This window comes from Rousettus aegyptiacus, unplaced genomic scaffold, assembly GCF_014176215.1.
Source record: "Rousettus aegyptiacus isolate mRouAeg1 unplaced genomic scaffold, mRouAeg1.p scaffold_m13_p_3, whole genome shotgun sequence".
Lineage (NCBI taxonomy): Eukaryota > Metazoa > Chordata > Mammalia > Chiroptera > Pteropodidae > Rousettus > Rousettus aegyptiacus.
Window position 1 is genome coordinate 59014490 of NW_023416306.1, and position 288358 is coordinate 59302847.

At 38.0% G+C, this 288358-nt stretch overlaps 1 protein-coding gene and 1 pseudogene across 1 annotated transcript; both read left to right on the top strand.

The window, feature by feature from the left end:
• Window positions 1-39807: 39807 nt before the first annotated feature.
• Window positions 39808-214274, top strand: SH3GL2 (SH3 domain containing GRB2 like 2, endophilin A1). Its single transcript, XM_016136822.2, has 9 exons — window positions 39808-40027; window positions 170374-170442; window positions 180477-180549; window positions 200234-200377; window positions 201251-201384; window positions 203247-203405; window positions 204948-205051; window positions 210530-210660; window positions 212683-214274. The coding sequence occupies exons 1-9, from the start codon at window positions 39983-39985 to the stop codon at window positions 212880-212882; spliced, it is 1059 nt and encodes a 352-aa protein (XP_015992308.1). The 5' UTR covers window positions 39808-39982; the 3' UTR covers window positions 212883-214274.
• Window positions 214275-278845: 64571 nt separating this feature from the next.
• LOC118601327 lies at window positions 278846-278964 on the top strand (annotated as a pseudogene).
• The last annotated feature ends 9394 nt before the right edge of the window (window positions 278965-288358 follow it).

Genomic DNA, 288358 nt, shown 5'->3' on the forward strand with positions numbered 1-288358 from the left:
TCGTCTTCTATAACAATAGGACACAGTGAGATTGAAAATTAGATCTAGGAACTGTTTGTAATAATAGTGAATTTATTTTTAAAATTGAGAGTTTGTGTGTGTGTGTGTGTGTGTGTGAGAGAGAGAGAGAGAGAGAGAGAGAGAGAGAGAGAGAGAGAGAGAGAGAGAGAGACCGAGCGCGCGCGCGCATAGCCCTAGCAAGTCTGATTGCATTTAATCTGATATCTCCAGCAAGTCTCCTACATATAATCTTCTTCAAATACTGATAGAGGAGGGGTAGGATGCTGAGAATTAGGCTGGAGCTATCAGGGAAAATGCAACTGAGAGTTTTGACCCCTCAGATTTTTCGGAACTCTCTGACCTTGCAAAGAGACCCATTCATCCTGCTGGAGAATAGTAGTCTTCCTTTGCCAAGAGAGCAGGCAAAGACTTTACCTGAAACAAATGCCTGTCAAGCTATGCTTGTCTCCCTCAAGGTCTTTCCCCTTTCCCATTATTGCTTTTAGATCAATAATTATGGTCAAGTTGTAGCATGGCTCAGCAGTGGAAGTACTGCCCAAGCTTGAGAAGTAAAGAGGTATTTCACAGAGGAGCTACAGAATCTAGCTGGCAAGAACTGGGAGGATATACCTGGAAATGGATCTTGAGGGTACTGAACAGAAGAATATAAGTATAGATATAGAAGAGTTTGTTGCTATGGGACACTTTCCTGTTATTCAAAATTTAACATCTTGCCAAGGATGCCTAAGACTGGTCTCGATATACTGATGAAATTACTTCCTGAAACTTGGAAAAAAGTGATAGCCTATTGCAAAATGGGTAGAGATGCTATGATTACCTTGGCAAAGTGTTGAGGAAGAAGTCAAATGGTTCAGAGAGTGGGCACACTAGCCTAGATTCATTATAAAAGACTAGAACTCACCAGCTGAGTTTGTTGCCCAGGAGAGTCTAAAGGACACTCTCTTCACCAGAATAATAAGAATTCTCTAGTGAGTGGGGCACTAACAGCTTTAAGGAGCATAACGGTGAGTGTCTCTTGTAGGCTGGGGTTGCTGATATGAAAGTGAACTTCCTAGTGACAAGATGAAAGGTTCTGAAATATCAAAAACCAAGTGGCAGCATTTAAGACGAAGAGAGGAAAGATAAACATAATTGCTATACTATAAAGCCAGAATGGCCTTGGGGCTGGGGGGTGAAATACACATATACACCAGAGGATAGAAATCAATCCTACAAAGACTCAAAGGTTTGTCCCATCAATGAAAACTTTAGAAATCAAGTGGTTTGAAGCATTCCGGACCATCCCCTCAAAGATGGAAGACAAATCCTTGACCATGGGTATGAAAGCCCAGTGCTGGGTGGTAGGCTGATTCTCATTTTGGAAGCAGCATATGTTTCACTTGGGAATACTTTCTGACTCATTTGTTCGGTGACTCAGAAGGCCTGGAATGAGAGAGTCCTTTGCAACAAATGCACACTGGTATAAGCCACATTCTTTCTTAGACAAATGACTCAGCATATCCCACTGTGCTGGGGAATCTGCAGTAAGTAAAGATGTTGTGAAGATTTTCTGACAAGCCCCAACAGGAGAGTTACAGTACAGACCTCTAGGTTTCTGGAGAAAGAATATGGTATTGCAAAGAGCAGCTGCAAGCAGGCAATGAGTGCCGGATTACCAGAACACAGCCGTCCATCATGAGCTAGGTATCGTCAGACCCACCGTATCATATATTAGGGTAGTATCATGTTTTACAATAGAGTCACATGTCTGTGGAGGCAAATTCATTAGTTTTCCTGGGCACGACAATTGTTTTCTAGGTGACATAAAATAGCAAATTAACTGCCAATGGTGTTTTACAAACTGTGGTCCTATCACATTTAGTTTAATGAACAAAATTGTTTTGATATTTAAAAATAGTTTGACCTTAAAAATTCCTTAAAAATAGTTTGTCCATTTTCTGTTAATTGTTTTTGCTTCTCTCCACAACCACCTCCCGACCTTAAAATGATACATATTTTTCAAATCCTCCTGTGTTCCATCCAGTACCAGCTATGTAGCTTTGATCTTTGCACATTGATTTTAATCCATCTTGAATTTATTTTATGTGTAGTGTGATATAGGGATCTATTTTTTTCTCAGATGAATAGTAAATTTTTCTATCACTTAACCTTTCCTTTCCCCAATGGTATGCCTTGATAATATGCTCATTTCTCAAATATACATGGTTCTGTTTATGGATTCTCTATTATGTGTAATTGATCTCTTGTACTAATAGCAGACTGTTTAATTATTGTGGATTTATATTAATTCTTGATATTTAGTAAGAGATATCTCTTTTGGTGGTATGTGTGTATTTGTGTGTGTGTGTGTGTGTGTGTGTGTGTGTGTGTAATTTTTCAAAGCCTACTACTGTGCAATTTCTTTTTCAGACAAAATTTTAATAGAAAATTTTTTGAGATAATTGTAGATTCACATACAATTGTAAAAAACAACACAGAGAACTCATGTCTACTTTACCCAGTTTGTCCCAAATAATATTATAACAGTGCAATATGTATAATATCAACACCAGGATATTGTGATACAATCCACCAATCTTATTCAGATTCCTGAATTTTACTTGTATTCATTTGTGTGTGTGTATTTGTGTGTGTGTGTTTGTGTTTAGCTCTATATAGTTTTATCACATGCTTAGATTCCTTTATCCACAACCACATTCAAGATAGTGGATAGATCCTTCATGTTTTCCTTTTATAACCTCACTGATCCCTATACCTAACCCCTGGAAATTATGAACTGTTCTCTCTTCTAAAATTTTGTCATTTCAAAAGTGTTATATCAGTGGAATCATACAGTATGTAACCTTTGGGGTTGGAATTTGTAACTTTTTTTTAGTCAGCGTAATTCCCTATAAATGCATTCAACTTGTATGTATCAAAACTTTGTTGTTTTTTTAATTGCAAATTAGTATTTCATGGCATGAGTGTAGCATAGTTTGTTAAACTATCCATAAGTTTTTGTTTGTTTTATGTCGTGGCTGTAACACTAGTGCCTAAAATAGTGCCTAACATACAGTAGGGACTAAATAAATATGTGCTAAGTAAAGGAATCTTTCTATATCAATATAGTCATATAGAGAGAGTCAAAATGTGTCTCCCAAAAAGATATGTTGGTCTCCTGACCCCCAGTACCTGTGAATGTGTCTCCCAAAAAGATATGTTGGTCTCCTGACCCCCAGTACCTGTGAATGTGACCTTATTTGGAAATAGGGTCTTGCAGATATAACCAAGTTAAGATGAGATCACACTGGACTAGTGAATCATATTCTTATTAGGAAAAAGAGAGTTGGAGACACACAGGCACAAACCAAGAGAAGAAGACCACATGAAGACAGAGACAGAAATTATACTTATGCTGCCACAACCCAAAGAACGCCAAGGATTGCCAGCTACCACAAAAGCTAGGACAGACACATGGGACGTTTTCCCCTCAGGGACTTTGAAGGAAGCATGGCCCTGTTGACACTTTGATTATGGACCTCTAGCCCCTAGAGCTGTGAGAAAATAGGTTTCTGTTGTTTTAAGTTGCTCAGTTTGTGGTAGTTTGTTATGGCAGTCCTAGGAACCTAATATAAAGGATGCGAAGAAGTAAGCTTTTCAGGTTAACTGAGTGATCAATTAATTAGTCTTATTAAATGCCAGAATTAGGACTCATATTTCTTGAGTCTCCAATTCAGTACACTTTCTCCTAGACCAGTACTTCTCAACTTCCTTTTCATTATTAACCCCCTAAGGAGCGTTTTTAGTCTTTTTTTCCCAAATACTCCCCCCAGTAAAATTTTAATATCAGTATATCTGTCCATATAATGTGGCCATTTGGTGGACCACAGACCATTGTAATATCTAAGTTTTGTTGTTCATCCTATCAAAGAACCAGTTTTCATTCCCTAGGGAGGATGCCGCCCACATTGATACCACATGCACTCACTATATTGTATTATAATCTGCTAATGACAATAAAGGAAATACTTATGTTTCTGTAATCAGAAAAAGAACTTTAGTTATGACTCGTGAATATATATTCCAGCTTTCCCTCTAGCCTATGATAGGATTATAATTCTCTGCCCACTTTGAAGTTAAATGAGGCCACGTAACTTGCTTTAGATGCTGACCTGTGAATGCAAGTTTCATGCGCCACCTCCAAGTTGAAGCTTTAAGAGCAAGTACACAAGTCTCCACCTCCCCTCCTCCTTCCTCTTTAATTCTGGAAACACAGAGTGCAATGGAGTGTCCCATAACCAAGATGCCTGAGTGAGAGTGATGGGCAGAGCATCCCTGATGACTCATGGTGTAGCATGTGTGTGAGTGAGAAATAAACTGCAGTGAAAAGCCACTGAGATTTGGGGGTCGTTTCTTACTATGAAAAAACCTACTGCATCCTGATTAATACAGTATTGCATGGGGAAAAAAGTCAGATGCATAAAATTAACTCTTCTCATTTTAATTTAAATTTAACTTAGTCCTCACAAGGAAAAACTCAAGAAAATTTTAAAACATAATTATAAGTTTTCTGAGTTTGTTTAGTATTTTACTCCTTATTGGTGTTATTAGATATTAAAATTGAAAATGTATATAAAACCAAGATTCACTGCCCTAGAACTCTTAGTTAGAAATTTAATTCAAACATAGATCGACATGCGGGTAAATGTATGGGATGTAGGGAGACCTGCTAGCACTCTCTGAGGGCTAAGTGCTTTCTGCACTTTCTTTGCAAGGAGTATGGTACTGGATCATGGACTTCATCACCAGTGAAAAATAAAATTATGTGTTTATTGGATTTGTGTGACCTTTTCCTCCAACAATCTCAGGGCACCGAACTTTTAGCACATTTATTCCTGAAGTAATTTTAACATGCAGAGAGGATGAGAAGGTCAGACAATTACAAGTAGTCTGCTAGCCAATGTCAGTGGAATGCATTCGGTGTCAGTAGAGTTTCTATTTCAGATATTAATAAACAGGACATAAAGCTACAGTATAGCTGAGGTGAGGAAGAGGCATGCTGGAGAATATGCTAAATAACCCCTGGGAATTGTGCAGTGTAGCTGGCCTTCTAGAGAGGACAGGAGAGGAAGCAGTGAAAATCAATGTTTGCAAAGTAAAAATCTAAGATTTTTATCAGCAAAGATACCTAACGCAGGATCCTCACATGCATTCAAATGATTTCTTTTTCATGTGTGAATTCAGCCATTCGTAAAAACAGAAAACTTTGTTTATATTTGTTTCATTAATTACTATCATTTACCTTTCTTCACTAGAAAAAATGTTTGCAGGACTTTGTGAACCTTTTTATTCGACTTTAATAACCACTTGTACAATTTTAAATAATGGGAATAGTTTCAGTCTAAAAAACAACCACCATAAGTATTACAGGAGTAGAAGGATGTAATATAGGAATTATGGGTTATACATATGATAGGGAGCTGATGGAGAGAGGCTCTGGGAATAGGGAGAAGATCAGAGTGATACTCCACTGATGACTGCAGCCTGAAGGACTAGAGCCTGGAGGAAAGAAAGCTGGAGTTAGCAAAAAGGACAAGATGCCAGGACCTCTGGCCAGGCCACCATGACCTCCTGAAAAGGACGGCTTAGCTTTCTAAATCCCATGCCAGCTCCTTTTGGAGCTAAAACAAAACCATGAGCCACATAGAAAGGGCATTCTGGGAAACATGGTGCCCTACCTTGGAAGGGAGAGGTGGTCCTTTTGAGCTGACCAGAGAACCCTGGCACAGTCGATTGCTCAATGAAAAGAGAACTCTGTTTACTGACAACAGCGATTATTTATTTCAACTGATAATTGGGGTATAGGCTAGTGGTAGCATAAAATCAGGAACTGAATTTAGTACATTTTTTTTTTGTTAAGAACAAATCTCAGCAGGTGTATTTTTATTTTTTCCTATAATTATTTCCAATAGACTTTGGACGTGTGTTTGCAACAAAGAAAAGCCCTAATTTTAATGGTTAGGGCAGACCCCAGCCTTAATGCCTTGATGATCAAGATCAGCAATGGTGATTTTTAAAATGATCTATTGTGTAATAAAGACATTAATTAAGGCTGCCCTTTTCTTCTGGTTCTAAAACATAATTCAGGTCTGAAGCATGAAAAATTTTGTGGCCTGTTATTGGCACTAGAATTGAAAACTGGTTTGCAATACAAATTTATAAAATGAATACATGAGCTTTCAAACTGTTTATCTGCAAATAATCTAACTAGAGAAGACACAAGATAATTGTCAAAATAAAGTTAGAAAAAGAAGAAAGAAAAACCGCAAGGTTTGATTAAAGATTCTACAGTTATTTGGGATGTGTGGGTTCTGAGAAGACAAAAAAAAAAGGTCCCCGTAGTTTAGAAAAGCCTTAGAGAAAGGGGCGGGTGGGGAGAAAGGGAAGGAGGGAGGGAAATGGGGCCTGAAGAAGTAGGAAAAGCCGCAGTGTGGAGGGGGTGCAGCAAAGATGCCCCCAGAACAATCTAAACTGTAAGTGAGCCGCGGGAACAGCCCTGGGCCCAGGTTCAGTACCAGAGCAGAACAAAATTGTGATTTAGCTGGTTCTAGCGATGAGAACTGGTATGGGACTTACTCAATGACATAATTCTTTTTTTTTTTTTTTTTTCAGCTCACTCTTGCGTATATCTGGGTGGATACTACTTGTTTGATTAATAACCTAGCTCTTAGCCATTTTTAAAATAGAGAAACCTATTCCTTACCTAAAAACCAATCTGCATTGTGTTGCTATTTCATGTTTAGGAGCACCCTGTCCTCTTGAACAGCGTAGAACTCCACTATCACCAGGTGGCAGCTCACAGCTTTGCAGGTGAGAGAAAGAGTAGAGGAAACTCTGTTCCTTTCAAGCATCAAATAGCGCTGTGATTATGACCATCTTTTTAAAAAAAATAATAGTAATTTAAATTTTTTTCAATTACAGTTGGCATATAATACTATATTAGTTTCGGTGTACAACATAGTGATTAGACATTTGTATATCTCCTGAAGTGATTACCCCGATAAATCTAGTACCCACCTGATGACATACATGGTTTTTACAATGTTATTGACTATATCCCCTATGCTGTACTTTACATCTCCATGACTATTTTGACAATGTAAGCCATAACTTCCAGAACAAAATGTATTTCAGATTTTGGAATTCTCAGGCAAATTCTGAAAAGAGAATTACTGACAGTTTCTTCCATGTGTTGTTCTAAAATATTGCAAATGTCAATTCATGGTAACTGCAGCTTCTCAAAGGTTTCATTTTTCCTCTTGAAATTCCTGTCAACATTGAGAAACCTGACTATAACTCTATTCGTATTATCTTTATTATGTTGCCTCATAGAATCATGACCTGTTAGCCGAAAAAGAAATTAACAACCATCTGTTTATGATAAAATACCCTCCCCCACTTCAGTACATTTCTGGTAGACTTTGCTGTGACACAGCGTCAGTTCCAGTTTCCTATGACATAGAAGGATACGCATCTCCTGGGGACTTCGTAAGGACTAAAGGAGGTAATATGAAAAATGACTAGTACACCGCCTGCCAATTAGCAGATGCCATTTAAATGTTAGTTGGCTTCCCTGCATACATACAATTTATGTGTTAGTTAGAGAGGCGGGCTGGCTGTTTGTTGAGCTCTTCACTGGGCATTTTACTCCCTGGTTTCATCCTTAAAACAACCCTATAAGGAAAATTAGGCTCAGACACTAACTTGCCCAACCAACAACCAATATATGGGTGAGCTGGATATCCAACCTCTGGATTTTAAAACCTTTTACCAGTACACCATTCTGACTTGGATTCTTCATACCAAATACGAAATCCTGTCATACTTCCTGCAGCCTTTGAATCACCTGCGGGGGAGGTGGAGGGTAGGGGGTGGGGGGTTGACTGCTATGGAAGAAGAGAATTCTTGTGGTTTTACCACATTTAGTTTTTGAAACTACAATAAAATACTACACAGCTCTAGAGATTAAAAGTGACTCAGAAAGACAGGCTTGGCTGACACACAACTAAAAGGAAGCCTGCCTTTCTCTTATGGCACAAGGATATTGAGGCCACTTAGCCTTTAGTATGACACATGTGAGAATAAACAAAAAAATATATTTTTAATTACTCTTACTCTAAGACTTGTAAAAACTCCTATCTAACTTGCTATTGTTCACCTTTATTTTCCTTTCATCTCCATGGCACCTGCTGACAAAATCCTCTTGATTCCTGTCCATTTCTTTAAATTCCATTAAATTCTGGTCCCATCTTCTAAGGTCTTATTTCTTTCCAACAGGCACGCCCTTCTATATTTCTGCCCGTATTTTGGTAGCTCAGTTTGCAAAATCATTGAGTAAAAGGTACCAGTGCACCCCTAGATGTGTGGATGAGTTGTAAACCTTTAGATTGCAAGTACCTATAATCTCTTAAAGAGGCACCAACTTCATCGCCCCAAGTACACACTTATGACAAATCTAGAAACTCCAATATCTAAAGCTCATTTAAAATACTCTACAGCTATAAAATTGTCCCTAGAACTTGAAGAGGGGTTTTTAGGTGAATTTTCATGGGCTTATGCACATTTATTTTTTTAAAGAGCCTTATTACATGAAAATCAATTTGAATATAATTCTACCTTAATTTTTCATAATGAAAAAAATGAATTTGAAGATTATCTTATGAAGTGTTTGCTGTCTGAACAGTAGAGTATGCTGTCTGAATTTTTGGCCTTATACAATCTTTTTTTTTTTTTAATATCTCTGAGACTTTCAGACCTTTACACTTACAATGTAGGAACTGGATTACTTGTTGTCTTTTTTTTTTTAACCTCTACAGAAACTTGAACCTATGACAGTTAGAAGAAGCAATTAAATCTTGCATTAAGGAGCACTCATCAATTGAATATATTGCTCCATTACAGAGTTGACCCCTGTGGATCTGTAGAAACTTCTTTGGCCAAAGAACATTAAGAACAGTTTTCACTAACAAGTCCTTTGCTTTTCTTTTTAAAAAGATCCCTTTATTATATTGCCTTTATTTCAAGTATGTGAAACGTTTCCTAAAATGAGAAAGGTTCACGAAGTGGTTATTTGTAAATAGACTTCCTGTATGTGACTCATACCAGTTAATAGCTACTTTGTATTAGTCAGCATTCTTCAGAGAAACAGAGCAATAGGCTATATATATTCATACATCTATATGTAGATACACATGTATTATACACACATATATATGATTCTCATGTAATCATATATAAAGATTTATATGATTTATTATAACAGATAAAGAGTTATTATAAGTAACTAGTTCACAGGATTATGGAGGCTGAGAAGTCCCAAGGTCTGGAGTCAGCAAGCTGGTGACCCAGGACAGCCATTATGCTATTTCACTTTGAGTCTGAAGGCAGAAGACTAATGTTCCATCTGTGGTCAGTCAGGCAGGAGGAGTTTCCTCCAGCTTAGCCTTTTTGTCCTATGTAGGTCTTTCATTGACAGGATGAGGCCCACCCTCATTAGGGAGAGCAATCTGCTTTACTCAGTCTACTGATTCAATATTAATCTCACCCAGAAACGTCCTCATGGACATACCCAGAATAATGTTGGATGCAAGACTGGGCACACTATGGCTTAGTCAAGTTGACAAGTAAAATTAACTGTCACAATATTCCATTGCTGATAACATTTAATCAGATTAAACTTTCATCCTTAGCTTCTATCAAGGCTCTTAGGAACATAGCTATTTGTTACAAAATTTAAAACCCTGCTCTTTGTTGATTATGATTTGATAGCTCTATAAAATGCTCTTGGCTGTATGCTTTAGGAATGTTTTTCAGAATAAATCCTTGGTTGGTGTGTGTGTGTGTGTGTGTATGTGTGTGTGTGTGTGTGTGTGTTTTTTTCAAGGTTTGGGTCCTAGACATTTAAAAGAGAGAGAAAAGCAGCCCTTGGCCTCTAGGAGCTAGATTGACACTGTGCGCTAGGCCTTGTTGTTGCTAGGATCTGAGTTGGCCTTGGTCTTTTCCTATGGAACATAAACAATTTCACAGAATATCAAAATCAGACAAGACCACTCTATAACCATCTTTGATCAAGACAAAAACAAGACCACTCTCTAGTCATGTTTCAACACAGACAAAAACATGAATATAATCTAAACTATAAAAATGACCAAGATATACCCCGTCCTGGCTAATTTGAATGACTGCTGGTGTCTTTACCAATTATAGATTAAGCCTCATTCTAGTCTTCCTTCTTTCTGGGTAAGACTTATTAAGATACTCAGCCATAAAATTACTCCCATTTCCTGGCAGCATTCCATCCAGAATAAAGTCCCACTTCCTTAGACTTTCTTCAAACTCTGTAAGTTCTGACACTTCTTATTAAGTTGCCCCATAGTTCCCCACGTTGTGCATTCCTCCTCGCAGCAGTGAGTCATTATTCAACTACAGATATGCTCCTGCTTGTCCTTGTCTGAAGGGCGTTAACAAATAAGGAACTTTGCTGAGGTTCGGCTGATGCCCTCCCTGCCTTGTACTGGGACTCTCAAATCAGTAATAGTGTGCATATTTGAGACTCCTCTATCTGTTCTTTATCTGCCCTTGCCTGGGAGAGAAATCCACACTGAACTGAGCTCTGATATTGCATTAAAGCTTTCAGCGTTGGGCTTATTTTGGATTCTTAGGAATGGAGTTCCTTGGGATTATGTGCACATGCACACACACATGTAGTTGTCTGATTGGATTTTTATTGTTCCTTGATGCATTTATTTTCTAACTTTGTAATGTATTACCCTTTGACCTGTCCACTTGTCTTGAGTGTCTGTCTACTTGTCTTGGGTGACGTAAGTGCTGCTTATCTACAAACAGAAGTCTATAAGTATAGGATGGACTTAGGTCTGATAATTCTTCCCTTGAGAGAACCCCAGAGGCTAAGGATTCAGAAGGTCTCCTAGGACCAGTATTTTTAGACAAACTTTGCCTCTGGTCTATGAATCAAAACCTTATAAGGACTTCTTCTTTGGTCTTTGTGTTCTTGAGAAAGGCTTTGTTTCATTTCATCTGCCTGTTGCCAGGAGGCTTTGTTCAGTCCTGAGTAGTGACTATGGGCCTTTAGCCAGGTTCACAGTTACACAAGCATTATTGACCAGACCACTCAGTTTTCATGGAATCTTCTCAGTCTCAAAAGACAGTTCTTTCAGGCTAACATCTGCTTCCTTGATTGTGTTTCTTCACCATGACATTCGCTCAGATGCTGATCTCATCAATGGCAAAATTTCACCAGGGACAATTTGTAATTGAGTGGTCCTTTGGGGGATCTTTTGACATAAACAACATTGGTCATTTGAGAGGTACTTTTGAACAAAAAGCAAAAGAATTGTCAGGAGTGATCCCGTTCTTCCTTTCTGTACTTCAAGGACTAATCATTAATGTTTTTTTAATTGTATGACTTGATCAAATTGTCAAGGGCCCAAGTTTTGAAAAAAACAGCTGTATGTCATTTTCCTTTTGTTCTCTCTTTTTTCTTTTCTCCTTTCTTGTAAAGTTTAAAGATTAACTGATAAAAAAATATTTTAAATCAATTTTAAAAAACTGATCAAAAAGTAATTTTTCATGCACTGTGGGAATGTCTAATACAGATAAACAGTATACATTTTCTAAAAGAAAGAAGTTATTAAATTATATTTATTTTTATGGACAGTAGAAAGTATTTTTACATAATAGCCTTTGTTTTCATAGCATAAGATAGTAAGAAACAGTTTTCAATTAAAAATTAATTTTGGCACATGATCGGAGTCTTTAAAAATTAGTTTACCATATAGAAATAAATGTTAACAAAATGCTTTGTTCAAGATAAGGGTTAAATTTTTCATAATTCAAAATTTCCTACTTGGTTTTACGAGTTAAATAAACTACTAGTGTTTCCATAGCTTGTTTAAAATTAAAATTGCATATACATGTAATTATATTTGATTAAATATAATGATAATAATGAATATCTTTTTTAAAGTTTTAATTTTATGAGTTTACAATGTAGCAAATTAAAAACATAATATTAGCTAAATTACGGTTTACAGATTTTTCACTAATATTAAGATCACAGAGAAGTGATTAAGTTCATTGATTTTGAACAATTCCTAAATAAAATTTTTAAAAGATACAAAGCACTGATTACTAAACATAATTTAATCCATATTTCTTAAAATGGCAGAAGATTGATAAAGTATACAAATGTCTTTGAATAATTTTATACATCTATATTATATATGTGCATATATATATTGCCTCCTCAAAATAATCAAAATAATGTGAAATAAGTGTTCATAGATCAATAAGGGACAATAAGAATGATTAGGTTTATGTAAAATTCTCCAAATTTTAACTAATTATTAAGAGACACTTTGTCTACCAGATTTCATATTCAAAAACTGACAAATTATAAAGAAAGTTTATCTTCTTTGGAGAAATATACATAAATTTAATATCCTGATATAATATTTTTTTAATTATTGAATACTTTCAGGATAAAAGAAGCATCGCCATGCTTAAGCATAAAGACTGATACAATAATTGTGTACAAAACATACTGGACATACTCTAGGAATCCTGACTCATGGGAATCATTAGAGACCAGTTGCTTCTTTTAGACTTTCATTAATTCCAATAGTCAAGTCATATGTATCTTCTCGAAGAGTTGTAATAGTAATGGTAAAATAGGTAAAAACTTTATTTCTGGAGTCTCCACTAAACTTAATGAGTCTCATGCTTTACAAACTCTTCTGACAAAAATGCTTTCCACTTTGCAGCTAGTCACCTAACCACTCATGAAATGGTGTTGTTTCCCCCTCACGTGTCACTGTCCTTTGCTGTGACTCTCCAAATTCAGCCACCTTTCTTCAATTACCTGAAGAAGAAAAGCTTCCATGGTTGCTTACCTCTGTTAGCAAAATTTCCATACCCTACACAGCCTTGCCAGGGACTTCCCTTAGATAACCTGGATTTAATTATGTTTGTTAATGCTTCATACTTAGAAAGAGGAGCTAAAATTTTTCCAGCAGGCTATGCTAGCAAAGACTTTAGGTTTATCCTTAAAATATAAACTCGTATCGAACTCTAGTTGATAAAGTTATTTACTGTGGGGGTGCGCGTTAACAATTCTGATACTTCTATATATGTACTCTGGAACTGGAGAGTTAAGTAAATGGATTGCAGATGATGGGGGCCAGTTTTGTCCTGTTGGAGTGGGAATTTACAGGTAAACAAGGGGAGGATGTTAGAATGATCCATGCAGTAATGAATCAGAGTTTGAGACATCAGTATAAACTATCTTTCACTTAATATAGATACAGATGGTTACATAAAGAAATACCTATATGTAAGTGTATACATGTGGTTAATATACACACATAAATTTCCTTGCTCTGTTAGCTGAGAGAGCAGAAACAATGACATCTCAGTAGCAATGAGCACACTTAGCACCCAGATCCTGATTTCTAATGAGAAGAATCTGGGCTTCTTGGAGAAATGGTTGATTCTAGAAATGGGACAAGAAATACACAAAATGAGCCCGGAGCATCTTGTAGTGCCAGAAAGTAAAGAAGCACTCAAGGAAGACCAAAACAAAGGACCTAGATGGATGGGGTTTTTAAAGGGACTCAGGAGCCAACTGGAAGAGTTCCCAATGGCCAAGCTGGAACGATTTAATCAACAAAATAGAGTAGTGTTGGATTATAACCCAAAGTATAAACTGCATATCCATGAGTTTACACTGACACAAACAAGTAATAGATAAATGGGGAGAGACAGACAAATCTCCTGTGCAAAATAATTCCAAATACTCTATGTAGATACTCTGCTGTCAGAGAAGGGAAGGGTAAATCCCTGCCCTTATGTTTGGATTGTGCATAGTGTCTTCTTTCCAAAGAGGACAGTATGGAAGTGGGGGAAATTGTCACTTTACAGTGGAAGAGTCTGACAAATACTATGCAGGGACTAAGGTCAATATCAACAGTGATAAGTCATGCTGAATATATAGAACCGTGATGTGATGTGATGCTGTGATGACGATGGAACTTTAGCTCTGTGGCTTTCCTCCCTGAAGCTCATCCCATTTTAGTCATGAGTTAAACATTACACATATTTCATTGGTACCCTATAAAATATTAAACTAGTACTCCTCAAAACTGCCAAGCTCATCAAATACTAGGAAGGTCTGAGAAACTGTCACACTCAAAAGTAACCTGAGGAGACATGACAATTAAATTTAAAGGGATATCTGGATGGGATTCTGGAGGGGAGGAGGGGGGAAACAGGAAAAAATAAGGAAAGGTGAATAAACTATAAGTTAGTTAATAGCAATTCACCAATACTGGTTCATTTGCAGAGGTTCCATGCAAATGTAAGTCTCCAATCCAGAGCAAAGCCTGTTTCCTTAAACCTTAAATCCCATAAGTCTTTTCTGACACCCTGAACACTCTGCCCTGTGTACTCTCCTTCACTGCCGCATGTAGTAACACAACTCATTCAACTCCACATGTGTTTCTTCTGGTGGTCTTTGGCTGGAGTGCATTGGCAAAACCATAATTCAAATGAAGAATAATGACTGTTAACATGCTGATAGTGCCAAGCTTGGGATTCATGTTATCTGAGATTATTCATGCGTTTTATTTATTATTTTGGTTAAAAAAAAAAAATCTTATTCCAAACAACCATGCTCTTTTTATATGGTAAAAATTCCCCACCAAAGTGTTTCTCTTATTGACCTCAAGATGGCAGCCTTGAATAAAAGATATTTTCATTTTTACAAAATTCTGGGCTTCTCAAAAGTTCTCTTTGAAGACGAAATTACAAATGGTCTTTTTCTCACTCTGTATTGCTTTTAAAAAATTGTACCTATGTTTCTTCCATCTTCATTTCTTTATTGTTCCTTTAAGGGCCATGAGACTTATGCTTATTTTTTCTTAGACATTAAAGCCAGTCATGAGAATCTGGAAGCCTCTTAAAATGGAAATAAATGGAATACATGTAGACAATCACTGTACTAGGATGAGATCAGAAATGTGCATCCCCTCACTGCCCTATAAAAATGAATTTTATTAGTAATATTTTAGTTGTAAAGGTCTGAGAATATTAATTCTACCTTACTCTTATGCATCGACAGTAATATTACACTTGATTTGGGGGGATGAATTTACCATATCACTATGTCACTGAAAAAGTAAATACTAACATAGGAATTCCAACCAATGGTTTTATAACATCATAATGTCTGAAATTTCCCAAAAGAGATAAAACAATGTTCAATTCAATTTAGTCTTTAAAAACATATATGATTTTATCCCTTTTCCTAATTTTACTAGAAAAAAAGCAACATAGCATGGTAGTTAAGTAAATAGGTTTTAAATCCCGACAAATGCAATACCTATTTTATATTTAACCTAGTTTAGATTTAATTCTGCCTCTTACTGGTTATGTGACAATGGGCATGTTACTTAACCTCTCTGAATCTTATCTGTAAAATAGAGACAACATCACTTACCGGATTAATTCAGATCATGAATGAAAAGCGATCAGCACAACTCAGTAAATGACTAGCATAGTTATTATTATTTTGGGAGTAAGGAGAATAGGGCAAAGTGAGTAGTGTCACAAAACATAATCTGAATTATGAATTACAACTTCAAAAGATGAATAAAAATACACTGATTTTTTAAAAAAGTACATCAGCTTCCATGACTGGTCAGATGACCCAACTTCCTACAATAGTCCTCCTAAGGATTTTCTATGAAATTGGAAGCAAACTTGAATGACTTTATGTATCAGTTCCCTCAGCCATTCCCACAGCAGTCGTGTCACCACAAATATAGATCAAAGATCAGTAGTCATTTCCTGAGTGTTCTGTTCTGCTAAGACTCCTCAGGCCCTCAGACAGTTCTGGGGCTAGGATAGGGATGCGGTTATAGGATATCCCAGTAATAGATCTGATTAAGATCACCACCAGCCTAACGGAATAGGGGCTCAGAAAAGCTTAATTTAATTTAGAAGAAATATAATATCTATACACCTAATGATTACAAATTCCTACTCAGCCATACACACAGGTAGATTTATTTTATATTTATTCTACAGCCTTTTCAAGGAGTAAAGAAGGATGTTAACTTGTTCAGTATATTTGGTGAATTAACGTAGCTGATGGGACATGTACAGACAATTGAGGTCCTTCTAAACCTAACCTTGGCCTTTGGGCAGTAGCTAGTGATGAATGATTCACAGGAATCAAAGATAATACCAAGATCTCATTTAGATCCACCTGTTATTTTTATTTTAAGTAGGTGCTGGTGGTGAAGGCAACCTACCCTCTGCCCCTACCAGACCTCTTACCAGAGATACTAACTGGCGACCAACTGGTAGGCTGCTGATTACCTTTCTCAGGGAAGAGGATGCTAAGAAATAGCCAAGAGCCATGGCTTCGGGGAGGTAGACAGTAATCATTTGTTAGAGAAAGTTGCCTGAGTAGTTTTCACTGGGAATTAGGAGTACTTTCTCTTTTTTAAACATTACCAATTTTAGAATACTCTAATAAAGCTAAATATTCAAAGCAGTCCCTTGAATTACCTCACTACCAGACTTGTTTTGTTCTGTTTTTTGTTTGTTTGTTTTTGGTTCCCTGTATTTGTAGGTGCAATGTTCTGATTACTAAATTCAACCCAGGAAGGCAGTGAGAATTCACTGAACATGGAACAAACCAAACCATCGTCATCAAAATTAAAAAAACAGTCAGCAAGTCACCACCAGAGTGCTATTTTTTCCACATCAAATACATGTGTCAATAATGGCAGTGGACACTGGGAGGCAGTAAGTCACAGCAAATACAACTTTTTAGTTCAAGCTCTTATTAAATCAAATTAATTAAATGTTAGTTTTCTAAGTCTCCACTTTGAAAAGGAATTTTCCTAATAGTTTCTGTTCAAGAGATATTATTCAGAGATATGTGGTCCACAATGTTGTTCATTTGTACCTTAAGTCAATCAGAAGACGTGATTCCGTTTGTGAATTCAGTTATTATCTTGATGGGACTTTGCCAATGAAATTGTTTGCTTTTGACTTCTTAGGCTCAAAATTAGTACAAAATTAATTTTTTTTTTTTATCATTTTGTCCCATGTCATGGTAGAATCACCAAAAACTGTCTTTGATTGCTTATCTCTTTATTCGTAGGTAGGACTATTCTAGTGTGAAAGAAGAAGACAGACTGGGCCTGAGGGATGTGTTCAGCCTCTTCTCTGACTGTGGGGACAGGTGTGACTAAAGAGTGCTCAGAAAGACTGGAGTGCAGGGGTGAGGGGGTGGGGCTTCTGCTTGACCGTTTAGGGCTGTGGTCACCTTGAGACAGGTGCAGCAAGGCACCATGGGGAGAAGAGGTGAAGAGACCTGGAGCAACCTGTGTCTTGAGAACGAGGGGGAGAGCTGAGCAAGCCCAGAGCTCGTCTTCCTGCAGCCTTGGGCAGCTGGGGATCCTGCCTGAGGGCCTGTGCAGAGCTGGCTCTGGCAGGGACAGGCAGTGGCTTCCATTCTCTGGCTTTCATGTCAATGCGAAGCCTCGTTTTTTGTTGTTTTTGTTTCACAGGTTCTCTCAAGTGTCATGTCTATAGTCATTACTCACCCAACTGCTACTGGCTTAGTTCTTTTGATTTTAGGGACCTAGAGCAGGGAAGATCACTAAAAATCAACCAAAAATAAGGAAATACCAAGACCTCAAGTCCTTGGAAAACTGCTGGCTATACTTTAGCAGAACGTAGGAGAGAAAGAAATCTTCAAGCACCTAAAATACTGTTTGGAAATAAGTATAAACTACACTTTTATCCTGGAAATTAGCTATTGTTTAGTTGACTGTATCTGGTAATTACTGGGGGTCATATACTATTCAAAACTCATTTAATCTTTGTTTTTAGTGATGCTATGAGGTAAAGTTCTATAATTATCCCCACTTTATAGAGGGGAAGCTGTGGTACAAAATTGTTAAATGACTCAGTCAAGTACATATTACCAAGTAAGTATAAAAGCTGGAATTTGAACCCAGGTAGTCTGGTATCAGAGGCTGTACTCTTAACCATTACATTATAATACTCTTAAAATGAAAAATGCAATTTTCTTTGGTGAGTGAAAGAAAATTCTTACTTTCAATTTCAATAACAAATCATTCGCGTATACTGTAAACTATTGTTTTATAGTGAATTACTTATCTCTTATTTGAAATTCATAATGAGATTTTTGCTTTTAATTGTTTTAATTCCACTCTGTGATTACAGACTCTTTTTATAAAAACTTTTACTTATTTCTACTAGAATCAAACATCTCCAGAAAATAATCACATCTTTTTATTACATTTTTAGCATTCAAAATATTTAGCATGAGATCTAAAGCAAGAAAATATGTTCAAGAAATGTTTAGTAGCTGGTTTAATTTTATCTTCCTTTAGTAAATATTCATTATAGGTGAAAGGTACATCCATCAGAAATACTTGTAGTGTGTATCATAATAGGAAAATAAATTTTCTAAAATACAGAAGAATCTACAAGCTAAAATATATCTTTTAAATTAAATTTATTGGGGTGACATTAGTTAATAAAATTCTACAGGTTTCAAATGTACAATCCTATAATACATCATCTGTATATTGCATTGTGTGTTCACTACCAAAAGTCACATCTCCTTCTGTCACCACATATCTGGCCCCCTTTACCTTTATCTACCACCTACTCTCCCCCTTTTCTCTCTGGTAATCACTAACCTATTGTCTGCATCTATGAGTTTTTGTTCGTTTGCCTTATTCTTTTGTTGCTTTCAGTTTTATAGCCCATATAGACATGAAATAGTATTGTTCTTAACTTTTTTCTGACTTATTTCACTTAGCATGATAATCTCCGGATCCGTCCATATTGTTGCAAATGGCAGTATTTCATCTTTTCTTATGGCTGACTAGTATTCCATTGTATATATGTACCACAGCTTCTTTATCCAATCATCTGTTGAAGGACACCTCAGTTGTTTCCATATATTGCCCACCATGAATAATGTTGCAATAAACATAAGAGTGCATATATCTTTACTAAAATATATCTTCTGAATTATTCATTTATTTTTAAAAATCTTTGACAGTTTCTCGGTAGGTTAGTGTACCTAAGAGAAAAAGGAGTATGAATGTGATTATCAATATCACAAATTCAGGATTCTTAAGAGAAGGGCTAATACTATGGGCCAGACAATATGCTAGGCACCTCCATAAATACTTAAGTCTTCTGAAAACTCTAAGAGGCTATTCTATTATTCACATTTTACTAATGAGAAAACCAAGGGTTAGGGAAGTCAGGTAACTTACTTTCCAACTGGTCCGATTTGAGTATGTCTCATTGCAAATACCACACATCATGTTAATCAAGAATGCATTCTTACAATAACAGAATTTGTCTGCGGAGGTTTAAAACAGAAGAGATTTATTTTCTCACATAAAAGGCAGTGTGAAGGCATGTGGCTGCTGGCACTGGTCCAGCAGCTCGGTGATGTCAGGGACAGCAATGCTGTGATTGTCTGGGCCTTTTCCTCACGGTTGCAAGATTCATGGATGGAAAGTAGAAGAGGGAAGTAGGCAGCACTTGCACCTCAAGTCCAAAAGCTTTTCTGGAAACCCCCAGCCAACTTCTGTCTACATCCCATCAGCCAGAACAGGACAAAGGAAGAGGATGGTAAAGGGCTGGAAATGCCAGTGAATGGTCTGTACACAATCATGTTGGTAGATTCCTATCCAGCTATCTATGTAGAGTTGTGAAAGTTATAATGACCAAGTTGATGCTCCAAACTCATTTCTAGAAGTGTGCGCTGAGTCTGAACAACGAGGCTTTCAAATACCTCTGGGCTACCTGGTTGCCCTCGCTCCTGGCAACATATCTTGTTCAGGCGTCACAGAGAGGACATGCTTGCAAATGCTGCTGCCACCTTTCCTGTGCTTTCTAACAAGTTCCCTGTCTGTAGCACAATGCCGTATGGCTGGGGGCACTGGGTTTTTCCCTTTTCTCATTCTTAGTTTTCAAATGGCCTTTGAAAGAGTGTCAGTCAAGATGTCAGAAGACTTGCATTCTAGTCTAGCTTTGCCACCCACTGAGAGACCTGGCATAGGTCCCACGAGCTTTTATTTTTTCGTTTGTCCAGAGTGGTGATAATTTTCTTGCCTGTTTTTCAAGATGGCAGAATGTACCAGTAAGCAATACTGAAATCTCTCACGTCTTATATAAAATACAAAGTTATTAATATTGCTAGGTGCCAAGGTGCCCTCTGGATCCAAGGACTGGTTTGACTGTTTTTGGACCATGAGACTATAATATCCCAGAGGGCAGAGCTGTGTCGTCCTTGTTTCTGTCTCCTTAGAACTAGCACAATATTGTACTTAGTAGGGACTCAAAAGTGTTTATCCAATGAGTAGCTGAGTGGGTGAAAGACTGGATGAATAGAAAAGTGGATGGAGGATGATCCTACAACAGTCAAATTCTAGCCTTTAGATCTGACTTCACTGTTATGTGTCTGACTGGGGGAGGTCATTGCTTGGGTGTCCCAGAGCACCCCAAATCGATCTTATCCTGAGGTATAGTAGCTCTCCTCTTCACAGAATGTTGGACACTTCCTATTATGCTAACAACATCTCTCTTCCCCAGTCCTGGGTGTGCAACTTGAGATTTGTATTTTTCTGTTTATTTCTGCTAATTCTCAACATCCTATCATTTGAAAGTTTCATATTCTACTTCTGTGATACTCAGGCATGAGGTAAATTGCAGCCCCTACATGGTTTAGCAGAGAGTCGTTCATAAGACTTGATCTTCTTTCAGAAAATATTGAAGATGGAGATGGGGCCAGTATCCTTATTTCTATTCCAGGGAGGGGTTAGTTGGGATCACACTCTGAGACAGAAATTGAGCTGAATGTTCTCAGTTAGTTTCATCTTATTTCAGATGCTCCTGCTTGTGCGACTTTGATGTTTTACTTACAAACAGGCACTACTAGCAACAGATTTGAGAGTTTATATTTTCTGAACAAAAGAGCTAGTGGACATTGGACAATGATAGTGTGTATTCAAATAAAGTACCAAAAATATGCACTCAGGTTGGGTTGGAGATTCCTTTTCACTTCCACTATCAGTTTGATTCTCTCTCGTCACTTCTAAAATGATATTTTAAGATAAAATTCACATACCATTCAATTCATCTATTTAAAATGTACAATTCAGTGGCTGATAGTATATTCATGGAGTTATGTAATCATTAGCACAATCAATTTTAGAACACTGGAATTACCACCCCCCTCCCCCCTAAAAAAATCCTTACCCATTAACAGTCACTCCTCTCCCCTGTCTTGCTCCACCCTCAATCCTAGGAAACCACTAATCTACCTTCTATAGTTTTGTCTATATTAGACACTGACTAAAATGGAATCATATAACACCTGATCTTTTCGGACTGGCTTTATTCAACATAATGTTTTCAAGGTTCGTCCATGTTGTAGCATCTATTAGTAATTTATTCCTTTTTATCACTGAATGGATATATCATATTTTATTTATCCATTCATCAGTGGTAGATATTTGTGTTGTTTCTATTTCTTGGCCATTTTGTGAATAATGCTACTGTGAATGAACATTCATGTTCGAGTTTTATGCAGACATATGTTTAAATTTCTCTTGGGTAGATAACTAAGAATACAATTGCTGCATCATATGATAATTCTATGTTTAACCTTCTGATGAATTGCCAAACTGTTTTCCAAAACAGATGTGCTATTGTAGAGTCATTTTTAACTTGGTGGCATTATCAGGCTCATAGCAGAGAAGGACATTTAAAGTGAGAGTGCTAACAGGCTTAAGATTTAGACGCATTTAAAAGAAACAAGATTTTGTATTATTTTTAAGTACTGTGCTTCTGTATGTTTACAACTTGTGTCTTTGTTACCAGCAGAAAATCTTTCAGGAGACAGGATTGCATTATGCTATCTAGCTTGCCCATAGTGAGAGCTGAGGTACCCAGTTAAGTATCCTTGCATTTAAAGTCCCCTTCGCCAAAATATGGTCTTGGGCCAGCATCTTTCTTAGCACACCTTGGTCTTCCTTGTGGTCCTTCGGAGATCCAGGGATGGCCAGCTTCAGATCTTCCATATTATTCTGGCCCTGGAGCCAAAGCTCAGTTCGGTCTTGTGCTTGTGGGTTTTTTTTTTTTTTTCCATAATGGGTGGCTGTGGAAGAAAATTATGTCACAGAAACAACACTATAAAGTCACTACAGAATGAGAGAGACAGAGAAGGGGGAGGGAGGAAAGGCGGGTGAGTGAGCGCTGTGCTATGCTATAAACAGGACACTACCCCCAAAATGGTTAAGGCAGGAGGAGAAGAAAAATTCATTTTCATAACTTTAAGATGTTAATCGTATGTTCCGTAACTGACTTTGAATACATAAACTATAAATGCCATACTCTGGGTTTAACTATGTTGGCTTACTTTCATGATTTAAAAAAAAAAAAAAAAAGGAAAGAAAAAAAAAGATATCATTGTCACTGTGAGTTTGAGCTTAAATTTTATTTAGACTAAATATCTCACCTCTGGGGACACTTAAATTAGATGAATTTCTTATTTTAGCAAAGAGGAGATGAAGTGTTTCTGTACAAGATCTGACTGTCTCCTTAAAGTAGTCTTGGCAGTCACTGTCTGTTTCTTCCTATAAAGAGCTGGGATTCAATGGACACAGTTTTAGGAAGCCAATAAAAATAATAATATTTAAAACAAACAATGTTAGAAGTACAAGTGAGACAGCTAGGGAAATTGAAGCCCAGAGGGATTAAGCGTGGAACACAAAGTCTCCTGGACAGTGGCGGCCCTGGAAGCGTGCCCACGGCCCTTGACTCTTGGACCAGTGCTCCCCCCATGTGCCACACTGCCCTGGTCTGTTCTGCCCCCCTTGACCCTGACTGTGGATGGAGAGGGCTAGCAAGGAAGAGCCAGCTAGCCAGAGCATCCACAAATTCCTGTCCCCCAGTGCTGAGCGCCATACAGTGCAGGGTGGTGGGGAGGAATTTCAGACTCTCTTACCCAACCCTTCAACTTTGGGAGGCTGCTACAGGCACAGACAATGCCTTTGTGTGAATTAGAAAAGCTCAACATTCCTCGGGGTGGGAAAAACCCCATGCCAGGGCTTGAGAGCAGTGCAGGGGCTCTATCTCAGCCCTGCTGTGCCTTTGCCCGGAAGCCCTTGTGTAGTCCCCAACCCACGCAACCATACAGAATAATTCCATCAGTCTCTGAAGAAGCTTACTTTCCTCATCTGTAAAATGGGAACAACACCGATGATAAGATTTCTCTAGTAAGTATCCATGATGATTGGGTGAGACCTTTGTTGGTGAAAGTGCTTCATAAACCAGAAAGGATCATCACAGGATAATAATTATAAATACATGCATACCTCCTTTTTTTATTCTTCATTTAATTGAGTCTCACAGATGTTGCATTTTTTACAAATAGGACCTCAGCAAAAAAATTACAACCCACTCTATTGTGATACTCGTTGTATTGTGGTTGTCTGGAACCGAACCCGCAATATCTGTGAGGTACGCCTGTATTTGTGCATGTGTGTGTACATGTGGCCACACAGATAATTACATATATGCACACACACTTGGCTTTTACCATTTTTAAATGACTAGAATATATGTTCATCAAGTCTTATAGCCTAGTAATAGGCCTCTGTAACCAGTGAAACACCCCTCGTTCTCAGTATCAGAGAGATTTTGAATAGATATCTCAGCAAAAGATGAAATTTATCCCCTAACCTGATGCTTCTCCAACCTGGCCACATATAATAATCTAGAGAATTAAAAAAACACAGATACCCAGGCCTCACCTTCAGATATTCTGATTCAATTTATTTAGTAGGTTTGGGAGGTGAGTAGAGACATCATGGATAGTTTTTAAAGCTCTCCAGGTGATTCTAATGTGCAGCTGAGTTTGAGAAAAACTATATCAACTATACCAACTATTCACTAACCATCCCAGGCCAGAGAAGGCCAGGCAGTATTGCAATCAGCAGTCAATCTCAGGCTTCCTCCAATGCTGCTTGAAACCCAGCTGCCTACTCTGCTACCCTGTGATTCAAGCACTATTAAATCACAAACTTAGACCCACAGTTGAGTAAGGGGCCAGAAGCCATTTTGGACTGGAGCCTTCCGTATTTGAAGAGCTCATTAATGTGGCTGTATTAGTTTTCTTGTACTGCCATAACCAAATGCCACATATTGAAGGGCTTAAACAATAGAAACTTGATTTCTCACAGTTCTGGAGGCTGGAAGTCCAAGGTCAAGGTGTCAGCAGGGTTGATCTCCTCTGAGGCCTCTCTCCTAGGCCGGCAGATGGTCACCTCTAGCTGCCTCTTCATTTGGTTGTCCCTTGGTGCACCTGTGTTCCTAATGTCTCTTTCTATGTCTAAATTTCCTCTTCTTATAAGGACATCATTCACATTGAATTAGAGCCCCCCCTAATGGCCTAGTTTTAACTTTATTACCTCTTGAAAAGTTCTTTCTCCAAGTACAGTCACATTGGAAGGTACTGGGGATAGGGATTCGATATGTGAATTTGGGGGAGGGGGGCTGAGACACAATTCAGCCCTTAATAGTGAGCAACATAAAGAAACTAGGTGGTATCTCAGGGACAGGAGATTACCATGTTGGTCCCTTGCAGGATGACAACCTCTGATCGCACCTGAGACTGGGACCAAAAAGGTATGCCATGCAGATTATCTTTGTATGTGGGCTCTGTCTTGTCTCAGGCTCAGATTATGAGTCCTAGTGAGCCAGACAGTCCCTCCACTCCAAGTGTCTGCCTTTGTCAGGTTGTAACTTGGCTTTTAGCTGAAAAGTATCTCACATTCTCTTCTTTTTGTCCAAAGTATTAATCATAGTTTATCTTTTTTTGTTTCCCAGTTGGTTGATATTGACTTCTTATTAAATAACATGTAGTTTCCACTTTTAAGGAGTTAAGATTCTGATGGAGAAAGAAAGTATATACACAAATGATGGCAAACTATTCATGAAAATTAGGGAAGTAGGGACCAAAGAACTCTAAGTTCAGGCACACAGGCCACTGCAGTTGAAATCCTTTGGAGATGGGGATTTCCATGAGGTGTGTGCCACACAGACATACAGCACAGAAATGCTTGGCATTTTTCTTTTGCACAGACTTGAAAACAAAATAGGTCTAATCAAGTATATGTTAATAAGGTTCCATATTAACATTGTCCTTGGTAAGCATTTTCTAATTCACACAAAGCAGACTTTGAGTTTTCAGGATATTTCATCTGCTAAGTGTCAACAAAATACAGCTGAGGTTGCATTGTGTCAGCAAGGATGTAAGGGTCAAATCTTCAGGGACTTTGCTCGTTTCACTTACGTGGTATTCTTAAAGTATCAGTGGCTCATTCTGCTGGATAGCTTTGAGAAACCATTCAGGTTCAGAACTGAAAGTATGTGGGCCACGAAAAAGGCAGTAAATGGTTGGAGACCAACTGACTAATACCTTCCAGAAGTGCCAGTTCCGGTAACTGGAAGTCTGGAAGCTTCCATACACATCTGTTCCCATAGGTGGCTCTTGGGTAGATTAAAAGAAAAAGTAGATTCTCTCCAGTGTTTCTCAAATGCCATTTTATCTAAGAATCACCTGATGCTTGTTAAAGTGAACGTTCCTGGGCCCCACTCATGGACACTTACACAACCTTCTGGGCTTGAGCCCAGCAGCTATCTGCGTTCTTGTAGGCACACCAGGTATTCCAGAATCAGGTGGTCTGTGGATCACATTTTCAGAAATGCTGCTGTAAAGTCTTCTGTGAACCAAAGCTGTCAAATCACTGTGTGAGGGGCTATAATTCAGTCTATTTCTGGAGAAAGGGGTCTGGAAGTAATTTTTCTTTCTCCTCCCACATTCAGTCTGTTGTCTCCTTCTGCCACCCTGTTCTAACGTTTTCTTTATGTCTGTACCCTCTTCTCAAGCTCCTCACCCCCAATCATTATCTAAGCTCAAGGCATTTCACATGTGGACCGCTGATCCAGTTAAGTCAGCCTCTACCAGGGTGTATAGCTGAGAGGTACATTAAGTAATTTGGACAGCAATCTGCCTGTGACCTCAATTACTTCATAATTCTATTTGCCAGAGGTGCCGAAGTGATGACTGAAGATTGGTTCTTACAAAGTGTTTGTTTTTATTTTTTCAACTTGAATTTTCTGTCAATATTTAAAAATAGGGGAAATTTCCCATAGACATCCTGATTTCTGGCTATTCTTAAAATATCAGAAGATCTAGCCACTCTGGCCAGTTTCCCTAAGGTGAAACTGTCACCTGGAGTTGAGGAACAGCTGTCCTATTGAGACCCCAAGCAGAGGGGCACATATTGTAAAGATAAGGAGAAAAAATTTGGGCCCTGCTGCTCCAAGACCCTCAACCTAATATGGTATTTGTAATTTTGTATTTTTCTCATAAAGAGGCCTGCATAGTTGTATAAGTTTTAGACTCTATGAAACCTAGATGCTCCCCTGCCACTATGCTCTACATACTCCCTTCCCTTCACTGAGGACAAGGACTGGCTACCATTTATCCTCAGACTTACCAGTAGATTTTCTTAAAGTAGAAAAATGTTTCCCTGAAGTTCTAGGTCTGTAAAAACAAAAGACAAACTGAGAGGGTCTCGTTCTTCAGGCAGAAAGAGAGGAAGCCTAGTTTTTCATGGATATGATCTGGCCTGCAACTCTGGCGCTTGATTTCATGATCCCTGGCTGCATCTAGCGCTCCTTCCACAATTCATGATTCCTTAAATTCCCTATAATTGGAACAACATTCCTGTGCACGGTCCTCAAGCTTGCTTTATTCTCTATTTCTGCACAGGGACACTTAAATCCCATCAATTCAATCCTCATTTGGAGAATGGATGCTAAGAATCCCAAGACGGAGAAAGAAAAATAAAAGTGATACGTGCCCATGGAAAGCGAACGAGCTGTGTGTCTGCTCATTTTAAATGAAACGTCCTAGGGGAAAAAACTGGATCTTCCCTGTGTTTTTATTTATTGCAAATGTTTGCAGACATGGCTAAATGATCTCTGAGAACTCAATAAATATTCGCTGACACTGATGATAAGACATGTATAGAATAGGTTAAAGCATATGTTCTCCAGTTACCTTCTAAGACATGATTTTTCAATATTGGTCACTGCTTGGAACAGATTTTTTTATCCCACAGCATTCAAGCTCTGTGAAAATTAAAATATTTTCATTGTAACAACATGCTGCAATATTGGGAATTCAGTCATTGCATTTTCCCCTTCCAAGATACAATTTGCTTTACTTCAATATTTCTTGAGTTGTTCCTAATGTTGTTTTAAAGCCTCATTTTTCACTCTTGAGATTGTGAAGGATTTGGTGATGTTATCTGTGAATATATTTACTACTCAGCATGAGCCTGTCTGTGCTCCTCAGTGGGATGGAGAAGCGGCATGCATTATAGATCATGGGGCGGAAAGTCTATTTGAAGCTTATTTTAACACTCTCCATTTGCACGGATTCTCCATTAGGCTTTTATTCTTTTTAGATAACATCATATTAAAAGGAAACACCTGTCTGGAGATGTAAAAATAAGACTAAATATAAACAAAAGGGCGTTTTTTAAACATGATCATTTGACATATTGATTTTCTAGTTTTTCCTGGTTGGGGGTGAGGTGGAGGATGTGACTTATTACTCTGAGTCATTAAATGTTTTTTATTTACAAAATAATGTGGTGGGAGCCAGTGCCTACCAGTCCAATGTGGACATTTGTGGGTCATGACCGTGGAACTCGTTAAAGGGTTGATTATTTTAATGATTTTATTAAAGGTACTGGCATAATCTTGTTCAATATTTTCCCATTTTAATTATATTTTGTCTACATAAATGTCAACCTAACATTTTTTCTCTATTTAAAAAGATTCTAAATCTTCCATATTGTTGCTAGACATGACAAATATACTTACTGATTCCTCTTCAGTGATGAAGAAACTTATTTTTCTGTTAAGAGAACTGTTTCATCCTGAATAAAATTATTCAATAGCCAGCTTAAATTCTTATCACCAATGGTATATCATAATTTCTCAAACTTTGCTTTGAATCTGCTACCCTTTGCATCTCACTGGAGAGAGGCAGCTTTTTGTGACGTGAACATTTTGGTGACCACTAGTGAACCTCAGAAACTTATTTTTGCAACCAATGAATTACTTAAAAGCATTCTGGAACATCTGATTCCAGTGATGGTACAAAGAAATTGGGTCATTGTTTTGCTAAGGTCAACTAGCACTGCAGAATAAAATAATTTTTATAAATCTACTTCAAGGCATTGGAAATGTAAGGCAATGAAAAATTACCAGACCATAATCCTGGGAAAATTTGGAAATCTAGAGGTTTTGGAAGCTGCTTTTCCTTGGGGAGTTTTGGAAGTTGCTTTTCCTTGGGGAGTTTTGCAAATTCTAGGAAGTGCAGCCTACAGGCTGAGAACTAAGCAGCACTTGTTAGAGCTTCCAGAGTTGTGGAAGACAAAATTTGAAGTCTATGCTATGCCAGAGCAATGTTGGTGGGTCAATCCTTCTTTTGGGTTGACATCCAGAGGTCTCTATCTTTAAGAAGTGTCATCTAGTGAAAATCCCCCGAAGGACATTTGATCCTCCCCAACTTGACTTACTGCAGATCCTAATTATTGTTCGGGACCACCAGAATGCACATTCTTGTACTTCATCAGTTTTGCTCCTGAAAGAATTTACTTTTTCAAGTTGTATTTCATGTTCTTCTCTCTCCATAAAGACAAGCTTCTGTCCTGGCCCATTTTCAAGGGCAGGAGAAGTAGAGCTGGTGGGAGAAGAGGACTTAGGCTAGGGCTAGGGTTGAACTCCTGTCCCACTTCTTAGCAAATTGTAACCATGGGCAAAATTACTTGAATTATACAAATTGTAGTGTCTTCATCCACAAATGGGGGTAAAAATCCATATAATATACAAATATATGAAAATTAAGTGAGCTAATATTTCTAAAATGTCATGCACAGAAAGATGCTCAAATGGGAATTATTAGTATTTTATTTTGATTGATTCTTACCAGCTTCTATTTTAGAATGTATAATTTGACCTGGACTCAGACCTCTTCCTCCCTCCCAACCGACTACACTGAGAACCCCAAGAATGGTTCAGACCAAGCCTTGCTGGACCAGTGAAGCGGGCTCATCCCCAGCCAAACTGATCAGAGAAGGCATTTATGTATCCTCCGAATGTAGCCTGATTTCCATGGATGGCAGCTGGAGGTGGGAGGGAAGAAAAAGGCAGGGAAGATACCTAGGCAAAGAGGATGAGATGAGCCTCTGGACTATTTTTTGAAAACTGGATTGTGACTGCAGGGACAGAAGTTAAGTGTTCATAGCCATGTAAGTGTCCATAGCCTTTTTGTACCTGGTTACCCAGAGGAGATTTTCTTTGCTAGCTTTTTCCCCACCCCCTTTAAGGTGACTTCTTTTTGTGCTGGCTCAGGTCCTAGGTGTCTATGTGGTAGCATCCAGCAATGTACACAGAAACACGAACTGGATTCTGGGAGAGACAAAAGAATGGAGCAGAAGGAGGAGAACAGTGAAGGGAAACAGCAGGTTGGGTGTCCAGAAAAGTTTTATTCAGAGTCGAGAATGGGAGGAGAAAATGAGTTCGGGGAAGCAACTGATGACCATTTCAGAGAACATCGTAAGTGCAAGAGGTAATCACATAACCACAAAACAGCAAATCTAAGATTTAGAACCAGTTATGCATCTTTCACCACACTTCATTTAGAACTTTTTCTTTACCCCCAAATGAAACCCCAGTCTCTTTACTCAGCAGCCATAATACCTCTATCCCCACTCACAGCCCAAGGTAAACCACTGTTTTACTTTCTGTCTTTATAGATTTGCCTATTTTAGGCATTTTTTTTTTTTTATAAATGGAGCTCTAGCATATATATGGTCATTTGTGGCAGGTTTATTTCACTTAGCATAATATTTTCAAGATTCATCCATATTGTTGCATGTATCAGTGTATCATTTCTTATACTGCCAAATAATATTACACTGTATGGCTCTATACCACATTTTATTGATCCATTTATCCTTTGATAACATTTAGATTGTTTCCACTTTTGTCAGTTTTGAACAATACTGGTATGAACATTCATGGACAAGTTAATGTGGGCATATGTTTTTATTTTTCTTGGATATATAAGCAAGAGTGGGAATCCTGGGTCATATGGTAACTCTATGTTTAAACATTTTAGGAACTGTCAGACTGTTTTTCAAAGTGAATGTCCCATTTTATATTCCCACAGGCAATATTAGGGGGTTTCAATTTCTCTACATCTTCACCAATAGTAATTATCTATTTCTTTAATTATAGTCATATTATTGATCATAACCTAGTGGGTATGAAGTATTATCTTGTTATAACTTTGATTTGCATTTCTTTCATGGCTAACTGCCTTAATTTCTATTTGATTAAGGAACTTTTTAGATATAAAATTACTGAATTAAGGGTACATTTTAGAAGTTCATATGTAGTGCCAAACTGCTTTTCATTAACTATACCAATTTTACTCTGCCTAGAATTATGTAGGACATTTATTTCATAATGCCTTCATCAAAATAAATACTATATTTAAAATCTTTCCCAATTCAGTAAAATTGTAATTATTTATTTTAACCCAATTTCTAGTGGCACTGTTTTTTTTCATATATCGAATTATTTATATATAACTTCAGTGAAGTCATATTCTTTGTACATTTTCCTAATGAGTCTTAGTTTTTGCTTTGGAAATTGTTCTTAAAATAGGTAACATTATCTTGACTAGTTTATGATAGATAAGAAGTTTTTGAGTAAGTTAACACCATAAAATATTTTGAGAAAAATTATATTTCAGAGTCCTTGCAATAAGCAAACAGAATAACTATTTCCAAAATATTAAAAGAAATTTAGAAAAATTTACAAGTTTATATTTAATTGTTTACATAATGCAAAATATTAGACTAAATGGAAACTAAATGAGAGGGAACGCTTTGATTACATGAGACATATCAATGTGTCAATGAATCTAATTGAAAATTTGATGATTGGTTATGTTCAATGAAATGGAAGATATCAGAAGTGGTAATTATTTTGGGGTCAGTCCTTTCACTTCGCTTCTTAGGCACTTGAATTGCATTCATGGAAATAACTGGGGCTTATTTTTTATATTGCCCATGTAGGTCTCTCAGTGTTTACTTGTAGTTAAAAGAATTTCATGATAAAATCAAGGTTTGAGAGCTCTATCATTTTTTTGGCTAGCAAAATCCTTAAACAGAAATCGCTGAAGTGTAAGGTGCATTCTCAGGCTAACAGCGCTTCCTGAAGGTGGAGTGTGAGAGGTATGCTAGTGGATACTCAGTCACCAGCTCCAGGACTGATGCTTAACTGTCAGAATTGCTCATAAGTGGATTACAGACATCTGCAGTTTTTCTTTAGGAAGAAAGGCTTAGCTAAAACTGTAGAATGTATAGTCTTTTGAATTTAAGTTCTCTTTTTCCAGGCCTAGTGAGTTTCACCTACTGCCCAGAGCTGGTTGTTTATAAGGCCAAAGCCAAAGGGAGCACACAATAATGTGGGATGGATGATAGATTTTTCCTTTAAATTATGTCTTTAACTAGTATATTCTTTCCTTTAAACTATGTCTTTAAATAGCTAGCTATCAACTCAAGAAATAGGAGGAAACTATTATTTTTAAATATACTAGATATGGCATGGGGGAGAAGGGTCCCAGAAAAGAACCTAAGTTAATGTACATAAACATCATTGGTTTGTGAAGGTAGTACGTAATGTAGCTCTCTTTGTGACTTTTTCTTTTCCAGTAGCATTAAACAAGGACCTCTGTGCTCCTGGCATCAGGGAGATGTTTAAATGCTGAGGAATGAGAAATGTTCTCAATAGGTGTCCTGAGCCCTGTTAGGGGTTGAGCTGTTCCCCACAAATTATCTTTATTTGGAAATAGGTTCACTGCAAATATAATTAGCTAAATATAATTTAGATGAGGTCATACTGGAATAGAGTGGGCTCTTAATCTAATATAACTGGTGTCCTTATCAAAGCAAATTTTAGACATGATACATGCAAGACAGAGGCAGTAATTGGAGTACAGCATCTAGAAGCCAACTAATACCAAGTATTGCTGACCATCACCTGAAGCAAGGTGAAGGGCACAGAAGAGACTCTCCCTCACAACCCTCAGAAGGAATCAACTCTACTGACATCTTGAGTTAGCCTCCAAAACTGTAAGAGGTGAGTTTCTGTTGTTTCAAGCCACCTGGTTTGTGGCAATTTATTACAGCAGCCTTGGCAAACTGATACAGGCCCCAAATCTCCAGCCAAACTGCTTAATAATTTTGTCTCAACTTCTTTTCTTGTAGAATAAAATTAATAATAGCTTCCTATTGTGACCATCCAATGGGATTCTGCAAGAGAAAGGCTTTATGTTTGGCTATCTAAGACTTCTGGCCTTAGGGGTATTTCCAAGACTTTCACTCCCGCCACCCCCAGCATGACCACTACAGTTTGGAGACCAGTAGCTCCCAAACTTGAACATGCATCAGAATCACCTGGAAGACTTGTTAAATCACAGATAGCATGGCCTCACCCCAGAGCAGTTCGTCAAGTAGGTCTTGGGTGGGACCTTGATAGTTTGCTAATCTAACCAGTTTCCAGTGATGTTGATGCTGCTGGTCTGAGGACCACAGATTGAGCACCATAGGATTAGACATTTGAGGGAGATTTATGGGAAAGTGTAACTAAGTCAGCCTTAGAGGGGGTTCTGAAAGGGTATAGAACTTCCTACATGACAAACTTCCTGATTGGACCTTGAGAGAAAAATTGGTATTCTTTTATTTTTAATATATTTTTTATGGTGACATTGGTTAACTAAATCCAATAAGTTTCAGCTGTACACTTTAACAGTAAGATATATATATATATATATATATATATATATGCACACGCACACACATATATGTGTATATATATATTTATTTATACTGTGTGTTCACCTCTCATAGTTAGGTTTCTTTCTGTCACCACATATTTGACCCCCTTTACCCCATCTACCTCCCCACTTCTCCCCCACCCCCTCCTTACCTTTTAGTAACCACTAGTCTATAGCTCATGTCCATGAGTCTCTGTTTGTCCTGTTCATTTGTTGTTCTTAGGTTTATATCCCACATATAAGTGATATCATGTGATTTTCAACTTTTTCTGTCTGGCTTATTTCTCTTAGCATGATTATCTCAAGGTCCATCCATGTTGTCACAAATGACAGTATTTCGACTCTTCTCATGGCCGAGTAATATTCCATTGTACCACAGCTTCTTTAGCCAATCATCTATTGTAGGACACTCCGGTTGCTTCCATGTCCCAGCCACTGTGATAATGCTGCTATGAACATTGGTGTGCAAGTATCTTTTCAGATATGGGTTTTCAAGTCTTTGGGGTAAATACCCAGCAGAGGGATTGCTGGATCATATAGAAGATCAATTTTTATTTTTTGAAGAACCTCCATACTGTTTTCCATAGTGGTTGTACCAATTTGCAGTCCCACCAACAGTGTATGAGGGTTCATTTTTTTCCTCATCCATCTCCAACATTCGCTATTACTTGTCCTGTGATTGAAAATTGGTATTCTTGAGAGGGTGTTTTAATGTTAACTTAAATATTTGAAATGCCATTTGAAAATAGTTCTTTATATTTGACTTGTCATTGAAGTCAGCCTTATATATGTAGACCAGAGAAAATACAAGTTGTGCACATTTAATAAAACCACCAACAATTGCTTAAAATGAAAAAAAAAAACCACCCCGAAACAATAAACCCCATTTAAAGTGTATTTTTAATAAAAATATTAAAGTGGAATACATTTTTTTTCATATATAAAGCTGATGCTGACAGCATATTGGAAGATAGTACTCTGCGTTCTTAGTATTGTTGTCAGGTTTTTGCTGAGCTAAATTATCATCCCTTTCTTACCTGAACTTTTCTGTAATTAAGAGAATGCACCCTTGAGATGACAGAGTAGAAAGCATAATGTGAATAAGAATAGCTTTTCTCTGCATGGCTAACTAGCTACTAAAATAGATCTTGGCCTTTATAACACATGCTTTAACAGGCTGACTAGCCAAATTCTACATTCAGGGTTAACAACATGCCTTCGGAATCTCTAATGATAATATCTATCCAGGAATAGAATAAATAAGCCAATGGTAAGGATGCCCTAACAATTTACACTTAAATAAGTTTGTCCTCATTCCCGGAGTGGGCACTGCTATTTCAGAGTCCAGTTGCTTGGCATTTATTTATTTGTTCAGCTGCCAATTCCTAGGGGCTTGTGAAGTTCTGGCCCTTGTCAGCTTGACAGATACTAATCAAATAAACTAAAGGTTTGATTTGTAAATCAGAATGTCAATGTCTTACAGGGAGAATTGACACTTGCTAAAAGACTATATTCCTTGTCATTCAATCTGTCTATCCTTGTCTGAGAAGGAAGCCTAATGCAGTGCTTAGCAGGAACTATATTTGCCTAAATTGCTGTATTTGAGTGGCTAGATCTGAGCAAGAAATGGAACTGAGATTAGAAATTATTGCAGGGGTAGGGGCGGGTAGAGGGGATGTATCACTTAGAGTTTATTAATTACAAGTAACAGATTAATTGAAGGGATCACTTTGTAAATTGTATAAATGTCTAACCACTATCCCGTACACCTGAAACTAATATAAAATAAAATTAAATGTCAAATGTAATTGAAAGAAAATAGTAACAGAAAGCAATACTAGCTGAATGGGAGAATTTATGGGAAGGTCATCAGGGACTCTCAGAATTGACAGGAACCTGGAGCTCCAGGCATGGATATAGCTCCGGAGCAGCAACAATGACCATCAAAAAGTCTGCCCAGATGGAGAGAAGTTCAGTTAGTTCCAGGCTCGCCCTCTGCTGGATCTAGCTTTTAAAGTTTCAATTAGCCTATATCTAGTGGGTGTTTATATTATCTGCTAATAGTTGTAAAAGTAAAGATAAGACCCTCACTCAAAGGGTTAAGAATCTAATACTATATATCAATATCTACAATACATGTTACACCAAGTTCATGGTAGAGGTGCACAATCAGGGCTCCAGGATTCCACAAATGAAGAGAATTCATGGGGTTAGAAGCTTGGAGAAAGACTTCACAGGAAAAGCAGTGGAGATGGCAGGAGTTTGCATTTCAAACTGGGATGTAAATAATGAAATCAGGACCTAGATAGAAAAGTCTAATGTGAGTCATCAATTTGACTAAGCCCCTTCCGCCTCCTCTTCGTGTGATTGGATTAATAGAGTTTAGCTAAATGAAGTTTTTACAGAGGGGAGGCTCCTATTCTTCGGAGGGAGGAGGGCCTTGTGGGAGAGAAGGAAAGGTGGGGAGGACAGAGGGAAAGACCCACACATTCTACATCTAAAGAGAAAAAAAAGGTGTGCTTCTCTCTGTGTCTATTGTAGGATGGGTGGTAAGTGACAAACCCAAAGGAAAGGAAATGAAGATAGTCTTTCTCTTGATTTCCCATCTCTAGGAAAAAGCTTGTGGGCCCTGTCCATGCTGGATGGGGGCCCAAGGCTGCTGGCAGCATCCAAAGGCACAAAATCGTATGTTAAGTGCTAGTCACACCAAAACATCTGCCTGGGTCCTGCACAATCCATGCTTTAATACGGGGCTGGTGGGTGAGGGCTGTTGAACATCAGATCCAATGTGGCAAGAATATGGTATCAGTGACAGTGATAAATTGTTCAATCTTTTATTTATTCCTTCTCATCTATATTAATTAACACTGAATGGTGACTCTGCCCTGAATTGAGGCTAGAAGTGGTGACAGAAAAAGTAATAATCAGTAAGACACTTCCCTTCATTGCTTCTGTTTTCTCATCTGTAAAACAAGAAGTTGGGATTTAGTGCCTTTTCTTTACTGTGTTTCTTGCGCTTAATGAGCTCACACATAAAGTCAGGAGCAGTTTGTCCTTGTGTGGGCCAGAGGGAGGTGAGATGAGAGCTGCTGTTTGTCCTCTGCATCTTCCGCACAAGGGGCCCTCTGAAAGGTGCCAGGGATGCAGTGGCTCTGTGAAAACTAGAGGTCTGATATTTGCCAGAAGCTTTGTCATAATGCAAGGAGAAATAGTGCATGAATGACGTGATGGAATAATTGCTGACCATGAATTTCCTGCCCAATTAGTGAGGTGGTGCTGTGTGGGGGTTTCATTTAATTGGAACATTTTAAAGCAGATCTATGTTTATTTACCATTTTATATTGATTTGATCTCAGGAAAGGAGAGGGCAGCATGTTGAATTACAAACACCTCTTATTAAACAAAGTTTCCCCTCCTTGACCTTAGATTCTCCTTTTTCTGCATTGTGCTTCTGCATTTCTCCATAGAGCCTCTGTTGAAGCTTCTGTGCAGCCAAAGAGGGCACTCATGTGTGAAAATTTTTCAATGTCTAGTGCATTTATCCCTCTATATTCAAGTTACAGTAGTTGTCTGTAGGAAGTGTATTTTGCATCACTAGCCCAGAAACTCTTTGGGGTTCAAGGTCTAGCCCATAGTCATCTTGGCATCTCACCTTACCATCCTCCAAACCTCCTACCATGATGCCTGCTTAGTAAGAGGAGCTCAACGAATCTCTTTTAGAGGTAACATCTCAAGTAGCTATATAGGTATAAACTGGCTTCAGTAGAAATATTGGATTTACATGAGAGCCAGAGGATACCTGGGAGAATTAACCACAGTTTCAAAAGGATTTAAAATCTTTTAGTTCTTTCTCCCAAGGTAGTTCCTTTGATATATAGCAGGTTAAGCCTTTTAAGTTGGTGAATGAAAAGAGCCAGGGAAAGACAGAGACTTGTTTTTGTTTAATTTAGGGTTCAATGAAGTATTCAAAGTTCTTAGGCGATGCTTCAGGTCCCCATTTCACACATTTTACAGTTTGAGAAGATAGCTTGTGAATCTCAGGCCTTTCCACTTTGTAGATTAGTTGCTTTATCTCTTAGCAGTTTCAACTAAGACCCATCCCTCTATGAAAATGTTCCATTTTTCAGATCAGGGACAAGGTGAGAAAAATTGACTATAAAATACTTTTTCTATTATACAATAGGAAAGTATTTTAAAAATGGAGAGAACAGAGAAAAAATGTTCAATTGAAATAGCTCCACTAAAGCCCAGTGGTTTTCAAGCCCAGACCAGAGCATTAGTATCACCTGGGGACTTGTTAGAAATGCACATTCTTGGTCCCCACCTAGACCTAGTGAATCAGGGACTGGGGATGTGGCCCAGCAATTTGTGTTTTTACAAGTCCTCCAAGGGATTTTGATGCACACTGAGGTTTGAGGACTGCTCCAGGGGCATGACTACTATTAGCATTTTATGGTAGTCTTTTCTCAGGGTTTTCTAACATCAGCAATCTGGTAATTACCATGGTGGGCCTTATAGGTGTAAGTGTGCCTTGGAGGTGCCGCTTCATGGGGCTTCAATCAGGTCACTTTAATGGGTTGCCTTAGACTCCAGTAGATCAGTAGCCCCACCTATCTATTGGCAGGACTTTCATCCTTCCCTGTCTGATGTTTCACTGAGACACAGATTGCCCCTTGCCCTGACATTCTTTTAGAATGGATCACTAGAGCTTACTCTTCGCCCTCTCTAGCGCTCTAGCTGGGAAGGAAAATGAAGGGTAAAAGGTCAGAGAGTATGGTCAGTGCATGGTGCCACTATTTCCTCTGACCCTCAGGTCCAGGGTTAAATAAAGTCTGCCCACTACTTCAGTGAGGCTGCAAGAAAGAAAACAGCTCCCCCCAACTTCACTGACACTCTTTGTAAGAATAAAACAGGCAACTTACTTCATGGACATCTAATGACAAAAAATAAAATACACATGGGCCATGGCAAGAATGGGAAAATGTCCCCTTATTTTCTGGAAAATGGGAAAGCATGTTCCTTCTGTGCATCACTCAGGATGGACTAGTTTTGCCACAGCAATGACTCCAGACTCAGTGGATTAAAATTACTCAGGTTTATTTCTCATTGATGTTAAAGGTCTGTTGGCTATCAGCTGGGCACTTTTCCCTGCTTCCTTCTCACTCTAGATTCTGGCTGGCAGACCACAGCTATCTAGAATATAGTTGCAGCGGGAAAAGAGAGCTTGGTAGCACCTCATCCCAGCAGTTAAATTCTCTGCCAGGAAGTGACAATCCCCCTGTTTCCTAACCCACTAGTTAAAGCTTGTCACAGTGCCTCCACTTAAGCACAAGAAGTTTGGAAAGTGCGGTTCTTCCATCTGGAAGGTACATGGACACCAGTAATGACTACCACTTTGGATATTTGCTCCTCTTGTCTGATTTCTCTCTGTAGATTGGGTCACAAGTCCATCTGCTCTTATTGCTTCATTATCCACCACTATCTGCTTGACTCTTAGGCGTTTCAGTTCACATTATTAAGGATTATGATTGATAGCCTAGCTGATGGACAGGATCCCTTTGTATCAGTTGTTCATCCTGTGCCTAAGCAGCCTGGCTAGAAGGGTGGCTGTGGGATCTACAGTTCCTTCCAGGCAGCAGGGGTTGTGGATGTAATCAAAGGTATTCCTAGTACTCTCATTCTGTTATGTTCTTCCCTTATTCATTCTTGGCAATGTCTTTCATCTTGGCTTCTGTCACTCTGGCTTATCCTCCTTATAACGTTTGTCTCTACGTGGGGACAGAGTTCAAGTTCTTTCCTATGTGCTCCTCAGTCCCAGAAAGTGGCTAATCACAGAACATAGAAGACACGTAGTGCTGCTTTGCTACGAAATTCTACTAGAGTTCCACTTTAGCCCTGCCATATATACTTTGTTACATATGTTGTATTTGTACAACTTAGTATTAGCATGTTTTGCACATTATATAATGCTTATTTTAGATTGAAAAGTCAAAATCCACTATCATAAGTGAAAGCCCAGTTTATTTTTGAGCTTTTCCATATCTGTAAACAGGATTAAAAGTTATTACTGTAGTAATAGCCCACTTCAATTTTATTTACCTAATCAACTTTAGGGTTTTAAAAACATTTTGTTGTTTTTAAGTAGTTAAGTTGTATCAGACCAAAAAAATAAAATAAAAGGTTGGTGGTTTTTCCTAACGTTATGTTGGTTTATGGCTACTGAAACCAGGGCAGAGAAATCTCTTCTGTGACCAGCCAGCCAGTGGGGGCAAGGCAGAGACCGAGCAATGATTTATTCATTACCCCAGATAGAAAGCGACTCCTCCTTTCCAGGCTCCAGAGAGGCCAGGCTCAAAGGGCAGGCAGCGCCTTTGAGGCTACCTGGGAGTAAAGCAAGTCACCTGAGTCGTGTCCAGTACCTGGGTTACGAAGCTGCGGGGACCTGTCCGCAGTCCGCCGTGGTACGAACGACACTCCCGGGGTGAGAAAACGCCTTTGGCCCTCTAACCAGGCAGCAGACCTGCAAGCGCCACAGAGCCAGGTCGCCCGTCAGGCGCCCGCGCCCAGGTAGCGCGCGCCGCCGCACCTGCCCGCCGGCCCCACGCCCGGGGCGGGGCTTCCCGCGTCCCCTTTAAGAGGCCGCATCACCCGCCCCTGACGTCAGGGTGTCTCTCCGCACGAGCCCGCGTCCCGCGCGGCTCCGCGCCCCCGCGCCCACAGCCCCGGCGGCGGCACGACGAGCGGCGGCCCGGCGAGCGCGCCGCCCGGCTCGGCCCTCCTGCCCCGCTCTGCTGCCGCCTTCTTCCCGCAGCCGGCGCCGCCCGCGCGTCCTCCCGCACCATGTCGGTGGCCGGGCTCAAGAAGCAATTCCATAAAGCCACGCAGGTAAGGCGCGTGACAGGTGCTCCGCGGAGCGGTCCCGGGCGGAGCCGCGAGGGGCGCGCTGGAAGCTTGCAGCCGGCGGGCAGCGTGGGGACCCCGGCCCGCCCCGGGCCCGCCCCGGGCCCGCCCCGGCTGCGTCCTGCGTCGCCCGCCTCGCCCGCCGCGCATCCCAGGGCTGAGAGCCCGCGCTTCGGTCCCCACCCCCAGCTCCGTGCGGTGCGGCGGACGCCGGCGGGTCCCCAATGTCCCGCCTTGTCGCCCCGCGCGCCGCCTCCGCACCTCCCAGCGCGGGCGCGACAGTGGTGGGACCGCGGGGTGCAGGTGCCTGGGCGGCGCGAGATTATGTAAAGTCGCTCTTTCCCCCGTGACCTTGCGGTGTCGGTGCTCCCGGCTGTCCCGGGATGTGCTGGCACGAGCGGTGGCCCGCACTGGGGGAGGCTGCGGAGATGTCCGCGGGCTGCGCTCTGCCTCTGTGGTCTCTTGAATCCCTCCTTCCACGGTCGTCTGCAGGCTCAGAGGAATGGGAGGATGGGGCTTCCTTCTGGCAAGCTCATGCATTAACTTTTCCTTGGGGAACTCGGTCGTCAAACTCCATTGAGGCCAAGGCTTGACCAGAGCAGTCTGCATGTCTTTAAAAATTTCCCGAGGGGTTACTGCCTTAGCATAACCAAACCAGCAAATTTTAAAAATTTTATTTTTAGCCTTTTACATCCTGGATGTGGCTATCTTTCTCTATGCGGTTAATAAGCTGTGATTATAATAAAAGTTATTCAGATTCTAATTTAAATCTTATTGGGCTTGGTCGAAGAATTTTATATAGGGAGAAATAAGTGAATACCTATAATGTGACCTATTTCTTATATAATGAGTATGGTTACTATTTTTTTTTTTTTTAAATCCTGAAACAGTTGTAGTTTATGGGATCTTTAGTTAAGGGCTTTGTTGATGTCTTTAAATAGTTTTTATAATTTAGCCTTAAATATTTCTTTCATAGATTAGCCTTTAATTAATACTGATCTTTCTCATAATTCCTCAGAAGTAGTGAGGTTGTTCCCAGGCTACTACAGTAACTGTCTTGTTATAGACTACATCCAGAATAGGTGAGGATTGTGATAAGGTTGGGTGACAGATGCAGCATGAAATTCCTCTCGTGTCCACCCACGTGCCATCTTTGTCACTACTGACTTGCCTTTATAGAACCAGTTATTTCTGTCAATTTGGGAAATCAAAGAAACTAAGACAGTTTCAGTAAAAATGCCCATCAGTGCAATCATGTTTGCTTTTCAAATGTGCTCTTTTTGAAACCTCTCTGCCAGAATTGTTTGTAAATATAAGTGTATTGTTGGTGTAATTTGGAAGTCCTCTCATAACTTTGGGCTTTGAATTTTTTCAGTTTTACAGAATCAACAAATGTGCTGTCCCAAAGTTCTCAGGCAGGAGATTTTTTGGTGTCACTTCCTTTTTTTATTTCAGGTACCTGTCACTTCTCTAAAGCAGACGTCAACACTGAATTTCCCAACATCACAATCTTTTTTTACATTGATTCTGAGGACTTCTTTGCAAATTTTGGTTCCCTAAAAGGCATCTAGGAACCTTGGCTTTAGAGTGGGAAAAGCTAGGGCTTGATCCCTCCTCTACTGTCTGTGACCTTGAGCAAGTTATTTACCTTCTTAATCGGTCCTTGCTAAAAATGAGGATAATATCCATTTCTTAGAATTGATGTGAACATAAATGAGTTTGTAGAACACACACACAAAGTGTTCAATAAATGCTATTAACATTAACACAATTTTATTGGGATAAAATACTGTCCTTTACATTGATAATTATGAAACATAAGGAAATTACACAAGCTGGAATTTTTAGCTTTGCTACCTTAAAAGAATCAGAAGGTTCCATTTCAGCTAAATCCTGAAGTTATATGTAGCTCTGAGTGTTTAGAATACAAAATTGTGATGAGAAAATACTTATAGATCATTGGAGGAGGTCTACTTGTGATTAGTATTTATCAAACTGAATCCAGATGCAGAATCACTGCATCATTTTCTTTTATACTGAAAAGCCTTTTCAAGTGAAGTAACACACAATCTCTTATCCATTGCTTAATGTAACACAATTTTTGAAAGTCCAAGGTAAAGGCCATTCTGTGCATGCTTGTGTATTTTGAAGGGCGTATAAAGCCAGTACTAATGTTTGCACATGACAAAGATATTAGAGGAAATAGTCATGTTTCACTTTTAAAGCCATTTTCCCCATATAGCTCATGAACCTGATCTTATCTACAGAGAAAGCTTTATAGAACTATTAATAGAATTATTTTCATTTGAAAATAGATATGTTGGATTAGGTAACCTATGTTTCTACATGGAAGACCCCTCTTCAGGCAAACATTTCTCCTGTTTCTGTGAAATTTAGTTTTTGCTTATGTTAGTGAAGGATGATATTTGTATGAAAAAAGCCATATACCTTTAGTGTTTGCCCACTGATTTGAAATCTTTCATTAGGTATGTCACAGGTGTTCTCTTGGTTTAGAACTGATTATTTCTACCTTGTTGCCAACAGTTATTTTCAATATCTCAGCTACTTAAAGGTAAAAAAAATACTTTTGCCAAATAAAATTTACTACAGTGGAAAGCCTTTTAGCTTAGAATATATTAAATTAGCAAAAATTCATCATTTTATTTTAATAAACTAAATACTTTATTGCTTATAAAGATGTAATTTACCATGCAATTAGAATAAGATGCTCTTGCCCTCCCCGCCCCCTGTAAAATAGGGCAAATGAGCATGTATTCTACTTTTAATGAGTTTGAGATTTAATTTTAGCGAGAATAATGTCATTTTTTCCCCCACTGGCAACAGATTAGGTAAAAATAGCTGTCTGGTTCCAATTAACATGCTGTTTTAAAAAAAATATATATGTATATACATATGTGTATATATGTATATATAAAATTTTTATTTTACTTTATCGAGCATTTGATGTAGCTATAACTTGCTTTATAATAACATACGAAAGTCTGTTAAAAAGTAAAATTCATTAGGTCATTGTATTAGTTTGCTGGAGCTGCTATAATGAAATATCACAAGCTGAGCACCTTAAACAAGAGTCTCACACTTCTGGAGACTTGAAGTCTGAGGTCACGGTGTCAGTAGGGTCATGCTCCCTCTGAAGGCACTAGGCAAGAGTATGCTCCCCTCTCCTACATTCTAATGGTTTGTTGACAATCTTTGGCTTTTCTTGGCTTATACACCTAATACCTATTTTCATTGCACTTCATTTTATTGAGGTTCACCAATATTGCATTTTTTTTTTTTTTTTTTTTTTTAACGAATTGAAGGCAAGACTCTCCACAAGCAAGTATATTACTACTCGCTTTATTGTGTTACTTGCTTTATTATGGTCTGGAACCAAACCCAGGTATGCCTTTAGACACATCACCCAGATCTCCGTCTTCATGTTTACATAGTGTTCTTCCTCTCTGTTTGTATCAAAACTTCCCCTTTTTGTATGGACATCAGTCATATTGAATTGGGACTCTATTCCAGTATGCCCTCATCTTAAGTAATTAGATCTGCAATGACCCTAATTCTGAATAAGGTCACATTCTGAGGTGCTGGGGACAAGACTGCAACATATGAATGGGGGGGGCATAATTCAACTTATAATAGTCATTATTTGCATAAAAGGATTACCACAGTATTCTAAATATTGTATTTGAGGCAGCATTTAAAAGGACAGTTCAGTCTGGAAATAATAACTTTCTATTAAATGAAATGTGCATCTTTCAATGAGTTCGGTAGGGATAAATACCTATTACAGACTCTATCTACTAATTTATTTTAATGATGAAACTCATTTGGTTATGATATAGTCTGGTATTTGATTATTGTCACACTTAAATTCTTCAACTAGAAAAATTTAATTGCATTGGTATTCTGTGCCTTTCTGTTTTAACTAATTTCTTCATGCTTTCATCACATGTAAAATGCTATGTTTTATATAGGTGCTTTGCTCTGGAGAATTTTACATAAATCTCTTTATGCATTTGTTGATTTGGTGAGACTTAAAATATTAAGGTATTTAATTAAATAGTAAGTAATTTATCTGTGTGAGTTTCTCAATTCCTTAATTGCCTGCTCAAAGCTTTCTACTGCCTTCAAAATCTTGAGTAAGGTATATTGGTTGACACCAGGTTCCTATACCTGGACCCTTTGTCAGGTTCTTAGCTGGGGTCCAAATTTAAGCTGCAGAGAGCCTATGTATTTTCTAAGATTATGTTTTTCATTTTATATGTGCATTTTTCTGAGGGAAGGTGTCCCTAGCCTAACACCAGCTTCTTAAAGGAATTTCTAACCCTTACGTCTCCTCCCCCAAAGTAAAACTACATGGTAAAAAATTGATCATGTTATCAGGAGAGAATGGAGTGGTTCTTAAAATAATTATCAATCCATTCTATTACTGAGATTTAGAATGTCTGATCAGAATACAACCTCCTCTGAACTAATTTTAGGGGCAATCAGATATTTAAAAAACCTTTCCAGAGGTGTCAGGATTGAATGAGATAATGTTTGTGAGAGTGCCATGCTTGCATAATAAGGTTAGCTTGAACCATGTTAAAAAAAAAGTTGTTAATGAGCTCAAAATGACTGATACACTTGGCTAATGGACATGGAAGGTGTTTGAAATAAATGTAACAGCTGCAAATAATTTCCCTTGAGACTGAGATTCTTCTTGATCAAAGTTTTTGTTGACACAGTTATGTATTTGCAAGGTTTTTTCCCCACAGTGATTCTTTAATATTTTAAATTGAGTTTATATGAATTTTGATTTCAGTCTACTTGGAAAATTTTAAAGTATCTCCCAGAGTCATTGAAAATGGCAAGACTTGGTTGAGGAAAACGGTGACTATTTTGAGGAAAAATGTCACATTGGGGCATGCTCATGCTTGCAGAGCAGATTCCATTCTGCCAAGCCTCTTGTGCTGCACACAGATTCCCAGGGCATCAGGCAGCTCTAGGGCTTTCTTTAGAGTGGGTAGTTTGAGGAAGTGAGAGAGAAGGGCAAAATCTATTGATAGGTGAATATAGGTTTTTCTGGCTATTCAGAAGTAGAGCATTCCTATGGAACCTTTTACAAGCAGAAATGGTGTAAAGCAAAGTAGTAATCACCAGTAATTTATATGGAAAAAATACTTGAGAGTTCCCAAACCCAAAATTCAGTGCATGAACAACGTCTATCTCATTCACTGTGATCAAAATTCTTAATTATATCCAGTTTTATGCTAAGTGTAACACTCTTGCAAAGTTCTCTTAATCTTTTCTGATATCTTAGGACGCATCTTGCTAACAGAAGCACAAAAGAAGTCACGATAAAACACAGATGCTCAAAGAAACAGTTCAAAGCTCTGGTGGCTTGATGCTGAGATGCTGAATGTGGTTCCTGGGGAAGGAACTTGGTGGGGCCACTCCTAGCTGCTGGGGTGCACACTGCCTCAGTAACAGCTCAGTGCAAAACCAACTGAACCCTTTCACTTTTTGCCTTTTTTCGTAAAAGAAGAAATCCTCAGGTGCTAATGTAAGTCTTCCATAAAAGTGAGTGGCATAACATGAACTTTCCAAAAGCAGGGGAAACCTGTCATGAGAATTGGGCCATGTGGAATTCAAGAACAACTTCAGGGTCTAAGGTGGTGGGGCTTTCCTAGAGGTGAACATTCCTTCCTAAGTCAAGGCCAGATGGGCAAGACACTAGGGATAAGAAATCAAAGAATTTCCTTGACTTCCTTCCCCCCTCCTTTCTGTTTTTTTTTTAATCCTTTGTACCCTGTTCTACATTCTTTTATGTGATAATCAGTTAGGTGTGGCCACAAGGAGGTCACAGAGAGGAGCAGGAAAACACAGTTTATTATACTCACAGGTCCTAGAAAGACAGAGTCACTGCACACTGAGAGGGGGCCTCATGGGAGGAGGATCAAAGGAGTAGGCTCGACCAAGCATGTGGGGAGCCAAGAAAGAGCATGAGGACCCTGGGTTTGTGGCTTTATTGAAGATCAAGATGGGATGCACAAGAGAAGGCAAGGCATAAGGGGGATTTTCTTGGTGCATTTGAATGTTATTTGGTCATGGTCAGCGGTGGGGAGAGAAGGGAACTTGTGACAGGTCCACCTTTTCATACTTGGCGTACTTGTTCACCTGTGTGAGGTGCTCACAGCTTGGCTGTGGGAGAGATGTTGAGGCAGCAGGAGACAAAATATGAAGTTTTAAAATTTTACAGTAACTTTTCTCAGGATTTTTTTTTTTTTTTTTTTTTTTTTGGTTAGATGTCTATTTTCATAGTCACCTTGGAGCACAAATGTTTAAGAGTGATCTATATGGTCTATAATGGATACTAAAGACTAAGAACAACACCATTAGCTGTATCTATTAAAATGTCATGATTGTGAGACCCTGTCAAATGTTCTTTCAGACTATCAACAGAATATTTTCAAATGATACTAATATCAGCTGAGTCTGATGCTTCAGGAAGTAGTTTTACTACTTATGAGGATTTTACATTTAGTACAACTAAATTCAAAATATGATGTTCTAGTTGCTTTACTGCACCCACTGCAATCACATCATGTATGGTATGGCTAACTACAGAGAAGTTATCTGCATTTCTTGAGAAGAACCACCTAGTTCCCAGAAGATTTGCTTAGATGCTTAGGTCTCTGAACAACCACTCGACAGTATTCTCTGGCCTCTTCCAAGTTATGATATCTGAAAGGAATATAAATATTTCTCTTCTAATTCAAATTGAACTTTACCCCATAGATCTCAATTGAAACAGTTCTATAATGCTAAGAGCTATCTCAGTATCAAGGTGCATGCTTGTTATGCTCATTTGGATAGTCTGCCTGTGCCTTTTAATGTATACATTCCCATTTGGGAAAGGAAAGAATGGGAGTTATAATAGTTCTTGCACATAATAGTGATGCCACCTGTTGGATAAGCATTGTGAAGTTCCCAACCCCTGCAGTAGAGACAGTTCCTTGGTTTTAACCTGGTTCTGCAATCTAGGATGAACTCTAGTTCTTCTATTTGGTCAAACTTCAGGAGGGTGACGGGATTGTGGCCTTTTTGGGAGATGCACAGCTTTTTAAGTCAGCTTTCTGTTATTAAAATTTGGGGGTTATTTTATACTCACAGGCTTTTATCTGCTCATGGCTCCTGGATGATTAGGGCAATAAAATTCCTTCAAAAACTTAGAAGATCTCTATTTTCTTCTTGTCCGTTCCATTTGCCTATTACCACAATGGAAGTTCTTTTTTAAATTTAGTTTTCAACTGGTTGATTTGGTTTCGTTAATCGAAAATTTGCAAGAGGGCCTAATGCTTTAGTTTAACCAAGACGTCTTAATGGATCTTTGTTGCTCAAAGCTTGTTTCATTCTTATTTCCTATCTGCTTCAGAGATGACTGGAGTTGCGCCATCTTTAACACATGGTGTTTAAAGTTGCCAAAGGGAAAAAGTATATTGGAACTAGAACGGGAGATTTTCATGGGCCAGGCCTGGAAAAGAGTTGTGGTAGGCAGAATACTAAGACCCACAGTGACCCTCCCTCTTGGATAATCCCTTCCACTTTGAGCCTGAGTCAGCCTGTCACTATAAAAAGATGTGACTTCTGGGATTGTTACTTTTTATGGCAAAAGGGAGATTATATGATTGGGCTTACTGTAATCACATGAGCCCTTTAAAATCTGAGCATTTTCTCTGGCTGGTAGCAGAAGGAGAAGTCAGAGAGATTGGAAGTGTGAGGGCTGGACGTGGTATTGCTGTTTAAAGATGGAGTCATGTGGGAAGGAATGCAGTCAGTCTGTAGAGGTAGAAACTAGCTCTTATATGACAGCCAGCTAGGAAACAGAGACCCTAAACCCACAGCCTCAAGGAACTGGATTCTGCCAGCAACCAGAATGGAGAGGAATCCTTCCTCAGAGCCTGCAGACGGGAACCCAGTTTAGCTCACATCCTGGTTTTGGCCTTATGAGACCCTGAGCAGAGAACCTAGTCAAACTAGGCCAGACTTCTGGCCTGTAGAACTTTGAGCTAATAAAACAGAAAACTAATAGAAGGAACAGTCACTTCTGTTTGTATTCAGTTGGCTGTAACTTTTAACATGGCCAAACCATGGTACATCTAAGTACAATGGGAGAAGGAAAGAGGCTGGAAACTATAGTCTGGCAACGTAGAAATAGGTGTCAGTAAGAAGCTAGAAGTCTTTGCCATCCCTGTGTTTATAACATTAATTTATATGTATGCTTATGAGTATGTATATACACATACTCATATACACATACTCATAAACATACATATGTATACATATACCACATATAGACATAAATTTTGTCTGGCTGAATCAGTCTTATTACATAAGGTTCAGTGTTCCATATGCCTTTTAAAAAATATAATTTATATTTTTTAGGTTTTTTTCTTATAATGTTTAGACTTTTTGATATTTAGATATTTATCTCTGGTGAAACCCAAGGTCTTTTTTTTTTTTTCCCTCCCTCCTTCCCTCTCTCTCTCTCCCTCTCTTCCCGCCTCCTCTCTATTTCTTTCTTTCTTTTTTGTGGTCCCTGATTGGTTTTAAACAGTGAGGCTGTTAACTACTTTCTGAGCAGCCTCTTAGCTTGGCGGGCTGGTAATGCAGTGACAGTTTCATCAATCTTGGAATGGAGAGACTGTAGAACTGTGAAGAGGTTTTTGAATTATTAGTCTCCAACAAGACATCAGGGATTTTCACTGGTGAATAGTGCGTTTGACTCTTCTGTGCTTGGGGAAGGCCAAGGCTAGCATAGGCACAGTGACATGCTCTTACCTGGTGTGGACACATGAGACAGCTGCATGATGATTTGGAACTGTTCACTGAGTTGTTTATGAGGATCACAGATGCATGTAGCACACATTGTGGCGCTTGTCTGCGATCTGTTAGCTCCATGCTCTTTGACATGATTCCTGGATCCAAAGTCCTGAATGGTTTTCTAGGTGCAGCTGGTGGACAGAGTCAAACATATTTTGGAAACAATGAGTTCTGGCACCCTGAGGTACCCTGTAAGAACTTGGCGTCAACTGAACAACTTGGCTGAGGGAAGACACAGACATGGTTCTGTGTCTGAGTGATGAAATCACCTGAAGGGCAGGTGTCCTATACGAATGGAGTACAGGGTGGGTACAGCTTTCACCCTTGTCTTTCCCAGCATTTACTGCTCACCAGAATGAACCTGCTGTGCTTCTTTATGTTGGAGAAAGCTGTGTACAGTAGTTTGCTGGCCATTTTTATATTATTTGGCCATAAGTGACTACTGCTGGGCAAAAGGCACCTCCAAACCTAAGCCCATTGCTGTGGCTCATCTCCATCATACGTGTAGACTGACTGAAGGAAGTGCTTTCCAAGGATGTTCCTCATCAATGCCACCATCAAGATTTTACTCATGAAAGTTAATATCCTATTACAGAGATTCGGTTGTTTCTTATGCTTAACCTTGCACCTGAGTTCTGTCTCCTATTCCACTTTTTAATTATGTTTAACAAACATAAAATTGTTTTTCACTAAACTCTTTTGTGTTCACCTCATCCACTACTCTGTGTCTTTTATCCCTTTGAAGCTCACAAATCCAAAATTTTTAGATTTTTCCCTTTTTTTTTTTTTTTTGTCATTACCTTTGCCTTAAACCAAGTCCAGAATTTTTGGAGAGATACTTATAGTGTTCATCATTCATCTCATCTCTAAATGTCTTGATCTAGACATGGAGAACTCCTTTTTCCTAGCTACATTGGAAGATGAGAAAGCTTATTATTTTTTCAAAATTTAAATTTTTCAAGTATTTTGTGATCATTAAAATGAATTTAATTCATTGTTTATAAGCTCTTTCAGCTACTTTCTGTCTCAAGACATTTAAAGCATTTTGATCCATTTTCAACATAAACCATTTAATATGAAAGCATGTATCCTAACCATAAAGCTTATCATAAAGGTTTTTTTTTTATCAATGCATTTGTCTAAATTTGATGACTATTACTCTACTTTTATGAGGCAATGAATTATGCTGATATCATGTGATATGTATTGGCTTGTCTTTTATAAGATCTTATTTCTTGGTGTCTGATGTCACTGTGTCTGCTGGTTGCTGCCATGAATGATTCAAGTAAATTTAGGCAGTCACCTTCTATAGACTCTTCTCATATGGTTATCGTGGAGTAATTCGTCTGTTCTCCAAATTTGTCATTCAATTTTATCTTCATAAACTTTTGGCATCAGTATTTATCTTTAAACTACCAATTTGACTTTAATTGAAAAGTCAATCGTATCACTTTCTTTCGTAAATGGAAAAACCAGTTGTCACTTATCAGAGAGGTATAGGAAATTATCATACAAGAAAGATAAGACCTAGATACTCTTGTTTGAGTAAATCTGTGAGCTTGAGGTATATTCTGCTTTTGTTAAAAACAGATTAACAAATGTTAGACAGAGAGCTGATACCCTAACAATGCACTGAGACTTTTTCCTTCACTAAATCAGAACAACTGCAAGAAGAGTAGAGTGAATGTTATCCCCACTGAGGGAATTAGTGTTACTGAGGACACAGTTCTGCACCAACTATATCTCTCAAAACTTGCTCCCTCCCACAATTTGACTACATAAATTGTTGACCATTTTCCGACCATCAAGGAATTTTCTGCCCAGGATGGGGGATTTGATTATGTACCATCAAAGAAGTCATTTGTTTTAGAGCAGCGCTGAGTCATCTGTTCAGTTCCTGATGTTCCGAAGGGAGGCAGAGGTCTCCTTCAAGAGAAGCTCTTGAAATCATTTAGAAAATGGTGAGAGACTATCTCTCACCATCATCAGGCTATGTAGAACCTAAGCAATAGAAGCCCAAGAGTAGAAGCTCAGAGACTTCAGATGTCCTGTTAGTTTTCCCACTCTGAGGACCTGTGAGACCTCGGACAAGTCACCAGTCACTTGATGTCAACCTCACCCCTACCCTAATTCCTAAATTCCAAAACTGAGGTAATATAGTCTTGCGTATGAGTTTTAAGTTCTGACATTTTATGCTTCTGGTCTCATTTCCCTCTGATTCATATGTAACTGTAGCTATGGTCATCTTTCTAAAGAGCAAATGTAATGTTGCTCCTCTGCTTAAAACTCATCAGTGGCTCCTTATGGCTCCCAGCATAAAGCTCTTATTAATCCCATAAAGGACTGTGATCTGACCCCTGTTTACAGATCTAGTCTCACAGCTCTTTATCTGTGTGATTATATTTTCCATCCATACTGAGTATCTTTTTCAACTTTCCTTTGTAGCACACAAACTTACCTGTCTTTGAGCCTTTGCACTGTGCTGTCCTCTTTGTAGAAATTCCCCTTCCCTCTTTTCTACTTGGTTAATCACTACTTCTCCTTAAGGTCTCAGCTTGATAATTTCTTAGGGAGATTTACCCTTCTCTCATTTGGTGTGGGTCAAATGCCCTTCCATATGCAATGAAAACTGCCCTTAGTACTTTTTTTTAAATGTAGTGCTTGGCCGACTGTACTGCAAGCATCAGTTTCCTTACTGGTATCCCCTAGGTGGGTATAAAGAAAGGGATTCGGATTGTCCTTCATTGCATCCTCAATGCTTGTCTCATGATAGGCATCCAGTAGTTATTTGTTGAATGAATACTTTCTTCCTGTTTCTTTTCTACATATCTATATCTATATGTCTATATATATCTATATGGATTTATCCTGTGTATATATTTTTAATTAGTTTATTTTTGCTTAAAACTACATCACGCATTTTTAAGAGTTAATTTAGAAGTTAAATTAAAACATACCCTCATAAAATTGTGAACTTGTAAATTTAAGCTTCCTTAATTGTAAAAATGGCTAGTATGGCTAGGCACTATTATAACTCATTAACTACCCATAACAACCCTACAAAGGCATTCTTACTCTCATTTTATAGATGATGAAACTGAAGCACAGAAGGGTTAAGTTGCCAAGGTTACATGCCTTCAATGGCAGAACCAGGATTTTAATCCAGAACGGATAGTTATAGAGCTGGTAACTGTCAGCAATTTTCAACTGTGAGTTCTATTCCAGCCTTAAATGTCAAACCAAGAAATATCTAAAGTATTCGGTGATCAGTAAGATAAAGATGAACACTTTAATAGAAAAATTTGAGCAGAATGTGGAAAGGCAATAGGTGAAAGAATTGCAAGTGGCCAGGATACAAATATAAATCATGGACATCAAACAGCATTATATGATATTTTTTGTTCTTTAAATGGACACAGATTAAAAGGATGATAACATTCTGAGTTAGCAAGGGTATAGGAAAACGGGTTCTCGTTTGACGGTGGGAGTGGAAACTTTTAATACTTCTGGAGATCAGCAATTCTCTTCCTTGTAATTCTGTTTTTAGGAAATATCCGCACAAAATATATATAAGCATGAAAAACTTGTGCACACAGTTGTTCACTTTAGGATGTTTTGTAGTACAAAATCAGAAACCACCTAAATGTTAAAATGATAGGGAATAGGAAAGAAAATCACAGTATATATGTGCTATGGAGTATCTACAGCCATTTTGTCCATAGGGCAGTATTTAGTGGTGGAGGTAAATATTTATGATTATTGCTAAGTGAAAAAAGCAGGCCATAAAACAGATATGCAGTCATCCTAATATTGGAAAAAAAGAGCTATAATAGTAGCTAAAATATACTGAGAACTTATATGCCAGTCATTGTACTATATGCTATAAGATATTTTTTTTTTAAATTAACATTTAAATAATGTTTTTTCCTAGTTGGTAAGCTTATGGATGAGCAGTTTGTGTTTCTACATTTTCTTCCTTCTGTTTTGTAATTAGATATATCGCTATCACTAATTTTTTTCCCCTCTCCATCATCTTGATTTCTTATTCCTATCTCCACCTTCCTCAGTTTAAAGTGAAAACAAGGAATAGGAGAAACTTACAATCCATCACTGGGATTAGGAGCGAACCTAATTTCCTTCCAGTCAGTTTCTAGAACTATAAATCGATTCAGGTTTGCTCCATTAAGCATTTAGCTTTAGACTATTTAAAACACCTGCATTGTGCTCCGTAGAGCCCTGAATTAAACTGTTGCTTAGGTTTCTTCTGAATGCATTGATTCTTTTCCTATTCCTCTAAGAAGTTTACAAGCATCATAAATAAGAACACAGATAATGATTTTTGCTGATATTTCTTTTAAACGAAGTTCTTCCTCCAGATCCCTAGTCTTATCCATAGGAAAGTTAATGTCATGGCTTTGATTCTGTGTTTCACATAAAGGAACATAGTGCGACTAGGACGCAGGTAGTATAGGAGAGTGCTTCTGCAAGATGTTCTCGGTAATTTGGTACTAAGTGTTCAGCTTCATCTCCAGCCCTTAAACCACAAGTCTCCTACGTTCCTGTCATTTCTTAGCTCCTCGACCAAAAGTTTGGAGGCAATGCCATTCCAACAAAGAAGGATGAGTTAGATGGAGATACCCCAAGAAGATAGGAGACATTCCCAGTGATCCCCTTTGAACATGAATGCAGAATACTGTCAGTAGCTTCTGGTGGGCTTCTATTTGAGGACAGAAAATACAAAATTTAGGCAGCCATGGATGGAAAAATAATACTGCCTTCTCTCCACCCCAAACAAGATAGAGCAGAACAGAGGAACCACTGCCATCGAACATAGCCTCAGTACTGAGATGGCAGGCTGTTTTCAGCCCCCTCCCAGGGAGGATGTGTCTGGCAAGATCACCCAGTGCACAGAGGGTGGCTGCTGGTTGGGCACAAGTATGACTCCTTTATGGATGGTTTGGCTTTCTCTGAGGCCTGGCATTCTTTAATGGTTTGCATGAAAAGTGCTTAGAGCTCTGAGACAAATAGGCTGTGCGGTCATTTCTAGAGAAAAGCTTGTTTTTTTAGCCTCTGTAGAATCTCTTCAAATTTCTAGAGCCAATATTAACTTGTTCATTGAGAAGCAGAGTGGAAGACTCTGCCTCAAGATATAGAGTAAGAAACCGTGGTGCTCTTGAGTAACAAATATGGCAGTGCAAGGGCCTTTATAGTCTGTACTTTGTGGTCTTAATATAATATTGTTTGTACATTCAATACATTTAATACACAGGAGCTGTCTTTTCATGGCTGATAATTAATGGTCCTTGGATGAGTGAAATTGTTCAGAACTGAGACTTCTGTTTAGGGAATAGACTGTATTTCAGTTTACACACCCATTTTGACATTTAGGTTTTCCGATGACAATGGCTTTTTCTACATCGTACAGTCTCACATTTTGTATTGAGGTTACTAGTCATGTAGAATTTTTTTTTTTCTTGATGCCAAATCTACCCCTGTGAAATATTGGCACTTGTCACAATGTCAGATTTTGGAGTGCTGTGGAAGTTCCGGCGACAGTCCACCACGCAGCGCCCCTATCACCCAGTCTCGGCCAAGCCGTGACCAGCTCTCAGGTGCTCTACCTGCACAGCCTCCTGACTGGTCTCCCACCATTCCCTCCTGTCTCCAGTCAGGTCACACTTTGGTCAGAGTGGTCTTTTCAAAACCTGGATGTGTCCTTGCTACTTCTGTGCTAAAAACCTTTTAATGGCCTCTGGTTGCAAAGACCAGAATCCAAAATAGCGTAAGGGCCTGCATGATTTGAAACCTTGCCTCGCCACCTTGATTTAGTGCCAACTTCCCCTCACACTGTGCTCTGGTCATCCATCTGTCTTACAAACAGTAGGCATTAAATTGACTACCTGCCAGGCTCTGTGCTGAGTTTTGAGCATAGAGAGGTGAATAAAATACTATCCTCATGGAACTGGCAGTGTACTATAGAAGACAGACCAACAATCAAGCAAATATATAATTAGACATTGTCACAAGTACAACCAGACATTGTGTTGCGGAGAGAGACCGCGTTCTCTTTCGCACGTAGAAAGGTTGAGGGTTATTTATCAGGTATAGTTGAGGAAATTCCTACCAACAGAGATAATTTCAAATGTGAGAAATGTACTGTTATTTCCACATAAAAGAACAAATGATAGTTTCACAGACACTTGCATATATTAATTCAGAGAGGATAGCCTTGAGGATGTAGAACTACTTGTTGTATTTCACTAAAGCTGGGATCTTGGAATATCTCCAGCTAGAATAGTTTCTGTTGAGCGAATGGGATTGTATGACATGATTTACATCATTATCTTATCAAAGGCCATGGCTTTTCAGAAGTGGGTGGGCATGGAGTCTCTATCATTGATGATGTGGATTTAAACTGAGAAGCTGAGGGCTTCCAGTCAAGCTGGCACAGTGAAATATGTCAAATTGAAAAAAAAAAAAAAACGTTTAAAAACTGAGAAGTTGAAGGTGAGAAGAAACCATTTCTTTGCAAGGTTGCGAGGAGGGGGCAGCAAGCAGGAGTGTCTGCAGAACAGGCAGATGTGGGGCCTCTGCAGTCAGACCCCTGCAGGCTGGTTTGGCTACTCACCCTGCAGTTACCCTGGGGATACTCACCACGGCTCATCCATTAACCCTTAGTTCAGGTGTTACTTCTTGGAAGCACCTTCTCGGATCTGCTGGATTGGGTAATGTTCCATTTACTGTTGTTTGTCATTGTGTGTTAATTTTGTGGCCCTTTGATGAAATAACTGTCAGTTTCATTGGTCCCTAAATTCCTTAAGGCAGGGTTTATGTGTCTCTTCGTTTAATTTTAGAGATGGTGGTAAGGATAAGTAACATGTATACGCTGCTGACCATTTCATTTACCTAGCTCCATAAAATCCCTATGAGGTAGCTACTGCTACACCCATTTTACTGATGAGGAAAGAAAGGCACAGAGAGGTTCAGGGCCTTATCCAGAGTAACACAGCTGTTTGTTAAGGGTGGAAGCCGAATTTGATACTGGCAATTCATCTTTTGGGTGCTTGAGTAGACTTTAAGTCTTTAAGTAGACTATAAGTAGATCACGTGATAATTTATTCAGTCAATGAAACAGAATAGAAAGTCCAGAAACAAATAGTAAAACTATATTACAGTAATTTGGTATATGATAAATGTAGCATTTCAAACCAATGGAGAAAAGAATGGATTATTCAGGAAATTATGTTTGGATAGTTATCTATCCCTTTGGAAAACAAAATAAACCTGGATCCTTTTATCACACTTTATATTAAAATACATTTTATGTGGTCAGAAAATGTGAGGGTAAAAGAGTATAAAGTAGTAAAAGGAGAATATGGATTCTCTTGAGATGAAGAAATACTTCCTGAACATGATTGATAAGGTTTAGAGACTGCAGAATAAAGGTGGTTGATTTTTGCTACATAAAAATAAACTTGGAAGTAGCAAAAGCATTCTAAATATGATTGACATGGCAAATAGGATTCAGATATGCAGCATGCAACAAAAAAATGAAATGGATAAAACTCAGTTTTTGCAAGAGTGTGGAGCCAAGGGTTATTCTTCATCTTACTCTGCAGGTTTCTCCTTTTTGGGATCCAGTTAGGCTGTGTGTCAACACGTAGGATTCCTCTGATTAAGGCACTTCTTAAAATTTATCACAAGTAGGAAAATCGGAGACATGTGCAAAGACATATGTTCAAAATTTATCACTGTGTTAAAGGTTATGAAATACTGGTATAATCACACAATGGAGTTCTCTGCAGCCATCAAAAATGAGGTAATCATTTGCATCTATTTACATGACATCTTTCCTTGATATACTCAGGGCAGAGGGCAGATTTTACTGAGGCGATTGTAGCCTGAACCTGTATGTAAATTGTGGGCAGAGTCTGTGTCCAATCATGCAGCTGGATGGGGTGTTTAAAACAAGGTTCACATGGGCTTTTGTAAGTTTTTCATTCTTAAGGTATTTTGGATGCCATTTCTTTAACAAAATATACAAACAATGAACATATACTTTTTGATAATGAGAACTATCCAGGAAATGAAAATAATTAGCTAAGATTGTATATCTTCACTTGTTTCCTAATCTGAACTGTTTTCTAGCTTATGAAATAAAGAGAAGATATTTTCTTATCCTTTCGTAAGTACTGTTTAAATTCGTATAACATTTATTTTTGGCTCCTACAAATGCTACTCCCACTTTTGGCCTCCCTACCCACAGTATCAGGAACATTTGAAATATTCAGGGCACTGAACAGAAGGTCAAACACAAAGAAGGAAATGGGGTTTGAAGCATTTTCATTAAAACTGCATGAATCCTGGAGTTTATTCTACAGCACAAAGCCTTTCTACATAAACTCAATCAATGTTTAATAGAAACACAGCCTTTAAGCATCACTGTTCTTAAATTCTTCTGTTTTTAATTAAATGTCCTAGATTCTTTGCCTTAAAAGACAGAGTAAGACAAAGGAGAGAGAGAGAGAGAAAAAAACCCTCCATCGAAGTGTCAAAAGATTGGAGTATAATGTTGAAGGAGAATTTCAAATAAACCACCTACATACACACACCTCCCTCCGAGTGAATATTAAACAGCACAGCTGGTTCAGCTTCTGATTTTTTCTCAGCCTTTCAGAGAACAGTTTAATAAAGCATTAATTATAAAGCAGCCCCCCACACACTGTAAACAGGGATAATCTAGCTAAATAATTTTCGCATGATATATCCATAGGATGCTATTTCTGTCCTACTGTAAGGTATGTGTTTGTTCTTTAGTTACTAGAGGTATGCTGATTTCAGAACTATAAATAGCATTCGATATTCAATGCTCTATGCGGCTCAATGAGTATGTACCAATATTTTGGATTTTGTGGGAAATTGACTTGAAGGTTGATTTAATGATCATCCACAATAAGAGGTCATATTTGGGATTTAAGAAAAAAGCTCTACCTATTGTCCTAGGTAGGGATTATTAGAAGGCAAAGCAGAGGGAAGAAAAGAATAAGTTATCTATGTAGGTGAAAAATGCCATATGAATTTAGAATTTAGGTTTCAGAGTATGTAAATTGTAATATGTTGTTGGAGCTGCAATAAGTAATCAATTTCTGTAATTTTTTTTTCTGCAGATCTTTCATTTTCATTAGCTCTGTGATAACCACTGTGATTTTATTTTCTTAATCAGTGTGCCCCTCAGCATTTTCAATCATACATGCACCATCCGAGCTTTTCCTTGGATATCTCAGGCATGGTGTTGTTACTCCAGCTTTACTGCACCGTTTGGCCTCTTAGGCCCATAGCTCAGGTCCTGTTGGGGATGGATGTTCATGCACAGGGATGTTTTCTTTTGTTTGTTAAAGATTATGTTTTCTTAAGTGATTTTGTATTCTTTAATCTGAATGAATCTATTAACAAAGGACATTTAGCAAAATAGGTGAAAGTTGGAAAAAATTCACATGGCTTAGTATTCAGAGGATATTTTTAGACTTAAAAGCAGCTCACTACTTTCTGTGAAATAGTTGGGTATGATTATTGGCTCATGTTCCCCTTTTTGGTGGTTTTCCTTTAAAGGATGAAATTGGTTTTAACAAAGAGGGAGAGTGGAAGGGAGGAAAAGAAGGAGGGAGGGAGAATGTGTATGTGTATTTTGTTGCAGAATCAAATTTTCCCATATAAGCTTCAGAAAAAGTAAAGTCATATATTAAAATAAACCATGTCAGTGATTAAATTCAAAAGAGTCTTTAGAATTAGAACAGGAAGCCAATGAATGGTTAAATGACATTGTTATTTTTAGGTCCTTTAGAATGCTTAAGTAGAGCAAGAGGTAATTTTTTAGATCATTTTGAGTCGTACATTTTATTTGGTGACTTGACAAATCTCCCCACCACAGAACTTGGGATATGATCATTGAGGGGAAGAGTCTTATTGTGGGAAATCATCTGTCTGTCATGGATTTGAATCTGTCAAAGTTACAAGTAGTCCTAGTTTTAAAAGAGAAAGGGGCAAGCTTGGGGGTCATGAGTTGTATTTTTGGGCTGGGGATCTTGCAGATCATTTCACCTGAGGGAAGCTGAGACTTCACAATTTTAAGGGCATTGCAGATTTTTTTTGTTTAACTTGGCGAAACCTAACTCTTCCTTCTGTAACTGTCTCTTCCACCTTTTGAAAACCAAATTGTCATTCTTTCTATAAAGTACTTAAAAATGAAGAGCTCTGTTTATTGGTTGGTATGACTTAAAGGAGGAAAAGATTGAAGAATGACAAACATCTTGGACATTCTCCTCTGGAATCAAAGCAGGATGCTTTTGGCACTTCCACACCCTTCCACAGGATCAGCATAGCTAGACACAGAAATGATGATAATTCATGGGATTGTGACTTAATGTAGGGCTGTTGGGGTCCTTTTTCTTTTTAAGTTGCTTACAATAACATTTGAATTTGTTCTCAATGCACTATCTAAACAAGCTTGGTTTATCTTGTCTCTCTCCTTCCCTGAGGCTTCTGTCTGGTCCTGTCTCCCCCAAGGTGCTGTGTCACATGCAGAGACATTTCCTTTCTTTAGCTTACTTACCTCAAAAACCCAGTTAATGGAAACCCAGTTAGTGGAATGTCAGTTTGATAGCTGTTATCTGAAATCAGAGATAGGTCACAGTTAAAATCAATTTTATGGCTAGGTTGTGATGAAGCATACAAAACTATCTTTGATTTGGTAAGTTTTAGCCAAAACATTTTTGTGTGACTTTCATTTCTCTGTTTCCAAGTGTTTTATAGTATATTCTGCTACAGGGACCACCAGCCACCTTATCTCTTTCACCCTTGCCTCCAGGAGATAGGCAGGTATGATGACTATCAAAATGGTGGATCTTGCCTTCCAGGTGAGACTTGATAATAGAGAATTCCCTGGTCCCATAGAGGCCAAGCAGTGTAAGAATAAACATTATTGATTCACAAAAGAAGGGTTATAGCAATGGTAACAAGACAGTAGACTGTCATATTTTTATTTTTATTTTTTCCTTTTTTGGGGGGAAAATTGAGTAGGGACATGTAGGAAACCACCCGAATTAGGATTAAAAAAAAATTCTTGTAAGAATAACAAAGGACTGCATTTCTGGTTAAGATGGTGGAATAGGTAAATGCTGTGCTAGCCTACTCTCATGACCACATCAGAATTACAACTAAACTACAGAAGAATCATCATCGAGAATCACCTAAAGTCTAGCTGAACAGAAGTCCTATAGCTAAGGATATACAAAAGAAGCCACACAAAAACAGGTAGGAGGGGTGGAGATGCCAAAGGGGCTGGTCTCATACCCACATGTGGTGGTTAAAAATCGGAAAGGATATCTTGACTACAAATTTCCTCCCAGAAAAACAAGGAGGCCCAGCCCCACATCAGGCTCCTCAGCCCTCTACCAACACAGCTTGCACATGCAGGTGGGCACCATATCCGAGTCTCCATCTGCTTAGCTAACACAGTTCACCTTGCCCTAGCGATTCTCTGAGACTGCACCCCACCCAACTTACATTCCCACCAAAGCTCCTTCAGGTAGCTTTTTTATACAAATGGCCTGTTTTGGCTCATGCCACGGACTTTCCTAAAACCTCTCAAAAGTTCACAAGCCCAAGACAAGCATCATTTGACCTAAGCAGCCCCAAACCTGGCAAACTAATGTAAACTGGCCTCGGTTCATAGCTTAGCCTCTCTCAGGGAACTCCAAGCCCAGCGCAAGTGACAATCATCTGCAGATCACTTTGTCTCTCATACCAAGTGACCATTGGCAATGCATAGGCAGTGACTGACCTTGGCCTGCACCAGAGCCCTTCCCAGGAGGCCCTAGGACCAAGACAACCAGTAGCCAGCTTCAGACCACACCAGAGCAATACCGAACCACCTCCATAAACAACACACCCAAATGGCATACTTGGCAGGCACCAGGGCTCTGCTAAAGTGAATCCTGCTCCATAGGGTTAGCCCCTAAACAGTAGCAACTGCACTGTGGTCATGGCCAGTGCTAACAACTGATGAGCCTGAGGGTCAGTTTCTCCCATTGATGTGCTAACAGCATTCAAGTCTCAGCTACAACATGAGGGTACACACAGCCCACACAAGGGACACGACTGGAGCACTGGGCTCCGGTGACCAGGGAGACTGTGCCACTGTGCCCCATAGGGTACCTACTTCATAAGGCCACTCTGCCAAGACTGGGAGATAGCAGCTCTACTTAACACATAGAAGCAAACACAGGGAGGCAACCAAAATGAGGAGACAAAGAAACATGTCCCAAATGAAAGAACAGAACAAAGCTCCTGAAAAAAGAACTAAACAACATGGAAACAAGCAATCTATCAGGGGCAGAGTACAAAACACTGGGTTATAAGGATGCTAAATGATCTCAGCAAGAATTTCAACAAAGAGAAAGGAAACATAAAAATGGAGATAGAAAACATAAAGAACTGAAGTCAAATGAAGAATACAGTAACTGAAATGAAGAATATATTAGAGGGGATCAATAGTAGATTAGATAAAGCAGAGGATCAAATTAGTAATTTAGAAGAAAAGGTAGCAGAAAACACCCAATTGGAAAAGCAACAAGAAAAAAGAAACCCAAAAAAGTGAGAATAGTTAAGAAACCTCTGGACAACATCAAGATACCAACATTCACGTCATAGGGGTATCAGAAAGAAAAGAGAGGGGGCAAGGAATTGAAAACCTATTTGAAGAAGTAATGATGGAAAATTTCACTAACCTGGCTAAGGAAATAGACATACAAGCCCAGGAAGCTCAGAGAGTCCCAAACAAGATGAACCCAGAAAGACCCACACCAGGACACATCATGATTAAAATGCCAAAGGTTAAAAACAAAGAGAATCTTAAAAGCAGCAAGAGAAGAGGAGTTAGTTACCGACAAGGGAGCTCTGATAAGACCATCAGCTGATTTCTCAACAGAAACTCCAGACCAGATGGGATTAGCATGAAATCTTCAAAGTGATGAAAAGGAAAGACCTACCGTCAAAATTTCTCTACCCAGTAAAGCTATCAGAATCAAAGGACATATAAAGAGCTTCCCAGACATGAACAAATTAAAGGAGTTCCTCACCACCAAACCTATATTACAAGGAATGTAAAAGGAATTTCTGAAGAAGGAAAAAAAAAAAGGATAAAAACTATGAATAATGGCAACTTTACTTTAAATATAAATGGATTAAATGTTCCAATTAAAAGACGTAGGGTAGTTAAATGGATAAGAAAACAAGACCCTGCCTATGAGAGACTAACTTCAGATTGAAAACCACACAGAGACTAAAAGCAAAGGAATGAAAAACATATTTCATGAAAATGCAAATAAAAAGAAAAAAAAAGGCTGGGGTAGCAATACTTATACCAGAGCAAAATAGACTTTAAAACAAAAGCTATAACAAGAGACAAGGATCTAGTAATTCTGCTTCTGGGTATTTATCCAAAGAAACCCAAAATGCTAATTCAAAAAGACATGTGCATTCATATAGTCACTGCAGCATTATTTACAATAGCCAAGATATAGAAGCAACCTAAATGTCCATAAAGAGATGAATGAATAAAGAAGTGGTGTGCGTGTGTGTGCGCGCGCACACACACACGCGTGCACGCATAGTGGAATATTACTTAGCCATGAAGAAGAATGAAATCTTGCCACCTGCAATAACATGGATGGACCTAGAGGGTATCGTGCTGAGTGGTTTCACTTATATGTGGAATCTAAACAAAATAAATGAACAGACAAAAGAGAAAAAAACTTATAGGTGCAGAAAACACTTTGATGGTTGCCAGATGGGAGGGAAATTTGGAGAATGAGTAAAGGGGGGAAGGGATCAAGAAGTGCATCTATATTTCATATCACAGGATATGAAATATAGCATGAGGAATATAGTCAATAGTGTAATAACTATATGTGGTGTCAGATGGGTAATAGATTTATCAGGGTGCTCACTTTGTAAGTTATATAAATGTCTAATCACTATATTGTACACCTGAAACTAGTATTATATGTCAACTTTAATTGAAAAAAAAATTGTTTAAAAATAAATAGTAAAAAAGAATAATAAAGGACTTGTATTACCGAATCTTTAATGTTTGAACTAAGTGCTGGGTGGTTAAAAGAAATCTTATAGTTATTCTAGAAATTGGTGTGCTGTCAAGAAAACTCCACCTTAAATCCTCTGCAAAGTGCATTCAGTTCTGCATTAGGGTAATTTTTCAGGAGATTATTTTCCTTTGTATCATGTGTTTATTATTATTCAGTCATAGGCAAAGAACCACATTAGTAATAGGTGCCCAGACCCTGGGAGCGAGCAGCACTGTGTATAACTCTGATTCCCACGACATGCTTCAGAGTGTTTGGACCTGTGATTACAGCTTGGCTCAACTTAGGAAGGGTGAAAAGTTATGATTTGTTTATGATAAATCTCCTGACACATTACAGAAAATTTTTGAACATAAATTGAAGCCATTTTGCCTCTTTAAAAACCCAGAGTTACCTTTATACCCATGTTTATAGCAGCATTAGTCACAATAGCCAAAAAATGGAAGCAAACTAATGGATGAATGGATAAAGAAAAGGTGGTATATCTAGACAATAGAATATTATTCATCCTTATAAAGGAAGGAGTTCCTGTCACATACTACAGTGTTGAATTGTGAGGACATTGTGCTAAGTGAAATAAGCCAGTCACTTATGTGAGGTACTGGAGTAGTCAAAATCATTGAAACAAAATAGAATGGTGGTTGCTAGGGGTTGGGGAATGGAGTGTTAACTCTTTAATGGTAGAGTTTCATATGGAGAAGATGAAAAGAGCTCTGGAAAAGGGTGATGGTGATGCCTGTACAACAATGTGGATGTACTCAATGCCACTGAATTGTACACTTAGAAATGGTTAGGGTAAATTTTTATGCATATTTTATCACACACACACAGACACACACACACAACAGAGTTAATCACTCTGATGATTAGTGCTGGGGATGATACAGTGAGCAAAACTATTGGTTGGAAGGTGCCTTAGACCAGCAGTCCCCAACCTTTTTGGCACCAGTGACCAGTGTTCCCATGAGAATCTAATGCTCGATAATCTGAAGTGGAGCTGAGGCGGTGATGCTAGTGCTGGAGAGCCGCTGCAAATGCAGATGAAGCTTCAATTACTGGCCCGCTGCTCAGATTCTGCTGTGTGGCCCAGTTCCTAACAGGCCCCAGACCGGTATCAGTCCATGGCCCGGGGCTTGGGGACTCCTGCCTTAGACATTATCTGTTCATTTTACAGGTGAGAAAGCAGAATCTCAAGTGATATGATATACCAACTTTGTTGGTGGGTGTGGTCCTCCAAATTTCTGGTCACCCAGTTTTCTGTGGAGGTGGTACATGTGGGGAATACTAGATGGGGGCTGTGGAATAAGGGTGCCTGGGTTTCGCTCTAGCTTTGCTACTTACTCAAGTCCACAGAGATGGTTAAATTCTCTAAACCTGTTCACATCCTTAAAATGGGAATCAACTCAGTATCCCATTAGGTTGTTATAGGGATTAACTGAGCTGGTCCATGTTAGGCACTTAGCACGGTGTTTTTGCATACGCTAACAAATGAATGTTGGCTGCTTATTATCATTATTGTTTTTGTTTTTGTTGCAGGAGACCTCACATCTACAAAGTTCTGGTCTTTGTAGTGCTGAGAGCAGACATGCTAAACTCTGATTTTGAGCTAGGGTGGAGGTGTGTGCTGTTGAGCCAACAACCTCCTGGGGAAAGGGTCACTAACTCAGCTCCATCCCCAGAAGTTGGTCAGCCTGCAGGTAGAGCTTGGCTTAGTGCCAGGAAGGAAGAAAGGTGTTAATGTTATCTCACAAGTACTTTTGTTTCTGACTCCAGATGATAAACATCCTCCCACTACTGACTTAGTCACTGTCTGCTCTAAAATTTCTACACTTGACTGCTTTTTCAAGTAGTCTAATCCAGTAATTCTCAACCCTCACTGCTGGGTTAGCATCACTTGAGTGGCTTTTAAAAAAGTGCTTGGACCCCACTCATCCCCAGACCAATTAAACCAGAAGCTTCCCAGCTGACACTAATGTGCAGCCTGGATTGAAAATCATTAACCTCTCCTTTACTTGAATGCCATCTGGTTTTCCTTTTAATTTATTTGAACTGTGCTGGTCTGCTTGCTTTAATGGCCCATGGCTGTATCGGTTGGGTTTCTTCCTAAACCAACTTAAGAGGTTTGGTACAGGGGCTAAAAAAGCTACAATCAGTTTTAGAAGTTTATATCAGATTTAATAGATGTTTGCTGGTGAAGTGAATGCTTGATGTTCTCCCAAAGCCTGAGCTGCCTAATATTTTCTGTTTGACATTTTCCTTTTTCTCCATTAGGTGAGTGAAAGAGGAATTTAGTATTAGGAGTTCTCTGTCCCATGATGCTGAAAACTGCCACAACAAATACATAAGATTATGAAAATTCAAGCTGTATCTTGACAAACACCATTTCTTGTCTAAGCAGCTCTTTTCTGGCAGTGAAATGGTGATTTAGAAATAGAGCATAAGCAGTTGAAACAAGGCCTCCTGTGATTTCCCATGAATTTGTGTGAAAGATGGAAGCACCCCACAAACACAGTGCTTCAGAGGAGCATGCTTCCAGCCAGTGCCCTTTCTTTCTCACATTACGGGGCTGATATGAAGGAAGAGAGTTTGTGTGTTCAGGGAAAAGACTAATTAACTGTGGTTCTTTAAAACAGTGACACATTTAGCTCAACAATTAAGTTAAATAAATTATATTAAGGCCTTATCCACATTGTTTTTTTTTTTATAGGCTCACTGTTCATAGTCTGTACACATTTACATACTGTAGGATATGCAATTGTATTTTTGACTTGCTTCTCCAAAATTTGAATGGCTAAAACTTCCAGCAGGTTCCACAGCTTGTCCGTTGTGATTAAAGCCATAGCAGAATTGCCTCTGTTGAAATTACATGAGAATAATTGTGTGAAACTTGGTGCCATCACAAACTGATCAAACTCATGGATTAAGTACAATTCATTTCACGATTTACTGTACACTTTTGTGTCCCAAATACTTGTGTTCAGTGCTGGACATATGATGTTATGAAATATTTGTTACCCGGAAGAAATCCAAGATTTTTCTTTCTCTGTAGCTCATCTGTTGAAATTAAAATGGACTCCTTGTATTTGGTGTGGCTGACTTGCACTTTTATTGAAACAACTGAAGTTAGATATTTAGAAATAAATCTTGCTTGAACTTGGAATTTATAAGCAGCTTTCTTTATGGTCGAACTTTATTGTAGAAATCTGTAAAAGGAAGCTTTGATGAACAGGTTTGGTTCTCTCTCAAATTGGAGGCAACAAGTATTTTCATTTTGACTCATGCTTTCTCAAGTGAAGTGACAATTCATTGATGGATGAAGCAGAGTGATATTTTAAGCTGCTTTGACATTTCCTAGGCAGAGTATTGTTAGGAATAGAGCCCTGAAGTTTGAAAGAGTTGCACACGCTTTCATAATTCTTCACTGTCTCTCCTTAGACATTTCAAGAAAGCAAATAAAATTATTCAAGGCTCAAAGCAAAGGAGTTGTCAGCTGGATTTGAGGTTGTAATTAGATGGGGGAAAACATGAATTATTTTCAGTAACATACAAGTAGAAATATAATTTAACCAAACTTTTAGTTCCAGTGAATGTAAGACACTTAAAAATTCCATGGAGGTGGCTACATGGCTCTTAATGATAAGTTAAAAAATAACATTTTTAGAAAAGCAGCTCTGTTTCGGTGGATGGAGATATAAAAAGACTACCTGACACATAAAGGTGATCTCTTCTTTCAGTATCCTTACCTATAAGGGTAGACTGATCCCAGCATCTATTATTTGGGGGGCTTTGGGGCAGGGGGAGGGGGTGTGCAGGACTGAGGAAGGCATGGTCCTTCTCAGTCAGCTTTAGCCCAGCAGGTGCCAATATTAGTAACCAACATTGTTGAGCACTTAATGAACAATAATTCTCATAACCCAGTGAAGTATTTACTAATGGCATCCACATTTATGGATGTGGCAGTGGAAGTGCAGAAGTGTAACAGCTTGCTCAAGATCACTATTTATTAGAAGGATAATTAGAGTTGAACGCAGATAGGGTTATACAGCCCAAGCACCAAGTAAGTGGTTTAGGTGAAATTTTTCTGGGATTTTTTGAAGGAAGGGTAAGACCCAAAAGAAGGGGCAAAGATACTCAATCTTGTGTTTAAGCTGGTCCATTGAGCACTTTTTGGGTCACAGTCTGTACCTGTAAAACTGACAAGTATGGGTTTACAAATCAAATGTCTACATTAGTCTGCCAGGTTGGTCAGTGGTGGGCCAGAAAGCCTTTGTGCAGCTGTAGCCGTGGGAAGGGCAGTCCAGTATGGCTGATCTTTAGAAGGGCAACAATGAAAGGTTTGGTAAACATCTATGGATCACGAAATTAGATTTTTGGACCATATAAAGTTTGTGAGCCTCTCATGTGCAACCCTGGACATGTACTTGAAAGCAGTTTGGGGAGAATTATTGAGAATATGGGGAAAACACTTTGTTCTCTAAAAGAAAGTTACAGATCACATTACAGAGCTCCAGCTGAGCTCGGTAAGATCGCCCCTTGAGCAGGGCAGGGTTTTCCAGGTCGTCCCTGCCTGGGCCGTCATTGGTCCGTGGGAGACTCTTGGACGCCCCAGCAGGATGCACTGCACCTGTGCTTCTCACTGAGTCATTTTGCTGCCTGAGAGCCCCAGGCCACGAACAACAATACTTTCTGATGCTAGTGTACTGCTCAAGTATTTTTTGGCTAAGTGAGCCCTTGGTACTGCTAAATCAAATTTTCCCTCAGTTGGTCAGTGTGTTATATTATCACCTGTATGTAATTTTGACTCTGTGGGTCTGGATTTGGTTTGAGGCTCCTCCTATCATAGTTGTGCAACTGCGGGCAAGTTCCATCACCCAAAATTCAGCTTCCTCGGGGTACTGAAAAGATTAAATACCAAAGTGCGCACACGTAAGGGTCTGGATTACAGCAAATGATAGTATTCTTTCTTTTTGTGCTTTTACTTGATCACTTAAGGAAGTGATAACGAAGGAGCTTGCTGAAGATCAGTGCCGTCTGTGAGCACAGGGCTCTGATTCTATTTACATTATGTTTTGGCTGACAGGCTCCGGTGAGGGCATTAGGAAAATTAAAGATGGGAGTTAAAGGCCTGTTTCTGTTCTCAAGGAGTTTATAATTTGGGATCAGAGACGCATGAAAGTCGATGTTTGACTGTTAGATTAGTTTAAGTGGTTGCTACATTTGTAATGACTATGATGACTGTTTAATAGGGGTGAATGCACACAACAGTGAGAAATGAGAACTTTGGTGAAACCCTTGAACTAGGGAATGCAGTTAACATTAATGTAAAGGCTAGGCGGAGAGCCAGAGGACAGAAGGAACAATCAAAGGGATTGTTTCATAAACTACAGCAATGTCTAAGCAATGTACTGTATACTTGAAACTAATAATAAAGTAAAATTTTTAAAAAAAGTTCTAAAAAAACAGGATGTAAGCATTGTGGTGGTTGAATAAGGCCCCCCCCCCCACTTTTTTTGGAAGAGGGGGTTGGGGAATATGAGTACAAGTTTCACACAAGCTTTTTACACAAAGCCATTCTAAAATTTTCTGGTTTTAAAAAATTGTCTTCTGTAAACTAACTTGCTGATTAGATTAATTTGCTGATTCGCAGGTAGAATTGTAAAAAAAAATAGGACAGCACCTCTTCAAAATGAGGCCTCATATAGGAACATCTTTTTAAGTGAATACGTTATCATTAGTTATCTCTTTAGGTGGTAACTAAAGTCAACGCAGTTAACAAATTACTGTCTGAATAAAGAGAATAAAGATGTTAGTAATACCAGGGTATAAAATAAGGCTGTCATTTCTTTTTAGCAAAGGTTCTTTTAAAAAAATTTGGCAATTCACTGTTTTTTCCCTGTTTCTCTAAAACTGTACTTCATTAAATCATTAAGACAAATGATTTCATGAAATATATATATCACTTCTTAGTTTTCAGTGTTCATAGTGTAGACATTATGTAATAAATATAACCTTGTAAATAGGAAGATGTCCTTTATCGGTCTTTTATTAAGTTTAACAACTATTTTACTATAAGAGAATATACAGGTAATTACATCTGATTTTAAGACTGTCTTGTAATAAGTAAATGGATTAATAGCTTTTTACAAGTCTTTTAAACTTATTTTGAAGCTGCTTTTTAGGAAATGTGTAAGTTTCATATTACTCGAATACTTTCACAATTGTGAAAGTAACTTTTGATACTAACTTTTATGGGATAAATTTGAGTCCGTGATAGATAATATAGCACTTTTTTTCCCCCACTTTTGCTTTAGGTTGAAATTGTTCATGAAAAATAAAGTATATTCTACAGTGAAATAAGTTTTCTATTATCCTTGGGGCACCACAATTCAATAGAAAGGAAAGCTCATTTAGAACTTTATTGGTTTCAGTTCCTTCTGGCTACAGCATAATCAGAGGCCTTGAATTTTCATGTCATTGCAGTGGTGTGCTTGATGTGCGTGAGTTGAATGTGGGACATCATATCTGAGACTCCATGATGGATAACTTTGCTCCCCATTATTAAGTGCATGACCACCCACTGACATCCTCACAGGAAGCTGGTGTATCCCTAAGACATGGACTAAAGTGTTTGCCACCCCTCAGAACATATATAGTTAGCTTCGGCTGTTGAAGTTTTCCTTCTCTGGGAACTGGCCTGGCCTTCATAGCACCAGTTAGAAGGCATTCGGATGGCAGTGTTGCCTTGGCTGCAGTCTTCAGTGCCCACGGAAGGCAGCAGGAATTGCCGGCCCCCTGTTTACCCAATTTCTCTGTCTTTTGTATTCATCAGGGAAATCGGAATAACCACTTGTCTGACTCAGCGCTGGACACTATAAAGTACTTTAGGGTTTTTTAAACTCTTTTTACATGAATTTTCTTATTTCACCCTGGACACAACTCTATGAGGTTGGCAGCTAATAGTATTGGCTCCAGTTGTACATATGAGGAAATCGGCTCAGAGGAGGAGGTACCTGGTGGAAAGGCTCGCAGCAGCCGAGCTGGCATAGAAGGCAAGCCTTTGAGCCATCTGTGTATAGGGAAGTCCAAGTGTTCAGTGGTGGCATTGCCTCTCGTCCTCTCTCTGTAGTATATGCGTGGGACGCATACTACAGGAAGGAAAGGCCCTTCCTGTGATGTGCCTGGGAGCAACTTGTGGCCATAGCTCTTGTCAGTGCTTAGTGCTTTAGGATATGTCGTGAGTCTGTATATGTGGTTAAACATGTATAGTGTGGGAAGGACACAACCTTCCTGACCTTGCCATACCTGGGAGCTTGTTAGAAAATGCAGACTCTCAGGCTCCACCCCAAATCTAAGGAGTCAAAATCTGCTCCTTAACAAGATCTGCAGGTGATTCTTGTGTTGGTTAAGTTTTGAAGCACCAGCTCTAGAATTTAAAGAACAGGAGATTCTGCAGTTGAAAATAAGGCGAGGGATGTGTGTGAGAATCTGAGAGGATGCATTTTTGTTTGTGTATGTTTGTAAATGTGGAAGTGTATTTGTCTCATTTTACATTTTTTTATAAATAACATTTAATGAGATATAATTCACTCATTTAAATTGTACAATTAAATATTTTTTAGTACATTCACATGGTTATGCAACCCTCAGCACAATCAATTTGAAACATTTTCAAACTCCAGACCTGTTAGCATATACTGGTCATTTCCTTCACGTGCCCACCCTCTTCCTGGAAGCCTTTGGCAGTCACTAACATACATCTGTCTTTATGGATTAGATTTGCCTGTTCTGTACATTTCACATATGAAAGAATCACAGTATATGGCCTTTTGTGTATAAATTTTCTCACTTAATGTTTTCAGGCTGCATCCATATTGTAGCACGCATCAGTACTTCAGTCTTTTCTTTTGCTATCATTTTACTTAAGTTTATTTTGAGCAGGAGTAAGGTGATGCTGCCTTTTTTCTTAGCCTCTATGAAGTCGAGAGTCTTTTGCTTGTACATTAAGAGTGAACAAGAGTAATTTCTTAGTGTAACTGTTGCTTTCCTAATGCCTCAAGCTCTAGGATCTGAAAACTGAATGACAGTGAAATACTAGGAGCATTCGTTACAGGCTTTCAGTTGAAGAAATACCATATTAGTACTTTCCATTTTTTTTTTTAAATGAAGCTTTGGTTCCTTTTCAACCACTTTTTTCATAAAAGCGATGGTATGCCATCCATGATATGCTGAAAATTATTCCATGTCTTTACAAAATATCCAGCTGATGTTGGTGAAAATTAAAATGACAAAATATTGTGTTCAGATAAACAACAACAATGATTATATTTTTGGCAAGAAACCACATGATTATCTCTCCCCCAAGCAGTCTGTTCCCTGCAGTTCTGAAAGTTCGATAATTTAAAGCTCCACAGAGGAAGACAGCATTTTTTCCTATGTCATCTGTGCTAAGCTCTGAAATTTTTATCAAATAAAGGAATAACTTATTTTTCTCTAGATATTTAAAAACCTTTTAAGAAATTTGTCATGCAGAAATACATTACTGATTGGGGGAAATCTTTGCTTGGTTCTTGGGCTTTCCAGTGATCATTTCATAGTGCATGTGATGTGTAGTGACCAGGAAGAGAATGGCAGGAAGATATTTTTATACCTGGACAGAAGTCATTTTAGCATTTCATTGTTCTTAGGTTGTTACACAGTCATTCGGATAGTCTTATTTTGGTTTTAGCAATGTGGAAAGCTTTTCCTTTCTCTTCTCCATAAACTCATCTTAATTCCACTAAATTACCAGTGCCTTTCTTGGCTGGCTGCCTGGTAAGTCAAATGACTGAAGACAAGTCTGGAGATGTTGTGTGGTCACTTTCTAAAGGGTTTTGTACATCCTTTATTCTCTTGTCTCCTCCTTCTTTGATGGGTAGACTCAATTATTTAGCTCTGTTTAAGAAGACTCTGGGCAAAAAGCCATTTATCTTTTCAACTTTTGGGGACATGCTTTCTTAACAGATCTCTTTAGGATATAAGGTTCTTTCTTTAACCTAACTACTATTCTTCTAGGCGCTGATCATTTTCAGCAAATCATAAGCATTCTGTTCTTCCTCAATGTCTTGACAAAGTTGCTGATGTGTGTATGTGCATTTGTGTTTGTAATGATGAAAACGCATGGTTTCTGAGAAGATTAAAAAAAAGGTTAAAATCATTGTCTTTTATCATCTTGGAAGTTAGCATGACTGGGTTAGCTAGATCCCACTGTTGGAGGAAATAGAAAAGATAGGATTGAACCCTTATGTCAAGGAAATTGACTTGGCTGGATTTCAGGAAGCATGATGGGCTGGCCTATTAAAGATTTGTGTCAGTATCTTTGGTGGCCCTGGAATTGGGACAGGATAGCTATTTTTTGTAATAGGTCAAATGCTGGAAAAATAGCAGGCAATCAACATTCATCGAGAACCTTATATATCAGGGAGTGTTATATAAACACTACATGTAACAGTCTTGTGAGCTATGTATTAGTATTATTATCATTAATACCACTGCTATTCTATAAATGGAAAAACTGAGGCCCATAAAAATTAAGAATCAAATTTCCCCATATCCAGTTGGCTATACAGCACCATTTCCAGGTATACGGGCAAGCTTTCTGGCCGCCAGGGACTCACAGAGATACCCTGCTGCCATTAGTGTGTGTGCTCCATCTGGTCCATCTGAGAATGCCCTATCCTCCCTGCTCTGAGGGTCCTCTGCCCTTGCAGCCCCTCCTAACTACTCCAGACACTTTGGCTGTGTGCCGTCTGGTCATAGGTGCTAGTGGCTGGTAGCAACTCATTGCTGAGTGTTTCTTACACAATTTGGTGAATCAAAGGTTGACTTTCTGGTGCCCACCAACTAACTGGTTGAGGCTATGGACCTGCCCAAAGTCTGTTTTGCCAAAAGTGTTTTCTGGGATATTTTAGAAATTCTCAAATAAAACCATATGATTGACCATCCGTGTTTTCCGTGAATAAATTTGCTGTTTAAAAATGTATAATCTTTCCATATTTAAAATTTCCCCTTATGTCACTTTTTATTTTCTGTTAGTATGTGCTCATTGCAGAAAGCTTAGAAAATAATAATGTTTATTTTTGATAGAAAATTTTAACACTAACCTTGTAGAACTTAGTCTAATGTCAGTGTAATCATTTTTGTCAGTTGATTTGCTCTAGTAGTTCAAAAAATAGTTTCACACCATTTTGCTTTCTCTATTACATGACAGGTTTTAGCTCCGTGAGTGAGAAAGTTAAAATTGTGCTCAGTGGCAGGACCCAGAGAGGTATTTATGTGACTCGAAATTCTGAGGCAACGAGTAGTCTGCTTTATCCAGGTCTCCCTAATTAATGAGGTCTTTGTTCAGTAGTGGAGAGTTACCCATTTTTTATTTATCGTACATTAGCCTTGATGTTTTGAGCAAAGTTTATTTACTAAGCTATTTTGTATAAGTCCATATCTCACACTGAGTGATGTACTTAGGCTCCTAGGAAAAAGATAAATTAGGAAGGTTTGTGTTTTCTTTTTTAAGGAAATACAATGCTAGCAAAGAGGCATGATGACTCTCTCTGATACGCATGGTGAATCAGTGACCCATTTTTCAGGAAAGTGGCAGCTGCAGTTTGTTCCACTGGGGGAAAACCTAATATATGGATACAGCTTCAACTGTAGCTAATTGGTTGTGGTGATACTTTTTGAACATTGGAATCAACAAGGAGGAATCCACCAAAATAAAATCCATATGCACTAAACTAATAAAAGAAGCCTTTGTAATTTTTGTGGAGGTGGCATTTTTATTTTTAATTCTGTGGATTGGTGGAGGAAGAGGAGAGGAGGAAGAGGGTCTGGGAGTTGGAGGAGCTACGAATGAAAGAGCAAGGCGAATAGCCAGACGATGAATCTTTATGAAATCATGAAGGGAAATGGAATGTTGTTACTGCTTTGTCAAAATTTATTTTCACTTTTATTTATTATTCAAAAAGAATATGAAGGCATCAGTCTTCGGAATCATATCATTGATTAAGATCCTTGTTTTGCCTCTTTACTGATAAAGCCTACGGTTTTAGTAGATTATTGCATCTTAATTTTAATTTATATTCTAAAGAGACTGGTAAAATTGGTTTTTACACTTTTTTTTAACTTTAATTTTCTTTCTGAATAAAAATACAATGAGAATAGTACAAAAGCTTAGACATCGACATCTCTATTCTGTTCCTCCCCTGGCTAGTTCTCTTCCTCAGAGGCAGCCAGTGTTACTGTTAGCATGTGTTTCTCTGCAGAGATAGTCCATGCATATGTTGGAACCTTGTATGTGTTCTTTTAATTTCCTTCTCTTCCTTTCTTATGTAAGTAGTGGCATATGAAAACGTAATATTCTATCTCTATCTGATTGTTTTCATGTATTTTGTAGATTCTTCTATATCAGTACACTGAGTGTATTCCAATTGTTTCATGCTGGGTAGTATTCTGTTGTGTTAACCATTGTGCTATTTGTGTATATTTAAGATGTTTTCACTTTGCTCTTTTGAACAATGCTGTGATTTATAAAATTGTGCACATAGGTAGACTTGTTTAGAAAGATGTGGAAATCAATAGCTGAAAGGTTGTTTTAGGATTGTCTCTGGAGGTTAAGGCTCTGTCATTGTTTCCCAGATTGGTGCTCCTTGGAACCCTCACCAGGCAAGTCAACATTATTGGAGAAGGAGAACAGGATTTAACGGCCAAATAAGCTTGGGAAATGCAGTGTTCTCTACTTACTTTTGGAGCTTCAGAAAGAATTAGCATATTAAAGACAAAGTACTCACATGGTTTTAACAACAACAAACTGTTAAAGATAATTTTTTAGATTTACTTGAGCATCACATCTTTCAAGATGCCTGTTAACATCTGTCAGGACAGTTTCTAGAAGAAACCAGTTTGAGAAATGATGACCTGTGTGATTCCTCCCTGTCTTTCCCAGTTTCATAGATAATGAAAACTAGCCATACATTTGGTTTTTCATCTGACAGATTGCTTGCCTTTGGAGTCATGTTTCTGGACACCTGTAGCTTGCTCACCTCTCTGGTCTCAATACTTTAATGTGAGAAACGCCTTATTCAGAAAGCTGTATGTCAGGACCATCTTATGTTAGTAGTCATAAAGGCAGGTGGGATCAGGCATTTCAGTTGGATCCCAGTGTGAACTAAAGCCTGGAGTTGCAGACTCATATTGTACTTGGATACAAAAACAAGAAATTCATTCGACTGGAGTTTGGGATATGGTAGAGAGTGAAGAAGAATGGTGAGCCTCTATAAAATCATCATCATCCCAGGGGAAGTTGCAGTTTGGATTTTTGTTGTGGAATATAGAGAAGAAAGTGGTGGACTTTTTGTGTGTGTGTGTGCCTAGGATGATTTTGACTCCCTGCTACTTCTAATCCCAGGGATATTTGGCAATATCTGGAGAATTTTTGGTTTTCAGAACTGGGAAGGTGCTGTTGGTATTTGATGGAGACCAGGGTTGCTGCTAAACATTCTGCAGTGCACAGGACAAAACACCACAACAAAGAATTATCAAATCCAAAATATCAGTAGTACCCTGTTGATAAAGCTGCTCTAGTGGAACCCTGCCAAGGTTGGGGACTTAGTGAATTGTCATTATTCTTTGTTCAAGCATCTGAAGTGATTTATAAACCAGTCATGGGCCATTTGGGACTGCTGATGCTGCCATGATGCTAACATTTGATAATATAGATTCAGGGTCCCTTAATCACATTTCTCAACTTAAAAGCTCTGAAATTATAGTTTCTTCATAATTTATTTAGCAGTAAAACCTCACCTGCACTGAGTCATAGTCAATGTGTTTGATTGAAGACCTTTCTTATGATTTTATATAGAATGCTCAATGCACTGTATCATCTTTCTAAAAATTTAAAGTCATTTATTTGGAAATACTTTAAGCCCCAAAAGTTTTTGATAAGGGGTGGTGGATTTATATATTGGTCTAAATTTTTGCCAAATTTGGTTTCTTTTAAGAAATGAGGAAGCATTAGTAATGTTTATTGATTTTTTTAAATTCAAAAAATGACATAGGATCATTGAGAAGAATTTCATCTGTGCAGTGCTTACTGTGTGCCAGGGCTGTTCCCAACACATTACACGTATTAATTAATTTAATCTTCAGAATTCTGTTGTTGCTTACAAGTGAGGAAACTGGCAGAGTAACATACTCAAGATCTCATTCCTACTATAATGGCAGAAATGGGGTTTGAACTCTGGCAAAGAGAAGGCTGTCGTCCCTAATCTCAGTAGTTAGAAAAGGCCGCTGTTTGCATTTGGTCGTATTTCCTTACAGCGCCCTCGCCAGCCCCTTTGCCCCACTCTCTGTAGTGTCACATAAATATTTGTTAAGTGTTTTTCAAAAGTCTGATTGTTAAATGGCTGCTTCGACAATTAAAAGTAAGAGTCGAGTAAACCATATTTATTTAAAGAATCTTCTATGTTTGACATTTGAGCTGTTTTTTCAGTTTTTCACAATAGAACGTTGGCATGAAACGAACACGTTCATGTATAAATATTTGTTTACATCTCTGGTTATTTCTTTAGGGAATGTTTTTGAAAGGAATTTCTTAGCCAGTATGTGTAACTTTTTACAGACTTCATATATGCTGCGAAACATTACGTGTTATACTCCCACTAGTATTTCATCCTCATCGGCATTGAGTATTAAAATATTTTTTTCCCTGATTTCTGAGTCTGAGATATAAAAGCTTGGTGTTTTCTGAGAAGATGGACAGATGGCAACATTTAGTATGATTTTTTAATTTGTCAGGAAACTAGAGATAAAAATAAAAATGTCCCAGGAGAAAGCACCCCAATTAAGTAGTTGGAACAACTGTTTTTTGAAACTTTAAATTTCAAAAAAAAAATTAAATTTGATAAGCATTTCTTTTCAGGTTGATTCATCAAGTTAAATTGCATCTCCATTTCACATTATTATGAAGAGTTGGTAGAAATAAAGGCATCCGGCATTGGGGGATATGCGCCACACACTGCACTTTGTGTTGGGGGTGCAGTGAGGATCAAGTTTATAATAACAATTACAGCGGATGGTTGTAAGTGCTTCTTAGGTGTCAGGCACTGTTTTAATTGTTTACACACACATACACACACACACACACACTCATTTAACTCTCACAGCAGCCTCATGAGGTAGGTACTGTTATTATCGCAAGGAAACTGATGAGACTGAAGCACAGAGAAGGAAAGAAACATGATCACAAACAGCTACTAAGTGACAGAATCAGGATCTGAACCCAGGCAAAGCCCAACTCTGCTAGTTGGAGGGGCAGCCTTTAGTGGGTTGGTGCAGTACTTTAGGCATGAAGCAATGGCGACTTTAGCTGATGGTCCAGCAGTGAAGTGGATAGAAATAGAGAGATCAGAAAGGTTTTTAAAGAGGAAATTCATCAGATTTGGTGATTGGATGTGAATGAAGAGGGACAAGACTAGGTTTTCTGGTTTGAGTGACTTGCTAGACAGTGGTAACATTAGTTGGGGAAGACTAGGGAGGAGAGAGGAGCAAATTTGGGGAGAGGTGGAGATGACTGTAGTTTTGGATTGGTTAGATTGGAGGGATTTGAAAGAGAGAGATATTCAGAAGGTCATTATCTCCAAGCTATTGGGGACTTAGCTTTGAAGATCACCAAATTTGCCCTCGTAGTTATCAGAAAATGATTTTCTTTCAATATTTACAATGTGTAGTTTATGTGAAAGTTTTATAACTTTAAAAGATGTTGACAGAATTTTAATTGGTTGCCGTAGTTTTCATGCATCATACATAAAAAATTGAGTCATTTGGATGCCCTTTTAAAAACTCCCTTTAATATCTATAGACAACTTGGTAGTATGATTGTGCCATTATTTGCATAATCAATAATCTCTGAATAAATCGTTTGACTTTTTTATTTTCTTTATTCTGGATTATTTTACAGTGAATATCTTTGTGCATAAAATACTGTCAGCATTCAGGATTATTTCTTTGGAGGCAGATTAGAACTAAAATTACTGAATCTCAGTACATATTGCAAAATTACTTTCTAGTGCTAATTTATGTCCACCAAGTATGTGCCAATTTTACCTCTTAATCAGCCAGTTGGTTAAAAGTTGTTCTGATGATCACTGTGACACCATAATTCACTTCCTACTTTTTATAACATATTCTGTATTCACAATCATAAGATGACGTTGTATACTGTGTATTTTATTATGATCAATACCCGATTCACACAAACATTGGCAATAATTTTTATAAATCTAATCAGATAAGAAAGTGGAGATGATAATCATTGTTCTATAATTCTGAAAGAATTGATGCCAGGATGATATCTACAGTTATTTGAGATTAAGTTTGCCAAAGTCTGACTGATAGCAGCAGAGGCACCTGGAATTCACTGGAAGATACCCGTTTTTCATTGTGCATTTTGCCTGTCTCTATGTGATAAGTGATGGAGAATTAAAGCCATTATGTGGATAATTCAGGATGGAAACAAATTTTGCTTTAAATTATCTAGTTATTTCGGGCAAAATTAGGATGACTTTTTGACTGGAATTATGCCAGTAATTGTCTCAGTTTTCTACTTTGTTTTTCACTTAGCCCAGTAAAAATTTTACTTGCTAACCTTTAAGTTCTATATTTTTCCACCTCCATTTTCCCCTAACAATATCCCTATTTTGTGTAAGTTTTTTGAAGTAACCAAGTCCTGCCTTCAGAGCCATGGATTGGATTTTTTGGGATTATTCCCAAATGTAAATTTTGGGAAAAGTAGGATCAGGCTATTTCTTTTTTTTGTCATTTTGAAATTTTCTGTATTTATAAACTGATTTTTTTCTTGTGACTTTTTAATGAATTTTCATTACGAGATATTACGAAAGATTATTATTTAGTGATTGCTCATTAGCCTGGTCACTTGCCAGAGTGACACATAAAAAAAAAAAAAGTTCGCCACCCATCTGCTGCTTCCAATAGCCCCCAAACAGTCATCAACTAGAATGATAATATGCAAATAAGCCATCTGCGATGTCCAAATGGGAGGTCTGCCAGTAGCTGGGTAGTAATTTCAGTAGCTTTCTTAAGAAGGGGCATTTCTAAAGAAGTAGCTTGATTTAAAATGTTTCCATAGTGATAGGGGCATTTGGAATTGGGTACTCAGGCCGTTTGTGAGTGAAAAATCTTCTATTTCCAGATTCAGCCTCTGCCTGTGGGATGCCTGTGTTTCATCATAGATATCCTCAACTTATATTTTGTATCCCTCTACAAAGATTGAACAAAAGTGATACCAACTAAAAATGGACAAGAATATTGACTGGGATTGAATAATATCTGTGGTTTTCTGATGCGGCTCTAGGCCTATCTTCTTCCCTGAGAAAGTGGGTGCCCTAATTTTCAAAATGAGAAAGGTGAGAGGCAACCATAGTGGGTTAAGAATAATGGAGTTGAGCCTGGCCTGCTGGTCCTTTGTTTGAGGAGAGGATAGGTGCTTGGAACATCACTTGCTGTGGTTTCTGAGAGTGAGGACTATGCTGGCTGTTGTATTGCAGGGTGAAATTATACTTGCTCTTTCCCCAGTTCTTCCGTTTCTCTTGAGGTTTTTTGTTACTTATTCTCCTGTAGCGTGCTGCTGTTTGAAAGTGTGAAATAAAGCATTGGTTCTGTTCTTTCTCCTTTCCCTTCTATCAGAGGGGACTTCTAAGTGGTAAGTAAGAGTGAGGAATAAGAGGTTGGTGGCCTGTGGTGTTTTTATCAGGTCCCAATCTATATCTGAATGTCCCCCAGATCTAAAAACTATGTTTTGGCAGTGTTGAATTGTGTTTGAGGAGCTCATGAGAATTCAGGTGGAGAAGTCCAGTAAGTAAAGAAGTTGGAAATACAGACTTCTGTGGTGGTGTGTCTATGTGTAGTTCAAAACACAGATGTGAACGAGAAACTTTGTAGGCCAGTGTGTAAACTAAGAACAAGAGATCCATCAATGTCAGGGAATGAATTGAAGAAAAGTTACCTGTTAGGGAGAAGTCAAAGAAGTAGGAAATCCAGAAGAGAATGATGTGCTTGAAGCTAAGACTTGACAATGTTTGAAGGATGTAATTATGTGTTTTTTGTTTGTTTTTACTTTTTATTTGGAAATAATTTCAAACTTACATAAGAATACCTATGTACCTTTACCCAAATCAAATACTGTTCTCTGCTTTATTGTTTCTTACACACACACACACACACACACGCACACGCGCACACACACACATTTTTCTGAACCACTTTGAGGATATAATACGTACATCATGAACTTTTACCTCTAAATACCTAAATATTTCTTTCCTAAGAATTGGGATCATCTCTTATATAATCATAGTACAGTTACCAACTTTAGTAAATTTAACATTGGTAAATATTGTTTTTATAATGTCCTCTAATATAGGATCTAGTCTAGGGTCAGATAGTTCTTGTCATTTCATTCATTACCTTCCTTAAACTGAAACAGCTTTTAAGATCTACACCCCTTCCCTCTAAAAAGTATAGAATGGTCCTAAGTTTGGGGTTGTTTGCTGTTGAAAGTGTGAAATAAAGCATTGGTTCTGTTATTCCTCCTTCCCATCCATCTGAGGGGGGATGGATCAGATTCTGGCTATACAATCTCAGTTGGAATATTTCATAGGTGATGTTGTGTCCTTCTCAAGATGTCACATCTGGAGGCAAATGATGTCCATGGGTAGTGCTAACTGTCGTCACTCTGTCAAGATGTTGTTTAGTTTCTTGACTGTATAATTACTGTTTTTTTCCCCCTCCCGATCTATGAGGAGACACTTTAAGTTCATGCAAATATTCTGCTCCTCACCAAAATCAATGCACTATTTAGTGTCGATTGGCAAGTTTTACTGGAGTCCATCTTTATTGCGTTAGGTGCAAAATCAGTTATCTAACTTGGTGCCCCTTCCAAGTTTACCAGTTAGCTTTCAGCATGGTACTGTAAGCAAGAACCCTCCCTCATTTCTGTCTGTCTATTATTGTATGGACTCATGAATTTCTGATTTCCAGTAGTTTATAAGTCACTAGTAAACTCAATTATTTTGGTGCTCAAATTGTCCCAGGGTTGGCTAGTGGGAGCCCCTTCAGGCTGACTCTATGCCTATGTGATATTTTTCCTTTTTTTTTTTTTTTTTTTTTTTTTAGAACATTTTTTACTTTCTGGCATAATGAGCTGTTTCAGGGTCAACTTGTGTATACTGTGCCCCAGCCCTGAAATCAGCCATTTCTCTGGGCAGTCCAGGTTCCTGTTAGTGGAGAAAGGGTACAGCATTTCAAGGTGCATGTTTTCAGTGATCCTTTCAGTTGTATGAAGTGTGAGGCCAATGCTTTGGAAACTTCTACTTGCTTGGTTGATGTATTTTGAATTAAGATGAAATAGTGGGGTATAGAGGAAGGGCAATTTTGATTTGCAGTTGTTAAATTAATATGTATTCAGAGTACATCTAAGACGGAGATTGTTTTTGTATTTCATTTATTTGAAAGCCTTGGCTAGAGTTGGTTTAACAGGTGGTGTCCCTTTTCCTCTGGCCGTGCCTTTTTGGGAGGAGTCTGGCCTGCATTTTACTGGACATCCTTATCCTGCTCCTCTCCCATCCCTGCACTTTGAGTTGTCCTGCTGTCTCATTAAGCTCTGCAGGCTCTCCTTAAACACTGAATCATCATGAGTGAATAAGCAGGTGGAGGAGGTGAAGGGAGGATGTTCCAGCTCCTTCCATGGGAGCAGCCTATGGATGCCGTTGGCCCATGCCTGTTGTTGACTGGATCCTGATCTGGGAGCTTCACCTTGTTCTGTTGCATGGAATGAGCAGAATTATAATTGCAGGGCTGTGGGAACACATGGTTTATTTTGTACAATCCACTTCCCCTCGTTTCCCCCAATTTACCTGACGGTTTCTGACTTTTTCTTACTGTTTGGAGCAAATTAAAAAGTATTCCTACATGTCTCATCATGGGATGCTCTTCACAGGAGCATTGTGTGGTAATTGGGGAAAGATTAATCCCATTTTATAGGTGAGGAAATTAGGCAAAAAGTCACTTTTCAAAAGGAAACAGCTAATAAGTGGCAGAACAGGGACTTGACCAGCTTTTCTCTCTCTTGATTCCATACTCCTTCACCTTGGTCTTGGAAATTCAAAGACTGAACCCAGTAAATGATCCCCCTTGAAGTGGCCTAGGACTGGAAACTGCTGGGGGTAAGAGGTGGGGCAGAGTTCTTCCTTCTTAATCAGCTTTCTGTGAGAACTTCACATATTGAGGATATACTTTTTCAATGTGTAAGAGAACCTGAGGTCACTCTGTGTCCTCATGAAGAACCAGACCCAGGAAGTATGTCCTAAACCCCAGGGTTGCCCCAAGGCAGTTGGGGGAAACTGTACAATCAGTCTCCTGTTTGTAATTGATGAAGCAGAGCAGCAAAGCTGTTCTTTTCTCTTTGTTGTTATTTTGGACTTCTTCACCTGATCTCCCTTATCCGAGCTGATGGGCTCTCTTACGGAGGTTGGACAGTTATCCTTGTGTTTCTCTGGTTATGGTTCACAGGGGGAGGCTCTGGCCCTGGGGCAGGGCAGATGGAGCCTGTGGGAGCCCCTGTTCACATGCCTCAGCAGGCACAGGTCTGGGATGGGTTCTGACCTCTACCTGGCACCTGTGCCTTTTATTGCCTCCATATGTCAGGATATCACCCACTATGAGTATTTCCAGGTTTCTTCTGGCCTGAGGTCAGGTTTGGAAACACCAGAAGGTGTTGAGGAGGACCTTTGTGCGGGCAGCTGAGGAGGTGGCCTGACATTAGAGAACTACACAGATGCCACTTCCAGAGGCTTCATTGGACCTGAGGTGTGCCTTCAGAAAGGCCGTAGTTGGGCTGCTCTGGATTCATTTTTGTTATTTTGTTAAAGGCTTCGTGTGTTTGGATTTTCAGATGGAAGGCATTCTAGTGAAGTTACTTTCAGAGACATACCAGGTAACCTTCACCAGTAAATTGAAGGCCATTAAGTCAGGAGTTCTTAGGGAGATGGTGCACCCCCTAAAATGAAATGTAGGATGTTATTTGAGTGTATTAATGTGTTTTTTTTTTCCTGAGGAAATTCCATAGCTTTCTATGGGTTCTCATAGGTATTTGACAGCCCTGCTTTAAAGCACAGCCTCCAATATGCCTTTTCTGCCTTCCCTTGGAGGACTGGTTTTGCCCACTGTGTCCCTTACAGATTTCTGAGGCCTTTAATTTGTGGAAGAGTCCAGGGAGAGTGGGCCTTGAAAATGGCCTCTTCCTACTGCAACATTTTGTTTTTTTTCTTCCCTTCTTCCCTGCTCCCTTTCGGTTCCCTGAGCAGGGCTCTGAGCCAGGACAGCTTGCTTTCTTCTTGACTTTGTGTTAGGCCCTGAACTATGTGCATTTCCTCATTTAATTCTCATCATTACCCTGTAAGGTAGGTGGTAAACATTAAATAACATGTTCAAGCTATTAAATAGAGGAACTTGGACTACCAGGAAAATCTGCTGGATTCCAAATTTCAAAACCAGTGTTCTTTCAATACATTCAAAGACCAAAAACACCAGCTGTCATTTTCTTAGCATCCATCAACAAGACATCTTCTAGTTTTGCTCCCTCTTGTTCATCCTGCGGTGCCAGAAGTCACCCCAAAACATGGGTGCTGCTCACGGGACACCTTCAGCTCTTCTTCCTAGCTTGGTCTTTGGGTGGGGGAGTAATGGCAGAGCTTTCAGAACATGCTCAATCCCCAGCCACTTTGCTGGGTTCTTCATTCCTAGTGCAGCTGAGAGTTTCTGGCCTTCTTGCCTATAGTGACTCACTGGAGAAAGAAGAGTAGCAGAAGTGAAGTGTTTGCAAGAAGACCCCATTTGTTATCTGATTTTTTAAAATTAGAAATAATAATCATAATTACAAGGTGTTTTTAGTGTAGCCATATTAGCATGAAAAATATAAACCCTGAAGCTTATGGATTTTAATTCTAGGAGTGTAATTTGGATGTAATGCTATGAATATCATCAATTAAAAAATAAATTACCGATGGCTCTGATGGCATTCAGAGACGGTAAAGGTGTTCATTATCCTACCATGCCCTTTCATCCTTCTGTGATAACTGTGTAAACAAGAATAAAATCCAGATAAACTTCCGGAGATAGAGGTTCTAGATGGCCTTAGCTGAAAAGACACCTGCCATCCAGAGGGGCTGTGTGGGTCTCTGTGCAAGAACCATGGGGATTGTTTCCTTTTGCTGCTCTAGTGACTCAGTGATACCATGGTGGTCTGGGAAGGAAGGTGTGGCTTTAGCCTTCCGTCCACTGTATTTTAACCCTTTCCTACCTCACATTTCTTACTTTTTTCTCGCCATTTCACAGGCTGGTGTGAAGGCCAGTGCACAGGAGATGCAAGAGCTCTAAGGTGTCGTGGGTCAAAGGAGTGCTAGCCCTCTGAGGAAATGTTTTCGCAGCATGAAGCTCAAGTCATTGAATATCAGAGATGTGACATTGTGACCATGGCCAAATCACTTAAGCTCTCCTATGTCTCAGTTTCCTCTTTTGGACGTGGTTACATCACTCAGAGGAATGGGTTGTAGTTTAAGGGAGTCAAAATAGGTCAGGCAGTTAGCATTGTCACTGGCACAAGGGCGTTCAAGATGTGACTCTTCTCCCTGCTTCCTAAATGCCCCAACCCAGATAGAACCGTCTTACTGGCAGGAAATAGAGTAGGAGCATTAGTCTGTTTCTCAAACACAGTGCCACGCTTAAAAATGTGTCTCTAGTTCTGGAGATGGCCAGGTAACTTTATTTGGTTTGTGTGCTTATTTTGTGTGTTTTAATTAATTCCTAGAAAATTAAATTGCGTGTGTTAAGTATACATAAATGCTGGTGTCAACTAATGGGATATAACTTGGTGACTTCAGGCCCTTTGATTTGATGATCTTAAGGTGAGAGGAGATAAAGTAACAACATATATATGAAGCTAGAAGCCCAGCAGCCTATTTGGAGGAATTCTTTTTAAATGAGTAGCTTTAATTTCCAGCAAAAAGTTCTGAGTAGGTTTTGTCCAGCTAAAGGGAGGATTGTATATTGGGTACTAATTATTAATGGGTGAAATCTTGCCAACTACGCTTTTATAGATCTTCTATGTGAAACAAGGTTTCATATAGGTTGCCAGCTAAGAATTGATCTTGGATTCAATTCCGTCAGAGAAGCTTTAATATTTTTAGAAATAATGCTCACCCTAGCACAGCATATGGTGATGTGTAATGCCAGCTGTTTATACAAATCCATGTTTTAATTAATTTCTAGAAAATTAAATTGCCTTTTTTTCCCCTGATGCCTTTAGTCCTACCTATATGAAACTGCATCAGAGTTCATGATGTGGCCTTTGCAGAGGACTTCGAGATGAATTGGGATGCTGACCTTTAGGTATGAGTATCACATAGTATTGGAATGGCTGGAGCCAGGAGACCTAGGCTCTGGCCCCAGTTCTGCCTTTCCTGAAATGTGTAATCTGGGCCTAGTCACATGGCTGTCCTGGCCCTCAGAGTGTGCAGTTATTAAATAAGGATGTCGCATGATCTTTAAAATCCTATCATGTTTTAATTTCAATAAATTATTATTATAGCTTCATGATAGAAATGAAATACAGCATTTGTAAGTCTCTCTCCTAAAATTGTGATATTATCTCCTTTAGAACCTGCAGGTTGGGTGGTTCTGAAGAGTAGTTTGGTAAAAAATAAGGTTTAAAGAACCAAGATATTGATTTCTAGCCATCTGGCACAAGATTTTTGCCATGTTAAGTGGATTCCCTTGTTGTATATTTAAACAGCATTTGTACCTTGCCTTAAACCTATTGCTTTTCCATTTATTCAGCTTTCACTTTTTGAGGTCATCCAGTCTAAAACCTACCTAGTGCATACAGCTGTGACCAAGCTTTTCAGTTCCTAGAGACCTGTTCATTGACGCTAACTAGAACTTTCAGGTGCTTCCATGAGTATTTCTTTCTGTATATATTCTGACTTCTCTAGACCTCTGTTTAAAGGCAATCCACAATAGAATCACTTGTGGGGGATGTGGCCAATAACAAGTATGGATTCCTGGTTCACATCTCATTCCTACTGGAGCCAAGTCTCTTGGAGTCATGTACAAGAATCTTTACTTTTAGCAAGTTGCGCAAGTGACTCTCAAATTTTAATCAGCCTCAGAATGTCTGTTTTTGGAAATTGAGGCTATACCTTTGATCATGTTCTTAGGGTCTAAGATACAACTAGTGTTCAATGAATAAGCAAATAAATTGTACATGAATGAGTGGATATGGCAAGCTATAAAATACCTTTACCAGTCCATTTATAACTGAAGGCTCTGAAATATTTATTGAGTGAATGAATGGTGTTGATAACAAGGTGATGGGAGTAGTTTTTTCATTTATAAATTTCTAGCATACTACCTTGCATTTCTTAATAGTTTTCCAAAATCAATATACCTGTGTTAGAACTTTATTAAGTACATATTGAATATTGCTTGATGCTGCTGTAGTTGTATACAGAAGTCTTTAACCTTGTATTCAGAAACATGCCACTCTCTTGGTGAGAAGCTTGTAGGACAGCATATGCATAGGGTTTCAGTGTTAGGAAGGCCAGCACGTGGACTGACTGGGAAGCTCAGAATGTGGTGGGTAGCAAAAAGCACATGCCCTGGCTTCTTGTTTTTTTTCTTGTTTTAAGAAATTGGTGGTGCTTATATAACAACACTGAACCTAGCAACTAGGCAAGACCAAAGATGAACTGATTAAATAAATTACTGCTAATTAGCAGTTAATCTGGAAATCAAATATTTCCTTAGTTTATTGTACAATGATGATGTAACTTCAGGGGCTTTAAAATCCCTTTTGGAAGATAGGGGTATAGGAGGTGGAGGTTGGTTCTAAGGCCCGCTATTTGTGGTCCAGGCAGAACTGGCTGGTGATAATTTGTTCAGTCATGGCCCCTTTCTCCTATAAGGACTGTAGAGGATTCGGACCCTCTTAATTCAGCAGTCCCCAACCTTTTAGGCACCAGGGACCGGTTCACCTACAATAATCTAACACTTGATGATCTGAGGTGGAGTTGAGGCAGTGATGCTAGCACTGGGGAGCAGTTGCAAATACAGATGAAGCTTTGCTCACTCTCCTACTGTTTACCTCATCCTATGTGGCCCGGTCCTAACAGGCCACAGACAGGTACTGGTCTGCAGCCCGGGGTTAAGGACCCCTGCCCTAGTCTACTTATGCCTAGTACCGGACTGGGCTCATTGGCAATCAGTGAAGACTTAGCTTCAAGTCTTGATTCTGCTGTTAACGTCTGTGATTTGGGTAAATCATTTAAATGTTTCTAGGTGTTTTTCTAAAGGCTAAATATTAAGGTTAGGCTAGCTTTGTCATCCTCTCTTATGTCTTGTTGGTCTATGGTTTGTTCAGTGCCCTTTTATGTCTTCCATGAAAGGTACAGAGATGTCTTTGGACACCTGATTTGACAAACAAATTTTGAGTCCCAAGTAAATGCTAGGCACTCTTCTGGCACTGGAAATTACAGAACTAAAGAATACAGTCAGGCTTTCTGCCTTGTGGATCTTGCAGCAGAGTCCCAGATAGAGAAGGATAAGCATGCTCTTCCATTACGGTATGCTGAAAGCTTCCGTGGAGAAGCACAGGGTCTAGAGCTAGTACCTATTTGAATGTCTCTAACTGGGATGAAGTGGACAAAGAAAGGGGTGGTGAGATGAGCATCTGATTCTGGGTTAAACTGCTTCATCTTTAAGAGCTCAATTGAATTCAGTCATGTAGGCACCTAAAAGGGTGTCCAGCACCTGATTCTGGGGGCTGGAGATGCACAGTTCCTGCCCTCACCCAGCACTTAGTCAAGCTGAGAAGGCAGGTAGGTGCCAGCTGTGCAGGGTACAGTCTGGGGGGCTCTAAGTATATGGGACAAGGGAATTGCTGGTCTGCATTATCTCTTGGACTCAGCTGTGATGCCCATGAAGGTTCAGGAACAAGAGAGGAAAATGAGGCTTTGTAAGGATGTCTTGGTCAGTCTGGACTCCAGTGGAGGAGTATTACTGGAAGCTTTGGAGGATGAAAGTTGTTCTTTCTTTCCAGAGAGTAGTTGCCATTTAATAACCAGACAGTGGGTCACCAAGAGGTCCGGAATGTGGGCACACGACTGCCGAGACATTCAGGCTCAGTGACACTCCAGCTTTGCTTCCTCAGCACAAAGTGTGGTTGTCTTATCTCTTGTCTCCTTGCTTGCTTTTCATAGAATATTAATTGGGGTGAGTTGGTTCTTGGGGGTGGCGAGCATGCATGTGCATGCAGGTTGAGTGTGGAGTATTAATAATGAGGATTTTAAACAATATTAACTCTTTAAAAAGATATATGTAGCACAAAACAACCTTGGATTAGGAAGGCCGAGCTATATTTTATTACCTTTTTATCAGACTTTTAGATTCCAGCACAGAACTTGCCACTGTGGGCAGCACGGAAATATTTTTAAAAATGAATGGATGAACTATGTCATGGGCAACCTGCCTAACCTATCTGGAATTCCCAATGTTTTACCCCACACCAAAACTCCGTGTATGGAAACCTTGTGATCTATAGCCAAGTGGTATAGCCCTGATCCATGGTTCTGTTCTCCATGCTGATCATAAATCTGAAAGATGACCTTCTTCACGACTGGATTCATGCCACAGGACAACTTCCAGCCATTTAGCTGTTTTTAGATGTTAAAGGAAATTAGATATTTTCTTTTGGTCCAGGAAGATTAGTTATTCATTGTGCAAGTTTACTAGTCATAGAGTTAATAACCCTACATCAAGCCAGATGTTTAACCTGTGCTGGAAAATAATTTGAAGTGGACATTTAATTCAAACATTGTTTTTCTTGCGTCCACTGAACTGGCGCTAGTCACCTTGTCCTTGACATAGTATTGAAAGTGAAAGCCAAAATTAAGGCCAGCTGTCTCTATTTATTGTTGAAACAATTGCCTGCATTGTTTTTCCTGGGTGATTTTTTTGTTGATTTAAATTCTTAATAGCTACTCTGGTATGTTAGACACTAGAGCAAAAAGGAGGTCTTAAGTCACTTTATACATGTGAACGTGTTCTTACTAAATTTCTTCGTTTTGCTTAAAGTAGAATGGCTGCTCTAACTTTTTATTTCCTGGAAGAAAAAGAATTCAAAAGATGAACATAGTAAAAGTAGTATTTCTTGCTAAAATGGTCTCTTCCGTAGTAGGTGTGTCCTCTGAGAACTGAGGTTATCGGATGGAGCTTGCAGTAAATTGTGGCATTTGGGTTTGATACTTTTAAGACATAACAAACACTGGGTGGTTAATTCAGCTTATGTTATATTTTAGCCCAATAGTTAAGACTAGATCACAGCTTTAGCCACTTACTACTTGAGTAAGCATTGCTGGTAAGTGGAGAATGATTGAGGTACAGCCATCAGATTCGAGCCCAAATGGATCATTCTTACATTCCAAATCTTACGTAAGAGTTGTTTTGGAACCCTGGGAACTGCTTCTGAATCTCATAAACCTTTTCTCACAGCTTCTGTGTAGTACTCATTGCACTATTATTATCTGTTGATATGTCTGTGTTCCTCACTCAGTTGTGTGCTCCTAAAGCCAGGAACTGTGTTGTAACATCTCCGAAAGAATGGATTTATATGAAAGACAATTCCGCACTGGCCTGTATAAGGACACAGAAATAGTGGAAATAACAGGGTCTTTGGACACAAAAGTGTGGTGTGAATCCTGTCTCGTTCATTTACTCGTGATGAACCTTATGGCAAACGTCTTCTCCTTTCTGAGCCTCAGCTTCCTTATCAGTTAAGGTGGGATAATAACCTCAGAAGTTATTGTTCACGTGTTCAAAACAACCTCAGTGTTTTGGGGTAGTCTGAGAATGTAGGGAAGTGCCTAGTGTAGTGCCTGTGGTACCAGCAAGTGCCCAGATAAGAGATGCTACTCATGTCATTATTACCAGTAAATTAGATCAAATACTCAATTTCCATTCCTCTATGCAGTTTGCCTTTTGCTCTTAAACCGCTGATTTCATAGGACCAATGTTTTGCGAGGTAACCCTGAGAAGCGCTTATTGTTTTCTTATTTCCCGGCACAATTTTCAAGTCATTATCAAAGATGTCATAGTGCTATTGGACATTCATTTGTTTGTTCATCCAGTATACAGATATTTATTGATTACTTGCTGCATCTTATGCCTGAGGCAGAGAGCTAGAGATTTGAAAATAAAACAGGTTATTTCTCTGTCCTTATGGAGCCTCTTAGTATTAGTAGAGGCAGACAAAAAGTCAACATGTAAATGAAAGCATAGTCAGTTGTGAAAAATGCCATGCAGAAAACCAAATGATGAAGTGAAGAGTTAGGGGTGATGGAAAACTATTTTCGACAAGGTGGCCCTTTGGAAGGTCACATGTGCGCTGAGTCTTAGAATGAGACAGTGTCACCACAACCCTCTTCTCGTGGACCTGGAAGACCTTCAGAGCAAGTTTCTTTGCCTTGTGGGCTCAGCCCGAACCACCAATCTCCATTGTCGTCACCTCGGCCCTTTGAGCCAACCCCAACTGGCAGATGGGCCCCTCTTTAGCTAAGCTGCTACCCTCTCCCCACTAGAGTGGTCCCACCAGTCACCCCTCCCCATCACCCTGTAGGTTCATTGCTCTAGACTGTGGTTTCTGGCTTCTCTCATTTCCTGGTTCTCAAACTTTAATGGACATCAAAATCATGAGGCTTCGTCAGGACCACATAAATGGGCTCCACCTCTAGAGTTCAAGTTGGTCTGAGAATTTTCATTTCTAGAAAGTTTCATGGTGAGATTGGTGCTGCTGGTCTAAGGATCGATCACATTTTGAAAGCCCCTAGTGACTTTTTGTCCTCAGACAAATGTTTGTATCTTATCCATTTGATTTCTCTATGAAGTAAATACGGAGAGAACTTATATGTACATAGCATTTACTATATGATAGGCACTGTGCTTGTATGCTGTACACATTATGTCATTAATATTTATAATGACCTTTCGAGGTAGGTATCATTATTTTTCTCTACGCTGCAGATGAGGAAATAAAGACACGGGGAGTTTAAGTGGCATCAAGGTCGTTTAGCTAGGAAATGATGGGGCTGGGATTTGAACATGAGCAGCCTGGCTCCAGAGTTCGTGTTCTTAACCATGAGGTGAAAACGGTTATAACCTATGGGGGCTGACGTGTGTATTTTTATAGTCTTTTGCTCTTACCTTTATTCCATATGTAAAAACAAAGGCTAATTTCCCAGTTGTTAAGTCCTGCGGTATGTTAAAACTGACTAGAAAGTGACTTTGGCAGGGAGGCTACTAGCCAAGTGTATTCTGTCTAACAGTTGCTCTATACAGGTGTGTTGAATGAATGTGTGAATTCTGAGTTGTGGGAATTAAAGTGAAACCATTTACATTTCTCTCATGACTTTGGATTAGATTTCTAATATAAAATTTCCTAAGCAGGACACAAAAAGCATGAACTACAAAAGAAAAAAGTGGTAAAATGAATTTTAGCAAAGTTCAAAACCTTTTGTATCTTTTGAGGAACACCTAAGGAAAAAAAGGCAAGTTATAAACTGGGAGAAAATATTTGTAAACCACAAATACGACAAAGGGCTTGCATTTAGAACATATAAAGAACTCTTAAAACATAATAATATGACAGACAATCCAATGAAAATTTGGGCAAAAGATTTGAATAGGCATGTCCGAAAAGAAGATTCATAAATAACCAATAAATACATGAAAATATTCTCACCATCACTAGTTGTCAGGGAGATGCATGTTAAAGCCGCAGTGAGATACCACTACATACCCACTAGAATGGCAGAAGTTAAAAAGACTAACAAGACCAAATTTTGGTGAGGATGTAGAGCAACTGGAACACTTACACTTTGCTGGTGGGAATGTAAATTGTAAAACAGTATGGTAGTATCTTCTAAAGTTAAACATAAATTTGCCAAATAATTCGGCAATCCAACACCTTGGTATTTATCAAAGAGAAATGAAAACATATGCCCATATAGACTTTAATGTGAATGCGAATAGCAGGGCTATTCATAGTAGTCTCAAACTGAACACAACCTAAATATGGCATATCTGTACTATGGAATACTAAAATGTAAAAAGGAATTAAATATTAATATATGCAGATACACATTGAATTTTAATGAATCTTAAACAATTGTGCTAAGTGAAAGAGGTCAAAACTCAAAATAATAAATACTCTCTGATTTTATTTATATGAAAGTCTATAATTGCCAAAATTAGTGATAGAAAGCAAATCAGTGATTTCCTGTGCTGGAAACTTGGAGACCATATTGACTGCAGAAGAATGCCATGAAACATTTTGTGATGATGATATTGTTGTAATTTGAATGTAGTGGAGGTTATAAGGTTGTATACAATTACAAAATGTCACACACTGCACAGTTAAAATAAATGACTTTAATTGTAATTTATTATTTTAATTGTAATTAATGAAATTATAAAATGTACCTCAATAAAGCAAAAACATTAAAAAATATGTTGCCTCTACCAGTTCGTTTTATTCTACTAATGAAGCATTTCTCACTTAAATGTGATAATAAAGAATTATTCTTCTAAATATTTCGTACTCATTCTTTTACTTGTCATTATGTGACTAGAGAATTTGGAAAGAGACTACTTTTTTTCCTTTTGTTTCTTTCTTTTTTTTTAAACAAATTAATCCAATTTGCTGGCTCTTTATTATTTTTTTTCTAACAGCATTATTTCCACTTACTATTAAAAGAGTGGTCAGGTTTTTGGGACACATTTTCTATTTTGAGCTAGAGAGCTTGTACTTTATAATATTAAAACCAACAACATTAGCATTTCTTTAACAGGACCTCTTTCAGCAGGTTTCTCCTCTGTGAAACAGAGCCTAGTCTTGCCCCCCTTGCAGCCTGCTTTGAACTGTCTGTTAGATGTGGCAGTACCATGCCCAGGACATGGTCCTCAGCAGGGCTGGCAGCTTTACCGTTTCCCCATGACACTTCTTGCAGTTTTCTCAGCTCCAAAGCCTGGGAATGTTTTGAAAAGGTTTACTTGTAATGTTTATTTACTGTGACATTTATTTATTCCTTTACTTACTAGTACCATGTCCTTTAAATGAAGGCTATGTTATACAAATATTCAGATCAGTTTGAACATATCATTTAGGCCTAATAGAATATTTTTTTTCAACATGTCGCATAATGTAGCATAATAGTTAATAGGATAGAATTTTAACTTTTTTAATTAAGGGAAGAATGTAAATGTATAAAAGCTTGAGGAACCTCCATACTGTTTTCCGTAGTGGCTGCACCAATTTGCAGCCTCACCAACAGTGCACAAGGGTTCCCTTTCTCCACATCCTCACCAACACTTGTTATTTGTTGAATTTTTAATAACTGCCATTCTGACTGGTGTGAGGTGGCATTTTATTGTGGTTTTTATTTGCATTTCCCTGATGATTAGTGAGTGATGTTGAGCATCTTTTTATGTCTGTTGGCCATTTGTATGTCCTCTTTGGAGTTATGTCTCTTTATGTCTCCTGCAAATTTTGGTTTATTTTTTGTTATTGAGTTGTATGAGTTCCTTATGTATTTTGGATATCAGCCCTTTATTGGAAATATCATTTGCGGATATCTTCTCCCATGCAGTAGGTTGTCTTTTCATTTTGTTGATGGTTTCCTTTGCTATGCAGAAGCTTTTTAGTTTGATGAAATCCCATTCGTTTATTTTTGCTGCTGTTTCCCTTGCTCAGGGGGTCATATCCAAAAAGATATTACTAAGACTCCTGTCAGATAGTTTACTATCTACGTTTTCTTCTAGGAGTTTTATAGTTTCAGGTCATACATTTAAATCTTCAATTCATTTTGAGTTTATTTTTGTGTTTGGTGTAAGAGAGTGGTCCAGTTACGTTTTTCTGATTTCCCAACACCACTTGGGACTGTCATTTCTCAGTCATATATCCTTGCCACCATTGTCATAGATTAATTGGCCATATAAGTGGGGGTTTATTTCCGGGCTCTCTACAGATGAGAGGGGATTAAAGAGATGGGTGAAAAAGGTGAAGGGAAACATAGTCAATGATGATGTAATACCTTTGCATGGTAACGTGTCATTAGACTTGGTGCGGAGACCGTATCTTAAGGTACATAAATGTCCAAAAAGAAAAGCAAGTCTAAATGTATCAATATCAACAGTGTTCTTCAAATTTTTCTTATAGTTTTTGTAGTCAATTTACAATTAAAGTCCTTTGCATATTGATGTTAAAAAATATAGAAAAACTTGCCTTTAGAGGTTGCCTAAATTTATGCATAAATTCTAAGTAAAATACTGGAATTAATTTTAGATGTAGAATGATATGATTCCGTTGATTATAACAAAGTTGAAAATTTGTGTTTGGTTCTTTCCTACATGAGTTTATTTAAAAAAATTATTAAGCTTTTATAAAGGAGCCTTTTGGGGAGTAGATGCTGATTATTTTATCAATTTTCTAATATTATAGACTCTGTGCTTGTGTTGAATGTTACATTTTAGCCTTCTAACACCCAGTAGTGTTTCCAAGAAAGCAGCTTTTCAGGTCCCTCCAAAGTTAAACTCAGTCACCATCTCCCCACTGCTTGGAGTGTATGCTGCTTATGGTAACAGGTAAGAGGAAAGAGACGTCAATGAAATTAACCCATAAACATCTCGAATTCAGATTCTTGTTTTCTAATGATCTGAAATTAACAGGGCACAAACTTCATTTATAAATTAATTTGTAAAGGAATTTATTTTAAGAAAGGATGGAAGGTTCTCTAATCACCAATATAGTTTTTGTTTCTCCTGTGTGAAAAGCACTATGCTAGATATTGTGGGGAAGACTGAAATGAATAATAAATAGCTAACACCCCTCAAGTTTACATTGTATGCCAGATGCTGTGCTAAATGTTTTATGTGGGTGATTTTCATTTAGTGCTTACAACAGCTCTATGAAAGAGCTCTTGTTACACACACACACACACACACACACACACACACATTCTGTAATAGTTGAGGAAACTGTTGATTTAGGATGATGCAAGTGGTGGAGCTGGGATTTAGATTAAGACCACAGAGCTGATATTCCTATCTTCCACAGTTAACATCCAAAGTCTCATATTCCTCATCTGTAGAATGGGATTAACAAACTAGCTTGTTATGAGGGTTAAATACAATCATGCTAAAAAAAACCATTTGGTATCACATTTAAGTACTTAATGATAGTGGCTGTTATGGCTACCACTGGGGAGAGATTGTACAGAGTAAGATAAATAATGTATGTTAAGCATTTAGTACACGATGTGGCATGTAGGCACTTACAGATTCAGGAGCATCCTTTAAATTGGACCTTGAACATTGACAGGATTTTTTATATATGAAGGTCAGTGCTTAGGGGAAAGGACATGATCAAGATTAGGGGAATACTTGTATTACAATATTGAGATGACATCGAAGACTATTAAGTAGTTGGTTAAGGCACATTAAGGTACCCAAGAAGGGTAAGAAGCTGGATGGCAAAGGTAATTTGGGACCCAATCATGGAAGATGAATTTTAGGCAGAGAAATTTGGCTAGCATGCAAATTTAATTTACTAAAAAATATGCAATATTTATTTCTTATGTTGGTAAGTTATTAAGATACTTGAGAAAGAGAGTTCCCTTGGAATATTTTCTTGTTGCCATCATTATTTAATACATTTATTTTCCAAAATATACTGAGTTAATACCTTGATAGGATCAAAGCTGTTCAGGAAATAAGCCATTGGCTTTATTCAAGTAGCTACTTAAGGTTCTAAATCATGGTGTTGACTGATCTCAACTATTGTCTCACTTCTGTGTTTTGATGTATGTGAAGTGTTCAAGAGTTTCCTGTGATACTTTTGTTCATTCAGATTGAAATGATGAAAGCCACTCCTAAAAGGAGGTGATAACATCAGTTACAAAATAGAACCTCTTAGCAAAGTACTGTGGTCTGTGCGTCACATCATCAGCCAATTTTTTTTGAATTGTTACAATGAAATCTAGATAAAAGAAGCGCCACTTCATCAGGGATTTGATTTTATTCAGAGTCTAATTGTGTTTCCTGTGTGTCTGTGTAGACAAATAAATCTGTTTGTGTAGGTTTTTTGCCTTTTCCCTTAAATCAAGCATTTTTCATAAGGTTCTGTAGTATACACTTTCTAAGGCAGAATTATAACCATATTTTGATTTTCACAGCTCACTTTAAAATACAAATACTGCATTCTGATTTGGTCAGAATGTCTCTGTTTTCAGTATGATTTAAATGAAACCATAATAATGGTATGACAGATAAATCTGTAAGTTTCCAAATGTATGATATTTAAAAGGACAGTGGGCAATGCCATAAAGCTTACTTTTTCTACATCAAATGAAAAATAAATGAGTTTGCTATGTGCCTATTTTACTTATACAACTGAGTTTGCCTCATTAGACTTAGCTCAAATGAGGCAACACAGTTTTCTTTTAATAGGAACATATAAAGATCATTTCAGGCATAAGGAAAATAATGAATGTTTTCAGTTGTTTTTAATAAAAAATGTATGATACTCTTTTTCGTGAAGAAGTTTAGATACTTTTTCCACTAAGCCTAAATTTTGAACAGATAAACATTTCAGACCAATTCGTTTGTTATACGTCTGTCATAATGGAGAAATGAGGAGGAAAAATCACAGTTAACATTTTTGATAGGTTTGTACCAAAATGGTGTTTAATATATCCAGATGTTCTACTGGGCAAAAAATGTAGAATGACTCATACTTTAAGTTAATTTAAAAGAAAAGCCTTAGGGAGAGAGGGGTGGTAAAAGGGGTCAAATATATGGTGACAGAAAGAAATCTAACTATGAGAGGTGAACGCACAACGTAAATATATGTATGCCTTACTGTTAAAATGTACAGCTGAAACTTACTGGATTTCGTTAACCAAAAAAAAAAAAAAAATTAAATTAAATAAAAGAAAGGCCTTCCTACCCACTCATTTTTATTTAGTGTCCCACACATATCTAATATACTGACAATGATATCTTCCTGGAGAGAGTAAAGTTGATTTCATATGAGCTCTGATTAGAATTTAAACTCAAAACAATAGTTGAGATGATGTGATTTTCATTCAGATTCTCACTGCAGTTATGGAATAGAATATTTTGTGTATTGATATAAAGTAAAATGTGATTACTGCCAGGATTTTACTTAAACTATAAATAAATGACATCCTTATAACAATTTGAAGTATACAAAAGAATATGAAATCTGGTCTGTTCCTCAAATTTAATCCTCATGTTACTTTATAGATTGGTTGAAGGTATTTGAAGTGATGTCCACTTGATGTTTTCATGGTCAGTTAACAGAAGCATATTTTGTAAAGTCACAGGCAAATACTAATATAAAGAATAAAGCAGACCTTTGCATTATAGATTGTAGGCCTGTTTGGAATATAGCAGGTCCTTAAATAATGTTCTGTTGTAACATTGGTGAGAAAAAAAGGAATCCTGGCCTGGGCCACAGTCTTTGTGGAGTTTGCACGTTCTGTCTGTGTCTACCTGGGATTTCTCTGGGTGCTCTCTGGTTTCCTCCCACATCCCAAAATAATGCATGGGAGGTTCATCTGTGTATCTGACTGTCCCAGGCTGTGTGAGTGTGGATGTGATATGCCTTGCGATGGAAGAGTTTCCTGTCCAGAGTTGGTCCCTGCCTTACACTGTGAGCTACAGGGACAGACTCCAGCCATCAGCAACCCTGAACTGGAATAGCGAGCTGGAAAATAATTATCTTACTTGTTTTTATTCATTTTTCTTAAATAAATATATAGCTCACATTTATTTCAATGATTAGTATGAGAAGTCTTTTGGGTCTCTATTTAGAAGTTTGGTGATGTTTTTGTGACCAAAAATATGCCATAAAAACTTAACTCTTGTTTATCTCAATTAGCCTATGGTAAAATTGGTTTCACTGTTTTGCTGAAAGGTGCAGTTTCCAAGAACCTATTAATAACATTAATTGAGGACTTTGTGTATATAAATACATGAGATTGCTCTTGATAATTCTTTGTTTTAGAGCATTTTGAGTCTTTCCTCTACCACATAGGTGTATTTCTTGTTCTGTAGAATAAATAATTTCCTCTCCTTCACTGTTCACCCTGATGTCCTAATTATAGAACCATAAGAATTTCCCCCAACTGTGTGTGTGTGTGTCTGTGTGTGTGTCTGTGTGTCTGTGTGTGTGTATGTGTGTGTGTGTCTGTGTGTGTGTCTGTGTGTCTGTGTGTGGGGTGAGGAGGAGAGAGAGAGAGAGAGATGACGAAAGGAGATGATGAGGAGAGAGAGAGAGAAGAAGAAAAGAGAAAGAAGAAGCAAGAAGAAGGAGAAGTGGAGGAGAGGAGGAGGAGAGGAGGAGAGGAGGAGGAGGGGAGGCGGGTAGGGAGTCGGAGGAGGCGGCGGCTTCTTTCGGCGTTTCCGGCAGGAGCGGCCTTCCCTCCGAGGCTCCTTGGAGGCCCCTCGTCCTCCTCATCTTCTTCTTCTTCTTTCTATCTCTCTTTCTATTTTCTCTCTTTCCTCTTCCTTCCTTTCTTTCATGCCTTACCCAATCTATTCTTTTTCTTGGCTTTGCTTCTTGACTCTTTTTTTCATACATCATGTATATTGCAGTATGTATTCACCACCCAAAGTTAAGTTTCTTTCTGCCACTTATATTTGACCACCTTTATTCTTATCTACCTAAACTCCTTTCCCTCTGGTAACCACTAAACTGTCGTACAGCCTAACACCAAACAAACAAACAAACAAACAAACAAAATCAAACAATCCAATTAAAAAATGGGCAGAGAACCTGGAACCTGAACAGACACTTCTTCCAAGAAGACATACAAATGGCCAACCAACCTATAAAAAGAAGCTCAACTTCACTAGCCATTAGGGAAATGCAAATCAAAGCTACACTGAGATACCACCTCACACCTGTTAGAATGGCTCTCATCAACAGGACAAGTAATAACACGCATTGGAGAGGTTGTGGGGAGAAAGGAACCCTGTGAGTGTCTATGAGTTTTTGTTTATTTTGTTTGTTGCTCTCAGTTTTATATCTGACATATGAGTGTAATCTTGTGGTTCTCAACTTTTTATGACTTATTTCACTTAACATGGTAGTCTCAAGATCCATCCATGTTGTCACAAATGGCAGTATTTCATTTTTCTTATGGCTAAGTAATATTCTGTCATATATGTACCACATGTTCTTTATCTAGTCATCTATCAAAGGGAATTTTGGTGGTTTCCATATCTTGCCTGCCATGAGTAATGCTGCAGTTAACTTCATGGTGCACATATCTTTACAGATAAATGTTTTCAAATTTTTGGGTCAATACCCAGAAGAGGGATTGCTGAGTTGCATGGTAATTCTATTTTTAATTTTTTGAGGGACCTCCATACTGTTTTCTATAGTGGCTGTATCAGTTTACCTTCTCACCAGCAGTGTATGAGGGTTTCTTTTTCCTCACAACTCCTCCAACTCTTGTTATTACTTGTTCTGTTGATGACAGCCATTCTAATATGTGTGAGGTGGTATCTCATTGTAGTCTTGATTTCCATTTCCCTAATACATACCTAGTGAAGTTGAGCATCTTTTTATAGGTTGGTTGGCCATTCGTATGTCTTCTTGGAAGAAGTGTCTGTTCAAGTCCTCTGCCCATTTTTTAATTGGATTTTTTGTTGTTGTTGTTTTTGAGTTGTATGAGTTCTTTGTATATTTCGGATATTAGCCCCTTATCAAAAATGTTGTTTGCATATATCTTCTACTCAGTTGGTTGCCTCTTTGTGTTGTAGTTTTTTTTTTCTTTTTTTTTGCTGTGCAGAGCTTTTTAGTTTAATATACTCTCATTCATTCATTTTTGGTTTTACTTCCCTTGCCTTTGAAGTCTAAATCATAAAATCTGCTCCAAATCCAAGGTCCATGAGTTTAGTACCTGTGTTTTCTTCTGTGAAATTTATTGTTTCAGGTCTTATATTTACATCTTTGATACATTTTGAGTTAATTTTGGTGTGTGGTGACAGAAGTCAAGTTTCATTCTTTGGCGTGTGGCTTTCCAGTTTTCCCAGCACTACTTATTGAAAAGGCTTTCTTTTCTCTGTTGTATGTTTTCGGCACCTGTGTCAAAAACTATTTTCCCATATATATGTGGGTCCAAGGTCTCAATTCTGTTCTGTTGATCTGCTTGTCTGTTTTTCTGCCAATACCATGCTGTTTTGATTATTGTTGCTTTGTAGTATAATTTGAAGTCAGGCAGTGCAGTACCTTCAGCCTTGTTCTTTTTTCTCAGGTTGGCTTTGGCTATTTGGTGTCTTTTGTGATTCTTTACAAATCTGATAATTTTTTTGTTCTATTTAAAAAATGGCACTGACGTTTTGATGGAAATAGGTTAATCTTGTATATTGCTTCTCCCATCTGTTTACTGTATTCTTTTGAGATTCCTAATCCTTTTACTTTTAGCCTCCAAATCTCTTATTCTGGAGAGTTCCTTGACTTGGTTTTCTCAGGTATGATATAGATTTTTTGGGCTGTTGTCTTTCAGTCATAGTGCTTGTGTTCCTCAGCTGGCTTAAATTTTTCTCTGTACTCATTCTTAATTCTTCTGGAATTATCACCTGCCTTTATAATGATGTCTGCCTGAGACTAGAAAATTTTGTAGGGGAAAAGAAAGAGAGGGAAAAAAAAGGAAAGATAATTACAGTCGAATGAACAGAGATGTAGAAAATCTACACAAGATATTATCTAAAAGAATCCAATTGTGTTATAAATAGTAAAAATAAGACTGTATTCTGACCATATAGAATCTCAGGGTATGCTGCTACATAGTGTTTTCTTACTAAATTTTTTCACTGATTACTTGGATTGAGAACTGCTTATCTTTCTCTAACTGAGAAAGCAAGACCCTCTCTGAAACAACAGTGTGTGACTCTGTGGAGAACCTTGTCTGGAGTTAGGTTTGTCCAGGAGGAAATAAAAAGAATTCTCACTGATTGAATTCTTTCTGTGTATTAACCTCTATGCCAGGCACCATCCCATACCATAGTTGTCTCCTTTAGTTCCAAACAGAAATTCTCTAAGGAATAAGTAGTTACTACTCTCATTTTACAAGTAGGCCTAGGAAGAACTGACTGACAGTGGTAAACAGCAAAGGTGGGAGCAAGGTCTGAGGAGAGTCACTAGCATTACAATCATTGGGATGACACAGTCGTGCAAAGAAAGAGCACAAAAAAGTCATAGTGGTTGAGATTATGCATGTACTGTGTAGGGAGGAGGTAAGAAAAGACCAGTGTGTTGAAGCTGAGAGGGAGTTAACTTTTCCACGGGAGCCTGAAGGGTGAAAGCAGTAGAGTTTGAGAGCAGCTGGATTGTGCTGGTCCTATAAAAGAAGAGGACAGATATTCATTCCTTGGTGAACATTCATAGGGCCCTTCACAGGAGGCCGACATGGAGAGTACATGATAACCTAGCTGCAAGTAGATAGAAAACATCAAATTTATATCAAAAGAAATGAAAGATTTTTTAGATTCTGATAAAAGTCGTCGTATATTTACAAAGCCAGCCCTCTGTCATTTATTCTGCATTTTAAGCTTTGACTTTTTCTGGAGTCAGATTAGCAAGTAGCTGCTAGAAGAAGTCAAGCAAGGAAAGTGATGACCAGCTGTGGAAGGGTGAGAAAGAGAGTCAGATGAGAATCCACTTTCTAGTCAGAGGAGGAAAGCCAGGCTGGAAAATTGATTTTTCTCTGGCTGCTCCCTTCTGCTACCCTCTGACCCTCAATGCTGTGTTAAAGAATTAATCATCGTTTCTCTCTGTTTTTGTTCATATATGATTCATATTCTCTCTTTACTATGGTGATTATAATCTATTTCTCTTATGGGTTTCTGTGCCCTTTACCCTGAATAAGTGTACTGCAAGAGAGAAGGGTACGGTTGTATTTTTTTTCCTCTTTTTTTCAATGAGTTTTGTTATTCCAATGAATGAATAAGCAGTAATTGAATTTGTAGCAGAAGATTTGAATTTTGCCTTTTGACTAGGCAGCAAGGGTTTGGATTTACTTATAGGAGAGCTGTGTCTCTGAGCCAGCATTCCTGCCTGTGAGGCTAGTCTGTAAGTATAAATCAGAGCTCAGAGTGGATAGAATTTGTTGATAAATATTAGATATATCATATCCAGGAATCTCATAAGAGAAGATAAGGAAACATTTAGGAAGAAAAATTTATGAAAATAAATTTGTAGGTAAACATGAGTTTCATCATCACTAACCATATTAACCAGTAGACAATGTGAACAAAAAATAGTATGAGAACCCACTGTTTTGTGACAAAAGTATATTACCATATTGTAAGATACTTCAAGAGTATAATAAACAGAGAAAATAAGGTAATAGTAAAAAAAAAAAAAAATCCCGGCGTGCTAACATGCGGACACTTTCTATTTAAATCGTTACTTTTAATGACAAAGACATGCTGCTGTGGGAGGATGTGAAAGCAGCTCTACAGTGAGATTAAATAGGTCCCAGAAGAAACCATGGTTCAGTGTTCTGCAGATGTTCATAGATCAAACAGTTTTTTTTTGCCATTATGTGAAAAATCCCTCCGCAGAGATAGGTGACGAAGAGAGGAAGTGGATCTGCATGGATTTTTCTTTTTCTCTGCAAAGGGTTCAGACGCCTAAGAGGTTTAAACTGCAAAGGGAGAAAGAAAAATCGCAATCCCATAGGTCGGACGACTGTAGTAGCTAGGTGATGTTTCATTGTCTTGTCTTCCCGAATTTGCATAGGAATTCCTTTCTCAAATAGCTGTAGAAGGATAATGAGGAGTACACATGCAGACTTTTTTTTTTCCTTCTCCCTAAGTTCAATTCTGTAATATGGAAAATAGATGTTTTACTACATTTTCTGTCTCTGCCTCCCTGCTTATGCAGCTTGGGAAATGTTGGTAGGTACCGATGAGTCCATCTAATTAACCACACAACCGCAATACTTAATATTTCACAATATGTTTCATACACTAGATTGATTTATGTACCCTGAAGTTGAATCTGACTTGTCAGTTTTCAAAAGTGATTTAAGGAGAAAATTGTTTTATGTTACACCTTAAGTACCTAAAGCCATTTTAAAAAAGTGTTTATTTAAGCATATCACTTAAAAACTAAATGTTTTGAAATGGTTGAAGAACATTTTCTTCATTTTTCATATCAGCTGACTTAGTTGCTGTCTCTTTTCTGGATCAACCTTCTCTGGCCCTCTAGCCCCATGCACAGGTTTTGACCATATTAAACATCTCTGGTCTTTGTACGCAGAACCTGATGGTCTCTGAGGGCTACCACACTGCCCCCGAGCACTGCCTTCAGCCAGCACCTTCTCCCTAAGTCATCCTCAACCTGCTCTGTCCCAAAAAGAGGGTTGTGGGGGGTCCAGGTTGCCATTGCACAGAGATCGACTTTTCTCGGCTGTGATGAAACATACTATTAAAGCTAAATCTGGTACATGTTAAGTCAGGATTGATTTGAGGTTGGCTCATCAATTCCATTCTGTTTTAGTGCTCTGAAATCTTCTCTGGAATCAAGTGTGGGCGTGTATACATAATTTCTTTCTTTTACCATCTCTGAGTGCTTGGTTTCTAGTAATATGCTTTTATTCTGATACAGTTTTTGTTTAGAAACCACATAAAAATTATGTGTGCATTGACCAGGGCTAAAAGTGTATTCAACATATAAAACCTTTTATCAGTTTTGAGTATCTCCAGATATACTTACAAGGTAGTTATATAGCTTAATTTCAGAAGCAGTAAAGATATTATGGCTATGCTTTAAACTTCAGCAGTGGCTTTGAGGTAACATTAGTTTTACCTTCGTGGGCAAATGAACTGCTCCGTACAGAGGAAACTAATTCTAATGTTAATTTTATGGAGATTCGTTTCCTACTTGAAGTGTTGTATCATATCTTAATGGGAGAAAATGAATTAGAGAAAACTGTGACCAGATTCTAGTTTCAGGTTAAAAAAAAGTTGTCAGTATCTCAAAGATAAACTTAAAACTTCGTTCTTTGGATAAGCAGTGTTTGCGTTCTGCTCAGAAGCTTTAATTGGATGACTTTTACAGTCATTAACTTCCTTTGCTTTTAAGAAATGTTGGTACCTGCTGATAACAGGGCCAACTGATCCCAAAGATGCTGAGATTTTTCTTTGTTCAAAAAATAGAATGCATGATAAAAGTTCAACCTGTTGATATTTGAAAGAAAATTTGAGTTCAAATGAAAAATTGGGTGAGGATTTGGAGAAGGAATGTAAGGAAGAATGCAAAGCCATTCTCTCTTCCTCTCTCACAGCTCTTAAAGTGATTAGCTGATTGCTCTACATCTCTCTCTTTTTTTTTTTTTGAGTGAAAGAGATATAATAGTGTAGAATTCAGTCTTTAGATTGGTTTTCCTATAATTATTATCCATTCATTACTTAGAAAACACTAAACTTCTCTATTTTTTTACACAAATTATGTTGGTGTATCTGTACACAGTATTTTCTCATTAAGCATATCTATTGGAGTGTTTCAATTTCTATTATTTTTATGAATAGATTTGCACTCACAAAGTTACCCATGGATAGATATATTAGAGGAAATTTAAACATTTTTTAATATGTAATTTTCTTCAGAGAATTAACTAACTGATCAATATGTCATAAAATCAGAATGACTGGCCTCATGAAATAGACAATTTGTTGAAAGTTGAATTTTTTTGACTGAACACAGATACTAAGGATTTTATAATTTGGAAAAGTAAATTCCATGCCATTGCTTTGTAGATTGCAAGTTACATGGATAGCTTTGCCTGTAGTACTTTGTGGGAAATTATCTATCTGTTATATTTGTAATATCACAAGTACTTAATAATAAATAATAAATCATTAAAGTATATGCCTGTGATGTTTTTAAACTTAATTCTGTTCATACTCTTAGGTATGTAAAGAAGAATCAACTGCTAGTGGTAGCTGTTTAAATTACATTCACATCTCTTGAGGAACATGCTTGAACATCTTTTATGCTTTTCAATGGATATTCTGTTTATTTAAAATATATATGTGATTACTTGACAAGTTAAATAGTATACAGTTTAGGTCAGGGAAAATAGAATAAAAAACAAACAAACAAACAAACAAAAGAAATAGCTTTTTTTGATTTACTTTTGAAAAGGATTGAAAAGCAGATTTTAATGACTTTTAGAAAAAAAAGCTTAGGGGGTATATAATTGAAGCAGAGATTAACAAAAGTACTCTCTGGTACTATAGACTTATACAAATTTTTAACTTATAAATAAAATGTGACTTTTTCCAGGGAATGGTCATGAAATACTGTTTAGCTGTTCGCCTTAAAGAAGAATAAGACAGTAAACTTATGCACACTGAATTAGTATTTCAGTTCAACTTTTTTTTATTACCTACTAGTTGACAGGTACTTTATATTGAGAAGGTATAGTGAGTAATGAACAACACATAATCTTGCTATTCTGGGAAGAGGAAAAAAATGGACAAACAGGTCACTTTAATATACTATAGTAAACATTGTGATAAAGATGTGTACAACTGACCAGTTGTAAAATTTGGGGCAGAAGATTTGGGGGATGGATTGTCCTCTAGGTCCCCTTTATGTTACAGCATGTAGAGCTGAGATCACTGGTATTGGCAGTTGGTGGTTATACAACAAATGTGGGTAGACTGTTTTCATTGATTTAGATTTTGAAGTCAGCCCCTCTAATAACTTAGGCCTATAGGCAAGTTACTTACCTCTTTGTTTCTCCATCTGTGAATTAGGGACAGAATTAAAAATGCTTGCCTTACAAGGAAGTTATGAGGAGCAGAAGGGATAATGTGCATGAATAAGTTTGGTAAATGAGGAGAGAGTATGTACACAGTGATTGTTAACATTCTTGGCACTTACCTTGTGGCTTTGGGCTAGTTACTTAACCCCTCTATGTTCTGGATTTATCATGTGCAAAAAGGAGGGTAATAATAGTTGCTCTGACATAGGGTAATTTTCAGGATTAAAGAAGGTAATATGTATGAAGCCCTTAATACAGTGTATAGCACAGTCAGAACGGGCTGTTATTTTAATCATTCTTGTAGCAGAACAGGTTGACCCTACCTCACTGTGATTCTGGTGAAAGATTTCCAGCATAGTCTCTTTACTGTGTTCTCAATATTAAAATTCTATGTAACTTTAATGGCTTATTAAAAATTGCATGTTACTAGACAGCTGTTGTAGATAAGCATCCAGAATTGAATTAACTAACCACAGGTAGTGAGCATGGCTCTGTATAAGCTCATGGTTGAGGCTGAGTTGTTTGAAAATGCCACTTTCCTGGTATTCAGATCATGGACTCTTCTCTGCCAGCAGAAAGGTGGTTTAATGAACAGTGATTAAATACTGTCCTTTTGAGAGTCATTAATAAATTATTAATTAAAAGCCCCCATGTGAAGTGTCTGCTGCCACCCGTTTAGATGCGTGGCTGCTTATAAGAGAAAACACTTTTTCTTGTGAGGTCTTCGCAGTGTTGGGATCAGTTCCTTCCAGGAAGCTTTTTCCCAGGAATGAGGTAAAGTCCAGATATATTTGGGTTAGATGACTCTGGCCACCTGCATCGCCCTTTCTGATACCTCTATGTCTTTTAGTAGTGAATTATAATGTTTCCTTTTTGTTTCATTTCTTCTGGTGACATATTTTAAATTCTTTCCCCATTGAAATGCCTAACAAAAAGCTGTTTCATCTGAATTTCACTAGATCATCAAATAGGATATGTGAATGAAAATGGATTTATAATAACAATAAAAAGTAACAAATATTATTAAATGTTTATATACTAGCCATAGTGCTAGAAGTTTTAATACATATTCTCATTAAAGTCTTTCAAGAACATTGTGAGATACCTCCATAGCAATTTTACTTAAACTTTGTGTTTAATAAAGGTGGCTGCATTAGAGGATGCATTTGCTATAACGTAGTTATTGGGAAGGGGCCCTTCGAAATTATGGGGAAGAAGTGTGGCTGAAGTCTTCCAAGTACTCCCTCAAGATCAACACCTCTTACCTTTCCGAGGTACAGAAAATCTACCATATAAGTCTTTCCATTATTGGGAGTCCTGCTTAAAATACAATGTCCCTGGGGGAGGAACTAATTAAACAGGAACTCAGTTATGAAATTTTCCCCCTCTGAGCAAAAATGGAGCTGATCGAAGGCTCGAGTGACTTTTAATGGGAGAAAGAAAAATGTTAATGGAAGTTCTCTAGTGGTACTTCCTAGGGAATTAACTGGGGACCCAGAGAGAGAATATAGTGGGGACTAAGAATGGAAAAGAGAAGATCCTGGGGGTGAGCTAAATGACCACTAAGATCCCTCCTGATATTTGCATTGAGATCCCAAATTATGAAGAAAAGTCTTTGCCTCCGATCCCTCTGCCAGACAAGGCTTTGATTCCCTTTGTTCCTAAGTCATCCACAAGTTGCCTCTTATGTGTGGGAGACAGGAGCATAAAAGTTGTCCCTCGAATGTCAGCCCTTGAAGTACGTGGAGTTTTCACACCAATGTATTCCCTCATAACCCTGGACTGGAGAGATGAGTAGAGGTTATGAAAATATAATGGTTGGTCTCTGGGCTCTATCATTTAGATTCAGGGAGAAAACTCAGTCATTGTAACAGAGTGCTGTATTCACATTTCCTCTGGAATCAGTTAGAAATAGGTGGTAAAGCATAGAAATGCGTTCGTTCTCAGGGTTTACTGATTATTTCATCAGATATAGTTCAAAATTAGTGTTATTATTTATTCGATAAAAGTTGAAATTGGCTCACTTTAAAGGCACAAAAATCTTGGTGATCTCCAAGCTAAGCAAAAAGCAGTTGAGAAGTCAAGAAATGTTTTACTCTTAGTTTAGGAATCACACTGCTTTAGAGTGCTTCCTCCCCATTGAGACTGGAAGACAAAAGTATTCTGATTTTCATAAAACTGGTTCTTGATATTATTTCAGGCCAAAGACTACTAGACTCTGTGAGTTACTTCTCAATCAGTAAACATGGCAATGATAAGTGCCTTTACGGGTAGTTATAAAGATTAAATGAAGCAATAAAGTGGAGGTTTTAAGTAAATAGACTCGAATTATGACTTTACCACTTGTTAGCTATGTGGACAACTTTATATAATTTCTTTGAGGTATGGGTGCCTCATCTGTTAAAATCCTGGTTGTAGTAAGAACTTAATGAAAGGATGTATGCTAAATGCCTAGCATGCATTAAGTGGGCTTGCCATTCGGATGTAGTTTTTAGTGAGGACACTGTTAAATGGGACATAGCTGCTGACATTTAGGTGTCAGGAGAAACCTGGGTTTCAGAAATCAGGTGTGGCAGCCTTGCACCTGCACCTCTGGCTGGTTGCACTCCTCAGGCTATGTGCCCGTGGGCCTGTGTGTGTGGGACTGCCACTCCCTGCCGTCTTAGACCCTGCTCGTGCATTCACTTACGCCGTGTAGCTGATCCTGTGGGCATTTATTGTTTTGCCAATAAATGGAGGTTTTGGTTGGAAAGTGTGTACCACTGGATGTGATATTTGGCACATGACAGACAGGAAATGTTTCCTTTTTTTCTCTGTTAGGATACTAACAGTGAAGAGGACCCAGGTTTAATCCAGGTGATTTCAGCCATAAACTTGGTTCTGTCTCAGTTGACTGGGTGACTTGAGAGAACCACTTAACTTTTCTGAGTCTCAGTGTTTTCCCAGGAGAACTGGAAATTTTGGAATAGCTCATTCTCAGGATCTTTTTCAGTGATGAACTACTTGTCTAAAAAGTGTTATACATCACACTTAAACTTCCACAGGGTGCTTGAAAAAATTTTGTATGATATTCTACAAATAAAATGGTGAAGTATGGATTGTAAGAACAATTAGGTGAATTACAAAGTGGCTGAAAAATAATGTTCTAAGTTGTCGGTGATACCAATCTGATAAACTGAAGAATTAAGTATTTAAGTCCTGTGCTGTTGAAATTTTCATTATTTGAATAAAGCTATCACGGCAGGTGCATCAGTGTAACAGCTTATGTGAAGCGGTGAGTGACAACCGTATGATGGATGACAGGCTCGGCATGGAAAGATATCTTTCTATAAAGGAGCAGTAGCCCATAATTGAACAAGGATAAATGTGCAGTGCTGTAATTGGGGCTTGGAAAACAAACTTCACAAGCAAATATGGGGAAGGAAACACCTTAAGAGTAGATTGAAAAAGAGCTAGGGTTTCAGGTGGGATGCTCTACCTCAAAGAGAATCCATGGCCATCTCTGTGTTTATTAAAGAAGATGTTAGGACTTCTATTCATGTTTATTTAGTCAAACATCTTTTCAGGGCCTCTATTTTTTTGTATGTTGATTTACATACAATTATAACATGAATAAAATGAAGCATATGCCTTTAGAGTACAGTTAGTCCTAATTTAATGGCTTAACAGTGTCGATACGTTTGCAGCTTTAAATAAAAAGACCAATTTTAGCATTGGTTAATTGATTTAAACAAGAGTTAGGTTCCTGCGGCATCTTATCAACATTCTAACCAAATGACATTGAATGAATATTATTAAAGAAACTGCTGTACAGGTATTTTTTTTAAACAGTTAAGAGGTTAGAAATTACTGGATTGGAAGCTCTGTTGAGAGGCAGCACGGTATAGTGGAAACTATAGACTTTGGAATTAGTTATTCCTGAATAAAAATTTGTGCTTTAACACTTAATGCATATGACCTTGTTGCATAGGTAACAACATAATGTAAGTTAAGTGTAAAATGTGTGTTATAATACTTCTCTTAAAAGTATGTTGGGATGTTTGTCAGCAATTGATTTATAGTATACCTTTATGGTTGGAGAATATACTCTGTATAATTTCAGTTTTTTAAAATTTGTTGAGGTTTGTTTTATGCCATGTATTTTGGTGAATGAATATTACATGGCGCTTGGTAAGAATGTGTACTGTACTGTTGGTGGGTGGTATGTCCTATAAATGTCCAGCAGATTCTGTTACTTGATGCGTAATTCAGTTCTTATGTATTGCTACTAATTTTCTATCTAGTCATTCTGTCAAGTGCTGAGAAGGATATGTTATAGTTCCCATAATGAGATGATTTTTTTTATTATCTTCCTGGCCAGGTATGCTCAGAGTCTTGAGCATGGCATTGTAGCTTAGAGAAGAGAAGAGTTAATGAATGTCTATTTTTAGGTTTTCAGATATTTGGAGGACTTCTTAATGGAAGGCAGTTGATTGCCTCTCTTTATCATATCAGAAGATTGACCAGCAAGCAAATATGGGGAGAATATTTGGCTCCATACAAGGGAAGTGCTCTTACCCTATGGCTTCCCATGAATCCAGCATGAGTCTGTCATCATTACCTCTCTGTGGTTTATAGAAATACTATCATGCCTTTGTCTCCCTCGTGGTTATTGAACAAGCCTTAATACCAGAACCTCCAATTTCTTCTTTATAAAATCAGTTGGGGAGTTTAGGCCTATAATTTTCAGTGACTCTCGTTCAGATACAAACTCAAATATTTGGCCCTCTCTTTTGGCATGTTAGTACATGGAATTAACATGTTTTCATATTCCACAGTAGCACGTATAAAATGATATGATGTCTGTTCTTTGGCCATATCCTTTCTTAATAAACCTCTTGTGGAAGAGAGATTCTAATGCAAAGGAAAGAAGTTACATTTAAGTGACAAAAAATAGCCTCAGGCTCTGTGCTGTAACAAAGCAGTCATTCTTGAAAATTAACACTTTATTTCTGCCTCATTTTCTGGAGAAAATCGTCAACTTCTTTGAGCTCTGCTTTTTGGGAGGATTTAGAAGAAACTGAAACAGCTAGGCATCAATTGGTGTCACGAAAGATACATAAATATAATCATCTTTGAAACATCAGTATTTAGTAATAATAATAATAATAATAGGGCAGTGCCACTGTTCTTTAGACTTGCTTCTAAATAGCATATTGCTGGAATTCAAAAACCTGAGAATTGATCTCTTCCCTGGTGATTTTAGTATAGAACTGTGATGACTGTTAAATTGAGATGTTTATTCTATAATTCTTTTTTTCCATTTTCAATTTACTTTTGCTTTTTTATTTTTTTATTTTTACTATGTACTACTGCTATTTCCCCTCCTGTTTTCCCCTTATTTATTATATGGATTAAGTTTTCTTTTAATTATTTCCCCTCCACTGGTTTGGACCTTATACTTTCTATTTCTGTTAGACTTTAACATATATTGTCTGATTCATTTAATAAAAATTGAATCTGGTGTTGAGCAAAGTTTGTGAATCAGAGAAGTAGTAATTTATTCTGGTATCAAAATATATGACCAGTCAGGGTTCTGAAATAATGGATTTGTTGTTCTGTGACTGCAGTCTGACATTTCATAGTTACTTGTTAATTATATTCTTAATAATGGTTCTGGAGAATGATCCATCACAGAGATGTGAAGGCTGGTATAAATCTGCTGTGGGATGATTTAATCCATGCCTCACTACTGCGGACTAATTGTTAATGGATCTGTAATTAAAGTGAAGTTGCTGCCAGTAGTTGAGCTTTCATTAGAAAAGAAAATAACAGCAAAATAAAAAAAAAAAAATCCTAAAAAATATCTTGTTGGAATAACATGAATTAAACACTCATTAGTGAAATTAATTTTTTTTTTCAGATATGGGGGGTGGGGTAGAGAGAGAGAGAGAGAGAGAGACTCCTCCAATCATCATCTCTTGCTCATTGTCACCAGCAGTGGCAGTTTTAAATGAAAGAATGCGTAGAGAGAAAAATAATGAAAGAGAAATGTTGTCATTTAAAAAAAATAATGATTTGTCCTTTGGAAATGAATGGTCTTTAGCCTTACTGTATTCATACTCAAACGCTTTCATTGAGTATGACTAAATGAATTTGCTAGCAGGTAAAAGAACAACTGTTGTGGGTGCTATTTGGCTTAAATCTCTGATTAAAACTTTGAAATTGTTTTTCTAATCTCCTTTGGGCAAAAACGAATTCCCATGAATATGTTAGCAAAGTGAGCTTCCTATTACTATTTCTCTTACCACATGTAGTATCTAGAAATGCGTTAATGTAAAACAAAGTCAAATCAAGGCAATTGTGATGTGGAAATTCGGTCAGGCTTTTGGAATTTTCAGTTCTTGGCTTGTTTTGCATTATTCACCATGAGCTCATACACAACTGTCTTTGCTTTAGTTTGTTGTGCTATAAAAATAAAAATTATAATGAGCTTGAACTCACATGGTTGTGAAGCAGTCAAGAGCTTTTTGAAAAAGGCAAAGTTTTACATGTAAATACATTGTCTGAGATGATATCAAATTTATGAGAAATGAGCTTAATTGACGCAGAGAAAGTGACATTGACTCTAATTGCAGAGAAAATTCAGAAGCACTTTTTGGAAAGAGTCAGGAAATATTTTCCAACTACCTCCACTACCTCTCTTTCCTCGCCTGTCTTCTTTTCCCTTTAATTCCCTCAACTGTGCTACAGAATAGTGACATTTGGGGGAATAAGGGTAGGAGGTGGGGAGGTAGGAATTCATTCACAACACAGGGGAATACTTAAAATTTTCTTCGTTTATTATTATTATTTTTTTGCTTATATCTTAAAGAAACACACTTTTTTGAGTAACTTTTCATTTTGAAATGATGTCAAACTTAGAGAAAATTTCCATGGTTACTATGAAAACTTCCATACACTTGACCGAAATTCACCAGAGTTTAACTGTTTGCTCCATTAGCTTTATCATTAGCTCTTTCTTTCTTGTATACATCCAATTTTTTTCTAAACTGTTTGAGAGTTAGTTGTAGGTTAACCCTTAAATATTTCAATATGTATCTTCTAAGAACAAGGACATTTTCTTACATAACCTTGGTACAGTGATAAAAATCAACACGTTTTATATCTAATTTACAATCTGATTTTAATTTAACCAGTTGTCCCAGTAATGACAGTTACAGCATCTTTTCCTACACTGGGTCTGGGATTCGTTTCTATGGATTGTATTTGTTATGTCTCTTTAGTTTCTTTTCATTTGGAACCATTTCTCATCCTTACTTTTTCTTTCATGACCTTGATGATTTTGAAGAGTATAGGCAAATACTTTTGTAGAATGCACCTTAACTTAGATTTGTCTTTTGTTTCTTTATATTGTGTTTAGGTATTTGTTTGCTTGTTTATTTACTTATTCTTTATTTACATTTATTATGGACTCATGGATTATTCTTACTGAGTGGATTATAAGCTATTATTATTGATATATTTATTTCAATGTTCAAATTGTTCCAAATTTGGCCAGTGGGAGCTCCTCCAAGCTGGCACCTTAGCCTTTTGACATGTCCTCATTATAAAGTATTTCCTTAACTTCAGGTACAACATGATGTTCCAGACTCATTTTGTGCTTTCTCTGCTTCAGCCCTGGACTCATCCAGTTTCACCAAGGAGCCATAGTTTCTCTCAGTGAAGAATGTTATTTAGATCTTGGTGCTAGATGTGCTTATTGTTACTAGAATGTCATAACATTTAGGTCCTCTTGGAGTTAAAAGCTAGAAAAAATATATACATATAATATGTGTGTATTCATATTTATTTAATATATACATCTACCTATCCGTCGATCCATTAAAAACCGTGAATTCATATGAATACCTGAAATTTCAGTCTAGTACCACAGAGTTCATACTAGCATTCTTCCTTTTCATATTTGTAACTCACCTCACTGTCTGTGAAAAAGACTTGGCTTCCATTATTCTCAGTATACCTACTTATTTGGTAAATCAGAAAAAAAAAAGTATTTTTAAAATTTCTAGCCTGCACTACTGAGAAAAACAAACCTAATCACTAGACTTCAGTATTTGTTTATGGTTCTTTTTTGTCTTTAGACTGAGGGTATGTAGTCAAAGCACTGAATTCAAAAGTTACTTGGGTTAGTTCCTTTTCTCCTTTCTTCAATATGATCATGTTTTTTATTTGAAATACAGTTGGTTCATATTTGCATATATATTTTCATAATGTTGGAGGTGTATATTTAGGTTAGATTCCTAGAAGTAAGATTGTTGAGTGAAAAGTTAAACACTTCAGTAATTTTGTTAGGTATTGTCAAATTCTCCTTTCATAAGGGCTGTACTAGTTTTCATTCTTACCAGCAAGATATGAAAGAGGCTTTTTTCACAGCCTTGGCTAATACCTCTTGATAACTTATTTTTCAGTGTTTCTCTGGCTTGGATAAAAACAATTTTATTATGCCAATGAATGATTTTGTCTAATTTATCCTGCTTATTGAATTGTAAATGGGCCATCAAGTAACATTTTTTCTGTTTTCTCAACTTCAACTCTATCTTTGGTCCAGTTTTGCTTGGAAAATAAAATTTCAGAATCAGGTTTTATTTCTCTCTCATCTACTCAAAACAATGAGACTTCTACATACATCAGTGGTTCTCAAACTTTATTGGGCATCAGAATCACCCTGTAGAGTTTTAACAACCCTGTAGAGATTCTGATTCAGTAGATCTGGGAGGGGACAGGTTATTTGCATTTCTACAGTCCCTGGTGATGCTGATGCTGCTGGTTTGGGGACCATACTTTGAGAATCACTAGTCATATTAGTGGAATGGCTTATGGGGTATCTCAGGGAAGTCATTAGATCTTATGATCGATACTGTATTTGAGTGGTTATGTAGAACAGACATCATCATTTCTGTACTGAAGAACAACATATCTAACAGACCTGGAAATCTTAATACTGAAAGGAGGTAGACTAGCCCATCTCTAAGTTATCCATTTATTGAATCATTTATTCATCAGATTTCTTGACTTCCAACTGTGTGTTTAAGCAGTGCAAGGACTTTTATATACTGAGAAATTTTATTTAAGAAAAAAATGTATTTTCTAAGATCCAACATTTAAAAAACAAAAGCCCTTGACTTCAAGATCATTTGAATAACCTTGGCGGTTCTGAGACTCTTTTTGTACATAATTGACTTACTGTAGTGGAGCTGAGAGTTAAAACTGAAATTTAATTTCACAAACTTAATAATGGCTATTATAACCAATAATGACATCGTTATTGACTTGAGATAATAAGGCCTTTGTTTGAAACACCATTTCTTTAGGGATTTATTTTGCCTCGTAACAAGTATGTTATCTCATCAAAGATTATACTCATACCTTTACTGAAATGGACCTACACCAGTCAATTATTTCCATTTAAAACAATGTAGAATTGACCAGAGGTACCTACTAACTAATGTCAGAGCCTAGTATGTCACAAGAGACCAAACAGAAATCTGACCTCTGCAACTTGATGTTTCATTTAGACCTAAATCTACTCTGGCGTGAAATAGTTATTTAAAGATACTTAAAATATAGACATTGTATTTGTTTATGTAGTTATTAAGGTGATACACACAAATTTCTGGTTTGGTAATAGTTAAAATTGGTAACAGAGAAGAAAAATTTGAGAGATCTTGGTTTCCAAGCAACTGAATGCACGATATCAGATCTGTGTACCACTTGCTTAATGTTAAGACACCCCAATTGTAAATAATTGATTGAAAAGAAACTAAAACAGCCATTTAGTCAGCTGAATTCTAAGCAATTTGACCTGAGCTCATTATGGTCATGTTAGTGAATAGCATGGCTGATTCTCCAAGAAAAGAAGCCTAGATACAGTCCCTGGCATGTACATGGATCTTAAAAATCAGTTGGACTTAAATAAGCATATAGTTGTCGAATTTTGATTTAGTGATTGTGGGACTCCTGAGCTACAGACCATCAGGAAGTGCATGTGCTACAATAGCCATGGACTCTCTCCCTTCACCTCCTCCAAATACAGAGGACCTACAGAAGGATTGTTTTATGAAAGGTGCAGAGGAATTAGCCTTACATTCATCACACCCTATATTAACTTTCACTTCTAATTCTCCCGTCGATATCTCTTTTCATTATAGAAGTTTTCCCTCGTCGATTTCGTCTATGGTCATAGTTTCAATTCTTGTACTTACACAGAAGACTTCCAACTGTACACCTCCAGCGTGCTTCTCTTTTTTTGAGAATTCACACATGTATGTTCTATCTGATACATGCCAGGCATCTTTACTGTTCCATTCCTAAGTCAAACTCAAAATGTCCTACAAGGAATTTTTCTCGGACTTACCTTGCCCTCCAGAGAATACTCTGCTTGTTCTGCTCTGTCCTATCTGTGGATGATACTTGGGGATATTACTGGGCTCTCTGATTTCTCCCCTATTATTCATGTCCAGCCACTTGCCAAGGCCTTCCAGTTACGTCTTGATAGTCCTAAGTGATAAGCCTACCCTCTCTTCTCTCAGGGTCTCTCATTTTGATAATGACTGATTCACCTGCCCCCGGATGTGGCCATCTCAAGTCCATCTTCTATACTACAACCATAATCTTTTAGAAACACAGTTCTGACTACATCTCTCTCCCCTTTAAACACTTGAATGGTGCTTGGTCACCTATAGGGTAAAGTCCAAACTCCTTGATTTGACCTAATAATCCACCATGATCTCTTGTCTCCTTCTCCAGCTTGATGTCCTGCTGTTCTTCACACATAATTTAGAATGCAGCAATTCAGAACTTCTTTGAGCTCCCTGAAAACACTGTGATGTTTCACACATGACCGATGACTCCGCTATTCTTTCTTACAGAGCTTTGTGCCCCCTTTATTTCTTTTGCTTTCGAAACTTACCTTGGCCCTTCTAGGGTGCCTTCATTTTTCTTTATTCACCTACTACCATCCCAGGTAACGTCTGTTGACATTTCTCGAAAGTCTCCATAGGGCACTCTGTGGTGGAATCTTGTCCACTTTATTGAATTCATCTTTTAAGTTCCTGGAGTAGAGGGTATCTGTCTTATTTCTCTTTGTCTCTCTTTTGCATAGTATGGCTCCTGAAATCATAAATTGATCTATACATTTGCTTATGAAGATTCTCAGAATTAACTGCATAATGGTATCAAAGAGTGTCTTTGCCTTTTCTTTTTAGAGCCAATGAGAGTTAGTGACATAGTCTTTGTATTTATCTGAGGTATCTATTGTTGCATATCAAAACACCCTAAAACTTAGTGGCTTAAAATAACAAACATTTATTCATGATTTTATTAGAAAATCATGGAATCATAATTGGGCTGGACTCAGCTGAGTGTTTCTTCTTTTGGTCTTGTCTGGGGTCCATCATGTGTCTTCATTCATCTCTTGGTTTAACTGGGGCTGGATAGTATTGAATATCCTCACTCATATGTCTGACGGTTTGATGTTGGCTGATAGCTCTGCCTCTCTCTCATCCTCCAGGAAACTGGTCCAGGTAAATTCAGGGCTGCAAGAAAGTGAGGGCAGAAGATGCAAGCCCCGAAGTCACATGGTGGCAATATCATAACATTTTTAGGTCAAAACAAGTCAGCAGGCCAGCCTAGATTCAAGGCATGCGGAAATTGATTCTACTCATGATGGGAGGAGCACTCATGTCACATTGAAAGGAATGTGCATACAGAGATGGGAGAAATTTGTGACTTAACCATTAGCATAGTATTTCTTATTAGAACTGATTGACTTCCCTACTTTTGAGTTCTTTTTGCACATTGTTTGCATTACTTCTGTGGTAGTCATCTTAAATGCTTTAAATTTTGTATGTCTTACTTTCTCCTTTAGTGGGCCATAGCATCCCCCATAATGCATAACAGATTTTTTAATTTGGCACATTTTCAATAAATACCTATAGAATGAATTATCTTTTTATAATGAAAAAAAGTATACAGAAGTATACTTTAAGTATACAGAAAATAAGACAATAATATAATAAATAGCTAGACTCTACCTACCACTCTGAAGAACACCTTTTCTGAGATAGAAATAGTACTGTGAACTGATAGCTAAAATAGCATTTCCTGTTCAGTTACATTGTGAGTTATAATAAGTTGTTGTTGTCTGACCTGAGCTTTTAAGAACCATTTATGACCTTGTTTCAAAAGGAGAATAAATTCTAAACTTCAAGTCGAGTCATAATTTGAGGACTTCTTTTAAAGCCAAGGAAATAGCCTTGCATGAGAATATTACAAGCATCTGTGTAATGTCAGAATGTATCTGAAAAGAATGAGGTAACTACAGAGTTCTTTAAGTTGTATAGAGGTTATTTTTTTCCCTCTAGAACTTCAACATTCTTTGCTACAAGAGAGGAAAGAGTAGATAAAGGTGCTTTAAGGATGCAGACAAATGCTGTGTCTAGTACTGCTATTTGTTGTCAGTACTACCATGCTAAAAAAAAAAAAAAAAAAAAAAAGCTTTTACTTGCCTTTTGGATTTGCTTCACAGATGACTAGTAAAACCCAGTAAAAACCCTAAAGCTTTTACTTGAATATTGGATTTATGTCATGGATAGCTTTTTTCTGAAGTACGTGTATAACAAAGGCAGCTGGAGAGTGGGAAGGCAACAGGTCTGGTTAGAAGAGAGAGAAATTCATCCTACTTTAGGGGCCGTGCACACTGTTCAGTTCACTTTGCTCTGTGTTAGGTATGAAAAACATAAATCCCAGCTGTTAATCTTAATTCCCAATTTTAGCCTCTGATACATTCTCCTATTTTCTCTTTTCTTTTCCTCCCAGCTTTTCTGTAAAGATATTTAAGCATCTAGAATGAGGAGAATTGTTTTTGCCAAAAATTTAAAAAGTGTATCACAGACCCCACTACATTTTGTGCCTTAATACATGATTACGCATCTCTAAAAGTGGTATTTCCTTCAGTCTTAGTTTTGTCCTCTTAAAATGAGACTGACGGTATCCCCTTCATTTGAGTAAATGAGGTTGTGGCTACAAAGGTCTGCACATAACAGATGCTGCTCCATCTTGCTTTCCATCATTTTCTAGTTTCCTTTTTGTCTTTTTTTTCCTATTCTTTTTGTCTTTTCAATATTTCTGCCTTTCCCTCCCCCCCCCCCCGGGTTCTGTTATTGACATTTTTATACTGCATTTAAAATATCTTAACTCCTCTGTCTTGGTTCCTTCCCAAGAGACTAATGGAAGCCACAGCAGCACCAGGGCTTCTCAGAGCGGGCCAGTCATTCAGCGAAGTCCTCCTCCTTTCTTATTTGGTGCCTTTAGTCATTCCCGTGGACTTAGGGGTTTCTGCAAGTGTGAACATGACCAATCTTTTGTCCTTAAAGAACCCATGTTTAAATTCTGACTTGTTCTTGTAAAGATTTTAAAGGCAATTTATTTTTTTTCCTGAAAAGTTAATAGCTTTGCCCATTTGTGCAAACACTGGGATCTATTCATTGTTTTCTCCTGTTTGTCCATTCTCATTGGGATTATTCACTGAATAATCTTGTTTTTGGCTCATGTTTGACCTTTATCCATACTGCGTGGATTGGATAATTTTCTAGTATTGCAGAGTTCTGACATTGTGAAGGTGATATTTCAGTATTGATTTTTCTGGTGAATGCTTTGAGTTGTTATCAATTAGCAGCTTTTAGCAGTTTATAACCTTTCACCAAGCACTTATTTTGGAGTCTACCATGGTTTCCTTGATATGTTAAATGAGGAAGTTATTATTTCATACAACTCATACCAAATCTCGTAGCCAGACTTGGTTTCTATAAACTTTTGAGGAATCTAAAAGTGATTATATTAAAATGGGGGAAAACTAGAAAGAAGTTTATGATAGGAAGTACTTAAAATAATTTTAAGGAAATGTTGTGTTATTCTTAAGCAAATAGCTAGGGAGGAAGAGACTTAAAGTGGTAAAAGTTTTTTAGCATAATCAGTACAGGATTGGAAGCCTATGATATAACAGTCGTGAGTGACACCCTTGTAATATTACTGATTAATGCTTGTCTTTTTTTGGTTCTTTCTTTCTTTGTTCCCGTTGTGTTGTCCTCTCCTGACTTGCCTGAAAAAATACAAGCACATTTCTAAACCTGCTTATTAAGGCTTCCCTGTGACACATGCATGCTGACTCTAAATTAAGGAGATGTGGTGTCAAATGGGAAATAAGATAAGTTCCTCTTTTGCAAAACCCATTTGGTTTGAATAAATTCTAAGAGGTAGCACTTTAACTTGAGTCCCAAGCTTTTGCTGACATACTTCTGGTTAGCAAGTCGACATAATATATGTGCACTTGCGTATTTCAAGCTCAAGAAACTTTTATGGTAGTAAAAAGAAATGGAAACTCGTAAGAAGAGGCTTCTGCTAAGATATAAAAGTAAGAAAGAGTATTACCCCTGTGCTTACAACAGTAGAAAACAAAACAAAATAAAAATCAAATAAACAAAAAACAGTTAATCTGCAAAAGCACAACTTTCCTTGAATCCATTAGACAGTTTAAGTTGCAAAACAATTAACTAGCCTGAAATCTGAGGAAAGTCTTGCTTATCTGCGCTGCAGTCACAAATGGAAGAGAAAGCTGAAAGTGGAGCAGACTTTGAGACAAATTTTCACCTTAAGCACAAGGTCACAGTAAAGCCATGCGAAGCCTGTAATGTGCAGAGCATAACCACAGCAATGATAAAACTCAAACCCAGTCTAGACTCCTGACTATACTGAATCAACTCCCCACATGTAAGGAAAAAATATGTTCATTTTCGGGGTAAATTTACCTCATTCTCTACTGTTTTTCACAAGATGTCTGGCTGTTAGCCAGAAATTATTGAGATGTACAAAGAAGCCAGGAAAAACAACACAAACAAGAAAAAAAAAATCAGTCACTAGAACCAGAGTCAGATATTCAAACTATCAGACAAAAGATTTCAAATAACTATCATCAATATGTTAAAGGTGCTAATGGAAAAAACGAACAGTGTGCATGAATAGATGAAGAATTTCGGTAGCGAGGTGGAAATTATAAAAAAGAATCAAATGAAAATACTAAAAGTGAAAAACAGCAATAAAGGTAAAAAAAATGCCTTGGATGGCTCATTGGTAGAATTGATATAGCTGAAGATAATCAGTACACTTGAAGATAGATTGAAAGAAATTTCACAAATGAGAGCACAGAGAGAAAAAAAGAGTAAAGCAAAAACAAAAAACTTAGACTCCAAGAGCTTTGGAACAATATCAAAGCTTCCAACATATGTGTAATTAGAATATCAGAATGAGAAATGAGTGAACAGGACAGAAAAAGAAGGTATCTGAAAAGATAATAGCAAAGCGTTTTCTAATATCAATGGTAGATACCAAATAATAGATCTAGGAAGGTCAATAAATAGCAAGCAGGTTAAGTACAACACGCTCACATATCCCAGACACATCGTACTCAAACTGCCAAAAAACAAAGGGAAAACTTCAAAGGCATACAGGAAAAAAAAGGCCCATTATATATAGAAGAAAAAGATAAGAATCAAAGCACACTTCTGATCAAAATTAGGCAAGAAGTGCTAAAAGAATGAACTGTCAACCCACAATCTTACATTTAGCAAACATATCTTTTGAAATGAGGGAGAAGAAAGGAAATCTGTCTATGACTTTATTACTCCTCATTTCACTGCCAACATTTAAATACCTGTGTAGATGAAGATAAGGAGATGGTATCAGCCACACTGAAGTGAACTGACAACTGCGATAAATCAACAATGTCTCTCCAGTGCTGAGTTTGCTTATGACTTTTGAGTTTTGCTTTATCCCAGTACATAATTGAAGTTTCATTGGCTTATAAGGGTAATACGCTTGGTGTCTGTATTAGTTAAGGTTCTCTACAGAAAACCCACATACGTATATATGTGTGTGTATACATATAAACATACACACCCACACGTAGTGTATGCGTATATGTGTGTATGACCCAGAAACCATTATTATGCCAAATATTTCTTATAATTACATTTATTAAACTAGAAAGAAGTAATGATATGAATCTCTTAAGGATCTGTGAGGAAAGGGTCTTAAAATTTACTTGTTATTTGGGACCTGTAATTTAGAAAGTAGTTTTCATATTTGAGGCTATGACAATTAGAGTAAAGGAAGAGTCCTGCCTAAAGCCACTATTGTTTTGTAATAATTAATTTAAGAAGTGATGAATGTATGGCATTTAGAAGATCAGGACAGAGATTGCATTGTCTGGTTCTGTGTGGTAGAAGCAGCTTTTCTAGTGTATGAGAGTTAGGCTTCTGCTACCTACACTTACCTAAATTCATCTGTTCCCAATCTCAGTCTGCTGGGAAAATTCAAATACTTCTGAACTTGTTTTGAATTTATTATGTTAATGAAATGTCTATTCATCTAATGTGAAGTGGTACCAAGATTATCTAGTCCTATCCATTGAGCTCAGTTTTATGAGGAGACTCAGCAGTACAACATGACAGCATTTTTTGCCTAATTTTATAACAAGTAAAATTGTCTTTGGGAAGTGTTTTTCTGTTGTATGTAGTATTTGATATAGATTGTTTTTGTCAACAGTTGAAAGCTGCAGTTTTGTATGGAAATTGAGTGAAAGGAGAATGTTGGCTGTAAGTGGAGAAGCATCAAATTCCTCAACAGATGAAACAGATGAATTATGTATAAGCAGATGAAAATGGAAAATAAGATCCAGTGTTAAAATATAGCAGAGATCATCAGATACTTCTAGTGCCCAGATCTGATTTCTAATACCGTTTTCCAATAAGAGGAACCAAGACACCTTGGATACCTTGGAGAAGTGGCTGATTTGAGATTTGGGCCAGGAACTATATAATATGAGCCTAGAGAGTTTTGTAGTGCCAGAAAGTGAGGAGGTATTCCGACCTCCTTCCCAACAAACAGACACACATATTGATGGGAATATGTTATAGAGGCACAGGAGTCAAATCAAAGATGGAATAATTTAAGCAAAAGAAAAAATTGGTATTGGATCACAAACCAAATTACATAAATATTCATGAATCCATACTTATACAAATAAATTATTGAATAAATTGATAAATATGGAGAGGGACAAATATCCCATGCAGAAGAATTCTGAATAATTATGTACTCTGCCCTAAGGAGAGGGGATATAACTCCTTACTCCTCAAGTGTGGGCTATTCATAGAGACTTCCTACCAAACACTACAGTATGGAAGGGGATGTGGACAAAATGGAAACTTTACAGTGAAGAAACCTGGCAGGCACTACTTGAGCCAGGTGATCAAAGTTCACATCAGCAGCAATAAGTCATAATCATAGTATGTACCATTGATGTAATACAATGAAAATGGCACTTTACTTCCATGGTAAACCCAGATGCTCAGTCAAATTATCAGAAAAACATCAAATTTCAGTAGAAGAGCGTGCTAGTGTATCCCTGATCGGTAATCCTCAAAACTGTCAGGATTATCAAAACCAAAAAGTCTGAGAAAATGTCACAGCCCAGAGGAGCCTAAGGGGACATAAAAACTAAAGAGGTAATATGGTGTCCTAGATGGGACCATGGAAGAGTAAAAAGGCCACTAGGTTAAAAAGGAAGGAAATCTGAACAAACTGTATGTCAATAATGTATCAATATTGGTTCATTAATTAGAACAAATATACCACACTGGTGTGAGGTGTTAATAACAGGAGACACAAACATTTTAAGCCTAGTGCACAGGGCCGTCTTTTAGTCTACCCTCACCACTGTCTACAGGGCCCCACATGACCTGGCCCCTTCTCTCCAGTTCTGTGTTTTAGCATTTCCCTCCTTGAGCTGCTCCAGCTACAATGGCCTTGTTGCTTTTCCTTGAACCTATAGAGATTGTCTTGTAATAGATGCTTACACTGGCCATTTTCTCTGCTTAGATTTTTTTCCCCTTGGGTCTTCATATTTTATTTTGGTCTTTTGGTAAATATCCCATCATTAGAAAGGCCTTTCCTGACCATCCTACATAAAATTGTATCTCCTGCAGTCTACAACCACAAAACCTGCATTCTTTCCTTCATGGTACTCAGTCTTGCCTGAAATTATTCCTTTATTACTAAACTTTTTTATTCATGCCACTAGACATTAGGTCACATGACATTAGGGATACTGTTGGTCAGTTTACTCTCTATCGCCAGTCCTTGGTATGTAGTAGATAGGCCCTGAGTACATACTGGATAAATGAAAGAATTCTCACTTCCTGCCTCCTTCCTTTTCACTTAATACTTCCACCACATTCTCTCTGCCTCTCATAAAAATTATTCTCTGCTGTGCATTATTGTTTTGTTTCCCTTCTAGAAGGCTGCGTTGCAGCAGTGTGTATCTCTGATTTATCTCTGTACCCCCACAGTATCAAGCTCAGTGCCTGACAGGAAATTCCTGCTCGATATCCATTTATGGGATAAATATTTGTCTGTTTTACATCTGTTATGTAACTGCTTTCAACATAACCTAGTGGGAAGCCTCAGGCACTGCTTAAAAAGTTAGCTACATCTGCTTTGCTTAGGGACCGTTCCAGGCCTTACCTCCCTACCACCATTCTGAACTTTTCCATGCTTCTGCTGCCTTGCTTTTGACCTGTGTGACACTGGTCTTGGTTTCCCCTTGTATGTCCTTTTTCAAGTTGGAGACATTACTCTCAATTTTTTTACCGAGGCCCTAGCATAAAAATCCTGTAGGATGCTCTCTCATTTTGCCCAGTAACTGCAGTTACGAAGCACCTGTGGTTCTTGGGGCCTGCGGAAGCCCAAGGCAGGTGTTAGGGCACTCATCTGGGGAGGAAGTTCAGCCTTGTGAATGTCTACTGAGGTTTGTATGAGGCGACCTGCCTAATGGGAGATTGACCCCCTTCCCTCTCCTAACCTTTCACACTTAAAAATGACAGGTATAGTGCCAGGTATTAGGGACACCTAGATGAATAAAATACAAAGATTTTGGAGAACTCATCATGCAGATGGTTCCCACAGTATGTGAATCATTACGTCTATGGGAGGCCAGGGCATTTGTTCCTGAAGCTTAACTCAGGCTCTGGCATCCACCTGGTAGAGCTTTGCCTGAATGAATTGTAGGCATAGTGATTAGCTAGAAGTAAACAGACTTCTGCATCATGGCATCCCAAAACTTGCTCCAAAGTGGTGGCAAATATTATACTTTTAAATAAACTCCTTCTCTGACGGAAGCGTCATGTTTTGCTGAGCGGAGACTTTTGCAGTCATTCATAACCAGAGCCTTAGCATACAAGTTGCAGTTAATGATGCATCTGTCCCTTCAGGTGCCACATGCTGGATTTTTGGAATTTACATTTGGAGTGTTTGTATTTTTATTTTTCACTTTACTCTGCCAAGAAGTAACTAGTTCTTTTTTTATGTTTCTGAGGAAATGTGACCAAATGACTAAGATTTCTATTTGTTTCTATTTGGGAAGAATTTCCCTAAGGTACCTCATTCCAGTATATGTGAGATTTTTTTTTTTTTTTTTTAGTAATTTCTCATATACCTACTATTTCTCAAGATTTGCATTGGCAATGGGTCTTTTTGCTAGCTGGAAAGTTTCATATTATTCAGAAAGGAAAACTCCTGGTAAAGAAATTGGAGACAGAAGCAGATTTTGGAATGTACCAAGAGGCTGTTGTTGACTCCCTATTTTTAGTGCTAATGTGAAAACATTAGTTCTTTTTTTCTGAGGGATCTCTCTGTTTTATTCAAAAAGCAAGTATTGTTTCTTCTTTATGCCATAATCCTGTGTTTGCTATATACTAGGCATGATATAGCTCTACTAGTTTAACAGTATTGACTATCATTTAGCCTTCAGAATTCAATTTATAAATGTCACTTTTTTTTTCTTTCTTTCAGCTGAGATAGTAGAGCTGAAGCCAGGAGAGGGAAAAGCAAATATTTGAGGGTGTAAATATTATAAATGTGTGAAAGGTGGAAACGAAAATATCTACCTCTAGATAAAGTGAGAGTATTTTTTCTAGATTTCTGTATGCCAGTAAAATGGAAATGATGATTTCCCTCAGATGTTGTTCTGAAGTATTAAAGTAATTGAGTTAAATACCAAACTTCATAGAGCCTACTAAAATTTTTGCGACTGAGGGGTTGCAGGCTGGACTGTTTTTCTGTAGGTGATGGAATAGGGGAGACAGCACTTCAGGGCTCTCTCTCACAGCAATCACAATGTTGAATTTTAAGGAAATCTAATAAAAATTATAAAATGCTGTAGAATGAATAATTTGGGGGAAAAAAATAGAAAAAAATAGCCAGAGATCACTACAGAGGAAAGAGGCACTGCAAAGATTACTGGAGGGAATACAGAGGAAGAAAATAATCAGAAAACGGAGAGTTAAGAAGAAATGTCATCCTATTCTTGCTCCTGGCTGTATTTTGTGGCTTTGTTGAGTGGGTGAAATTTTTGGAATGTTCAATAGTATCTCTTAGCTTAACATCTTGCCAAGATCTTTTCACTTTCTCAAAACGAAATGCAATCCCTCTGCCGTTTTAGGATGACAGGCAGGTGATGAAGGCTGGGAGGAGAATTCAGGGACCCCATGAACTTGTTTCTGCATAGATCAGATGCCTGAGGTGTCAGCAAATATTGGAAATTCTTATTTCTAAAAGGTTAGAAACTTTACCTAGCTTTTCTCTTCTGCACACATAAGGAGAAATGGGATTATTTTCACTGAGTCAATAGGTTTTTGGTGTCACATAACGTCAGTGAAACAAATGCGATTACTTGGGTCTTAATATACTCCTGCAGATGGAAACTTTCTGTTACCAGGAGGTATCTGAACTCCCTGGGTGCTCGCCTGGAGCCCTCTGACCTTCTCTGTAAAAAGCCTTCTCTGTATTGATGCTCCAGTGGTGGTATTGGGTCGAATGGCAGTTACATAATCACAGTCTCTTTTTCAGTCTGGTTGGCCTTTATGCAATGACTTGGGAGTGGATTTCTTCTTGGCAGAAATAAGCAAAGAAAAAGCTCTTCAGTTTTTTTGTTTTTAATGGAAACATGAAAAATAAATCTCGATGGCTCTGAAATTGGAGAATGATATTTAATCTGAAAAAATTGGTAGAGAATATCAGTTCATTTCTTAGATCTGACTTTAGTAAGTAATAGAGGCCTTTTTGTGTTGATGTTGCATTTTTAAAAGACGTCTTGACATATTGCGGGGAAAACACTAGACCAAGAGTAGCAGGCCTGGTAGTTCCCAGCCTGGCTGTGTTGTCTCAGTTCAGCAGTCTGACATGAGTCATGTGACTTCTTCCTGCCTTTTCTTTCTAATCCCTTTGTAGTCCCAAGTCCCTTAAAGTTATGAAGCTCATTCTAATTAGGGGCAGCATGACGATTTGTGGAGGCCCACATTACCAAAATTAACAAGATACTTCAAAAAAAGACAACATAATTTAAGTTAGCTTTATAACTCAAAAAAAAAATTTTAACTACAAATTACTGTCACATTTATATTTTGTAGTGATGATGTCACATTTATGTTTGTGCCTTGAAGCTGGTCTTCCCCAGTTTTTGTTGGTTCTTATTCCCTGCCCCCACATCTTTTATGTAGATGCTACAACAAAATTGACTTCCACACATCTTTGCACAGTATCTCTGTGATCCTTCTACCTTCTTTAACTTTTTTAACTTAGACTAATCTTAGGGCACTTTTGAGAGACTAAATATACAGAAGCCTCAGTGTCTCATACAGATACAGCAGTTGATTAAATAAATAAATAAATAAATAAATAAATAGATAAATAAATAAAGTGTGTGTGTGAGTGTGTGTGTGTGTGTGTGTGTGTGTGTGTGTGTGTGTAAGTCACCGTAAGAGGGAAGTCCAGTGTTGGAACTTTGATGCCATCACAGCCTGACAGTTTCTCCTCCTGAGGGGTCAGCTACCCCACACCTATACTAGAGAGGCCACATAGTATGTGGAAGCTGGGACGTGGACCTCAAGGATGGGCAGATGTACTGCCAACAGCTATATAGACAATCTGCTCTCCTCCATCTTCGTAGCTGGCTTTATACTTCCAGCTTGGGATCATCCTCAAATAAATGTTTGTATATGCTGCATTCAGTGTAGTAGCCAGTTCCAGTTCTTGTGTTTATAATATTACAGGAGGAATTCAAAGTAATGTTTTTAGTCATCTGGCATGAACAGGTTCCCCTGTTAGCAACTTCACTAGAAACTCCTTACTACATAATTATCTTGGTGGCTTCATCAAAGAAACCCCATCACTGCCTCCCAAATAGCCTTTTAGGCTATTGAGTTTGGAACAGACCAAGGAGATTTAAAATATTTTACAATTTTGTAGGTATAGAAACTGCTAGGAATATAACCTGAGTCTCCTGAACACGTGGCCTGGAATGCTTCTCTTCTGTTCTTCTTGTCTTCTTGTTTGCTCTATTGCCGTGATGTTGCTTGAAATGAAGAAGTAATACCAGGTTGGCCTTGAATCTACAGGATTTGGAATTGGGCTATTAGGATTTGAAAGGTATACCCATTCTCTGTGTTCTGTCTGTGTGCTTATTGTCATTCACTCCTCTTGTCTGACAACTGGTCTTACAGGATTCTTTTGTTATCTTTAAATATAATTGACCAGGTACTCCCTAGAGGATTCTGAAAGAACTTAAAGATAAACATTGTGTACTTTAATAGACTCCTGGATAGGAAGACTAGGAGACCTGGACTCAATTTCAGATACAGCTACTCACTTAGGGCATCAATTAATACCTTAACCTCTTTGGGTTCCTTTTGTCTTGTCTAAAACATGCTGCCTTCTGACTCATGAAATGATATAAGCCATCATGTCAATAATGACTACTCTTAACATAAGCTTTGGAGATAGAGAGCTTTCTAGACCTGCTCTGAGTTTTGGAATATATAAGTACATGAACTTCTCTGTATCCATTGTCACCTGGACAGTAAAATGTAGCTGGTGGAATTTTTGAACTTTGTTTGAACTAGCCTCTGTGGTCCATACAAAAATAGAATTGGATGGAAAGGCGGACTCATCCCTGTGCTCTATTCCCCTTTACCTTTTATGCTAGACAGGGAAGCAAAGACCTTGTGGTCATTAATCCTTAAGTTATAGGAGTTGACAATATTTATAGTGCAACACAGGGAAATCTATGTGGAGAAAGTGTTGTTGTTGAAGAACCTTTATGTTTTATAGTTCTAGGAGAATAATAAAAGAAAAGTCTCTCATGCTCACAGTTGTGAGATGTATGAGAGAAAGGGAGAGGGAGAGAGAAGAGTAGAAAGGGAAAGGAGAGGAAAGGGGAAAGGAAAGGAAGAGAAGATGAATATCTGAAAAGACCTAGTAAATGGGGAAAAAACAGCAGAAAGTCTTTGAGAAGTTTCTGTTTCTGTTTTTTAATCTGTGCAAATATGTTTATATTGGAATGTTCTGAATCCCCGACCTTAGGTGAAGGATACAGGACATAGCATCAAGAGGTAAAATTTCATTTCAAAATCGATAAGTAACAAATAATAGAGAGAAGAAAAAAGATGTAAACTATTAAACAGATACAATGATGCTGGGCAGGCCATTTAGCAAACTCTCTCACTTTGTTTCTGTGTGTGTAGAGGAATTGGACTAAATTGCACTTTAAGTTCCTGTTCTGGGTAAGTCCCAAGTACAGTCAAAGATGATTTCAATCTTGAAGAGAAGTTAGGTGTTTAATCATTTTTTCTTTTCAGTTTTTATTATTTTCCTAAAGGTATAGCATATGTAAATTGTAAAAAAAAAATATGGGAAAAAGACAAAATTTCCTGAAATATTTGCATATATATATAACCATGATTGATTCACTGTCAGTCACTCAGTCACTTGGTGAAACTATTATTAACTTCTGTGCAACCAGCATAAACTGTTCCATAACATTCAAGGTGAAGGAAACAAGTGGTCACATCTTATATTTCTCCAAACTAAATTAAAACCAACTGAAACGCATACTTGTCAAATTGACAGGAATTTCAGTATCACTCTCAAGGGATATCCTCTTCTGTCTCCTCCACCCCAAGTTTACACAGTCCAAAGAAGAAATTCACTGAGGTCAGCTTTCAAGCAAGAAGAGCCTTGGCGTTTGTGTCCTGCTACTGTCCCCTGCCCCTGAGCCTGCCCGCCACACTGAACACTGGCCCCGTGTAGCTGTCTGTCTGTGCTTGCCTACGTCACTGTGTTGCCTCCTGAGCTTAAGCTTCCACCAAAGACCGTGCCTCTGTCTGAACAGGGTAGCTCTGCTGGTTCAGTGCCTCATCTGTTTTTTCTGGAACAGAATTTCACTGATGATATGTGCCATTGTCTATTTAATGGTGAATGTTTAGGTCATGTTCAGTATTTGTTATAATTATGTCATGATGGACACCCTATTCAACTGTTTCTTTAGACCTAACACCCAGGAGTCATGTTACTGGATCAAAAGATATATCTATTAAATTTGACCCACATATCAACTTTGCATTCCAGAATAGGTGCACCAGTTTACATTCCCAGCAAAAATGCACGAGAGTGCCCTGCATTATCACACTTGATGGTGATCTCTGTGAAAGAAGAAAATAGTTCTAGCTACCAAAATCTCTGAAGGGGAACATATGGCCACATACACAGGCATAATTATCTTTAGAGAATTCCAGTTCATCTGTGTGTTCAGGATCCATCTGCTAAGGATGTATTGTTTTTCTTGGTGTGTGTGTGTGTGTGTGTGTGTGTGTGTGTGTGTGTGTGTGTGTGTGTTTGGGTTTTTTAAGATAAATTTGCTTTGAAATGGTTGTGTCAAACTACTTAGATTCAGAGGATGGGCTGTTTGTCTCATGTTCTCTCACTATATTTGAAGAAGTGCCTGGATTTCTCTTAGCCTGCCCAGTATTTATGATTATATATATAGTAGAATCTACCCAGTAGAATAAATTTAAATTTAAGGAACTCTAAATTAAAATTTCTTAAAACAATATCCCAAAACCCAGTTGTGAATCAAAAACTCAACAGAACTCTAAAGTTTTGCAGCTGTCTCCCTTGGACCCCTTGGCCCCCTTTTCCGTGGTTTCCCATTGGTTAGGTTAGGTTAGGTTAGCCAGGACTAATTTCTGAGTCTCTCTTTGTTGTTTTTCTGAAAATAACCAATTATTGTCTACCTTCTGTTCTTTAGCCAGATTCACTTGTTGTTCCAAATTTTTCATGTTTTCCCTTTATTTTACTCTTCCTTTTTGGAAAATTCCCCATATTCTATGCTTTTGATTAATTTGAAGGGTCTCCTAAATATTACAAAGGCCTGTGTTAAAATCTTGTCAGCAATAGGCCATATGGTTTACTCTGTGTTCTTCAGACTAAAGAAAGCACTTATTCTGATATTTTGAATCAAACTCTGAGGACTTAAAACATATGGTATAAAGATGCTATGAAAATACTTTTTAATATTAGAACCGTATCAAGCAGAGTGGCAGATGAACTCCTCTCAAAGGGCTGCCTTAAGAGAAGGATGGAGCTGTCAGCTCTGTCTCATCATGCGCATATGGAGTGTGCCTGCCCCTTGGCAAGTCATTTCATATTGGGCCTTAGTCCCTCATCGATAATATTAGCTGAAACCTTCCATCATTCTATAACTGTTCCCCTTGAAGTGGGCCCACAGGGACAGAGAGGGAGGCAGTGAAAATGGAGTCAGCAAACCAGCAAGGAGTCCTTCTGGGGTCTGAATGAAAACCATCTATGCACAGGAGACTCTTACACAGGATCTTCCCAGAGGATTTAGACAGTCTGGAAAACTTGAAAAAATTCTTCCTATGGAACACCTAGAAATGCTGGATAAAATATAACAGTTACATGTTTTAATACATAGCAGAGCTAACTAGAAAGTAAAGTAAATATCAGGTGCCAAAAATGAAGAGGAAACTGAAGACCTTGTGCTATCCTGGGAGAAGTGGTGGGGAGTGAGGGGAGATGATAAGATGGAGGTAGTGAGAGTAGGACTTGAATTGTATCTCTTTGAAGAGAAAAGTTGAAAGTGAGTCACCTCATAAACTCAGCACACTCAAATAATAACTTTTTAAATCGCACAGGTGCATGTTTGGACAATGCAAAGTAAAGTAGCCAAATGGTGGGAAAAAAATTAAAAGCTTAAAGAGAAATTACTACCTACTACATTATAACAGAATTAAGAAACAATTCATGTGTGTCCTTGAAAATATGATTCTTTAACAAATAATCATGAACTAAGTAGCTTAAAAGAACACAACTTATTCTGTTACAGTTCTGGAGTCTAGAAGTTCAAAATCAAGGTGTCAGAAATAGCATGCTCTGTCTGAAAGGTCCTAGGGAAGAATCTGTGCCATGTCTCTCCTAGCTTCTGATGTTGCTGGAAATCCTTGGTGTTTCTTCTCCTGTAAACATATCACTGCAATCTGTACCTCTGTCATCATGTGATTTCCCCCATGTGTGTTTCCTTATCTCTTCTCTTCTTATAAGAGCACCAGTTATATTGAATTAAGGGTCACTGTAAAGCAGTATGACCTCATCCTAACTTGATTACATCTGCAGTGGTATACCAAGTAAAGGCAGACCAAAAAAGAAAAAAAAAGTAGGGTTTTGAACCTACTATCAGACTATATTAAATTGAGGATAGAAAGCATAAGGAATGGTAAAATTAGAAAATCACAGTTCTATAACCCCCAACGATTCTTTTAAGGGTCACTAAATAATCGTAGAGTCATTAATTTATTGGTGTGGTACTAGGTTGTCACCCCACAAAATTCTAATTGAAATTGTGGAAATTTATCTTTGTTGTGGAGAAATTTGGGGGTCACCACTATAACCAAGTGATAAAACTGATCATCCATAACAGTGGAACAGCCTGACACTGTACACCTCCTGATGTGATGTAATATGAAGCACATATCATCAATTAGGAAGTCTTCAGAAAAATAGTTTACTTGAATCTAATTAACCCTTTGCATCTAACTTTGAAATTTCAGGAAATACAGAGATAGAGGAACAAGTTAAATGACAAGTTAAATTAGAAAACAATTAGATGAATCCTTAGTGTGGAAAATTCTTCAAAACAATTGACCTGATATTGAAATAAAAAAAAAAAGTCAGTGTCATGGAGGAGAAATGAGAAGGAGCAGGGAAGCATTTTGGAACTAAAAAAGTTTAGAAAGATGTAACAACCAACTGTCATACCGCAACCATGATTGGATTCTGGAAAAATGAATTCACAAAACATTTTAAGGAAAATTAAGCAAATCACATATAGAAGAGATATTAGACGATATTAGGAAATAATTATTTTTTAAGTGTGGTATATTGATATGTGGAAATCTAGGGACACTGCTAATACATTTTACTGTATTAAGTCTAAGGAGATATATACAAATATTTTCAAAAGCGATAAAGGGATTCAACACAATTCAGTATTCGTTCAGTATAACAATTTTTAATAGGAATGGATTAATGCTTTCTTAATCGGCCTCAGTTCCACAAACCAGCATCATGCCAAAACATTAAAATATTCCCATTAGTCAGGAAAAAGGCTATAGCTTAACTCTGTTCTGGAGGTGCTTTGTCCCTGACACAGTTCAACAAGGGAAAAAGTAAGAGTACGGAAATTGGAAGAGATGACAAAATCATCACTATTATCAGATGATATAATTATACCTAGAAAGCTTTATGGGGTCAAATGAAAAAACATAACAATAACTTTCATTATTATACAGAAATATTAACATATAGAAATAGCTTGCATAAATACAAACAACCACGAGATAGAAGATGTAATGGAAGACCTCTTTTACAGTAGCATCAATAAAATATAAAATGACTAAGAATACAAGTATTTTAAAAATCAGAAAAACTAAGTAAAATTTTTCCTAGAAGAAGATATTAGAAAAGCCTACCATATTTGTTTGTTTGTTTATTTTTTGGATGAGAAGACAGCATCAATAAAGGGATTAGTTTTACCTAAATTAAACTATAAATTTAATGTGTACTTGTAAAAAATACTACTTTAAACAAAATAAGCTTATCATAAATTATATGTAGAAATAATAAAGTATAGCCTGGGAAAATATGAGAAGGATTATAACGAAGAACTAGCCCTGACAGATACTAAAACACATTTAAAAATCTTCAGTATTTAAAACAGCATGTTATTGGTTCCTGAAGAAACAGAGCAGTAGAGTAGACAATTGAGTCCATAGACCCAGTACATGTGGGAACTTAACATAAGATATAAGTGGCATTTTAAATCAGTGAGAACGGGCTAGATCATGCAGTAAATGTTAATGGGACAAATGGGTAATCCACTTGGAAAAAGGTCAGATTCATACCTCATATCGTATACTAGGATAGATTCTTGGAATAAAGATGTAAATGATTGTAAATGAAACCATAAAATACTAGAAGAAGCCGTGAAAGGAATTAGAAAAATAATTTTGGTTTGGTGAAAGCCTTTCTAATTCACTTTAACCCCAGAAGCTATAAAAGAAGGAACCAACTTATATATAGCTACGTAAAAAGAAATGATGGTGCATGGCAAAAACGCCATAAGCAAGGTCATGGAAAAATTTAAACAAATGAGAAAGTAAGGAAAAAACATAGTGAACCCTTATTTACACATTCCTAATTTCAGCCAACTCATGGCTAATCTTATTTTGAAGTTTAGTTTTGCTATCATAGCATCTCATCTAAAAAATATCTTTTTGTGTGTGTATAAAATGCCTTTCTCAAAACACATTAAAATACCATTATCATAACTATTAATGATTACGTTATATCCATGATCATTTTTAAGGCATAAGAAAATGAATCTTCTGATAAATAATCTCCATATAAATATTTAGCAAGCACATTATATAACTTTAGAAGTGTTAGAAAGAATAATTATAAGGAGAGGGAATATGCTGCAGAAATTCCTATTAAATTAAATTTAGATACTTCTCCCTTGCAGTGTTCCAAATGCTCTGAATCTGTTAATACCTTGCAGTCAGCTGGTTATGTCACTTGATTATCCTTCGTTAATCCTGGATCTTGCTCTGACCTGAATGAAGCCCATTGCTTTATCCTGCTCTTAGAAATCTCTTAGAACTGTGACAGATGACAACCCAGCAGTCTCTAATAAATCCTTCAAGGTGTGTGTATACATCAGACGTTGGCAGGAAACTTAAGCTCTTGAAGGAAGGCTCAACTCAGATAAATGTGGAGGTAGCCTGAGTGCCTCCAGAATTTCCAGCCTTCTTCCAAATGAAAATCAGCTACATCCTTTGGGTAGAGAAATATTTTAAAGATTTTGTGACTCAGGAAAAAAAAAACACACAAAAAATAGTATTTCTTTTAACAACTAGACTAAGTAAACATCTTTATTGAAGACATTTAAGATGCTTGTGAGACCAACTAATTGTGAGATTTTTCAAGGTCAAATTTTGATATCATACTCAGAAATTTGACTTTTAAAAATGGTCATGACTGCTTAGAATAAGATATGCCAGTTTCGTCCAGTTTTTTTTTTTATTAAGGCTAATTTAATATAAAAGTTTTTTTTGAGACCTAGAGCTAAAGACTGATCGAAGTAACAGATTTCAGATTTTAAGTAAAATTTAGAGTTTATCCTGGAGTAGCAAAGGCCACTACTCACTCAAGGCCTCTTAGTAGGTCCTGGATCCCGGGTCTCCTGGTCCCCAGTCCTGTGTCCTTTCCACAGGATCACACTTTTCATACCTCTAAATTAGTTGTCTTCATTCCCTTAGAATGGTGTGAGGTTTTCAGCGGGGCATGATAGACATGAATGTATTTTTATACTCCCCTAATTTAAACTTTTCCTCCACGTTGCCTGTGATTCTAGCACCTTTTCATGAACTTTCCTATCCAGCCTTTCGATTGTGCCAGATGCAACAGGAACAATTGCTATTCCTAAAGAAATCCATAGTTAACCTTATTGTCCTCTTATCTTTTCTTACCCTGGCCAAGTTTTATGGACATTTATCTCTGTCATAAAAATGAATGAGAGTGGTACATTTAATCGTTCCCGTGTTAAACATATGGCACATATTGTTTATATCTTCATTGCACTTTCTTCTGTGTGAATGGAAAGTTTTATGAAGAAAGATTTGCATCTATTTCCCCCACTCCCAGCTTAAGATGTCTCATAGGTGGGCAGCTCAGGTACCTTGGATCTTCCTCCTCTGTCTCCATCTTCCTGATGTCTAAGGCTAATCCTATACTATTAAAATGAATAAAGACAGAAATAGAATCCTGCTTTCCACTTAGGGGAGCCTTCATTAAGAGCCAGAGAAGTCTAGAGAAAGATGCTACAGGTTTGCTTCAACAAAATAGTGTTGAAAGGAAATTCAAGCAGTGTGCTTTGGTAAGAGAATTTTGGCATCTTAGGGTAAAAAAGAATCTTTAGGCAACATCCTTGTATAACCACTTGACATATGAAGCCCCTACACTGCTAACCAGTTGTCAACCCACCCCTACCTGACCAACTGTGAAGACCAGAAACTCATGGGAACAGCTAGAGTGACAGAAAGAACCTTGGCTTTTGAATCTGGTACGTCTTTCTCCTAACTGCAACACATATGCTCTGTTACCTTAACCAAGACCCTTAACTCTCCAATCCGTGATTTTCTTATTGTAATCTCATCAGCCAGTTCGTAACATTATTTAATACACTGAAGCTGAGGTGAATATATCTTCTAGTAATTATCTCTTGGTACTGAGTCTACCTCTTGGGGCTACACAGAATGTGTTCGTAACCTCAGTAGCTGTCCTCCAGGGGCATTTAACTGCAGGTCTCAGCTCATTCTCTGGGGCTATTTGTTGTCATTTGTGTATTTGAAAGCTGTGTAATTGAAGAACAAATGCAGACAAAACTGGTAAATGGGAGGCACTTTATGTCGTTCTCTGTGATCTACCTATATTTTACTGTGTCCTGCTGGGTTTATATTACATGGTCTCATTTGGGAATTTGATGTTTATGAGTAGAAGCTGAAATTAAATTCAAATATTTTATTTCAATCATTAACTGATATGGAAAATTCTTGACATTCTGAGTGAATATATACATATATTTGATAAGAGGAGAATGAAAGTTATCATGAGTATCAAACATTGGTTGTTAGAGCCTCCCTCTAAACCCTTACTCCTAAGATATAAAAAATGGCCTATGCATAAGTCTGTTCTACTTGGAACTGATAAACAAAATCCTTTCCCAACATAAACAAGCAATCAAATAAACCCAAAGGGGTATGGGTTTGAACTATGTGGTTCTACTTATACGTAGATTTTTTTTTTCCCCCCGAATAAATGCCTATACTGTTCTCAATCCTTGTTTGGAAGCCTATGGATATGGAAGGCTGACTATCTACACTATTTTATGTTGGGGACTTAAGTATCTGCCAACTGAATATGAAGGGGTCCTGGAACCAATCCCGTGTGGATACCAAGGGCCAACTTAAATTTTGGGGAGTCAAAAGTTATATACAGATTTTCGACCACGTGGGAGTTTGGTATCCCTAACCCTCATGCTGTTCAGGGGTCAACTATATATTGAATAGACTGTACCAAAGAGAACTCAGGAAATCTTTATCTCTGGGAATCTCCATATAAATGTTCTGTGATTTGGTGCTTCCATCAGCACCCTGGAGGTGGGAAGGTAATGGTCTGCACGGAGATTCTCACTGTTCTTGTGTCTTCTTCTCCTCATGGTCACCTCTCCTCTCCCAGTTGCTGTGCCTGCTTCTTCACATTCTTTTCACCGCCTCTACTTCTTTCTTCTTTTTTTCTCATTTTTCTAATATTTCACTTATACTTAGTTCTGGTTTTCATAGTCAGTGATGCTAAATTTTGTTTCAGTTTAATTGATTGTCGTGTTTCCTACATTTTGTTTTTTGAGTTTGACTCTTCTTGGCCCTGTTTCATGTCAGATGTTACCAGGGAAACTCTACCTCGAGTAATTTAGCACCTAGAGTAGAAGAGTTCTAGTTTGAAAATATTCTAACTTGGGCTTTATGTGTAAAATTTGAGGATGGAACGATTTAATCTTGACTTCATTAAAAATTTGTCAACAGGTATGTAGTTAGAAAATATACATACTCATTTGACTTTCTACTCGTAAATTAAATGTTCTTTGACCAAGAGTACATGGTCAGGTCTCTCCAGTGGCTTTAACAGACCACATTGCTTGCCTTTATGTAGCTCAGGTAATGAATGCCCTTTGTTGTGCTTCAAATGTGCTGTGTGGAGGAGGTCCACTTCGGAGATCAGTTTCAACAGTGCTATTTAAAGGCTGTCTGCATGGCCCCATTTAAGAAATTAGGCTATGCAAATCCAACCTGATTACAAGATTCAGGTTTAAGGAAATTGCGAGTGCATTTGAGGTTCTTGGTTATCATAGATCTTAGATTTTTCTGGAAGTAAAAAATTGAATTTTAGCCTTTTAAAATTCTATGTAAGAAGACTTCCAGTACCAGTGTATTTTCTTTAATTCTGAGTCCTAAGTTTTCTCCATGTTCAGAAATTGATTCTGTAGCCTTGATACACTTTTTTGTTTATCAGTTCATTTCCTGCTGTTGTGATTCTTACTCCTATCCAAACATTTTATTTGTTTCTAATGTAGGTAAAGTGGTTAGCCCAGAGGTTCTGCTGATCTATAAAGCTCCTGACTGTGCATGTTTAACTGTTTCTCAGGGCTTGCTCACTTAGGGCCTATGAAGAATGCATTTGGCCTGGATGAAGCCCGTTTTGTTTCATTTGCAGGACCAAGCTTGTTTTGTTTATTTACATCTTTCTTGTGAGACAGGTCACTACTTACAGTGACCTGGCATGGGCACCACCCCCTTTTATTGCCAGTTTAGGAATAGAAAGGCCAATAATGTGCTCTGTGACAATTTTTTTTTTTTTCCCTGCAGCAGTACAGCCTGGAAAGACAGAATCTTTTTGGAAACCTGACATTTTCCTTAACCTTGAAAGGTTGACAGGCTTTAAAAAAATCCAGCAGTCGTCTAGTGTGCAGTTAGAAACTGTCATTTATTTTAGTTTGAATTGTTGCTTTAGGAAAGCCATTATCCATAATCTTTTATGAGTTGAGCTACATGCTGAAGTACTCTTCTAATATATTATTATTAGACAGTATTGTTAATATTAAATTATTATTTTTGGTCTGCGTATGAGTGTAAAACAGATGCTTATTAAACCTTTCTTTAAAAAGTCATACCAGATTCCTAGACCTAGATACAAGAACACATTTGTTTTGTGGTGTGTTCGTAAAACCAAAGGCCCAGTCTATGCACAGTTATATGATACTCCTCAGCAGAGAAGGGCACCCAGGTATTAGCCTCTTTCAGGTATTGTGTCTGACATGCAAGTGAGCTGTGTACTGTTGGCCTCTTTTCCTCTGCTGTGCTTGCTTAGTGGGGCCTCCAAACCACATGATAAGAAATTCAAGACTAAAAATGGAAACTAGCATGTGAATGACTGACTACACATTACATGTAGAGAAAAGAGGTTTTATTATTACATAAATATGTAACCTGTATGTGCATTTTTATACATAAAAATATATATAAAATACATAAATATTATATATATACACATATACACATAGCATACATACATATGTCTTAATTTATATTCTGTCTCTGCTACTTTGCTTACTTCACAGTATGGCAAATATTTTATTCTTTGGACAACTGAATTGGCATTCATTCATTTAACAAGTATGTATCAAGTTTCTACTACGCCTGGGCACTGTGGAAGGGTATTGGAGATACAAAGAGGAATAAAAATATGAATCTTGTTATCAAGTAGATTACAGTCTCTTGAGGGAGATAGAAAAATAAACCATTAGTAATAGAGCGAGAGAAGTGCTAAGAGAGGTACTAAAGGTACAAGGTGCTTTGGAACCTTAGAGAAAAGAGTGAAGTCCTTGGCACAGGGAGACTTGGGGAGGACGGAGTTGTCTAGGAAGGACCTGCCATGTTGAGGAATCTGAATTTCACCCTGACGTCAATTAGGAAACCACTGAAGAATTTTAAGTCTCAAAGGGACATGGTCAGATTTGCCTTTTAGGAAGTTCACTCTGTGGACTACAATTTAGGTATGAAGGATAAGGTTTTTCCTGAAAAAAAAAATTAAAAATTAAATGTAGAATTACCATATGATTCAGCACATTCTCCTCTGAGTATATACTAAAAGAACTGAAGGTGGGATATACCAGTGTTCACAGCAGTATAATTATACACCATGTCCACAGCAGTATAATTCACAGTAGCTGAGAGGTGGAAACAACCCGAATGTCCAATGACAGATGAAAAGATAAACAAATTACGGTACATCAATACAATAGAATATTATTCAGCCTTGTAAAGGAAGGAAATTCTGACACAGGCTACGATGTGGATGAACCTCGAGGATGTTAGGTTGAATGAAATAGTACCTGCTTCATAAAATAACAGTGATTCTGAGTCCTAAATGAGTAAACTCATCTAAAGTTCTTCAAAGGTTGTCTGATACACAGTAATTCACTAAACATTAGCTGCTGCTGCTGCTTTTGCTACTATTTCTATTACATCTACCTTATTTGAAGCAATAACTTAAGGATATGGCATTTTAATTTTGCTTCTTTGATTTAAATGGGATTTCTTATTTTTAACAGCTTTATTGCGGTATAGATAATATGCAATAACTGTACCTATTTAAAGTGTAGTTTGCTAAGTTTATACATATGTATAATCCATGAAACCATCCATGAAATCCAGAAAGTAAATGTACCCATCACCCCTCAAATTTTTCTCAGACCCCTGAGTAGTCATTCCATCTTACCCCTGGCTTTATATCCCCAGACAACTACCAATATATTTTCTCTTGCTATAGATTAGTTTGCATTTTCTAGAGCTTTATAGAAATATACAGCATGTATTTTCTTTCAGTCAGTTTGATTATTTTGAGATTCATCTTTGTTTATGTATGGATAATTCATTCCTTTATATTGCTAAATGCTATTCTATTGTGTGGATATACCACATTTGTTTACCTATATGTCGATGTATATTGAGATTGATTTCAATTTGGGGGTATTACAAATAAAACTGCTATGAATATTTACAAGTTTTCCTATAGATAAATAGTTTCTTTTCTCTTGAGTAAATCAAGGAGTGGAATAACTAGGTCACATACTAGACCTATGCCTAACTTTTTAGGAAACTCCCAGTTTTACAAAGTGGTTGCTCCATTTTATATCCCAGCAGCAGTGTGTGGGAGATTCTCTTACTCCACATTCTCATCAACACTTGGTATGACAGGCTTTTTAATTTTAGCCACTCTTATAGGTATGCTGTGGTATTTAGTAGTAGTTTTAATTTGTATTTCCTTAATGGATAATGATACTGAGCATCTTTTTATGTGCATATTTGCCATTCCTGGACTTTCTTTGATGATGTGTATGCTCAAATCTCCTACGTATTTCTTTATTGAGTTAATTGTTTTCTTAGTGTTGATTTTTGGGATCAGTTTATATAATATAGATACAAGTCTTTTATCAGATACATGATTCATAAATATTTTCTTTCAGGCTATAGCTTGACTTTTAATTCTCCTTAACAGTGTCTTTGAAGTAGCAGCAAATTTTAATTTTGACAAAGATCTAATTTATCAATTTTTTCTTTTAAGATCTATGCTTTTGGTTTATTTCCTAAAAACTCTTTGCCTAATCCAACATTACAAAGATTTTGTCCTATTTTTTTAAATAAATTTTATAGTTGTGGGTATTAGAGTTAGATCTGTGATCAGAGTGCATTAATTTTTGTATATGGTAAAGGGAATAAATTGAAGCTTTTTGTTTTTGTATGTGGATATCCAATTGTTCAAGCATCATTGGTTGAAAACAGTTCTTTCCCTGATTTCTCTCTTCACCTCTGAAAAAAAAAATTGTATATCTAGATTAATATCTGGACTTTCTATTCTGTTACATTGATCTCATTATCTGGTTTGTTGCCAATGCCACTGTCTTGATTACTATAGCTTTATAATTAATTCTTGAAATCATTGTTAACTGTAAACTTTGTCCTTTTTCTAAGTTGTTTTGGCTATCTACGTCATTCATATTTTCATATGGATTTTAGAATCTACTTTTTAATTTCTACACATACACAAAAGTTTGATAGAATTTTGATTGGGATGACATTGCATCTATAGATCAATTTGAGTAGATAGAAATTTGAACAGTATTGAGTCCTTTGACCCATGAACAAGGTACATCTGTTTATTTAGATATTTTAAAATTTCTCTCAACAATGTTATAGTTTTCAGTGTTCAGATATTATATCTTTTGTCATATTTATCTGTAAATAGTTTATATTTTTGATGCTTACTCTAACAGAGTTTTTCAATTTCTGAAAGTTCGTTGTTAGTATATAGAAATACAATTGATTTTCGTATATTGTTTTTATATTCTACAACCTTGCTAAACTCACTTATTTGTTCTAGTAGCTTTTTTTGTAAAGTACATTTAATTTTCTACACAGACAATTATGTCATCTGTTTTCTTCCTTCTTAATTAGGATTCTTTTTATTCCTCTTTCTGGATTTGTTATATAATAATAAATACATCGCTGGCTAGAACCTCCATTACAGTGTTGAATATAAATGTGTTAACATGAACATCCTTGTGAATATTCTTACTTTGTTTCTGATCAAGAGTGGAAAACATTCAGTTTTTTACCATTAAGTATAATATTACCTTGCATGCCTTTTTAATATTAAGGACATTCATTTATATGCCTAGTTTGCTGAGAGTTTTTATCAGGAGTGGATGCTGGATTTTATCAAATGATTTTTTTCTGCATCTATTGAGATGATTGTATGACCTTCCCTTTTTGGTTTCTTAAAATGGTGATCTATTTTTTCAGTGTTAACCTAACCCTATGTTCCTGGGGTAAACGTCACTTATTACACCTTTAAACATTTGTCGAATCTATAGCAATGTCACCTTTTTTTATTTCTAATATTGGTATTGATATCATCTTTCTTTTTCTGATAAGCCTGCTTAGAGGTTTATCAATTTTATTCATCTTCTCCAAGAAACTGCTTTAGGTTTCATTGATATTTCTCTATTGTTTTTCTGATTTTTATTTCATTAATTTTTGCTTTGAATTTTATTGTTTTCTCTCTTCTGCTTATTTTGGGTTTAATTTGCTTTTCTAATTTCTTAGGGTGGAAGCCAGAGTGATTGATTTGAGACATATTTTTGTTTCTTAACAGAGCTGTTTGGTGCTATGACTTTCTCTGTAAATAGTCTTTAGTACCATCCTACAAATTTTAATAATGTATTTTCATTCAGTTCAAAACACTTTCTAATTTCCCTTGGATTTCTTCAATAACCAATGGTTATTTAGAAGTGAAATACTTACTTTGTAAGTATAAAGAGATTTTCCAGAGACTTTTTTGTTAGTGATTTCTAATTCCACTGTGGTCAGAGAATATACCTATTTGAGTTGACTCACTTTAAATGTACTGAGACTTGTTTAATGGACAACAGTATTGTCTGTCTTGATAAATCATTCATGTACACTTGAGAAGAGTATATATTTTTTTGTTAGGTGGAATATTCTATAAATGTAAATCAGACCAAGCAGGTTGATAGGTAGTTAGTCTACTCTATGCCTGGTGATGTTCTTCCCACTTGTTTCACTAATTATTGGGAAAGGGGTATTGAAATCTCTGTAATTTTGGATTTGTTTGTTTCTACTTGTTTTTCTCTTTTCCTTCATGCATCTGAAGCTCTATTATTGGGGCATAAATATGTAGGACTGATAAATCCTCTTGACTGATTAAACCTTTTATTATTGTTAAATAACCTTTATTCCTGGTAATATTTTATATAGCTCATTTAAAATTGTCACTCAGATCATTGATGCTTATTTTTCTTTTTTTAATTCATTTTTCTCTGTCTTTGATTTTTGGATAGTTTCTATTGGTATATTTTCAAATTTATTAATTTTTTCCTGTAATGTTTTGTGTTGTTAATGTCATCCAGTTACTTTTCATTTCAGACATTGTAGTTTTCGTCTCTAGGAATTTGATTTGCCTCTTTTGCATATATACTTGACCTGTGAACAGTGCAAAGATTTTCTGCACAGTTGAAAATCCATATATAACTTTTGACCTCCCAAAATCTTAACTACAGCCATCCCTTTGTATCTACAGGAGAGTCATTTCATGACCCCCTGAAGATACCAAGGTCCGTGGATGTTCAAGGTCCTTACATAAAATGGCATAGAACAATGTTTACAGGTAACTCTGCAAATCTGTGGTTGGTTGAATTGTGGATGTGAAACCTGGGATTTCTGTGTATTTCTTGAAAAAAAAAATACGTGTATAAGTGGACCCGCACAGTTCAAACCTGTGTTGTTCAGTGGTGAACTATATATATATATATATTGCATATCTCTAACTTCTTGAACACATGGAATAAAATTACAGATGGTCCTTGACTTACGATGGTTCCATTTAAGATTTTTCAATGATGCAAAAGTGGTAAGAATTCAGTAGAAACCATCCTTTGAATTTTGAATTTTGATTTTCTTGGACTAGTGATATGTGGTACAATATTATGATGCTGGGCAGTGGCAGTGAGCTGCAGACCCTGTCATGCAAGTGATCACAAGGGTCAACAACCCTGCAGTATATTGCATTGCCAGCGGTTTTTGGATGTTGTATTCTGAGCACATTGAAGGTAGGCTAGGCTAAGCTATGATGTTCAGTAGTTTTGGTGTATTAAATATATTTTTATTTATATTTTCAATTTCTTATGGGTTTATCTAGACATATTCCCATCGTATGTCAAGCATTCTGTGTAATCGTTTCAGCGTCCTTGTCAACCAGTTCTGTCATCTGTGTCAGTTCTGGGTTACATTTAATTGGTTGATTTTTCTCACAAATTTTTTTTTTTTTGCTTTACATGTTTGATAATCTTTGTGTGATAGTGTGAATTTTACCTTATTGGATACCTTTATAGTCCTATAAATTTTTTTTATTTATTTTTATTAATTATTAAACTTATTGGAGTCACATTGATTCTAAAATTATAAAGGTTTCAAATGTATAATTCAATAATACGTCAATGTATATTGCATTGCGTGTTCACCACCCAAAGTCAAATCCCGTTCTGTCACCATATATTTGATATATTTGATCTTTACCCTTATCTACTTCTTCCCCTCCCCTCTTTCCCTCTGGTAACCACTAAATTGTTGTCTGTGTCTGTGAGTTTCTTTTGTCTTGTTTGTTTCTTTCAGTTTTATATCCCACATATGAGTGGAATCATTTAGTTCTCCACTTTGTCTGACTCATTTTGCTTAGCGTGATTATCTCAGGGTCAATCCATGTTGTCCCACATGTCAGTTTCATCTTTTCCTATGGCTAAGTATTCCATTGTATATATGTACCACATCTTTTCCCAGTCACTTCAATTATTTCCGTGTCTTGGCCAACGTGAATAATACTGCAGTGAAGATTGGGGTGTACATATCTTTATGGATAAATGTTTTCAGATTTTGAGGGGTAGATACCCAGAAAAAGGATTGCTGAATCATATGATAATTCTGTTCTTAATGTTTTTTTGAGGAGTCTGCATACTGTTTTTCATAGTTTTCCTATCAGCAGCATATGAATTCTTGACCTTAATTCTGGGAACAGTTTGAAAATAGTTTTATCCTTTTGGGTCTTGCTTTTAAGATTTTCTAGGGAGGAAATGTTTATTTTCTAGCTAAAGCACCTGACTTTGCACTACTGAGGCATGACCTCTATGGGTTCTCTGCTCAATGCTGGGTCAGCTATGGTTTTCCAGTATGCCTGATGGTAATAGGCGCTATTCCTGGCTCCATGTGAGTGTTAGGGTGCTGTTCTGTCTAGTCTTCTTGGAAGGTTCTTTCTGCAGTCTCAGGTTCACCACATGCTTGTACCGATCAGTACGCCACTAAATGGTAAGGGACTCTCTACGGACCTCCGTGTTTCTCTCTCTCTCTGCATAGGTAGCTCTCTCCATTCTGGTATTCTGGCTTATGAGTTCTAGCTGTCTTGCTCTCAGAGACTTTGATCTCTGAGGCTTCACCTGTGTTTTCTCTTTTTGCCTTATGGCCTAGAGTATCTCTTAAAGCAGTAAGTTGGGCTCGTCTCATTTGTTTCTTGCCAGTTGGGGATCACTGGCTTGCATTTCCTAATGCTGAGTCTTGAAAACTGTTGTTTCTCACACACATGTACACACACATGCACTGCACAGATGTGTGTATGTACACACTTACATACATCATTTGGTTGGCTGGTTTCAGGCACGAGGATAAATCCTTTCTTATTCTATCTTGCCCTGGAACTGAAGTCTAAGGGGATGCCTTTTGAATTGTCAGGACATGTTAGCTAAATGTTTTCAAAGGTATCCATGGTGGTGCAATGGGAACAGTGATAGAAGGCTGAGAGTCTCACTCTTTTTATCAATTACCAGCTGTGTAAGTTGTTAAAAAGGACAGATTCATGGGGTCTTCTAGTTGGATGGAACATTATAGGTTATATGGTTGATTCCCAACTAGTGTATAAAATGCTTTCTGCACAGTCTCTCCTATACTTTCACATGTTGGGTGACTACCATTTTTAAAGAACAAATTTCCTATTTTAGATGTTTCTCATAGTTAGAAACTTCTTTCTCATATGATCTGAAATCTGTTTCCCACTAACTTTCATCTAAATTTGTCTGGTGAAGTCATGTGAAATTAATCTAATCCCTTTTCCACACAGTGGCCCCACTCATGTTTGAGGGCTGCTTGCCTGCTTCCTTCCCAAGTTATTTCTCCAGGATGAATATCTCCTGATATTTCTCTGAGCCTCAATTGTCTCATCTCTAGAATGTGGTATTTATTTTTTAAAAAGTCTCCTGTATCTGTGAGTGCCTTCTTTAATGAGTAAGTTGCCAGGTCGGATGCTAGGGATTCAGAAGAAAATATACTGTCTCTGTCTCCCAGAAACTTTTGGGGGAAGAGATGTCCAATGATTCAGCAGAAAGTCAAAAATGCCCGTTAATAGAGGTATGTGAAGTGTGCTGGGCCCTTTACAGGATCTTAAAGAAGAGCAAATTAGTTAAGGTATTTGAAATATAGTTTATACACTAAAAAGAACTATACTGTGTTTTGTATTATTATTATTAGCAGTACTCAAAAATGTCTCCACAGCTGACCTCTCCCCATTGTTTTTTCTGAAGCCTGTTATGCTGATGACCTTTTCAGTTTAAGGTTCTGTTTGAAACCTCTCCAGGTTCCACATAAATAATGAATTTGATATCTGATGGTACCCACAGAGGGGTAGGAATATGCTAATATGTTAATTTTGCCTGCTGCAGATTATTTGGGCTCAGTTCCTGTAAAGGACAATTTGTACTTGGTGAATTTTGATGTGAATTCAGATCTTATAATCTAGGGGCACTGTAAATCTCCACTGATTCCTTATTGTTTAATGCTTTAAAACTCCAGATGGCAATGATAATACTTCAGCATTTACCATATGGGGAAACGGAAAACAACTTTCAGAAGAAAGCAGTGGCAAAATTCAGATATTGTGACTTTGTATCGCTGGGTCAAGCTGTGCCTCCGTCACAGGTGTTAGTGCTTCTCATCCTGATTTTTCAAGTATCTCATTACATTGCCAACAATATAATAAATTAAATTAAGAAGAACTATATATAGACTTGGCACAATGCTGAGGTCAGGGTTTGGGAGGGCACACAATGTGGCAGCGTTTTTTACACTTGAGGAGTATGTTAAAAATGCAGATTTTTAGACCCCCACCTCCAAATATTTTGATATAGCCATTTGGTGAGCTTTTGGGCGGGGAGCTACAATGTCCTTGAAATTCATTTCTGGATAATTTAGCACAGGTATGTTCTGCTTTGAGAAACATTTGTTGGGGCGTGAGCCTGTGATGTGAAGGCAGGAAATCATGCCCTGCCTCTGACCCCGTGTGTGTTCTTGCCTCTACCAATTTCTGAAGATCTACTTTTTATCAGAAATTTTTATCGTGAGGAGTAAAAAAGATGAGTTAGACAGTGTTTGTTCTCAGAGAATCTTCATTCTAGCCTTACCGTGGTCAAGGTAGCTACATGACTTTGAGTGGGTTACTTTTAAGCATATTGAGTATAAACTGGATAATATAATCTACCTATTGAGTGTTGGGAAAACCAACTGAAAATCAAGTGCCTTCCCACTGTCATCGTGTTATTTCATCCTGTCTTAGCATTGAATGTATTGAATGTTATTTACCTTCCAAAGCTACTTCAATAAGATTCTAAACTCTAAAACTTAAAGCACTGTATGTGTGAGTTAACTATTCCTAAACTGTAGGAACTGCTCCAGGCTTATTTTCATGTTTTCATGATCTATCAAATTTAAGGCAACTTATAAACACAAAGAACAAGATCTTCCCTAGAATATAAACTTCAGCTTTTGAAGTAAAATACACGTGTTTCTGCATGCATATAACAGTTTTAGTACCTTGTGTATATGAATATTTAAATACAGTTCTATGCGAAGAGTCTTTACTACACTTCTTGTTTTACCTCCATATAAAAAGCTGTAAACCTTACATGTAAGTAGAATTTGATAGGTAGATTTTATTTTTATTTCTGTTACTTATTTGCAAAAACTTCCATATATTTTAAACATATTTTGAATATCCTATTTGTGAGGTGGTAGTTGTCCAAAACAAACCAAATCATCATTGACAAGTAGATAGGAATTTGGATTTTATCAATAGAAGGAAAGATTTTTTAATTTATTCTGCTTGGGTCTAAAGTGATAATTTTAGCATCTGTTTTTACCAAGAAATTAACCTGGTACCATCATATGATGCAGCAAAGAGGTTAGCCTGAAAATAAATTAGCTGCATGATCTTCTGCCTCTTTGTGGCAAGTAGAGGACAAAGGAAACAAACAAAATGACTTTCTAGGATTCTTTTAATACTTTAGGTGAAATAACATACAAGAAAATGTGAGAAATAAAACTAAGGAACTTAATTCTTCATTTTCTAAATTTAAATTTACAAAAGCTTGATAATCTTGGGGATTCAAGATATACAGCTATCTAAACTGGAAGTTCTTAATTTATGAACCATGGTGTCCATTTTTATCATGACCCCTTCATAGATGAGCCACCAAAATGTGATCAGCGTGTGTAATTAATGTTTTCTACAGTCATCGTACATTATCTTCCAGAAGAAATTCTGACGAGTTTTGGTGGAAGTGTGTTACTGAACAGGGTGCAGCTGTGGCAAATGAGGTGGGAACAAAATGAGGTCTGTACCTCATACCTTTTTGGCCACACCTTTCTGAATCCTCCACTCTTCTCTTTCTCATGAACTTGCTAGGGCTCTGCATCTGTCCTGTGGCCTAAGATTGGCAGTTTGGTTAGACTGACTGCATGGCTTTTGGCTTTAGCTTCAGCTCCTAGATGTAAAATCCACCCAGCCCTTCATCTGATTTAGGAAATCAACATTAAAATGGCCACGACCAATGGTTTCCATGGAACTTGACCATTTCAGGGTTTCTTTTGGAATTACAAAAGATATATATACATACATACATATATATATATATATATAAAATTCTATAATTCTATATATATATCTATAAGTCTATAATTCTCTCACCAGAGATACTTTTGATATTTTGAGGACGTAGCCTTCTCTTTTAGTCTTCTTCCATATGTATACTTCTAAGAGTTAGGATATGTTCCATTAAATAAAGATAACCAGTCTGTTGTTTGTTTCTTGTTTCTTAGAAAAATTTCTTTTAAATTTCTCAGTACTGCTCTAGCTGAAGTAAAGAAAAAAGTATATTTTCATGTGTGATCACACGTGTGCACTTATATACATGTTTCTCTATGTATTTGTGGCTTTGACTATTAATTGGAAAATTTGGATGGTGAAATAGGGGCCGCTCTATAAAGAACCCCATGGTAATAATGTCAGTAGTAATTCTCAGGCCTCTGCCTGTGTGATCCCAGATAATCTCTTACCAGGGAGATAATGAACTCTGTGGGCTGAATTAGAGCCAGAGACTCTTCATTCTATCTGTCTGCATTACAAATAAAATAATAATTATGATTACAATAATAGTATAACTATATAATAAATTATGTGAGTACAATTATAGCCAACACTTAAAATACTCACTGAGTCAGGTAATGTTCACAGCACCTTCACACATTAACATTTAATCTTTACAATCATCCTGTGGAGGACATGTACCCTCAATTACAACAATATAAAGGATATTTCAAGTTACTAAACCATATGTCAAACTTACCTGGGAAGAAGACAAAGCAAATTTCTATCTACTTTAAAAGTCTACAGTATGAAAATTTAGGGTCTCTTGAATAAGGATGGTGCAAAGCACTCTAAAGTTAGCAGACCTGTCTGTATTGATGCATCTTTGATTCTCTAATTGTCGCTGCAGTGAACCCATCAACGCGATAGAGGCAGCAGGCAAAAAAAAAAAAAAAAAAAAAGCACTGGAAAATATAAATACTTCATTAATGGTTGTTTTTAAATGTCCTGCTTAAGATGGACTAGATTTTCTGACCTTTCAAAAGGGAAAAAAGCAAAATTCTTAGTAAGTGGTAGTCTGCTTGGGGTTCTTAATCATTGACCCTCTTACTCCTGGTCAAATGAACTGTAGCCCAAGATGCATGTAGAATAGTCACAATAATAGCTAAGGACTCACTTGTCCCCAGTTTCCATATCTCTTTGTAGGTATAATCTGTAGACTCTTTAAGATGAGGAGTCTGAGGGTGCTAAGGAAGTAGAACATCTGCCTCAGATGACAGAACCAGGAAGTGGGAAGATTGGACTCCAAAAAGAGAGAACATTGGTACCTAGGAAATGTGGCTTTTTAAGGCTTCCTCTGTTTATTTAAGTTAACCTCACGCCTGATCTGTACTTGCCAAGAAGGCAGATTTGATTATGAAAATATTTAGTGAGCTTTCTTAAATGTCCACTTTTAAACAAATGACAATTTTCCCTATGTGCCAACTTAGATTCTCATAGGTATGGCTGTTATCTTCTCTGTGCTGGACAGGTGCTTACTGATATAATTAATATCCATTATTCAAGAGACAACAATTTATGCCATTATGAGCATTCCCTTCCTTTAGAAATACTTTTGTTTCTATGTGTAATTTAACTTTTTTTTGGTTTGTTTTTCAATATGTCGTAAAATGTTGGTTTACAAAAATTCCTTCTGTTACCAAATGGTTCATCAGGATTTACCTACCTCTGGGTCACTAGTCGCTACTTCCCTTCACTGTCTGATAGAGCCACTACCATCACTACTTATTTTCTTTGTAAATTAGCCATTTTCTTCTGTCAGTAATTTATGCCCATATCTGATTATAGGCTTCCAGTAGGAAGTAGTAGGTGTAGGTGAGAGGTACATATCCAGGGCACTTTAAACATAATCAGTGGGTTCCTTGTGTTAGCTCATTATCTCAGCTTCAGTGGTGCTGCATGCCCCTTTCTCCCACAGATGTCTTTCTTCTAAATCACCAGTGCCTGATTAGTAAATGTGATTAGATTGTCAAAGATAAACAACTCTGTACAGTAAAAGCACATTTAAATTATACAGAAAATAAAGCAAAACCCCAAACCTTTCTGAAAGCAAGCTTGTTGCTGTGGTATTAATAAATCGTCTTTGTGGATTTTATTTACATTATTTCTATACCAAAAATTTCATAATGTATCTCCAAATTCTCACCTTATGTGTTTCTTATCTTCTTTTGTAATACTAACATCGGTGTTTAGAGAGCCTTCAATAATTTCTCCTGCATGTGCCCCCTATTTTTACAAACTTTGAAATCTTATGTTTTCAGTAAAAAAAATATGAATAACCAAATTCTCTGGTTTTGTTATGTAATTAATTTCACATTATTTTTGCCTTCCATGTCACCCACATGGCACATGCTTATAAGCTGTTAATAATAATTTAGTCATGCCTTTCTGAAAACTAAAAACGATTCTGTATATCTTTCATACATCAACTTCTTAAATACAGAATGGCTCGCTGACAGGTCTCATAAACTTCCAAACCACGTACATGAGAGAGATTTTTCTGTTTAACTTTAATGAAAAGGTAGGCTTTAGGTGAAATTTTTAAACAACTGAAATATATGTTTTCCTTTACATTTTCTCAGCATTTCCTTGATGTGGTAATTCTTCTCTATTCTTCTTCTTTTGGCCCTAGGATGCTTGCTGCCTCTAAAAACCCTTCTCAAATATTTTTTCTGGGTTTTTTCTTTCCAACAATAAAAACTCCATGTCTTTTCCTGACTTTTCTTTCAATTCTCTGGCCTCCATTGTTTTTGATGAGAAGTCAGCTGTTAATTTTATTGTGGTTCTCTTGTACCACAGTGAAACAAGTTGTTTTTCTCTTACTGATTTTAACAAGTTTCTCTTTGTCTTTGGCTTTCAGCATTTTGATGCGTGGTGTATGAATTTATTCTACTTGGAATTCATAGATTAGGGTTCTTCATAAAATTTGAGAAGTTTTTAGCCATCCTTCTGGCACTTTCAGTATGCATATGTTGTATATTTAATGGTGTCCCACCTTTCTGAAGGTCTGTTATTTTTTTCTTCATTCTTTCTTTTTCTTTCTGTTCATTGGGTCACTTAGTCTCTATTCATCTGTTACCAAGGTTGCTTACACTTCCTTCTGCCTGTTCAAATCTACTGCTGAGCCACTCTAGTGAATTCTTCATTTCAGTTATTATACTTTCTAACTCCAGAATTTCCACGTGGTTCTTTTTTGCAATTTCTCTTTATTTACTGATATTCTCTATTTGATGAGACATGGTCATCATACCTTCCTTTACTTCTGTAAGCATTAGTTTCCTCTGGTCCTTTGAACATATTTATAAGGGCTGCTTTCAAGTCTTTGTCAAATCTAACTTCTGGCACCTGTAAGTTGGTATTGCCTGTTGTTTTTTTTTTTTTTTTCCTGTGCATGGGTCATACCCTTCTGGGTTTGGTTTGTCTTTTGCATAGCTAATAACTTTTTGTTGAAAACTACACATTTTAGGTAAAATATTGTAGTACTTCTGAATACGGACCACTCCTTTCCCCTTTTTGGAGGAAGTTTCTTGAAGTTGTTTGTTTGGTCAATTGTTTATCAGCTTAGTAACTTGGCTGAACTAATTCTGTGAAGTCTCTTTTACTCACACAAGGTGCTCTATGACTTCCTTGCTCAGATTTTTCTTTCTTCATTTTATGTTTTAGCCTGGCTTCCTAGGGGTTTTCCCTGGAACCATTTATTGTTCAAAGTGTGTGCTTAAGCCACCTTAGCTAGTTGGATTTGTGTATGGCTTGTAGATTGCTTTCACAGTTCAGGGGATTTATGATCCACCCCCTACCTCCACACACACTTTAAGCTGGGATCCAGGATTTCGGTGGCATTCCTCTCTCCATCTTCTCCTCAGAGGGCGCACCAGTAGCTATGCACACAGTCTTTCAGGCCACAAGGGATGGAGTGATTTCATTTTCCCTCCTGCCTGAGTTAGAGTGGCTTATTGCTTAGTCAGTGTTTGGTCACAGGTTATGTTTAAGCCCTTTGGGTCAAGTCTTCCTCATTTTGTTGATGGATCTGTGTATGACTAGAGGAGTTTTTCATGTCTGCCACATGTCCCACTCTGATTACTCCTGAGTGGGTGCTGCCTAAGGTGTGTTATCAACATTCTAGACCCTCAGGGGTGAATCTGATTCCAGAAGAACTCTTCTTGGATATCCTCTATGCTTGGGTGTCTCTCTGCTAAATTTTTGGCTCACCCATTTTTGCTACTAATATCATGAGTCTACGAGCCCCAATGTAAGTAATTGCTTGCCACCAAAATATCCATTGTTTTTGACAGTTTCCTTAGGTATGAACTTCTCTTTACTCTGTCTCAAATAAAGTCATTCTCTTCTGGCAGCGTGGTGGAGCTTTCCGTCATTAGGGCCTGCCTTTCCTCCTGGACAGAACTTCTGTGCCATTGCACCAAAGCTTTGAGTAGGCACAGGGGCCCGCCTCTCACAGAGTGACAACCCTTCTCTACAAGCTGGCACTGAGAGGCCCTGGACTTCTAAGCTGACTCCTCTCAGCGTGGAATCTTTGCCCTATGAGTGAGCTCAGATTGGGGCAGTTGGGGCCCTAGATTCTAAGTCTGGGGCAGAGCTCTACCCAGCAGATGGAAAATGAGTTGGGGAAGGGAGATATAGTCCTCTTAGCAGAACTTGCCCAGTTTAGTGCATCTGCAGTGCGGGGTCGGGGACAGAGGAATGAGGGGCTCTGGCAGCCTGCCCCTCTTAGGTGAAGCTGGAGCTGGGAAGAGAGGGAGCCTCCATATTCTTGTCTATATCCAACCAGAGTGGAGGTGCCATCACACTTTCTTTTCCTGGTTTTTTTTTTTTTTTTTTTTCAGGTTTGCTCCAGGCTAAGTGACATTTAACTCATCTGGTGACTAATCCTTTCTTGTAGTTGAATGTGCTAATTGGGTTGTGACTTCTCATAATCTTTACATTTCGTTGCTAGTACTATAAATCCCACATCATAATAAGTACTCAATCCCTGTCTGTGAATGACTGAGTGGATGAATGAATGGATAGATACCATATTTTTCAAGTGATGTGTTTATTTTTACCCAAAGGAGGTCATATACACAGTGGGGATTTGGGGTAATTGAGAGCTCTGCTGGGTGTGGAAGTAGGTGTAGACACTGCTGGCCCGGCCCATTCATAGCCAGCTGGAACTTCTAAAAATAAAAGAGGTATGAAGAACTACTACACAGCACATGAGTAAGAAAAGACAATCCAATAGCATAGTGAATATCACAGCCATGAAATTAAATAGGTGCGTGATATGCATAGGCAGCCTGTAGAATAAGAATCAGGGAAGATCAATTAGTGTGAAAGGATGTTCAACTTCTTTAGTAATCAGGGATATGGAAATACAGGAAACTATAAAATAATTCACCAAAGGTCATGTGGTGCCGCTTGTAGGGCAATGACCCTGTTTTGCATTAGTGAAGTACTTTATAGTTTAGGTTTCAGAAAATTAAGTCCCGCTGTGGGTTTTCATATGCTGTGTAGGGAAGGAAATCAAAACCTAAACAAAAGGACAACAGCAATAATAATAATAAAAAAAAATACTGTGTCCTCTCAGCCTACTTAGAGAGCAAGATATTTTTATTAGCAAGTTTGGTACTTGATGCATGCAGGACTTCTTCCAGAGAGAAGCCATATGTTCTCTTGTCCATGCCAAACTTGTGACAGTCACGATCCTCTGGTCCTGAAGATGAAAGCAAATGTTATGTAGCCCTTACGGCAAGAAGGAAACCTCTTCCTAAAGCAGCATCCTTTTGTGATATCAGTTTTTTGTTCGGCTCAGTGGCTTTGCGCTAAGTATGTCTAGCATGACATTTTAAAATCATAAATCCTCTCATGTTTCCCCTTCATTGCTCTTAATTTGAAGGCTTTCATGTAGTCCAAAGGGCCTGCACGGTCTGGCTCCTGCCGGTGCCTCCAGCTTCATGGTGGGTGCTTTCTCCTTCCTTCTCTAATCTTTATTCATACCTCTTGGGAAGCCATGCTTACCCCATATATACTAGGGCTTTTGCGTATCCTCCTCATGGTATCTTTAGTGCCTGACACATGAAAGAAATTCAATAAATATATTCCAAAGGAACGAATGACAGAGATTAGAAGGCGGCTAGGTTTTAACATGGCCATAGTGACGGAGATGTGGTGGTGGGAAACATGAATACAAAAAAATGTTAACGCCTCTGACTGCCTTGTCTGAGCGCTAGTGTTTTAAATAGGTGTTGATAAGCTAACTCTTACTTTCTCCCTCCTTTTTCTGACCTCTTTTCATCATATTCTTATCAATAGTAATGCCAGCATATTACCTTAAATAAAAGAGAAAAAATAATTTAAGAAAATACTGTTGTAGAAAGTGCCCAGAGCTGTTTTAACTTTCTGTTTTCTATATCCACCTTTTGTCTTCAAGCTTTGCCAAGCTTTGCCACTGGTAGAAGTATGATATTTTGTGGAAAAGAAGAAAAGGTAATTGCAGTGATGGTTCAGGGGAACAATAAATAGAATCAAATAGAAAAAGAGAAGTTAAAAGAATAAAATAAGCAGACAAAATTGCTGAAGAGGCTGGTGTACTGTTCTGCTGCCTTCTCATCTCTTCATACATTGAGCTAGGCCCTGGGAAATAGAGATGAACAAGATCAAAATCACTGCCTTCCAGGAACTTTAAAAAGTTGGAGAGGCATTCAAATGGCTGATGGTAACACAAAATACAATCTAACAAGCGCTAGGTAGAGTTAGGCCAAGAGCAGTGGACGAACAGAGGGGACTGGACAACTTCACAGAGGAAGGCGCAATTGACATAGAGACAGTCTGATTCAGTAGGCATGTAGGCAGGGGAAGGAAATAATGGATTTACTATCGAAGGACAGTAAAGCCTAATTAATTTTAATCAGTTCTTGTTACCAAGAAAATGTTTAGCCCCAGTTTTCAGCACTATAAACAGTTATGGAAAGCAAGTTAAAAATTTTAAGGAATCTTTAAAGTATCCTCCAATACTGCCGTTTGAGATCTATTGATTACAGCCAGCCCAGATCGAACCTTTCCTGGGAAACAGGAGTTTTATTGAGTTTGAGAATTAGGGGACTTGGGCATCAGTCTCGTCTCTCATACCACCTGGCTCTCTGACCATAGCACTTCTGTTCTTCTCACCCCCGCTTCCTCAGTGGCTGCCGTCACTGCTCCTCTGTCGACTCTCCAGCATGCACAGGTACTCCTGCAGCGATTCTCTTCTGGTGGGTGACCAGACTGCCCCTTTCTTACAACCCCCACCCAAAATCAGAATCGATTTTGAAAACCCCTTCTTTTGAGGGGCAGGGTGGGGGGGGGGAAACCCTATACTGCATAGGCTCATGAATGTATTCACTTTCCTCTCATATTCTCCAACTTAACCTCTACTTGCTAATTCGGTGAGCTAATATGCCATAAGACTCTGGTAACATGAGCGGATGGGCTAAGAAAATTTACGAGGTCACTTCTGAAAAATGCAGTCTCATTATAACATTGCTTTCTGCAGTGTAAATTTTGAATTCATCTTTAACTAGTAATGAGTGCCCTCAGGCACACCATTTTGCTCTTAAAGGTTCTCATCTTGAATGATGCCGTATATATTAATGCTCTCACCCCCTTAATCAGCCCGGATTTTGGGAAGTGTTAGTGTTTCTTCTTCCACAAATTTGTCCCAGGTAGAAGCATTTTAGAAGCCTCCACCTTGCATTTACCATGTCCATGAATTTCCATATGTCATATCACCTTGTCACTCTTAAGTAACAGAGTCCTGTGGTGCTACTTGTGGAGTAATGACCCTGTTTTGCATTACTGAAGTACTTTACAGTTGACAAAGCTTACTTAGTTATTTTATATAATCTTCATTACTGCCCTGTGAAATAGCGTTCAATTATCTACCTCTTAAGGTAGAAAACTTAAAATGATGTGCCCAAGGTTATCAACCTAGAAAAAAGCATGAAATGCCCATCAAAGTATAGGTATATAAATAAAATATGGTATATTCATACATTAAAATGCCATTCAACTGTATAAAGTAATGGAATACTGATACATGCTATAACATGGATGAAACTTGAAAATATTATGTTAAGTGAAAGAAGCCAGAAACAAAACATCTCATAACTAGAAAATTCCATTTATACGAAACATTCAAATAGATAAATCCATAGAGACAGAAAGGAGATTAGTGGTTCTCAGAAGGTGGGGGATTGAATGGAGTTGGAGAAATGACTGCTAATGGGTATAAGGTTTCTTTTTGATAGGATGAAAACTGTCTAAATATTGCATAATGGTGATGATCACACAACTCTATATTCAAAACAATTGAATTGTACACTTCGAATGAATGGACTTTGTGACATGTTAGTTTTAGCTCAGTAAAGTTGTTAAAGTTGTCAATTCATTTTTCCCTTCCCAACAGTCTTAGAGCTTAAGGACAAGTGACTTCAAAACCATTGTCAGTAGGCCATCATTTTGGTACATATTTGACTTCACTTTTTTCCACCATAAGAAGAAGTATCCAGCCTATTTCTTAAAAGTCTCTCCCCTCTAAATATTCCTCCATTCCTTCCTCTCGTGTCCATCTTGAACAAATAAGAGGACAGCCTCTCAGAGTTCTTGTATTCACCACCTACTGCTCGTGAGCAGGTGCTGACATTAGCACATTAGAAAGCCTGTACAGAATTAAAAAGAATGTACTTTCCTGTGTCCTTTCTATATTTTATTTTTTGTCATAGCTTTATTAGAGTTTTGCAAGCAGCCAGCTCATTCAGTAGCAAGACTTGGTTGAAAGCACTGGGCAGAAACTCTAAAGCAAAGGAAGCCATTAGTGCCAATTTGGCATGCTGGAATTGTATTTAATCCTGACCTCAACTTTGAACAACTTTAAGCCTGTAGAAAAGCCTAAACTGCCTCTCGTTTATCAAATACTATGTGTATTTGTATAAGAGTGGGAAGTATAAGTATTGTTACGTAGTTGATTGAGGCAGTAGCAAATGGGATGATAAAGGCAGTAGTTTCTTTCCACACCTTGAGAGCATATTGAGAAAGAAGGAATCACATTAGCTCTTAGATGGTGTGGGATGCAGTGACATTACTGGAATATGTGCTCCAGCTACTGCACCAGCCTTTCCTGTTACACATATCTTGCATGGGGCAGAGGACACCTAAAGTTCTAATACCAGAGATTGTGGGTAAAAAAGCAACCATGAGTTTGTATGATGGCCAGGGGAAAATGGGGGAAACCGCCAGCATTTCTTCTCTGATTTCAGCGTGAGCCTGCAAGGGATAAGTCTCCAGGGAGAGTTGGCCACAGCGCAGGCAGCAGATCTCGCAATTTAGGGTGGAAGCAGAGTAGTGTATCTCTCAATGCACAGAGTCTTCTCTGCAGTGATGGATTGCTTAGCATTTGGGAAAGTCTGCGCAGGATTATAAATGAGAGAGAGAGAGAGAGAGAGAAAGAGAGAGAGATGTTTTCTGTCACTAAGGCGCTTTTAACATTTTTGGTTCGGATGATGGAATTTCTGCAGTTATAAGTTATCAAACTTGATAATCTCTGACATGGATTCATCTTTCTGCATTTTTGCATGGTTATTCTTTGTGCCTAATTTTCTTTATCAGTGGGTCAGTGATTTTCTGTACAAGATAGTAGGTCTGGGATTTCTTCATTGAATGACACGTGATTGTTGATCTACTTTTACGACTATCTCTGGAGTCTCTTCATATCTTTTCCTGGTTGTTATTTAAGGTGAAGGTTATGATTTGTTGCAGCTGTGATCTTGGCAACCACATTTGGTGACATAAAATACTGTGTGGAGAGCTGAATCTCTTGATGTGTGAAATGCTTGTAGGAAATCTCTCAGAGGTCTTCAAATACCCATTGACTTGCAATTTGTCCCAGATGTTTGCTTTCTGTGGAACTGAAGTACTTACCTTGGATAGATGAAGGAAGGCTGTCCAAGCATTAGTGATGGAAATGAAGCTGCCTGCCCTGTACCCGAAACCCAAAAGCCATCAGTTACTCTAGTTGTTAAGTGTATTTCATACAATTCTGAATGATATTTTTATAGGAAGAAAATGAAATGAAAGAAATACTTTTTTTTTTCACAAAAAAATATGAGGATGTAGTTCCTAGTATCCTTTAGAACACATGTACTTTGTCTTTGAGCCCATCATACTGATCAGCATCAAATACATGGCAATGTGCATGGTCACAGAGCTGTCAGACTCTTGAAATGACTGTACTAATTAACGACCTACCACAACCTCCATGTTTCTCCTCTGGGCTTGCTTACACTCATTTGTGAAATGACTTCTCTGGTTTCTTTGATCCTTCTCGTTTCTGGTTTTCTTTCTACTCTCTGACTGTTTTTTTTCCTGGTCTTTTTTGTTGGTTTTCCCCACCTGCCTAGCTCTGTTTATTGGTGATGCTTAGGGTTCCCTCCTTGACTCATGATTGCTCTGTGGATAAATGTTCTCCCCGAGCACTCTCCTCTGCTTTCTTGGTTTTACAAATCAAATACATAATGCTGATTGCATGATCCATCTCTTGTTTTGACCTCTCCCTAGAGGCTTAAACTCATATATTCAATTCCCCTCTGGACGTATTTACTTGGACTTCAAACCCAGCGGCTCTATACCTGAGTTCTGTTCATTTGTATTCATCCGTCTACCAAAGCCTGATACCTAAGAGCCATCCTACAATTCTCTGCTTCACTCCAATATTAAATCAGTCACAAAGTTCTCGTTATTTATGCCCTAAATATTTACTGAGTCTGTCCTTCCTCCCGGAGTTCTTGGTTTAAGCTCTCATCTTCCTCTTGGATGATTGCAGTAGCATTCTAACTGGTTCGTTTGTCTCTAATCTTGTTTTTTGTTTTGGTTTTGTTTTGTTTTTCCTTTTTTAAGGTAGTCTTCACTCTGTAATCAGATGATTTAAAAATTAATTTAGCTATGTTATCCAGATTAAAACCCATTATAGGCTCCCTATTAATGCTAAGATAAAGTCTAAGGTTTTGTGGTAAGCCACTTTGGCATAGAAGGCTCACTCACCTCTCACTTGATCTCTCCTTTTTCCTGCAGTCTCAGTTCTTATCATTCCCTGCCTTATGTTCTGAGCTTGGTAGCACTGAAATGTATGTACTTCCTTGCATGTACTGTGTTTATTGCATTTGCTTTTTGTCATGTAATAGCTTCTTATAGCTCATATCTATCCTTCTGGCTTACGTATATACATTTGAGAATCACCCAGGCTACAAGAAGCGTTCCCAATTTTGTTTTCTTATCCAACTAAGGTAAAATTGTCCATTTCAGTCTCTAATGGTTTTCTACATTTTTTTTTTATGTACGCACCCCATTACCATAAGTCCTCACTTAACATGGTCACTAGGTTCTGCAACTTTAAGCATAATGTATAACAAAACCGGTTTTGCCATAGGCTGTTTGTTATAAACAAAAGTTAAGTTCCTGCAGTGAGCGTCTCATCAACACTATAACGAAATGACATTGAATGAAATGATGTTATTTGAGGACCTGCTGTATATTGAAGTATTTTGTTTTTTCCATATATCCCACCAAATTCCTATTCCCAAAGAGCATGTGCTATGTCTTTATTTGTGTATGAAACCACCAGTGCTAGCATAGTCCCTAGTCATAGTCGGCATTCAAGTTAAGTTCTGTCGTATTCATTCCACTTGATAAATTTAATCTAAAGATAATTCGTTGTCTTTTTTTTTTTTTTTTGAATGAGATTTCTATAAATATAACCCTAATCTTGGGCATGGGAGTACCAGAGCATTTTTTGTTCTAAATGCTTTGCATGGTATTATCTCTGTTTCTCCCTTTCCCAATTTATTATCTACCTTTGATGTACTATAAATAGCACTCTATCAGTAGAAGTTGTATCGGTTAGGGTTACCCAGGGAAATAGAACGAGAAGGATATGGAGGCAGAATTTCTTCCTCAAGGTAACCTCAGTTTTTTTGTTCCTAATAGAATTCTATTGATTGGATGAGGCCTACTCACAATAGCAAAGATAATCTCTTTTACTTAACAGTCAACCGATTATATAGGTCCTTAACATATTTCATTAGATTTATTCCCAGGTATTTTATTCTTTTTGTTGCAATTGTAAAAGGAATTATTTTTTCCACTTCTTTTTTTGACAGTTTATTATTAGAGTATAGGAATGCTATGGATTTTTGATTTTTAATTTTTGATTTTGTATCCAGAGACTTTATTGTATTTGCGTATTGTTTTTAGTAGTGTTCTTGTGGAGTCTTTATGGCTTTCTATATAGAAAATCATGTCAAATGGTGATAGTTTGACTCTTTCATTTCCTATTTGGATGCCTTTTATATCTTTCTCTTGCCTGAGTGCACTCGCTAGGACCTCCAATGTTATACTGAATAACAGCAGTAATAGTGGACAGCTTTGCCTTGTTCCTGATCTTAGAGGAAAGGTTTTTAGTTTTTCACTTTTAAGTATAATGTTGGCTGACGATTTGTCATGTATGGCCTTATTGTATTAAGGTACTTTCCTTCTATACCGATTTTGATCATAAATGGATGCTGTATCTCGAAGTGTCCTATAATAGATGATTGGGTAAAAAAATATGTGGTACATATATACAATGGAATATTACTCAGCCATAAGAAGAGAAGAAATACTGCCATTTGTGATAATGTAGATGGACCTTGAGATAATCATGCTAAGCAAAATAAGACTGACAGAAAAAGTTGAAAACTACATGGCATCACTTACATGTGGGGTATAAACCTAAAAGCAACACATGAACAGGACAAACAAACAGAGACTCATGGACATGGACAATAGACTAGTGGTTACCAAAGGGTAGGCAGGGAGAGAGGAGGTAGCTGGGGTAAAAGGGATCAAGTATTGAGTGGTAGAAATCTAACTATGGGCAGTGAACATACAAATGCAAAATATATGACTTACTATTGAATTATACACTTGAAACTTATTTGATTTCATTAACCAATGTCACCATAATATAAATAAATAAACAAACAAACAAATAAATAAAAATTGACTGTGGATATTAACCGCATTTACAGAATATCTCCACAGCACCACTTATATTAGTGTTTGATTGAATAACTGGGTACTTACTCTAGCCTATCCAAATTGATATATCAAATTAACCATCACTGAAATAGACATCAAATTTTTAATTATAAGGGATCTTAGAACTTTCCTGGTTTTCTAACCACACTCCACCCCTGCCCCATTTTGTAGATTAAGAAATGGAGGCCCAGGGAAGTTTGTAGTTTCAGCCCACAAAACAAATATGGGTGTCCCAGCAGTTTCTCTTAACAAATGAATACCTAGGGCAACTCCCTCTGCCTTATTAACTGAGTCATCAGGCATTAGGTTCTAGGTCATTCGTTAGCCAGGACTGAAATCTCAGATGAATTACTGGTACCATTTTTTCTCTTTGCAAGTTCGGTTTTTTTTTTCCCCCTAAGGGAATTTATGACTAAGCTTTATATAGAATTTAAAACATACTATATGACATAATTCTAGCCCTGAGTCTTAACTTCTATTTTTATCAGACACTGTCTTTTTATATTTTGTTCAATTTCAGTGGCTTACTGCAGTGGACTATGAAAATGTATAAAATTTTTCCTGTTGCCAGGGGTGGGAAACTTTATGGAACTATAGCCCCCCTCTATTAAACCTGCTCCTAAATTACCCCTTATATGATGAGGAATTGGATTATTTGGTGAGTTGAAAAATAGAGATATGCTGCTTCCTTTTTTTTTTATTCTGCACATTTTTCTACTTTTAAAAAATTTTTCTAGAAGACAAAAATAGCATCACTTGCAAATGAAAATATAGGTGATGGTATAAACTATATTTCTAGGCAAGGACTGAAACTCTGCATGATAGCTCTATAATAAATCCAGCTCCCTTAGAGGAGATATGTAATTAGCTACATAGTCTATGGGAAATTCCCACTTTGGGAAGATGGGGCTTGGAAAGGTTTTACCTTTAACCACCGTGAACCATACCAGAAACAATTAGAACATCATGTAAATTAGTTTCTGCATTTTTTATATAGTATTTGGCCAGAAGCAAGATAGGCTGGAAGCTGGGAAGAGGGCCAAGCGCTTAGCTCATCCAAACTCATTTTAATGTTTTTAGCTCCAGGTATTCAAAGAAAATCAGTCTTAATCCTATTGGATTTTTTTGTGCGGCAGAAATCACTAGTTTTTATGTTATATAAGAGGAACCTTTCCACTTTTCTTGAGTACACAAATTCTACTCGATAGTAACAAATGGTCAGAATTAGCTCAATTTAGACAGAAATGCCTTATTTTCTAAGGAAATCTGAAGTTTCTGGATGGGAAAAATAAATACATATATATTTTTTTGAAATTCAGTTTCAAAACATCATGGCATTTAAGCATTCCAATTTAATGACAGCTGAGAAAAACTAGTGTGAAACTTATATCCCACAGAGCGAATTCACCCTGCCTTTCATACATGAGAATACCACCATCTGGAAAAACAAGATATACTCGTACTTAGCCAAATACCAAGAAAGTACTGCTGTAATGTTGACTCTCCTGTTTCCTTCTGAATATTTGATAAGTCATCAAGTATTTACAAATTTTATTTTTCATTACCTTACTAATGAGTAATGATTAAAGAACCTTCGTGAAGAGCCCCAGTTGGGGTTCTTTTATGTATTATCATGGGTGATGCCTGTCTACAGAAACTGGGAAAACAGTACAGCGTCCCACAGGGATAGTTACTATAACTTCTTTCTAAAGTGCTTGTGCATTGAGTATTGTTGTTCTTTAATATATTTAAATTACACTTAGACTTTTTTTTGCTAAATATAAGAAACCAATTTAAAATTTTACCTTTCATGTAAGACCACTTAAGACATAAAAAAAACCCCTTATTTTAATAATGATTTTGATAGTTTACAAAGTCTTCTTACATGTATATTCTAATTTAGTTATCAAAAAATCTAGTGTTAGATGATATTGGCTTTCATTCTTGGGTGAAGAAATTAAGGCACTACCAGGTTATGCATTTTCTCTTTCATGCAACTATCTGGTGTCATCACTAGGACTAGAATTCAAGTCTCTTGGATCTAGATCCAATTTAAAAAAAAAATCAAGAAACCCTTAACTCAGGTGTCTTTCATGGACTTAATTAATTGTCAGTGAGGTTCCATCACACATGTGTATAACTTTGTGGGTTGTTCCATGGTACAAATAGGTAGAATAATGAATGAGTTCAACTTTCTGCTCTTAATAGACTAGCTATGCTTAACTTATGGAATGTTAAAGTAATTCTGTTTTAATACGAGTAAACAGTGTAGTACTTAATAAAATTATTGTCGACGATTTTTTGTAAAAGCACTTTGGAAAAATATTTACTTTCTATCACGTGTAGGTATACATACACGAACATACTTGCTCCTGTTTGTTTATATACACAAATGTTCATGTATATATAAACTAAAACAATTATGTATTTAGAACCACGATTAATGGGAGTCATGTATATCATTACTTCTAATTTTGATTGTATTAAAAGTAATTTGGTGAAAGAATATAGAATGGTTATAGTTAAGAGAGATTTTTCTTTAACTTTGGTTATAAATAAAATATCAGACATTATGGTTCATTGAATTTTCTAATTTTTTCCTTGTTGCTAATGGAGGAGAGAGTAAACTCTCAGAATGGATACACAGAACCAGTGCTAACTCAGTTAAAGGTCTTCCTTTAATTTATGTGCAATTTTTGGTCTTAGAAAAATTTATTGAGATATTTTTTAACTGATAATTAAGCGTCTGCTCTGCAAGCACTGTGCTCAATAATGCAGTCTCAGAAGTTTTTAAACAAAGAAGCATGTGATATGATTTCCTCCTTTAACATCTTACAATTCAGGTGAGCAAAAGCCCTCAGCAATTTTACTCAGGTGTTAAGTTCCCGGTAGTGCAGTAGAAGATGTGTTTCATTAAGAGTGCAAAGGATGTCTAATAACTTCCAACTAGTTGGGCGGTCCAGATGATGGAAGAAGGTGAAACCTGGGTGAGCATTATAGATAATTGGTAGGATTTGAAAAGTAGGAAAGGAAAGTAGCTCCAGGTTCAAGGCAGAGGGAATAAACACATTTGGTGGTTCGTAAGGAAACCTGGCTTTACATGATGAGTTATAGAGATGAAGCTGGAGAAAAACCAGAAAGCTAGGAAGTAAATAACTTTGCAGTTGTGTGAGGTATGAATAAATTTAGTCTTAAGTCTATTGAATTTCACTGATGATATAATTTTCAAGGAGACCTTTATAAAAGGTAGTAGAAGAAATAGTAGTTGGCTCTTCGGTGTTTAGTAAATGAAATGCATTGCTTCATTTGGGCTGAGAACAATGGTTACTTATTTAAGCTGTCTCTTGCTGCTGGTTCCCTTAGACATTTTTTTCATTTGGTGTATGGAGAAAAATAGTCACAATGAGACAACACTAGCATAAACTCAGAATTAAGACTTTCAATTTAAAACATGTTGATTGTATTTAAATTTTTTTTGAAAAGTTGTGCCTTTTTCATTAAATTTATTGGAGTGACATTGGTTAATAAAATTATATAGGTTTCAAGTGTACATTTCAATAATACGTCATACGTATAGTACATTGTGTATTCACCATCCAAAGTTAAATTTCCTTCTGTCACCATATATTTGATCCTCTTGAAAGACTATCCCAGAGTAAAGTCTTATTTGTCTCACTTTATGCATCCTCTCAGTCATCTTAACATTAACATTTACAAAAGTACATTGTGGTTCAGTTTTGCAAATCTTTTACTGAGTACCAGTTATAAAGACTACAATGAAGAATAAGATAGAGGAAGGTGAGATCTTTGGTTTGGTTGGAATTCAGAATATATGAAGCGTGTGAGAAAAGTTAAGATTAGGAGCATAAGCTCTCAATGCTGTGCTAAATGGGTATAATTAAGGAATTTGAATAGAGGAGTTTTTCTTTTTAGATTGTACAGAGAGCATATTGGTTCATTCGTACTGGTTCTTTTTTATTCAAATAACTTGCTGATTTTCATTTAATAGGAGATCAGTTTCTTAAACAGCAAGCATATTAGCATAAACAGCAGCAGAAAATATTTAATCCTGTGAAATCTTGGTTTCAGAAATCACCTCAATAAAAAATAGGGCAAAACTATTCTTAAATAAATGGCACTGGGTAAGGAAGAGAAAACTCATTGTTGGCCAGAGGGGCCCAGAGAGTCAGTATTCCTTACCTTGCCTGATACATAAAATGATAGAAGTTTCAGTAATGTAGTTTAAAGAACAGGAGGAGAATATATTTGGCATACTCCTGAGGAATGAGTCAGTTGTTATTTATCCCATTGTTTGAGTCAGTGCCTTGATAGATTTAGACCCTTTGTGGCTTGAGAAAAATAGCCCAGAGAGCAGTGTAGATGTCATTTTGAATACTCTCACTTTCTCAAGAATCTTATTAGATAAGAAATTTTTATATCAACCAACCAGTCAAGTTAATACCAGTATCTAACTGTTAAGTCTCATTCACTGTGTTCATTGAACTATTTCTCTCAGAGCAGCTCACATATCAGCTTTTGTTGAGAAGAGATTCATTTTCTCTCTCTTTCCCTCCCCCACCCCGCCACAGTATTTAAACCAAATATTTACAACCAATGGACTGATAAATTGACCTCAGTGCAAGTTACCAGGACTAGTTCAAAATTATTAATGGACATTGTGATCCCTGTTTGATACAGTGAGCCAAATATGGTTCTAACCTGTTGATGGATGCAAAAAGTAGGGAAATAAAAATCACTCTATATTGAGAAATATGGGACTGAAAATGTAACATAAGCCCTTGTGATTCTGATGAAGGCCATATTTTATTCCCTAGAGATGGTCAAATTGTGACTAATACAAGGTTAACATGATTCTCTAATGTTACTACAAGTAAAGACATTTCTTAGCTATTTGTTTTTTGTGACAGTTTTGGAGGTAAGAATTAAATATGTCATTCCTAAGTCTTGGAAAGGGTCTATCTATAATGATCATTTTGACCAAAAATGGGATCCTGGGATATAATGGGTCCTCTGACATTAAGGGACCGTTAATTTGGGGTTGTGTAGCATATATTTCTTTATTGTGTAGGAGTTCAACTAGATAGAGGTTTCCAGCCTAAATTTCACTAAAAATCACATATTTTAAGAATAAGACACAGGGGTGGACATATGGCTAAAACTGCTATCATGAGCAGAGTAAAAGGAAGAAAATCAATGTAAAAATCATAGTAAAGAGTTGCGTAATGATAGGGAAAATTCGATAACCTTTAAGTCCCCTTCAATTTGTGATTTCCTATAACTAAAACCTGAATATGCAGGTTAAGTCACTGGCATGTGGACTCCCACTGGGAGATTCTAAAATTGAATTTTAGGGCCTCCCCACCTCCAATTCTGGGTTGGTAAACATCGTTAAGGAAGCAGGTAAATAACCTTACTGCTGGGCCAGATCACATTTGCTGCAGGCTTTAGGTAGCCTAAATCTGTGCATACTGTTGAAATAGTTAATAGCCAGCATCACCTAGGACACAGGTTAAGTGGGAGAGCTGATGTCAAGGGCCAGAGGTAAGGCAGTGAATCTACCTCTGGACTTCTGAATCTAATGGAACTTTGGGTAGAGGAGGCCAGTACCATGGACAGCTCTTTAAAGCTGTGATGGGAATGTACCTAGAGTTTAGCTTAGGAAAATTATCTTCAAGTCCTGGTTCCACATCTTCCTAGCTAAAGGTCTCTATCATGGATAGACAGTGTAATTTATGCAACCCTCAGTGTTCTCATCTGCAACATAGGAATAATATCTCTTACATAGCTGTTGTGGTATACAGATGCTAAATTGCAAGTGAAAGTATGTGTCAGCTATACAAATTAAAGATGTTAATGTATTTTTATTACCTTTTCACTTTTAATTATTGACCTTTATCTACTTAACATTGTGTTATGTTCATGAACATTGTTAGATTTGTGTTAAGGTATGAAACAACAGTTAAACAGCTGAGAGAGACCAGGGTATAAGCAGATATACACTATATTGGTAAGAGGTAGGAATTAGGCAATTCTGCAAATCTTGTAGGTTCAGACACAGGCTCTTACATTTATTATGCCATTTAGTTTTTATAAGAACCCTGATTACCAAGCAAATACTAGAGGAGTCAGTCCATGCCATGCCCTCCCATCACAGCATATTCTTTCTTTTACTGCTACTGGAATGATATGAATGGTATCTGGTATACAGGGCCAGAGTGGTGATAGAACTCAGACTCTTGGTTTCTAGAAGAGGGATCGCCTCTAAAGGTTTTCCTGATTCCAGAAAGCAGGAGTTAAAGACAAAGAGAAAGATAAGATCAAGACTACACCTCAGCCCCTAACAAGGAGATTTCAGAGTTTCCATGGCCAGGAGACAGAGCCATGCATCCATGCATGGGAGCCATGCACCCTTTTAGAAGGAGGCAAACCAAGCTCCCTGGGATGACCCGAGATGTTATTGATATTGCTGCAGGTCTGGTCATGGTGAAAATCCTTGCAAAGACCCTCAACCCAGTAGCCATCCTAAAGGAAATAAAAAATCACACTTTAGTTATCTGTGTATGATAACACTGTAGTATAGTGATATATTACTGAAACGCATCTAACTACCTTTACAATTAGAATATTGTAAGAGGAATGAACTTCTTGTGTCATTAGCATTTAATATAACTTTCTTTGATGAAACCAAAGTATTTTTATTGTGATACCTTCATAAATTTTATTAGACAATTCAAATCTTTATTTGAGAACAGAATGTGATATCTAATTTTTATGAACATGGATTCTACATGTGAAAAATTACCATTTGCTTGTGTAAATTGATGAATATAAAATGCATGATAATGAGAATTTATTGAATAGTAAAGAAATACCCTCAACATCTTTGTATATAGTCTATCTTACAATATATAAGGATGTGACACCTATAGGGAGCTTGGTAAGATTACTATTCAAGTCCTTTAATCTGAAGATCAGCTGGGCTGATTTTTTCTTACTAGTTTGATAGATGTTTGTGATTATCTGTTCAATAGCCCATTGAGGAATAGGTTGAAGAAGTAGCAATTTTCTACCTAGGTAGCATTTTAGATCCATTATCAGACAGTGATGGTTATTGTATGATGCTGTTATCTCTCAGAACTTTCAAAAAGAAAATGTTAGTGAATAGATAGTTATACAGTGATTTATATAATAGAAATAGCACTGAAGTTGAAATTAGAAGATACAAGTTTGAATTCTTTCTTCAAAACCTACCAGGTGCATGATCTTCAGTAAATTGTTTAAACCCTCTAAGCCACAGTTTCCTGTTCTGCCCATCTATGTTAGAGAATGGTTATGAAATTATATTAAATGTTTGTGAAAGTGCTTAAAATTTGTAACACATTTTTAAAAGAAACTTTATAATAATCCTCCTCTTTGATTATTTCTACAGAAAGTGAGTGAGAAGGTTGGAGGAGCTGAAGGAACCAAGCTAGATGATGACTTCAAGGAGATGGAGAGGGTAAGTTATCACCACTTAGAGTTCCCTTGGATATAAAATTGCCCAATATATTAAGAGGAAGAGGGAGAAAGGAAAGGGGAAACTGTTCTCTACTGGTACCTGAGAATACATTTTGTTATTCTTAAAAATACTCTTTTCTAGTGTCTATTTTAAAACAGAAAATGTAAAGCATCCTAGCTTTCCTTTGTACTGTCCCAAGAACAAATCCTCAGCGAAAGTGAAATGCCATAATGTAATTTTCTTGGTGAATTTTGTCATTGCTTTTCCAAATAGGGACAACATGGGCCTTGTGTTCAATTCTGGTCAGATGGGAAGAAGAGAGACTGTGTAAAATGATGTCACAAACGTTTTGGGGAGAGTTTGAGTCACTTTATAGCTTTAGAAGACTTTCCTTACAGGACTGTGCCAGCCAGAGGTGGCTGGATATAGTGGAGAGAAGGCGGGTGTGGGACCCTTTCCAACCCTAGCTCAAATTCCACTTTCATCACTTGTCATGCAAGTCAATTTATTGCATGGAGCCTCTATTTTTTTATAAATATAAAATGAGGATACTAATCCCTTCTTGCAGGACTTTTATTAAGGATTAAAAATTAGTGTAAATATTTTAGGATTCTGCCTAAAAGTAGGTTCTCAATAAGTGAAGGTGGAGACGATGAACAAAATATCCCATCTTATTTTTCCTGAGATGTAAGCCATATTTTCTCTCTGTTAACTTTCAAACCGTTTATAGCAAGTGATACTTAGGTTTATGCTTATATCTGCAAAGAATTATTTTAGGTGTTAAATCATGGATGAATAAAGGATCTAGGAATATAAACCCTGTACTTGAACAGAGAGGATGTTAAAAGCTCACGATACTTAGAAACTATATTTTTACTTACTTTATTTCATTCCAGTGGGTTGCCTCAGTTTTGCTGTTTTTGCTGTTTACAGGAAGAGTCAAATAAAGGAAATTGCTATATACTTTGGCCTTGTCTTTTTCACTTTTTCTTATGATGAATTCATTGATGAATTCAACAAATTCTTGTTTTGTGCCTCTTATGAGCCAGGCATGTAGGGTGTGGCAGTGAATAGGACAGACAGGGTTCCTGACTGCATGAAGTTCTTAGTCTAGTAGGGAAGAAAGACTTTGGATAAACACTGACAAGTGTGGCAAGGGGAACAAAACGCCACTAGAAAAGCTTAGAAGGGAGGAAACTCACATACACAAAATAGTCAGGGAAGACTTTTCTAACATTTAAATGAGGATGTGGAGAATGAGTAAGAGTCTGTAGAGTCTGATGTGTTTCTAAGAAAGGAAATGGCAAACAGGAGAACAGGACACATTTGAATCCTGAAAAAAAACATGAGTTGCCAAGAGACGAGTCTCGTGAAATGAGTCTGTAGTGTTACATAGCTTGTCGTACTGACTAGTTCTTTAAATGGATAGCATTGATAGGATAGGTACCCACTGGATGAGGAGATTTAATGAGAGTCTTCAGTCCCAACCACAGAAGTCTGGGAAGCCAGCCTCTTATATCAAATGCCTGGCAACCACTTGTCCCACTCGACTGAAGACTGCGTTGGTCACCATTTCTCATCTCTGGACAGTTGTAAATACTCCCTGATCTTCAGGCAAAACGGGTAGCCATAACCATTCATAGTTCTGGAAGGTATTCAGAAAAAGGTATTCTATCCTTTTTTTATTTCAGCATCTGAATCTTCGGATACTGACACACCTGTTCAGAGTGACTTGACTTTGACTCCTTCACTCCCGTAATATTAGAGTCCTGTGCTCCTCATTGTGAGTGGCCCTGTAGATTTGTTAGTTTGCACCAACCTCTGTCTACTCCTGATCTTCCTTAGTGCCTCCTTATACTGTGATGTCTCCTCCAACCCCACCATGGAGGGAATTTATAGTATGTCACATGGCCAGTGCCCTATCATTAATGACAGATTAGGCAGGTATTTTGGAATTTAGAACTAAGGAGCCAGAATTTGAATTCTGCTTTCTTCATCTGCCAAGACTAAAGATAACAAGCTAGGTAGCTCACTGCCTAAGCTAAGACAAACTAACTTTCTGCTTAAATGAGACTGAAAAGAATAAGAAATTTGGAGAACAGAGTAGAGTTTATAATTGAACAACTAATTGAGGCTTTGAATCTATGCCAGCCTTGCAAACTAATGGAAATAAAAGAGGATCTTGCAAGTATTTTATTTCAGGCAAAGAAAGACCCATAGTCATCCCTCTGAGTCTGAAGGTAAGGTTTATTTCTCCTGTTTCCTAGAAAATAATGAGTTTCTGAAGCTTTTATTTCAAAATCTAGATTCTTTTTTTTTTTTTTTGCAATAAACTGTTGCCAGTTGTTTGAAGAATACACCTATGCATTTGTATTCACATTTTTACCTAGGAAAATTGAAAGATTTAGATTTCAGAGCAGTGTGAAAATTGTTTAATTTCATTGTATTTCACATATCTTTTGTCTTATCTGTGGATCCGTTGGAAATTTTGTACTCTACCCATGCTAAATTTGCAATAAAGGTAAAGATTTCTGTGGTAATTAGAAAGTACATGCTTTGCTTTTAGAATATCAAATATTTTCTATCCCTTGATATATTTGTTACTCACAAAAATAGTTTAGCTCAGTATTTCCAAGCCTACAGAAGAATCACCCTTCCACAATCAGTTTTCTGATCATCAAAGATTTGGAGTAGAGATACCTTTGTTCATCTGTATTCTCAGAGGTGCAATTAGACAACAAAATAAAATAAATTAGAGGTTTGCATCAAGCAGCACTACTGGAGAGAGAAATGGATATTCCTAGAGATCATTACTCTAATTAGCCACCCCAGCAACTCTCCTGCTGAGAGATGCAGTAAAATTTCTATATGTGTCTCTTTGTCCTTGCAGCCTTCCTTGCCCAGAGCTGATTGGGTGAGATTCCTGTTGCTGTGTTGTCTCTGCAGGAACTTTGCCCATAATCATTTCTCTCATCCTTTTAAGTGCCTTGTATAGAATTGTTTCTATGTTTATTTTAAATATGTGTTGCTTATAAGCTTCATTAAACACAAACTAAATTTCTTACCATGGTACAGACATTGTGTAGATTTGTTCTTTGAAAAGCTGAAGATGTTTTTTTTGTCCAGAGGAAGTTCTAGAATTTGAGGGGCCTCTGGTTGCTTCTTAAATTTCTATCAGTTTCTACAGTGATTCTGTATTTTTATGTGTATAGTTATGTTCATTAATTCATGTGGAATGTCTGTAAATGCCAGACATTTTGCTGAATACCAGGAATACAGACCTCGTTAAGGCACAACACAACTCTTACCTTCAAGCAGTTTTCAGTTTTGATGAAAGAAGTAGGCATATAAGTTCTCAGCTTACAGAACATGGTGTTTAGTGTCCTGGAGATGATTCCCATGGATGAACTAACTCAGGCTGGTAAGACCAATGGAACTAAATCCTGATATCTTCTTTTGGCCCTGCACATATGGGTAATGCAGAAGTCCAAGCCAAGGAGTGTACTGTTTCTTTTTGCAGCCTGTTGGTATCCTGGGAAGTCTCTTCTGTTGAAACCAGAGGGATTACAGGGTTAGAAATGTGATTATAGACCATTTTAATAAAACTGGAATTCTTATTAAGAGGCAGCCTCAATTTTTAAAAACAGGATGTTGCGAAAGAACACAAATAATGCCATTCCATATGAAAATGAGAAAGAGTGGATTGTCTGCTAATAGGAAAATGCCCATGGTCACTATTTTTATGTTCCAAATTCGTCTTTGGGTAGCAAGGGATTGGGTCCTTCTATCCAACCTCAAGTGATAGAACTAGAATTGATGGATTGGAACTGTGGGGTGATAGAGTCAGGGTCAATATAAGAAAGAACTTTTGTCTATAAGAACTGTTTAAAAAAAGAGAAAAAAATAAAAATAAAAAAAGGAGAGGATCCTAGAAATTATTGAATATCCCCTCACTGTCCGTGTTTAAACAGAGGCTAAACCCACAGTTCTCAATTGCAATGTGAAGCTAATCATCATCTCTTTTGAGTTTTTGGCAAATAATTTGTTACTACTAATGTCACTTTTTAATAATGTCTCTCTCACTTGAATTCTAGTGATTTAATCAAATGGAAGAGAAAGGAGTAGTCCCAACGAGCAAGCTCAGAGTAATACAAATCCCTGACTGTGCCCATGGGTGTCTGTCATCCCTATGAAGGTCTTCTTCATGGGCATGGTGGCAAAGGAGAAGGTGTGGATTTCTATACTCAGACACTCACTGGTATAGAATTATGAATGAGAGCCTCAAACAAGATGAGCTGTAAAGATAGCTCTCTGATTATCTTGAAATTCAAGGAAGACAAATTTCTTCTCACTTAGGTGTTTTCAATGTATTTCTAAGCTCACAGTCATTAAAGGTAATGCCCAAGAAGATTAGCAAAAAATGTATTGGGGTAATCTCAGCCTAATGCCTTGTTTACTTTTTGTTTTTCAACACCCTGTTTATTAATCAGGCTTTCTGAATAGATAAGTGCTATAAGGCAGAGCAGTTCAGGGGCAAGTGCGTGAACTCTTCTGCGTCAGTAAGGAACTGTTAAAAACGTCATATTGGACCAGCCTGTATCTGACTACTGGAGAGACTTTCCCAGGATGCTGTTTTCATCATGTCTCTGTGACTTGTTTAGTTGGAAGTCCTCGTTCACAGTTCTCATTGCTTTAACTGGGGGTGTGTGCATTCTTAATATGTACATTTTTTTTAACCTCAGTGATAGAAATTTAAGAATTTGAAAAGATTTTAATATTTAATTTGGCATTTTAACTTTTTATTTTTTTGCATAACCACTGTGAGTTACCCCATGCCCAAGGGGATGCTTGATTTATCTATTTATTATTGATCACTAAACCCACGTTAAGGTGAATATTTTTTCTTAAACTCTGTTACTGCATCCCTGTGATCGTATCTGGTGTAATGCATATCTGACAAAATGAAGTCATACCTTTTAGTCCCTTTGTTACTCCACAAAGAATACTTTGTTGTTCGTGTTTGCTGCCACCTAAGTTCAGGCAGCACTGACAGCTATTTTTTTCCAGTGGAAAAAGGTAATATTCAGATGCCTCCAAACAATAACCCCATTCTAGTCATTTGATGCCTTTCAGTTCTCTTCTATCTTGTCTTTAGAGACGGAGGCAGCTGGCAAATGGTCAGCATCATTCATAGATTCAGTGTAGCATGTCTCAGCAAAAATAGAACCTTAGCCCAGGGATCAGCACTTTTCGGAAGTATATTAGTCTTTGTAGGCCGGAGGGCCTCCATGGTCTCTGTTGCAGCTCCCTCCCCTTGCAGAAGGAACTGTCGACAGTGTCTAAACAAACAAATGTGTCTATGTTCCAATAAAATTTATTTAAGAACCGTGAAATTTGAATTTTATATAATTATTATGTGCAATGACATAATCAGTCTTCCTTTGAAATTTTCCAACCATTTTAAAAGGTAAAAACAGGTAGTGCCTGGATTTGGCCTGCTGGCCGTGGTTTGCCAACACCTGCCTTAGCCGAAGAAGAAAAATGCTATAGTGAGTAAAGAGATTTAGGGAGCTATTTTTCTCTCTACGCAACACTGTAAATTATAAGACTGGATAGTGGAGGAAGAACTTTCGAACTCTTAAGTGCAGTAGACCCTCCAACAACACAGGTTTGAACTGCAAGGATCCACTTATATGTGGATTTGTTTTCAATAAATACCTGTACCGATTTGATCTGTGTTTTGGAGTCTTCAGATGCTGAGGGTTGAATGTGTGTGTTCGTCTACACCATTTAATATAGGGGGCTTGAGCATCCACAGCTTTTGGTAAATGCAGGGAGACCTGGAAAACCAATCCCTCGTGGATATGGAGGGACAACTTATGTCTGGGAGAGTCAAAAGTTATACATGGATTTTTTACTGCATAGGGGTTTGGCATCTCTAACTCCCATGTTGTTCAGTGGTCAACTGTATTGCGAGTTGCTAAAATGTTGGGTGAGAAAATTGAAGGAAAAAAAACCAGAATATATACCTATGCTTTTACCTTCAGAAAAGAAAAGTATTTCATGTAGAGTTTTTATTTTCCGAAAACATGATCATATTTGTATATATTTACAGTTTTACCTCCCCTGAACAGCCTTTCCTGATGGTTTCCTACCCCCATACAGACAAGATTAGCTAAAGAAACAGAAGCTCAGACACTTATAAGAATGGAAGTTGTCATTTAGGACACATCAAAACTTATTTTCAAATAATAGGAAACTTTGGGCACTGAGGAAAATGTTAGCTAGTCATAAATTCAACTGTGCCGCCTTCAAATGGGAAAAGCTCTTGCTAGTTATAGTAAATGGTGTAAGAGGAACTCTTAATTCATGCGAGTGCACTAGGCCCATTAATGAGAGGATAGGGGCTGGACGTTGCCAATTTAGGTCTATAAACAGATTTCCCAGCAAGTGCCCAACAAGGCACACTCAAGGTTCTCACAGGATAATGGCCCTCAGCCTGTCCTTGGCTGACACAGGATAGTTGAGTGAGCAAAAAGAACCTTAGACACTATTAGTGAGGACAGAGATGGAGAAAAGTTGGAAATCAGTTCACCTCTTGCTTATTGATGGTCACTGGATAGGTCAGTTCCTCCAGTACTCCTTCTTGGAAACTTTCTGATCTGTGACTTTTAGGACTGCTTTTCTTCCTGTCATAGCCACACTAGTTGTGTGACCTCAGGGAGTTTATTTCCCTTCTCTAGGTTCAGACTTGTGTATTTAAAAAATTAAAGGCTTTGGACTAAATTCTCTACTGGTCTCTTTCTCCTTTGTTCATTAACTCTGTCAAGTGATTATCTGTCAGAGTAAAATCAAGAGCAAAACCCTAGTGAATAAATTTGCTAATAGCTGTTCCCTGTTTGGGGTATGTCCTGATAATGTTGTACACATTTCTAGGCCATACATTTTTATTTAATAATTATTATATTAGATAAAATTGTTTTCAGAGGTAGATTTCAAGTGAAGGTTATTTTACATTCCAGTGAAAAGGGTTCAGCTAGAGCTTGTTCTGTAGTGATGGTTAGGTAACTAGGAATGTGCCTCACTTGGGCACAAAGTATGTAAAGCTGGGCTGGTAAGGTCCCCAGTCCCTTCTAGAAGATAGTACAGGGAGCCTCCTAGCTCTGATGTGATCTCTCTCTTCAGATTGGGAGAAATCTCTATTGCTAGTATTTTTATGAGCTTATTCTTCCAAGAAGTAGTGGTTAAGAACCTGGACTCTAAAGTCAGAATGGGCAAGTTTCTTAACCTATTTCATAGGGTTTCTAAGGTTTAAATGTGTATAGATATTGAAAGTCTTTGAAACAATTTCTGACTAATAGAAAACATTTTATAATGATAGCGGTTCTTATTGAGTACAGTGATGAGGGAAAATTAGAAATTGGTTAGCCTCCTAATATTAGATAACTACAGAATATCAAAATGGTCATCGTACAGTTCTGGCACTCTCTCTAATAAGCCTTGACCTTTGAAATTACTTTTCTTCCCATTACAGCCACACAGGAGCTTTGGAGGCATTTGATGACATCGAGTTTCATAAATCCTGTCATTTGGTCAGTGGGGTATTTACATTTTCCTCTTTTCACATGTAACTGGGACTTCAGCATGTTTGTTCTGCATACAACCTTTGAATTCATTTCCATGACATTGAGTATATAGAGGTTGGTTTGCATTTTGCTAGTACTTCCAGGACCTCCATGTATGACCACCCAAGTCCTGCACTGACCAACTCCAGGGGACCACTATCCACTTCAGAACTAAATATTGTTTAGCACATATTCAGTTAAACCAAAGGACATTGTACATGGCTCATATGCAGACAGGCATCTTTTAAGTAAGAGTGCCTTTTGATGTAATTTTATGCCATTATGACCTCATAAAAGAAAGTGTTTTCCTCTATTAATGACAGTAACAGCCAGCTCCTTATACACACAGTAATATCACTACTATAGAATGGGAAATTATTAAATATTGAAAACCAAACCTTTTGAAAGATGAAGTTTTATGATGGATTACGGCTTGGTTTCTGATTATGAAAGTGAAGGAGGCTTACCCTGTCCGTCCATGAAAGGGTGATTTTATGTGTAAATGTGTAAGTTATTGAAAATTTTCCTGGAATTGAAGGAAGAGCTCTTGAACTCCAATTAAAACAACACAGAAATTTCTCATGAACTGAATTGATATCTGAAACGCTTCCATCAAAAATGAATTTCTTTCACTCAAACCTGTATCATACATTGTATGCGCATGTCTTGGAGAGGAAGATGCATTTATTTTCACTAGTTATTTACCCTCTAGAATGAATGAACGGACCAGACATGTTTGTAAAAAAAAGATTTCATGGGAGAGGACCTGAATTCATTGAACAGCTTACACAGCCTCTCCAACAAGAAGAATCATGGTGACCTGCTAAATGCAAATACTTACCATTCAGAATTATGCAAGGATAGACTCTAGCACTAAGATTTTTATTTAGAGTTAACTGACCTTGGACTCCAAGATGGCATCAGTTAATCCATTGAGGTAAAAGAAACTCATAGATATTAAATTCGGGTGGCTGCCAACCTGGATACTGATGAAGGCTTTCACCCCTAAAGGCATTGCTGGAGCATTTCAAACAAGTTATTACCAGTATTACAACAAGTAGGTCAGTGTGAAGAAAGAGAGCATCGCTGGGGTTTCTGAGGTGCTGGCAGCTTATGTGCTTTTCAACTGCCCTTCTTACAAGGGACTCAAACATGGAGGCAAGGCAAGTACCACTGAAGAGGACCCAGTGTGGAGGCCTCACTCTGCATTCCCGACTGTGACCTATGCCTGGCACCCCTGAATTCTTTCATATCCTAATTAACACCTAATAAAAGATACTGGTAAAAAAAGAAAAAAGAAAAAAAGAATTAACCAAAAGTTCACACTGATTAGATACTGAATATATTCTCAGAAGTTTAATAAACTTTCTGTCTCCTACTTGAATAAGCAAAGTTGATGCTGCATTTTACTTTCTTTAGGGTAGTGAAACCTGTCATGCCTGGGCCACTGTAGACATACAGTAAATGCCTCAGGGGCAAAATATAATTCATTACCTCCACTTTATTTTTTATTTTTTATTTACATTTATTTTATGCTGTATTTATTTCTAGGCCATACATTTTTATTTCTTCAGTTTCTTCTAGGATATCTTTTTCTTCTGTGCAACCTCCTCTTCTGGCTTAGGAACAATTTACTTTTTTTTTTAGTAAGAATCATCGCAGTGTGGCAGGGCGAGCTCATGTAGGGTTAATCCAACTGTGAGCTCTGTAAATTCAGGGCCCCTCTGGCGGTTTTGTTTACCCGATTTGCTCAATGATCAAAGATTCTACATCAAAACCTTTAAGTTCAGCATTACTGTGCATTTTTAGGTATGTATAGCAAAAATTCAGTACTCTTGGTGGTCATGGAGCCTTTGTCCAGCCCCACTGTTTGGTTTGGGCACACCTACCAACTCTAGCATTGTACCGATGGAACATTATAATGGCGCATGGCTTCCATAAAGTAGCACCTTTCGGATACTTGCTGGGTTTTTGGATATGCGTACCTTAGAAGACCTGGGCAGGTTCATTGATATTCTTAAAGAGAACATGGAGATTTGAAGTTTTTGATTTGCATGATTTTGTGGGGCTTTCTGGGCCAGTTGAATGTTGAATCATTTTCAGAGATCACTTCAAGCTTCTTATGAGAAGAGGAAGCTATCTTTACCTTATTTTGCCAGAAGACAATGAAGTATATTTTGAAACAAATTTTAGAAAATTACCAGGTACCTCTTTGAATAAGTAGGCTTTCCAGTCTTGTTGGAACACACTGGATGCAAAGCCATTATTACTCTTCACAGCTCCTCGGCTCCTCACCTTCCATCGGTTACTCAATTGCACTGCTGGTAATTGTATATCTGTTCAAGCAAAAACGAAGGTTCTAAAGCTAATAATTTTCTGTCACTTAGAATATTTATTTTCTCATTTCAGAAAGTAGATGTCACCAGCAGGGCTGTGATGGAAATAATGACTAAAACAATTGAATACCTTCAACCCAATCCAGGTAAGGGGTCCCTTCATATATTCAGGGTATCATTCCAGGTAACCTTTAATTTTCTTTGATAGATGTTTTCGGTTTGGTGCTACTGCTTCCACAGCCAACTTTTCTGGAGGTTCAGTGACTTCAGGTATAGCATTTTCACTTGGGATGGGAGCCCTTTTAAGACATACATTGATGTGACTTAAAGGATTGCTTCCGTGGCATTTTATCTGACTGTGATGTATTTGACAAACAAAATTATGTGGATGGCTTGAGTGGCATATAATGTCAGGATGGCTGCAAGCTATTATTAATGAAATTTAATTTTCAAGGGATGGTAGTAAAAAAATTAGAATAATATTAAGGTAAGATATAGTCATTCCTGGAAGATATGAAAAGGTGGGAGGTTGAATAGTTTCTGTGAAATACAGAAGGTTTCTGTTCACTGTTCATATAGCATCAATAAAGTCTTTGGAGGGTTGTTCTTAATTCTGATTCCTCGCACACATCAGCATTTGTTCATGCTAACCTATTATACTCTAAGGGAAGGAAATCATAGTAGAGATAATGGAGCTATACCTTGAAAAGAGAACCAGGCAGAACTGGGCAATCTCTATAAGTACAAGATGTAATAGAGCAAAGCAGCCGACATCATCAGCCTCCTTCCCACTCTTCCTCTATAGCAGTTTCTAACCCAGAGTATAGATACTTGAAACAAGACTGAATGTATTTAAGTGGAATGCATTCGTATTTGGAAAACTGCTTATTCTTGAGACTAGTTTCTTTGGGAGTTTCAGGCTGGGATTCCGGTATCTTTGACGGCACTAGAGGAGATAGCCCAGGCGCAGAGCCAGCCTCAGTGTGTTTGGATACTAAACATTACTAGACAAGAGATGAAAGGAAAGGTGGGGATAAGAGGAAGCAGGCAAGTGTGGCAGGCAGTGCTGACTAGCTCTTCACTGCTTCCTGCTGCCAGCTGCAGCCATCACACAACCTTTGTTTACAGCTGCTGCTTTAAAGATGAACAAACTAAGTGGGAATGATGTTTCTATTTTTGTTTTTCTTAAACTACATCAGAAATGGGATTATATGAAGAAGGAAAGTCTAGAAGTAAATATGTAAGCTATAGTAACCAGGCACTTAACTGACAGTGGACTAACTGGTTAAGAAATTAGGCAAAAAATAACAAAAATCAAGTTTCTGATCTTCACCCAGAGCCTTCTTCACGACCTTTATATTCTACAGAAGTGTAAGGATCACTTAAATATACCTGTATTCCTTAGTATTTAAGCAATGTAATAGGTGAAATTCTAAAAGGAGAAATGCTCACCATAACAAATCATTATATAGGGGAAAGAAATACATGTCTTTATCTCTGCATAGAACTTTGAAGTGCTCTCTGATTACCTAGGACTTACACATGAATTTTGCTAGTAACACGCTGTAGGACTAAGATAAATATAGGGAAGGGGAAGAAAAATATACTATTTATTGAGCACTAATGCATTTTCAGTACAGTGCTAGTTATATACATTCTGTCATCTCTAAGAGTAGCCTTTTTTTTCGGATTGCAAAAATAAAACAAGCTGAACAATTTAAAGTATAGAAAAGGGACTAAAAATTCATTGTAACACAAAATCTCATTGGGGACCCATTAGTGTTCGTGAGTAGAATGGAATGATTCTCTGTTGTAGGTACGTATAGTGCATACCTAATTTCCCCCCAAATTCAGGGCTACCCACAACCTCAGAATGTGACCTTTTTTGGAAATAGGATCTTTTCAGATACAATTCATTAATGATCTTGAGGTTAACTCATCCTGGAATTAGGGTAAGCCCTAACTAACTCCAAAGACTAGTGCCCTTATAAGAAGAGAAGAAAGAGACACAGGGAAGAAAGTCAAGTAAAAATGGAGGCAGAGGTCGGGGCTCTGTTTCCCCAAGGCAAGGAGAGCTGGGAGCCACCAGAACCTGGAAAAAGCAAGGAAGGATCCTCCCAGAGAGCCTCTGGGAAGAGCCGGCCCTGATGACACCTCGATTTCAGGGTTTTGGCCTCTTGGACTATGAGGGAGTAAATTTCTCTTGTTTAAGCCACCCAGTGGTAATTTGTTATGGCAGCTTTAGAAAACTAACGGGAGGCTAGCCTTGTTCTATGCAGGTAAAACAAACAAACAAACAAATGACAACGGCCAGAGATTTTTAGAAACTTTCTTAAAGTTACTTACCCAGGAGCAGATGAAGCCAATAGTGGAACCCAGGTAGGTGTGACGGCTTCCTAAGTCATTGCACTTTACATTGCATGATGCTGCCTCTGAGAAGGATGAGTTCAACTACAAAGGGTCCTTCGCCGTTAGAGGGCTATAACGGAAAGTCAGAGAGGAAACAAATTGTGGGGTTAAGACTTATTTTAATAAAGAGAAAGTAATTGAGGAAGATTTGAATTCTTAGAAATGGTACATTTTTAATAGAATGCTGAATGTGCTATGTAGCTGCCCACATATCATTAGTTTTATGGCTATTTAAAAATTGAATAGACATCTGCCATCAAGGAGAACAATAAAAGCCATCACCAGGAAATCCCAGGTTCATTTTAGAAAAGCAGTTATATATGGGCTGGCCACATATGTATACAAATAATTGTCACCAGAAGAGTCCAGAACAAAAATTTCATCATACACTCGTTCTACAGAATGTAGATGATCTGTGTTTAATTGGTTTACGATAGATGTGATTAGATTCCTTTGTGAAATTGTTTCCTTGAGAACAGACACTGACTCTACTTCTCTTGAAAGACACAGATTGGTCAAGTACACTTGTTTAGAACCCAGGCGTCCTTGAGAAGGGGACACAAGAATCCAGCAAATACCCAGAGACACCTTTGGGCACAGAGGAGCACAAAGAATATTTCCAGACTCATGCAGTTTGCTAAATACTTTGACCACTCAGCCTCTCTGTGACCCCATGAGCTGGTCAGCCAATATGGATTTTTACTGGGTACTGCTCCTGAATAAACAAGATCTAGCTTTGGTCAGGACAGAGGCTAATGCCAGGTAATAAATGTGCATGGCCAGGCCAGTAGAATCAGTGGAAAGTAAAGTTTTGAGGGTACTTTGAGAGTATCTTGCATTAGATTAATACTGTAGGATGCTTTCTGATCTTGTAGTTGTGGAACATACACATCTTTTATATTCTCGAAACTCAGTGTCTGTTGAAATGACCGAAGAGCATCTGGTTAATTCTTACCAATCTGTCAATATGCTCTGTGTAGGTCCTACATCTGCTTTTACCTACCTCCAGGGTGACATTTTTAAAAGGCACATTTGATCATATCATTATCTTGCATAAAATCCTTCAATGGCTTTTCATTGCTTTTAGGATTAAGTTTAAAAATTTTAACTGGCTTAAAAGGGCCTGCCTGTATGGTCAGCCTGCCTTTTCTCTACCACTTTGCCAGGGAGACGGTTCCCTCAGGTCCCGTGGAGTGGTTACTTAGAAGCCTTCCTTGACCCCCGACTAAGTTAGGTTCCCCTTTCAACACTCCTCCTACAGTGCTAGCTGCTTTTCCCTGGTGGTACATGTCAGTGATTCTAATTGTGTGGTGTATGTGCTTTTTTTTTTTGTTTGTCCTCCCCTGTAAGGACAGGACTGTGCCTTGCTTATTCACCACTGCATCCCCAGCCCCCAGCTCATGTCTGGCAGCCAGAGGCTCTTGGATATTTGAATAAACAGTTGGCAGTCAGTAGCTAATATGATAAAATTGCTCTAGTATAAAAAAGAGGAGTGAAAACTCTTTTCCCTAAACCATCAGCTCTTCCCATGTAACCAGTATTTATCAAATGCATTCATTTTTACGTGAAGACCAATTCTAGATGCCGTGTGGGTGGAAACAGGACCGAGGTTGGGTCCCCGCTTTCTGGGACCTCACTGTCTAACATGAGATATGTACACTCTGGGGAGAGTGGCTCAGAGGGCTTCACGGCCAATTCCTTCGGAAAGTCTAGCTTCCTTATGAGGTGAGGAGGGTGAATGAGTCACAGGTCTTCGAAGTAGGGCTTTTGAGAACATAGAAGAGAGCTGTGAAGTCTTTCAGTTTGGACTGTAAAATTATTCTAACAAGAACAGCATAAGCCAGTGCAAATTTCTAACCTGCTTAAATAAATAATTTGAACATGAAAAGTACCATGCACAAGTTCCATTCTACTGATCGTGAGCCCCAGTTCTCATAGTATCTGAGAGCAAAGATGATCAGAGAAAATATAAATCAATTTTTTTTATTTGAGTATTCTGATACGTTGTGGGGGAGATATGGCACATCTTGGTTTGGGCGAGCCACATTTAAAATGCTCAGTAGCCCCATATGGGCAGTGGTTTTCATAATGAACAGTGCAGGACTAGTTTGACATTCATCTTATTTTATTTTAGTATGTGTTTGATCTGTAGTTGCTTGGTTTTGTATGTTAGTGGTTGTTTTTTCAATAGAGAAATGGACTTGATTCAGGATGAGGATGTCTTTAAGTTTGTCTTTTTTACCCTTCGCAAATCTGTTTCATGGTACTGCATTGGAGATCTTCCCCTTAAATAGTATGAGATGTGGCCAGATTGGGTTGTGTTTTATTCCCAGCCATAGCATACAGGTTATGACAAAAATTTTATTCAGTTTGCACTTAAAGTTATTCTGACCCTGATGTCATAATGCAATACAGATTTCCAAGATGAGTAGATAAAAAGCAGTTTGAACATGAAAACACTGTGCACAGTCGGAGTTTGGTTCTTACAGAAATACTTTCCCCTTGAATGTCTACATGGTCTAGCTTTTTTCAGCATGCTTGAGATTGGAATAGTAAATTGGAATTATTAGAAATCTATTCAGAATTTTTCTATAATACATCCAAATCTTGTTTGTGGAATGTGGCCTATGGAAGTAAAAATTCCCAATAATCTTAAAATACCATATGAATCCCTGGAAAGATATTTTATCAAGATTATTATACTTCTTTCTCATGGGCTGCCCTCTTAGTCATCTTCCAAAGATGAATCAATATAGTGATTATAAGATGTTTGGTGGTGGTAGAATTGAAAATCAGTACATATATTACTTGGTATTCATGCTTCCAAATCCTTGGCTCCACAACACACCAAATGTGCTGTTTTTCCTGGAGGGCAGAACCTGAGTCATATCCATCTTCTTGTCTTTTGGGGCTCTGTGTCGTGATTGGTATATTTTTTCTCCTCAATATATCTACCAGATAGGTGTGCTAATGAATATGTCCATCTTCCCTTAAAGAGTAGGGGATGTGTACTGAATCTAGTAGCCAGAGCTTTCACTTTCCTAAATGCCGACACTGAAAAATAATCAAAATGCATAAAGGACAGGTTAACACAAGTAATTTTGAGGAAAATGTTGCTAAACTCAAAGGAATAGAGTTTCACGGATGAACATATTCAAGAAGAAAATATAATTCATATACTATATCGACTGAAAAGGGTGGAGTATTTTCCTAATTTTACTACATCTTTGGGAAAAATACTGAAAATTAATAGGTTCCTAATATATTTGAGACACCTTAAGTAATCCAGAGTTTTAAGTCGGCTGGACCTGGTTGTTTAATATTCAAATATTCACTGTGTCTATAAAGACTGCTAAGGCCAGACCTTACCTAAAATATAATTAATCCTGACCGAGATACTGTGCATTTAAAGATGTGCATATATATGGAAAATTAAACAAACGGAGTCTCACTCTCGTAACCTCAAGCTACTAACGCACTACCTGCATGTGGTGGTCCCTGCGCGCTCTGTCTCTCCACATTTGTTCTCCCTCTTCTTCATCCTACTGCAGCCTCACTCGCTTTTTAGTTTTTCCAGCGCTTCAAACTCTTTCCTGTATCAGGACTTTGCACTGGCTGTTCCCGCCTCCTCCGGAATGCCGCACTGGCCCCTGTGTGACACCTGTCTTCTTACTCATTCTTCCTGCCTCAGCTTACGTGTCATCTTCTCTGAGAGGCATTCCATCAGCCCCTCCATCGGGACCATTCCGATGTTGCATTCTCATGACACTTTCACATGAGTCCCCTGCACAAATGTCTCCCAGTCATTTTCTATTTAGAATAAAATTGAAATTCCTCATCATGGGTTACACGGTCCAGTGATCTGACTTCATTTTCTGCATTCCTACATACACACTCTTGTCCATCCAGACCATGCCGGTTCTTCTGCCTGAACCACTTCGTTTCCAGGGCTTCTCAAAGTCTTCACTCGGGTCTCTGCTCAGATGTATTTGTGCATCTTTCCCAACCATCTTATCTAAAATATTACCTCTCACCACTTTCTAAGCCCTTTCTCCATTTTTTTTTCTTCATGGCACTTACCGCTACTTAAATTTTTATTATACTTACATTTTATTTGTTATAGTCTGGTTTGTCTCTGCCACCAAAATGCAAATGGCCTGAGTGTAAGATCGTTGTTTGTACACTGCAGACCCATTCCTATCTTTTATTGTACTTATCACAATATTTACTTTTATATGTATTTTTTGTTCAGTATACTACCTTCTTCTATTCTTACTCCTCTATTTTACCTTCTCCACCTAGCAGCTACTTCATTTCATGAAAGATGTAAATCATATCACTCCTCTACTTATAACTCTCCTCAACTTCCAATTGAGTTCAGCATAGACATCCTGGCTACAAGACCCTGTGTGATTTGGCTCTTGCTCTCCACCTGAGCCCATGTTGACCTCTATCCATTCTCACTGGCTTCTTTCCGATCCTCAGCCATACTCAGCTTGTTTCTGCTTCAGAGTCTTTGCACAGGAAGTTACTCTGCCTAGAATGTTCTTCTCCTGGTTCTCACATGGCTGTTCCTTCTTGCCATCCACTCTACCTCCCTGTGTATTCATTCCCTGGCCACCCTACCTGAAATAGCCTCTCCCCACCCCTCTCATATCCCCTTTTCTTATTCTGTCATCATTTAAAATTATCCTCTGTTTATCATTTTTTTTCATCATTTACTCATCACCCTCATTTCCCATTTAGAATGTAATCTCCATAAGGGTAAGGGGCTTTGACCTGTTAATTATCCATATACAAATGACACCCTCAGTAAATATCTATTGAATGAATGCTGTTTGTCTCTCTCACTTATCATAAACACATCGGACAAAGGTCTATGTCTATTTTTCTCATTTACATGTTCTTAGTACCTAGCACAGTGTTTGGTGCTTAGTAGTTACCTAATTGCTGAGAGAATGAATCCAATCATATTGACCATATATACTCCATCTTATAGGAGTAACTAATTTTTCAGGTAGACTCATAGTCTGTAGACTTGGACAGGCCAGGATCAGAGCCATTACTCTGCCTGTATTATACCTACTTAGTGTCATGCACAATTAATACATCTCACAATTGCTTTTGAAAAATAGTGAAAGTGCATACTTTCATATTTAAGATCATTGGGCTGAGGTTCTTGACAGAATATTCATATTTACAGATGTAGATAATAGTTATACCCATTTTCAGATTAGAAAACTAAAGCTTCAAGAGAGATGAAATAATTTGCACAAAATCATGCAACAGAAGAACCAGAATTTATATTGAGATACGACTATCTCCAGGGTTCATTTTGTTTTCACTGTCTTATGCTGCAAAATAAGACGACAGCTTCAGTGTTGGTATATGTGGTGAATACACCGTAGAGTGACCCCTATTATTCACACCCTGATATAATCCCTTTCCTTCGTGTGTAGATGAGCTTTGTGACTTGCTTCTAACCAGTAGAATTGTAAAAGCTGATGGATTCAACCACTCACTACTTCCTTGATTAGGCTATGTTATATGGCCAAGTTGATGGGATGTCAGTCTGATGATCGTGTTATGTTATATAGAACCGCCTTAGGAGTAAGAGATATTCTCCTGCTGGCCTAGGAGAAGCAGACTGCATGTTATGACTGCCTAAGGAAAGGGCCAAGTGTCAGGTAGGTGGTGGCCTCAAGGACCGAAGGGTGGCAACTAGCCAACAGCTAGTAAGGGTCCTCAGGCATACCAACACAAGGAAGTAAAATTTTGTCAATAACTTGAGTAAGCTTAAAAGCAGGACCTTCTTTACTCATGCTTTCTGTAAACATGGAAGCTTGGCAAACACCCGATTATAGCCTTAAGAGACTCTGAATATAGGACTCTAAAGGATCGTGCCAGGGCTCCTAATTTATAGAAACTATGAAATAAATATGTGTTATTTGAAGCCACTAAGTCTGTGGAACTTTAAAATGCAGCATAGCAAACTAATACAGCATGGCTGTTTGTTCCCCAACCAGAGCTCCTATATCAAGCCTATCACTGTCTGCTGGGCCATCAGGCCATTGCCCTTATTAGTTTTGGCCCCTGGATACCTTCACTGAAGCAGGAGGTAGATTGAGAAAACTTGTCATATCTTTTCATATTAGGATAAAGTGTCCTGATCCCCTAGGGACTAATTGGACAGGTCAGGTCCACCCTATGTTAAGATTAAGTATATCATCAAAACATGAGACAATGAAAAGCTTTTGGCACAGTGCCTGACACTTAGTAAGGGCTCAAGAAATGCCACTCCCCTTCCCTTCCCAGTGGCTTGTAGCCCTATCTGAAGACTCAGATACTTACCCATCAATTCCTCCACATGTAAGGTCTCCAGGAAAGATCACTTCAGGACTTCCATATGATAGCTCCAAGCGCGTACCCTCCATTTTCTCTGAAAACCTGAAGAAGCAAAAGCTTGTGATGTTAGTACACAGAGGACTGTGTATTTTTCAAATTGCAGGAACCATTTAATGCTCTTGTGGTATAACTGCCTGCTTTCCCAGAGTGCACTATGAGACCTGTTTTGGTTGCTTGCAACACCCCATGTGGAAGGTGGGAGATGTTTGCTGTCCCAATGCATGGGATCTTAGGGCTGCTGACTGTACCATGCATGGCTCACTGTCTTAAAGTACTTCCCCGCTGCTTCCCATTCAGCAGGGGCATAAGAGAGCTCTGTCGCCTTGGAGAGAGGTGTTATATAAATACCATTATTTGAGTTGAGGGTAGTGTGATTCAGTACTAATATTACATATTTCTCTAATTTAGCAGACAAATCTTTCTCCTCCCTTTCCTCAGTCCATTCTAATATTTTTCAAGAGAAACTGCATAGGTTTCAGGAAATTTACCTAAGTCCTCATTATCTTATAAATCTTTTTCATCCTTTAGTGATCGTTCTTGTGCAAGGCCAGGAACACATTGCTCATAGTGAATGGAGCAGCAGGGGGTTTATTTCAGATTTTTGGATCTTCTGGGATTTCACTTGGGAAAATTAGGCTGTTATATGTAATCACCACAGGTTACCAATGTGAAATGTATGCTAAAATGCTAAAATGTTATTTTTTTTGCATTTTGTTACAATTATTAAGCCCCAAATTTAATTTAGTGTGATTTGGGGATTTATACTTATATTCTAATTATAATCTCTGTACTAAACTTTACAAATTTAGTTTAAATAATTTAGAATTAATTTTTGTCTCTTTAACTAAAGACATCATTGAACTTTGATAGATTGTAAATAGGTTAAGTAGAGTTTTAGCTGTTGGTGGCCATTTCAATGAAATGGCTATCAATAATAGTTTTCTCCAGCCAAAAGGGGAAATGAGAAAAGACATAACATTTGTTTAGTGCCTGCTTTGATTACATTCATCACCTCATTTTATTACAACAGTCCTGTTCCTAAGTACTATTATTTCTTACTTATAACCAGCCAGATACAGTGAGGCTGGGAGAGGGATGGTAAGCACCTTCTCTTCCCCGTAGACCTGGTAAGAGGCAGAGCAGGAATTTGAACCCTGTCCCATATCATTCTTTTGTTAGCACATACCCTTGCATTTATTAGTAGCAAATGATAGTAGAGTCTGTCACAGGAGAATGCAGTTCTAATTTTTTGTTTTCAAAAGGAAGCTGTATTTTCACATTTAAATACAGCTATGATTTCCTAAATTTTAATAATGTATGTTAACAATGTTTGTTGATTTAGTAATTAATTATGCCTAATGGATATGATAATTTTCCATAAGAAAGGAAAATAAATTACCTTGTTTTTCTTGAAATATCTATTTGATCTTTTTAAAAAATATTCTTGTAAAGAACCATAAACAGAAACTATATCATTAGGAATAGTCTGGCTATAGTACTCATTCTTGTATAGTCTGGCTATAGTACTCATTCTTGTAGAAATAAAAACAATAAAAAAGAGGATTTAAAAAAGAATAAAGTTAAAATATTTACATTAGAATTTTAAAGTAAAAATTACTGGGTTTGATCCAATGATGGTTTTATGAAGGGTAAGTTTCATTGGTTTTGAAAATTTACATTCACGTTCTTTGTATACTTCGATAGATACCATCCACTCATTTGCAAATGACCTAGTCCCCTTATCCTAGTGGATTCTAATGCATGTATGAGAGATTTTTAGATTTGAAAGGCATTGCAGAAATCAGAGAAGCAAGAATCAGATCCAGAGAGATTGGGCAGCTCGCCCAAGATCGCCCTGATGGAAAGACCTCCAGTCTTCTCACTCATGGTGCAGTGCTCATCCTGCTTCCTGAGTAACAGCATCTCTCATACTTTCTCCCCTCTGCCTCTTAAACACCTAACAAGTGTAAATGTAGCTAAAGCTCTACACTTTGCTGCTGACAATCCTAATTTGACCTCTTTTAATGAAGATGTAATAAAGCAGTGAGAACTAAAGTGGCATTTTGGGACAAGAACAGGCTTTTGAGACACAGGATTCACATTCTGCTCAGCTTCTTGTTACTATGTGTCCTTGGGCAAGTTACATAATTTTTCTGTGCTTCATTTTTCTTATCTGTAAAACTGAGAAAGCAGACCTGCCTCTTGTGTTATTGGGAGGATTAAAGAGATGATATATGTGAATTACACATAGTAGACACTTCTGAAATGATAGCTATGGGATGAAATGCAGTCCTGATCTTCAGTTTTTCAAAGATATTTCAAGGCTTTTTCTAAGTTTTCAGACCATGGTAGCATTTATGAATACTAGTGCAAATCATTAAGCATTTGTCTGCTAAAGACCTTTGCTCTTTGGGGCACTAGTTTTGGTTTTTGTAAGATAGATGGAGATGAAAAAGGAATTAAGTTGCTAAAAGCAGTGAAAGGCTTCTGGAAAATGCATTCCATGTCTTTGGTCTTCCCTGACGGACGTGAAGTTCGTTAGATTTCTCCTAACAGAACACAAAAATATGACTTGGAATGCTGCAGCCACCCCTTCTGCCTGGTTATGTCAACTATTCATCAACACAAGCCAAGGTCAGGGTCACCTTTTCTTCTTCCCTGTTGTGACAGACAGATGCCTTGCCAATATGTTCTTTAATTTGAAATTTCACAGATAATACAGCATTGTAAAGCAGGTTATAATTTTGTCTTATTTACAAAACATCTCTCCCCAAACACTCCTGTAGTGATCATTTAGGGTAGGGAGGAGGATGAGGTGCAGAAAGGAAGACTCATTGTTGATCTCTGCCCCGCTACAGCAGTGAACACCCATTTTTAACTCCTCTGTATACTCCTCCGCCACCCTGTGCTCAGATTTTGTGCCGAGCCTCTTTATTCCAACTTGTGTTCCACAAAGACTACTGGTTTCCAGAGCTCTAGGAATCCCATTTGCTGTAAACCTTAATTTTGAGTTATAATGCATGAAACTTTTTTTAAAAAAAATCACATTAGGACTCTTCCTCTTTATTTCCTCTTAGGAAAAGATGTACTCCGTCTTCTGCCGTCACTGTCTTTGGGACCACCGCCCCCTTAGAAAACACCACTTTTCCTTGTCTTCAGAGGCTTAAGATCCACATGTCCTGACCTTTCACAGTATCTTTCTACAAAATGGATCTCAAAGATTTTCCTACAAATGTCTGTAAAAACCTGAACACCCACTCCTGTGTGTGCTGCATTCTGTTTTAGAGATGTAAAGGGAAACTGTTTTTCTCTGCACTCTATCCACAGAAGACTTCTGATACCAGAATTGTGGGTCTTGTGCCCACACAGACCAATTGTCCGACTTCAGTTGTGTGTGCTGCCATTCCGCTCAGTTCTGACGCTATCTACCTGGAGATTGCATCAGATCCCACAGGTTGAGGGCTCAGGCCGTAAGACTGCCCCTGATTCAGATGTCAGTCTCAGTTCTGGACCTCACCAAGAATAGCCCACAGGACTCAGGGAAACACTTATTTAACATTTATTGGTTTATTATAAAAGATACTACTTAGGGATAGCAAAAGGGAAGAGATACTTAGCAGAAGGCATGGGGAAGGGGGAATAGAGCTTCCATGCCCTCTCCAGGCATCTCAATGTGTTCACCAACCTCGAATCTTTCTGAACCCCTTTGATAGAATTTTTATGGAGACTGAAAACTCCAACCATTTAATCACATGGTTTGGTGCGTTCTCTATCCTGAGGCTATCCAGGAGCCTTCAGCCACCAATCAACTTCTTAGCATATAGAAGACATATGACTTTCCAGGTTGGAAAGGTTTTAGGAGCTCTGCGCCAGGAAAGGAGAGAAGGCACAGAATTTGAAGGAGTGGGGAAAAAAAAAAAAAAAAAAAACAGACTTTGGACCTGAGTCTGAATCCTGTCTTTGCCTGAATTTATGAGAATTGAGATTTTCCAGCCTCCCTGAGCCTTCACACCCTCAATGTATGCATGAAGCCCTACAAATGGGAGTGATACAGTCAGATCCCCAGGGTGGCAGGTGTTGTGAAGATTAAGTTTAAATTGTTTATATAAAGCTCCTTTACTCATAGTCTTCAGATGCCTAGAATGTCCTTTCCCATTGCTCTGCCTTTGCATTTCACTCTTGACAGTGGCTCAAGTGTCACCTGTTTTATGAGCCTTCCCAGCCTTACTCTTCTAGGCAAAATGCATTGCTCTTTTCTGTGACATAGATGCATTAAACCTTGTCCAAGTATGGCCCACATCTGCCTGTGTCACCATGAGTGGAGTACTGACTCTCCAAGCAGACAGTAAGCTCATTAAGAGCAGAGGCTAGGTCTTCTCTCTCAATCTCCCTACCATAGTTTCTTTCACATAGTAGGTGTTTAATAAATACTTGTTTTGTTTATTTTATCACAGGAAAAAAAAACACTTTAAAAAGCAGATTTTTTAGTAAATACCAATTCAGTCAGGCAGTGCAAATTCAGAAATTTCTGTTGGGGGAGGATACCTAATTGTTTCCTTTATCACATTTATTGATTCTTATTATTTTGATCTTTTTTTTTTTTAATCCCTTTAGGTCTCATAGTTTAGCATCAGAACCCTCTTTTGTTGGGGGAATTGAGAGCCTATTTCCTGATTGTAGGAGTTTGTTTGACCAGTTTCTTATCATTTCCACATAAAGCAGTTTTTCATTTAGAGATAAATTACTTCCAAAGAATCAGTATTAATGAGTGAATGGGAAGTGGGATTCCACGCTTCTATACTTTTAAGAAACGGAGTCAGAGAGATGGAAAGGCTCAGCAGCCTCAGAATCCTTAAGATCGATTCTGTGTAAGGGAAACAACACAGGCCAGATTGCCATCAGCATGACCTGTTGTCCCAAATCATCCTGTCAGATCACAGAGTTAGTGTGTTATTAGATCTTATCGGCAGCCTCTAGCTCCATTTCAGAGCACAAAAGGAGGTCATTGCTCTTTTAAACGGGGATGTCTTTTTCCAGGGATTAGAAAAAATGATGTATGTAGAAGAATTTTATAAAAACTAAAGCTCGTACATGAAATCATTTAGCCCACAGTAAGTAAGCACCTGCTGTAGGCGTGGCAGTGCTGGAATTCAATAGGACATAGTTTCTCAACTTGTAGCAGGAAACAGACATGCAGAAAATAGAGGAATAAAATATGTGAGATATGATCAGTGTAGGTATGGCACAGTGGAGACGTAAAATGAGAGAAAGGGTCACTTATGCATGAAGGTAGTAGAGGTGAAGGGTGATTGGGAAATATTTTGTATCCCTGGTGTTGTGTTGGGCAGGTGGACAGAGAGGGGGAAGGCTGGTTCACGAAGAGGAAATTGCCAGAAGTTTCCTGTTTCTTAAGGTCAAAGTATGGGGGTTTTTTTTGTTTTTTTGTTTTGTTTTGTTTTGTTTGTTTGTTTGTTTTTGAGAAGTCTTATATCTAAAAGGAATCATAAAGGAACTTGGAAGAGTTTTAGAAAATATACTTTTTTTCCCTAAACTTTTTATGGATGAAGAACATGATACTAACAGAGGTTAAGTAACTTATGCAAAATCACACAGTGAACTTGCTGGCATGTCTGGCACTCATAGAAATAACCAAAATTTAATGAGTATTTTATCACATGCCAGCATTGTGACATACACTATATCATTTGATCCTTATATCAACCTAACCCAATTAGGGTGAGGTACCATTTTACAGATGAGGTAACTGAGGCTCTAAATCACCCAGTATGAAATGGAGTGAGGATTTGGACTCACAATCTGACTCCACAGTTTGTATTTATCCCTCTTTGTCAAATTGGTTCTCCTTTCTATTGTTCTTTCTACGATTAGCAGCTAACTTCTACCTATAGTTATTCTCTTTTATGTCTATGCTGGAAGTATAGATTTGTAGAATTGAAATATTTGCAGTCAGTTTTATTGACTTACTTTCAGTGTTCTATCAAGGATAGATCATAATTTTTTGTCAGTTGAGATATTAGACCATCAAACACTGTGTCAGGATTTAATCAGGACACGCAAAGCCATTGTGGATATTATGGAATAAGAAATTTATTATAGGAATTAGAGCTTTTATAGTTGTGAGAAGATCTGGATGAATGAAGGCCAAAAAGAGTGGCATGGAAAAATCAGAAAGGTCACTGCTCAGTCCCGGCCCAGGTGAATGAACTTAGGAAGGTAGGCAGGTCCCACTGCTGGAGCAGGACTGCAGAGGACACTGATAGGAAGGGTAGGGAAGGTCGTTGGCTCTTCAAGGTTACTACCTCAGAAGTTTGCAACCAAAGGTCTGTAGAGACTCTCGGATCATAGTCAGTACAATCAGCATTTGAGAAGGTGAGCTGGACACAGAGTAAGGAAAAGCTAAGAAAGCTGGAACCCATTTGTACCTCTGCATTTGTCTCTCACCTGTTCTAACCAGTGACAGCTTTTGGAGTGTTAAGGCTACTTACTGCTTCATCTTTGCCTCCTAAAGCTTGCACAACCTCACTTTGCACCAATTCTAACTGGGAAACATGGGGAAGGGATTCTGGGAAATGTAGTTCCCCATACAACTAAGTTGATAGAGCACTCCAGCACTGACACAGGAAAGAGAACGTGGAAAGGGAAGAAAGAAGTGTTTTCTCCTGTCTCTGCTGTCTGTCATCTGTCTTTTTGCTCTTTATGATTGGAAACTGATAACAACCTTATGGATGAGAAATTATTTAGGGATGTACAGCTAGCAAGAATTGGAGCCTGGATTTTTACCTATGTTTGCATTAGCCTAAAGCTAGCATTAGTTTTAACGCACTGTGCTGCTTTCCATGAAAGACAAGACCTGTTTCCTTGTTCGTTCATTTGGATTAAGGAGTAGAAAATTTAAAAACTATGATTTAGCATAAGTGCTGAGTTTTCAGCATTCCCAGCTGGTTACTACAGTAGATAAGCAGCCTTAGGAGAGACTGAGCCATGACTCACACAGACATCGTTTTTAGGTCCCAGGGAAATAACTCTGTGGGCAGAGTGAGCAGCTTCTGTTTCACTCTCAGCAGAGCTTAGACTTCCCCTGGGCTGTGCCCAGAATTAGGAAGTGCGTCAGGGAGTATGCTTCAGTGCTGGGAGGTGATTTTAGATTTAGCCTTGGCTGCCCCTGTTTGTCTTCCTTAAAAGACAGCATAGATTTGGGGGCAAAAAAAGAAACTGCTATTTTTAGTAGAGGACAAAACAATAGGAGTCATTTTTTTTTAAAAAAATAAATCAGCCTTTTATGGTCATCCTAATTTCACTTTCTTTTGTTTAAATTCACCTGATACATTTTCTAACAAAAATCACCTAGCTTGGACTCATTGAGCCCTTTCCTTTGGTGGCATTTTCTGATGGAATTTCACTTGTTAATGCTTATTAACTCTTCTCTTCCCAGCCATTTCTCTTTACATCAGTGGACATATTTTTTAGTAGAGCTTTTTGGTTGAAAGGCCCATGACATTAGAGCAGTGCCCAGAATGTCAAGATACTAAGGGAATTGTTTATCCAGGTCAGCCACTAAGTTTTTCTGAGGAAAAAAGAAATGAGAAATACTTTCAATTTAGTTTTGTATAATGGAAGTAATACATGCACATATTGTTTAAAAAATTAGGTAGTTTTACAAAGCTTTTTACAAAAAAACAGCAGTGCCCCTGGAATTGCCTTCCTTCTCCTATTTGCATGCCCCAGAAGCAACATTGTCTAAACACTTTGGGCCGTTTCTTTGGTTTTTACATCTAATCTTGCATCAACATGCTTGTGTTGCTCCTTGGTTTTCCAATTTTAGATGTTTTTTGCTTGATTCCTGTTTGGAAGATGAGAATTGTTTGCCCTTTTCCTCTCTTCCCATTATTCAACGTCCTTTTTCTCTCTCATTTCACTAGTATGTTTAAAAGTGAGTCTCTTCAGAAATTTAGTTTTTATGCCCTTGTAAACTTAGGAAGCTGAGACATAGATAATATCATTATATTTCCTTTCTTATATAACCTTTTTTTTTTCCTGGAATTAATCATTGCTTTATTTTTTATTTTTTAAAATTTTTTGTGCATGTTTTACCAGTTGTTTCCCAGACCCTATGCCACACATATAAATTTTCTCTCAATACATTGAAAATCATCAGGTGTTCATTATCTTTGAGATATCCGATGCTGCATTCAGGATTGGTTGCTGTCTTAGTTTGGGTTCCCCCAAGAGCAAACCATGAGACAAGGGTTAGAGCACATGTGGTCAATTTGGGAGGTGATTCCAGGAAACCCTGTTGAGGGAGTAGGGAAGAAGAGGAGGCCAGTGAAGGAGACATTATAAAGAGAGGTACAGTGGTGGATAACTATTACTTGATCCACTGGAGGACAAAGGGAGCCTGTAGCTCCTTTAGAGCTCATGGCTACCTGAGCTGCATATATCTGGTTGTGTGTTTTAGCTTCCATGCCTGATCCGTAATGACCATCATGAGGTCTCCCTTTGTTATTTTCACCTCTTTCCTTATACTGGATCCCCTTTTCTAGATTTCATACCTGTCCCCTTTCTTGATTTACACCTTCATTTTGGTAGAACGTCTCTTCCATTAACTTGGGAAAAAAATAAATTGAGACCTTCCCGTGTATTTCAAAATATCATTATTTTACTTTTATACTTCAATGGTAATTCGAATAAAGCATTGTAGATTATTTTCTGTAAGAAATTTGGAGTCATTGCTCCATTGTTTTCTGAGGCAATTTCTCATGTTTATGGCTTTCTACTATTCATTGACCTTCTCATTTTTCACATTTTCTGTGTAACCTATTTTTTTTCTCTCTGTAAGGCTTTAGGAACTTCTCTTTGTCCCCAGTTTTATGACATTTCATAGTCATAGTCCTTGGTATGGACCTGGTATGGACCTTTTTATCCATAGTGCTGGATGTACGGTGCATTCTTGCATCTGGAAACACATGTTCGTTAGTCCTGGGAAATTTTTTTGAACTTTTAAAAAGAACTTCTTCCCCTTCTATTTCTATGTTCTTCCTTTTTGGAATGTCCATTATTCAGCTGCTAAACCTGAAGCAATCCTGATCATACGTGTGCTTTCTGAATTTCTTTTTTCTTTTTTTTTCTTTCCTACTTTTGGGAGGATTTGCTGCAACTTTATCATCTATGCTTCTATTTATTTTTAAATTTTGTTTCATTTAAAATCTTTGATCTCCATTTATTTCCTTTTCTTATATTTATTTTATACTTTTTATTGTATAGTTTTTGCTTATTTCACTTTTATTTGTGCTGTGGTTATTTTTTCTCTGTGTCCCCCCAGTACCTTGTGCATATTAGCCATCATTGCATTTATCATGTTTGCTGCCACTGTCTGTTATTTATCTGATACTTCATTATACTGTGAGAACCTTGAGGGCAGGGACTGACTGGGTCTTTCCTGGATCTCAGATATGGCTTATTGTAGAAAACTCTTTGAAAATATACTCTAATGATATCATCCCCACAAAAAAAGTGTGATCATGTGGCATTTTCAGTTTTTGAAATTTAGCACATATGATTCCTTTTCTATAAAAAAAACAGAGTAAAGAAAATTGGATTTTGTTTATTCTGGTTACCACCAGGCTTGGCATATTGCTTTTCGCATGACTAACTACTCACTGCGTGATTCTAAGCTTAAAGGTAATTCTCTCTGGAATATTTCTTTGCAGTACCCCACCCCCATGGATGATGAACGATACTGTTCTGTGACTCACTGCAATGCCCTTGAATGACACATAGTACATACACTTCCTTCTAATGACTTTTAAAATAGACGCTACCCTCAGTTCACTATAAACTTTATAATAAAGGCAGAGCCATACTTTCTTGTTCATTGTGATATGCCTGGTACAGGGTTGAGAGGGGTCCTCTTGTGATAACTCTCCTCACCGCCTTTCTCGACCTTTGAAGTCCAAAGTTGAAATAAAAACCTATTTGAAACAAATATTCAAGATCAAATGTCAGCCACTGGATGCTGAACGTGCCTTTAGCTGTGATTCTCTCGGGTTTCCATACTGAAGGGATCCTGGGCACAGTCTTGGGTTAATGTACTGTCCCAGCTCTAATAATTAACCTGAGGAACCCAAGTATCCTAGCATCAAGTAAATAATTAGCTTTAACAGTGCATTAATAGAACAGTTTCTTCTTTGAAAACTGAAATTATTTTCTAGGCATCTTTTATAAAAATAAAAGCAAAAAAGAAATTGAAATGCCATCTTTGTGGCAAAGAACTAATTTTCAGATGCAGTATGTGCTAGAGAGGGGATTAAGTATTTTTAATGAACACAATATTTCTGTTCTTCATGGGTCAGTTTACTGTCAGAACTTTAGTTGAGAAACAATTTTTAAAATAGTTCTATTTTCATCTCTTCTTATGGTTGAAACAATAGACTAATGGTTACCAGAGGGGAGAGAGGAGGGGGAAGGTAGATGGGGTAAAAGGGGTCAAATATGTGGTGACATTAAAGAATTAAAAATAAATAAATTAATTTTAAAAATAGTTCTATTTTATATATGGTGTAAGCGAAACATGGCATTAGGCCCACACTGTAAAAATTAACAGTTTCCTGCTTTAGTCTACAGACTCCTAGAATTAAAATACAAAGCTAGAATCCTAAAACTTAGAGATCATATAATTAGATAGTTTTCAAAATGGTTTCCACCCTGCTCCACAAAGGCTTAGCCCAGGCCACCACAATGAAGAAAGGACCAGAAAGAACACAGGAAGGCATGGAGAGCATATGAGGATGGGATCTTCACCCCAAAGAGCTTCCCCCCCCCCCTTTTTGGTGCCTTTTCTGTTAAATTTCTCATAAAATTTTGAAGCGAGAAAGGTGAAGGTGTGGCTTCATTAGCTGAGATAATTTATAGACCAGTTAAGGCCTGATTCACCCTCCAGCCCTGTTTCTGCTTTAACACACTGCCTCCTTTGAGAGCCTGTTTTCCTTTTGCCTTCAGCTTCCAGAGCTAAACTCAGCATGATCAACACCATGTCAAAAATCCGTGGCCAGGAAAAAGGGCCAGGCTATCCTCAGGCAGAAGCGCTGCTCGCAGAGGCCATGCTCAAGTTTGGAAGAGAACTTGGAGACGATTGCAACTTTGGTGAAGAGTGCTTTCTCAGATCTTAATTCTTTCGTTTGTCCATGGGGATTTTAGTGCCAGAAAGAAACTCTAGAAAATTCCTTGAAACATTTTATATTTTGACTCCCAGTTTTAGGTCTTGTACAATTAATTGGACCAAAACTTTATTGTCAGAGTTGTGTCCTCATTTCTAGTGCATATGGTATGCTGTAGAGGTTTTATTTACTTTCTTTTTCCTTGATGAGATTCCAGTCTTTACAGTAGCTGGTTGACATATCCAGATGCCTGAACATTTACTATTGAGTGTGTCTGGCAATAACTTGATAATAGTCATAATGGGCATGATTCAACACCCTGCCCCACGAGCTTTCTCTTAGATCTCTGCTCTTTCGTGTGTGGTACCTAATTCTACCACTGCGGGTGAGACACAGTTTATTTCTTCACCTCTCTCTTCTGACCCTCAGCTACCATACTGAACACATTCTGTTCATCCCCTTGTGATGTGAGGTCTTAGCAAATGACCACCCTTCATGGTTGAGTCCTGCTCTCTGTCCCTAATATTTGCTTCTGCTACATGTATTGGCCTTAAGCAGGTCACCTATTAGAAGGTGGTGACAAGGGAGGGCAAGGAGCTTCCCAAATTGCATTTTAAGGGAAAAGCAAAGTTTTATAAGAGACATACCCCCTTAAGGGTCATGGAGTCTGTTGCTGGTATGAACTGTCTAAGGTAGAAAGTATACTGTTTGCTGGAGGACATTTAATACTGTCTCTCATCTTGGCTGTCTTCAGAAGAGAGGCAGTAATCCACAGGGTTTTTTCTGTGATGGGGCCTGTCATTGCGAACGTGTTTTACTGCTGTTCTTAACATACAAGGGCTTCATTCTCTCCTTCCAGGCCCAGCTCTTGGTGACGTGGGGGAGGCCATGCGAGAGCTCTCGGAGGTGAAAGACTCTTTGGATATGGAAGTGAAGCAGAACTTCATTGACCCCCTTCAGAATCTTCATGACAAAGATCTGAGGGAGATTCAGGTATCTGCATCTAGTCCTTTGGGAAGCAGACAGTTTAATTCCTACAGTTGATGCAGGTATCTTTTTCCTTTAGAAAATGTTTTTTAAGCTTACCGTGTATGTCGTCAGCACTGGGCATGTGAATTGCAAAAAAAAAATTTAACAAGATAAATTGAGAGAAGCCAGAAATGCAGTACTTTTGGCCTTACTGTTATGACTGTTCCACTCATGAAAATACATTTGACTTCTTCACTTTCAGTTTTCAACTTTTTCTTTCTAGAAGGATAATATTCTCTCTAGAAGGATAATATTCTTTTCATTACAATACAAAACTTTATTAATTCTATGGTTTTCTAGGCTGAGTTCACCCTCTAAAATGCTAGCTGTACCAGTTATTAGCATAAATACCCAGTTATTCCATCACTCTATAAATACATTTTTATATTTTCATAATAGTCGTTAAGATTGAGGGGAATACCCAGCTTTTCTCTTTTTAAAACACATAGAACAGTTGCACTCTTCCAAATAAAGTTCAACTGGTGTTAAGTCTATCTAGGTGTGTAATGTTTGTTTATTCATTCCTTCAACAAATATTTGTTGAACCTGTCTGAAATTTAGTTTTCTTTATTGTGGAATGGACTGTCATAACTTTAGATCTTCTAGATCTCCTAATTCTATCTTAAATCTCCTTCAGCCCTACCACTTGCTCAAGGTTGCACAGTTAGTAAGGGGCAGACTCACTCTAAACTTAAAATGTAACTCTTACTCTAGTGCTCTGCTCTACAGCTGACTGCAAGTTCAGATGTTTTACAAGAATATTCCTTCCAAGGGAACAAGCATTTAGCTTGGATCAGAGCACAGATTGGAGGCAGAGTGTGGAGTGGGAGGCAAGGTCTAGGATATTTTTCTTCTTCCTTTCCTTCTCGTTTCTTTACCACTCCCAACTCAATTTCATCACCTCTTTCTGTATACAGCCAGGATCAAGGGAAACCCAGCATTTTTTCTCTCCCGTTAGTAGTAGAATACTTCAGATCTTAGGATATAATATGTTAACTCCTTTAGGAAGCTACTGCTCCACTTGGTTATGAAAGGTTTAGGGCAGAGGCTGGATAGCCGTGTGGTGGGGATAATGCAAGGAGGGATTGAAGTGAAATGTGGGACATTAGGCCCCCTCTGAGGTCCCTTCCAAGTTAGGTTTTGTAACTGAGTGTCAAATGGGAGACTTAAACTAATCAATGTTCCCTGAAAGCGGCTTCAGTCAATCAGGATAAGTGTTAAGATATAGCTTCCTAGACCACGACCCTGAATATCCTAATTTAGGTGATCAGAAATCCGTATTTTAAATAAGCAATTAATAATTAATAAGGTGATTCTAACAGATTGGATTATCTTAAAGATAAGTCCTTTCTACCACTAATACTCTGTGATTTCAAAAAGTAAGAATGCCATTCTTTCTCACTTCGTTTCAAGGAAAGTGTTTTTTCCTGCCTTCTCATGAGATGCCATTTCTTCTGAAGATGGGGACTAGTGGCCCCGACATGCCTGTGTTTTCCACATGTGTGGAGTGTGTATACACATTCCCAGCTTCTGTGATGGAAGGAAAAGGCATACTCTAGCTTGGCTTTGTCTCAGCAAGGGCAGAAAATAAAGGGAACTTGTACTTCCCACAATTTATTTCTTGTTCTTAATTATTTTTAAAGATATTTCCCCACATTTGGCCTTTGGAAGCATTTGCCCCACTGGTGCATGTTCCTTTATTTTTCTGGCGATGCGACATTTTAGAACTTGTCTTATTTTGGAAGATAATAGGCACGATGTGAACGTGAGCTGCAAACAGGACTTTTCTGTGAGTCCTTTCAAAGCATATTTCTGCTCTTGTTTAGCATCATCTAAAGAAGTTGGAGGGTCGACGCCTGGACTTCGATTATAAGAAGAAACGACAAGGCAAGATTCCAGATGAAGAGCTTCGTCAAGCTCTGGAGAAATTTGATGAGTCTAAAGAAATTGCTGAGTCAAGCATGTTCAATCTCTTGGAGATGGATGTGAGTTACTCTTCTGTGGTTTTCAGTTTAATCTTGCCACTGAGGCACAAGACTAATGTGCTGAATGATTAGGTAGTCAAAAACGTTAATAAATGATTTCGCTATGTGGTAAGAACTTCAGTAGATGGTTATTTCTTTTAAAGAATTTGAAATTATAAAGTAGAATGAGAAATGGTAGAGGTTTTGTCCCTGTATTCCTATAACTTGATTTAAGTACATTTTTGTCTACTTATGATCTTAAAATATTACCAATAGTGGGGAGATAAAGAATGTTTCTGATCCATGTATCCTCAGTCCAATAGCTAAAAAAAATATATACTCTGTCGAAATGCAGGGCAGATTGACTTCAGATTGAATAACAAAATCAACTAGAATGCATTCAGAAGCGAGTTTCCAACATAGGTTAAGATGTTCTGTATTTTTGAAGTAAAGTTGACATTTTTTTAAAAAAGGTTATTTCAATTGAGATTGATGATTGTAGCAGATACTACATTTGGGGCACAGATGAGATAGTTTAAAAGCTGCTTTCACATTTCAAGAGTACTAAATTATTATCCATGGCTTTAGAAGTTACATTCCAACTACTCATGTCATAAAACCGGTTAACCAACTTTCCTGTCCTTCCTCAACCCCCGTCCAGTCCCATTAGTTACTGACCAACTTTTGCCAAGATGTTTGCAGAGCCTTTATGTACTTATCACTTAAGTGCTTTGCCCTGACTGGTGACAGGGAAGGCATGCTGTTCATATCCAGACTTTCTCACCACCCAGAGACAGTGTGGGTTTGTGTTTGTGTGTATGTAAAACAAACAACGTGTCCACCTATCTACTGAAGAGGAATGCGTTTGTAATGAGGGGTGACCTGAATTATAGTGTTCCTTTTCTGCACTCAGGGCTCCATCTTACCTCATAGCATTGCCTCTGTTGACTTGGAGGCCACTACTCAGCTAGATCACAACTCAAGATGCAAAATGAAGGGTAACAAGGATGCTTAGAATATTAGAGTTAGAATGACCCCAAACGTCACTTGACCCAACCCCTTTACATTACAGATGAGGCTCAGAGAGAACAAAAGATTTTTCCCTCATACCACACTGCCTCCTTGGTGTCTCATTTGAGAAATCAATATTCACATTTTTATTAATAACACTAATATTGAATTAGCATGAAAAATATAGGGCACAGTAAATCCTTTGGGCAATACATGTTTTTCCTATAGGAAATCAATAAATAAGCCAAATCCTAATTAGAATGTTCCAGCTAAGCACGAGATTGTTCAATGAGAGTTATGTAATCCTCAGGAGGATTATAATGTTGCTTCTCCTCATGGTACTGGAATTTCCAAGCATAAGGATGCTTTCTTATCCTTAATCGATTTGTCCTAAAACTGTGTGTCCTAGCCTGACTCACCACATGGCCATGGGCATCACCGAGCACTAGGCTGCATGTCAGGGGCTGCTGCGTCATATGTGCCAGACAGTAGTAGCTGCTTAAAGACAGTAATGTGGTAACTAAGGCATGATTTCCCTTCATCAATCTGCAGATCGAACAGGTGAGCCAGCTCTCTGCGCTCGTCCAGGCCCAGCTGGAGTACCATAAGCAGGCAGTCCAAATCTTGCAGCAAGTCACTGTCAGACTGGAAGAAAGGTATTTCACAGTTCCCTGCATTTTACATTTCCATTTTATTGCTATGGAATGATGTGTGAAAAAATGGAAATAATAGAGAAACTGCATTTGAAGAAAAACTTCTGCCAAAATTCCTGCTATTCCTACACAGGCACCTGTGGATCATTTGTTTTCATTTTATTTTGTCTTGTGCTTTGTTTTACTTTGTTCTGTTGAATCTAATCTCATGTTTATGAGTGGTTGATACTTGAATGATATTTCAGCTACCACAGATGGGATACCAGGATGCTCCAATGATAATGGATACCATTTACTGACCAGCTATTCTGTGTGGGTACTTAAGGCATAGAATCAATCATATAACAGTCCCGTAGACTAAGTATTGTTAGCCTCATCTAACAGATGAGCAAACTGAGGCTCAGGGAGATGAAGTAACTAGCCCCAGGTCATACAGTGGTCCAAATGGGGTTCATGATCAAGCATAACCTATTTGAGAGCTTGTATCTTTTTACACTTTGTGTTTTAATGAATGATGAGAGATCAAAGGGGGCTGCTTTCTTTTCCCTGTACCACCTCCTCATACATTCCCCACAGCGAGGCTGTGGCAGTTTTCTTTATGAATGGGCCTCCCTGGAATTCAGGGGCAGCCTGCACAGCTGTATGCAGTGCCCTTGCGTTGTAATATGCGTTAATTTAGCCAGATTAAACACGATTTTGCTAACGTATGTACCTCAAAGGGTCACCTCAACAGCCTTTATTCTCAGCTTGTGGCCAAATTAGATACTCATAGCTGATGAGACGGGCTGAATGCACAATGAAGCCTACAATCATTATGCTGCGCTATGGGAAACCTCCTCGCCTGTTCCTGTTGTTTCCACCTGGCCAGCCTCTTCCTTTCCTCAGCATTTTCCCTAACCAGTGCTTTGATTGTGTACCCTTGTGGAAATGTATGCAACACTCTGAAGCTTCGAGAAATATTTAAAACCTTTTTAAGTAAATATTATATATCTTCATGATATTCTGCTATTATTCTACCTTAAACTCTCCCCACCCTTGCAAACCCGTTGCACACTTTGGTTAGTGAACACCAGAAACTGTGAGAAATACTTAGGGGTGCGTGGAATATACCCATTGGCCATGTCTTTCCACCTTCTTCCTGTCTTTCTTCATTTTTCCTCCCCCCCTTCTTGTATCACAAAATGCTCACTGTTCTCAGAGCACACAATATTTCTTCCTTTCTTCCCTCCAAACCTCTCAAGCTCTATATGGAATAACTTTCTTCTGGAAACAACTGTTCATTTGGAAATGACTCTTACCTTTACCTCTTTCCTTAAACTTTTTCCAACTTCCTCATGGACAGGTAAACTCTCCTCACCCCCACTCTGTGTTCTTGTAGCATTTTGCACATATGTCTATAATAGGATTTACCACAATTTGTGGTAATCAGTTTATGTTCTATCTCCCCTACAGACCGCAGTCGCTAGGGGCAAGAACTGTGCTTGATTCATTTCTTTTCATTTAGTTAAGTTAGTTTCAAGTATACAGTACATTGGTTAGACATCTATATAGTTCATCAAACGATCCCCCCAATTGCTCCCTCCCTCCCCTAGCCCTCCACCTAGACATTATATTAATGCTAACTGCATTTCCTCTGCCGTGGTTCCCAACCCCGTGACCTGCTATCAACTACTAATTTGTGCTTATTTAACCCTTCACTCCATTCTCCCAGCTCCCCAAACCTCTGCCCACTGTTCGTCACCAAATTGTCCATTATATTTGTGAGTCTGTTTTTGATTAGTTATTTTTGTTCTTTAGATTCCGCATGTAAGTGAAACCATATGGTATTTATCTTTCTCTGACTTATTTCACTCAGCATAATAACCTCTAGGTCCATCTATGTCACTGAAAATGGTAGGATTTCATTTTTTTTAATGGCCGAGTAATATTCCATTGTATATGTGAACCATAATTTCATTATCTAGTCATCTGTTTATGGGCAATTAGGTTGCTTCCATATCTTGGCTTCCATATCTTGTCAGTTGTGCTGCCATGAATATTGAAGTGCATAGATCTTTAGGAATTATTGTTTTGGTTTTCTTTGGATAAATACCCAGAAGTGCAATTGCTGGGTCAAAAGATATATTCATTTTTAATTTTTTGAGAAACCGCCATACTGTTTTCCATAGCGGCTGTACCAATTTGCAATCCCACCAACAATGTATGAGAGTTCCCATTTCTCCACATCCCTGCCAACACTTGCTGTTTTTTGATTTATTGATGATAGGCATTCTGACAGGTATGAGGTGATATCTCATTGTGGTTTTAACTTGCATTTCTCTGATGGTTAGCGACCTTGAGCATCTTTTCATATATCTATTAGCCATTTGTATTTCCTCTTTAGGGAAGTATCTGTTCAGGCCTTCTGCCCATTTTTTACTTAGATTTTTTTGTTGTTGAGTTGTATAAGTTCTTTATATATTTTATATATTAACTTTTTAGTTTGATGTAGTCCCATTTGTTTTTTTCTTTTGTTTCCCTTGCCCCAGGAGATATATCTGAAAAGAAATTCCTGTTAGTAATATCAGAGAGTTTACTGCCTATGTTTTCTTCTAGAATTTTTATGGTTTTGGGTCTTACATTTAAGTCTGTTTTGAATCTATTCTTGTATATGGTGTAAGAAGGTGGTGCTGCTGCTGCTTCCTTCTTCCTTCTTCTTCTTTCTCCTTCTTCCTTCTTTTTTCTCTTCTTCCTCCTCCTTCTTCTTCTTCTTCCTTCTTCCTTCTTCTTCCTCCTCATCCTCCTCCTCCTTTCTTCTTTCTTCTTTCTTCTTTCTTTTTCTTTTCTTGTAGCTATCCAATTTTTCCAGCACCATTTATTGAAGAGACTGTCTTTATCCCATCGTATATTTTTACCTCCTCAGTTATATATTAAGTGAGTGTATTGGCGTGGATTTATTTCTGGGCTCTCTATTCTATTCCATTGATCAATGCATCTCTTTTTATGCCAGAACCATGCTGTTTTGATTATTGTGAACTTGATATCAGATAGTGTGGTACCTCCAATTTCGTTCTTCTTTCTCAAGATTGCCATGGCTATTCGGGAATTTTTATGGCTCTACATAAATTTTAGGATTATTTGTTCTAGCTCTCTGAAAAATGTCATTGGTGTTTTGATAGAGATTCCATTGAATCATAGGTCGCTTTGGGTAGTATGGCCATTTTAACGATGTTGAGATTCTTCCTACCCATGAACACGGTATATGCTTCCATTTATTTGTAGCTTCTTTAATTTCTTTTTTCAATGACTTATAATTTTCTGAAAACAGGTCTTTAACCTTCTTGGTTAATTTGATTCCCAGGTATTTTATAGTTTTTGCGGCAGTTGTAAATCGGATTGTTTTATTAATTTCTCTTTCTGAAAGTTAATCATTGGTGTATAAAAATGCAACTGACTTCTGAATATTTATTTTATAACCTACTTTACTGAATTCTTTGATAAGTTCTAATAGTTTTTTGGTGGAATCTTTAGGGTTTTCTATATAAAGTATCATGTTATCAGCAAATAACAAGTTTTACTTCTTCCATTTCAATTTGGACGCTTTTTATTTCTCTTTCTTGTCTTATTGCTGTGGCTAAAACTTCCAATTCAGTTTTGAAGAGGAGTGGTGAAAGTGGGCATCCTTGTCTTGATCCTGATCTTAAGGAAAATGCTTTTAGCCTTTCCCCATTGAGTATGATGTTAGCTGTAGGTTTGCCATACATGGCCTTTATTATGTTGAAGTATGTTTTCTCTATTCCCACTTTGCTGAGAGGTTTTATCATAAATGTATGCTGGATTTTGTCAAATGCTTTTTCCGCATCTATTGATATGATCATATGATTTTTATCGTTTGGTTTGTTAATGTGTATCACATTAATTAATTTGTGAATATTGTATTAATCGTGCATCTCAAGAGTAAGTCCAACTTTATCGTGGTGTATGATATTTTTAATATATTGCTGAGTTTTGCTAATATTTTATTGAGGAGTTTTGCATCAATGTTCATATGAGATATTGGCCTATAGTTTTCTTTTTTTTTTTTTTTTTTGTAATGTCTTTGTCTGGCTTTACAATCAAAGTAATGGTGGCCTCATAAAAGGAGTTAGGGAGCCTTCTCTCTTCAATTTTTTGGAATAGTTTAAGAAAAATAGGTGATAATTCTTTGAATGTTTGGTAAAATTCTCCTTTGAAACCATCTGGTCCAGGCCTTTTGTTTTTGGGGAGGTTTTTGATTATTGATTCTATTTCATTGGTAGTAATCAGTCAGTTCAGATTATCTGTTTCTTCTTGATTCAGTCTTGGGAGATTGTATGTTTCTAGGAATGTGTCTGTTTCTTCCAGATTGTACAATCTATTGGCATATAGTTGCTTATAGGATTTTCTTATGATCCATTATATTTCTGTGGAGTCCATGGTTATTTTTCTCTTTCATTTTGATTTTATTTATTTGAGTCCTCTCTCTTTTTTCCTTGATGAGTCTGGCTAAGGGTCTGTCAGTTTTCTTTATCCTTTCAAAGAACCAGGTCTTGGTTTCAGTAATCTTTTGTTTTGTTTTTCTAGACTCTATTTAATTTTTTTTCGCTCTCATCTTTATTATTTCTTTCCTACTCTTCACTTTGGGCGTTGTTTGCTGCTCATTTTCTAGTTCTTTTAATTGTAAGGTTAGATTGTTTATTTGAGCTTTTTATTGTTTTTTGAGGTAGGCCTGTGCTGCTATGAATTTCCCTCTTAGGACTGCTTTTTCTGTGTCCCATAGATTTTAAGTTGCTGTGTTTTTATTTTCATTTGTTTCTGAGTATCTTTTGATTTCTTCCTTGATCTCATTAATAACCCATTCATTGTTTATTAGCATGTTATTTACCCTTCATACGTTTGTGTATTTTCTAGTTTTTTTTCTTGTAGTTGATATCTAGTTTCATACCATTATGATCAGAGAAGACAGTTGATATGATTCAGTCTTCTTAAATTTATTGAGACTTGATTTGTATCCTAATATGTGGTCTGTCCTTGGAAATATTCCATATTCACTTGAGAAGAATGTATATTTTGCTACTTTGGGGTAAAATGCTCTGAAAATATTTATTAAATCCATCTGTTCTAGTGTATGTTAGGCCTGTTGTTTCCTTGTTGATTCTTTGCCTGGAAAATCTGTCCAGTGGTGTCAATGGGTGTACCTGATTCATTTTTATTTTCCTGACACCTAGCACAATGCAAAGTGCACTCGGAATGAGTGAGGAAGGGTGCAAGAGATGGAGAAAATTATGAAGATGGAGAGGGTATGACCATAGAGAGACATCAACAAAAGCAGAGGTATAAACACATAAGAAGGCTGAGCGTCCTTTTCAGATTTCCTCTGCTCCACAGTGGGTGACCTAAGCATCACCTGGATTTTATTGCTTTTCCTTTTACTTCTTAATCAACTACATACTCTCTTTTCTTCCCTTTTTCTTTTCAACACAGAATAAGACAAGCTTCATCTCAGCCTAGAAGGGAATATCAACCTAAACCAAGAATGAGCTTGGAGTTTCCAACTGCTGACAGCACTCAACCCAATGGGGGCCTCTCTCACACAGGCACTCCCAAACCTGCAGGTAAGGAGCTGAGACCTGCGGACCCCCTTCCATTGGCCTTGGCCACATCCCATTGACACTTTTCCAGAAATTCTAGGAGTAATCCAATCTGGCTGCACATCAGAAATATACAGTAATATATTTTTTACAGGTTTTGTCAGGTAGAAACTCTTTTAAAAGACTCTTCCTTCTTTTCTCATTGATCATTTCTTTCCCTCTTTTTCTCTCTTCTCTCCTCTATAAAACTTGTCCCTTGTCTCCTTTTCTCTTGCTTTCCATCATCAACACACTCTTTAACCTCCTAGCTTATATATTTGATTTTGGCCCTCCTTTGTGGTCATAAAATCACCTTAACTTGTCAGTTTGGTGCTGGAGTGGCATCTTTCTGTTTTTCCCCTTCCATGGGAGTGAGTGCCCTGGGCAGTGCATGCCCGCATACTTAACATGGAACCCACAGGCAGCAGCTCCAGGAATGAGTTGAGCTGGATTTTTTGAGTCACAAGAGCATATGGGTGAATATATTTGCAGATGAATATATTTTGAATCTCAACATCTGCTAGATTTTTCTACTCCCCCCACCCTCCCTCCACGTAATCATGTCATAGTTCCTGAGGTTGTTTCAATAAAAGCTGAAATTTACTTTCTGTCAGGAATATTGATATATACCCAATACGTATTCTTTTAGTTGGTACCACTGCTTCCTGCCCCATACACAAAATTTAGACAAAAGCTAGTGCTTGAGATATTTTCAGCCTTAACATTTGCGTGGTTGAAGAAGTGGAAACTATCTCATACTGGATATGCATTTTAAAGATACGCAGCTTTCTCCTATTTTCTCTGTATCTCCAGTGGTTGATGTTCATCTTCAGGATACTTTTTTATGAGATGTTTCAGGAGACTACACAGGAAAAAATGAGGTCTGTGATGACAGTTGGAGCTTTCTGCCTGCCTTTGTGTTCACCTCTACTGCCCACAGCCCAGTGTGGGGTATAGATAGCAGCAGCTCTTAGAAGTTAGCAGGCAATAAGGACTAGTCATTTGAGTTATGTGTAACTTTCTTCTTCCTGCTCATAAACGAACCCATATTTCATTCTTCTTTCTGCTTTAAGTAAGAAAATATATTATTACATTGTTTTCCTTCAAAGCCATGTTGATGGCATGGGAGCTGTATACACTTGTCTGAGTTTCTATGAGTAGGAGTATATATGCTATATTAATATATTTGGTCATTTTACATAGATCCCTTTTAAGATAGACTCCACCCTTCATTATTTTATTCAACACAGAATACATTTTTATATGCCATAGCTCTGATGCATTCCTCATATTTATATATGCAACAGTTTACAAAGTATAAACTATATGTATATATATATTTTTTTACATGATCTCGTTAAATGAATATAGTAGTACTGTGAAGTGAGTCGTTAGACAAAGAAACTGGGAGTGAAGTGCCTGTATCAGGTCACACAGAGTTAGAACATAAACCCAAGGTTTTATATTGTTGTGTTTGTACCACAGTATAGCAGTTTTCCAGAGGTTGGAGTATTTATTTTTAAAAAGTGAGAATTGCACAGTTATTCTCATTCTGAGGCTGCAAAGCATTTTCTATTTCACTAATGGTACTATTTCACATGTGTAGAGATTTTAAAGTGCTAACGTGGAAAGAATTCTGGCCATGCTGTATTATGAACCTAAATCTCATTAAAACTCCTTAAGTTGTCAGGTCTCCCATCACTGGGCACTGTTAGGAAGGCAAGCCTTGATAAGTTCTGTTGTACATATCACAGGAATAAATATGGCTATTTTTTATACTGGAAATGGAAATAGGAATCCAGCAACTTCCAGAAATCTGAGAAAGTTTCTGAAGGTCAATGAGGGGAAATGCCATGTAGTGGACACTGGGGACTCATGGCAAGAGAAAGCTTCAAGACGAGATGTGAGGCAGGAACCAGGGGACAGCAAGTGGGTACAGCAGGCAGTAGATACATGAGTTAAATTCTCTTGTCTGTCTTTATTCTTCTCTCCTGCTCTGACTCCCAGGTGCCCCTATGGATCAGCCCTGTTGCCGAGCTCTGTACGACTTTGAACCTGAAAATGAAGGGGAGTTGGGTTTTAAAGAGGGTGATGTCATCACACTCACTAACCAGATTGATGAGAACTGGTATGAGGGGATGCTTCATGGCCAGTCAGGTTTCTTCCCCATCAATTATGTGGAAATTCTGGTCGCCCTGCCCCATTAGTATGTTATGCTGGCTGGCTCACCTCCTCTTGGCCCAGATAGTTAAGTTTAACCACTGCTTTGGTAATGCTGCTTAAAATACATCCCAAGTGCAGGCCGCAGTGGTCCAAGTCATCAAGCTCCACTGAGTCTCTTTGATTGACTTGTGTGATCCCACAGGAGTCATGGTGATGGGTAGTATCTTCACAACCTGATGGGCATGGCATGTGCTTTTTAAATAACAATATGAGACCAGCCAGTAGTCAGAGAATTGCTGTTCGGACAGTTCTCAGGAGGCTGCGGCTTCTTAGAATAATGACCATGAGCCACATCACAGAAAAACCATCCTACTGAAGATGTTATCTATCACCCAGGGGCCATCTCCAGGTCTCAGGTTCTCCATTTAAATAGGAGAAAGTTTTTGCTTTCCCATTGTCCCCTCCCAAATATGTGAGTCACAGAAATGTGGAAGAAAGCCTCCCTCACCAGCAAATTGTCTTCTGGTCTGAACCAGTTAGTCCCTTGATGCTATCAATAGGAAAGTGTTGAGTATGGATTCAAAGCTTTCTCCTAAAACATTCCCCTTTGTTCCTCCCACTTATGCCTATTTCTGAGGTACAGCTAGTTTTCCTCCCTCCCTGCTATTAAAGCCAAAGGAGGACTCCCATTTTATTTCAAAATAAGGCAAGTAGCAATCAGCATATTATGGGAGGTGTTGAAAAGAGGAGATTCTCCATTATGCGGAATTGAAAAGAGATCCTGTTTCCAAGCTTAAATTTCTTGCTGTACAGAAACAATATATGTATTTAGGTCATTTCTGAAGGTACTGGGAAGGTGGAACAAATATCTTCACTTCAGTTTTATTTATAAATTACATTTTTCATGAATCCATTTGGCACAGAGACACAAGGAGAAAAACACTAAAAACCATCATTCCACTAGTTCATAGACCAAGAAACAGTAAATATATTTTTTCCACTTTCACCTTTTGTGTTCTTTGAACATCATTTGTGCATATTCTGCCCTCAATGAGGACCAAATAAAGATGATTTTTGTGCTTAGCAGTTGAAGGTGCGTGGCTGCATATGCAAAACTCTTTCCCTAATGAGTTGTTACTTTTATCTCTGATCCTTCTATCTCATCTTCATTTTGTGTGTACAGTGCTGTGCATAAATTTATGAGTGGTTTTATTTTATTTTATTTTTTTGGTATCAGTATTAAAGTCCTCTTAGGTTCTATCCAGAGTTCTATTTATCTAGCTGTACAGATTCTTTCAGAGGTTTAATGTGCTGCTTTGGACATGCCACCTGCGGTAGTGGATCATGTGGAGTGAAAGACAAATCTTACTGCTTCATGTATAAACTCTTACCATGGGAAGCGTTGCTGTTTCCAATAAATATTGCTGAAGACAGAACAAAGGCTCTGGCCCTTTATTTTGTGTCAGTTCTCTGAGTCCAACAGCAAGTGGACTAAGGCTCATTTCAGTCTCCATTGCTTTCAATACAACTAAACAAGACCTGGTTCCAACCTCAGATTTACTTCCCTGTAAGCAGGGAAAGTTCCATTATCAAGAGGCAAGCTAGCTTGGATGCTGGTACTTCTTGATAACCTCAAGAAGAAGGAGATTTTGAAGAGTATATGAAAATGGGAAGAGGAGGTCTTCTAGAAGTTAAATGAGTTATCAGTGGCAATATCAGAAGACTATAATGTTCTGAGGGGCAAATAAAATATTATCATTTCAGTCAGTCTTTTGTTTTCTTTCATGTTTAAAGAGGAAGAAATACACATGGAAACAGATTGGTCAAAAGTGAGCATTCTTTTCTCTTGATGGGTATATGGGGTCTGGGGGTTGGGGTGGGGAAAGGAAGTAGTACACACAGAATATGTATTTCCCAAGTTCCTGAGAAAATAAACATGTTTTTACATCTTGCTTGCCCTTTGTATTCTTTCATGCTGATGCCAATAGTCTAGATTCTACTTTTAATCTAATATATCAAGTTTTATATGTAAACCACTCTGACATGAAATTATTTTTGCTAGCTACGTGAGTTAGAGTATCGCAGGTCAATTTTTAAAACCAATTTTAAAAAGATATTACCAGTGACATTATTATGAATAGACAGAATCCAGAAGAATCACAGATAAATTATTAGAATCATTAAGTGAATTAAATAAGATTGTTGGATATCAGAGCAATATTTAAAAATATTTCTGTATGCCAGTAATAATCAATTAGATGAAAGGAATTTTAAAATTGTTATTTGCAAAGATATCAAAAAAATCAAACTCATAAGTATAAATCTAATAATTATATATATCTTTTACAAAGAAAATTATGAAAGATGAGAACAATGAAGAAGACTTTAATGAGGGAAGAGATATTCTTCATCGACGAACTGGAAAACAGCATTGTAAAGATGTTATTTTTCCCCAATTGACCCATAGATTTAATGCAGTTTCAACCAAAATCTTGGGTAGTTTTTCTATGCATGTGAAAATCGACAAGCATATTATAAAATGTATGTGGAAATGCAAAGGGATATTTCTTCTTGAAGAGCAATGAAGTTGGAGGAGTTAGTATTTCTATATATAAAACATAGAGTAACTATGACAGTGTGTTGATGCACTGAGTGGAAAAAAGATCTAGGAAGAGTAATATGTATTCAACCATATTTGAACTAATAAAGCATATTGTCTTTAATGTCACGCATTCAAATGTGAGTGTGCCTGTGTGATAATAGTTCTATAACTCCAAAGGGAAACTAGCAGCAAGAACCTACATCGAATAGAGTAATTGTATTATGCATCAGCTTCAAATGAAATAGAAGTTCCATAACCACAGCTTCCAGGAAGAATTTAATATTTAAATATTTATTTAAGGGAGTTTTGAAGACCATTTATAATATACTTACCAGATTCAGAACTGTCCGAATTCCTTATTTTTACCGAAGTATAATTCTTTTTTACAAAACTTTAAATATAGAAAAGAACAGGAAACAGTGGGCCATCACTGGAAAAGTTGAACCCACCCCAGAACACTTGTTCTTCTAAGAATGATCACAGAATGAACTGTGTGAAGTGAAAACAGAAATGGTACTAAAGTGAACCAACATGGAAAACAAGTTCAGTGAAGCCATTGTCTCATTTTATTTTTTAATAGGTCTAATAGATCTTAAAGGGAAAACTTTCTTGGAAAATAATTATTTTCCCTTAGTTTCTCTTTGCTGTAAATAAGTAGACAATAAGAATGCCGTGACCAAGCACTGAAATTTCCCTTAGATTCTATATAATATATAGCAAAAATCTTGGACTGTGCCAAGTCCTGTTCTGCATAGACTTGGCAAGGCTCAGGAAATCAGGATTATCCCAGAACTCTGTTTTCAAGACAGCTTCTAGTGTTCTGGATTGAACCATGTGGGCACTTTTAAAGCTCATATTTGAAGATCCTCTTATAACCAGAAAAAAGTGCCTTTCATCACCCTACGGGTGGAGATGGTGGCATAGGAAGGACTTAAGGCTGAAGAAAGAGGAAGCCAAAACGTCTCTTAGAAACTGGGTGATGGTTGGTGGAGAAGACTTTCTGGGCTACATGGAGGGGGGCCACACTAGCAGTACCTGGGCCTAGCTGTCAGGGATCTGTTTTGAGCCCCCATATTAAAGGGGCTGTCGAGGAAAAGAACAAAGCTACTCTTTAAAGAACCCAATGAATGCTAACCACTTAAAAGGCCACTGAATGTTAAACAGGTATCCCATGTCTAAGGGATGGCGGCCTTCACCTTGGGACAGGAAGAGCTGACTCTTGACAGGGGTGAAGCCGGTTGTCAACTTCAGAGGCAAAAGAATGGAGAGCAGCATATCAATACCATTTTCTTAAGAAGGAGCCCTGGATTTTTTGTTCCTCTCTATGTGATTAAGGTGCTGATATTCACTCACATGTACCAAGGCTAAGATTTTGGGAAGTCTCTTCCAACAAGAAATAACAAAGGTGTCCACAGTGGGGAGATAAAGACTAAAGTTTGAATATCAGTAAAATTTGAAGATATTGGACCCCTCTCTGTAATCAGTCGGTTCTTTATTTTTTACCCGTGGCAAATGTAGTCTCAGAAACAAAAGATTCATATATTCTTCTGTGTGTAATCTGAAAAAAATGTTTCCAGCATTCACTAAATCAAGAGTTTTCCTTTTTTTATATTCCAGACAAGCAAAACGTAGATTTCTTCATCTGGCAGAGTCTATCTTAATTATAGGCTCTTAGTGGACTTTAAGCAATAAAAATAGATGCGTATTACATCTGTATCTGAGTTTACTATATGATTTTTTTTCACACCTGGGAGTCGAGCACATTCAGCTGTTTTATAAGATGATGCAATTGAAGTGTGAAGAAATGGAAACCACCACTATGTATCACCCCGTATCAAACACTTTGTTAAGCTCGATGTATGTGAGTTTAATTGAAGATTAAGGTGTTAAATCTTAAACACTCAGCTCCTTGGGGCTGATATTCTGGAAGAAAGAGCTTTGTAAACGGGTTGATTACTCAGCATAGTATCTGATGTTGATTTAGAGTTTTTAAAAAAAAGGAAAAAGGGAATTTAGCACCATTACAAAATTTCTTAGTAGCAAGACAAAAAAACGGTGAGCTTCTTGATGGTGAAATAAACTATAAGGTCTTATAAAAAGCTGACTTTATGGAATTTCAGATGTAGAAGATGAAGCAGAAGGTTAAGTAAGAGATTTAAAAGCAACATTTTTCATGCTTTATTTTCTTGCTAGTGTGTTGGTTTCCTTAAAATCCTTCTGCGTGTGATCAGCAAAAGAAATATCACATTTCTTTATTTTTCTAAACCAAATTAAGTATGGCTGCTGTTCTTGCTCCCATCAGACTTGGCAGGTAGTACGCTCTTGGTTCGGTCTGTGGGAAAGACCTCTGGTTCTCCACCTGCTGCAGACAGGTTTTCTGCCTAAGTGCTTGTGTTCTAGAAAGTGCTCCAGCCCTCTGTACCGAAGCTTGGTGCTAGGTCTTTTCTGGGTACCTCAAGCCATAGCATCAGCGCCCGGCATCCCTAGGCACAGAGCCATTCCTACTGAAAAGTTATCCCTTCTTCATTTAAGTCATCACTTACTGCAGGAGAACAAGACACATTATTTGCTGCTCTACCACTGATTCTAGATACAGTGATTAACTAGAACTTGAGAAAAAGCCAGCAAATCTGTATTTTTAAGAAGATCTAACAGTGATTCTTACTTGCATCTCTTATAAAACACTGCCTCCACCAGGACTCATGAACTCAGAGGGCAGGGGAGCATATCTAGAGTCTCCTAAACCTACCTGATGTTAAGAGTCACCTGCAGGTGCTTATACAAATTGGATTTCCAGGTTCTCATTTCAGCTGCTCAGAATCAGAATTGCCTGTCAAAGGGCCTCGGAAGGTATATTTCCCATCAGAAAGATTTAGGAAACAATTTACTACAGTGCTTCTAAAACTCAACATGCATCAGAACCACTTGGAATTTGTTCAAACAGATGCCTGGGCCCCACTCCCAGAGATTCGGATTCAGTAGGTCTGGGGTGGGGGCCAAGAGTTCACATTTCTAATAAGCTCCACAGTGAAGTGTTTCCTGATCTCTGGACCACACGTGGAGTACTACAGCTTTATTAGAGAAACTTCTTAGGAAGAGCCAGCTGCGTCCTGATATTTGGGCCCTGCTTTGGGTGTTGAGAATGATGACAAAACATAGACTCATTAATCAGTTATTTTCCCCAACTAAATTATTCTTTGTGGTCACACACTGAATAGAACTTTCTGTGGAGAATAGTGGCTTGGGGAGATCCAGGCTGGCTTCCTTCCTCCCTTCCTTCCTTCCTTCCTTCCTTCCTTCCTCCCTCCCTCCCTCCCTCCCTCCCTCCCTCCCTCCCTCCTTCCTTCCTTCCTTCCTTCCTTCCTTCCTTCCTTCCTTCCTATTTCTTTCTTGGCAGACCCAAGAAGTCCCACTTCAGTTTTGTGACGGTGGCTGTTTAAACATGCCCTGGAGAGTCTGCGTCAGTATTCTTAGCAAGCTGCCCAGGCAAGTTTGGGAAGCACTAGTCTATATAAAAAGTTTTAGATAAGCAGCCAGCCATTTGCTGACTTTTTCTTATTTTCAATTTTTGCTTTGACTTTTTTAAAAGACACATTTATTAAGTAGTATATGACATACGTTTTCTACCCTCAGAGTTATCTTGCAAATTCACAGCATCCCAGTGCCTTCCTTGTATATGTTGATGATTAGGTCTGATATTCATGACACTAGGTCTGAGTCTGCTGACTTATAGTTCCTACTTTGTAGCCATCCCTTCATGCTTTGCTATCCACTTTACGTCTTGCGAAGGAATGAGAGAGAGAGTGCCTCAGATAAGGCTGGTATCAGGTCTCTTGTTTTTCTTATTTAGATCGGGAGATCACACACTCTCTTCCTATCAGAATCTCAGAATCACAAGGGGGTGCATGCTAAAATGCAGATTCCTGGGTCCTGACACCAGAGATTTTAATTCAGTTGTCTAGAGTGGGGCCCACTGTCCTTAGGGTTAACAGGAATCCTGCCCCACCCTGTAGTTCTGAGGCAGACCACACTCTGAGAAACTCTGGTTCAGACTTGGGAATTCTTAAGATTTGCGAGAACCATGGGAGATGATCAGTTAAAGACGTGGGTTGGCAATTCATAAGGGGAAAGGAGGAACCACCTTCTCACCTTGTAATGCCAGTGCTTCCCATGAAAAGAGACAGTTAAAATTATTGTAGCATGGTCAATTGCCCGTGTCAACCCTGGACATTAGCAGTAACACAGTCTTTTTCTCCTGCCTTGATTTTTCTTTTTAGAAATATCAAAATATAAGAATGTATTATGTAGAAAATAGAGACAGAAGTGTAGAGAATGGGAAGGGGGAAAGTGGTTCGTGAATATGAGAAAAACCCCGACGGAGTTTAATACCCAACCATCAAAATATTAGTGCTGTCTGGTTATTATTAGTTGTCTTTTATGTTCTTTTTCCCTTTTTGTCTTCCATTCTCCGCATAGTTTAGTAGTTTAATGGGACCTGCGTTGCCCTCTGCTGGCAAACAATAACAATGACAACAATACACAAAATCCCCATTTTAATCAGTTGAAAATCTGACAAATTCTCCTGGTGGTTTTGTTAGCATCATACGCTGTATACGCGGATCTTAAGTTTTCCCTCTTCCCATGGCATGATGCTTAAGCTCTTTTAATTAGTCATTATTAGCACATCTGGGAATCAAATGGATATCTAGGAAAATAATGTGTGATATTCAGGAAAAGAACTGAGTTCCTGCTCTTCCAAAAAAAAAAAAAAAAAATGCATGGTTGTGAATCACGACACAAAGTTCTCTAGTTAAGGCACACGTGGCCGGCAGTTCACAGTGGCTGCATGTTTGTAGTATAGGAATCGTACTGCCCCCTCACTCCAGCTTTCTGAAGCCAAGCTAAAAATATGTTGTAGGTCAGAGGATTTCACCTTGGACAGCAGCCCTATGAACCATGCCATCTCTAGAGACAATAATGAAAATTACAAAGTATATGAGTGATATTTGCAGAGTAATTGTTAAAGCAGCTTTACTGAGGTATAATTTACATACCATAACATTTATCCATTTGAGATGTACAAGTGATTTTTTTAATGACTGATTTTTAGTAAATTTGTGATCTTGTGCACCATCACCGAAATCCAGTTTTAAAACATTTCCATCACCCCCAAAAGATTGTGCCTGTTTACAGACAACCCCTACTTCTACCCTCACCTCTAGGCAACCCCCAATTTGTGAGCAGTGTTGTTTTAAAGTATAAAAATTGAGACATTTTAGTTAAGTGGAAAAGATAATGATTTAGGTAATAAATGGTAATGGCATAATAGGCTATCTGGAAAATTATTTCATCTAACATGCTCATTGCCATGAATCCGTTCAATTCTTTCTTAATATTAACACTATGCAAAGCAGCTCCAGCATCTCTACCTAGTTCTTTGTAGGCCAGTACCAAATCCAAGCTTCAGAAAGCTATCCTAGCGACATTGAAGGGAAGGGGGAGGGATGCTCTAGATGCTGAATGCTGAGTCACAAGACAGTCCTCTTATGCCAATAATTGCTCCCCCACTGGGCCTCCTGCACACCCATCCCAGTTGAGCACTCTTGAGATCCACTCCCACGCCTTCCCCTACTTCCTGCTGGTACATATTAGCTCCCTCTTCCTTCAATGTGTAGACCGTTTTTTTCCAGAGCAGGGACTGCATTTCTCTCCTCTGGGTGGACTGGGCTGTGGCACTTTATCAGCCAGAGGCAGCAGGGAAGAACTTGCAAAGCAGCAGCGTCAAGTGAAGTCTTTGCAGGGTCTCCAAGAAGGGGAGGCTGCTCTCCTCTGGCAAACTGGAGGAAGGGCAGGCCACTCTCAAATGGGCTGATTTAGGGGACCTGGGAATTCTGGATTCTGAGTCTTGTCCACCTAGACAGCTCCATCTCAGTCTTCTGGGTCCCACTCTTTCGGACGATGACATAAGGGAACTGTTGAGACTGCATTCAATTTACTTTGTAGCTTAACATCCGTGACAGGTTTTGAGCGTCATTTCCAGTACAATATGCTTTACAGCTGCAGGCGATAAAGGTCTTCTACGTGTTTCCCTAAAGAGCCTCTAGTTTTTACAGTTTATAGTCGGCTGACCTGTAGCTATCTTTTTTTTTTTTAAGATATTCAAAACAGTTATCAAAGCCAGTGAATGCCACAATCCTCATACTTACCGTTTTCCTGTACTGTTTAAGTGCCACTCGCACCTAGTCCCTCACAGGTAAGAGTTCACTGTGATGCTTTATCCCACAATGGCCACCATAAATGGAGTCCTTGCCACCTGACTGGTGGGCAGTCATGTCCAGAATCCCATCTGGGGAATTTGCTTTCTAAGGCCATCTGTGGCAGAGCCTGAGACAAAGAAAGGCTTACACGTCGGTAGATTGGGGAGTTGGTGGTGGTGTTGGGGGGGTGGGGGTGGGTATCAGGAAGTAGGAAGTAGGAAATTGAGACAGTGAAGCAGAAAATGCCGATATAAATGTGCATTATTGCGGTGTCGTGCTGTTGGCAATTAGTGCTTGATCCCTCTGGAATTTACAGATATTCACTTTGTAATATTTCCTCCTACGAATGTAAGAAATATTCTCTCAGGAAAGAAAATGGGGAAGCACTTATCTGTTGACTCCTATCTCCCATGTGTCTAGGTTTCCCATGGTCGAATACAAGTGTGGGTGCCCGGGTAATGAGAGGTGGGCAGCCTTAACCTAACTGCATCCTTGCTAAGCCAGTCAAAGCTTCTGTGGAGGCAGATGCTGCAGCTTCAGCTGGAGTAAGAAGTGGAGCCAAGAGAATTCTGAAGTGGTGCACAGTAGACCAACCCCTCTCCCATGGGGCTTCTGCTCAGTCCATATCTGACCTTCTCTCCCCAGATTTTACAACTCTTCCTGTGTTCAGGGGATATTTGTCACATCAGGATGAGCCCCATACCTAGAGGAAGTGGATTCTCGCTGGCATATTTTGAGCCCCTGGGCTAGCTCATTGAGCCTCTCCCCACCCTAGCTCCTTCCTAAGTAGCTTCTGCACCTGATTTGGCTACATTGGACAGCCCTTAGATGTTTTTTGAGGCTGAGGATTACACCTCTCTGCCAGCTTTGCTCAAAATGGCATTGGCCTAATCTTGCTTTGTATGACATCTTGGCAGAAAACTGGGAAATTTCTGTGCCACACTGTCATGTTTATACTGGAATCTACTCTGACTCTATCATGAGGCAATGGAAATGTTGGGTTCCCAAGTGAGAGACTAGTGAGAAGGATTCACCCTCTCCAGTGTTCCTGTCCACGCAATGCCAGACTCTATTCAGATGCTGTGTTGATTTCAGCTGCTGCTACAGGCAGGATGTTTCATCTTCATGGTCTTGAGTCCGAAGCCGCGTGGCTCACTGGTGATGACGGGATGTAGAGGGGCTTTGGCTACACACACAGCCGCTTTCTGTGTGGCTACCAGGTTACTTTCCCCTGGGGGAGGGAGTAACATGTTCTGACACATTTTATTATTTTTCCTCAGGGTAGAAATTATAGGCCCACTGCGATATCTAATTGTGATTCTTCTCTTACCTCATTTGCGACAGATAACTCCCTGTGCTTTTATAAAAACGTAAAAATAAAGCAATCATGATTTCTAACCGAGGAGGAGGGACTTATTAACATTTTTTTTCTCCCACTGCTGCACACGAGTGGCCTTTTTCTTAGGAAGGACTCAGATGTTTCAAGTATCTCTTAAAAATCTATTCAATAGTCCGTTGATGCTTCTCTGCTTCACAGAAGGAAAATTTCCCATAGCTGCTGACATGTATTTTCTCATTTAATCCACAAAGCAAACCCAAGAGAAAGGTGATGTTAGTCAGTTTTACATATGTGCTAACTGAGGCTCAGAATTCTAACTCACAATTTTCTGAGTCCAAAGCCCATTCTTTCCTTGCATCTTAGCACACAGCACATCACATAACTTTTATTATGTGGATGAGGAACACAAGTCTCCAAATTCAAAACATATGACATGCCCCACCCACATTTCACTAGCTTTATTATGTTGGGTAGATTGCTTAAACTCCGTATACCTCAGTTTCTTAGTAAAATAGGCATGTAATAATACCTACCTTATTTTTTATGGTAGGTTGTTGAGAATTAAGTGAGTTAACATATGTTAAGTATTTAAAATAGTGTTTGACAGAGTAGGCATGTCATAATCAAACCAAACCAAACCAAGGTTCACAGATTCTGGGACTAAAAACTTTTTTCTGACTTCTGTTCCCAAGCCTACCTCTATTAAACATATCTGAAATAGTAATTAAAATCATTGAGAAAATGAATATTTTCCAAATGCTTCATGCACCTCTTTTCAGCAAACTTTTATAACATTAAACAGTGACAGTTTATGGGTTTGGTTATTTGGAGACTGCATCCAGTGTAGAATGATTCAAATGCATTCACTAAGAGACCATTGTTTATGCCAGGGAATGAGCAGGAACTCGTAAGGTTGAAGCCGATGGGTTTCAAAAGGATGAAGGTGGCAATTTGAGGAGACCAGGTAAATGGAGGCTGAACAGACCTGTGAAGCTTTGGAATGGATATAACTCATACTTGTTCTACATTTTATAGTAGTGAAACGCTTGGCTGTAAGTGGCAATAACCTACTGTGTGCTAAAACAAAAGCAAACAATGGATTGATTGGTATATGCAATTAGTGATTTCCAGGGTGGTGCTCGCTTCAGGCAAGACTAGGTCTAGGAGCTCAAGCATTGTCATTGTGGTTTATAGCCCTCTTTTTTAAAAAATTAATTTCTCAGCTCTTCTTTTTTCTATTCCCATTAATATGTTGGCTGCACATCATGGGAATATGATTGCAGACAGATCCACATCTTCATCCTTTGCTGGACAAGCAACAATCATCCGATGTCCACCTCGCCCTTTATAAATCCCATCTCAGGCTCTCTCAGTTGTTCTCTTCCTCTTTCCCTTCCCATCTAGTTCCCAACTAGTTCCTGGCTCTTGGCTTTATCTTTTATAATCTCACCTCCCCTTCGATTTAATGTTTACATTTGATCCCCTTGACTCCTGACTCCTGTTTGCACCTCAGGGATTGTGGCTCCGGCATGCTCTCCCATGCTTTCTACTTTGGACAACTATCTGGTGAGATTTCCTTCTTTGGAAAGTCCTACAGAGCCCAGCTTCTAGCACCAGTTTTGTCTTTCCGATCCTGTTGAACTTCCCAGAGCCAGAGGTCTTGTGTAACATCAGAGTGTATTTAGGGTTTATGTGGCTGGTAGTATTAAGGTTTCAGTTTATAGAAATACACTGAAGAGGATAAGGGGTAGGGTCTCGAAAACATTGAGATAGGAGGGATCTAAGGATTAGCAGTGTTTCAAGAGCATTGCTATAGTTCAAGTCCTGGGAAAACTATGGAACTTTTGAAAGAGAACAAGATTATTCCAGGGTCAATAAGAAACCAGGAGTTCATCAGTATAGCTTCCTTTTATTTTTTTATTTTTTTATTTGGGGGAGGGGTTGATATGTCTCTTAAGGCTTTCTTAAACTGAAGATTCCCGCCCCCCTCTCGCTCTCGCTCGCACAGGCGCTCGCTCTCTCTCTCTCTCTCTCTCTCTCTCTCTCTCTCTCTCTCTCTCCATATATATATATATATATATATATAAAATTGCTATTTGCTGGAGACACAAGCTCATTCATTTTGTAGAGCATCCTGTTTCCGTAATTTGTTAGCTGGATCTGGAAAAGTTATTTGATTAAATTCAATCTTGAGCTTTTAGCAAGACTATCTCCTAGGTAGTGTGTTCTTTCATCAGGAGTCATTTAATCGTTTGGTAATTTTGACAGCCATTGGTGATCATTCCTTAGATACATTAATAAGAGTTGCAAAATAATGATATTCTAATTCTGTCATTTTTCATTTAATTTCTAGAATATGTCTATAAAGAGAAACTTCTTTTTATCTACTGTTTCCCAGTGGTATACTGTAATAGGAAAGGCAGGATAAATTCTTGACTTTTAAAAATGTCTTCCTGTTTCAAAATAGTGGGTTAATTCATTAGCATCTCCAATAGTGACCAATTTTTTTAGGTATAATTATGATCTAAAGATCTTCAATATGTTTCAATCTATTGACGTTATCCTTATTGATAATCAAATTGCCCCTATTTTGGCCAGTATGAATCCCTCCAAGTTGACTTCTGAGTCCTTTTAGGGAAACCCTAAAAGTCTCTTCTAGATTCCTTGCTTTCTGGTGAAGTGAGATATACAAGCTCACCTGGTAGGTAGGTTTCTTGTTCCAGTATAGAATTGGCCGTTTCTTCAAGGAACCCTGGTTCCTGAAGCAGGAGATGGAATCTCAAGACCATGTCACAGGTTCTAGAGAGTTATTTAATCTTCTGAACTAATAAGAATGATATTATTAAATTATAATCTGTACAGATATATAAAGTATATTTTTATGAGGAATTGCTCATGCAGTTATGGAGGCTGAGAAGTCATACAATTTGGAGTCCACATTCTGGAAACCCAGGAAAACCAGCGAGGTAATCCAGTCCCACTCCGAAGGCCTGAGAACCAGGGGAGCCGATGGTGCACATTTAAGTCTAAGGGCAGGGGATGAATGAAGTCCCAGTTTAAGCAGATGGACAGGAAGGAAACAAATCCTCCTTCTTTTGCTTTTTGTTCTATTTAGGCCCTCCATGCGTTGGATGTTGACCCCCCACCTTGGGGAGGGTTTTCTACTGTAATCCATAAATTCAAAATTCAAATGCCAATCTCATCCAGAAACACCTTCACAGACATACCCAGAAATAATGTCTTATCTGGCCCTGTGGCCCAGTCAAGTTGCATAAAATTGACATCACAGAGAGTATATTCTACACTGTTGGTTCGTTTGAATAGTTTTGTGGAATGCCCCCTAATTATCTCAGGAAGGTCCTCAGGGTCTTCTTAAAGAAACAGGCTGTTGTTATCCTCCAGAGGAGCTGAAGCTGAGGTGCGAAGGGACGTCATTGCTACTGCTGATCAGGTAAGAGGTGCTGTAGATGAACAGAAGAATCAAACTGTGGTTTCAAACATCAGCCTAAAAGTGAAGTCACTGGGCCAGATGCTTCAAATTTTAGGCATTGATTTGTTGATTTACATGGGTAGCCCTATGGTAATAGGTTTCAGGAGATTTGGCAGCTAGGATTTACTTAAAGATGGTCACACATTCCCCCAAGCAAAGTGGGATGCCAGGAAGTAAGAAAACTATAACATAGGCTGAAAAGGCCATAGCATTCAATCTACATGGTTTTTTTGGTTGGTTGTTTGTTTTTGTTTGTTTGTTCATTTGTTTTTACACATAGATGTAGTGTGCAGAAGGCTAAAGTTTAATCTCAGTTGTGCTTAATCTGACTTCTGTTAGTTCATTCTTGATCATACTGTTTGGCTTTACCGTTTGGCTCTGATAGCCCGATGCAATTATTTCCACCATTTCTACCAGGAAGTCTGGAACATACCTTCCTACCAATTAAGTTCCCCTTCTCTGGACATTGCTGGAGACCACATAAGTTCGTAAAGAGCGGGATTCCCTTTTATGAGTGAATTGACACCACCACCTCGCTTTTCTCTTAAAAAGGATAGAATTCAATGTGTTTTCCAATGCAGGTCAACTAGAGGGTTCTGGAATCTTCAGCTGGGGGAATTCTAGGCCTTGCACTCAGCATTTGTCTAAGTGCATGAAGACTTTGAGTGGCCTTTGTCCACACTTCTGAAGACTCTCCCTTCCAAACATGAGTCACTTCATTCCTCCGGCCTGAAGATGAGCAGTGGAATCTTCAGGAAGAACATCTGATGTGCGGAGCTGACTGTTCTGAGTGAGAAGCCAAATCACAAGTTGCATGTTTGATGCTACTACTAAGGTCAGACTAGGGGTATGGACTGACTATAATTGATGGTCAGACCCTGAAATGATATGACACCATATGTTCCAGCTAACAGTTACTCAGTGCCACTCTGAGGTGCTGCCTACGCCGTGTCTTAAAGTCTCTGTAGCTAGTACAACCATGAGAGAGAATAACCCGATGATATTTGTATTGAGGAGGTTGGCTACATGCTTTTACACAGAACCACATTGCTCAGAGATCTTGAACTGTAGTTGCCTACTCCCTGCCTACACAGTCCCCTTCTCTAACCAGTCTCTAGCCAGCACCCTGGTCTCCTTTGCCCCTTTGTCTTTCTGCCATGTCTCTGGCAATATCCTATCTCATCCCATGAGGCACCCAACTGTGTGCTTTCTTCTATCCTGCCCTAGGGCTGCCAAACATGCTGGAGAAAAATCACACAGTAATGCAGATGTATGCATAAAGATGTTTTCTAACTCCAGCCAAGGACTTAACATTGCCAACTTAGCAATCCAGTAGATTTTTGTCTTCTTGTGAAGGACTCGTTTTTCTACCTGAAATTTGGATTCTATCCTTGTGATAGAATAATTTGCTGTGATATTCATTTGTGCTTGCCCTATGTTCCTCAGACATCCTCACCCCCATGCCTCTTGCCACAGAGAAGATTTGTGGCCAGGTAAAAACCAAAATTGCTGGAAGTCCTGTTCTCTGTAAATACTCAAGCTTATTGAAGGGGGTTAAAGGGTGTAGAGAAAGGATGGCCTATAAAGGCAAGAAGATTGGAGAATGATTTCCCACATATCAGAAGGAGCCTGGCAGTGGAGAGAAGAGAGGAATTCCCACAAGTAATGGGGACTCGATGGCAGTCACCTGGGGACCCTGCAGACTTGAAGAGTGAGCATCTCTCTGCTAACCCCCTATGGTTAACAACCAGAGCCATTATTCAGATGTTTTGATGCTGTGCTGGGATTCTTCCATAATACCTAGCAGGTGGGAAAGCCCAAATATCGACTGGGGCTGAACTTTCCACTAAAGAGTTAATTTTCTTTAAAAGGAACTGTTATTTGAGTCTTGAAAGGTTCATACATCCAACTCCCCACCCCCTCTCAAACCTCAGGGACCTCGCTCCTTCAGTTATCACCTCTCTTTTCTCTCTCAACCTCTGCCCCACCTCCTCTGCTGGTTTCCCCCCTCAGTATGTAAATACATTCAAACCTCCACATCTTGAAAAGAGACTCTTCCCTGGGCCCCATGTCTTCCCTGACTATCTTTCTATCTCACCTTCTTTTGAAAGGCATCTTCTTGAAAGAAATTCTACTTGGTTCATATCCATTTTATCTCTTCAACTTCACCGACTCTGGCTTCTTCACTCAGCACTCCACAGATACACTCTTGTTAAGGTCACCAGGGCTGTCCTTTTCCGCCTCTATTGTACCTTATCTCTTCTGAAGCTGGACGTTTCCTTCTGGAGCCTTTCTGTTTCTTTGCCATTGAAGGCACTTCATTCTCTTTGCTCTTCCTCTTTGCTGTTTCTTAGAATCAATGTGGTTTTTCTTCCTGCCTCTCTCTCTGAATGTTGGTCATCATGAAGGCTTTCCTTGGCCCTCTTCTCTTGTTTCCCTTGCTCTATAGATGCTCCAAAAATGGTGAGAGAATCTACTTCCATGGCTTCAGTTACCATGTCCATGTGTCTGTGTCAAACATTTTTATTGTAACTCCAGATGTTCAGAGCTCCCAGTATAAAATTCAACTGCTCACTAGACTCCACTTGGCTCCTCGAACTCAGTGTGTCCCAAATAGAATTTATCATCACCATCCCGTCCTGACCTGCTCCTTCTCCTAAATTCTATATATCAAGGGGTGACCTATCCACCTACCTTACTATCCAAACCCCAAACTTAGGATCCACTCTTGACTCCTCCCTTCATCTCATCTTCTAGCTCTCCCCATGAATGACCAAACCCTGGCCATTTTACTTTCTAAATATATTTTTTTATTTCTTCCTTCTGTTCAGAAGTCAGGCCCTACTCTCCACCTACCTCCCCCTATCCACATTTAAACTTTGACAAGTATCATGATTGGTCTTCTGGCCTTCCTTCTAGCCCTCTTCCATCCCTTCTCTGCTTATTTTCAGCCTGATCTTTCTAATTTCATTGTGTTACATCCCTTCTTAAAACCTTCCACTATTTCTCATGTCATAGAATAAGAGTATCATCAATGAGCGTGGTTGGCTATAAATAAAAGAGTATTTCATCAAGAGTGACTTAAGCCATAAGGATTACTTTTTGTTTCCTAACAAGAACTTGCAGAACCGGGTAGTCCCAGGGAGTGTGGTTCAGCAGTTCTGTAATGTCATCAGACTACCATCCTCACTGTTGGTGGTGTCTCTCTTCACAGCCACCAGATGGCTGCAGTAGCTCCAAGGATCCCATTTTTACAACTTCAACAGGCAGATTGAGAATGCTGTGACCTCTTCACGGGTTTCTCCTCTTTAATCATGAAAGAAACAGTATCTCTGCCATCTCTCAGACACATGATCTCTTATATCTCATGGGCTAGGATGGGGTCACCTGGACATGTCTAGCCATAGGAGCAGCTAGGAAAATCAGTATCTGGTACTTTCTGCCACCAAGATGAAAACAGACTAGCAAGGAAAAACGAATCAGAGAATGGCTGGTGAGTAGGCGGTCATGAGTAATTGTCACAGCTTTCAATTCCTGTCTTCCTTAAACATGTTCTCTCTTACCTCTGTGCCTTTGCATCTGTAGATCCATCATCTGTGTTATAACTTCCCACGTACACACCATTCCCTTCACCTCTTCACAAACCTTAGCTCAAGCGTCACCGCTCACCCCTGCACAATGGATCATATGTCCACCTTGAGTTCTAGATTGTATCATTTATCCTACTCTGTTAAAATTCCAAATTTCTGTTCCTCATAGTAATCTTTGACCCCCTTAAAAACAGAAAATGAGTCTTTTATCCTATTTAGTCCATTTTCTTTGAAGGAACTGAAATGTTTTTTAATAATCCCATTTGTGGATTTGAATATAAGGTTGCTTCCTCTGTGACTTTTTACCCATGCTTTTGTTACCTGCCAATGGCCACTAGAGGGCACTCTGGTCTTTTGACTAGAATGTGCTTTTGATTCCTTTAGCATTAAACTTACTTTCGTTTTTATTTTCCCCAAAAGACGTACTGATTTTGTGTTTCTTAATCAAAAGACTGAAATCATGCATTAGTTATTTAAAGTTAGATTTTGTTTTATAATACATTCACGAAGCATACTGAGGTCATTCAAAGTTATGGCATACCTTCATTTCTGAAGTTTATTGTTAAAATGGTGCACACTTTAATCCCCCTCCTTAGGCAGAGTAGGGGCAGCTGTTGAGTTCTTGACAGTAGCTGAAACAGCCTGAAGAGCATAATCTGGTGTCTTGAAAATGTACTGAGCTTTCACAGCTCCAAGCCTGCTCCATCCCCTCACTTTGTGGGAAATCACTTGTGCCAGGTTGGTCTAGGGTGGCTTTGATAAGTTGTAAGAGTAAAGGTGAATGTTATGTCAGGACTGGAGGGAAAAGAGTCTGGATTAGGAAATGAAGATAGTGTATCATTCATTCGGTCAGTCAGCCTTTCTTGTGTTTAGTAAATATCTAAGAACCTACTCTGTGCCTGACATCGTAGTCACTGGAATATAGCAGTTAATGAAACCGATGAAATCCTTGATTTCATGGAGAGGGAGATAAACATATAATAAAATATCTGGAAAAATCTTATGGAAAAAATAAAAAAGCATAGTAAGGGATTACAGAGAAGGGAAAGTGCTATTTTGGATATATACCACAGAGGGAAGAGCATTCTAGACAGAGGGTTCAGGAAGTGCAGAGACCGAAAGCAGGAGAGTGTCTTGGGTGTGTTCATGGGATTTGAAAGAGGCCAAAGAAGCTGGAGTAGGGGTATAAGGGGAAGGTGGTGGGGAATGAGGTTGGAAAATTAGCAGGAGGGGGCAGGGAGGCTCTGAGTAAGCCTGGAAAGGAATGGGATTTTACTCTTAATGTGATGAGCAGGCAGGAGAGGTCTTGGAGTAGGGAAGTGACTTGTTCTGATTTACTATTTAAAAACCTAGCTGCATGTGAAAAGGGATGATCAATAGTGAAAGCAGAGAGACTAGCCAGGAGGTTAATGCGGAGTCCAGGCAAGGGGCGCTGGTGGCTGGACCACGGTGGCAGTAGCAGGGGTGGCATGTAATGGTCACATTAGGCTGTATTTTAAAAACTTTCAAGATAGAATTTTTGGGATTTGTGATGGGTTGATGATATGAAGGGTATATAAGGGAGAGAGTTGTCAAATCTAGGGTTTCCTTTTCTCTAAGAGTTCCTATAAGAATTCCAAAAAGACTAAAATGTGCCCCTTTTCACTGGGATGAGGTTTGGGGAATACCTCACTTTATAAACCCTGGCTCATGTGACAATTTGCCACAGAGGGAAAACTAGCCACTCCTCTCTCCAATTAAGAGAATATTTCCTACTTTCTGGCATTAATTATAGACTTAACATGTTTTAAATAATAAGGTGAAATATAATCGAGTTACCCAACATGTTGTGAGGTTCTATTCACCTGTCTGTTAAATAAGTAACTCAGTTATTGTCTTCTCTTCCCCTTCTCCAATATGCACTTTAAAATGCTTTGATAGTTCTAATATAAATATAGAGAGCAAGTGAAAATTGTTCCTTTCACTCTGGAAAGTTTCCAGGGTTACTAGGAGTTTCTATAGTTTGTTGGAATTAAGAATAGGGGATTATATGGATTCGGCATTCTCCTCATGCTGCTTTGGACCCAGAAGGATGGAGCATCTTTAGACAACTGCTTGTTCTGGTGTCTGCCAGGGAAGAGGCTAATCTAGCGCCTACCATGGGAACTCTGGGGTGTAAAGGAATATTCTTCCTTGAGAGAAAGTGAAGGTTAAAAAGTTTGGAGGTAGTTAGATGATAGACTGATTGGTAGTTGTGTAGTCAGGCCCTTCAGTACCTGGATTAAGACTCTTAAACAATGTAGGGAGACCAAAATTTATGCCTGCGTTTGGGCTTAGTGCTCTAAATACGCAAGTATCTTACCGAGAACCATCACGGTATGGTTTAGTTCAGGGTTAGAGGGGATAAGTAATTTTTAGTGTACAAGTACGTAGTCATCTAGCAAAGAGTGCCACCACGGGTGGGGGGAGACCCTCAATGGCCACTTTAGGGGAGTGAAGCATGTGCCTAATCTGGAATGAGAGAAACTTCAGGGGACTTGGATTTCCACAATTTTTACTGGGTGTCCAAGGGAAGCTGGAATTAGGTTTCTTATTTAAGGAATAAGGAGCCTAAGAAATACAGAGAAGCACAAAATACCGAAAACTTATTTGTTAGGTTTGCTGCCCAGCCATGTTGCCCAGACCTGGTTCATATTGACTAATGTGGTGTACGCATGCCTTGGGGGAAAGTGTAGTTTGGGAGACTTTCCTTATAGCTTTTGCTATGTTGTACAATGATTTATTGTTTGTATGTCTGTCTCTCTTGTCAGAATGTAAACTATTAGGGAGAAAGAAGCAAGCCTTATTCATTCTTGTGTATCTAGAACCTAACTCAGGACCTGGACTGCTGGTCGACCAACAAACTCTGGTGAATGAATGAATTTATGAATGAATGGATGGATGGATGGATGAGTGGATGAGGGCATGGGCTGGCCCTCTCTCTGTCCCTGAAGCCTAACTCCACATGATGCTTTCTAAAAAGTATTTCAGTGATTGCTGAGAAAGTTTACCAATAGCACAATCCTTTACTTTTTAAATCATTTACTGTGCACAGAATTGAGAACAATCGCTTATCTGTGCAGATGGCACTGGAAAGGACTGATTCATGGTTGGCAGGCCTTTTCAGTGGGCCCAAGGCAAAGACTGTTTTTTGACTTGTGCCTCTAGATGCTCTCTGCATACTCAGCCCAGCATCCCACAGCTCTGACATTGGACCTAAGCACCACCCACCTGTAGTTCAATTCTTTTATCCAGTAGTTCATGAGATTCTGAGCCTGCGGGACTAGGTGGGCCAGAGGGAGCTGTGAGGGAATGCATGAGCAGGGACATCCTGCTTTAAACCAGGGGCACATATGTGAAAGTCAGTACAAAGTAATTAAGCAAGTTGCCCGTGTATTTTTTGTGTGTTTGCTTTGCTTTATTATAAGCTTGTTGTCATTGTTGTCTTCGTCGTCATCGTCATCATCATCATCATCATCATTATCATCATATACCTGTGAGGGCAATTTAGGTTTCAAATAAGCAAACCACGAAATGCTGGCAAGCACATAAGAACAGAAATTTGATAGAGATAGTTTACACTCTCGGACCCAATCTTGTGTCAGTGGACAGTAAATGAGAGTTTATGAGATGCGTCGTTTCTTAATATACATGTTTGTATTTTGTGAGGGACTTGGAGATAACTTTCCACTATGAATGGGTGGTGGAGACTCTCTGCACGTGATTTTTGTTAGCGAAAAAACTCACTCTTGTTTCTAAGATAATTATGAGTTAGTTGACAAGTTTTGTAATTCCACAACAATGAGAACATTTTATCATTCTACAGTTATTTTAGCATGTGGTAGGGCGGAAATGTTTTGGTCCACAGCTGTTTTTTCAGCACTTTACAATTATCCCATTCTGCTAAATTACTTCAAAAATAACTAAATTTGAATGATTTAATTATGGTGATAGAGATTTCTATAAGGTTTGCAAGTCTCTAACATTTAAGTTTCTTCAAGATGTGGCACTTTTATCTTGTGGAAAGAGATTTATAGATGGTTAAACAACCCAGCAAGTTCAGAACCTACCTCACCCCAGTCTGCAGTACCCCCAGGAACCTGAGGGAAAAGAGGACAATGACAGACAAAGGCCTGCTGGGGCCTAACCTGGTGTCCTTGGCTGGTTTGAGGACTCAGAGGGTCTCTCTCACCTGGAGAATGCTGGCCTAAGTAAGGTTCAGCTTCACAGCAGAAAGGGAAGCTTCCTGGGCTCCCTTTTTCCAAGACCACACGGCAGCCTCAGTCAGATCTCTGTAGCTTATATCTATAAGGTAGAGGAAGGACAAGCCCTAGGAAAATTATCCCAAGAAAGAGAAGGGGTCGAAGGCTGTGGAATGCTTTCTAAGCAAGAGATCCTCTTTTACCTAAAGAAGCCTGCTGTCATTCTACAATCTAGAAAATCCACAGGGCTGCCAGGGTGCTGGAAGCTAATAGCGATAAAAAAGGAAGCAAAAGCTGCCACAAGAAAACAAACCAAAAAAGGTGTGCGTGCGTGTGTGTGTGTGTGTGTGTGTGTGTGTGTGTGTGTGTAGGACTTTTCATAAGCCTGATGTTGTCCTTGGGCTTGCTTTCCTATAAATGGAGAAATGATTCACATCATCTAAGCAATTCTATACAAAATTAACATGGTATTTATGATGGACTTCGTAGTTGTTGAACTAAATCTGCATTATAGGAATCAAATAATTATATATAGAGAGAGCCAAATGTTTCACAGTTATCACAGTGAGCAAAGGTTAAACATGTTTTATACTGTAGCTCCTCCAAACCTGGCTGATCACAGGAAACTCTGGGGAGCTTTCTGGTTGGCCCTTAGACATTTATAGTTACCAGGTCTTGTTCATGGTCAACTGTGTTTGAGAACTGCACTGTGCCATGACACGCTGCCTCCCCAAATAGGTATTTTGTTTATACTTATAATTTAAGTGTCTTTCTCTATATTTTTCTAAATCCCAACTATTTTTTGGGCCCAGTTCATATCTCTTATCTTTGAGGAGACCGTCTCTGAATCCCTGATTAAGCAAAGTACTCTCTATTGTCTGAATACTTACAAGAGACTATTTCTCACCTTATATACTTAGTTATCTCTTGACATTTATAAATTCTTCCAGACCTGGGGGCAATCAAATATATTACTCTTTAAGATCTCCAAAAGATTAATGGCCACACAAACCACATGCTCAATGTACACTTGCTAAGTTAAAAAAAATTCAAACCTAAATTGGCCAGTGTGAAATTCTTGAACTTTGAGTCTACTTAGAAATGTATATGTTGCTAAAGAGAAAATGAAACTGCAGTGAAATGGATGGTCCAAGTGGCAATGGTGGGGATTCAGACTTTTTATAGAAGAGACGTTCACAAACCCAGAACTTGATAACACCGAAAGGGATTACAGGCTCACTCTGTGCAGGGATCTGAAAGGTAAGCCAATCTCTAGGATAGCTAAGTGTATTAAGGGGCTGAATGAGAAGGTCTATATTAAGATTCTTACATCTTACATGAAGTAGTACAATACAGGCAGTTCTCCCGGTGCATGGCTCCAATATGCATGAGTTCCAGTTACTAAAATTTAGTTAAGTAATACCGGTCCCACAAAAATACAGTTCAGATTTTATTACCATAGTATACTAACTGTGAGTAAATGCATAAAATTTGTGTCTAGCTCTTTAGGCAACACGTCCCTATGTAAACAACATATGCACATCATGATCAATAATCAATCATGTCATTTATTTCAAAGGCTGCCAGCGATTGATCAGTGTGCATCTGTTTTCCAGTTCTCACTGTCAGCAAAGCATGTAGTTGTGTTGCCTCCTTGTCTCCCAGTGGTAAACTCACATGATATTTTACAAAAATAGACAATCAGGAGTGGGACTTGGCCAAAAAGATGAAAGTGCAACAAAGAAATGAAAAGTGATAAACCTAGATGTGAAATTTGAATGAAAAATAAATGGAGTTATAGAATTGTTGACCATGGGAATGTTGACGCCACTGCTATTTGAGAGAATCTAGGTATGCAGCCGGAAGTTGAAATTACGGATCTATATTAAGGAAGGTGGTTGTGACAAGGAGGATGAAGATACCCTAGAGTGCACTTATTAGGCAAAGAACTTCACATTATAGGAACTCTCCGTGATATTGCATGACATTGTGAGGGCAAAGGATAAAATGTTGGAAGTAGATCCTAACATAGAAGGGAGTGTGACAATTCATTAACACATAATGCTCACTCCATATCATAAACTATGTGATGAGAAGGCAAACACTTTTCAAACTACTCTTGACAGTTTATGAACAAATAAAACATTTTAATTTTCAATGTTCCTAATGCTTTAAGAAGTTACAATGTACTAAGTAAATATTAGTTTTACTATTTCTTTACATTTCCCTATTCATTTATAAACAAGAGTAAAAGAGTTTTTAATGTTTTGACAAAAATGTTTAAAGTTCACAGAACAATTATAATTTTTCCCAATGGTTATTAATATTGCTTTGCACAGTTTCAGCTTACATGGTCATTTTTACAGTCCTGTCTGCCATGCAAAGTAAGGACTGCCTGCATTACTTCAAAGGAGACTGTTATAAATTCAGAAAGTATATTGTAATGCCTTGAATAAACATTTATAAATAAATAAAAGGTACATAGATAGGTATATCTAAAAAAAGGAACTCAAAGAGATTATTTAAAATTATTTGATTAAAGAAGGTAAGAAATGGAAACTAGTGAAACAAAAACATCTTTTTAGATAGCAGCAAGGTAATCAATTTAAAGCCATCTATATTAATAGTCATACTAGGTGCACATGTACTAAACACTTTAATTAAAAGTCAGAGATTGTCAGAATGGGTAAGAAATCAAATCTCACCTATATATTGATTGCAAAAGACACAATTTAATGTAAAGATAAGCAAAAGTAGAAGATAAAAGTAGAAGCATCAGAAAAGATGTCCCATACAAACAGAAGTATAAGGAAAGTGGTATAGTTTTTTAGTATTAAATGAAGTGAGCATCAAACAAAGGTTATCAGGAATAATGAGGGGCACTACATAATGATAAAAAGCATTAATTCATCAGGAGACAAAACTTATAAATGTATATATATATATATTTAATAATTTCAAAATACATGAAATAAAAACTGATGGAGTAAAGGGAGAAATAGAAATACCAGCAATTGTCATTAGAAATCTTAACATCCCTTTCTCAGTAATTCATAGAATAATTAGTCAGGTTTAGAATGGGTAAAAGACTGAAACAACACCTTGACCTATCATTGCCAGAACACTACCCACAACATCTGTACAAGTTGATTTCCAGCACGTGTGGGACTTCCACCAAAATAGACAATATACTAAGATATTACATGTCCAAAGATTGAAATATTGCACAGTATCTTCTCTGACCGTAATTAGAGCTAAATAACAATAACATAACACATGATAATAATTGTATGATAACTAAAATTTTTGCATTTTATAAGCATATTTTGTGTTTGGGTTCGACCATTGATTTATATATTTGTATATATTCTTTAGAACTGTCAAAAATAGGCCCCGTCCCATTGGTTTATTTTGAACATTGTAAAATGACAGCATTAGACTTGTAGGAGCTATGATATTTGGATTAATTCAAAAAGAGCACCTGGCTGTGGTTTAGGTGACAAGTCATGAAAAGAGTTAGCTATTAGAGGAAGAATTAGGCCAAGTACTTTGGTTTTGTTTATCCAGATGGCATATAAAGAATCTTTAAAATTTTCCCAATATTTTTTTATCCACTCTGCTAATCTGTCTTTCCGAACCTGCCATCCCCCCCCCCCCCGCCCCCGCAACTCCTTTAATTCCACCCTGACTTCCACCCTTGACCTACACACAGGTTATGGTCCATGGCTCCACCTGGGGTGTAAACCCAGCACCTTCTGCATGTGAAACACGTGCTAACCACTACACGATGGAGCCAACCCTAATCGGCCTTTTAATTGATGTATTTAGATAATTGATTAGCTAATGTTATGCTTTAAATCTACCATTTATTTTTTCGTTTCTGTTCGTTCTTCTGATTTTAGTTTTTTATGCCTTTCTGTGGGTTACTTTAAAAGTTTTAGAACTCTTTTTATTTATAATTTTTAATTATGTCTATGGTGTTTTTGAGTACATCACTTTGTACAAGTTATCCTCACTATACAAAAGTAGAGCACATTCCTATGAAACTTTTTGTAAGCCAAAATGGTGTAAAGTGAAGAATATCTGCTTTCTGAAAGTTCTTATTAAGCTACTTTGATTTTATGAAAGACCTACATTAGTGTGCTTTTGATAACTGAAAGAAATTCAAAGAGGATTTTTGCTTTTACAAAAAAAGCCAATACTATATAATGTATTTATACATTCATGTATGTAAATATATATTCGTATATATTCATAGTTTTTTAATTGCTACTTCAAGTATTGTGTGTGTGTGTGTGTGTGTGTGTATTAGTCTGCTGGTGTCAACATTTTTCTAGTTAGAATGAAGTATAGAAACCTTATCTTTACATTCTTTTGCACTCTTCCATTTATAACTGTATTAAATAAATATTAAATTTAAAAAGTTCCTCTATGTATATTGAGAATCAAATTAGAGTATTATGAGTATTATAATTTTTACCTCAACTGTCAAACATAATTCAGAAAACTCATCTGTTTTCTCTTTCTCTTGTTCTTTCTTCTATCTTGATGTCTCAGATTCCTTTTAAAATAAGTTATTTCTGTTTAGAGAAGGGAGGCATGGCTTGTTGCCAATAGGTAGGAATGAAAATCTGGGGTCCACAGTTGGCCTCTAATAACATTCAGTGCGGGGCGACTTCTCATTACTGCTGGGTGGGGCTGGGAGTTCAGGATCCCCACAAGCTTTGGCAGATATCGCCCTAATGCCCTGTCATTACTCTAGTCTTGGGGTCCCTAGCCTATCTTCCAATTGCTCTCCATCCTTCAGAGTCTTCTTAGATTTCTTTAATGCAATGTCCAAGAGTTTTAGCTGTACTTAATAGAATGAATAGGAGAAAGTAAGTTTACTCCTTCTTTGCAGATGTGAAAATCTTAGCAAATATTTCTGCAATGATAATGAAAATGTAATGTATCAAAATTTGTGAGACACAGCTCAAGTAGTATTTATTGAGAAACATATAACCTTAAAAACAATATTAGCAAATAAAAATGATCTATAATTGGTGATTTAAACCTCTACCTTAGAAAACTAGAAAGAGAAGAGCAAATTAAACCCCAAGTAACTAGAAGGAAATAGTAAAGAGCACAATAAATAAAGGAGAGAGTAGAAGAGCAGGGAAATTCATCGAAACCAATAGCTGTTTCTTTGACAAGATCAACAAAATTGATAAATCTCTAGCTAGACCGATCAAGAAAAAGGGAGAAAAGTAAATTACCAATGCAGTCAGTTCTGACATAACACTTGTTTTGAAATGTGAATTCTTTTCAATGTGGTCGATATACTAAGAAACACTTTGAGCGCAATGCATTTTTATGTTTACTTGAGTGTGATCCTGTCAACAAGAAGCACTAAGTAAATGCAGAAAACTGCTCCCTGCTGAACTGAGTCACCTAGGAAGACACAAAATGCACACATGTGCACATTTCGAACATCTACCAGCTACCTCATTTTACCACAGGTGTAATGAGCCTATCTATCCACATCTGGTGTTTGAACTTTCTGTCCAATTTTAGTTGACTCTGTTTCCATTCCTTTATAATAAATAACTCACAGGCTGTAATCCTTCTGATGCCCACTTCCACAAGCATCTAGTGTTTTTCAAGGTAAAGTATCATATTTGTTATAGTATTTATGTATTTTTAACCATTTCACATGTGTAAAATTGCTGCTGTTTTTAACAGATTCCTCTTTTTTTTTTTATTATGTGTCACTGACAGAGTTTTTGAGTTTTAACCCTATTTTTCCCATAAGCCTTGCTGTTTTTACTATGTAATTTTGCATAGCCAGTGTTTTTTAAGTACATATGTGTAGCATTGTAGCAAAGTTGACTGTACTTACTGGATAAAGTAAATATAGTTTCTCTAATAGTACAACCAGATATTATGTGCCTCCTGATGTGTTGCAATATGAACTATACCTCATCACATATAAAGACTTTCTACCAAAACGTTTGAACCTGAAACTAATGAAGCCTTTTCAGCTAACTTCCAGTGTAAAGAAAAACACGGGAGAGAAATCATTTAAATGACACTGTGAGAAATCGATTAGATAAATGCAAAATATTACAGTCAACTAGATGAGTGGCTTGATTTGATTGAATTATATTTTGAAGAAAACAACTATAAAATACATTTTTGATACTACTGAGGCAATTTACTAGAGACAAGGTATTACATGATATTATAGAGTTATTGTTCATTTTAAGAGTAATAATGTTATTGCTATTAAATTGCAAATGTCCTTGTATTGGGGATTTAAAAGCTTAAATACTTAAAAGTGAAGTGATCTGAAATTTTACCAATTTAAAATGTTTTGCCTACATACATATATGGAAATACATATGAAAATATAAGAAAGCAAAGATGGCAAAACATTATGCATATTTTAGTTTTATAATTTTATAAAATTTATTTTTATAATTTTATAAAATTGACATGTAAGAGAAATTAAAATAGATTAAAATAATTTTCACCTGCTTTTTTTAAACAGAAAACTTATGACTTCGAGAGTCTCTTAGAATTTATCCTGCCTGCACCAAGTGGACGTAGTGCACTCTCTCACTGCTCTCGAGTCTTCTGTTGTAAAACACACTCAGCTCAGGCGGCCTGTGCCCATCTTCTGGGATTCCTTGCATTCCTCCAGGACATAAGACTCCCATTGTATTCTCTTGTCTGGACCCAAAGGGGAAATTTAGCATAACTTTTTCTCTCTTACTTGGGGTTTCCGCCCTCCCCCCCTTTGAGAAAAGGAACAATCAGATCAGAACAAAATCTGAAAAGGTCTGTGGAGTTGTGCTCAATAGCCACCAGGACAGAGACAGTGTCCTAGAAGTTTTGAAATTAGGAGGAAAGTCCTTTATGCTTTTAGCAAAGACTTTAGTACAGAGAAGCAGCTCAAGGGGGGGAAGGCAGAGCCTGCAGAGTGATTGTACAAGTGTATGCCTGAGTCCTGCTTTCGGGCAAAACTGGGCACAGTCAGTCTCTGTTTCCCAACTCCTTGTTGACTCACAGCTGCTGAATCTCAGCCAGGCCTGAAGGAAACAGATACCTGAACATAGCAGATGCAGGGGGCAGCTCATGTGCATGCTGCTGCAGCGAACACAGAAATCTCAGAGATAAAGGACATAGGGAAGGGATCCAAGAGAGAAGTTAGGTGTATTTAGGAGTGATTATAGGACTTCTTTGCCGTGCTGTTTTTCCTCCTCTAATTTTTCACTGGAAGAGGTGATTAACTGTTGCGCATCCAAAAATAGTTTAAGCTAAACATAGCGTTGCTGGCAGAGGTTGTTATAAAATAGAACTTGGGTGACTTGGGTGTGGGAATGCTGCCTCTTAGCTGTAATCCTTCCCCTGAGTAAAAAGATGTCAATGCTGTGAACTCAAACCAAGGTCAACCTTGAGAATTGAGTACGAGATTGCATCTCCTTAACTCAGGGGGTAAAGTTCACCCTCATGGGTATGCAAACTAGCTAAAGTTAGAGCAACTTTTCCTTAGTAACCATCATCTTTTTTAAGAGGGAAAGAGACCACTATTAAGAAGATTTAGTTCAGATCCTGGTTTTATGGATGAGGACTATAGAAGTAATTTACCCAAGCTCACATATGTCGTTGGTGGTAGAGGTTAAGACTCAAAGTTTAGTGCTTTTCCTATGATAGCATGTGATTTCTCTCAATTTAGGATTATTTCTCCACTGAATTTTGATTAAACACGAACACAAGTAAAATATTATTAAAACTCAGAAGATTGTGCATTGGCCTAATTGAAACCTTATAAAACTTTGATTAGGTTCTTGGAAATGGAGGGAAGACTGTAGTTGGCAGATTGTATGGACACAGTCAGCAAAATAATCAGAGCCTCTAGTTAGAGGCAGGTGTTGCTCTTTAGATGGCCTAATCTCAGGGGATGCTCAGGAATGATTCCAGGTATGTTGTCTGAAGAGCTACCTGGGTGCTGAACATTTGGGTGCCTGTGTGAGGGTGGAGAACTAGTATTTACTGGCTGTATCCATTACGAGATTAGACCAGGAGCCATTAGGAAATAGGAAATGTGGCTCTGGACACACTGGGTACAAGGAGAAGAAATCTACTGCTTCCAGCCTTACTCCAGTCCATCTTACACGGGATTCCACACGACATGTTCTCCACCAGAAGAAAGTCCTTAGAAAACTCTACTTATATGTTTTTTGTTTTTTAACCTTAATTTTTTTTATTTCGAAGTAATTCCAAAAATGCAAAAAGGTTACAAAAATATTGTAAAGAATTCCCATATATCTTTCACCCAGATTCCAACATGTTAACAGTTTACCAATTCGATTTATTATTCTCTCTTTTGGAATCATTTGAAAGTGCATTGACAATATAATGCCTCTTTATGCCTAAATTCTTTGAGGTGTATTTCATGAAACAAGGGCAGACATTTTTTAACATTAACTACAGTACAGTTATCAAAACCAGGAAATTAACATTCATTCAGCTATTATCTAATCACGTTTCATCAGCTCTCATGTGAATGTGCCTTATAGGAAAAGAAAACTCCGCTTCTCTGGTATGGGATTTGGTCTGGGCTCACATGATGCATTTGGTTGTCATGTCTCTATAGTTTCGTTTAAGTTCCTCCATCTGTTTCATGACTTGGACATTACTGGCCAGTTAATTTGTAGGATGTTTTCCAGTTTGGGTTTATCTGATGTTTCTCCACAATTAGATTCAGGTTATACCTTTTTGTAAGTAAAACCACAGAAATAATGATATGTCTTTCTCAGAAAATCTCAAAAGGCAAATGATATCTATTGCCCATTATAGGTAATATTAATTTCGAACACTTTGGTAAAGTGATTTCTATAAGGTTCCCATGATGTAAAGTAACTTGTTTTTTCCATTTGCAATTAATAAGAGTCTTGTGGGAGATACTTACCCATTAGTTTAAACATCACGGTGACTCTCACCTAACAATTATTACTATGATTGTTGCCAAATGGTAATTATTTTCTACATTCATCATTTTTTTATTTCCATTACTTCTTCTGTATCTTTAGTTACTGTTCTACCACAAAGAAGAGATTTACCCTTCTTTCTCATTCATTTATTTATGTATTTACTAAGTTTGGACTCATGGATTCTTAACTATATTCTGTGGGTTATAATCTGTACTGTCAGTGTTTATTTTGAGGATTAAATTGTCCCAGACCTAGTCCGTTCAAGCTGGCTCCTTATCCTTTTGACACTCCCCATGTTCTTTTAGTACATCTCTACTTTCTGAGCCAGCAAGATGTTCCAAGGTTATCTGTACTTACCCAGCTCTACCCCAGAAATCAGCCATTTCTTCAAAGAACGCTGATTCCTTTTGGTAGAGAATGGTATTTAGAACCCAAGACCTGGTTGCTAAGTTTGCTTATTTTTACTGGGATGTCACAAATGACAATTTTACAAGCACTGCTTTCATCATTTTTCTTCTGTGAAACTTCCTGGGCCTTTCTGCTAAATAAGACTGTGGACCACTTTTCCAGCCCAGTCCTGGTGCTGCCTCCTGCTTGTAAGAAGCTTCCACCTGCGTGTTCTCATTTTCATAGTAACGTCTTTTTTCCCTGAGTCTAGAGGTTTGGATGCAAGCTCGCCAGAGCCCTTCTGTCCAACCAGTTTCTATAGCAACCATGTACTCTGAATCAAAAACTAGGAAATTACAATACATGACTTCCCACGCTTAAGTATACTTGTGGGTTGAATGGACCAAGGTATTTGAAATCAGGGAGATCTGGGAATTTTATCCATTAAGTACAAAGACCTCACTCTTCTTCTTTAAATGGGGACATAGACATGAAAAAAACAAAATGATAAGTGTGGGTAGAACTCAACATTTCCAAACATTGCCCATGTACCTGTAGCCTATCCCTTGGCCGTTATTTCCTAAACATTTTTCTGGAAGATTCAGGGAAGGTCTTTGCTTAGTATGCCTCTTCAATTTCTGGGAGTAAAGTTTATAAATCCTTCTCTCTTGTTTATCCTGAGATACTCAAGACTAAATTAGGCCCTGTCAAAGCACTTGTTATCCATACAAATTTCCAAATACTCTAAAGAAAGAGTCTCCAAAAGACCAAATGCGGTGAGTGATGGCAGACAGGAAAAGTAACTCATATAACATATATGTTTCATTTTCCCAGTCCTGAAAGATTTCCCTGATCAAGTTTGGCATTTTTATCATGTCTTAAAGTTGTGCTTTGTTATTATTTCATCAGAAAACACGTCTTTGTTTAAAAATGTGTATTTCTTGTTGCCAGTTGTATATCTTAAATCGTCTTGCTAGAGTGATAGTAATTTTCATTAATCTCAGAAATCAAGGCTTTTCCTAATTCAGGGGAAGCAGAAGCACAAAGGAGGCTTGTCAGGGCCAAGTCCCAGCTCAGGGCTTGATTTCAGTGTAATCTTAGTAAGTCATGTGTCTTGTGTACGGTGTCGGCTGCTGTCTCTAGCCCATGTTGTAATTTTGGATGGATTAGAAATAATGACCAGAAGGTCTCAAACTCACAAGTCACTTCCAAGTACTATTCATTAGCCAGAATTAGTCATATGACCTTACCTACCACAAAGCAGTCAGGAACTATAGTCCCACCATGTACTCCACATGTGGGGAAAACAGGAAACGTGGCAATAAGACTATTGGTAACGAAATGACTCACAATTGGTTGTACTTTATAATTAATCGGCAGTATTTTACCTTATTAGTGGTAGATAAAATAGTTGTGTTTCTTATGATATGTGGCCTCTTAGATTTCATGAATAGTATGAGACTATTAACACAAAGGGTTTTAGTAAAAATCAAAGTCTATGGTCATAAAAACACTCATAGCCAATAAACTAATCCAGAAGTTCAGAGGATATCTCTGTGGGAGCTACTCTGTGCCAAAGTTGTGCTAGTTGCTTGTGTGTAGGAGGAGCTGTGTCTTTGGCCATCACTGTTGTTTCGCCCTCTCTCTTTGTGCTGTATTCTTCCCCCATCTTGTGCCATTTTAACTGCTGCTGCAATGCCTGGACTCAAAGTCTGTTTCTCTGAGTCCTGGTGGTCTTGTGGCTTGTGCCCCTGGTTGGGACCCTGGTTGCCTTGCCAGGTCCACTAGAGTTATTTAGCACTATTTCGGGTGGGAATTGCACTTGGACCAACGTTTGGGTCTGGATCCGATTGACTCTCGTCTTAGCCTGAGCCCTGGTACTGCTCTGAGGCAGATTCTCTGGCTGTCTGAAGCCCATGTTGGTGCTGGTGTTGGGGCTCAATTCTGATTGCACCTGGCTAGACTCTTCCATAAATGCAGAACCTTGACTGCACAACCTGTTCTGCTCTAGCAGCAAACACACTTGCTGGGCAGCCAAATGTCCTTTTCCAGCACTGTGTGATGATACTGAGGGGGCTGTGTTTCTCCCACTCCAGAGCTTAATGAGTATCTCCTAAGGGAGAGAGTCCAAATGAGAGAAATGCTGTCTCTATTGCCCTGTGAAGCTTTAAACACCATGCAAGGCTTTGCACTTGCTCTACAAACTATCCTTACAGACATACCACAAACATGCCTGTCCTTGCACATTACATTCCGGCCACACTAAGCTGTCTGCAACCACCTGTTCTTTGAGATACCAAGCTCTCTCATGCTTCAGGTCTTTACAGGGCTTTTGTGTGGAAGATCTGCTGCACCTTGCTCAGTCCAGCTGATTCTTCGATGTGAGGCCAAAGGCTACCATTTCTCTCACACATTCCCTGATTTATGCAGCCTTACCTACCCTCCCTTCCTCCAAAATCCCACTGAATTTCAGCCATGCCCACGACAATCTAATCATTTTATCAATTACAGTTGCATATATCTGCCTCTTCACAGTGAGCTTGAAGGCAGGAGCCATGCCCTTACATTTCTATATATCTTTTCTCTAGCACAAAGCCTGGCACATTATAAAGCTCAATAAATGTTAAGTGGATACAGATCTGTGCTCTTGGTGAAGTAAATGGTAAATCAGTGACCAGGCTGCAAACTTGAAGGGTCCAGTAGGGCCCTCTCATGGAAGTTGGGTGTGACACAAAATCTTGAGACAGAACAAATAAGGGGTGGGAGAGAAAGGTGGAATCCATTTCAGCTTTCCTCAAGTGTAGTGGGGAGTGGGAAAGTACCAGCAATGATATCAGGAAGAAAAGATGGGGCTTTTTTCAGGCCCCATGTATGCTAAAGAAGAGCTGCAGTATGAAGGCTGGTAAAACAAAGCTTTGGCTAAAACACCTGAGAGGCACCCTCTGCAGCCATGACTTCACTGTTGAGCATAAAAGCTGTATTCCCAGCTGCCCACTGGAAATCTCCTGGAAAATTCAGGTTTGGGTTGCCTAAAGCTAGATTCATCATCACCCTTTCTAACTCCTGGACTTCCTCCTCACTAAGGCTCCTACCACACACCCAGCTGCCTGAACCAGAAACCTGGGGTATCACTCATGATGCCTCTCATGTCCTAACTTCCCACAATGACCCCACCAAGACTGGCAGCATTTTTGCCTCAGCATTTTTGGATTCTGCTTACTAGATACCTCTTTTATAGCCACTCCATTGTCATTATCTTAATTCATGCCACCATACTCTTCCAGACCTCAAACTGACCTCTCAGCCTTTCGTCCTTGCACAATGCCGTTAGATATTTCCCTCTCATTTTTTAAATCCTTTGGAGACTATTCATTGTCAACAGGACTAAATCTTATTTCTTTCAGCATCAAGAGGCAAAAATCCTGATGCAAAGGAATAAACCAGTGATCTCCAAAGTGACAGACACATATATAATGTGCAAGATGACCAGTTGGATTACAAGATGAAAATAATGGAACTTCCTATTTTCTAAAAGTAAGAAATCAAAGTTTACTGACACTTAATATGAAAATTAACACTGATAGATTCACTCAGTCCTTATGCTACATAGTAACAAATCCCATTTCCTATAGATATAAGAGTGTAAAGAAAGAGATAGAATTCAAAATTGGAGAAGAGATGACCAATTATAGCTCATGTGTGCCTGGTTAAGTAAATTTAAAAATCAGACTTTTATTTTGTGGAGGGTTAAGGAGGATGGTGAAGATGAGATAATTTTTCTATAAATTTTTATTAAAGTATAATTTATAAAACTGAAATACACCACAGATTAATTTTGCCTTCTATAGAATTTCTATAACTAATGGGATCAAACAGAATATAATATTTTATTTGGCTTTTTTCTTTTTCTTTTTGCTTACCGTATATTTTGAAATTCATGTATAATGTTATGAATTGGTAAATGCTTGACTTACTAAGCTAACAATTTGTTTTCCAAAGTGTACTATTTTATACCCACCAGTGGTATATGAGAGTTCAGGTTGATCCATGTCCTTGTCAACTTTGATGTTATTAGACTTTTTTATTTTAGTCATTCTAGTGAAATGGTATTCCATTTCCTGATGACTAAGGATGTTAATTACCTTTTCATGTGTTTATTAGCCATTTGTATATCTGCTTTTGTAAAGTGTCTATTTAAGTCTTTTGTCTTTTTTAAAAAGATCGATTTGTGTTATGAATATGTAGGAGTTCTTTATATATTCTACATATGTATACTATATTAGATACATTTCTTCTAGTCTGTGATTTGCCTTTTCATTCTGTTAGTAGTGCCATTGGATTAGTAGAAGTTTTTTGTTTTTTTGTTTTTTGGTAAATTTATAGATTTTAGAATTTATATTTTTTTCTTGTGGGTTGGTACTTTCCATATTCCATCTAAGAAACTTTACCTCATTGTGAAGCTACCCTCTTAAGCATTATTTTAGTAGAGAATCAGAGTGAAAAGGGCACAAAATATCTTAGTATTATTATGAAACTCGCGTTTACAGACTCACTGAAAAGGTCTCAGGACCCCCAGTGGTAGCCAGACCACACTCTGAGAACCTAGACTCTATATTTTTACTGATTGTTTTTACCTACCTGTTTTATCAGTAGTATGAAAATCTCCAACTCTAATTCTGGTTATTTTCCCTTTAGATTTTTCTTCATGCATTTTAAAGCTCTATTTTTTGTTTATGCACATTTGGGGTTTTTAAGTTTTCCGATGAGACTGACCCTTTCATATGTTCTGCTTCATCTCTGGCAATGCACTTTGTCTCAAAGTCTAATTTGTCTTATACTCATATAGCCACTCTAGCTTTATAAAATGTATAAATAATGATCGAATAGTATGTTTTTTAATCTTTTTATTTTTGACCCATCTATGACTTTTTATTTAAAGTGCATTTCTTATAGACAACATATAATTGTTCCTGCTTTTCTTAAACGTCAATGAGACAATCATTTTTTAAAACTAGAGTATTTAGTCCATTTATATTTAATGTAATTATTGACATGGTTTGGTTGAAGTACAATGTCTTGCTATTTGTTTTATTTGTCCTATCTGTTTTTCATTCACTTTTTCTCCTTTCCTGATTTCTTTTTAATTAATTAAATATTTTTTTATGTTCCATTTTATTATATGCTCAGTTGGGTTTTAGTTATGCTTCTGTTTTATTTTTTTCATGATTGCTTTTGGGATTAAAATATCCCTAACTAATCACAGTCTACAATGACTTAATACATAAAGCACTTCATATACAACTAAAGGTCTTTAATAGCATAGTTTTATTTACCTTCCTCTTTCCTTTATGCTATTGTTATCTTTTATTTTTATGTATATTATAAATCACACACTGCATTGTCTTAATTTGTACTTTATACATATAATTATGTGAGGGGTTTTTTTGTGAGCCCTTTTACTATGCACACACAGATCCAGCTTTAGCTCAGGAATATTTTCTTCTATGACTTATTAAATTATGTTTAATGATGGCCTCACTTCTAGCTCCTCTTTTTTCTCCTTTTTGGGACTCATTTGTTTCTCAGGTTGCCTCAATATATATTCTATAAGATTTAATCTTTTATCTCATGGTTTTAATCTTTTTATATTGTTGCTCAGTTCTTTAAAATATTTCTTCCATTGGTCTGGTTCGTGACTTGACTCTCAGTGATGATTCTCTTGTCCATTCATTTACAGACTTTATTAGTTCTTAATCATGTTTTTCAGTACTGAGAGCTATCTTTGTGTTTTCTTTAAATATTTTTGATAATTATTTTTTTTCTGCATAATATGTTGTTAGTCTCTTCCAAGAGCTCTGTTTCACTAGGATCCTCTTCAGAATGTCCTGCTTGTTCTCTCCTCTCTGACAGATGGACATCCTCATGTATAATTGCTATATGATTTGATTGTCTGCTCATTTAGGCTCAGTTTCAGCTGTTGATGCACTTCAAGTAAGTCTATCCCATGAGCAATGGAAAACTTGGTGGTCTTTGCTCCTTTGAGCCAGCAATAGAACAATAGGCACTTTATCATCCTCTACTAAGGTATCAGCATCAGGAAGAAGCCTTTCTGTTTCTCAGCCAAACTTGGGGTCTCCTACCTTAGAAGTAGAGAGAAGAAAGTCTTCTGTTTCAGCTCCTCCTAAAGCTCTCAGGGGCAGGGAACCCAGACATACTAACACAAGCCTAGTTGCCCTTCTCTTGGAGGTAATATTGAGGCGAGAGGCGGGGCTCCATGGATCTCAATGGAGGAAATTCTCTTCCTGGATCCATATATTTTAATCCTTGACCTTAAGGTCTCCACACTGTTTCCAAGCTCTCACCTGGCTCAGATAGAGAAAAGTCTGCACACACAGTGATCTCCACTTTTACCATAGTCGACTACAGCCATTGTAGTGCTTGACTCAGGAAAAGTAGCTGGATTGGAATGAAGGGAGGCAGGACATATTCAAGCTGCCTTCCTTCCAGAATCTTCTACTCTAGGTAAAAGAAAACTGACCACAGAGATAACCAAGGAACTATCATGTTCTCTATTGACCAGTGTGTGATGGGGAGGCTTTGGGGTCATCCACACTGAGGTTGGAATCCCAGCTCTGCTGCATACTGACAGTGAACAAGTTATTTAGGGTCTGTGAGCCTCACTTTTCCCCTCTGTAAGATAAGTAATATGAGAGTTCTTTTGTAGAATTGCAAAATTTAAATCAAATATTTTAAAAGCTCCTTTCACATGTAGGTGATACCTTATGGGTTCCCTTTCCCCTTTTCTTTAAACCTGTTTATGTTAATGTATTATGTTCATGCCTCATTTGCCAGCTCACAGATATGTCTCATAACCCAGAACAAGGGTACCCACAGGATTTCAGCTCCAGCCAACAATATGGTCTTGTACTGTAAACAGTACCACGCCCAGGATGTCCTGAAACAGGAAGAATTGATATTTTATGCAAGAAGCAGGATTTAAGGTGGAGAAAGAATATTGCCAACAGCGTTGGACTTGGTTGTGGATGTAGCCCGAGTAATGTAATCTGTGAGAGAGAAGCTGGGTCTGGGCAGAGAAAGAGGGACTAAGAGTGAAGGCAAATGGAGACAAATTGGGACTGGTAAAAGGACAGGGAGAAGATTAGGGATTGAGGGAGGGAGAGGGACTGGAATCAGGAAAGGAAATGTGGCGCTGAGCTGCATTTCCCTTGACAGTTCCTTTAAAGATTGCACGTGCCTCACACAGAGACAGGGCACCGCACCTGCTCCCTGTGCATAGCAAACAGGCAGAGCAGACTCTGCCAGTTGATGGCAGCTTTTCTGTAACCTGTAGGCCCACTGGACCACTGAAGCACCCTAAATGCATAGAGAACTCAGAAGGACCACCTGCAAACTAATTAGAAGAATCCTTTTCCCAGGGTCCTTTTTACTTTATCCCAAATATTCATATTCTGCCCTGCTCCTAATTTTCATGTACTCTCTTGTTGTTAGCTCTACTCCTGACCCTGGAGTTCATTAACTGAATTTGGTTTCCATAGCTTGGTTCTAATACTTGCTAAGGAGGCTTAAAGTCATCTCTCCCGTTAGCTCCTGGCGGTAACCCCATCCCAGCTTAGCACTTGTTCTTCGAATGGAGTTTGGGCATCATTCTGGCCACTAAATTAAGCCTTTCTTTCTAGTCTGCCTGATTATATCTCCTCTGTCCTTCCATGCTTTGAAAATGTCCTTGTTTTAAAGTCTAATTTTTCCAAATGGCACTTCCTTCATTGTCTACATCACCAATATTATGATAGTGATTACATTAGCAGCTACTGTTTATTAATCACTAACATGTACCATCCATTATTTGCAGCACTTAGAAGGATAATATTATCTCATATAATCAGCAGCAATTGTTCAATCAGATTAGCTAATCTATCGGTGTGAGTGAATGAAAAGAGGTCAGAATGTAGATGGGAGGTAAAAAGAAGTTCCAAGAAAAGGATGACAATTCATGTCATTTGGGAAATCCAGAGATATTAACTAAGAGCTGGCTAGAAGTTAACCACAGTTAAGTTTCTTTTACAAAATATTTTGCTTAGAAAGGCAAGATTGAGGGCTGAAGAAAGGCTTTTCTTTTACTATTTTCTGTTTATTAATGATTATTAAACAGTACTTCTGGCTAAGAGGCTATGTTTACTAAAATTCAAGTTATCCAAAATACGATTTGTCTTAATAATTTTGTGTACCCCAAACTAATAACCTAAGCTTTCACCTTAAGAAACTAGAAAAAAATTAGTGAATTAAACCCAAAGAAAGTAGAAAGTAGGCAATTAAAGGTTAGAGCAGACATAAATGAAATAAAAACCAAAAAATACATAAAATCGATGAAAGCAAAGTTAATTCTTTGAAAAGATCAACAAAATTAAAACTTTACCTAGAGCAATGGTTCCCAACAAGGGATGATTTTGCCACTCCTCCCCACTCCCACCCCATCCCGCCTTTGGTATGCTTTTCAACGTCTGGAGAAATTTCTAATTGTCATACCTTGGTGTGTGTGTGTGTGTGTGTGTGTGTGCGCGCGCGCGCGTGCACGCGAATGTGTGCACATGTGGGTGCATGTGAGCGTGCTCACTACTGGCGTCCAGTGTATGGAGGCCAGAGGTACTGCTAAACATAATACAGTTTATGATAGCCCCCTCCATAATAAAAATTACTGGGCCCAAATATCAGTAGTGCCAAGATGCAAAATCTGATTTTGTCTGACTAACAAAAAAGAGCAAAGACACAAATTACCAAAATCAGAAATAAAAGAGGAGACATGACTTCCAAATTTATAGAAATTAAAAGGATAAGAGCATGCTATGAACAATTTTATGTTAACAAATTAGACAATTTAGATAGAATAGGAAGATTTATATATATATAAAGATACAAATTAATGGAACTGACTGAAAAAGAAATAGAAAATCTAAATAGACCCATAATAAATAAATAATTTGGTTAGTAATTGAAAATATTTCCTCAGAGAAAAAAAGCCTAGACCCAGATGTATTCACTGTTGAATTATAGGAAAAATAGTATCAATTCTTCAAAACCTCTTCCACAAATTATAAGAATACTTTCCAACTAATTCCATGAGGTTAATATTACCCTAACACCAAAATCAGACAAAGACATCACAAGACAACTGCAGAGCAATGTTCCTAATGAGTCTAGATATAAAAATCTTCAATAAAATATTAGAAAAATGAATTGATCTACATATAAAAAGGATTATACATCATGACCAAATAAGTTTTCTCCCAGGAATACAAATTTGGTTTAGTATCTCAAAATCAATGTAATATCATATTAATAGAATAATGCAAATAAAGAATAAAACCCACATAACCATCTTAATAGATGTATAAAAAGTATTTAATAAAATCTAACATCCATTCATGATAAAACTTCAATAAGCTAGAAATTTTCTCAACCTAATACAAGGATTCTATAAAAATTCTACAGCTAGTATCATACTTATTGATGAAAGGTAGACTGCTTTTACCTCTAAAATTGGGGGAAATACCACATATTGTATGATCCTATTTATATGAAATACCCAGAATAGTAAATCTATAGAGACACAAAGTGGATTAATATTTGCCTGTGGTGGGAATGAGGAATAACTGCAAATGGGGACAGGAATCTTCATGAGGTGATGAAAATGTTCCAGAATTGGATTGTGGTGACGATTTTACAACTCTGTAAATTTACCAAAAAATATTGAACTATACAATTAATATGGGTGGATTTTACAGTATCTAAGTTATATTAACAAAAGTCATATAGTATCACCATCTGGGGTGTGATGTACATGTATACATATATGTGGGAATGATCATTAAAATTTCTAAGTGCTTAAGCCCTAGTCCTGGACTGGTACCTAATTAGCTGTCTATCCTTGATAAAATTACTTTATCATTTCAAGTCTATTTCTTCATCTTTAAACTGAAGGGATAAGACTATTTAATTTCCAAAGTTTCCTCCAATTCTTCTAACTTCATATGTGCATTGATGGTTTTATGTGAATTGTAATTCGTGGACCAGATAACTAAGGTTTAGATACTGGGCTTCAGAGAATGGTATTACTTTCTGCTTTAGAGAGTAAGAGACTACTAGAATGGGACAACCCCTTGGAGATCAATTAGGGCTAGGTTACCCTCTTCACCATGTGAGTGAGAACACTGACAGATTGACTTCTCCAAACCAAACCAGCTACTCAAGTAGCCCAGCAGGACAAGGATCCACTTACCTGGCCCTCAAGTCAATGTCCTTACACAGGAGAAAGGCAATGTCTTCTCCCAGGGTAAATTTGTCCTTTTGTATATCTTTTACAAGGAGTGGGTGGAGGGTAAGCTTGGAGGAAAAGTAGACAAGAAAGAACTCGTCGGTGCCCGCATATGTGGGGTATATTTTTATGCAGGTAAGTGTGAGCCTGAGTTTGAGCCTAGGTATGAGGGTGGGTGGGAAGGGCATTACTGTATGTTCAGTATCTTCCTTATACAACTGTAAACACATACTTCCCTTTTCTAACCATCTTTTTCCACTCGTCTCTCTATCACTGAGTAAAATCACCATATGCATGAGCTTTTAGGAAAACCCCTGTTTATTATTCAATAGATATTTTATTTCTACAAATGCCAAAAAAAAAAAAAAAAAGTAATCATAAAAAGTCTAAGTATAGTAACTCCCTGTAATTCATGGTCTCATTTTGTGGGCCTACCCTGCTTTGTTTCTGGCTGTGAGTGTATGTAGGTTCAGGTTCATTCCTCTTTCCCCTTTCATCGTTTACTGTTTTCTTACTGCTTCTCACCCCATGGTAGATCCCACAGTGTGAAATAGGGTTCCAATCTGTCTTGTCTGTCACCTTGTGGTAGGAAACATAATTGTTGTAGGTTAAGTTTCTTTAATCTAGATAATTGGGAAAATTACATTTGACTATAAGGGTAATAAAAACCCTACTACTCATGACTAATGGTAAAAATAGCTGCTATTTATCAAGTATATTCAAGCAGAATGTGAAACTCTATATGCATTAATGAGTTTACTTCTTAAAACAACCTCATGGGGCAGGCACTGTTACCTGCATTTCCTGACAAAGCACCTGAAGCTTAGAGAAGTTAAGTAGAGTGTTCAGGGTCTTGTTAAATGAGTGAGGCCTCCAAATGTGTCTGTTTCCAAAGCTGAGCCCTTCATATAACCATGGCATCACTCTGCCTCTAAATTGATTTCATCCTAATCCATTGCTCAGATCCTTTTACCATACCACTGTTGAGGGACCATCCATCCTTACTATGATAGGGAATTCACTACCACCAGGGCACCCCATTCCATAATTGAGTGACTTTCTGCAGCTTATACTCAGCATTTGTCCTGGAACTTCTATACAAACAAAGTAAAACCACATGATTGCCTTTCACATGAAAAAAACAAACAGAAAACAAAATGCATCATGTCCCTTTGTCCCTTGAGACCCCCTTCTCTAGCCCCTCTTAAGAGGGAACTGTCTCAATGTAGCAGGGTTTTACATCTCCCTGCCACCCTGGTTTCTCTCCTTTGAACATGCTCTAGCTTATCACTAACTCTTAAAATGTGGTATTTGGAACCCATTGCACAGAACAAAACAAGGACATCGCCTTCCTCTTTCTATTTACTATATTTCTCTTAATGTTGCCTATGTCTTGCTTAGTTTTTGGTGGTCACATTATTGTGGTTAATTACCTTGAAAAATCCATTTTCTTCTCTATATGGTTCAAATAAAATACATTTAGAAATCACTGTTAACTACACAATTCCAGCTTCAAGAAATACTGGTTAAATGATCTGAAATATTCACCACATATAATTTTAGATTAAATGATTGCTTGTCTATTTCCACCTAAGCTTGCTGATGATTTTATTTCTTGATTTCATAATTCAAATTTGGCCAAGGATTTTTGCTGGTCTTTTTTTTTTAAATGCCCTTTCCCTAAGAGGAAGAAGAAGAACCAAACAAACCTTTCTTATTTTAAAGAGCTTGGCTGAGCCAAGTGCTGAGCTGAAGGGGAAACATCCTTTGTGCTCCTTCCTATCTCGAATGATACCGATGGCCAAGATGCATATTTGACCACAGAAGATGCTGAGGAACTCTGCCCATTCCAAGTTTAGGCTTGATCTTGTTAAGCAGCAAAAATGTCTCTGTGTCAATGGCTAAAATTACCTAGTCAGGCTCTCTCCACCCCTGGCCTACATTTTTTTTTTTTTAAATTTATTATCTGTTTATTTGTAGCAGGAAGAGATCATCTTCCAAAGTGGGCCAAAAGCAGATTCAACTCAACCCCCCTTTGAGGCATAATAATTTTCTAAATCTGCCTGGGGTCTCAAATTAGTTCTGGATGCTTTCCTGTCACTTGGGTAGAAGACTCATCCCAAGAATTAATACTGATGGAGATAAAAATTGTTGCTGCCTATCCAGTTTTAACCAGTGCTTAATGTTGAGTTTTAAAAGCCCATGAAGATTTTTTTTTTATTTAATGAAGCAAAATGCTTGCCAATTTCTCTAGTTCTTGAAGCACTCAAGCAGTAGGGTCCTCTCTGATGCCCTTAAATTGTAGGAACATTTCCCCAGCCCAGGCCCCTGTCCTGTAATTCTACCTGAAAGCAACTTAATCTGTGTTTGAGGTTGTTGCCTTCTTCCTTGAGGACCAATGCAGAAGGTGATTCAGTGAGGTGAAATTTGAGCTGAGCCTGGCGTGCCTGATTTTTAACACATGTCTAAAGCATGTATTTAGCTGTCACCGAGAAATCTGACAGTTTATGGGAGAGGTGCTGTGTACAAAGGACCAGCAGTGGGTATTCCCAGCACACACCCACATAGATCACTCTGTGATCTGAGCCTCCCCTCCTCCCCAGAGCCCAAAACAACTGCTGTAATGAAAAACAATCCTATTTACAAGGTACCAGAATAAGCCACGACCATGGTTTTCTTTTGGGAACACCTTACGAGGACAACGATGCAGGTAGAAACACGTATTCAGAAGCAAGTTTGCTCATCAAAAGTACATTTTTTCCTTCTTGGATTAAAATAGTACAGGGAATGTTTGATTTTAGACATTGTCAGAGATCTAGAACCAACTGAATTTCTTAGCACTGGGATTTCTCATCTGTTAGGCTGCATCTAGATTTGGCTCCCGAAATACTTCCCCCTGTGATCATTGAACACGTAACAAAAATTCTGTAAGCACAGAGCATTGCATTTTATTATTCTATTTATTCTTCACAAATACCCTGAAAGATAGACATTATTAGCCCCTTTTACAGATGAGATAAATGAAACTCAGAGAGGGTAAGATTCTGCTCCAAGGCCACACAGCTAGTGCATGGCAGAATCAACAAAGTGGCAAAGTAGCTTATGGTCTCCATCTCTAAGACTCGTGTCCTAAACTACTATGCTCTATGGCCCTGCTGAACCTTCTCAGGCCTCCGCCTTATCCCTGCTCTGCCCCTACTTCCATTCAAATTAAGTGTTATAGTTATCCCAAATCACCTAATGCTACCTTCAGGAAAATAAATTCTTGAGCTTTAAAAAAATCCTACCATATTCTTTAAGAAAGGAGAGGCCCAATCAGGGTAGGGATGCTCACCTAGTTACTAGCTGTACCTGCCCAGCTACCTGCCCAACCTTCAGATGACCCCGGCCCCCACCTGCCATCTGAATACAACTGCATGGAGAGACCCAAACTGAGAACTGCCCATCTGAGTCCATTATCTCTAGAACCATGAGACAACACTAAATTGTATTTTTAAGCCGCAAAGTGTTGGGAAGTTTGTTAGGAGTGAAAGACAACCAGAACACTACATTTAGTGAATTCTTATTCTCTTTAATTCAATTCACTCAATATCTCATGACCATTGCATAATTTGATTTTTGAAATGATTTACCAGGACTGTTAAAAAGTACTTCACCTCAGGAAGGAAGGCAAGGTGTAAAGTCTCTGAATGACCAGATGGGTCACCAGGGGACAACAACAGGAGTGGGAAATCATATTTCACAAATGCTTCATAGACAAAGTGGTAGGGGCTACCCATGAATTATCTTATTTGATCCCCATTCAAACAATCAAGGGAGTTTTCTCCCCATTTTATAGGTAGGAAAACTGACTCAGAGAGGTTGTAATTTTGGAATAGTTGGAAGAGCCAGAATTTGAACCTCAGTCTGATTCTCACATCTAATCTCCTTTCACTCATTAGTGCCAGATTTACAGATCTCTGCTGCCTCCTTCTGTCCCTCTCCGAGTTGGGGGCCATTCTTTGACTTCTCTCTAGGAGTGCATAGCCATCATTGGGCCAAATGGATAAGAGATTATGCTACACTCTGTTCTCCTGTGTATCCTGCCCTGGGTGGACATGGGCACTTGCTAGTGTTAGTGCTCCCTGGGGTGGACGTGACTCCAGGTTACTCGCTTTTGGGTATTTCCAGGGTTTTGGTTGTTTAGAGCAGAGTACTAGATGACCTTGTCTCTTCATTCACAGAGAAAACAGAGCCCTTTGTACATTATCATCCCGATCTTTATGGTGCTACTATTCTCGGTGTCCTGCCACCCCACCGCACTTACTCATCATAGAAGAAAAGTCCAGTCATAACTTAGAGGTACAGTCAGGTACCTCATTATTTATTACTCTCTCACTGGACTAGAATTTCTCACAACCCCACCCCCTCTACTTTTCCTCTGATGGTGGTATACCCTTTTTTTGCTACTTCAAGATAACTCAGTCACTTATAGTTTATAAGTAAATAGTTTGTAAGTTTATACATCCAATTCCGAATTTAATTATCAATCTAAATTCCCTGTAGCTTTTGTGGCCTAGGGCAGATGCTCCTGTCCATTTGAGGTCCTTTTCCTTTTACTGACTGTGGCTCTGCTGTCTCATGCCCCCAGGCTGTGGCCACAGCCTCTTTTGAAGCAATATCTGTAGCTGGTGTAGTATGCGGATCTATCTTCTCCTGGACCCCAACCCACCCCTGCAGACTAGTTCCACCTCAGCTCAATAACATTGAGTAACCCAGAGACTCAACTCTGTTCTCATCAGCTTCTTGTGATTGTCCAATCTCCCTGGGCTGTCCAGTGTTCCCTTTTATCAGGGGAAATTCGGTAATTATTAATTCTGCTCACCAGATATCTCTGAATTACACTTTCTGGGCCACCTATGGGTGGTTGAGGGTCATGTGATTCATTTGAATGATAAGCAAAATGTAGGTGAATCAAAGTAAATACATTTTAATTGCCTGGGCAGGATTCTCCCAAATCTTCTTTCCTCTGCCAAAGCAAGCCAGCTATGTCCAAGATTATTGTTCCACTCTTCTGGGTTCCCAAGTGTCAAAGATGACCTGAACTCCCCTGCCAACAAGTAATGGTCGTCTAGTCTATGCAAAAAAAAAAAAAAAAAAAAAAAAAAAAAAAAAATTAAGAGTTTGTTGAGTGTCTTAGTTTGCAGGGCATTTTGTTATAGGAATTTTCCCTCACATTTTTTCCCATGCCCCTTGGAAAACTTATGGAGTGGGTGACCAGAGCTATTTCAGGCTGTTCCTGATAATATACTGTTGTCTCCATATTTTTTCTACTCTGGCTGCCCCATGGGACTGAGGCACCCTGAGAGGCACTTCTGTTCCCTAAGCCTTTCTGGATATTTCCTTCCCGACTCCATTCCCCACTGATTCTGACCTTGAGGAGTAAAGTACAGAGCAGGCCCACCTTGGGGCTCTCCTCTCTTAATACTCTTTAGGATTTCCTCTCAGCCAAGTGTGGACAAAAATGGGGCCACATACCAAACCTGACAAGCTCAGGGGAGGCCAGCATGGCAGCCCTACAAACTTATACTGAAAGAAACCAGGATGGCCTGAACAGAAAGGTTCCTAACTAAAAGCGGGTCATGGCGGGTAGTTGCATCCTAGTCCTGTAGCTTCCTTGCCAAAGGTCGGTCTTTACCTTAAGCCTATCTGTCGTCCTTTTGCATCTAAGATAACATACCCCTGAAATGTCAGTCTTCTTTTCCAGATCCTAAGGGAACAACCACAGTAGAGCAGGAGACCAAAGAACCCTTCATTGTTATCTTGTCCCCCGCATGCCATCTCTGTGCCGTACATGTTAACTATCCTGTACCCACCAATGTAAAAGAAGTACAGATCTCTCTTCATGTTACTTTTTATCCAGTCCCAGAGATTTTCTCGCTTTGCTTTCTTCGGCTCCCTTAATCTACTCCCAATGGATTTCATGTAACCTTCCTTAAGTCTCCTCCTTTAATTCTAATGTTTAAAATAAACTACAACACTGTCATTCTTCAGAGCATTTTCTCAATCCATTGAGATTTTGTTTCCCAGAAATTATTGTCAGTTCGGCTGAAATAAACTCATAAAAATTCTCTACAAATTTAGACGTTTCTTATGTCAACACAAAGAATGATTTTCACCTCCTTCCTGTGTGCTGGAAAAAGTTACTTTGACATCATATCCTGCCTCTTTCCTATGGCTTCCTCCTGCCACCACCCTATGGCAAATTTTATAGGACCGTGCTCTCGTCTTCTAGACCTGCCTTACATCTTCCAGCCCAAGGTTATTCCTTCCAATAAGCCCTAACTTTTGCAAAACAAAGCACTCAACCTTCAGACATGTCTTAGCTAGAGACTTGAGGCACCCTATTTTGAAACTAAAAGCTGAGTTTTCCTCTGAGGACAGTGACTATAGATAGCTGTCTCTCCTGCCTGGCAGGTAAAGCAGAGAAATAAAAAGAAATTTAAAAATTAACCATCATTCAACATTGTAACCTTCTGCCCCTACATCTGCACACCCAGACCTGGCCCTGCTTCCTTTCCTGCTTTCAGAGTTATGGTCCAGACCTGGCTCTGCCTCTCATTCTCTTGCTATACCTGCAGTCTCTCCCTTTTTACTGGTTTTGTCCCCTCAACATTTGACCATCTTTGTCTTCCCTGTTAAATTCATTAAATCAGGAGACCATTAGCCTGAGGTGCTTCTAATACCTTAGGGCTTAGGCAGCCCATAAGCAAACCAAAATCTAAACTTGTAATGCCTCAGGGTTAAGAAATTGAAACCTAAAGATGACCAATCATAAACAGCCAACAAGGCTTTCCCAAATAAGGCATCTGCTTAAGCTATAGCCAATCAAATAAGCCTTGGCCCAGTTCTTATCAATGGAGTTCTCCTAACCACTTGCAGTTTGGTGCTGCCCAATTCAAACAGATTTTTGCTCAAATAAACTCTTAAAGTCTTTAATATGCCTCAGTTTATCTCTTAACATCCCCATCAAAACAAACTTACAAACAAAAACTCAACAAAAGTTCCTGCCTAATTGCATGTCCATTTCTCTCTCTCTTTCCTCTAAGAGTTTCTTGAAAGAAGAGCATCCTCACCATGCATTACTTACTCCCAACTCTTTCCAATTTGGCTTCCTAATTCTGTCAGCATGTGTCAACCTCGTCTCCCTTGACCTCTCTGTTGGTTTTGCTCTTAGTGACCACTCGCTTCTGCTTCTTAAAACTCTCCTCCCCTGGCCATTTTTTTGACCATTTCTGACCATTTCTCAACCTCCCTACTGAGCTCCTCCACCTCTGTACATGCCCTTGAGGTTCCTATTGCCTGAGTTCTGCCAGTGGCTCTCTTTTCTACTTAGACCCTTCCCCAAAGACTTCTAGATCACCAGATGTACTCTTTGTATCTGCCTGCTAACTCTTCAGAATTTCTTCTGTGCTCCTCTGGGAATTGGCCCCTTAGATACATACTTCCTTAGCCTTCCAATTGAAGGCGGGTTGTGGGGAGGGTGGTCACCCTTTGTGCAGTGCCATACCTTCTGTTTGCTCTTAAATGCTAGTAGAGTCTGCTGCATCAGTGTTCTCTGGGCTCTGGGAGGCCTCTCATCCTGAGCACGCTTTTGACCTTGGCTTTTCCACCCCACAGTTTCTTACTGGAATAGATATAGAGTCTCTTTCATTGCCCATTCCCTGATAGTAACAACATTGCTTTTTCCAACAACTTGAGAATTCTCCGGGCCAAAAAGCCAAAGATGTTTTGATCTCTGAGATCTCAGGCATTTCTTTTAGAGGGAATTGCAGTATTCACCTGGGGAGATAAGGGTGGGGTGGAATACTGCCTCAATTAGGCCCTGTCACTGGAACATAGCACTGCCTTCTGAGGGAGACTGGCTGCCTTTGGGTGATGACAGCCTCTGTGTGGGGTGAGGATTCTTTCCAACAACACCAGCTCTAGCTTCCAAAGTTTTGCACTAGCAGTTTCATCTGCTGGAAACACCCTTTCGTTCTCTCCCCGACTTTTGGTAGGCTTCTGTTCAAGGATTCACCTTCTCTGACCTCTCCATCCCCTTATCTGGCCACCTCTTCTTCTTCTTCTTCTTCTTTTTTTTTTGGAAGTTATCACCATCTGCCACATTTAATATATTTGTCTATCATCCTTCTCTCTCTACTAGAATGTAACCTCCACAAAGGCAGAAATTTTTACGGCTTCATTATGTGCTGTATCCCCAGTGTCTCAGACAGGGCCTGGCGTGCTCAATACCTGTTTGTTGAATAGATGAAGGAATAAACATATGAATGAATAAATGATGATGTCTCTTGCCATGAAAACAGGTAATTTGGGGCAGATTTTAAGCTGCCCTAGATAAGCCAAGCCAGAAACCTGGTATGAACCCTCTACTCTTTCCAACATCCAGGATCCCTCAGTGTGGCCTACCTATTGGAGGTCTCTAAACTCAGTCCCTGTCTCTCTGCCCTCATTCATCCCAGGGCCCAGCAACGTCACATTTCACCAAGTTACAGGCAGCCTCATGTCTGTTCCTCCACCCTGCTCTGACTTTAGTTTCTCACCTTCCAAATCATCCTTTTCACTATAGCCTGAGCCTGTTGCCAGCATACAAAGCTGCTAATGGCACTCCCCGGATTAAAACACTTCAAACAAAGTCTTCTCATTTCCTCCAGGGTAAACCCAACCTCTTTTGGCTATAGTTTCAGATCTGGCTTCCACTTAACTCTACAGCCTTATCTCTAATAGATTTCTCCCTGGACTCAGGGCTCCACCCACTCACTCCTCAGTTCTCCACACCCACCCAAGCCCCTTCACCTGGTTCCTTAACCAGAACATTCCAGACAGGGAGGGGACAATGGACTGGGTGGGGTCATTCTGACCTGAGTCCTCACAGACTCCAAAACAAGCATATAAACAAACAAAACATGCAACTTCTGCTTCTTCCTACCCCATCCCCCTTCCGAATTTAAAGAGGGCCCTGTGTTTCCCTTGGCCAATTATGTAATTATAACACTTCATTTTAAGTGCTTATTAATCTTTCTTACTCATCAGACCAAGTTCCCGAGGACAGAGTCTTTTTACATAATGTTTGTATGCTCAATCTCAAAGAGAGCCTAACTCATGGTGGGCACAGAGGGCATGTTGGTTGAAAAGATGATGAATGACTGTAATTTTAATAATCACATTCATTTCATTCATATAAATTGAAAGGAATATACAATAGTCTTTTAAAATATGGGGGAAAAAAACAAGTTATATAAAAATAACCTACCTTGCTAATTAAACAGTTTCACATTTTACATGCACTTTCTCTAGGGTGTGTGGTGTTATTGAAAGCATTGTTTTGCATTTGTATAACTACCTGTCCTTACAAGTGAATGTTTCTAGAGCAGAGTGCAGGAAAATAATAACTCTTCATGCTGAAAGAAATCATCAACATAATGAACAAGCATTTAATTTTCAAGCTTTGAAAACTGAAGTGTGTTCAGCATATTCCTGGTGCAGGTGTGGGGCCAGTGGGGCAGCCCCTTTTTTCTGGGCCACCTCCCCAGCATCCCTCCTTCCTGCCCTGGGGTTGACAGCACTTGGAAACGGAAGTGGTCATGCAGTCTCCAAGGTCTATTTAATCTTTGGCCTAGTTATTGAATTTGCCAAAAAGGAGGCCAATTAGTTCCAGGTGTGACGTTGGGGTCTCTGATGTGGAACTCCCCCATTGGGAAGTTGGCTCACACTTGCTTGCAAATGGCGCCAACACCGTTACCAAGCCTCTCTCTTACCTATGGACGGGGAGGTGAATTCTCTTCACTTGCTTTATTTTAAAGTCAGTGTCCCATATCTCCTTGAAAATAAGTATGCATTTGGGAATGTTCCTTTTGTAATGTGAGAATTCAGTGCTATTTAGGTCATACAACTTACAACCAAGATATGACCCTCTGAAAGATTAGATCTCAAAACACATTTTTTTTTTTTGAAAAAAAGTATTACCCTTTCACTAGTTAAAAACTAAAAAAAAAAAGACATCTGTGTTGATGAATCTACTCTTGCCCTTCATTCATGGTGTGGCTCTTTTTGCCCAAATGGGTGATTTGTGTCCGGGGAGATGATGTAAGGAGCTCTGTAAAGGAGCATAAAGTAAAAACTGTTCTGAATTTCACGTACTGTAAAACCCCTCACTTAATGCTTTTCAGTGTAGAATGCTTGTCTTATATACTCCTGCAGTGTTCCCAATTACAGTATTCCTTTTTCCAACCCTTGGGAAACCCAATTTTACTATTAGTTGTACATACTTATGGATCCATGTTTTCATTCTCAACTAAGAATCATGGCAAATCCTCAGCAGCTGAGGATATGTGGGAACTAACATTATTCATTCTTGAAAAAAAATGATAGTGTCAAACGTAACACAAAATTCATAGGGGCAAGAAGGTATCCCCAGCTCCCTAAATGCCTGTGGCTCACTCTGTTCAGTCTCTCAGCTCCTGCCAATCCTTCAGTCTCTATGGTTTAAATAGAGGCCTGTGACTTCAAACTTGAACTTTGAGGAAATTGTCCCTACCCAGATATAAAGGGCATCTATGAGAAGAACGTGAGGATTTGATTAAGAAATGTGTTCAGGAGATTGGACAGCTATGTACCAAGAAATATCCTCTCATTGTTATGTAGCATATAAAACCAGTGAACAACTTAGGGTTGATTAAGAAATACTCTATTCTATACCATAGTATATAAACTCTTCAAATGGAAAAAAAGAAAAAAGAAAAAAAAAAGAAGCACTTTATTTGTAGCACTAGAGTCTAACTTAAAACTCAGATATATTTAAGCGCACATATTTATGTGCTCCATAAAGATCACAATTATAAACCAGGTACCAATCTTTTGTAAATGTAGAGATGAATTTCAAAGACCATATCCTTATTGGAGCTCTAGTAAAAGTGGAATACTTCCATAGCACCAATAAGTAACAATGTAACTATTAAACCACATTCTTAAATTCTGTCCAGGGTATTTATTCTGGGCATCAAATTTTCTAAAATTCCCTATGATCATTGTATGAAGCATGCTTCTAATAAAGTAACTCCTAACTTTTTGAATAGAGGATAACATAATGCATAAAACAGTATGGCAATAATTATGAAAGAAAAGGGCCCCAGCAAATTAACAAACAAACAAACAAACAAACAAATAAACAAAACACACCAATACTTAAAGGTAGCCAGTAATGCTGGTAATAATCTGCTAAATAAAATATATGAGGTCCTGCTTCAAGACTAAATTTATTTGGGAAATTTAACATTTGGTTCTTTTCAAATTTTAGATGATAGTAGTTCTAAATGATCCAACAGAGTATCAATGTAGCTCTGAACTCATAAGAAATGATGGAAAGAAAAGAATCAGAAATAATGAGACAGTTGCCATGCTTTAGTTTTTTTCAAAGGCATTTGAAACTTTAACTACAATGTGTCACACTTTTTATACGTAATTTTCCACTAATCTTTTAATAATTGATGTTCAGAAAAGAACAAATCAATTTCAACAGTCTTCCCTATGACAACAACGGAAGTCCTTCATTTCAAATAACAGGAGTTAATGATTTGGTGAACCTGATCCCCTAGTTAGAAATATCAAGGAAGAGTGAGACCTATATTATGGGATGTCGCTAGTGTTATTGTCACAACTGCTGACACTGTGCATATCACATGTATCAGATTCTTTTGGAATGAGGTGGAACATAGACACAATTTAATAAAATACTCAAATATAATCGAGGAAAGATTTTTGTTTCAAACACATAAAATTGGTTTTCAGAAAACATTCGTATAATGTTTCTAGATTTCTACTTATTTGTAAGCTTGTTTGCTTATGAGATTTTTTTTTCTTACAACCATTCCTATTTTAGCTGAATTAAAAACAACAATATTACTTGTTTGGGAAATGTGATATGCTATAATGATTCCCGATAGGAATACAGAAAATGTCCCCAACAGTTAAGCTGAAAGATGCGTCATCTGGGGTATACAAGCTCTCCATGGGACAATTTTGGATACTCATGTATTTGAGCAGATGTTCTCTTCATTTTAAATGATCCTATGATTAATGCGCCATTAGAAAGCAAAGGTGTTTTCAAAATTTTATACATATCAGATGAATCATACTGCATGCACCATGCATTATATACTTTCAGTTTCAGGAAAGACCTAGAAATTATTTGATTTATCCTGCATTATATATACTTCTTAGTCCAGAAGGATTCCCTCAAGTTTGGATCTATAATTGCCTTTTTTTCCTTCTTTCTTCTTTATTAACATATTTTCGTTGTTGTTGTTCCTTTTGCTGTGTTGTTGCTTTTCATTTCATGCTTTTGCCTTCTCTCTAAATGAGCATCTGTCTGGCTGTTGTATCCTATTAGCCATAAATCCTCTTGTTGGCCTGCTCAAATATCCTGCTCACTCCTCTCTCCAATATTTCAGACCCTTTCCAAGCATTGTCTTGCTCTGCAGAGCACTAGGTTTGTTGGAGAGAAAGACACAGTGTGCTTCTCTTTGTTTTGGAGGTAAACTGAAAACAGTCTTCAAGCAAATCACTCTTACTCTCAACCTCTTTATCATCAACTACGAACATCTCCTTTCCGAAAACATAGTCTGCAACCTGGCAGGTACACTGCCTTCTAGGTTGAGATCACAGAGTTTTGAATCCATTGTTAATATGACCAAAGAATACTTTTGAGTTCTTAACCAACGTTTTCACCCTTACCTTCCTGTAGGTCCTCCCCACCCCTTCCCTCACTTCCATTCAACAAGCAGATAGCCTCAGATATACTAAACTGAAAACTTTCCTGGCTATGTATTCCAAACATCCAAGCACATTAACAAGACTAAGTATGGTAAGAACCTCCAAGACAGAGAAGGGGCATCATGCAGGAGTCCCAAATGATAACTACTTTAAGAAAAAAAGTGGCTTCTTTTTCCATGGGTCCCTAGATTTGAAAGTATTCCCAAGAATTAGAATGTGGCTGGAGACAAAGGGATGCTATTTTCAGAGCTCTGGAGTTACCTAATCTGTGGTCAGGGGTGAGAACAAGAGGGGATTCTGGCCTCACACTATCGTTTGGCTACATGTCTCTATCAGAGCTTGCTGGGGTTTTCTATAGGCTGACTTCACCTGATTCCCTATGTCTGGAGTAGAGTATCAGGGAGCTGTCAGGACACCAGAGAGAGAACTGTTCCTTGCTGCATTTAGGCAGATGATGCCATGGTCAACTTCACTGAGCTCTCTGTTGCCTCAGAATGTGTAGTGGACAAAGGGGAGAAAGTCACCGGACTACAGAGGCCATGTGGCCATGAACTGGCTGCGGAAGGACAACCAGCATAGAGAGATGAGTTGGGGTCAAATGTTCCCCTTTCCCCCTAATACAAAGACTTTGCCTATTATGTTGGTACATGGTCTTAAAATTATGGGAGAGGAAAATTAAATTTGTTATAAAAAAAGTTTAAAAAAAATTTCAGAATTTCTGAGTAGTAGACAAGGTATATATTTATTACATTGAAATGTCTGGCATTTTGTTGTAATTTTACAACAGTGACTTTTTAAAATAAAAGTGATAAATTAATATTATAGAAATTATAATAAACAAAAAAGAAAGCAATAAACCATACCAAACACCATTCCTTAGAGATCGCCTATATTAACAGTTGGTGAACATCGTTCTAGATATATCTCTATGGGTATTTACAGATAAAAGGATGAATAGATAGGTAAGTAGATAGATGATAAATAGATAGATATCATTTTATTAAAATGGGATCATACTATGTATACTATATTTAAAAGAAGGATTATATTTAATTTTATTTGAATTTAATACAGGAAAACAATACAGATACAAAACTCAAGGAATTACTATACTTCACATAATTTTTCTTTTTTTTACAGTTAGAGATACTAGTTCATATAAGATTCCCTGAAAGTCAATGGGGAGAAAATAAGGAAGCTAAAATCATTGTTTTATTTATAACAACACCTTTGATTGTATAGAGTGTCAATGATTCACTGATACAAAAGATGAGGTTAGTAATTTTGCACCTCTTCCCACTCCACCTCCCCCAAGTCCCAAATTTAATTAAAGTCCCTCTTCAGTGACTTTGGGTTTGGCCATGTGACATACTTCAGCCAATGGATTGTGATTGGAAATGACATTTGCTTATTCTAAGAAAAGGTTTTAATGCTAGCGCGTGCTTTTGCTTAAGCTATCTTGCTTTCGTCTCCAGTGAAAACAGCATGTTCTAAAGAGGGGCGACACTTTCAGTCTGGTTTCAGCAAGGAGAAAACAGGTGCAGATGAACAGAGCCCCAGCTGATTCACAGCCCTTATCTAATGTGAGCAAGATATGAAAGTTTGTTACTGTAAGCAAGTAGGATATTGAGTTTGTTTGCTATGGTATCAAAAGTAGTAACTAATTTTTAAACACTTTATATACTTATATTCTGTCTTCTAAATACAGTTTCTCCAGTAGTTTAGTCTGAGTTTTATATTTAAATGTTTTAAAGTTTAGCACCAATTCTTTTACTAAGACGTGTTCATCTCTCAGTGATTTATTTTGATTCATCTTTTGATTAGCTAAATTTCATCATCAAGTAGGTTTTTCTAGAAGAGCTTAGGGTTGCTGTATTTTGTAAATTTTTTTCAAGTTTATGACTAATACCTTGTAGTGGTCCTTCTATCTTTGAATACCAACTTAGTTGGGTATAATATTCTTGTATTATAATTTCTTTACCTTCAAGTTTTGGCAATGATGTCAAAAGAATTAGAACAGTACATTAAAAATGTTATAGAAAAATTCAGAATCAAGACAGATATTTGTTCCTTATAAGTAACTTTCCCTTTTGCCTGAATACTCGTTGCATTCTTTGTTTGAAGTTCAATAAAGAAACCTCTATGTGAATTATTATATAACAAACTTTTTCATATTTTTTTCCTATCTCTAGGTTTTTCATTTTATGGAAACTTTCCTTTATTATAACTTTAATATTTTTTTTTCTATTTCATTTGTTGAATTCTCTAAGGACACCACGTTATTTATGTGGACTTTTTCTTTTTTAAAAAATTTATTTTTAAAATTGTGGTAAACTATATACATAATGAAATTTGCTATTTTATTAATTTTCAAGTATAAAGTTCAGTGGCATTAAGTACATTTACATTGTTGTACAACCATCACCACTATCCATCTCCAAAACATTTTTCATCTTTCAAAACTGAAACTCTGTACCCATTAAACTGTAATTCCTCATTCCCTGCTCCGCCAACCACTAGCCACTACCATGCTACTTTGTTTCTATAAATTTGACTACCTTAGGTACCTCATGTAAGTGGAATCATGAAATATTTGTTCTTTTGTGTTTGGTTTATTTCATTAGCATAATGTTTTCAAGGTTAATCCATGCTGTAGCATGTGTCAGACTTTCCTTCCTGTATAAGGCTAAATAATATTCCATTTTATGTATAAACCATATTTTGTTCATCCATCTGTTGATGAACATTTTGTTTGCTTCCACCTTTTAGTTATTGTGAATAATACTGCTATGACCATAGGTATACAGATATCTGTTCAAGTCTCTGCTTTCAATTCTTTTGGGATACACACAGAAGTGGAATTGCTGAATCATATGGTAATTTTTATTCTACTTATTAAATATGTTATGCTCTTGTTTTGGTAATCCATTAGTTTTGTTCGTTAGCTTTGCAACTTGGATTTTCAAATCATTCTGTAGTTTTATGATCTTCCTTTATTGAATTCTGACATTTTAAAAATGTATCTCAAAGCTGTCTTGAGACAGATTGCCTTTCAGACTGGGCTTATCATCTGTCTTTTGCCTGTTTCTTTTTTCTTTTTTCCTTCTGGTACGTAGTAGCCATGTCACTTCTGCTCTTGTTTATGTTTGATGTATAATGTAGGTATCTCTAACTAAACTTCTCTTTGCTCTGAGGGATTGAGTACATACTCCTTGCCACCCTTTCTTCTTTTCCTAAACCTAAATTTCTTTTTCAGCTTTAGTTTGAGAGATAAATGTAGATTTCTGTCCATTTTTCTGTAGCCTGAAGGCATTGTGGTGGGGAGGGAGGGAGAAAATACCTGGATGCTGGTTGCATTCTTTGTCAAAGGACCTGAATTCTGATTTAAGAGCCCATTAAATGCCATGTTATAGGGCTTATTTCTGTAGGAATGAGCCCCACTCCCATTGCTTTGGGTTTTGTTCCGCTAATCAGCTGAGATCCCAAGTAGCACCCTTGGCCTGAGATCTAGATCTTTCAGGCATGTAGGAGCTTCTACCCTTTGCGACTTTTCCTTGACTTTTCCCTGAGCTTCCTACCCTCCCCTACATTCTGCCTCTATTCAAATTAGGAAGTATTTCTACAAAGTACAGAATTTTGTCAATTCCTCTTTCTGTAGTATAATTTCTGGAAGACTGGGTTAGAAAGCAAGCCCAGAGGAATCTTTCATTGTCTTTCTTTGACTGACGTTCATGTTATGTAGCTTCTTCTTTTTTTCTTTCTTGGTTGTGTTTTATTTGCTTACTTATTTTTAATGCATTTTGTTAGATAACAAAAGAAGAACATTTTCTAATAAAGATTTTCTCTGCTGTCTTTTCTTGAAATCCAATATATCTTTTGAATTTTTGTTCTGTGGCTATGAAGATCCTCACATGCCTTCTAAAGAGAAAGAAGCAAATTTGTGGTTCTTTACCATTGAAGGGATGTTTGTTAGAATTTGTGTTAGCTATGCCTACACAAATTTTAACAAATTTTTGACTTAGTGTGAATTTCAAAGAACCTTCCATCCTCTCCATCGGTGGATCGTTAGGTGGGCCTGTCTTTTTTATTTCAAATGCTGACCTCTCAAACTTGGTATGGATTTTGAGAGGGCTTTTTTCTCTCGCCGTTAACTGAAACCCAAATTTTCTCTTGACCTCTACTGAGGGGAAGAGTTGAACTGAAGGTGAGGACAGGAAGAAATTTAGCCTAAGGAGCTGAAATAGTTGCAGTTATTTCCCTTGCTGAAGAGTGGGGTTGCTATGGCCCCGGAGGCTGGTCAGTAGGAAAGGAGCTGTGGGGTGGAATGCATTGGGTGCCAGTGGGTGAGGGAATGGGGAAAAGCTAGAGTCTCTACTGGCCTGTGTTCTGTTTTACTCACTCACCTGCCTTCTCTTCCTCTCACTTCCAGCTCTGCTGCTTTTGTCCCCGTTCCTGTACTCCAGTTCTGCCTCAGTCTGGGTCCAATTCCACAAGAAGTTTTAACATAGTGGTATACACTGCAGAAATAGAATAGATCTCTTTTGAACATCATTACATCGTTTTGTTTGTATGTGAACATATACCCATTTGTATCAGTTAGTTTAACTAGTTGATAGGTCCTGTCTTAGTCTCCTAAATGATTCACGCTGTTTGGATATGCATGTCTTATAAACAAGAAAATAAGGTAGTGCTTTTGAATCACAGAAGAGTTCATTTACTTACAACTAAAATATCACAAATGCCAAATAGCACCAAAATTTTCACATTGTTCCAGAAAGAAGTATAAAAAAAAAAACAAATCTGATATGTGAGAAAAATCATACTGTTCCTGGGTGACCTACCCTGTTAGAATTATCTACACTTTTGTGTGTCATAAATAAATTCTGAACATGCTAGAAGAAATTCAAAGTTCTTAAAATTCACAGAGACCCTGGGAAAGAGAACAGTCCGAGATCCCATATGGCTTGCTCTGCTGGTGCTGGCTGGGGCTTGCCGAATTTGTGCCCATCAGATCTGGCCTTCTGGGATTGCCTTTCAGAGTTCCCTTCATCACTTTAGTCACTTGACTGCAGTTAGAAACTTCCCCCTGGATGACCTGGGTGACTGCACAGGCAACATTGTATTAGTTTTTCCCCCTGAAGGTTGATTCTGCCAAGAACTTGAATTTCAATGGCATTCTTACCCCTCTGTGATAGGGGCCTAGAGGGCCTGGATTGGTCCTCAGGGCCAATAAGGAGAAGGGCCTTGGGCATTTAGCCACTCACCTGTCCTCTGTGCTTTCTGAGAATTCTCCCAGGCGGATCTGGTGGCTCGGTCACATTTTAATGGATTACCCAGTCATACAACATTCTTTTGTATCTGAGGCTTCTTTCTCTTAAAAGACAGATTTATGTCCTGCCAGGTACCATGCTGATTCTGCGTTAGTGGTTCCTGAAAAAATTTTCATACCCTCCCGTGTCATCAGCAAGTAAGTAACTTATCAGCCCATGAGTAATATTTCCAAGCAAATGTATTACATCTGAGAAGGATGGAAGTGGGATAAGGTCAGGGCCTAAAATCTGGACCTATTTTCCCTATGATTCTAATAATAATTATTTTCGTAATAAAATAACCCAACGAGTAGGGTCACGTGGGGATTAATTTAAAATAACGTATGCAAAGCACATACCATAGCTTCTGACATATGGTAAGTGTTCAATAATAAAAATAAACAGGGAATCTTGGAAAGTTGCTGTAATAAATGCATGTGTTCTGTATACCCACATATATTTATTAGTTATTTTAACCACTTGAACAAGTTAACCAACATCAAACATGTGTGGAAATTTTCCTAAACCAACAATTTTCTTTCATCAATTCACAGGATATAAATATAATAATATGAATTAAAATATATATTATTATATTACATATTATAACATGCATTAGAATTATACATCATGTGTTGAATAAAATATATATTAGCATATAGAAATCAAAATGGGCTGCATTTACTAATCATTTTAAATATTACAGTTGATTTATGGAGCTTTGTCTATATGCCAGGTTGTTACACAAAACACTTCGTAGATGTGATTTCATCTAATCCTATATCAACAGGAGGTGCTACTATTATTCCTGCTTTATAAGTGAGGCAATAGACTCTGTATGTGTGTGTGTGTGTGTGTGTGTGTGTGTGTGTGTGTGTGTGGTGCCTTAAGCATTTTCTCTGTGCTCACAGAGCTACTAATTAGACAAGCCAGAATTTGAACCCAAGCATGTCCAAAACCAGTATTCTAATTCTCTAGGCACCACTGTTTCTCTCATTAGCTATTTGTTTGTTGGTGGGCTACTCCCCAGGCTACCATTCACAAGCTCTCCATCCCTCCAAGGGGCTTTGATGTTGACTATAACCTTAAGTGTTTGTTTTTCTTTGTTTTATTTATTCCTCTTAACAACTCTGCAAGGTAAGTACTCATATCTGCATTTTACAGTTGAGAAATCAGAGTTTCTGGGAGACGAAGTCACGCAACCCTTAAGTGGCAGACCAAAGTTGAACATGAGTCTCACTCCCAAGTCCTTCAGCTTCTTTCCACTTCATCACACCCAGGTCCACACAACAATCACTCACCCACCAACTTAGAAAACTCTCTCCTGTGCAGGCAGCAGGGCAGCTACCAGGGTGAGGCCACTCTACCCGCCCGGCCTCCTGGTCTGCGCGTGCCGAAGTCTAAGTGAAGGAGAAGAGGACCAACCAGTGAGTCGGTGGCTTGGCTCTCTTGGGAAGCCTGCCTTTGGCCCTTTGCTCCAGCCCAGCCCTTCTGAAATTATGAGGCCTGATGGACTCACAGCTGGAGGTGTGGCTGGCCTACAGTGCTCTGACTGATGATATTTACTATGGTTCTAACACTAGATGTTATTATTTTAGCACTTCATCTATTTTTATTTAGATGGCTGGTGGTAAAGATTTTCATCATTGTCTTTGGTTAACCTCAAATAAGGAGGAAGTTAACTAACACCAAACATGTTTGGAATGATTTCAATCCCAATTAAGTGTGTACTGTAGCATGATTTGATTTGTTGGAGAGGCATAATAAGGAGCTCAGAATAAATCATGTATATAACGTGAAACCAGGGACTTCACATAGATGGAATGCGTACTTGCCCACCCAGGAACACAGCTATCTCTGCAAATTCTTACAGGTTGCTTGTACTGGCTGACTCTGCAGATGTTCATTGATATTCTGAAAGTTTTTGTCCTGCTGAAGTGGGAATCACCATTTGGGTTCCCACCACTCTCACCCCCTTCCCACCACTCCCATTTACTAAGAGATTTGGTGTAAGGTGCTGCTGGCTATTCCTTGATAAAAATGTGCTGCCTCAATGCAGAATAAGTCCTCTATTTGAGCATACCCTTATTTCCATAAACACACACACCCGAGACCCACTAGTTAGGTGTGTGTCTATTCTAGTCATTCTGTTTAGACACCAAATTGTTTCTTTACATTCTCCCTCTACTACCATGAGATTTTTTACAACATTCACCAAAGGGAAATGGTAAACTCAGCAGCTATTGAAGATTTCATTTTTTTCCTCCAGTCAGTTTCACGGAATGACCTAGCATTTTTGGAGACACCATAGCTATGTCAACAATCCTTTAGACCTTTCTATTGTGTATTCAACAGATATCTATTGAAAACTTATTTCATGATACTGCCTTAAACTGTTTTAGTTTTTGGTTATTGTTATTTTTTCTTTATTTCTAATATAGATTGAAGATTCGGTGTTCACTTTCTTGACAGTCTCCGTCTTACCTATTCACTGTTCATTTCCTCCCATTTATTGGCTTATCACTTTTGCCAATTTTCGGTGAGTGTTTTGTCCCTTCGTATATTCTTACTGAGGATGAGAGATGGTTTTCCTTCTGGTTATTATATTAAATCATTTTCAAACTTTGGTTCCTTCTGTATATCTTTAGAGTTAGGGTCCCTTTTCTTTCTCTGGCATTTTTATAGGCCTGATGTTAGTAATTTCTCCCTCTCTTTTCTTTATTTTTAAAGGACAGATGACATTTTCTCAGGACAGAGTTTGTGGTTTGTCTTGGATCTCGTTCTTCAAATGGGCAACTGAACAGCATATTAGCATGCATTGCTTCTAGACCCACTCTCAGACTCTAGCTGAGAAATCTTATATGCTTCCGTTAGGTTGACATTTCATCATACCTCACTCCTGCCTCCTGGCCCTGACCCTGATGGAAATCCTAAAATGCTATAATCCCTGATATGTGTTGTTCCTGGGACTGCTTCTGGGAAGTGTGCTAATTTACTTTGGAGGCTTGCACCTCCCATGCCTTTTCTGGGAGTTTCCATCTATAACTGGGTATAAAACAGAGTTTTGGGCTGGGATTAAAAAGAAGCTAGAGGATGGCACCAAGCCTTGCCTACATAGAGCATTGCCTACATAGGGAGATGGGCTGGGTTATCTAGTCAGTAAATATCTTGCATTTCTGAGCCAGGAATCCGATCCTGAGAAGGGACAGGGATGTCTTACCTATCTCCATCTACCTTCAGGGTCACAGGAGGGGGAGCCAGCTCTATTTCCAGTGGAAACAGGGACTGTGTTTTTAATACCATTTTGCCAGTCCTGCAGTTAATGGAAATTGATCCTAGATTCTGAAAATAGGTTATTTAGTTCCAGTTTTGGTAATGGCATGTTTGCATTTTTTTCCTGTGTCTTCATAGGTATTTTGTTGAATTGCTGGGAGAGATCAAATCAGGGCCTCTAAGCCAGATGATATTTTAAACTTGACTTTCTCCCACTCATTTCTTAAAAGTAAAAAGCCCTTTAGTCCAAAATATGCTCATGTTGATATCCTTGTAGATAACGCATCATGTACCTGACAGGAAAGAAAGGTCTATTCAGCTGGGACTAGTTCTTTAAGGCAGAGAGACTTCTAATTGAGGACTAGGTTTCCTGTAACAAAGTTCCTCATTGTCTGGGGAGACTGCATTGACAGAAAGACTACATTGATGAAACCATCTGATCTTTTAACCCGTTCACCTATGTGGAGAGATTCTGTAAATTATAATGATCTAATAGCAGAGCTTAGAAACACCTGAATGGAAAAGGCACACAACCCTGAGAGCAGATTGTGTTCTCCCTGCTCAGGGGTCAGTTACTGTGGGATGTGGACCAATTTCCCCATCTCTCCTGAGATCGGCACTGCAGCTCATTTCAAGTGTGTGTGCTCAGCGCTCTATGACTTCATCACCAGGGGACACTTCCCACATGTGGGATGGGAGGAGGAGTACCTTCCTCCAGTCACAGGGATGTTGACAGAACTGAGTCTTCGCTGCATGGAAACAGCGTGTGGACAAATATTTGGCACAGGAACGGGGCTTGGGCTCCAACATTTGAGCTGCTGAAGCCCAGCAAAGTCCTGCAGCCAAAACCGCAGAGTCCTAACAGCTTGCTTTACAAAACCCAAATTTAACAAGTGTCAGTCTAGGCTCCATTTGATGGACTGCCCTGCACATTGGTGGTTTCATGTAAGGGCCGCAGGACAAGTTCGGTTGGGTGGGATAAAAAGATATGTGTGAGTGTGTTTTCTACTGTCGTCCCACTTCTCTCTCACCAAAACTCTGGTCCTCTGTAGTTTAGTAGCAGAGCATGACTGAGAGGCAGGATCAAATAAAAAGTATAAAATATCTTTCAAAGGTTTTTTTTTTTTTTTTTTTTTTTTTTTGCTGAGGCCACAGACTGATTTTTAAATGCATTAAAGTAATTAGGTGTTGGGGTTGTGCTAATGAGAAGTTGGTGGTCATCTGTCTGCTCACTGGTACTTCATCATCTACACAACTCTCAGCAGAGAATTACATACGAGAGGATGCTAATTAGAGCTTGTCAGGGTTGGCATTGAGATTGCGCGGCCAATAACTGCAACAGCGTTCTCACAGAAATCGTTTGTAGGAGCAAGAATGCGTATGCTTCTTTCTGTGTGTGTGAGTGTTCTAAAACTACAGCATGCTCTTAGTTATTCAGAATCTGGTTGTCACTTTTGTGAGCTACCTGAGAGTTTTTCATGTTCCTATCTTTTTCTGTCTTATATCCATCTAAATTCTCTCCTTCACATTAAGAATGAATAAGAGAAAAACCACAATCGAATCATATTCTTGAGTCTAATTTAGTAATGACCGTCTCACCAAGAACATAGTTCTCAAATGGCATTTAGCTTTCCACCATCTCCCTGGAGGTCAAGCCCTGTGCTGACAGAATGGAAAAGAATAAGTCAGGAATCCTTTCTTATCTGCATCATCCCTGACTTGTATTAACCAGGTTACTTCAGATTGGTTTTGGAATTTTCCTAGATGTCATTTAAGTTGGTGACACTTAGAGTCTTGGTTGGTCTCAAAATCTTAAGGCCATGTTTGATCCATTACTAAAGGTCAGGGTTTTCTGTGGTAAAACAAATAAACAAATAAAACACCCTCAAAATCTAAATCACTTAACACAATAAATGCATGGTTCTCACTCACAGTTCTGCAAGTCAGCTCTAGCTCTGCAGGTTTAATTAGGCTCAGCTGAAATTACCTGCAGGCTACAGGTTGGGTTTATGTCTGCTCCATGTATCTTCTCATTCTGTGACCCAGGCTGAAGGGGCAGCCACCATCTGCAGCATGTTGCCCTGACTAAGGGCAGAAGATTATCAGGAGTGTGAGAAAACACCATTTCTTCTTGTTTCAGCTCTGACCTGGATCCCTGATCTTTCCATTCATAGTCCATTGGTCAAAGCAATTAATTCACAAGGCCATGGCCAAAGTCAGTGGTATGGAGATATATGCTCTGCCTACTAGAAACTGTGGGCAAGTCACATGAAAATAAGTATTATCCTCCTACAGAGAGAAAACAAAAAGTTAAAAACAATAATCCTGTTCTACCACAGCAACCATATAATGGCCTAAAAGAAAAAAGATTCACCATAATCATACCTATTTTTACTAGTTGTCCTCACGTTGTGGGTAATATAACAGTAGAATACCTATCTCAATCATGGACTAGAAAGAGTTCTACTATTTCATGCCCCCAATCTCTCCATCAGATCATGTGTGCACATTGGAGGACATATTAATTAGATGACAGAAGATTTATTGTCTCCCTTCTCATTAGAGTGTATAGTGGAAAAAGCTCAGGATCTGTTTCCATACAGACATGAGTCTTAATCTAACTCAGGAACTAAATAGCTGAGAGTAATCTTGGGCAATTTATTAAGCTTCCTCCATCTCTGTTTCTCTCGTGTGGGGGACACGGTACCTTCTTCACTAAATTGCTCTGTAGATTAAATGAGATGACATATAAATTACATACTATGTTTCTCACAAAGATTCATTTTCTTTCCCTTCTCTTAAATTTCATCCATCATCCAAGGTAAATTTCAAATCCCAATGCCTTCCCTAAACTACCTTTAACTTCCTCTTGAACTAAATACACTCCTTCTCCTCTGAACTTCTATATTTCTTAGAGAGATCCATAAACTGCTCTTGAATTCATGAATGTATTTCAGGAAATTCATGGGCCATCTCCCTTACCTTTGGAATCAATGTGTAATTTTGTGTATATGAACCATGCATATTCCTGGAGAGGGAGAAGACTACAGAGCTTTTGCCTGAACTTTAAAGTGCTGCCGGACACAGAAGTTCTGAACCATTGATGCTAGATGAACTGGGTAACTGGACCCTCATGATATACCACCTTACATGCTGGGTATTGCTTCATGCTATTAGCTCTCTTTCCTCATCTTAATTATGCACTTCATGAGGTGAACAGACATATCTTCCATGGCTTATGTATCTTCTATAACTTGTGGCACAGGTCGAACACTCGGTGAGAATTCAAGAAATATTTGTTGAATAATTACCCAGGGTTTAAAGAATACCACCACAACCAGCAGGGTGAATCCGAAAGTTCAAGCATGTAGAGAAAGGTTCAAGCATGTAGAGAAAAAAAAAATAATTAAAAGCAAAAACAAATTGTCTACGGCCATGCCACCTTGAACAAGCCCAATCCCGTCTGATCTTGGAAGCTAAGCAGGGTCAGACCTGGTTAGTATTTGGATGGAAGACCACCTAGGAAGACCAGGTGCTATAGGCATAAAAAATAAAAAATAAAAGATTGTAAGTTGACAAGGTCCTTGCAATCTGTGAGGTCAACCAGGAGTTTCCTCGCCTAAAAACAAACAAACAAACAAAAAAACATTAAAAACTGGTGGTAGCAGAGTTAGTCTATGGATTCATCCTGTCATGTGAAAAACTGTATCAGATGTAATTGAAACTCATCTCCTAACTTCATTTCCCAAAACAGGGTTCCCCAACCCCCGGGCTGTGGACTGGTACCAATCTGTAGCCTGTTAGGTTGTGGTCTTCGCAGCAGAAGATGAGCAGCAGGGAGCAAGCCAAACTTCATTTGTATTTGCAGCAGCTCCCCCGCTCTAGAATCACAGCCTCAGTTCCACCTTAGATCATCAGGCATTAGATTCTCATTAGAAGCAATGATCCCTGGTGCCAAAAAGGTTGGGGACTGCTGTCCTAAAAGAAATGTGGACTATTTCAGTGATTATGAGCTCAGCTATAGGTTAGAGCTGGGGAGAGGAGGTCTGTAGATGAAGTGACACTTTGACAGTCTGTTGGACTGTAACACAGTCCTGTCAGAGAGCTCTTAGCTCTCTCTGCAAAAGGGGCTCTCCTAATCTGTGGGTTAGTATCTGAGTCAAATTTAAGAAAGGAAGAAGAAATAAAGATAAATAAACTTGTTTTTGGTTTTCCTTCTTTGCTAAAAAGCAAAATGAGTAACAGGATTGGGATCATTAACTAACCATAAACACCACCCAATATTTTTAGAAAGTGAATTTCTAAATGTTTTAGAACCTTTAGCACATTGGAAGTACCAGATAAATTTGAAGGAGAAAGACTGGTCAAAAACTCTTAGTGAGAGACGTAAGCGTGTTGTCAAAAGTCAAAGAGCTCTTGCTGGTCATCTTTTTTTTTTTTTCTTACATTCGGACTCCCAAGTTTCAAGTCTTTAACTCCCCAAGATTTGAAAATGGATTTAAGAGACATCATCGTCAAGTGCAGCATGGCCGTAGCATTCACAAAACACACTCTCTGTATAAGAATTCTCAAGCATACCTTTTCACAAGTCAATCCTCTAACACTTTAGAGGGCCAGATTCTATATGCCTAGCAACAATTCTATTTTTTGTGTTTTATCCTTCTTCTCAACTTCCTTGCTAGACTTTAGGGAATTAGCAAGACTTACCACCAATTGGACTGCAGAGCTTTTTGGCCCACAATAAGGCTTGCTATCATCAGGTATGTAAAATCTTGCCCAGTGTAGTCAGAAGTTAAAACTAAAGCATCATAAACCTGTGGGACTTATGACCCTGAAAGCCCTAGGGGAGATTTTTGGACCAGACCTAATGGAACTTTGCCCAAAACCCCAAATGGGAAATATATATGAACTGATTCTGTGCAGTGTGAAGGCTGGGGCAGCAGCAGAACACTTTTATAGACTGATACAATGATAGATTAGTACACATTTAATCTTGGGTTAGGTGTTTAGAGGAGTCAGTCATTCTTAGCCCCTCCTCCCTCCCTGTTAGTAGTCCAGAGTATGGGTTCAATGGTAATGGGCATTTTTCTTTGTGACACAATTATTCTTTATTTAAGCCAATTAGAAAGCCATCCCATAAAGGAAGAGACATGCCAAGGGAATACCTGAGGGTGTTATGGCTAAGATTTGCTATGAGGTTGCAGACTTCATGTAGTTTCATAGTTCTATTCAGTGACAAAAAATAAATAACATATCACAATTTAAAGTATACAGATACCACTGACTTTAGGAAAATCTACTTATGTATAAATTTATAGAACTGATGAATTAGAGGCTATTATCTACATTATAAAATTTCTTTGCTTTTTGCTAGGGTTTTCATAAGGGTAAGTTTCCTAGTTACAGTTAATATTTGATTTGCAAACACCCAGTGGGTATATTGCTTTTCAGGAGTCTACTTATTGTGAAAAGCAAGATGTTTAGGAAAAGTATTAGAGCAAAAAGATGCCATGTTGGAAAATACTCAGGATGTAAACACGAAGTTTTTGGCCACAGTTAAAGCAGGAGATAGGCTGTCTTGAGAAAACCTGAAGAAACAGACCATGTGGCTGAGTCTGTCTATCTGATGTCTGATGTGTACTCATAATGAGGTATTTTGATCATGGAAATGATCTTCCTGCAACCCTACACAGAACATCCAGATGGCATCAAAGCTGTAGGTTTTAGCCGTCTTTAGATTTCCTACAAAGAAAAAAGAAAAAAGAAATTACAAGTCCCCAAAGGAGTCTCAGAAACTGCCTGTAGATAAAGAATTTGCCTCTACTAGTGGAAAGTTCCTGGCAGTTTGATAAGTCTGAGACATCCAATGTACCTTGACTTCTAGCTGTTTTTGGTTATCTGATTTGTCACAGGCTCTAAATATTAGCAATTGTAGTTGAAGATTTCTGTCTTCTATTCCCATGTTAATGGAAAATGAGAAATAAATATATTTACATATACAGTGGTTCTGCCAGGAGAACTAGAAGCAATGAACATTTCTCCCTGAAGTGTTGGGAAATTGCCCAGGGATCTCTCTAATAGAAGGTTGGCTGCCTCAAGGCCAGCAGTCTACCTGTTTTTCTCTTCTGGGTCTTTCCTTCTCATTTCTGAAAAATGTTCTGGAAAGCATTAAGGAGACCAGGGTGGGGCGGGGCGGGGTGGGGCAGGGAAATGGATTTGGAACTGTGCTGTTGTTAGAGTGACAATGAGACTTCAGGGTGCTCTGTTCAGTTCAGAGTGTAGACCCAGATTTCAGTGGCTCCCGGCTCGGTCCATAATCCCCAACTGTTCTCAGGCTACTCCACCCTTCAAAATTTAGGTACAGTTGGTTTGAACCCCATAAAATATACAGTGATATATCTGATGTTTTTTCTAACATATCTAGAGTTTCTCAGTGGTGATGATTACAAATAGTGATGGTGGTGGTTGTGATGAGTAGCGGATTGCGAGGGAGGGCAGGAGTGGGGGCGCGGTATGGTGACTGTGGTAGTAAGACTTTCTGTTAGTAAGCTCTGACTCTGAAATTCTTACCTGCTGTGAATTTTGTGGGCCATCCTGGATTTTTCCTCCTGTCCCTTTCTAGCACCATATTATCCCATTGAGCACAATCCTAACCTTTTTTTTTTTTTTAAGTTCACTGACTCAAGACTGTGTACAGCCATCTTCACTAATGATTTGGGACTAGGAATGCACAATATAAACATCTAAACAGAAACTTGTTTAAGTATTGCGGCAATTCCTGAAACTGGAAATTTCGCTCCACCATGTTGCTGTCTGTCTCCAACTCATTCATTTTTCTTCCCTCTCCGCTCCAACTCATTTACCCCTTATCTCCTTTCCCTCAAGTTTCTAGTTATTTTCATACAGAAATCAGCTTAGCTAACTCTGTCTCAATTCATCCTCATTTTCTTTGCTTTTAACTACATTCCCAAATAAACTCATTACGTCTAAACAAAGATGGTTCCTTCCCTCAAAGGAATTCTATTAGCAAGAATTAAATATGTTCAATGAATCCTCACATCACATCGGTGCTTCAGTGCACACCTGTCACTCAATAAAAACACCTTTTGAGCACTGTAAACTCTTATTCACTCCCTCTGCGGGCATGTAAGAGACCTTTTTCATTGAACCACACCAGTCGTGGAGGTGAAATTACGGAGACCCTGGGATTTCTCCGCTATAAACTCACTCCCCTTCTGTGCTAAAGAAGAATACATAGGAAGAATACTTGGGAAGAATACATAGACCTTTCCTTTCAACTCTTTTCCTAAAATCTTCTTGTGGTTCCAAAAGACTCTACTCTGCTGCCCATATTTTAGCTCCCTGTTCCTTTTGCTTTGGCTTCAAAAACTGGGGGCCTAGTATTCTGCTGAGAACTGCTGCTGTTTGCATCCCAGCTGGGATCGATAGTTCCCTGCAGTGGGCCATCCCCAGCGATGACACTACAAACCATCCTAAGTGATGACACCTCTATTAGAACACCTCAAGCTAGCTGTAATCCAAACACCTCGCTTTCACAAAGAGTAGGCTTTAAATGGCTGTTTGTAGATCTGTTTGTTTCTAAGTACTTCATGATTAAGGATTTGAACTTTAAAACCAGCCACATGATTTTCTTTTGTGCTGACATGTGTTCTATTGGGCATCATTTTTAAAAAAGTAAACCCGTTTTATTCATACTGAAATTCTATTGCAGCCTGACCACCCTCCATTTACACCCCATCTCACCTTACCTCATGACCTCTGCAAGTGATGTCAGGAATACCTTAGCAGCTACAGTATTCACACTGACAGCCTTTTCAACACTTACTCTGATGTTGTGCAGACTTGAATGGGCCTGGAAATAATGCAACCGTAGGAAACATTGAGACAAAAAGGTTTCTGCAGCAAACTTTCACAGTTAAGTTCTCCAACACCCTCTTGGCCTTTTCCTGAATTAATATTAGGGTAATAGGCTTTCGATATTAAGGCTAAATATTCCATTTCATCTATCACTTTTTCTGGTCTTTTGTGGATTACTGACCTTTGGTTAGACTCAGAAGTTTTACAATTTGCATAATTTGCTCTTTGCCTTTCAAAACTGTTTGTACCGGTGAATGACTCATCCTACAAATTTGTGGATACCTGTCATCTTGCCGCTTTGATTTTTTTTTTAACTTTAGAATTTGTTTCCATTGTCATCATAACCTTTTATTAATAACACTTTCAAAGTCTCAATGCCTTTGTACTCACCAAGAATTAAGCACGTATCAGAAATAACAGAAATAGAAACAATCACGGTGTGAACCAACAAACCAAAAGATGGTTGAGCCTACAACGACTGACATGACCAATGACAGCATCTGCGGTGGCATGCAGAGTTCATAGCCTTTTGCTTTGGGGCATCACTTTTTTTGTATGATTTTGAAAGTATATAAGTTGGAAGTTTGTAAGTAGATGATGTCTCTTTTGTTTTGAAGGAGTTCATTTTTGACTTCCCAGAAGCTGGGTCATAGTGCAGTGTCAGCCTGGGATACATAATTTTCATTCCCAATTTAGTCTGTATTCAGAGATGTGCTTAATAAACCTGTGCCTCAGTGCAGCTAGTCCATTTCTCAAGGACCTCACTCTCAGGGGCTGGCAAAGATTCTTCTGCCTTTCTTTGTATAGGGCCTTCATCCCTGTGGTGAAGAACCTTTCCTGCTTTTTGTTCAAGAGTGGGGAGTGGAGAGAGGGGGTGACATGAGCATTTTCACTATTTCTGCTGAAGTTCCTGTTATGCTCCTATTCTTCCAGGAGGCCTAGATACCTCATGCACACAACTTTTATGGTGGCTAAACTCCTTATTCTAGAGTTCCTAAGAAAAATGTACAGATTAAGTCCTTCATCATGGACCTCGCTAAAGAGATATGAATTAATCATCAGGACTTGAAAACAAAGTTTTCCCTTTATTCCTCTCTACACCAGCCAGACCCCAAAGGTGAAATATATTCTGAAGAGTTGGTGAAAACTTGGCTGTTCCACTGCCTCTCTATCCCAGGGTAATCACAGAGAGGGTGGGAATAGAGAGCTAGATGTGGTACCTAAGCCAAAGCTTGGCTTGGACTGCTTGATATGCTCAAGTACCCCAAAAGAGCTGTGCTCCACTAACTTTATAGGATTTTGCCCTATAACTTAACCCAAAAGATGCCAAGACTTTATAATAAATGGTTGCCCTGGAAACTCAGGGAAACCCAGGATAAACCCAAAGTATGAAATCATTATTTAGAATGTCCCTGGCCTACTCTAATTCTTGGTTCACACTTTTTGGACAGGCTCTCTGCTGCTGAGGAGGCCTGAAACTGCACACTGCTTCATAAGCAGGTGGGAATTCAGACTGCTTCAGAAGGGACCCAAATGAATGGGCAACAGGGCTCTGCTCTGAACATCATCAAAAAGTCTCACTTAGCTTGAATTTTATACCAAATAAAATGTAAACCTCTGCCTGTCTCTCCTGTGTACTCTAAGGCTAATATCTACCAACAAACTATCTTTGTTCCTCAGTTTTAAAGGTGTCACATGTTCATTGGTTAGGCCTATTTTGTTCTAAGACTTATTACATAGTATCACCTTATATTAAAAGCAAAAGAAAGAAAGAATAAGCTGTTTGCTTCATGATTGTGATTAGTGTTTCCATGGTGTATTTTTCTCCATCCTTTTACATTAAGACTCCACATTGTCTGATCAGAAACAGAACACTTCCCAGCCCAGCGTGAGCTGTATGAACCACTCAGCCCACCACTCCTGTGGCACTGCTTGCCTAGACTCCTGCATTTTTATCCTTTTCATGTAGATCTTAGTATCTGGCTAAGACTCAAGGGGACTCCGAAGCTATTAAGCCTAGGTTCCTGCTCCCAGAACTTTGCCCTGCAACTTCTAGTTACCTTTGTTTTCCAGAAGTCTGATCCTTGTCTCCTTAATTTAGCAAGTCTTCCATGCTCTGCTTGGGACCCTACCCTCCTCTTTGGTCTGCAATATGCTTTTAGTCAGAAAGCAAGCATGATTTAGGAATCACCTCTTTTGTTTCCTTTCTCTCAGGGTTTAGAATCCTTCTATGTATTACTTGTCAGTGACTCAAAACAGTTGTTTCATTCCCCAACACTAGTTCTCTGTTTGGAAGAGGTAAATCTTTGCTACTTCTTCAAGGCTAGAAGTAGTCCTTCTCAAATAAGTCTTTTTACAGTTTGTATTTTTGAATCAGATCTAAAGAACTTACACATATAACATTTGGAGGTTTTTCTCTAAAAATTTCTTTTGTTCTATAACTTATCACCTCCCTTTTTTTTAATCCCATGCCATTGATTTCTTTGATAAATTTGATAGTTTACTTAAAATTCTGGATTTGCCTGATTTCTTCCTTGTGCTGTCATTTAACTTGTCCCTTTGTTTCCGGAGAAATTCAGTGACCCAGGTGAACTCTTTTGGTAATAATATTTGCTAAAAGATAAATAGCAATAACATTTCATAAATAGCATTAATATTTGATAGGATCTGTGTATACTCCTAATGTGTTACATCATGAGACAAATAATGTCTGTCTTCTCAACTTTCGGTGATGCTAAGATTAATCACTGAGTTCAGGTATGACCACTCCAATCCTCATTATAAATTTCACCAATCCAAAATCTCCATTTTAACTAATAGTTTGGCATTTATTCATTATATTTGACATCATTTCATTATGACTGTAAATTATAATGTTTTAATTAGCTAGAACTCTATATTAGGTACTTCTCAAGAAAATTTCTAAACTGTTATTCTGCCATTTTAAAGAGCATCAAGTTGGAATTTGAGAGTGAGGTTTGTAGAAAATGACATACATGGTGTTATGTAAACAAACCATTATGTGAGTTTTAATGACATTTTAGTAATCAGAAAGGACTGGAGCAGGCATATTCAAAAGAAATTTTTTTTTTTTCATTTCTTCTTGCCGTCACCAGTGATAATTCTAGTAATTCTGAGGATGACTCTGGAGGTTTCATTATTTTATCAACATTTAAAAACAATTTAAATGTTGATAAAATAATGGTGTCTTAAACTGGAAGGGCCCTCAGAGATCATCTGCTTATTCCTCTCATTTTTGCTGGTGGGAAAGTGAAACTCGGTGATGTTAAATGAAATAGAATAAAATAGTGGCAAAAGCAAAGGCTCTGAATTCATTACAGTTCTATGTTTGTTTCTTGACTTCAGAATTAACTACCTGTGTGGCCTTAGTTAAGTTATTTAAATTCTTAAGTCTTTAGCTTCTTCATTTAGGTTAAATGAAGACTAAATAGAATAAGGCATGAAAAACATCTAATACAGTCTAGAAATACCATCTTAGACAACAAAGTTATTACAATTGACCCTTAATGCAGGGGTTAGGGTGCTGAACCCTTCACCACCCCCCCCCAGTCAAAAATCCACATATAATTTTGACTCTCCCCAAATTCAGCTAATAGTCTGCTATTGACTGGAAGCTTTATCAATAATTTATACAGTTAATTAATGCATATTCTGAATGTTCTATGTATTATATATTATAGTTGTACAATAAAGTAAGCTAAAGAAAAGAAAATTATTAAGAAAATCATAAGAAAGAAAAATACATTTACAATATTTCTTGAAAAAAATTCATATATAAGTAGACCCATGCAGTTTAAATCTGGATTGTTCAAGGGTCAACTATATTTAAAATATATTTAACAGACATTTATAGAGTGTTTGTGCTGTGCCAGTCACTATACTACATATTAGAGATACAATTTTAGGGGGAGGCAGAATAATAGCCTCCCGAAGATGTCCACAAAACCTGCGAATGTGTTACCTTACAAGGCAAAAGAAACTTCGCAGGTGTGATTAGGTTCAGGACTTTCAGATGAGATGAGTCTCCTGGATTATCCAGGTGTGCCCAATGTAAACACAGGTGTCCTTAACAGGTAGGAGAGCCAGAGTAAGAGGGGGAAATGTGATTATAGAAGCAGAAATTGGAGCGATATGGTCATGAGCAAAGGAATGTGGACAGCATATAGAAGCTGGAAAAAACAAGAAAGATTCTCTCCGGGAGCCTCCAGGAGGGACACAGCTTTGCTGATACCATGATTTTAGCCCCGTAAGACCCATTTCTGACTTCCGGAATTGTAAGGCAATATATTTATGTTTCTTTAAGCCATTTAGTTTGTGATAATTTGGTACACTAACAATAGAAAACTAATATAACTTCAAAGAAGACACAATTCCTATCTTTAAGGCCACTATTATTATTGCTCAGTTGATCTTAATTCAGTGCTCTTTGAGCTACATTAATATTTCCCAATTGTTAGATATTGGTATTTCACTATCATGACTTTTGACTGTAACCTCATATCACCTGACATACACCTATAATTTTGGTGAGCATAAAGTGAATACCAGGTTGCTACTGGCTTCAATCTCTCCCTATGCAAATCAGTTTGTAAAAATCACAAGTTCGATATACTAATCATGTTATTTTTGAATATGCATTAGCATACACCCATATCCACTAAAATTATTCTTCGACCTCCTCTACCTCTAACCCCTGCCCTGCGAATTACTTTACAAATGATCACTGATGCCTACCAGTACTTTGGGACATGGAGCCATACTCCATCCAGCATTTAGCAGGATTTCCATACCTTGGAGATTTTATGTTGGGGACTGTGGTTCACTTCAATAAAGCATGGGTTCACTAGTGTGACTATTAACCAGCATAGCAGCAGTGGTGGAAAGATGCCAGGAACTTGGTTCCTTGCTGATCTATGATGTTATTAGGCATCAGTCTTTAATAAACTCTCCTGAGAGTTTGTAGATGTGTGTAATTTGGAAAAGGAGCATAGTGCCATGAACTATTTTGAACACTCCCTCACATGGGTAGCTCTGCTTAG

Coding starts and splice junctions, on each gene's coding strand:
- SH3GL2 (XM_016136822.2), top strand. CDS start 39,983: ATGTCGGTGGCCGGGCTCAAGAAGCAATTCCATAAAGCCACGCAG. Junction 170,443..180,476: donor ACTTCAAGGAGATGGAGAGG/GTAAGTTATCAC, acceptor TTCTCATTTCAG/AAAGTAGATGTCACCAGCAG. Junction 210,661..212,682: donor AGGCACTCCCAAACCTGCAG/GTAAGGAGCTGA, acceptor TCTGACTCCCAG/GTGCCCCTATGGATCAGCCC.